This window comes from Monodelphis domestica, chromosome 3 (genome assembly GCF_027887165.1).
Source record: "Monodelphis domestica isolate mMonDom1 chromosome 3, mMonDom1.pri, whole genome shotgun sequence".
NCBI classification, from domain to species: Eukaryota; Metazoa; Chordata; class Mammalia; order Didelphimorphia; family Didelphidae; genus Monodelphis; species Monodelphis domestica.
In genome coordinates, this window is record NC_077229.1 from 137,691,404 (window position 1) to 137,979,761 (window position 288,358).

General features: G+C 38.3%; 3 protein-coding genes across 10 annotated transcripts; 2 read left to right on the forward strand and 1 right to left on the reverse strand.

The window, feature by feature from the left end:
- Positions 1–15,935: 15,935 nt before the first annotated feature.
- Positions 15,936–69,105, reverse strand: FAM91A1 (family with sequence similarity 91 member A1). 7 transcript variants are annotated; one of them, XM_007488289.3, is made up of 25 exons: positions 68,651–68,987; positions 58,376–58,460; positions 56,620–56,771; positions 56,197–56,254; positions 48,411–48,478; positions 47,673–47,786; positions 46,746–46,836; positions 44,642–44,704; positions 41,987–42,093; positions 38,791–38,829; positions 38,337–38,449; positions 37,802–37,917; positions 37,089–37,201; positions 36,365–36,451; positions 33,927–34,059; positions 33,302–33,367; positions 32,517–32,665; positions 31,129–31,263; positions 30,858–30,971; positions 29,550–29,622; positions 28,281–28,433; positions 25,535–25,639; positions 23,410–23,533; positions 22,411–22,480; positions 15,936–18,940 (listed from the first exon to the last, which is right to left on the reverse strand). In XM_007488289.3, exons 1-25 carry the CDS (start codon positions 68,720–68,722, stop codon positions 18,755–18,757), a joined length of 2,586 nt encoding a protein of 861 aa, XP_007488351.1. In that variant the 5' UTR covers positions 68,723–68,987; the 3' UTR covers positions 15,936–18,754. The 7 variants fall into 7 exon arrangements, with proteins under 7 accessions (XP_007488351.1, XP_007488352.1, XP_056679093.1 ...); XM_007488290.3 differs by lacking the exon at positions 33,302–33,367 and having other exon boundaries at positions 68,651–69,105; XM_007488291.3 differs by lacking the exons at positions 15,936–18,940; positions 22,411–22,480; positions 23,410–23,533 and adding an exon at positions 27,661–27,767 and having other exon boundaries at positions 68,651–68,989.
- A 10,890-nt stretch (positions 69,106–79,995) lies between these two features.
- LOC100032156 (annexin A13) lies at positions 79,996–229,933 on the forward strand. Its single transcript, XM_056821036.1, has 13 exons — positions 79,996–80,098; positions 96,491–96,687; positions 186,354–186,429; positions 188,522–188,731; positions 195,577–195,671; positions 197,671–197,841; positions 207,948–207,981; positions 208,087–208,166; positions 209,813–209,881; positions 210,450–210,551; positions 220,640–220,715; positions 225,171–225,283; positions 229,502–229,933. The coding sequence occupies exons 1-13, from the start codon at positions 79,996–79,998 to the stop codon at positions 229,619–229,621; spliced, it is 1,446 nt and encodes a 481-aa protein (XP_056677014.1). The 3' UTR covers positions 229,622–229,933.
- Positions 229,934–260,351: 30,418 nt separating this feature from the next.
- Positions 260,352–279,703, forward strand: KLHL38 (kelch like family member 38). 2 transcript variants are annotated; one of them, XM_007488288.3, is made up of 4 exons: positions 260,352–260,590; positions 261,257–262,882; positions 275,659–275,764; positions 278,308–279,703. In XM_007488288.3, the coding sequence occupies exons 2-4, from the start codon at positions 261,533–261,535 to the stop codon at positions 278,595–278,597; spliced, it is 1,746 nt and encodes a 581-aa protein (XP_007488350.1). In that variant the 5' UTR covers positions 260,352–260,590; positions 261,257–261,532; the 3' UTR covers positions 278,598–279,703. The 2 variants fall into 2 exon arrangements, with proteins under 2 accessions (XP_007488350.1, XP_001381236.1); XM_001381199.4 differs by having other exon boundaries at positions 261,533–262,882.
- Positions 279,704–288,358: the final 8,655 nt, after the last annotated feature.

A 288,358-nucleotide genomic window follows, 5' to 3' on the forward strand; every position in this document is an offset into this window, starting at 1 on the left:
TGTTCTTAAAAGGATACATATCATTTTAACTTACTGGGTCTCTTAAAAAAAGTTGGGGTTTTTGTTGTTTTGTTTTTCTTTTTTCCCCTGTTCTTAATTACCTTTTGATGATACTTTTGAGTTCTGTTCTTGGGCATCAAATCTTCTGTTCAGGTCTGGTCTTTTCTTTACAAATGCTTGGAATCCTTCTATTTTGTTACATGACCATACTTTCCCCTATAAGAATATAGTCAGTTTTGCTGGGTAATTGATTCTTGGTTGTCGACCTAGTTCCCTTGCTTTCTGGAATATCATATTCTATGCCTTTTGGTACTTCAGTGTAGATGCAGCCAGATCCTGTGTTATCCTCACTGTGGTTCCATGGTATCTGAATGACTTCTTCTTAGCAGCTTGTAATAGTTTTTCCTTGGTCTGATAGTTCTTGAATTTGGCTATAACATTCCTTGGTATTGTCAGTTGGGGATTAAGTACAGGAGGTGATCTGTGCATTATTTCAATCTCCACTTTTCTCTCTTGTTCTAGAATATCAGGGCAGTTTTCTTGGATAATTAATTTCCTGTAGTATGATGTCCAGGCTTTTTCTTTTGTCATGGTCTTCTGGTAGACCAATGATTCTTAAATTGTCTCTCTTGGAAAAATCTTCTAAATCTTCTGTTTTGTGAATGAGGTGCTTCATATTTTCCTCAATTTTTTTTCATTCTTTTGATTTTGTTTTATAGTGTCCTGCTGCTTTGTGAAGTTGCTTGTTTCTAGTTGTTATATTCTGGTTCGTAGAGACTGGGTTTCATCCCTGGATTTCTGGTCTGATTTTCTTTGGAGGTCATCTTTCATCTTCTTTACCTCATCTTTCATCTCCTTTGCCTCATTTTCAGTTTGGTTGATTTTGTCTTTCAAGACACTATTTTCTTGTTTTAGTTCAAGTGCCTCTGTTTCCAGATGACTTATCTTAGTTTTTAAGTTATTTTCCCAGTTGTCTTCAGCTTCTCTTAATTGTGCTTTGAATTGTATTTTGAGTTCTTTCAGAGCCTATATCCAATTCTCTGGGGTTTCTGTTTTTTTGTTTTGTTTTTGTTGTTTTTTTTTTTGCTTGGAGTTCCCTCATCCTTCCCTGTTCTGTTCGCTCTTTGTTCATTGCCTGTATAAAAGCTGTTAATTATAATTTCTTTTTTCTTTTTCTGTTGTTTGCTCATATATATCCCTTCTTTAATCCCTGCTATTGCCTGAGCTCTTGCTCCTCTCTTTTTTTTGTGGTTTTTGGCTTTTCTTTCCACCTTCACCCTTGGCACTTTGTCAGTAAATCTCTCTGGAGGCTTGGATGGGGTTAAGTCCAGCAGTCTGTGGGGGAGGGGTGTTGGAGCTTGAGCTTCCCTCCACTCTGAAGACTTTTATGGTATTAAGTCTAGCTGGGTTGCTGAATTGCCCTGAGGCCAAAACCTCAGGAAGGGGGTTGGGAGAATATGGAATGTTACCACTGCTGCAACTATGGCTCCAGCTCTGCATTCTGCGTTTCTTCTCTAACTGCTTCCCCACTACCTGTGTTGGACACTCTGAGCCTGGCACAGCTTTGCCTGCAAGGTACTCCCTCCAGACAAGCACCTTTGCCCTCCCAGAGGTTCCAGCTGCCACTGGAGGCTTAGCGCTATAGGTGGGGGAGGGATCCCAGGATCTTCCTTCTTCCTTCCCCTTAAGCCAGAGTGTTCTCGAATTCCAACTTTTGGGGGTGTACCTTTTAAGTTGAGTCTATCAGGAGGGTTGCTTGGCTCTCTGTCTTGTTGTTAGGTTTGATTTTCAGTCCCCGGGAGCATTTAGTTTATAATCAGTAAGGAAGGGTTTTCAAAGGTCTGAACTTCTGCTGCCTCTATGCCGCCATCTTGACTCTGCCTCCTCCACACACTCTCTTAATACAACCTGAGGTCACTTTTTCTGGCAACTTTTACATATTTAATATAAACACAAATTATTTCAAATTTAATAGTAACCATTTTGAGTGTTCACATGTTAAGTGACATTGTTGAGTGCTTCAGTTTCTACATATGTATTTTATATATGTATAATTATATAATTTTATATATGTAATATATAATTATGTATATAATGTACAATTATATAATATATAATTTTATATATGCAATAATAATAAATCTGTAGAGTCTAAAACAAATAAATAAATAAATTTCATTTTATTCAAGTTGCTCTATCAGTCAAATCTGTTGAAACCCTTTTGAATCTAAATTCTATTACTTAATTCAATAGTTATTCCTCCTACTATTGCGCTCAAAGGAATAATGAACTGGAGAAATTCTGTATGAACTGGAATGACCTTCAGGAACTGATGCAGAGTGAAAGGAGCAAAACCTGGAGATACTGACACACTGTGATATAATCAAATGTAATGGACTTCTCTACTAACAATAATGCAATGAGCCAGGACAATTCTGAGGGACTTATGAGAAAGAATGCTATCCACATCCAGAGGAAGAACCGTGGGAGTAGAAACTCAGAAGAAAAACAACTGCTTGATCACATGGATTAATGGGGATATGACTGGTGAACGTAGACTAAACGATCATCCTAGTGCAAACATCAACAACATGGAAATAGGTTCTGATCAAGAACACATGGAAAATACAGTGGAATTGCATGTTAGCTATGGTAAGGGGGGGAAGAAAGAACATGAATCATGTAACCATGGGAAAATATTCTAAATTAATTAATTAAGTAAAAATTTTCAGTTAAAAATAGCTATTCCTCCCACTTTAGTGAGGGTTTTATGCAAAAAGAAAAATATGTACATTGATATCAACAAAATTATAGAATGTTGTTTCTAAAATTATTTTAAATGCTTATCTCAGGCCATATAAGATCATGTGTTATTAAGGGATATTTAAGGGGAAGAAACAAAAGGTACACATATAGATATTTTGAGTTTATTGATTGGGAAATGGGATAGGAATGAGGGTAACAAGAAGAAGGGAAATTTCTAAATCTTATCCCCAAAACTAATTCCCCCTAATAACTAACCTATTGGCTAACTTCCCGAGATAAATAAATTAATTGTCTCAAATAGAACCTCACAAACAGAGAAAGTCCAGGCATGGGCCAAGATCCCAGAGGTAAAGTCTAAATCCATTCCCAGTAGAGATCGATGGTCCTTTTCTTGATCTTCACTTTAGCTGCCAGCAGCCTGTTCAAACAATCACTCTCCTCCAGCTGGTATCTGACAAGGGCCAGATATCTTGTAGATAAGTGAAAATTACAGACACCACCAAATCTTCAGCAAGAAGACTGTTTTTCAGTTGGGACCACAAACCCCCCCTTGGAATGTTGACCCAGGCTCTCATGTGACTCTGTGTCACATGTCTCTGTCAATCAAAATGCAGTCTTTCTTTGCTTACTACACATGCTAAATAACCCATTTATTTATATGCTTAACAATAATACTTAATAACATATTTATTTATATATTTACAACAAAGATCAGATGAAATTTCCAGTTCTGTGATGATCATTCCATTGAGCCAATCACTCACCCCAAAATCCCTACAAACTGGAAAATTGACATATTACTGACATGTGGCAGAAATAGGAACATATACATATTTATGCATGTGTATATACACATTATATATGTAGAAGAAACACATCTGCATGTATGAAAGATAGATCATTAACATGTCAATTTTGAGATTCCACATATATATACAGAAACTCTAGGCCACCACCTGGTACTGGAACTCCCACTGGCTACCTGGGAGTTGCAGGCCTCCCCTGCAAAACCCAGCTAACTCTTCTGAGATGGTCATCTTACCACCCCCTCACCCCAAGCTCATCATAGATTACAGACCTCTGCAAGGCCCAGATAACTAGGAGAGATTTAGTTTGAGTCCAGAGGAAATGGCAACATTCACAGCCCATTTACAGTTTTCTTGAGACCTCTTCTGGTTGCCAAGAGCATCATTCAACAAATCACACTGATCCTTGTAAGTTCTACATCAATTATCTCTGTGCTTTTCTTCTTAGACGTGGTAGTTATTATAAACTATTTCAAAGGCAACTCACTAAATGTAGGAAGGATTGTGGACAGAAGAATCTCATTGATTCCACTTTTAAATTATTTCCAATGAACCCAAAAGTCCATTGAATTCTGTCAAGTACCAGATGAAATTCCTTCTTCTATAGGAAGTCTTTCTTTCCTAACTCCTCTTAATTTTAGCTTTTCCCTCTTTTTATTTCCCATTTATCCTGTATATAGATTGTATACATTTGGTGACTTGTCTAATATTGTAAGCTCCTTGGAAACAGGGATAGGGAGTGTCTTTTGCTTATTTTCTATCCCTAAGCCTTAGCATAGTGCAAGGCACATAGTAGATACTTAATGCTTACTGACTGGCTTATTGACTAAAAGTAACTAAATCATTTGGTAAAAGGAATAGTGTGATGAATCAAGTCACTGATAAAAATGTGGAATAGATAGGGCTAAGAAGAATATGAAGTAGCATTCGCCTTGGAGGCACCTGGCCCTTAACTAGATACTGAATTCATGTAACTCAATTATCTTTCAATATGCTTATTCCCATTTTGTCCATGAGGATAACAGGAGATATTGATGAAAGCTTGGATGTACCACATAGGCTACCATTTTGAAAATGGGAGCTCTGTGAGCAAGCATTTATTCTTCATTAATTCGTTTTGACGTTTTCAGAATGTTCCTGTTAAAACATTACTATTACCCAAGTAGTATAACCCATTAACACTTAATTTGCATATCAGGAGCAGTAGGAAGAATCAGGCATTGGACAAACAAATAGTTTGGATCAGGAGAGAGAACAGATGACAAGTATAGAACTTTATAATTATTCTCTATTAAATTTCTACTATTGTTGCTTATGCTAGCTATTTAGATTGCTTTTGATCTTATCATTCTACAAGTTATGAATCCTTCCCAACTTCATTCCATTGCCTTGTATATTATCAGACATACCATCTACACCTTCACCAAGTCACTGATATATTGAATTAGCAGAGAGTTAAGGAGAGAAGTACACCTAATCAAAAACCTCCTGTGATTCCCTTTCACCTCTAGGATCAAAGAGAAAATCCTCTGACATCCAAAGCCCTTTATAACCCAGGCCACTCCCACCAACCCCCACACATTTTTCCAGACTTTTTATTTACATCTTATGCTTTACCGTATTCTCTTTGATCCAATGACACTGACTGTTCCTTGAATATAACCCTGCCTCTCTCAACTGCCAGCATTTTTTTCAGGTTTACCCTAGGTCTGGAATGCCCTCATTGCTCATCTTTGCCTACTGGTTTCTCTGACTTCCTTTGAGATCCATATCAAATCCCATCTTCCACAGAAAGCATTTCTCAACCCTTCTTTATTTTTGTGCTTTTCCTCTCTTTCATTTTCAGCCTGAATTTAGCTTGTTTGTACATTATTTGTTTTCTCCTTCATTAGATTGTGAGCTCCCTGAGAGCAGACATGTTCACTTCTTTTTGTATCCTCATTGCACACAGCCCATCACATAGCAAGTACTTAATAAATGGTTATTGATTGACTTAGGCTGCATCTTTTATTTCCCAAAGTAGCTAGTCAACATCAGAAATGAGGTTAGTCTAATATAATCTGTTCTTTATCTTAGGCTTAGTTGTTAGTGATTGTTATTCCTCTTTTTAAATGCTCAAAGGCCCATCGTCTTGAGACTCCTTTCCCCTGGCTGGGGCTTAGAATTTCTACCTGGCTCTGAGGAAGCCAGAGCTCTCTCTCCCTCTCTCTCACCCCTTTTATCTCTTCCTTAATATTTTCCCTCTATTATAAAATAAACTACTATAAATTCTATTTTACTTTAGTAATTCATTTTGGGATTTAGTCATTAAATCCCTGGCAACTACCAATTAACATATTAAAGTCCAACCATAATAAATTTGAACAACTATCATATTGTTTGTAAAGTCTCATCCTCTTCCCTTTCTAAAATACTGAGACAGTTCCCATATAATCCTAAAGCAACTCTCCCGTTATGCAAACACATTGTCCAGAGCTCCCTTCACTAATAGGACCTAGAAAACTCTAGGTATTTTATGAATCAGCACCCTTTCCAAACTGTAGCTTACAAATTTCCAGTTTATTTCTACAAGTTGTCCAAATAAAACACTTAGTTCATAACAAAAGAACTTCACAAATAGCATAACAAAACATTCACCCTATAAATTGAATCTAAGGTCCCACAAACACATTTAATGGGAAGTGTACCCCACATAGGAATCATGAATATAATAATGAAGTGATACAGCCCAGGTAACCAATTCTTTTAGACACCTCTACCCAGTATTATTTTTAGTAAATCTCTTCCCTAAAGGAATGGCTATATACTTTCAAAACTTCTTTCAGTGCCTTAGCTATAGTCTTTGAAAATGGTACTCTTTCTACTGCCTGCTACTCTGTCCTTAGAGGGGTATTCAAGGACTAGTACCTCTAGTGTGAGGGTTTGCCAAATCTTTTTCAGGGCTGTTCATCTACCTTTGTGGTTGTAAGATTAAAATTAAATATCCAAATGCTCCAAGTGTTATTTTTATATGATTTATTAATAATAATAACTCAAAGTAAAGGGAAGTAAAATGAGAGAGAGAAAGAGTGTTTTTCCAGCCACATTAGCAGGAAAAAAGACTCCAAGGGTGTAGTTACAGAAACTTTTAACAGGCAAATGTAAAAATGTATGTGAGGACACAGAGGAAAGGAATTCTGAGGAATGTAGTTCTGGGATACAAAATTCCAACTACACATTCACCCCCGCCAGGATCCTTTGGGAGATTAGTCACCCCAATGGATCATGTAAACATAACCAAACATAACTTTAACTAGAGGTATATACAATAATTTGGGGATAAAAGGGAAATAAAAGAGAAAAAGAACAAAACCAACATTAGGTACACTGACAAAAGTGCCAATTAGGGGGCAGTTCCCTTTGGCATAAGAATGTACATTCAAAATAAATTCATTCAACCCCCCATGGTTTAATTTAGCACATCTGAAAGTTCACTCTGGATCTTTTGGTGAATCCTGTGGGTCCTGCAGGCATCTTCATGCCTTCTCCAAACAGTTCACTTTCTGGATTTTGGGAGGTAGCAAGTTTCTTATCCTAAAATTACTCTCAAAAGAATTTAAATTTTGCATTATAGGATAATAATATATTCCCCCCTAAGGAGAATAGTGAAAAACACAGGGATCACCCGGAATACATGGATGAGTTATGAGGTATATGAATCAACTGGCAAAAGAAAATCAATAACATCAAAAAATCCAAATAAAAGAGAAAATATAACTTCTGGATGAAATATAAAGTATCTAAGTCTTATGTGTAAAAATTCTAAGTTAAGAAAAATAAACTTATAACAGGTCATTGAAGCAGGACCCAATTAAAGTGATTTAAGCAATTATGCACTTACCCAATCAGTAGCTAGGACTACAGAAAGTTTGCCTCACTATGAAAGACAGAAAAGGGATTAGATTTTAGCAGCAAATTGGGAAATAGCAGTCCCTGGTCTGATTTTACCCTTTCTCTCAGGGATTCAGGAGCCAGGACAGCAGCCAAAGTGAAGTACTTGGTAGAATGTGGCTCAGGGAAGTTCTGCATCTAGCATGTCAAACAGCTGCAACCTTGAGCCTCAAACAAGTTCAAGTCCTTTGTGTCTTGAGGCAATATCTCATCAATGCCAATGGGATTGGTTTTGGTCTCTTAGACCTTGGGCTCGATTGTGTGACAGAGGCTGGCACTAGAAAAAAGTTGACACTATGCAGGTTAGCTTTGTGCTTCTTTGGTACTATGTAGTAGCTCTTTTTGTATCCCCTTTTCCTGGAATCAGAAAGAATCATTAAGCAAAGTCCCACAATACAATGAATGACAGGTTTCTATAGTCTAAAGCTTTTGGGGTATGCATTGACATTAGGGCTAATGGATATTTTAAACTTACCCTAGTGAAAAATAAAAAAATTTTAAAACCAACCTTTAATACTGGTAACATGTGCTTCAAAGAACAAAGAAAAGAAAAGAAAAAAGAAAAGAAAAAAGACAACTCAAATAATATATTGCACATACAAGGAAAAACAATGATAAAATATTTTTAAAATAAAAAATGTATAGCTTGCAATCAGTGACACACTGTGTCAGTCAAGGATAAGTAGAATGCAAAGGTTCCTCACCAAAAATGAGATCCATTTCCTTTTTAACTTGGCCATGCTCCATAGTGTAAGTGCAAAGAATTTTTATAAGTAACAGTTTTATAAAACAGTAGTACAGTAGGTAATGCACATTTAAAGAAACACAAAATTGCCAAAAAACACAAAAGGCACATCACCTTATCTAAAGGTTACTAATGCAGGTTTTTTTTTCCAACTAGTTTATGGAGTTTTATAATGGTATTTCCTCAGGTTCAAGTATAGGAAGATACAAATAAAGACAATGCAACAGAATATAAAACCAATAGGAAAAAAATACAGTAGCTAAAAATGACATGTTGTAATAGAATATAGATTCACTTAACATATAAACTTAAAACCAAAATTGAATGTTAAATAATCAGCAAATACAATAAGTATGATAGAATACAGTCACTATCTATCTATCTATCTATCTATCTATCTATCTATCTATCTATATCTATATCTATATCTATATAAGGTGCTCTCTTTACATATGAGCAATGAATCCAGAAGTCCTTTTCTCCAATTTTTATAGCTATTGGAGTGGTTAACAGGAATTAGAATGGACCATCATAGGCAGTCTGAGTTGCCCCAGTGCCCAAGATTCAATTATAATAAGTATTTCCAACTTTCAAAGTTACATGAGGTTCATTACTATGGGGACAGGGGACAGTGAATAGGGATAACTAGCATTAAAATATCAGGGTCTAGGAAATCAAAGGTTGTACCCTCTGATTCCAGTGCCCTAACCCCCACCCTCACCCTGAGACCTTTATAAAGATCTTTGAGTATTACCTTGGGCTCCTCCAGGCTGAGAGACATTCTCACTCTGATTATAGTGTGGACAATCCCCACTTTAGATATATCATTGTTGGGTATTTTGGTGTGAGTTATTGTTTGCCTGATTTGGATTATTATTTCTAAGGTTATTATTTCTAATTGCTTGATTCCAGTTCCTACAATTCATCATTATATGACCCATTTTTGCACAGAAGTGGCATATAAAGGATTGATATTTGGATTCCTGCAAAGGGGGCAATGGCCACTGGCATTAAGATTTTAGTTCCTTCCTTAATGTTTCTAACAAGTCATTGGTCCCCACATTTTTCTGTTCATCTCCTTGTTATATAAACTGTGACCCTCCTTAATTCCTCAAGGTCCATATTAGGTCAGTTTGGGCAGTTTGTCTTAAAATAATCTTGGACCACTTTGCAACAGTTATTTACAAACTGTCTTCTAATTTTCCTGACATCTCTCTCTTTGGAAGGTCTATATATCTACCTCCCAGCTCAATTAGTCTATCCATAAACTGGGAGAAAGTTTTATCATCTGATTGCTTAAGACTCTCAGACTTGGTCCATATACCTGGACTATCAGAGCAATATTTCATGGCTTTTAGCAATCCCTCTCTATCTTGGCATAGTTGTAAATATTCTCCTTCATTGTTTATATCTCATTTAGGATCTTGCTCAGGCCAGTGAACCACATTCCTTCCCAGGGTTTTATTAACAAAAGAAACAATTTTATTTTTCTCTCTTTCTGTCAAAAAGGCTTAGAGTAAATTTCGTGTATCATGGTATAAAGGATCATATATGGAAAAAATGTTCTCCAGATTTTTCATGATTACTATAGGTTCATCTTCAAAACTAGGCATATATTCCTTTAATTTATTAATATCTTGAGGTGTAAAAGATGTGTGGTGCTTTAAGGTCACTACTTCTCCATCCCTATTTAAGGTGGGTACTTCCCATAAGGGGAAAAGAACTTTAATTGAGTTAGTTGCGGCTTTTGTCTTTTGACTGGAAGTCTGTGTTGATACAGAGAAAGTAAAGGAAGGGGGAAGGGGAGGAGGAGGAGCTGGTGAGATGAAAGGGCAGGGTTAGTCTGGGGATGGGTAGGGCTGAGGGCTTGGAGAAGAGAAAGGGTTGGGCAGGGTGCTGGGAGAAGGGACAGGGGAGGGTGGAATGGCCAGGGGTGGGATTGCCAGGAGGTGGACAAGGCAAGAGAGGAGGTATTCCACCTGAAGCATAGATGGGGATAGATCTTCCTTTTGCATCTTGTGGGGATGGATCTTCCTTTTGCATCTTGAAACCAGGCAAGGATTTTTCAAAATTATCAAATTGGGTCTGTATTTTAAGTGGGCTAGTATTTGTTGGTTAGTGTTGAAGCCAATTAAAATGGAGACTCCCAGGAACATTAGGGAAAACAGCCAGCCTGAATCCATAATATTTTCATATTGAATAAAAATCTCTGGGAGTATAAAGTGTTCTGCCAGATTTTGAACCATGTTTTATAGCATATTACTCCTCAAATAAAGCTAAATGGGTTTTGCTTACAAGAAAAACAAAGGACCCTGACTTGGAGGATAGGAGAATAAAAAAAAATCAGAGGCTTATTTTATACTCCCCCCACCAAAAAAAAAAATTGGCTTCAGGTCCACTGACTTGGTACCTGCCTGCCCTGTGTGAGCTAACCACTGAGGTGCAACACACTCAGCCAGGAGTGTGGAGGAAAAAAAAAACACAAACCCCAGAGTCTGCTTAAAGTTTGGCTCAGAAATCAGAAAGGGGGTGGTGGGGCTGAATAGTGTGGGTATGTTGCTCCACTCTGTACATGAGCTGCCCCAGCTATAAGCTGGAAGGTTTAAATGGCTACCTCCCAGAGCAGCTACCTGGGGGTGGGGCTAGATATAGCAGGACCAGGAGTACAGGGTGTGGGACCTTGCACAAAGCCACTATGGGGAGGTGCAACCAGGATTGGGCAGTGCGGATTGGCTGCTTCATGCTGTTGCTGAAAAGCCACTAGCAATGACTTGAAAACCCATGTGGGTGGGGGAAAGGGGTTGACTGTGGCCAGAAGCAGGGGTGGTAGTACTGGCCACTCAGCTAGGGGAAATATATACATTACCTTCTCCATGGAGACTAGACCCAGAGACCAGGAGACTCAGGGACTCCCCATGGGAGGGAGCAGACAGGAGGCAGCAGGGAAGTAGCAGCAAGAGCAGGAAGGGAGTCAGGAGAGCAGAGCATGGGGAGAGACCCAGCTGTCATGACAGGCAGGGCTAGTCAGGAAAACAGAGTGCAGGGGCTCTTGGTGGGCAGCGGCAGCTTCTAGCGTGAGTGCAGTAACAGTGAGAGAGCTCAGGGCCAACTGAGAAGCCAGTCCCTGGCTCTCCTGGTGGGCAGCGGCAGGCAGGGAGCCCAGGAAACTCTAAAGAGAGTTCCCCGGAGTGTGTGTGTGGGAGGAAGCCCATGGCAGGAGAAAAGCCTGGTTTCTCTACTCACTTAAAGGTTCTGAAATCCCTTCATGTTGCCAAATAATGTAAGATTGAAATTAAATATCCAAATACTCTAAGTATTATTTTTATAAGATTTATTAATAACTCAAAGTAAAGGGAAGTAAAGTGAGAGAAAGAGTGGTTTCCCGTTGTATTAGCAAGGAAAAGGACCCCTAAAGGATGGTTACAGAAACTTTTAACAAGCAAACATAAAAACGTACATGAGGACATAGAGGAAAGAAATTCTGGGCAATGTAGTCCTGAGGTACAAAATTCCAATTACCCAAGGTCTTCCTGGCACTTAACTCTTACCTGTGGTTCCAAGAAGCTGTAGTATGTGCAACAGCTGCACTCCAGTAAACCATCTTGAAAGATGGACTAAACATGGTGGAGGGCACCCAATGGGCTACAAACATATATCCCTGAGTTAGTTATCTATCCCAAGTATGTGAAAACTTTCTGTGGCTACAAAGACAGCTGAAGGAGATGCTGTGGAGCTCTTAGAGCTTGGTCAAACATGTAAGACACTAAGGTCACCAACTGCATCCCAGTCCATTATGAGTCATCCTGACTTTTGTCTTGCCACTGCACTAGGATGACTCTGGAAGAGAGACATTGGCTGATAGCCTTGTGACACCCTGCCTCACTTAAATCTAATTTATGCACAAGTCAAGATGTTATCTCACATCATTGGTTCTCTTTGAAAATGAGGGATACAGTGGGGGAGCTGGGTGGCTCAGTGGATTGAGAGCCAAGCCTAGAGATAAGCAGTCCTAGGTTCAAATTTGGCCTCAGACATTTCCTATATGACTCTGGGCAAGTCACTTAACTCCCATTGCCTAGCCCTTACCATTTTTCTGCCTTAGACCCAATATGCAGTACTGACACTAAAATTGAAGGTAAGGGTTTTAAAAAGAAGAAAGAAAAGTAAGGACACAATATCTCATACCCTATACTAAGATAAGGTCAAAATGGATATATGATTTATATATAGTGATTCTACAAGTAAATTAGGGAAACAAAGAATAGTTTGCCCGGCAGAACTCTGGAGAAAAGAATTTATGACTAAACAAGAGACAATATTATAAGATGTAAAATGAATAATTTTGATTATGTTCAATTAAAAAGCTTTTGTACAAACAAAACTAACCAAAATTAGAAGGGGAACCAAAAAAAAAAATTTACAACAAATGTCTCTGCCAAAGGTCTAATTTCTCAAAATTTTAAATGTCAAATTTCTAAGTATATAGGCCAGTTCCCAATTGACAAAAGGTCAAAGGATATGAACAGGCAATTTTCAGATGAAGAAATAAAAGCCATCAATAACCATATGAAAAAATGTTCTAAATCACTCTTGATTAGAGAAATGCACATTAAAATAACAGAGATACTCATACCTATCAGATTGGCCAATATGGCAATAAAGTGATAAATGTTGGAGAGGATGTGACAAAATTGGGACACTAATGAATTGTTGGTAGAGTTGTGAACTGATCTAACCATTCTGAAGGGCAATTTGGAACTATACCCAAAGGGCTATAAAACTGTGCATATCCTTTAATCTGGTCTGTATCCCAAAGAGATAATAAAAAAGGAGAAAAGACCTACTTATACAAAAATATTTATAGCCGATCTTTTTGTGGTGGCTGTAAGTGGAATTTTGCACCAAGATGAACTGGAAATTGAGGGGATGACCATCAATTGGGGAATGACTGAACAAATTATGGTACATGTTGGTAATGGAATATTATTGTGCTATAAGAAATTATAAGCAAGATGATTTCAGAAAAAAAACTGGAAGCTGGAAAGATCTGTAGGAACTGATGCTGAGTGAAATAAGCAGACCTAGGAGATCATTATACACAATAACAATATTGGTCGATTATTATCTGTGAAAACTTGGCTACTCTCAGTAGTGCAATGATCTGGGACAATCCTGAAAAACTTAAGAGCAGAGAATGCAATCCACATCCAGAGGAAGAACTGTTGAAGTCATCTTTCACATCAATGTATCTTTGGTTTTATTTTAGGGTTTTGTATATGGAAGTGTTTTTTACATGACAATTTTTTTTAATTTAAAAAAAAAAAAGAAAATGAAACACAAACAACTCTGCCCTTATTTAGCCCTCTTAATCCAATACTGTACCAGATTAATAACCCAGCAAGAAATAAGGTTTTCCCTTTAATACTTCTGTTTGAATCTTCTCTGAACTCTTCTGAAAACTGCTCTCTTCTAGTTCTCCCTAAGTTGCATTGTAAAAATTGTAAATATTGTAATACTGTTTTTAAAAAACCCATTGCAGGTTTTAGGTCTTCACTAATAATGCACATCCTTGGTCAGGCAAATATTCTTAGGGCTCAACACTGTGAAACAAAAGGGAGTAATATTTTGATGAAAAACCTGAAAAGTAGCTGATGAAGCTGATAATTTCCCACCTTCGTGCTTCTCGGTTCTATGGGGGGAAAAACGATATGAAAGTTGGAGGTCACTAAGGCTAGTGATCTTTGCCTACTTTCCCCTGAGAACACCTTGGTCTCTATCTCTTGGTAAGTTTTTTTCAAAGATCAGTGGCAGATTCAAATCTCACCTCAGACACTTTCTAGTTGTGTGACCCTAGGCGAGTCGCTTAATACCAATTACTTAGCTGTATCCACTCTTTTGGCTTGAAACTGATACTTAGTATTGAATCTAAAGAAAAAAATCAGGCAAAACAAACATATTTGTTTGGTTCTTTCAGTACCCTGGGCTGTGGTTTGTCTGAGCCTGACAACTTGGACTCATGAGAGAAGCAGGATGTCCACATTATTTCTTTACTTATCTCAGGTTCCAAATCTTTGACAAATATTTTTGTTCTAGCTTTTCTAGTCTGAAAATAACTCCTTAACAAAGAAGTTCTGCCTTCTCTCCATTCTATTCACTTCAGAACAGCAGTCTTATCCCTTCTGTAATCACTCCCTTGCCCCCTGTTAGAGATATTGATCTTGCTACTTGTTATTGATGATAGATAGCTGATTATAACTTGAGCTGTTAGGGTCACTTGGTGGTAGAAGCTGCTGGACACAGTATAAACCAACACCTATTATTTTCTGTCAGGAGAGGCAGGGACAGCAAAAGGATATAGGAATAACAGAGGACATCTTAAATCTAAAACTAAAGTGTCTAACTATAACCCAAAGTCCCATATGTCTGATAAGATCAGACCTGACAACTTCCTCGATCTAAAGATATAATATCTAACTTACTAAGCTATTCTAATAGCTTATTTTAAATTATATACTTTTTCTTAACTCGTATTTTTAAAAAATCCTCCAGCTGAATTCCTTCTGTCTCTTCTCTCAGCAAGGGCCTGTAACTGATAGTATTCAAGTGAAACTGCGCCCCCTTTTGGCTGCTTTTCCCTCTTTCAAAGAAAAAGCAGTCTCTTCACTCAATCTTCCTCAGATCCCAAAATGTTCCCTGTCTTCTCCAAAATAACTCAAGAAAAATCACCCATTATCAGAGCCAACCCTCCAGTCACCTCCTCTGCAAGCAAGGAAGCTCCCAGGGAGTGAGCCGTTTCCCAACTGTGTTTCCTTTTCTAAAATTCTCTTCTTATCGTTCACAGAAAATTCCCTCCTTACCTGCATAAAGGAGCTGAGGTAAAATGTAAAACTCTTTTCTCTTACACTAAATCCTTACTTCTAAGTAGGTTTGGCAATTTAATTTAATTTAATTCTTATTATCACACCCCATAACCCTACCAATCATTTTCTATACTATATATACTTAGGTAACCTTTTAGCCCCAGGATCATTCTAAGAGTTAATGCTCTTGACATTTTGACAGAACATGGAAGAGAAAGCTAGAAAGGCAGTTTTAGTCTGTCACTGTGGAAGTTCACGGATTCCAAGTTAAGGAGGTGAGGCAATTTTGTGATCAGTAAGAAACTGCTAGAAGCTTTTGATGATTTCTGCATGGGAATAATATTAATTCAACAAATATGGATTAAGCTAATCATTAACTAACCAACACTAGTTTAGGAAGATTAATCTTGCAATAGTATATTAGCTATTTGATAGTTATCCTATCAAAGAATTTCAAGTCCCACAAAAATAAAAAAGTCTAACAAATTTTGAAGAAATATACATTTTTACAGAATGAGTCCAAAACAACAAATGGTTGTAGATACTTCACAATTTAGATTTGCAGCTGTGCCAAAACAGAATTTATCTACTTTGTATATGCATTTCTAACATGTTTCTCACTTATAGGAATATGTACTATGGAAATAATGTTCTGACTGGCTTCTTATTCAGACAGCAAACATTTAACTAACCTAGTTCTAAGTAGCATGTGCATTTCTACAATTCTGATTTTACCTTCCCAATTGTTCTAATTACCAAAATTTCATTGTACCACCTAATTTTTATACCTATGGCAAACATTTAAAAAAAGAAAATCATTCGACTATCTTGATCAGTAATAGTTTATTTGTAAACATTTATGTTACATGTGCCAATCATCAAATTGAACACAAAGTTTTATACATTTAATTATATACTATTAACAATGCCATACCAGAAAACAATCCATGGTACTCAGGTAACAGTTTTGGTACTTTAAAACCTTTTAAATACAAACTGTGTTTGAAAGACTGAACAAGGGGAGGAAAAAAACAGAGAACTGAAACCATCAGGTAATAAAATCAGCACAAAAAATGGTAAAACTCAATTCTAAATGTTTAAAATAATTCCAGTTATGATAAGTATTGAGCAGGTTGGCTGCACTATTCCCCAAGGGAAAAAAATACAAAATTATCTGAAAACATTAAAAGAAAGATGACAAGGGGGCTATCACATTCTTTAAGTGGCTTTATTTATCCATATGCCATTTTTATGGGTTCTTTCTCTCTTTTGGTTTTTAAAAATGTCTTGCCTCTGTTTAAGCCACACTTAAAGACAATAATAAAAAGGAACAAAGCCAATCAGAATCATATCAAACAACAACAAAATTGAGTTAAAAATCCTTAATAATCCTTCTCTTTGGTAGTCACCTATTAATTAGGTAACAGTCTGTATTTTTAAAGTTTCATTGACTTGCCAACTTTAAATGAAGAGATGTAATTTTACATGAGATAATGTATTTTTCTTTTATGAGCATATATACAATTGTAATGAAATAAAGCTAAGTTTGTAAAACACAGTCTGAAGACAGCAGCATTTTACATTTCTTGTTTACAACACTGAATATGCTTATCCCATCCCTTTTTACAGTATCTACCAAGCTGTACATCAAAGGACTCCTGTTTCCTTATCAGTGGCAGAGACCAAAAATCAGAGTTGAACATAGACTTTTTCATTTTTCCTAAAATGCATGATCACTATCTTATTCCATTTTTCCCTCCATTTTCTTCTAAAGGAAATATAAGGCAGAAAATCATTCCCATATTTTGTTACAATTTATGAAAAACTGGATTTACTGCCAACAAAGACAAATACTCAATCCTTTATTAGTACACACATCACAGTAGGCCCCAAGTATTAGTATTTGCAGAATAAATAACTACCTACAGTTGGTAAAAACAAACCAGATAATAATAAAAGTGTTAGAATAAAAAGCAGCACTGATCAAATTAAGTACTTGGAGTTTCAGTTGAGAAACTGCAAGTTCTACATTTATAAGGAAGAGGAATGTACATTAATAGTTATGTGAGAAATTAGTGTGTGATTCACAGTCTAACAAATCATTTGACTATTAGTTTGCATTATTTTTCCTTTTTTAAACATGTATTTAACACACGCTTGGTTCCTACTACAGCAGAAAACAAAATGTTATCACATTTAACCATGAACACTTTTCTAGTACTAACTGTGCCACAGGGTCTTGGTCCAAATTTTAAAATATTGTGAGCACATAGTACTGAAGGCATGGTTATGATTACAGTTTTAGGAAAGACATATTTCCAGATTAAATATACCAATAATTGTTCTTTATAGAACAAGGGAAAAAAAGTATTAGCAGAAATCTTCAAGTTACACCATCCCCCAAATTTAAAAGTTTTCCATATATGCTATTTTACCAAGATGTTGGTTAAACTGGCAAAACAATCATCCTACAAATAAGTCTAAACGAGAACACACTGCACAAACTTCCTAAGGAAGATAATTTGATAAATGCAAAAATAATTAACTGAATTATTCTAATTCTAGTTAACATTTGTCATATTAAAAGAACTGATAAGAAAACCTTTGAAACAACCTTCCATTTGCCTTTATCTTTTCCCTCCAGGTTATTTCTGCATGGGACAACAGTGAATTCATTCAAACAATTTATGATATGTTTTTCATGACTCAGCCAACTCTTATTGTTCTCTGATGTTAATTTGAACCTAAGCCCCCAATCTTTGGTTTGTAAACAAATAAATTTGTTTCCACATCCAGTGGTGTTGTGGTTCTAGATGAAGGCTACTCAATTAAACCAAAAATGGGCAGCAGCAAGAGCAACCAAACAAGGTTTCCTTTTATAATCATGCCTAATGAAAATAGTCTATTGAGAGAAATAATGAAGCTTAAGTATCTAAAAACACATTACTTAATACATGGACTATTTTTCAAAGTTTCTCATGAGGGATCAATGAATCTTTATGGTCTGAAAATTAAGACCTTATAAAGCCAGGTCAAATTATTTTTAATTATGCTGATTTGCATACTTTCAACACTGTCCAACCGATAGACATAATTTACAGACAATTGCTACAATTTATAATGCTCCCAGCATATATACCATCAAACAACACTGGATTTTACTGTTTTTGCATTTATACTACCTTAAGTACCAGGAACTCTCTTCAGGGGAAGAGTTAAATCTTTCCATTGCCCCAAAAAAGTATAGGTAATAAAATATAAAATTAAACAAGATTCATGTTTGAGTAACTAACATATAAAATTACCAATGCAATATTTGTGGTGACAGCTTATAAATTTAACAATCATCATAAAGCCTATAAAGGGTGTCCTTAGGTTTATAAAAGAAATGCAGATTGTCTCCAGATAAAAATACAGTGCTGACTGCTAAAAAGCTCTCTGTTGCAGCAGGATATGCAGTGATGAGTAAGATTCCAGACAGTGCAAATATCTTCCCCTAAACTGCAACATAATAATACACTTTTGCCACCACTTCAGCATACGTTATTCTGCAGTAGCAGTATACTTCTTAGAGGCTGGCACTAGAAATTAACTGTAAGAAACTAAAAAAGGCAATAAGTGTGAACAACAAATGGTATGTGAATGAACTATTGCAAATTGACATTTGCAATAAGTACTGAGGAAGGGGAACGTCCATTCCACTCAGATAAGATGCCATCTTTAAATATTAAGTTCTTTGCAGGAAGTGGAACACCCAATTCAGCAGAAGGTGGCTGTGAAAACAGACTTGAAAAACTGGCCTCAGTATGTAAGTCCAAGGTTGAAATTCCTTCCTAAAAATAAAGTAAAATCAAAAATCAAAAAAAAAGAAAACATTAATAAACAATATGCAGACCACTTTAAAAAATATATAAAAATATGTTGTTCCTGCTAGCCCAAAGCACTTAAACATGCACTGAATGGAACCTCAGAAGTTAATCAATCTATAAGCAATCACATCATAGGTATCTTAGGTATTTGCAAGGTGCCAGATACTATGAAAAACACTTCCTGCCCTCAAGGAGCTTTCATTGGCCAGGTTAAGGAAAGGCTTATGGAGAACATGGTTCTTGGACATGTCTTTGAGGAGGGAAGACATTCCAGGCAAGAGGGATATTCAGCACAAAGATCACTTAGTTCAACCTCATTGGGGAAAAAACACCTTCCTACAACATCCCTGACAAATGGTCATCCAACTTCTTGAAGGTTTCTGAATAAAGAAAAATGACTATCTCATAAAAGAATCCATTCTACTTTTGGACTTCTCTAAATGTTAAGAATTATTCCCTTACACTAAGGTGAAATCTGCTCACTCTTTCAATCCCATACCTCAATTCTATTTAATGAAAATAAACTCATTTGTAGTGATTTATAAATTTATAACATCACAAAAGTCCTGTTAGGTAAATAACATAGGTTTAGGAAAGCTGAATGAGTGACTTGCCCAAGATCACATAGCTAAAAAGAGGCAAAGGTTGAGACTCAAGCTTTGCTGATTCTCTAGGGCCAAGTAGAACAAATTCTTTGTTCCTCTTCCACAGGGCAAACCTTCAAAAGGTTGAACAAAACTGGCAAGGTGATTTTTCTAAAGCATAGGTCCAACCAAGTTACCATCCCCCTGTCAATGAGCTCCACTGGCACCTGATTACTTCTAGAAATCCTTATATGTCCCCATCCTACTTTTCCAGGCTTCTTACATACTCTCTTTAGTGCACTCCAACTATACTAGCCTTACTTGTTTGTCCTTCAAAGCTGACACTCCATCCACCAAAGGATGTTTTTTCTAAGTCAATAATACATATATTTTTTTAACTTGACACCAGTATTCTACAAAAACATAAGCTCCTTGAGGGCAAGGGCCATTTTTGCCTTTCTTGGTATTGCCAGTGCTTTAGCACAATGCCTAATACTTACTAAACCTTCATCAGGGCTTGCCTGACTGACAGCTAGATTGCCTGTTCTCCCTCCTTTGCTATGTTCTTTCAACTGACTGGCTTCAAGTACCATTTGCAACCCTGGACATTAAGGACTGCAGATACTGTCCAGGTAACACCAGAGCTATTCAATCCTGGAAAGGCAGTATAGCAGAATGAAGGGCAAAGTGTCCTAATATTCAGAGGGCTAGATCTAGTTCAGAAGATTTGGATTCAAATCCCACCTGATACTTCTAAACTGTTTAACCAACGTCCATTTGGCTACTCTTTTCTAGTTCTCCATTGCCTCAACTGTAAAAAGGAAATATGTGGGAGGGAGAGAGGGTAGGAGGTGAGTGGGTATGTTACTTGTAGTATATAACACTTAGCTATGAAAACGTATGTGAAGTGTGTTGTAGACCTTAAGAACATTATAAAAGTAAATGTTGTTGCTGCTATACTTATTCCTGGTATATTTCAAGTGTATTATTATTCTCAAATGCAAAGTTTAAATTCTTTTTGAGAGTAATTTTAGGATAAGAAACATGCTACTTCTCCAAATCCAGAAAGTGAATTCTTTGGAGAAGGTGCCATGAAGATGCCTCCACAGACCACACACTGCACCAGAAGATCCAGAGTGAACTTTGGGATGTGGTGATTTGAACTGTGTGGGGTTGAATACATTTGGGTTTGTATGTATACTCTTATGCCAAAGGGGACTGCCCCCAACTGGCTTTTTGTCAATGCACCTAGCAATCATTGGTTTTGTTCTTTTCCCTTTTATTCCCAGATTATTGTAATTTAAAAGTTGATTATGTCAAATGATCAAATTTGGGGAGACTAGCCTCCCAAAATGATCATCAGGAGGGAATGTATAATTGAAAACCTGTTTAAAAAGAACTACATTTCCCAGGAGCTCGCTGACTTCCTGTCATTATGTACTTCCTGTAGACAGGGGATGTTAGGCAGTGACACGGAGGATCCTGGTCTCTGGCTTGCTGGCAAGGATGGTGGTGGTAAGCATGGGGATTTTGAACAGGCTAATTAGCCATGAGCACGTGGTTTTTTATTTTGTATCCCTTTTATTCCTTTATTTCTAATGATCATTAATAAATCTCTTAAAATATAATACTTTTATTACTGAGATTAATTTTAACTTTTACACAACACTTAATTGCTTGGCCTCAAAAATCTCACTTTTCTCCAACCCATTATGTGTAAGATCAATCATGGAATATCTTGGGTAATTCTTATGTTTGGCCTTCAAAGAATTAAAAAGGGTATTTTCCATAAACAATTCCTTGGCTGTGGAATTTAGTTACTATCCCGGCTTAATGGAACTATTTTCAACCTTTTTCAGAATAAAAATTTTATCCTCTGCATCAGTGGTCTTCAAAGTGGGGTTCTCCAAAGAGGCCACTATGGTATAACAACAAGGAGGGGTGTGATCTACTAAATGGGAAAGTGATAAAATAGTCATATCTCATCTTCTCCATGAGAGCCAATTGTGAGTTCTGTCTCCAATACAACATACTTGCCTTTTATCCAATATGGCCCCATACTCCAGTATTCCCTCACTCCACTTTCTCCCCTACTCTTTCCATGTACACTGCAACTTTTCAATTATCTCCCTTCTAAGCCAGAGACATCACTCTCTCAGGGTATTTATAATGTAACTCTGACCTTGGCCCCACAAAGGAGAGTGCATAGATGTCATTGGGGAAATCATCAGTCCTATTCCCTGACCAAGCCCACAATTCCCCCAAATCCCTCCTAGTTTTAAAAAAAAATTTTTGTCAAGAGGACAAAATCAGAAAGTCTAAAAACCACTACCCTATACAATATTAGATTACATTCATCTCATGGCATCACTGTGAAGATGTACTAAAAATAGAAAATATATTATCAAAGTCATGACATGAGTCAGTAATGTTACACTACTAAAATGGCAAATTATGCCCTACAAGAAAATTTCATGAATGAAAATAGCTATAAAACTATTTTAGCAAAGTATTCCTTTGGTAGTGATAAGGCACTTTTAAAAGGAACATTGATTGCTTTAGGTCACTGCATAGATTCCTGGTGAAAGCATCAAATTAACTGTTAAAAGTTTTTTAACCTGGTTGTCTGGCTTCCATACCAAGCAACAGTTATATAGATACAGAGTACTTCAAGCACTAAACAACAATTTGTAATTACTCAACAGTATAAATTATTTAGTAAACTTAGAAATGGACATCTTAAGCAAAAACATTTCTACTTAATTATCTTCTCGTATAAATTATACCAACACAATTTTAATGGCTAAAATACCAAACCTTTACTTTATTTGTTGTTTATTTGTTTTTTACCTGGAATGAATGAACAAAATTAAGGACATGGAGAGAGAGTTTTCTACTGGAATGTAAGAGTTTCTGAAGGCTAAAAGAGAAAATGAGAAAAAAAGGGCATAAATGTGATTTTTTAAAAAACATTAAGTTTGCATATTAGATTTTGCAACACAAATTGAAATTTTTATTAGGAATTATACTAGATGGTACCCAAAAACATTACCTATTGAAATTGTTGTGAAACCCAAAGGAATTAAGCTCTAAAAAACCATTTTTCATTACAAGAGTCAATATTAAAGGGGTCACAATGTATAAAAATGATAGAAATTTTTATCTGTTTGGCTAAACATTTACTTCTGCCCCCATGAACTAATAAAAGTAAAATTGGATTTTTTTTAAAAGCAAGTATTCTGAGACACAGCCAATTTAGACATATTTCAAATTTACCAGAAAAATAAAAAATAAATAAATCTGAAGAGCTGGAAGTTTTAGCATATATTCTAAACTGTTATTTTAACAAATACATGTTATAATATAATTAAATATTAATTATGATGGCAATCTATACCTTTCACCTGTACAACATTTTCCCTCTTAAGAACACTCATAAGCATTATTTTACTTTTTGAAGCATTAATCACTTAGTACTGCTTGTCATCTGGGAACTTATACTGATACCTGTGTTCAGTAAACATATCTCAAAGTAAAAAATTTACTATAAAGAATGTCAACTTAAAAAATATTTTTTTCCCTAAATTTAATCTCTGCCCTAGAATTCCAGTTCAACTTAGGAAAAAATAAGTAATGAAATCAAAGAAGATTATCTCCTAAAAATAGCATATGATAGCAAACCAGTATTTACTGAATTCCAACTATTAAAATAAGGCACCATGCTTCAGAAAATGGGGAGAGAGTATCATGGGTTAGAGAAAAAGCAGTCTCGGACACTGCTGCAACTCTGTCTTCAAAGAACTAAGAATCTGGAATGAAAGAATATAAATTAGTAACAAAGATCCTCACCTTTCTTTCCTACAAAGCCCATGTGTGGCAATTTTCCTACAGACTTTGCGATTCAATTCAGAACTAAATAGTGGAATTCCAAAGCACAGCTCAAGAGGTACCCATTCAACTTCTGTTGTAGCTACTACAAAAGAAAATATCCATTATTAAAACCTTCCAAATCATTCAAATGAAAGCTCAAGTTAAATAAAATGTTTACAAATCTAGAAACTCTCCAGCTTAACTTGTCAAATGTTTACATAGAATCTATTGTGTGCAAGGCACTTATGCTAGACACTGGGAACACAAACACACACACACAAATTAGCATATCATCTGGCCTCAAAAAGCTTACATTCTGCTGGGGAAAACAAATGCATATAGTTAAGGAAATACAACTGGGAGATGGAAAACTCAAGAAAGGCTTCACAGAGAAGGGAAAAACTAAGATCAGCCTTGAAGGAAGCCAAGAATACTAAAAGACAAAGGTGAGGAGAAAGTAGCTTCCAAGCATTAAGAATGGCTTTCACAAAGGAGTCAAGAACTAGAAGGCTAAATCTGAAATATATAAAGTATAATGCTGCAGTTGAAATGTAGAGTTCATGAGTTCATAGGGGGTCATAATGTACAATAAGGCTAAAAAAATTAAGTGGTAGTCAGATTGTGGAGGGCAAGTTATGTAAGATTTGACCAAGGAAATTACATGAAGCAACTTATGTCTGTAATATGTAAACCTTAAAATTTCTTAGACTTATGAATGTTGGAAATTTCACCATTGGGAAATTTCATACTGGAAAAAATTTCCTACTGATAGTAAGAACTCTATTGGAATGTGAAACCCCTTGGCATGGGAGGATCTTTCTCTTCCCTACTTAAGACTACTTTAGGACAGAAACCTTTTGCTAAACAATGGAAAGGGCTTTGACCTATGCTTAAGCATAGAACAGGAAGTTCTTTGAGTCATGATTGATTTTAGAATTGATACAATAGATACTTGGAATGACAGAACCAGGTCTTGGAAAATACAATCTCCACCCTACTTAGAGTAACAGGATTTAGGAAGGGCTGCAGCATAGATCAAGATTTAATTATTTGAGAATATGACCTTCAACAGACATGTGCAAAGCCACAGACCTCTGGGCGGTCCTGGGTTAAACTAGAGCCACCATTGGCACAGGGGAGACATGGACAGTGATTGGTAGATGTGAGAACTAAGGGGAGGGAACTTAGATGGTTTCCTTAAAGATAGCGGGGTCTGAGGACAGGGGAGGAGAGTTTTTTGCTCTGAGAGGAGGAGGTTTTGCTCTGAAGGAGGCTGAGAGGAGAGAGGTCCTGGAGGGAGAGGTCCTGGAGAGGTCTTGAAGGAGGCTGTGGAAGGAGAACTCAGGAGGAGTCAGGAGGAGAAGGCTCTGGAAACATTTCTTGAAAGGAGGCTCTCTTGAAGGTGGAGCCTGAGGTTTGCATGAGAAGCCTTACCTAGAGAGATCTTGGGTGAGTGATAAAACCAACTGATTGATTTATTCATTCTTATTCCTTTCTTACTTTCTTTCTTTTTCTATTGATTAATTAGTGTATTATAAATTAAATTTCTCTATAAAACCCAGTTGGCTTGGGCATATTCATAAATTGGGAATATATTCCCTGGCGACCATCTTATATTTATATAAACCCAAGACACAGTAGAAAACATATTTCAGAGGTCATAATTGTTATATATTTCCCTTGCTCCCAAAACATTTTAATTATCACAAATATTAATTTAGCAGTGATATGGAGGATAGATTGGACAGAAAAGATAGTAATAAGGAGGCTACTGTAAAAGTCCAGGTGAGAAGAGATGACAGCCATTGCTGGGGGGGGGGGGGGGGGAGGATGGATGAAAGTTATAGAGATGCAAAAGGATATTTTAGAGAAAGAAGTCTTCCAAAACTTTTTAATTTAAAAAACTGAAACAAGTATTTTGAGACTACAGTCTTATCTCTTTAATTATATAATTTGTTAGGATATATATATGATTTTGAAAAGGTGTTTGGTTTGTTTTTTTCCCAAAAAAAACCCTGACAAACATAGAGTAATACCAATTTAAGGAGGAATTTAAAATTGTGATTTAAAACATTTAAAAGTTTCTCAAACTTAACCATTTTACCATCAACATTCTGCTTTGTTGTTGAATCTACAGTCTCTTCAATAACCATTTCAAATGATTCTGTACTTCCATTTACATCTGATCCTGAAGCCAAATCAGGTTCACCTAATTAAAGATAATTAAGGATAAGTATTCATATTTAGTCAACAAATTTCATCTTTTAAAATAACAATAACACTCAACAAGGACACACCAAAAATTCTAGCATAAAGAAGGTGAAATGAGCTAATGGTCTAAGGTAGTGTTTCTCAATCTCTGAGTATGAAGACCTCTTCTTAATGTCAAAAACAGTATGGTGGGTAATAATCAAGTCAAGATAATAAGTATTTATTAAGATCTTATTATATACCAAGCATTGTGTTATGTGCTGGGAATAGAAAGAAAAGTAAAATAATCCCTGCTCTCGAGAAGCTCAGTCTAACATAGGAAACAATAAGTAAATATGCTATGTACAACAAAATATAAACTGGAGATAATCAACAGACAGAAGCCACTAGCATTAAGGGGAATCATGAAAGGCTTCTTGTGGAAGGTGGAATTTTAGGCAGAAGAGAAAGTATCCAGCCAGAGAAAATGGTTAGAGTTGGGAGAGGGAGTGTCTGGTGCAAGAAGATTATTGTTACTGGATGACAAATGTGGTAGGGAGTATGGTTAAGAAAACTGAAATGGTAGAATGGGGCCAGACCATAAAGGGCTCTGAAAGCCAAAAAGTTTTTTATGTTTGATCTTTTTTTTTTTTAACCCTTACCCTCCATCTTGGAATCAATACTGGGTATTGGTTACAATGCAAAAGAGCGGTAAGGGCTAGGCAATGGGGGTTAAGTAACTTGTCCAGGGTCACATAGCTGGGAAGTGCCTGAGGTCAGATTTGAACCTAGGACCTCCCATCTCTCAGCCTGGCTCTTAATCCACTGAGCTACCCAGCTGACCCCTTATGTTTGATCTTGAAGTAATAAGGAGTCACTAAAGTGAACTGCCTAGATCAGATCAGCATTTTAAAAAGATCAATTTGACAGCTGAGTGGAGTGGACTAGAATGTGGAAACCATGCAGGGAGACAAACTAGCAGGCTATTATGACAATCTAAACCTGAAGTGATTAGGACCTATGTCAGGAGATAAGAACATATATAAAAGATAGTACACAGATAAAATCAATAGTTCTTGGGAAACAGATTGGGTATCAGTGGTAGGAGAGAATGAGGGTTACTATTCATGCCTGAGAAAAACATGTGACAAAATGTAGCTAAAAAAAAGTGATGCTTTTAAATTGATATTTGTCACTTGTAGCGGTATCTATATAATTTAAATATATATGGGGGGGGGCAGCTAGGTGACTCTGTGGATTAAAAGCCAAGCCTAGAGACAGGCAGTTCAGGGTTCAAATCTAGCCTCAGACACTTCCTGGCTGTGTGACCCTGGGGAAGTAACTTCATTCCTATTGTCTACCCATACCATTCTTCTGCCTTAGAACCAATACACAGTATTGATTCTATGATGGAAGGTAAGGACTTAAAAAACAAAAATGCATATATGTGTGAAACAGTGATTCTTCAGTCTGGAGTTACATCCTGATACAGCTAAAGATCAAAATGACAATGTCTGGTGAATATACAGATCCAAAGTCCTCTGACTTCCCAACATTCCTACTTAAGAGGCTGGGAACAAGTATTCTAGAATTTTAGGAACTCTTGACATGAAGGCAAATTGTAAAGCAAAAGAATGATGAAAAGAAAAAAAAGAACTCATTGTCAATCTAGAGAATACACATGGTGGACAAACCAGATGGAAAGTCTTCTATTTGAATCTCTTCTACTAAATAGTTCTTTATATGGTTTTGTTTAAAACAACCACCTACAGTCAACAAAAGAGCATCTTAAATTTACAAAGATTGCATTTTAGCATACAATTAGCAATTATATTTGAAATCTCCAGGAATTTTTAAAAATAGGACTATATTTTATAAGGAAGAAAAGTAAAAACAATTCTTTACTCTCATCAACATAATTCTTTTAACAAATATTTCTGATTGCCAAGAAGAAGAAGCAGACTTAGTTCAAGAGCAAAGTATCATCTATCAATTTTCTTAGGTTTTTTGTTCTCTTGACTCAGCCTGCTGGTGGCACACCTGCCAATATTCCACTAGAAGTCCTTCTTGAAGTGACAGGTACTAACTCAAGACCAGGAACATATAGAGACAGTCATGTGCTCTATTTTTTTTCTCTGTGAAGGCTCCTGGAACAAAGTCAAAAGCAAAAAGCAGAACTCAGAATATCCGGGGCACCAAAAGCAAGGAACCTATCTATAAGGTGCATCTGTTCTGTTTGACTATTTTAATCCTTTGCTGTTGTAAAAATAATTATTACTAATATACAAATGTCTTATAATCAAGAAATACAAATCTATGTTTAGGAAATTGAAATAATTCCTATTTTCTTATAAAATAATTAATCACTACGGTGTCCAGATTTGTAAGCATGGCACCAACACAACTGCATTTAAGGACTAAAACTTAATCATCCTACCTTTTAACCCTAGATTTATCGCTTAGTCAGCTGTGCAGGCTCAGGCTATGTTTCCTCATCTGGAGGATAAACAAATATATTTATTCAAATGGGCATTTTCTTATCTTCTAGTGAAAGAATTTCAATCTCACAGGAAACATGCTTGGGTCCCCTATTGCTTTTTGAGGTGGCAAACTTAAAAATCATCTACTCAGATTCAAAAATAAACTCACAATTGGCTAACCTTTTTCATCAGATGCATCACTGAGTTTTCTGCTGGCAGCATGGTGGCTGGACGCATTTAACATGGTGACATAGCCACAGAGGTGTTCCAAGTCCACTTTCTCCCGTAATGTCTGCAGGGCTTTATGAACACCCAGATTGACTCGAGTCAATTCTAAGGAGAGGAAGAAAAAACAAACAAACAACTAACATTTATGCAGCAATAAGGTTTATAAAATCATTTGTAGACTTTATCACAAGTGTATATGTTCCAGCCTGGAAAATACTTTCCTCTTATTCAAGCTGAACAATAATTAAAGGGGTGAGAGTGAAAGTGAGAGTATCTCACCATTACAACAGTCTCACACCTTGTCTGCTGCTACAAGATCCAAAGGATAAATGTGCTCTCTTGACATCTAAAAGAAACAGCAAGGTTTTGGTGCAAACTTTGCTCCCTTTCAGGTCAGGGTCAAATGCCTCCACATTTTAATTTCAGCCAAGAAGGACAGCTATTAAAGCATTCTTATTTGGATCTTCTTTCTAGTTCTAATATGCTACAACTTGGATCTGGTTGAACACCCTGCCCAGGAGATGGGCAACTGTTAACACAGGGCTCAGAATTTTAGGGCTTCAATATTATAGAGTCCAAACCACTCATTCTACAGATGAGAACCCTGAAGCTGAGAGAGGAGAAATGACTTGTCCAATTTCACATGGCAGAGCTAGACCTAGAGCCAACACTCTAATTCTTATTACTGTATTTCTCCAACTGTGTTCCACACTACCAGCACCTGAAACTTTTTGGAATCTACCTTTGTTATCCAATATACATATTACCAATCCTCCTTCACCAATGGTAGCCATCTCTTTCTGGCAGTTTCTGTTTGCTGACCGTGGAGCTTTCAGGGCTCTTTTGATCTCCTTGGTGTACCCTCTTGTAAGAAGGATACTGGCAAACTACAGTATTCAGAAGAGGATGGCAAAAGAATCTATGGACTCAGCCAAGCTACATAAAGCATGGGGGAAAGAACCTTGTATCCAATATATGATTAGGGTTTTACTATACTTTTTCTTTTCCACAAGAGTAGCAGGGGAGATAACTAAAACTGAATTCATTTTTCCTAATACCAGGAAGATGTTCTGGTCCATTTTCTACACTGAGTGTTATATAGAGATTAGCAAAGTGGTTGTAAATAATTCAAGAATAAAAGATTACCCAAGATTACCCAGTCCCTAGCTCAGTGCCTTGGACATGGAAAGAGCTGAATAAGCACTTGCTGAGTTGAATTACCTCCTTGCAGTTCCAATTCATCAAATGGGAAAGGTATATGCATGATTTCGCCCATCCCGTGCATGCCATGGCCCTAAATATCAATAAATAAAAGTCAAAAGTACATAATAAAAATCTATACCTGGTTATGTAGATGTCCAGATATGGAAAAATGACAGCCCCAAGGCCACATCTATCGCAAATCAATAGCAGCTACCCCCACCTCCAACATACAGATGAAGTGACAGAAGTCCCCAAAGGTGAAGTAACTTTCACATGGTCACATAGATAGTAACAGAGGGAGGATTTGAACACAGGGCTTCTGGTTCCTGAGACAGTGGTTTTTCCATTGTGATATGCTGCCTCCTCATCTCTCCCTTTTTACATATTACAAAAGTACATCAGATCACTCCTTGGCTCCTTAATCACAATCTGGTATCTCCTTCAGCTGGAGATGGCCCCAGCATTCCTTCCATGGTACCACAGCTGCCTCTATCTGATACTAGATGGAGCCATCCAAACAGCAAAATTTTAGCTTGGCATTCTACTTTAAATAATTTCCCATCCTGCTCCAGTCCTTGCTTAAAAGGTGAGCATCAAATATATCTCCCAGTTTTCTTTTTGATATAAGCATAAGGCTCCTAAATAAAGAACTTTACCTCAGAGTAGGAAATTATGTAATGTGAAACATTCTACTTTAAAAAAAATTGAACTTTCAAACACACTTTACTCTTAAAGAGTGTGATGATTACTAGACTTATCTTTTTACTGTTATCCTATCTCATAGACAAGCAAGAGGTTAAAAAATTTAACCTGTGAACATAAAAAGTAAACAGAAATAAACACATGACATTTTCATCAAAATGCCATTAGTTACTTTTTACCAAATTAAAGGAACACATTGGTTCTATACAATACAATACAATAATGGTATTCTTTTAGGTAAAAGTAAAATCAATTATGTATTTTCTTTTAAAATATATAAAATTATCATGTTTTAATGCTTAGTTGGAAGTTTATTCTCTACTATGTACAACAGAACCTCACTAATTTGCATTATGGTAACAATCTAAGGACTATGATGTTTTGGGGGATTATCTATTGCACCTACCTCAAATGTTACAAATGAGGAAACAAGCCCAGAGAGGCTAAGCAACTTAATCAAAGGCCACACAGCAAATCAGCGGCATGGCCAGACTTAGAATCTATATCTTCTAAAGCCATTCACTTTAATGTCACAATTCCAAATTAATCAAGCCCAAATTAAAATTCAATCTAAGTAGAGCTAAAATAAGTCAAATGTTAGCATTTCAAATAAGCTTATACTACCTGAATTAAAACTGCAGAATGTGTTAAAGCATCATTCAACATTGTAAGCACATTCGAAGTAGGAACTACTCCAGGATCATGACCCCAAGAAGTTATTAATAAGCGATCATAACCCTACAAGACACAAATAAACAACAGATAAGTAGTCACTTCTGTGTGTAATTTTTTAAAATTTATAACTAACTTTACAGTCAACAGCTTAGCTCCCATCCCATTAGCACTCCTACTTCCCATGTTTTTGAAAAAAAAAAATCAAGCACACTCAATGTACCTGGAATATATCCGGAAGTTTTCGAAGTCTTGTACCTTTAGAAAGTAAGAGAGATGGTGGTCCTTGCCCAGTAATATGGTAAATATATAATTTAAACCAGACCGAACTGACTTCTGGGATAGCTGGTCCAATATGCTACAACAACAACAACAATTAAACAAATTCTGATATCAAAGTGAAGAAGAAGTTGTGTCTATGAATAACACAGACACATAACTAAGAACAGTTGATGACCCAGTATTTTTTCTACAATATGCTACATGTTTCATTTCTGTCCTTGCTATTATACTTGTGAAAATATATCTCAAATGCCCAAAGATTTATGGCTAGGAATTGGCATCAAGAACTGAAAGATGAGACAGTAGAATCTAGTTGAAAAGACTCTGACTCAGCATTCACACTGCAAATGCAATATCTCACAAGTGAGACCATTCACTCAAACAAATATTGACTGAGTACAAGCTTTTTTTCAAGGTCCTCTGCTTGGGGTTATGACAGATCCAAAGAGGTATAGGACAGAGTACAAGTATATAACCGAATACTAGAGGATCATAAATATAATTTTTCTATAGTATAGAAAATTTTTATGCCTATAAGGGCAGCACCCCTAAACTAAGAGTATGGTACTCTGATGATATGGAGTTTCACTGGAAATGGAATCAAAGTTAATCAGAAACCCCATTTGATGTTACAATACATTTGCATTTCCAGAATTCTGCCTAGGGTTACCCGATAGGGTAGACTTTTTTTTGCTCTGACAGGAAGAGAACAAGAAGCAAGCATCAGGACTGCTGCCATGGTCATTCCCTCTCTTCCTCAAGTCTATCTTCAGGACCTTAGAAAAGAACAAGCAAGGTCTAAAAGTGCTACCGAAGGCAACTCTCTGCCATGTATACAAAAGGAGGTGAAATAAGATGGCAATTTCCAAAAATAATTTCTAGCCTTTGGATAATTAGTGGAATATCTGACATGTAACTTAGGATTTCAGTCACTGATTTTCAAATCATTTAACATCTTTAATCCTATTGCACAAGACTTAATTGGTTCTTATCAGATATCTCCAAGAAATATGAGATAAAATTTCATAGCTTTCAGAAATATGTATTTTAAAATATTTTATTAATGACTAAATGTTCGCTGTAATTCTACTTTTGGATTGAAAATCCTTATTGCTGTTCACTTCAGCAAGCAAAAGCAATAATCCTCCACTGCATAAGACAGAGCTGTTTATTGTCGCATTCTAATATCTAGGAGGTTCCTGAGAACAATTCATGGTCAAGAAGGTTCTGGCCACCCTCTGCTGTTTTCTTTAGAAGAGCATTTTTAGGAGGGAAGTAAACGTTATTACCCCTTTGAGTGGATATTTATTCTTTTCATATTATTATTACCTGAGGAGTACAGCTGCTGATTGGTCGAATTTCATTGGTGAGGGGAGCCATGGAAACAAGTAGAGAATAATTTTTGTTTAATACTCTACTACATGTGGCAGGATCCAAACCAAGAAGGCTTTCACATCGTAAAAGATCCAAAGGAAAACCTGAATTATGAATAAGCACACACAATACAATGAGAATCAGTGGAAATCTAAAGAATAAATGGGTAAAAAAAATGTTTTAAAAATCTATTGCCTTGAATTTTATTAATGAAAATAGCTTAAGTTCTACTCTGTGAAGAAAAATCACTATGCTTATTCACAGTTTCCTGTTAAAGGTAAATCAAAGCTGTTATTAATAAGCTAACAATGTTATTGATAAGCTAAAGCTGTTATATTAATCCTATTTTGTAGACAGTTGTTAGGGAATTAAACTATAGTGCAGGCGGTTGATAAACATCCTGAAGCAGTTTGGTACAACCCCTATTTATTTATAGTAAAGGTGGGACAGTAAACAGAAGGATAGAAACTAGGAAGGTATACATCTTATCTTTTAACTACTATAATACTATGCCTATATTAACACCTTATACTAAATCTCTAAAAAAACCTTTAGCAGGAATCTTTTTGCCTGCCAGAATAGGCCTCAACTAGGCTACTCTGACTAAAGATATTAATTTCTCTAACTTTCTTAAACTAAATTAACAAGTCTTTCTTCTTTCAACCACCTTAACTTCTTATGTGAAAACCAAAAGCTGCCAGAAGCCAACTGTGAGAGAGACCTCTTGACAGAGATCGAACCTGAACAGCTCAGAACTCCTCTTCTCTCAACTCCAAATGGCAGACATTCCAGCTGCTTGATCTGTTCTGAAAAGAACAGACCTTTCAGTCACTGCCTTCTTCCCAAGTCAATATCAAAGATCAGACTCTAAACTTTCACTGCCAGTTTCTCTTGATATAGAGAGAAAACTCCACCAGCACCTTCCTACTCCTCCCAACCATAGCCAGAGCAAAATGGAGTTCCTAACTGATTCTCCTCACTGGTTTTATGGTTTTCTCTTAAAGAGCCAGAAGCAAGATCTGTCTGTTTCTTCTTCTTAAAGTGACAGTCAGAGTTATCTGTTTCTGCCTCTTACAGAGACAGCATACAAATTAAACCCTTTCTCTGACCTAAAACTTCTGCTCCTAATGAGACAGTGAAAATTCCTTCTAACACATATGAGCTAGAAAATGGAAAACTAAAGCTAGTGCTCATTCACAGCCTGACCAAGTACAGCTGCCAGAGAACTATCATAAAAATATGCCTTTAGTTATAAATCCAATATTTTACCTACACCTCAGGATAAGTATATGAAAATATCATTAATTTTCTTGCAAATAATTTTTGTGGAATTGTAGCTTTAAAAATCATACACAGTTATCATACCATAATTAAGTTGTTCTGGCTGTGCCGTTTGTGTAACTAGATCTTTATTGTGTCGTAAGAACAATATTGTGTTTCTCAGAGTGAGTGCATGATCAAAATATCTTTGCGCTTCTCCTTCACCAGTACTCTGAACCTAAACCAAGAGAATAAATCAACAAATAACACATTCACTTTAATAATACCATTCCCTTAAAGAGATATAACATGGCACAATACTAAGTTAATACTTAACAATCAATACATCTGTTCAAGAAGTATAAATCCCCACCCTACCACCACACTTGGGTTTCCAATTAATGCTCCACATCTAGGGCAATCAGAAATGAAACCAGCAGTGCTCACTCATCTGTGGGGGGGTGATACAACCACAATGAGAAGATTGGCTTCCCTCTTTCTTCATGACACAATGCAGCAAATGAATTTAAAGTACACTACAAAATGAACAAAATAGCATCTGCTGGGTCATCAAAATCATATATATATCTCCTGTTGCTAACAAAGACACAGGCAAAAACAAGAAGGTCTTATTGGGAAACTGACACTTCAGTGAACTCACTAAGTTCTTTTAGAGGGCACAGTCAAGAACTGAATTCATTTTATTTCAATGGGGTGCTAATGAAGGCAAGTTCACAGATTAAATCTCAATATGGGTCAATTATCCTCACTAGTCCTGTCACAAATTTTGTATTGCTCATCATGTGTAGGTCTGAACACAAAATACAAAGCACATGTCCTAATGACAATGGGTTAATAATGTCATCTTCATACGTGATGGGCAGCACATTCATTCTAAAAAGAAAACGGAAAACTAGAGGACAAGCCCACAGTATAATATAAAAAAAATTAAACTTGTGGAATGAACAAGGCTGACCAAATAAGCTAAATCAAAATTATAAAGCTTAAAAAAATGAGAATTACTGGTTTAAAAAAACAAACTAAAAACTAAAGTTTAAAATATAGAATAATTTGCCCAAGATTAACTATACCATATTGGGGAGGGGGGGACAGTGGGGGATATGAGAAAGAAAGCTGAGCTAGCTTGATAATTACTTTATATTAATGAAAAATGGGATGGGATGGAAAAAAAAATAAACGTGAGATTCAGAATTTGTTGTGTTAGCACACAAGGAAAATTCATAACTAAAGAAGAGGCACAATAAGAAAAAAGCTGATATGATTTTAAAAGTGTTGGAAGAACAGTGAAAAAATCCAATGTAAGATATACAAAAGTAAAGTGATGAATATATTATCTTAGAAATGTTTCCTGTATTAGGAACATAAATTCTACAAAAATATTGGGACTGTTTTTCTAAAAGAAGCAAACTAGAATTACCACAAATTCACTAAATAGCACATTAAAACACCAGGCTGATAACTGCAAGATCAAAAGTCGCCATAATTATTAGTCAAGGAACAAATTAGGTGCACAAACTATTGGCAGACAAAGAGAAGGAACACAACAGAGAAGAAATATCAAAGGGATAGAAAACACCAATAAAGGGGCAATCAAGATTTATAGCTAGGAAAACTGGGGCTGTACTCACTGGGAAAAAGTTGGTTAAGGGCAAATATGGCTGAAGTCTTCAAGATGCTAAAAGGGATAGTGAGAGTGGACATGAATAACTGTGATATCATGGGATACTGTTCCAGATTTAAAAGTGGAACAAAAGTTCAGGTAAATCTCACTAAGTAGTGAACTTAACAATGGCATACTAAAGATATGATTTAAGAGAACAATCACAAGATTATATATTTAGAGTTTTAAGGGATGCTAGCAACTATCTAGTCTACCCCTTTCATTTTAGAGAGGGAAATTGAGGACCCAAAGAGAAGGGACTTTGCCCAAGAACGCACAGCTAGAAAAGTGGCAGAGACAGGACTCAAAACCAAACCTGCTGACTCCAAAAACAATGCTCCTTCAACAACCCCAAAGCTACTTTGGAATCAATTTACTTTTAGACCTAGATTTCTTTTTTTTTTTAACTCCTATCTTTTTATCTTAGAAACAATATTAAGTATTGGTTCCAAAACAGAACAATGGTAAGGGCTAGGTAATTGGGTTTAAGTGACTTGCCCAGGGTCACAATGCTACCAAGTGTGAGGCCAGACCTATCCACAGATCCATCTAGCTGCCCCTGGACCTACATTTCTAATCCCCTTTCTATAACTAATATTAATTATCTCTATGCATTTATACCAATGGTTATATCACTCTTCCCAACAATAAGTGGGCTCATCCATTTGATGTGTCAAGGCCTCAAAAGATTGACAAGAATAAATCTCCTTGAAACAGTTAAAGAAGAAAAATAAACATATTATAAAATGGTGATATTTGTAGGATCACCTTGCTTTATAATTTTATTAGTGTCCATTAGTTCTTTTTGCTCAGAAATATGGATAACTGCACTGGAAGTTTCATAATGAAAGTTTAAAATTACCTTTTCAAGTTCAACAAGAAAGCTGTCCAGAGATTCATCTGATAGCTTCCCAACTTCAAACATAGTGACTGCATGACTCTTCAAGTTCTAAAAGAGAAATCCAAGAAAGGAATAATGAGTTTAATTTATAAATATAAGTTTTGCTTTCTTTTTTATATAAATTTAAGTGTGTTTCAATTTAAGAAAAATCTAAAAAAACTACATTCCACTTCTCCCACCCTCCAAAAAATCTTCTAAAAATTAGGGAGTTTTCTTCATATGATAAAGGTTGTTGTCAATTTCAATAAAGCTCCTTAAAACATCCTGTCCAATTATAACTTAAATATAGCTTAGGTTACCCAAAATGTAATTACATACATTAAAAAAAAATAAATTGTATTAGTCTGGTTTTTTAATTATCACTTACATTTCCCAGAGTTTTCTTCCCATTTCCCCCTCTAAGAAAGCCATCAATCACCATTAGAATAAAAAGGAGGAAAAATAGTTCAACAAAACCAATGAACCAAAAAAGCATGACATTATATGCACTATTTCATACTCATGATCATCTCTTTCTCTACAAGGGGGAATCCTTTCTTATCTGTCTTCTTTGGGCATATTTACACACTTGTTTTGAGAAATAAATCTATCATATGAAGCAAGGTAAATGTGTATCTCTTTAGTTCATATTTAATCTATTTTACAATTTTAGAAGTTTTCCAAGTTTAAGAAGAAATGTACATACTGGTGAAAGATTTCCCATCATTAAAAAGGCAGTAAGAGTTGAATCAAATAGGAAGGCAATACGCTTTGTATATCCTGTAGACAGACTCAAGCTGCTTATGCTGGCTGTGTCAGCTAAATTAAAAAAAAAAGGGGGGGGGATGCATTCCATATTTACAATCAGCTAAATCAAGAGCTTACTTTAACTTTATAGTCAGTAAAAAATGTCACTAAGCATCACTTTCATTTCAACTTTATTTCTACCATCAATGAGAAAGCATATATTTATTCAATGAAAAGAATACCACAGGCAAAACAAAGGCACTCAATCATACAATATGAAACTAGGCTCAAAAAAAAGCTAGACCATTGTCAAAAAAAAAAAGTCCATTTTCATCAAAGATTTAATGAGAACAATTTTAACTTACATTTTTATTTTATGACAGCTAAACAAATTAGATAGGTCATTTTCTCATTCCTTTAAATGTTAAGTTTATCATTTTCACTCAAAATTTTAACCATATGTTGGATTTTGGATTTTAACCATCAAATGTAAAAATTTTGAACTTGATATAAGAATAAATTAGAAAATAAATTCATTTTTATCCTTGTTTTCCTATCCTCATTTCCCACCCAAAAATCTTTTTTTCTATTGTTTTGAAACACAGATTAAGTTCATTTCAAATTTTCATATTCACAGATATAATTTGAATTAAACCAAAAATCAATGCACACCTGGATCTTCTTGACTATTTGTATCTGTATCAGTTGCTGAAGAAGCTTCTTGCACAGGACTCCTACTCTCCCCACCATCCCATGAAAGGAGCATCTTTTGTGGGTCTAAGGTACTCCTATTGAGGAATGAGTAAATTTAAATTGAAGACATATCTATATGTAACCTTGTAAAATCATCCACTAACATTGGCATTTATATATTTTATATATTTATAAATTATACATAATTTTTAAAGTTTTAAAAGATATGTTCTGACCAAGGGTCAGACCTAGGGTATATACCCATAATTGTGTTTACCATAATTAAGGTTTAAAATATGAATGTGTACTTAGCTGTGAAGTAGCAGTGTATGAGAGAAAAAACACCAGATTGGAAATTAAGATTTAAATTCTCAGTCCAGTTCTATCACTAACTAGCCATTACCTTGTCTAGGTTACTTCATGGTTATAGTTTCATCATCCATAAAATAAGGGAGTTTAGAATTGCCAAAGCCTTTTGCATCTTAAAAAGTCTATGATTCTATAAAGTATTTACTTTAATCGGTTTACAGAAGGAACATTCCGCCATGATGAATGAAGCTGATCCAAATTAATTACTTGTCCTTTCTTATGGGCAAAACCTAATCGACAGTACATGGAAACTGCATTCTGAAAATAAAAATATATAGATTACTACTTAGAAGAAAACTAAGTACCACAGGGGAGGTATAAAGGAAAATAATGGGACAATGTACAATGGTTTCTCTTAAACAGTATCACCCCACAACTCCCAAGTAGTTTTTTAGATAGCTCTATCTCCCCCTAGGTATCTTAGCACATCTAAAGAGAAAAATAAACGAAGTCTCAGAAATTATCAACAAGCCAGTTTTCCAGAGGCTCCAATAATTTTAGTCTCACTGACTCATATTGTGAAGAAAAAGTTGGCAAATTTCATTAAGGTTTCAATTAAATAGTGAATTAAAATTAAATTTCTATATAAAATTACATACCTTCACTAGTGATAAGTCTATCTCAAGGACATTTGCAAGCTAGGGGAAAAAAAGTAAAAAATAAGAACTCAAAAATAAAAGTTTATAAAAGCAGATGCATATTACCTAATGTTGAACAGTATTATTATGAAACTAAAAAACCACAAAAATGATTCAGACAACCAACCAAGAAAAAGAAAAAAGAGAAAAACAATCTTCACATTCAGCAAGGATAAAATATGGGCTAAAGAATTTACTCATTCCTGTTTCCACAGGGCCTCTAAGGTGACTTTTTACTGCTTCTTAGCTCAGATGGGAATGGTTCTCCATAATTACTTCTAGATACATTAGGCAACCTCTAGGATCCATGCCTGAAATACTGACATGCTTCCTCTCTTTCCTCAACAATATGACAGTCCTTCTGGGCTCAGCATTTCTATCTCTTTTGGGAAGCCCATCCATTTCCCCCCATTATAAGCTCTTTTATTTTCTTATCTGTATACTTGCTCCATCAGCAACCCCAACAGAATTTTAAGCTCTTTAATAGTAATGTCAGTTTCCTTTTTGTCTATATATGCCCACATGGCAGCAAAGCTTAATAGATAAAGCGCTAGGAAACTATAACACATTCTGGTTATGTGTGTGACCCTGGTTAATTTAGTGCATGTCTCAGTGGGGTGTAGAAATTCTCTAAAACCATAAGATGCTAAGAACTAACACAATGGTTGGGGGAATTCCCCCATTCAAGAACTCCCTATATCTATGAAATTATAGACCCAATACCTTCCTTGAAATTGTAGATGCCGGGGCAACTGGGTGGCTCAGTGGATTGAGAGTCAGGCCTAGAGACAGGAGGTCCTAGGTTCAAATCTGGCCTCAGACATCTCCCAGCTGTGTGACCCTGGGCAAGTAAGTCACTTAACCCCCATTGCCTAACCCTTACCACTCTTCTGCCTTGGAGTCAAGTATTGACTCCAAAACAGAAGGTAAAAGTTAAAAAGAAAAAAGAAAAGAAAAGAAAAGAAAAAGGGAAATTGTGGATGTCTAAAGAATGTTCCCTGAATTGAACTGATGCCATATGGTAAAAACAGATAAGACAGTATGAAATAAAGAACCTTGATGATGAAGAAGGAAAAGACCTGAAGAGAAATATTCAATTGGAAAGATATGTTATGATGAAAAATGCCATCTGCCTCCAGAAAAAGGACTGATGAAGTCTAATTACAGACCAAAATATACTATATATTCACTATCTTCCATGTTCTTATTTTTTGTTTTCATTTGAGACATCTTCCACAAAATGACTAATATGGAAAAATGTTTTTATATGACTGCACATGTAAAATCTATATCAGATTGCTTACCATTTCAAGAAGAGGAAGGGGATGGAAGGGAAGAATTTGGAACTCAAAAAAAAATTTTATGCTAAAAAACTATTTTTACATGTAATTGGGTGGGAATAAAATATTATTAAAAAGAGATTTGGTATAAGTCAAAGTAAAACAGTAAAAGTAAACCCCAGTCACCATAATTCACTATCTCCTCCATAACCTTACCTACACCAGACATTATGATTTATTATTGTTACTGTTGTTCTGATGATGATGATGATGATGTGCTAGAGGATCTTCCACTTGGGGTCCTGTTGTCTTATTGGTAACTGGGATTTCCCAACCACTATTTCAGAAAATCCTGACTGTGCTTCATTTCTCTTTGTTCTCTCTAACCATCATCATCTCTTCCATAATCATGCTAAAAACCATGTCATCTTCTCCCATTTCCAACCTTACTCCTGTTCTCAGACCATTATTAATTCCACTCCACAATCATTCCTTAAAGGGATATGTAAATCTATTCCCTTTATGGTCCCACTCATAACTCCCATAACAAAAAAACATCTCCCATAGCCACCATTTCCCTATGAGTTATCATCTCACTCAACAAAACACAAATTCCTTGAAGATAGGGACTTTCTTTGCTTCTGTATTTGTATTCTGTGAAGATGGGATCACCTCTCCTCTGCCCATTTTTAGATGTAATCACCCGAAGCATATGCACCCAACTTATTCTTAAGTATGAGGAGGTCTGTGACCCACATGTGCAAAGTGGGTGATGAATCAGAAACCCACTAACTGCCGCCTGGGCAGTCCTAAGCAAAGCTATAGCTTCAATTGGTACACATAAAGTGGAAGGAAGGCACAGGAAGTGACAAAAGGAATGGTCTTTTCAAGTGGCAAGAACTTCCTGTGACCAGGTCTTTCACCTTGGAACTTGACCTTGAAGGAGCTCTGGCTTGGGACCTCAGACTGCTCTTCGATTTTCCCTTAGAACTACCACATGGGTGAGTGAAAAAAGGCTGACTCTCTTTCCTGGCTTTTCTGGAGGTATTAGCCTCCAGAGAGGTCCCTCGTCTTAGAGGAGGCCTCATGGCTAAAACCCTTGTTTAATTTACCTCTGGGGCCCCTTTGCTGGGGCCTCTGAAGCCCTACCTGGTTTGGACCAGGCCAAAGTAATTATCTACTCCCTCTCTCTTCCTTACTTTCACTCTTTCCCTCTATTTTATAAATAAATTGCTATAAAGTCATTCTGACTTGAGTAATAATTTCAGCGACCACATTTTTATATATTTAGTCCAACTCTTTAATTTTTAACCCTTACAATTCCCAGTACTTAATATAGTATTTGGTAAGAGACTAAGAGCAAAATAAATAAATGCCTTTTCATTAATTTATTAGTTACCAAAAGGAATAAAGAATTATTTTTTAAAATGTTAATTTCATATATTCCTTGACTCAGTTGTTTTTAAAAGGTCCCTAGATATGTAAATATGGTTCTACATCTTTTGTCTCTAAACAATAACTACAAAAAGTCATTTGATAAAATATAAGATTAACATTTTTTAAGTCCAGTATGGGGGCAGCTAGGTGGTTCAGTGGATAGAGAGCCAGCCCTGGAGAATGGAGTTCCTAAGTTCAAATCTGACTTTGGGCAAGTCATTTACCCCAACTGCCTAGTCCATATTGTTCTTCTGCTTTGCAACCAATACTTAAAAGAAATTACTTTCTTATGAGCTATAATTACCTAAAAAAATTAGATTTTTAACTATTTTAAGCTATTAAGAAAAATCTATCCAAATAATCAAATTATATATTGTTTGCTTTATTACAATATATTTTGTTTCTAAGATTTCAACTGTCATAAGAACTTCCACACTTACCTCTGCAACATTAGTGTGTTCATCTATTGAAACAAATATCTTGTAGAGTAGAGTTTCAAAATAATCACCTTGGACACGGTTCATTACAAATCCTTCAAGTGGTGGTACTTAAAAAAAATGTAAATTTCCTTAGGAATATAATTTTAATAAGTAAGAAACCAAAATTTAAGTATTTTACCAGGGATAGAAAACCAGTCGCCTAATCACATATTTGACATAATTTTATGGAAAGTTTCCCAAAACTATCTATTAGCAAACACTGTCTCATTAAAGTCAAAATCAAATGAAAAACAAGAGTATCAGGGAATCTAAAAGTTGGCCATTCCCCCAAGGTTACATAGCAGTGGTGGAGAACCTATGGCACATTTGCCAAAGATGACATGCAGAGTACTCTCTGTGGGCATGTGGCTGCCCTCCCCCATCTGGTTCATTACTAAAAAGGCAGAGGTACTCAAGTAGAGCTGCTCCCTTCCCCTTCTCCACTGTGCCTGATGACATTGTTTCGCATCCCCTGCCCTCTTCCCAGCAGCCCCAAAGGGAGCTTACAGAGGGTAAGGTGGGTGGCTCACAGGTGGCAGAGCTAGAGGGGAAAGGAGCACTCAGGCCATTCCCCTCCCCCTCTCAACACATGCCTGAGGACATTTCTCACATGACTTGCCCCTCTGCCCAGCAGCCCAATGGGAGTGCTTTCTCTCTCCCCTATGTGGGGTAAGGGAGGGGGGTGCACTCAGCACACGGGGGAAGGGGTAATGGTACAGTCTCTGGGGCAGGTGGGACTGGCACTCAGTCTGAGGGGTGGGGTAGAAGCAGAGCCAGGCACTCTTATTTCTAAAAGGTTCGCCATCACTGTTATAAAGTAAAAGTCAGACCTAGCAAAACTCTCCATTTACAGCATAACTAGAGAAGTGCTCCTATAACTTCTACTTGAAGATCTCTACTGATGGAGAATACACTGAACCACATAAAGCTCTTGAACTAAGGATCATACTCTCAAGAATTTAAAAACAAATGCTAAATAGATTTACTAGAGGTCATTTCCTCTGGTGCTAGTCAATGAAAATGTTAGCTGAAAAGATAAAAAAGAACTAAGCTACTTCAGTGAAATTTGGGATTATTCTTTGGTCAACTTCATAAGATCCGAAGCAAAAAGCACCTGTTTTAAGAAATTGAGGTCAATGTCATACAGTGCAATGACTAGACTGGAAGAAAGCACTCTCTTTGTCTCCCTACTCTTAATATGAAATGCAAGTGGAGTAACCTAACTACATGGAAATGTTCAAACACTGAAAAGTAAGACAAGTTTGGGAGAAAAGTCAAGTTAGGAACAGATTTTGAAATTTCCTGCATACATGTGAGAATTCAAGTTATTAAACATGTTTTTGAGGGAAACAAACAGAGATACAGAAAAATAGACATGAAGCCTGAAGCTTCCCACATTTCGTGGGACTGGAGATGGAGGGGGGAACCTAACAAAGAAATACCAGTCAGAAGGGTGGGAGGAAAGCTAAGAATAAAGTAGCAGCACAGAGTTTCAAGGAGGAGCTACATCCATCCACAAAATCAAATGTTGCTAGGTTTCAATGAATTAAGATACAGAAAGGTAATGGATTTAGCAACTATAAGGTCATTAGTAACTTTCAGAATTGCAATTTCAGAGACAGAAGCCAGCCTATAAAGAGTTAAAGAGGGAGTAGGTAATGAGGGATTGGAAACTATTATGAAAGCCTACTTTTTTAATACAGACAGTATCTAAGCAGTTAAAAAATACTAATGCACATTCTTTAATATTTAAATCAGGTTCCTGGAGTAGGTATAGTTCACTAGGTTTTTCAGATTTAGTGATATCCATGTTCCCAGTTTTGAAAGCATTTTCAGAATCAACTAATTCCTCTGAAAGAAAATATTTATCACTAAGTCAGTTCTTCTAATACAACAAATCATATCCAAATATAATTATTGAGGTTAAATCTGTTTTGTTCCTAAATGCCAACAAAATCTATAAATCAGAAAAGAAGAATTAGCAACGCTTTTGTGTTGTTTTAAAAGTAAAAAATGACCAAAGTAAGTTCTTTCACAATTAGAATTAAATCATGTCAGAACAGGACAATTTAATCATCTTCACCATTACTATCTCTAGCACACACAACAGGAAAAGATACAGAAATATTCTAAGATTCTTATGTGTTCTCCAAAACCTTTAACCCCCCCCCCAAAAAAAACATTAAAAGATCCCAAGGAAGAATAAGATGATTAAATATGATTATCACAAAAGAAATCAAGAAAATGAAGTATTTACTGAGAAACAATAGATTGCCCTTCCCTTCATATTCTTTAACTATCCAACATGTCCATTAAAGCAGAGCTCCACATAAACTCCTAGGACCTCCCAGGTCAATAATGACCTTCGTCTTCATGCCTCATAAAGCATTCTGTTACTCTGCAAAGCACTTATTACAAAATATTGTACACTGTATAAAACTATCTGGGTTGACATCTTATCTATCTACTAAACTTAAAGACTCTTAAGGGCAAGAACCATCTCATATAAATATTGTATCTACTTTAATGGCTATCTAACACATTCTTCTGCACATATTATCCACTACAGACATTTAATAAATGCTATAATATATCATACTACTAGTAAATACATACCTGCAATGCAACTATCATCAGATATGGGTACATCAAGATAAATAAATCCTTTGTTATATAAACCTAAAGAAACAAGCATACATTGTTTTAGATTTACTGGACATAACTAAAATTAAAATAACTATTTTTTGTTCTTCTCCTTGCTCCCTACACTCCCTAAAAGACAAAAAATATAGTTATTTTTCTGGGATAGTACAGACACCATGCACTCAAATTTTTAAAAATAAATTTAAATGCATACAGGACTTTTCATTTTGTGCATTAATGACACCATTAACACTTTCTAGCTGCAATAGTATTGTGTAAATTATGAGTAGTGTAGAAAGTAAAAAGTAACAAAGGGATGTGGTAACAATGATGAATGGAGACAATCAAACACCACAGGAATAAGTAAAAATTATGGCAGACTGAAAGTTAAAGGAAGAAGCTCTCTGACCAACTATAGAGATAAAGAGGAATTTGAGAATATGGGGCAAGAATTATGCCAGTACTTAGAAGGCTTCTAAATATGCTGCTTGTTTAGCTCAAAATCACCAATTATATGTTCCCTCTCTTTCTCTCCCTCCCCCCCCCCTTCTATTCTTTCCACAAATGATGTGAGGAAAGCTGATGACCTTTCTTCATAAGTATTTTCTCTACTACTCTTCTTAACCTCTACTACAAATTCAAAATTATAGTCTATGTAAATTCTTTAATGTCTATTTTCTTATATATTAAAGTTTATATTTGGTTATAACTATACTCCCTTCAAACTAATTTAAACTAGAACTTTTTTGGATTGTAAGATCCCAGAGAACCATAGACTCAGAGAACCACAGATTTAGAGCTAGAAGGGACCTTGGAGGCCATTGAGTTCAGTCTCCTCATTTAAAGATGAAATGAAAATAATTTGCAGAAAGTTAAGGATCAGAGACTTTAAGTGAATTGCATAAAATCACATAGCTAGTAAATGTCTAAGGCAGGATTTTACCTCAAGTTTTCTTGACTCTAATTCCAGTTGTTTATACCTACCATGAAAATATGTTTGCAAAAATTTTCTAGTATTAAACAAATGCTTCTATATTATGACAAACTATGAATAAAAGTGTTACTATCTTCTCCATGTTGCATCTCAAAATTAAAAAGGGAAAGGGAAAAAATACGTTTTGTTCCTTTAAATGAAGTTTTGCTTTAATTGTCAATATTTCTAATATTGGGCTTGTTCCTCTAAACAATTTACAATAGCAGGTAGAATATCTGAAAATTCAGGCCTAACTATTTCTCCAAATACTCCAAATACATTGGCACTTCCCTGAATTCCAAGGGTCTTTATAACCAATGCTATATTACTTAGCACTGTCCCTAACTAATTTATAGTGCCATTAACTTCTACATATGTTTCATACAGGTTTCTTATCTCCCCAATTCAATTATTTGAAGGCAGAGACTATCTTATACTTAAGATGAGAGCATCCAAGACTTAAGAGTTATAAGAGACTTTAAAAGTCATCTAATCCTAATTCCCTCTTTTTATAGATAAACAGGCCCAGGGAGATTAAGTAATTTGTAAAAAGTTACAGTTACTAAAATTTCTCTTATTAGTATTCATCATGGCATTGGGTAATTTTTTGAATATACTCAGAAGGTAGACAAATCATGTTGTTTTAAGTATCTAATCACTTCAATTGACAATTCATTGTTTCTGATCTCCACTTGTTAATTACTGTAATTTTACTAGGAAATGATGAACACCTGAAATGTTTAAGAGTATGTTTCCACAGGGGGAAGCGGGGTGGTTCAGTGGATTAAGAGTCTGGCCTAGAGACAGGAGGTCCTGGGTTCAAATCTAGCCTCAGACACTTACTAGCTGTGTGATCCTGGGCAAGTCACTCAAACCCCATTGCCTACCCCCTTATTGCTCTTCTGCCTTAGAACCAATACACAATATTGATTCTAAGATGGAAGATAAGGTTTTTTTATTTAAAAGAGTATGTTTCCACAGAAAACCCATCTGAAGAAACAGAAGTTTAATCTACATTCATCAGAAACTTAATGTTATTGAACCTTTCAATGACTTAAATACAAGTTATTATGTTACCTAAAGGAATGTTTTAATATCACTTACTATGTACTACATTGTAGTCTAGAGATCCAGATAGTTGAGGACCTGAATCGATGATCTTATCAATAGCACATTTCTCAGGCAAAGTGCATATCTGAGGAAAATAATGAATTCTTCATTAAGTTTTATCCAAATTCAATCCATAAGCCTCTTAAAAACTTGTTAAAAATAGTTCACTGTTTTTCAAAGATACTTCTCTAAAAGAGCAAGATAAATAATATGTATGGGGGGAAAATATCATTAAATTGTCTTCTTCAGAAAAATTAAATTAAAATAAAATAAAAAAATAAAGATACTTTAATCTATTTATTCAGTGTCCTATAAATTTCACCCCCAAGATCCACAAAACTGTGTACACCATTATCCATTTGGCTGCCAGAACCATAACAATAAGGATTTTGAGTGAGCTTGCTACACAGATCAGCAAAGACATTTAGCTTCTTTTGTTTGTTAATGTCTATCCAGTATTTAGTCAGAGACTTTTAAGTTTATTTTCTTGGAGAAAAATAGTATACTATTAGAAGAACCACAACTAAAGCATTTTATTACAGTGTCTCAATGGAACATGGAAATGACTCAGGTTCTCAAAGACTAAGATAGTGGAAGTCAACCTCTGGTGATGTTTCCAAGCTGGAAAGACACTGAAGATAAATACACAGATTTGCCCATCACTGAAGGAGTAGCCTAGCTCACTCAGTGCACACAGCTGGCCATAGGAAGATGAATTTTGACACTCCAGGACACCATGAAGAACACTATAATAAAAGTGTTTGCAATCTGCCTAGATAATAAAGAGTATTCATGAAATCACAGGTTACTTTTGAAGTATTAAATTAAAACAAGTATGGAAATATATTCTTATAGCAAATTCAAAACTAATCTGATTAAAAATTCTAGAGTGAACTTAAAATTAAAAAGGTCTAAAATTACCTTTATATCATCTTCTGTGATATAACCAGCCTGAACAACCCACCATGCCTCTATGGTAATTTCTACAGGCTTTACTGGCAGTAGATCACGGGCAGTTTTCCTTCTGAAAAATTTCTGCAGTGGTACAGTCCATTTGAGATAACATTTAACTTGTATAGTCATCATAAAAATTATGACTTCCCCTTATTTCAAAAGTTTTTCACCCTTCCTCTAAGAGAGCACTCTAGAAGCGGAATATACATTGACTTTAAAATGTGCTTTAAAAGGTATAATAAATTAACTGGGTAGATAGCATTAACTAAAATTATTTATATATGCATGTGTATGTATGTATGTATGTATGTGTAATACACCTGTGTCTCAAGTATTTTCAAAGAAGAAATGTCTTTCTAGGGCACTCTTTTATCCCTTAGTGACTCATCCTAATTCCAAAAACTTAGATGAACAAGTACAAATTAAGGTAAAAACCTTAAATTTGAAAAAGTGTAGGTACTTCTTCAATGTAGCTAATATGAGGAATGAGAAGAGATAAGTTGAGAATTAGAAAAATAAAACTAGTCAGTTATATTTTTTAAAAATTTAAACATTTCTATTTAAAAGCTTGTTTTCAGCACATTAATAAGTTTATAAAAGCAACTGTAATCTATGATCCCACCACCATAAAAATAATCAAATTAAACAAAATTGAGGAGCAGAGGAAAGGTTTCTTGGAAAGAAAAAGCAGAGAACAAAACTTACTTTTGATGATCTGCACTGATTCATAAGGTCAATATACTGATTTCTTCCTATGCCAAGAAGCCTTAAACCTGAAACAAAGAAGAACCTTCAAGTTACACATTTCTTAAAGTGTAATTAAATACTTTTAATATTAATCTTTTAAGCCCAGAGACTGAGTATTTGGCATAGCAATATATATCAAAAATGTTCATAATTTTTGTTGGATCAATGTTACTTCCCAGCTAACTGTGGATAATAGTTTTGTCGTTGATAATCAAATTCATCTTCTTCATCATTATTGTTGAGAATAAAGTAACCTGGGTTCTAGATGACCTGGCTTCTAATCTTGGGTTTATCATTAACTATCTGTTGGACCTTAGGCAAATCTCATCTTTTAGAGAGCTCACAACAAAATAAGGATAATAGATTTCTGAGAATCCCTTCTAAGAAAAAAATAATCACTAAGTATAAAAATATATCTTTCTATGAGAAACACCTCCATGTTGATCCTATTCCCTGGAAGATTTTGTGCATGACTCTCTCTCTCTCCCCACCTAAATACAAACAAAATCTTTTCCCTGGACTGACACATTCTCAAATTATCATTCTGTATCTCTCCATGTTAAACTTCTAAAAGAAAGATTTTCATTTGCTGCCTTCACCTCCTCACTATTCCTTTTACCTCTATCTAAAGTAGCTCTTGAAGCCCATGGACTCTGAAGAGGAACTATGAATTTTTAAAAGGATTAAGGGGGTGTCTGTGGATTAGGATGTGAAAATTTAATGCTTATTTCAATATAATCCTTTGAAATTCCGTGCATTCTATTTTATGCATTTTAAAAATATTATTCTGAAAAGAGGTCAAGAGACTTCACCAAAATGACATTGGGGTCCACCACATAAAAAATATTTGGGGGAGGGGGGGCAGCTGGGTAGCTCAGTGGATTGAGAAGCAGGCCTAGAGATGGGAGATCCTAGGTTCAAATCTGGCCTCAGCCACTTCCCAGCTGTGTGACCCTGGGCAAGTCACTTGACCCCCATTGCCTAGCCCTTACCACTCTTCTGCCTTGAAGCCAATACACAGTATTGACTCCAAGACGGAAGGTAAGGGTTTAAAAAATATATATATTTTGGACACAATGAGTTCATCTTCCTCAAAAAACTTGTTGCTCCTCCCTTTATGCTTTCTGTTCCTGGCATCCAGTTATTTATGTTCAAAATTTCAGCCATATTTGACCTCTAATTCTCACTTCCTATATCCAATTATTTACCAAGTACTATCAATTCTACTTCCCCAACATCTCTTGCACCAGGCCTTCCTCTCTGCTTCTATTGCAACATCTCAGGCTTTAATCTCTTCTTGCTACATTATTTTAAGAGCCTCCTACTTGGCTTCTCTCATCTTTCCATCTTTGTATACACTGGCTAAAATCTTCTTAATCTACATGTTTGATTGTATCAGTCCCTACTCCACTCAAAGCTTTCAAGCTTCTGCCTAAAGAATAAAATATATATGTGTGTGTGTGTATATATATATATTCCTTATCCCAAAATTTAAGGGCTTCCTTTCCAGCCTTGTTTCACAGTATTCTCATTAATTTACTCTATGCTCCAGATAAACTAAACTCTTAACTGTTCCCTGAACTCATCCTGCCATATCCTGAATTAGTCCAAGTTGATCAGTGGAAAGGGGTTGAATTTAGAGTTAGAGGACCTGAGTTTGAATCTTGGCTCTATCCCTCACATGTGAGTCCATACTCGAGTCACTTACCTTCTCTGGGACTCCACTAATAAACGAAGGGATACACAATCTCTTCTAACCCAGCTACTGAAATTGTTCCCTTCTCAAATGCTACTTACTAACAGCAAGTTCTGCTGCTTCAAATTTTCTGATAGTACTTTTGTCTACATCTCCTCTGAGCCCCAAACTCACTGAAAAGTCATTACTCAGTAGATCACAAAGTCATTAAGAACAAAGAATTTTGTTTATTTTCATATCTTCATCACTTATCAAAGTGCCTTGCATATAGTGGTTGCTTAATAAACATTTGCTAAATTAAACTGAAAGGTAAGTATATTCAAATCACATGTGAAGCTCAGTGCTGTGTTCAGTTATAGGCAGCACATTTTAAAAGAACAAAGATAAGCTGGAGAATGTCCAGAGGACAGTGACCAGTAAGGGCATGCCATACAAGAATCAACTGAAATGTTTAGTTTGGGCAAAAAAGAAAGCTGCAGGAAAGTGAGGACAGGGGGATATGAAAGGTTTATTCAAATATTTGAAAGGCTGGCACTTTGAAGAGGATTTTATATTTGTTCTCCTTTGTCCCAGAAGGCAAAACTAGGAACAAAGTGGCAAATTTATGACTCATGTAAGGAAAACCTACTACCAATCGGAGCTATCCAAAAGTGGAATGAAATAGGCTGCCTTATAAGTAAAGCCAGGTATGTTTTAAAAGGGAATTCTTGGGACCCAGCTGCACTAGTCCTACTAGCCTAATAATCCTGTCTTGCCCCTCCCCCAACCACTCAAGAGTAAGAAAAGCAGAAGATGGGCATGGATGGGAGGGGGTGAGGGGGAATCTGGTCTGGTGTAACATCAACCACCTCCTAACCCTTCCCACACATACACAGAGGACAAACAAGAAAAATTTACTAAGGCCTTATTTCTCTGGACTTTGACTAGCAAAAAGAATACCTTACGTTATCGGCTTTATTCTTATGTCACTCATTACCATTCCTTTGGCTAAGTTAAAAATTTCCCACTAAAAGTTTCTCTGGTCCTATCTCCAGATGAATCAATGTATAGCTCCCCAGGAGAAAACTATCCCCAACTCTCACTCCCTATTCTTTCATCCTCATCCTTCTCAAATAGCACACAATCATGTCTAATCCCTATCATTGTGCCCTATAGAACTGTCATTCCAGAGTGAACAAATTTCTTTTCTTCCCAGACCTCTCTCTCTCATACTCTTTCCATCTATAAGCAATCTCTGAGACTTGGTGTCCCTGCTAGTTACACTAAATGCCTGATCCTCTTCTCTATCATTGGTTGCGGAGCACCTTCACCTACTAACCATCTCTTTCAGGTAATCTTTCAGGTTTTGTTTTCTTTGGTGGGGGAGGAGGGTGTTGAGGAAGGTTACTCTCTCCTGACCTTCTTATCTTTTTTCTTGGTATTCTTTGCTGATCACCATTCAGATCATGTCCCCTAACTGTGTGCATTTCCTTCAAGACTCTGTCCTAGGCCTTTTCTTTCTGTATTTTCTTTTCTGGTGATCTCCTTAGTTCTCATGGGTTTAATTATCACCTTTATGCAGATGACTCAGAATTATATATCCAGCCCTAGTCCATCTTCAAGATGGACTTCATCATAAATCATAAACATCATAAATGCCTTCAACTAATTCTGACAAGGGAGAAACTCCAATCCATTCATCATCTCAGCAGTCCTCCTCTGTTCATAAATCTTGTTTATCAATGTCTTTCCTATAATGTGAAACTCAGGAGTGATCACAAGACTCTAAATGTACTCTGATCAAAATAAGAATACAACAGAACCATCACTTCAGGACACTATGCATCTCTTGATTTAGCCTAAAATCAAATTTGCTTTTTTGATTGCCATGTTATACTGCTAACTCATCTTGAAACCATAAACTAATAAATTCCCCATGCCTTTTTCATGAAGTATTGCCTAACCATTCCCCCATATGATATTTGTGAAGTTGATATTTTGGATCCATGTTATGATTTCACATTTACCACTATTAAATTTTATCTTTTATTATTTAATCTACCACTATAATTTAGTCTACTCACATTTTGAGAGCATTTTGCATACTATATCTATCATCTAATCTGCTATCCACTCAGTCTTACTTTGTGTTATCTACAATATAAGTATATAATCTTTGTCCAAGCCACTGATAAAAATACTGAACATGATGAAGTCAAGAGACAGATTCCTGGGGTATTCCACTAAAGAGCTCTCTCCAGGATGAAATTAACCCATGAATGCCTAATCTTTTGGGTCCACTCATTTCAACCACTTAAAAATCTAATTAAATTGATATCATCTATCCTTCATGTCTCTATCTTGTCTATAATGACAGCATGAGAAAGTATGCCAAATGCTTTTCGGTAATCTAGCATTTCCTCTGTCTATCAGTCGACTAAATTCCCTAGATGACCTCTTTCTTTTCTTCTTTATCCCATTGCTTTCCTTTCTATTGTCGAAGTTAAAATTCTTTCCTCATCTATAGATAAACAATTCCTTTTTGCATCCATACCTCATAGAGTAAGTACAAAAAATAAGAAAATTCATTTACATTTTGATAAAAAAGCTGATTCACACTAGTTTGGACATTTTATCATGGGAACTTGAAGACAGTGGTTATGTGCAGAAAAGGGGTGGGGGGGGGGTGGGGGGGAAGAGAGGCATATAGCTGCTTCCAAGATAAGAAAGGAGATTTAGTGAGGACAGAATTCCAGAGAAAGAGAAACATCCCCAATTTCTGTGTTCAATTTTTCACCATAGAGAGATGGCACATCTGCCTATCCTGCAGGCACAAGTACTTCACGAGGCACTATAGCCATCCTGGGCAACAGTTCCAAAGCAAAGAACATATTCCCTTATTGCTATACACCAGCCAATCAATACAGCTGCTTTAGAGATATTTCTTAAATTGCTACATTCCCTTCTCACTACATATCACAGATTTTCTAAAATACTTTAAGTGTTAGCCTCCTTAATAAGCTTAGTTAAACTAGAATGTAATTAAATTATATTGGTTATACTGTTCCCTCATTCTGAATTCTCCTTTTGTATTCAGGGCACCACCATCCTTCCAGTCATCCAGTGTGAATCTTAAAACTGCTCAGACTCTACTTCAGAAGATTTGATTAAGCTATTCCCCATTTTCTACAATGGAGGTACTTGGTCAGGAATGTATTGAGAACTTTAAAATTACTCCACCCTGCTCAGACAGTGCCTTAGGGGAAGATAAAGTTGTAAACTCCTGATGGAACAACGAAAGTCCCTAACTCATACTTATAGTGAAGCAAAAACCTTAAGCTAGGTCTATTTTTAGATCTAATACAAAAGGTTGCCAAGTACCTATAAAGGTTAATTTAGTACCTAAAAGGTCAAGCAACTTACAAAAGCCAAGCTTAACAAAAGAGGTGGGAAGTTTTAATCTACCCAGAGAAGGTGAGAACTAAAGAGTGGTGAGAACTAAGAATGGGCAGTCCTGGGAAAACATGTCTACTGTGATTGGTAGATGTGAAAATTTAGGGAAGGTGACATAAGAGAAAAATCTCTTTAAAAGGAAGCAAAGGAACAAGTTCAGGGCAATTGAATTCTGTTAAAATTTGGAGTTCAGTTTGGAGGCTAATTTCAGTTTGGAATGGAAGAACCCAGCTTGGAGACGGTCTTGTGGTGAGTGATAAAGACTGACTCACTCTCCCTTAGGCCCAGGCCCAGGCTATTTGGCATTGGCCCTTTCTCTCTCTCTCTCTCTCTCTCTCTCTCTCTCTCTCTCTCTCTCTCTCTCTCTCTCTCTCTCTCTCTCTCTCTCTCTCTCTCTCTCTCCCCTTCCCTTAGTTCCTTCATTTGTATTAATTAAAATCTCCATAAAACCCAGCTGACTTGGGTATTATCATATTTGGGAATTTTCCCATGGTGACCACTTATTTTTAATATAAATCAAGACACTAAAAATTATCTTTACAGTTTGGCCGAAACCTTTACAGTTTTGGCAATTCACAGTCTTGCCAAACCAAATTTTCAAGGTTACACCAGGGTCTCCAGACCTTGGTATCATCCTTGGCTAGCCATTCCACCTTCACCCAAACTTCTCCATATCAAATCAGTTGCCAAATCTCATCAATTCTAATTTCACCTCTCTAACACATCTCTTTCTCAATTTACATAGCTCTCATGATAGTTCAAAAACTCACTACCTTTCATCAACAATTTCCTTGGTCACTTGCCTCTTCCTTTTGCAAACCAATCCTCATAGAACTACCAATCTGATATTCTGAAAAGTACAAGTCTGACCATTTCAATTCCTCAGTGACCATCAAATCCAACCCATACCTGAGAGTAATCTCCACTATAAAATCCCTGACAGGACAGATTAGAGGTGATACTGAGAAAAAGATTCCAATTACAGCTAAAATGAGCTGCTTTAGGAATATATGATTTCTCACTACTCAAGAATTTCAAGTGAAAGTTGGATGCTTACTTTCTGGCAATGCTATAGAAGAGATTATTGATTAGGTATGTGTTGACCAAATGAATCCTGAGGTCCCTTCTATCTTTGAAATCCTTTTGACTCTATTATCTAAAACCCTAGGCCTCCTCCTAAATCTTCTATCTAGATTTATAAGTCTTCTTTAGAGAATGACATTTTTTGATACAAGGTATATATAAATGTTATTTTCAAATTCTCAACTAGTAGAAGACAGTTTTATAAATTACCTCTCCCCTCAAAACAAAATCTAAGATTTCATATTTGTGATCTTTTGAATTTAGGTAAAAAGTTTTCCCTAGTGACAATAAACAATTACCTTAATTATTATTTGCATTTTTAATGAGTCACCAGGCATTTTTTAAATCACTAAGAATTTGAAATCATTGTATATACATACACTAGCTTTCCTTTTAAATGGGCTTATTTCAGTGTCCCCTTAAATGAAAATTTAGTTTTATTTATAAATTATACCAGTAAGAACACAACAGTAGAAATTGGATTATTATACCTTACTACAAAAGAATCACAGCTTTTCTCACTGATTATCATGTCCCTTTCAAAAAAGAAAAACCTTGCTTCTATTTTGTCTTTGTGTCAGTACATGGAAAGTCTAATCAAAACATAGATAGTTGCTTCTCCTTGCAAATGTGCTTGTCAAATTTTAAAGACTCTCATTTAATATACATCTCCAATATTTCACCTCCCTTATTTAACATTTAGAAATTTAAAGCAAATAATGAAATAAAATATTTTATCTATTAAGTTTCTAGATTGTCAGCATTTACATACTGCTCTTTTAGCTAAATGTTCCTGTAACACTAGAAATTCAGGGGTTCCCCAACACCTACCAAAATGCATGGCATATTATAGGTGCATAAAAATGTTTCCTAGATTGAATGAAACACTGCTAAAATAAGAAATGCTAATCCTAAAAGGGCTTTTTGCCTTTCTAAAGATGATTCTTTTGGCTGGTTCTCAAACTACTCTACATTAACTAAAAATTAAAAGGGACAAATAAAGGTTCAAATAAAATGTTCTTGGAAGACTGGTCTATTTTTCTACATGTAAAACAGAATCAGCATATTATACACTTACAGAACTCCCAAGAACAAAATATATTCTATGTGATTCACTACTTGGCAGCCATCATACCCTTAGAAAAAAGAAATCAGAGGGTTACATTATATCCTTGACAATACATCAAAATCAGATTTAAAAAAATAAACAACCTAACCTTCTACTAATGGTTTCATTGATGCCATTCAAATTTCCAGGAAAAATTAGATTCTCTCTAGAAATATATAATATATAATTATTTCCCTTTTCACCCAGTCTAATTTCTTTTTTCTGAAAATTAGATGAAGAACTGAACCTCAAATGAATCACGTAAAACAATTCACATGAATCCTACTGTTATAAAGAATCAATATTGCCATCTTCTCTACAGTTTTTCAGATTAGACAAATACTATAATTCAAGATAGTGTCATAAAAGATACATATGCTTATGCATCACTTTGTTCAAATTTAACTGAAAAGTATAATACTCACAGTCAGCAGCAGTAAAATTGGGCAATGAATCATAGCTTTTTTCACTGTTCATTATGTCCTTTTAAAAAGAAAATAATAGATATTATAAAGATTTTAAGGTAACCTTGCTTAGGATTTTTGGACATGGTACAAAAAAAAATATATCACAAGTATAAGATCATAAGTTAGCAACCTACAATATACATGACACCTGGTCCCAATTTAATATTAAGAAAGAAGACCTTCTCCCCTTTTATGATTTCCAAAGTCATATTTTGTCTGCTCAGCAAAGATGACAGATGAAATAACTAACAAAAAATTAAGCTTAAGGAACTCAGTCCCTCCAATTCTCATTTATCCAAATCTAAAGCTCTTCTATAAAAGGAAGCTAGAAGTCCCTCTAATAATTTAAAAAAGAAAAAAAAAACAGTCACTGGAACTCACCTCCATAATCCCAGTATAATAAGAAAATGGTGTTATCCTCAAACCCTTTACCATAATATCTGATAAATGGTAAGGGTACAACATGAGATGTTCTCGACTGTATTTTAACAATTCCTCATAGTATTTGCGTTCATCCTTCTTGACATGCTTAACTAGTTAAAAGAAGCAAAACAAAACAAAAATTCTTCACTGTTCTTGTTATTAAATTAAAGCTACACACAAATAATAGTTAATAAGATTCAAACATAGTAAAAGAATAAAACAGAAACTAGAAAAAGTGAGAGGAACCAAATGAGAAAATAAAATCTGATAGACACAAATAAAGAAGAAACTTTTTTTATTTTCATCTAAGAAAACCAAAGAAAACTTTCATGATGCTACAAGAAATAATTCTTCAAAGAAAATAACTAGAATAACAGAGTGTTTTTGCACCGGAAGTCATTGAACTTTAGAATGAGAACTATATTATATCTAGGGTTGGAAGAAAAATTTGATAGGACTGGATTCCAAAAAGCTAAATAATAAGTGCATTAAATGTGTTGTATGATATTAACCAACGCCATTTGTTTCTTGCAAAAGCTACTATATTTTCACCAGCAGAAAACTGAAATATGGCTAAACTAAATAATGACTTAAAGTAGCATCAGGTAAGTGTTGGTTTGGATTTTTTAATTTATTCAGCCTTCAAGTTAACTCTAAAACAGCATGCCTAAAATAAACATTATAAATTTAGGAAGGAGAAAATAGGCAACAATGAAAAAAAATGAAAAATTTATTATGAGAAGAAACTATGAAAACCATAGAATATAATAGGTAAACATTGTTTCTAGTTATAATAAAAGTATCATTAAACTTAAATAACTGTAACAATTACTAGGTAATTGTCATTTAATGGTAAAAATAATAAAAATAAATGTACTCCTGACCTACAAAACAGAAAGGGAACCATTTGAATTGACAGATTAAGTTACTGGTAATAACAAAATATAGCATTACACTATAATTTTCTATGAAATCACTAAGAAAATATGGTAGCCATTAATGTACTACATGGTGAGTTACTTTTTTTTCAAATTGATAAGACCATAGAGAACCGGGATGGCAAACCTCTCTTTGGGAACGCCTGCAGTTGCCTGCCAGAATTGGTTATTGGAAAGCCAGGGATGGAGCTGTTCCCCTCATCCTCTCCATTCACCTGAGAACATTTCTCACAAGACCCACCCCTCTGCCCAGCAGCCTAATGGAAGTGCTTCCTCCCTCCAAAGTCTGGGGCAAGGGGGTGAGGGGACCTACTCAGTCTGGGGTAGGGCACTCAGTGGAGGGGGAAGGGCCAAGCACTCCATTTCTAAAAGGTTCACCATCACTGATACAGGAAAATTGTACATATGTGTGTACTAATTTCCACACAACAAAGTTCTGATTAGATTTTTGTTTTGTTTTACTTATCTGGACCTATGATATCACTGGTTTAGTAACTCCAAGGAGGGAAGAGCCCTCTACCAATGCAGATCAGCACAGTAATAACTACATAGTTTCAAGCTGCTTGGGGCACAGAAAGTGACTTGTCTAGGGTCACATAATCAGTCATTTTCAGAGGTAGGATGGAACCCAGGTCTTCCCAATTGTAAGACTAGCTCTCTATTAACTCTCTCAAGCTGCCTATAATATAAAATATACATTGATAAAGTATAATACATTTATCAAATTTAAGAATAAATATCAATATTATCCATCTGAACAAAAAAAATCTACTCACCTAAGTTATTTCTGTATCGTAACTGATTTCGGATACTATAGAGCACAACTTGCTTTTCATATTCCCTCTGTGAATTTCCAAGACCCTAGAAAATAATGGCACAAATTTAAAATAATTTCCAAACAATGTACATGCAAGTTTAAACTTCCCCAAAATATTCAGATCTAATCTCATTTCATCTCATTTAATTTCTAACATAAGATAAATATTTTCCCAAAGTTTATATATATAAATATATAGAGCGCCTTCCTATAATACTCTCTTCTAAAACATAATTCAGGATTAAGGCAGTTCTGTCTTATACCCTAAGGAGGTTTATTTATTAAAAACAGCCAAAGTATCTCATTTTAATAGTCATCCAAAATGCAATAGCTTAAATAAGACATTTTGATGCTAAGATTAGTATATTAAACAGATAACTCACTTTTATTTTAAAAGATTGTTTTCCTAATTTGACTTAATATGAAATAGCATCTTCATATGAAGTAAACAAAATATACTGATAATTTTTTATTCTTATTTCAGTTAAAGTAACTATGAATATGTACAAACATTAGCTCCCAAGCACCAGTTCATGAAGCCCAAGTCCCAAACTCTACTACTTACTCAAATATTCTCATGGTCAATCATGCTTTCAATTTGACTGAAGTACACCAGCTGTTCTGCACTCCCTCAAGAATCTCCTGCATCTATACTTTAATATTCCTGTATCTTCACCCAAATTCTCCTCCTTTCCTTCTGCCTAGTCTCAAAAAACAAAAATTATCTTGCCAAAGCAACTCTGTCCCCTTGATTCCACTCTCTCCCCTTTCTGACTGACTCTATATCTCACTGTCTTACTTCTCTTCTCATATTCCCTCCCTTCCCCTCTATTTCTTTCCTCTCCTTTCTCACACTTTGCTAAGCTAATTTAAAGAGCAGGATACTGTCACTGTTTCCATTACCACATTAATGTAGTGTAGCACAGTTAGTTCCCTTTTTTAATTGATTAAATTACATGGGATAATATGAATGTACAAATAGGTGTATTAATTTCCATGCTACAAAGTTTTGAATGGGCAGGGGGGAGGAGAGAGGAGAGAGTCCTTGTGTCTCTCAGCTTCCTCTGATCTGGCATCCATTCATCCCATCCTACTAAAACTAGCCTATTTAAAATAAAACCTACCCATCAATGACCTCCTAACTGAAAAAATCCACTGAATCCTTTCTGAGTACTTAGCCTCCTTGACTTCATATTGACTCTTTCTTCCTACTGATACACATTTTTACTTTGATTTCCTTGAAACTGTATTTTCTTAGTTTTCAGTTGTCCATCAATAAATATTTATTAAGCACACTATGAGCCAGACACATGGTACAAATTAAGTCAAAAAAATAGTCTGCTCCCAAGGAGCCCACAATCTAATACAAGAGGCAATATGCAAACAACTATATACAAAAAAAGATATAGACAGGATAAATTGAAGATAATCAACAATGGGAAGGCATTAGATTTAAGGGGGATCAAGAAAGGTTTTTTTGTAGAATGTGCGGTTTTAGTTGGGCCTTGAAGGAAGCCAGGAAGTTAGAAGGCAGAGATGAAAAGAGAGCATTCCTGCCGAGAGGGAAAGCCAGTGAAAATATCCAGAGTTGGGAGATGGTGTTTCTAGTGTGGAAAGGAGACCAATCACTAAATAATGAATAATAATGGAAATAATAGAAGACAGGTGGGAGAAGGGAAGAAGGTTGTGAAAAGTACTTTCCTGACAGAGCACTTTGTATTGATTGATCCTGGAGGTAACCAGGAGCCAGTGAAGCTTACTAAGATGGGGAAGAGATGAGAAGGTTTGACATGGTCAGATTTGTGTCAGATTTTTTACGAAAATCACTGACATCTGAGTAGAAAATGGGCTAAAGGGCAGAACTTGCGACTATTGCAACACACAAGGCATAAATTGATAAATATATGCTTCTCTAAATTCTCCTTTAAAAACTCCTCCAGCTCATACACACACACACACACACACACACACACACACACACACACTCTCTCTCTCTCTCTCTCTCTCTCTCTCTCTCTCTCTCTCTCTCTCTCTCTCTCTCTCTCTCTCTCTCTCTCTCTCTCTCTCTCTCTCTCTCTCTCTCTCTCTCTCTCTCTCTCTGTCTTTTTCCAAGACTCTAGTTTCAGACCTTTTCTTTTCTTTCCTTACACTATATCTCTTGGTTTCAACTGTCATTCTCTATGAAGTTAATTCTCAAATAGATATCTCTAGCCCTAATTTCTCTGACCTCTAAACTAGAATTTCCAATCCTCTAAGAAACATCTCCAAAAAATGTCAACTCACTGATATCTCAAGTATTGCATATTCAAAACAAGATTCATTCTTTCATCAAAAGCCTGTTCTTGAATATATACCTAAACACAGTTATTGCTTCTCCATGCTCCAGTCATAATTCTCTAGACTTTCACTACCATGCCATAGAAGCTTCCTCATCCAGGAAGTTCACTCTCCCCTAGACTTCTCACACTGGAAGTACATTGCACCCCTTGGGGCCTTCTTTGATTGGCTGGTTCCTCCCAGAATTTCCATTTTAAGAAAAGCATCCAGATCAGTCATATTTAGATAACTCTCCAGGATCCACTCCTGATTCAAGTTTCTCTACCATGTTTTCTCCCATTAAAATATAAGTTCCAAGAGGGCAAGAATTGTCTGCTTGTATCTGTATTCCTAGTAATTAGCATGTTGCTTGGCATACCCTCAAATGTTTATTGAATTGATTGTCATAGTCACATGTATCAATCTTTTATAAACTTAATACACATGTAAGAATTCTTGTCACAGATCCTTCAATGGTGAATTTTTTTCTACTTCATCAAAAGCTTCCTTTAAAATATACTTATACATATAAAACATAAACATAGTAAGACCTTCAATTCCTTGATGTTTCTGTGTCAAACTGTATGATAAAGATGTTGTGTTTTGTTTTTAACAAAAACCTGTCTTTTCTCATGTTTTTATTAAGAATATACTCTCCAGGTACAACAGCAAGCATGAGGGTTGCTGATGCTTTGTTTTTGTTTAGTAAAAGCACAACTGAAATTATTTTCTTTTCTTTTGGAATTTTCCCTTCTCTGAAATACCTTGAAAATCTGTCTCTGAGTATCTTTAGAACTACTGCATTTGATACTAAACTGATATATCCCCAGACATTCTTCCTAACCTCATTTTTCTTCACAAAATAGATCCAATGAATGCTGTTTTTTCATATTTTTCATATTTTCATTTTTTTCACATTCCCTTGACCAGACTTTTCCCAACTACATTGCCTACTCCATATCTCACTAGCCATATCTCTTTGGGTATGGCTCTCCTACCCAACTGTCTAATTCTATACACTAAAATACATCTCAGTTGTTGTTTCATCTATCAGAAGCAACTTTTTTTCCCTAAAGGACACAATTTCAATTCCACGTCTACCATATTTCTCATTTCTTGGAAAAAGACATTTGACTTGAGAGGTACATACACTGGAGTGATGTCTATTCAAGTGAACTGTTGACAAATGGATTACAGAAATGACAAGAAGTTTCTTTGCAGTCAGTATGACTAGATTCCATTCTAAGCATTTTGATGAACTACTCTTTTTGAAACTCACTGGGGTTTAGAGAGACATAACTCTAAAATGAGGACCAAAGAGCAATATAAATTTCTAGGATTGGGTAGAAGACAGGAAGAAAAAAACCTATAAAAAGCTGTTTTTGAAATTCATACTTATGTTCACAATATCCTGCAGTGAAAGAAATTTAAGAAACTGATCAAATGAATTTTTTTAAATACTGTGGGAGACTAATAATTTGTCTTTTTATCTCTTTTGACACCAACCTAGGCCTCACTCATGACTGCTGTCAAAATGTAAAAATAACAGAATTTCCATTGACTCTACTCAACTACGCCTTAGCAAACCATTAAATTTCTCAGAAACTGTATCCATGACAACCTCACTGAGTGATGAATGTTGCCAAACAAAACAACTGTCCTGCTTCTTTATTTGTATTTTTAATTATAAACTGAACTCTCAGTATTGCCACCCTCACCCAAAAGGTCTCTCCTCACCAATTTTCCTATTTCTGCCAATGGCATTATTCTCTGAGTACCTAAACTAACAAATATGGAACTATTGTTTTTGCCTTTGTTTTCTCTCTCCTTCACTCCCTTGTACACAATAACCAATTAATTAATTACCAAGGCAGTTTCTCTGCCTAATCTTGCTACTACTAACCTTTGATCTTGCTGTTTATATTCATTATCCAATTTCAGGCCCTCAACCTTGACACTTCATGACTAGATTACTTTAACAGGCTCCTGCTTAGTTTCAATTCTCTCTGCTTTCAATTTCCAACCTATATGGTTGCCAGATTAATTTTACTTAAAAATTATATTGAACATTAATTTCATCTTGGGAAAGAAAAACCATCTGTGCTTCTGTTTCATAATTTATAAAATGAAATGAGGAAGAAAGATATATATCATCTCCAAGTTTCCACCTCTAAACTTTATGATTCTAATCACTCAGACTTGAAAACCTTGGAATCATTTGATTTCCTCACATTCAATCAGTTGCAACGTCTGGATTATTCTCAGTCCTTTTCACAGCCTATCCTCCATATCTGGAATGTTCTCCCTCCTAGCCTCTGCCTGCTTGCTTCCCCAAAATCCCAGCAAAAATCCCACCATTTACAGGAAGCCTTTCTTGATCCCCTTTAATTCTAGTGCTTTTCTTCTGCTGATTATTTCTAATATATCCTGTCTAATTTTGTCTGTATATACTTGTTCACATATTATCTCCCAATCTTTTGCCTACCTTTGTATCCCTTAGCTTAGCACAATGCTTGTCACATTGGTTGTTGTTCAGTCTTTGCAAACCTATCTGACTCTATGACCCCATTTGGGGTTTTCTGGGTAAAGATATCAGAAAGCTTTCCCATTTCTTTCTCCATTTTATAGATGAGGAAACTGAGGCAAACACTGTTAAGTGGCTTGCCCAGGGTCACAGAGCTTGGAAGTATCTGAGGCCAGATTCAAAGTCAGGTCTTCCTGACTCAGGACCTAGAGCTTTATTCACTGTGCCACCTAGGTGCCTTACTGTTGTTCACATATTAGATACTTAATAAATGTTTTCTGACTCCCTGACAGTCTCCTCCTCAAGTCAACCCAACATCCTTGCAGGTTAATTTACCTATCGTACAGAATTAATTATAACCCTAAATGGTACAATTTAAACATGCACTGGGCAGTGATATAGTTTGGAAGTAAGATTTAATTAAAATAGGTGAAATGTCCACAATTGAATTACTTCCAGAGAAATCTAGTATTCCTTGTTTCTCAAGGCCTGACCAATAGAATGATGTTCTGGCCACACCATACAGGCCTTGTCTGATATCTTGCTTATGTTGTTAATGTATCCTCTAACCTAGGATATCTACTTTTGTATCTATCAAGAAAAATGTAAAATCTGATTCATAAGACTTTGTTGAAGAGAAATAAAGATTTATATAGAAATAGTGCTGTAGTGCCTGCTAATGGTGGATGTTCCCCAAGGCTCTGTTCTGGTCTCTTGTCTCTATTCACTCAAAATTATTTTGGCTGGTGATCTTAACAGCTTCCAATGATTTAGTTATCATCTGTGCAAATAATTCTTGTCCAGTCCTAACCTCTCAGGTGACCTTCAATCTTGAATACCTACTGGATATCTCCAACTGGATATCTCATAGATAAATTATAAACTCCCTATATATATCCAAAACTGAGCTCCTTATCTTTCTCCAAAAAAAACCACTTCCTTCTTCCTAATTTTCCCCATTACTACTGAGTACCACAATCCCACTCACCTACACCCAAATAAACTTGTGAAAAATTGTGTGCTTTGATGTGCATTCCAACTCCAAACAGTTTTTTCTCTGGAGGAAGAGAGCATTCCCTGTCATAAGTACTTCAGAACTATCCTGGATCACTGTATTGTTAAGAATAGCTAAGTCTTTCACAACTGATCATTCTACAATATTGCTGTTGCTGTGTACAAAATTCTCCTGGTTCTGTTTATTTCACTCTGCAACGATTCACATACAACTTTCCAGCTCTTTCTAAAATCATCCTGTCCAGCATTTCTTACAGCTCAATAGTATTCCATTACCATCATACTACACAATTTGTTCAGCCATTCCCCAAATGATGGACATCCCCTTAATTTCCAATTCCTCATCATCACAAAAAAGGCTGCTATAAATATTTTTGTACAAGTAGATCCTTTCTCCACCCCTTTTGTTTAATCTCTGGGACAGGGACATAATAGTGGCATAACTGTTTTATAGCCCTTTGGGCATAGTTCCAAATTGCCCTCCAGAATAGTTGGATCACTCCACCACTAATGTATTAGTGTCCTAATTTTGCCTAAATGGCATTTTAGAAACCAAACTCTTTGTCCCCATATCTAATGTATACATTACTTTTACAAATAAATCACAATGCAAAGTCTTGCCATACTTATACTATGTAGTATACTTATACTACATATAGCAAATTCTACCGCTCTCCACTAGTTATGTTGTTTTTAAAAGATTATTCAGCAGCAAAACCTGTTTTAAGAAACAACGATCATATTCATCATATGGAACAAAGAATAGAGATAGCAATTAATAGAAATTTAAGAAAATCAAACTATGATTCTTTGCTAAGACTTTAAAAAGGACTGCTTCTAGCTCTAGTGACAAGAGAGAGGAGTGTTGCTTTTCTGAGAAAGATAAACATACCCAAATATTGCTACTAAAATCTTAATATGTTTTCTAAGAATTAAATCTTGCTCTCTCACAAAATTGACATTCTTATGGGGAAAAAATTCCCTAAATTACTCCTATATGTGCACATGTGTACATAGAGATAAAGAAAAAACTATCAATGCTCTCTACCAACCTTTCCTTAATATCCCATTCTTGCAAACTTTGAAGTAGAAAATACAAACCATTTCACTACATACCTAGGAAATTTAGCAACAATGTCAAAAGGAAAAAAAATAAAAAAATATCAAAAGGGAGATCATTCAGCAAGTAATGTAGAAAGAGAGGTATACTATACAATTTTGTTGGAGATGTGAATTGGACCAGCCATTCTGAAAACAATTTAGAAATATGCTTAGAAGGTGGCAAAAATATCCATGACCTTCAAGCCAATCATCCTACTGATGGTTATATACACCAAAGTCAGTGATTTTAAAAAAGAAGAGTTCTATATGCAACAAAATATTTGTAGTAGCTTTTTGTACAGTAGCAAAGAACCAGAGAGTAGCTGGCTCATAAAATGGATAACTAAGTAGTGGTACATAAATGTAATGAGATGCTACTGCACTATAAGAAATGACAATTACTGGGGGCAGCTAGGTAGCTTAGTGGATTGAGAGCCTGGCCTAGAGATGGGAGGTCCTAGGTTCAAATCTGGTCTTCGACACTTCCCAAATGTGTGACCCTGGGCAAGTCACTTGACCCCCATTGCCTAGCCCTTACCACTCTTCTGCCTTGGAGCCAATACACAGTATTGGCTTCAAGACAGAAGGTAAGGATTTAAAAAAGAAAGAAAGAAAGAAATGACAATTACTGAGAAGTAAGGACTTAAAATGATATACAAGATGACTATAAGTAGAAAGACTAGAAAAAGATCAGGACTGAAAGCTGTGAAATTATAATGGCCAATCTTGACTCCAAAGATAAGAATGGCCCTCCCTTCCCTCCTTGTAGATATGGAACTTTAGTTCATATACAACAAAACATTTGTAGTAGCAAAAAAACAAAATTGTAGATCCTTGTAAAGAAGGAGATAGTGTAAAACACAGCATATGTTCTTTAGCTTTGGCATAACTGTCTTTTTGTCTTTTTTATTCTTTGTTATAAAATATGGGTCTCTGGAAACAGGAGAAGGGCTATATCTAGAAATGTAAGTACCATAAAAACAAATGATAGCAACAAAAAAATTTAAGGGAAATATAAAGCATATTTTTCATAACAAATAAAAATGAGACATGGCTTACATTATAAATAATGCTTAAGAAAAAATTATTGTGCTGGCCATGATTGAAGGACCCTGATCACCTAATAAATATAGAAAGTAGAGAATTACCTTAACAATTAGTCAATGTGTGTGGGAAGGTATAGTAATAGTAATGCAAAGAAAAAAAAGAAATGAGCATCAATAAATTTTAAAATAGAGAGCAGAAGGAAGTTCAGAAAGGACATGGACAAGCAGGACAATGGCATATACTACCACATCATGTTTTTAAAAGTATGTATACATATATTTTTTAAAGTTGTATGTAATAGATTAAGTTTCATTTAAAACCTTTTTCTGAACTTTTTATGTGGAAATGTTCCTGTTGATGGAAGATTTTCCAGTTCATAATTTTAAAATTAAGTAATCAAATTTCTTACAAGCCTGACCTGCTTTATCTGGGAAAAAAAACTCCCTACCAGCTCTAGATAAAAAGCTATAACGATACTGGAGTTTGAGTAAGGGTGTTCCAAAGACAGAGCGGAGAAAGTAATGTCACAATAGTAGAGAAGTATATACTGGTTGGTAGAACTAAGATAAGCTAGGGAGGACCAAAGACTTAGGGGAAATGAAGTAACAGTTACAAATGATTCAGGATGTATTAAGATTGTGGTGGTTAGGTTCAGATTTTTTAAACTATAATTAGAATCATAATTTAGTGCCAAAAAAGATATCAAAGGACATCTACTACATATATCTCATTTTACTGACAAAGAAACTGAGTCTCAAGGAGGTTAAGTGACTTGCCTAAGGTCAAAGAGATATCAAGTAGTCTTTGAGAGTACTTTCAGATCTAAACCTAGGTACACTGTCAAGAAGGCTTATCTTCCCATCCTACTATACAGCCCCTACTTAAAAATTAAGGTCAAGAATATAACAGTTGGATTTTCTTTCATTGCTGTAGCCTTCAAATTTTAAAGTTTAAAAAACAGACTAAAATTAATCCACCTCTGAATAAAGCATTTTATCCTGAATAAGATGCTCCCAAGAAATTTTACAATTTCACCTAAGACATCTGTGCAGAGAGCATGCACCACTTTCCATAAGTAGCTAAATTTAAATCCAGCTTAATCTTATTAATTGCTTTGAGGGGTTCCTTAATAAATAAATGTGTAATCAATTTCACCTTTTTTCCCCCAGTCTAAATTAAGCCCTTTTTACAGGTTTTTGAATACATGTCATTCTTAAGCTTCAGCTAAACACTTATGCCACCATTATTCATGTTCAGAATAACACCTATTCAACATTTATCTCCCCTCTATCACAGAGAAGAGAAATAGAAAATAATCGGTGGTTCTCCCAGAAATTGAACACCAGTTCTGGAGTCAAAAGACCTGAGATCAAGCTGACTTTTGACACCGTGAATCTTTAGGCAAGACACTTAATTTTTAGAGAAATTGAGTCCAAGAGAAGTTATGGGTATGAATTAGATGACTCTGAAGTCTCTTCAGAGGTCCAGATCTCAGTGGAAAACCTGTCACTTTTTCAGGTACAGGGCAAGCACAATCTTTCCAGAAGGAAAACCAACTCTCTGATCTCCCTGTGATTAGGTAAAAATGCCATGAAGTCACACAATTCTGAGCAATGAATGTAATTATTCCCTTACCTGGATGATTTCGTAGTCAGAAGCATTTCTTCTCAGCATGGTGCCTCACCTGACAACACCTGCTGACCTTTCCTGCACACCTCCTTCCCCTTTAATTCTAATGCTCTCCCTCTGAGATTCCTTCCAGTTTTATGTTATCTTGTCTGTACATAAGCTGTTCGCATGTTTTTCCCCCATATTAAAAAAGGTACTGTTTCACACATCCCTGGGGCTTTGACAGAGCCTGACACAGTAAGCGCTTAAAAATGCTTAGTGCATTTATTGTGCTAGCGTTATACGGCTATTAAAATAGCACTCAAGTGCTAGTCTATACTACTAGAGTCAGTCACTGGAAGACAACAGACTAAGCTATCCGAAAACCTAACTCTGGGAGCAGTCTGCTCGATGTTTTCTTCTCAGGGAAAAGCAGCTTAGGAGAGGGAGAGGAAAGTCACTCCCATGACAGACAGGGAGTGGGCTGGATGGACAGGGCAGCCCGGAGAGCCGCGCAGAGTTTGGACCTCGACGACAGGCTCTCTCCACTTAAGGCTCTCCCCTCCTCCTTCCGCGCCCTACAGCCTCGTCCCCACTGGGCCTGGCTGGTTCCGGCCGCGTTACCTGTCGGACGTTAGCTGGCAGCTTGCTCCAAGGATAGTTGTGGCGGATGTGGAACTCTACGTCGATGTTCATGGTGCCGGGAGCTGACGGGCCGACGGGCTAGAGGCAGCTGCGCCTCACTCCTTCTCACGGCCTTGCCGAGGCTGCCCGAGGCAGCTCACAGCACCGCAGGGCAGGGCCCCGCCATGCCTCGGGCCCCCAGGGCCAAGAGAATCGAACCCTCCGCCACCCCGTAGGGGAAGAGAAAGGCGAGGGGGGCGGAGAGGTGCGTACGTCGCGATAGCTCCAAGTTTCTTCCTAGTTTCGATCTGCCGGAAACGAACCCCGACTAACGTCACTTCCGCCTGCAGTGAAGGCGACGGGGCGGAGGGGAGCAAGGGGTGGGGCGGGAAAACTGTGGAGGACCGTGTCCTTTCCCCAACCTTCTCCCATCTTCCTCACTCTCCTCCTTATCTGAGAGGCGACGATGAGAACGCCGGACACTCACGAGAACGAGGGAGGTTGCGTCCCCACCTGCCTCCTGGGAGGCGGGGCCTGTTGGGACTGTCCTGGGATATCCCCGACCTCTCGGGTTACCTAAAGGTCGCCAAAAAGCTGGTGACAGGGGATAGAGGGTTGGATTCGAAGTCAAGAAGAACAACGCAAGTTCAAATGTAATTTCCCGACACTTAATAGCTGTGTGGTCCTGTAACTTCAGCCCCAGTTTCCTCATCTGGAAAAAGGGGTGGTAAATAGCACAGATATTTAATAGCTGTGTGGTCTTAGGTCGAGTCACATTTCAGCCTCAGTTTTCCCATCTGCAAAATGGGGATACGAATAGCACAAACAGTTCCTCATCTGTAAAATGAGCTGGAGAAGAAAATGTCAAAACGACTCCAGCATCTTTGATAAGAAAACTCCAAATGGGGTTATGAAGAGTGGGACATGACTAAATAGTAACAATAAAAACTGAAGGGAGAGAGAGCACTAGAATTAAGAGAGGTAGGAAAAACCTTTGTGTAAGAGGTGGGATTTCTATTGGGGCCTAAAGGAAGTCACATGATCCTGGGCAAGTCACTTAACCTCTCTGCCTCAGCTTCTTCTATAAAAGAGGAATAATTAAGCATCTACCTAATTGTTGTGAGAATCAAATGAGACAGGATATGAAAAGTGCTTTGCAAGCCTTAGAACTATATAAATGTGAGCAGTTATTGTTTATTAATCAGCACTTTGTTAGGCTCTGGGGAATCAAAGGTGAAAGCTAAATGAAAAGCAGAGTGTTGGTTGGAGCCAGAAGACATTTTCTTCTATTTTTGCACCCTGTTGACTTTGTTGAATTGTTTCTTGAGGTTTCATGGAGTCCTTAGCTTCCACATGCTCAATTCTAATTTTTAAGACATGCATTTGTTGAATAAGCTTTTGTACCTCCTTATCCATTTGGTCAACTCTACTTTGTAAAAAATTCTTTTCCTCAGTGAATTTTTGTATTTCTTTTTCCTTACGGCTAATTCTGCCTTTTAAGATGTTCTCTTTGATACATTTTTATATATCTATTTCCATTTGACCACTTATGTTTTTTAAGAAGTGTGCCTCTTCATTGAATTGTTATACCTTTTTTTTTAAACCCTTAACCTTCTGTCTTAGAGTCAATACTGTGTATTGGCTCCAAGGCAGAAGAGTGGTAAGGGCTAGGCAATGGGGGTTAAGTGACTTGCCCAGGGTCATACAGCCAGGAAGTGTCTGAGGCCAGATTTGAACCTAGGACCTCCCATCTCTAGGCCTGGCTCTCAATCCACCAAGCTACCCAGCTGCCCCCCTTTTATGCCTTTTTTACCAATTGGCCTATTCTGTTTTTAAGATTAATTTCTTCAGTATTTTTTGTGCCTCCTTTCCCAAGCATTTGACTTCTTTTCATGATTCTCCTGTATCACTCTCATTTCTTTTCCCAATTTTTTTCTATCTCTCTTATTTGATTTTTAAAATCCTTTTTGAGCTCCTTCATTAAATCTTTTGGGGCTTGAGAATATTTTTCTTGAAAGATCTGGTTGACTTTGTTGCCTTCTGAGTTTGTGTTTTGGTCTTCCCTATCATCAAACAACTTTCTATGTTGAGTTTCTGTTTTGTTGTTTGCTCACTTTCTAGGCTTTTTCTTTTAATTTAAAAACCTGCTAAAATTGGACTCTGTACCTATGGTGAAGGGAGCACTATTCCAGGCTTTAAGTTCTTTGTGCAGCTACCTTCAAACTGGCTCTGGGATCTATCTGCACTCAGTTCTTCCAAGGTGGTTATGATGTAAGGAGAGGTGTGTTTAATACTTTTCAAGCCTGTGCTCTCATCTGTGAGTAACCCCAAATATTTTTTTCCTCCTTGGAACTGTAACCAGGGTTCCCTGCTCCCCTGTAGCCACAAGCACTAGTGTCTGCTACTACTCCTCCTCATCCTGAGAGCATGCCCCTAGACTGTGACCTGGTTCTGCATGTGGACAATGCAACAAGAATTTTGCACCCAGAGCCAGCAAAGGGAATTCTGTAATCTCCTTCTGAACAGTTGACTGCTACCCCCTCATTACCATCTGTGGCTAAGAGATCCAAAGGCTTCCTTGCTACTTCAGGTGTGCCCAAGAGGCCTGCCCTGGTGCTCTGTGCTCCTCCACCTCCACCATGGTGCACTAGATCCCTCATGCTAGCCTTCTAAGTTGTCTTGGGCTGAAAAATTACTTCACCTCATCTTTTTTGTTGGTTATGCTGTTCCAGAATTCATTTTAAGGCATTATATTATAGTTTTTGTAAGGGTAAATTGATAGTGATCAGATGAGACTATGTCCCTTCTACATCTGTTCTCCTCCCTCCTTTTTCTTATCCCCTTGCCCTTCTTTCTCTTAATTTACTCTTCCTTCTCTTAGTACTTTAGGGGATTTCCTTTGCTTAGTCCCTTTCTTGTCCTATCCCTATCCCTCCTTTATCCCCTCCCATTTCCCTCCTATTTATTTGTATTTAAAAAGATTTTTGCCTTTCTAATTATTTTTGTTGTTCTCTCTTTACCCCAGATCTGATGAGAGTAGGATTCTAGTACTACCAGCCCTCCACCCTCTCTTCCCTTTCTCTGGAGCAATTATTCCATTCATTCTTCCTCCATATGAGCTAGCCATTTTACCCTATCTCCTCCTGATCTACTACACTACCATTTTGGTTCATTCCATGATGCTGTTCCCAGGGACCATGGATAACATTTTCCCATATAAAAATCAAACATTTTTGGCCTTTTGGATCACTTATGTTTAGTTTTTCATGTTACCTTTGTGTTTCTTATTTATCAAATTTTCTCCTGAGTTCTGTGTTTTTCCCCAGGAACAGTTGAAACTCCTCTAGTTTGTTAAATATCCTTTTTTTTACCTTTTATAATAATGCTCAGTTTTGCTAGATATGTTATTCTTGGTTGTAAGCCCAGTTCTTTTGCTTTATGAAATGTGTTTCATGTCCTGCGTTCTTTTAATGTTGCAGCTGCTAATCATTGTGTTATTCATACTGTAGCACCACAGAATTTAAATTGTTGGGGGGTGGGGGTTACTTGTATCATTTTTTCCTTGACCTGAGAGTTATGGCACTTAGCAATCATGTTCCTGTGTGTTTTCATAAATGTGGGTCTCTTTGAGGTGGTGATCAGTGAATCTTTCAATTTCTTTTTTACCTGCTGCTTCTAACATTTCTGGGTAGTTTTCCTTGATGATTTCTTGAAGTATGGTTTCTAAACTTTTTTTTTTATAATAACCTTCTGGGAGTCCAACTATTCTTATATTGTCTCTCCTTGATCTATTTTCCAGATCTATTGTTTTTGTAATAAGATATATTCCCTTCTATTATTTCATTCTTTTGATTTTGCTCTAGCATTTCTTATGTCAGGAAAGCATAAGCTTCCCCTTGTTCAATTTTAGATCTTAATTATTTTCTTCTGTGAGTTTGTGGATCTCTTTTTATCCCATTTGGGTGATCTTTCATAATTTTCTTAATTTTCATGCATTGCTCTTTTTTTCCCTAGTTTTTCCTCAACCTCTTTCATTTGGTTTTTGAGGTCTTTTTAAAGCTCTTCCAAAAAGTTCTTTTTGGAGCATATAGCCCTTTGTTGCTTGCTGTTTTTGAAGTAGATGTTTTTACTTCATGATCCTCTGAGTTTAAACCGAGGTCTTCTCTGTCCCCAAAGTAGCTATCAATGGTTGTGTTCTTTCTCCTTTGGTTTCTCTCTCTCTCTCTTTTTTTTAATTTTAAAAAATTTAGCAGCCAGAACAATAGACTTAATTATTGGGGGAGGGGATATTTGGATTTTTTTCTGGACTCCCAGGTTGTTAGGTTATTGTCATTTTCTTCTGGGATCTATTTGGTTATTCCAGTTTTTATAGTCCAGGGTCCTATATAATCCCAGGTCCCCCACTCAAGCACCAATCCATAATTGGTCTCATGTGCTTCTGCCAGAACTTGTGAACAGTTCTGCCACTGCAACTACAAGCAGACAGACCACCTTTCCCTGTGGCAGCAACTAGGGACCTCACACTCCTGGAAGTGATCACAGTGGACAGGGTCCCAGTCCCTAAGCAACCACACTCATCTGTCTGTGTTTCTTCCTCACTTCTCTCCCACTGCCTCAGACTCTGAATAGAACAGATGTCTAGTCTTCATTCATCATGTATCCAAAATCCCTCCCCTGGCAGCAATAAGGCTTGACGTCCTGCCCTTGGTTTCTGATATGGGTATACTCTTTGGTATTTATTCCTTCAATCCCCAGGCAAGGGACAGTGGGGATCTCCTGAGCTGAGACTATGACATAGTTGCTCTCAAGGCCCTCCACCTAAGGATTCCAGTGGTGTCCTCTGGATATAAGCTCCTAGGCTCAGCAAACCAGGTGACTTGCCAACTCTTCCCCTAGGGTTCTCTTTTTGATTCCAAGCTATTTTCTCAGTTCCTGCCTGCAGGGCCTTGGGTGGTGGGGCTGAGGCCAGGGAAATCAGAAGCCTTCTTCCCTAGTTGTCCTTGGCTTTTCAGCTTCACTCCTGACTTGTCTGTTTTTGCTGCTTTGGGCATTAATTCTGTGGAGTTATTTTTGGTTGTTTGTGGGGAGTATTGGGAGGGTGAGGAAGCTTCATGTCCTACTCTGCCTTCTTCCCACTGAACTCGGGTATCCTTGATTGCAAGTCCAAACCTCTATCCACTTTCCCAAATGAGTGAGCAATTCTTCTGAAAAAGATCTGGGGGGGTTTAGTGGGCTGCAAGCTCAATATATGGTGACTAAGGTAATACAATTACTCATTAGACAAAATGTTCAGCTTCTAAGTATTACATTTTAGGAAGACATTGATAAGTTAGAGAATGTCCAGATAACTACAGATAAGATGAAGGACCTCAAACTTATTTCTGAGGATCATTTAAAAGAATTAGAGGAAGGGGACAGCAAGGTGCCTGGATAAATTGAAAGTCAGGCCTACAGATGGGAACCCTTCCTACCTGTGTGATCCTGGGCAATTCATTTAACCCCCATTGACTATCTCTTACCACACTTCTGCTTTGGAACCAATATGCAGTAGTGATTCTCATACAGAAGGTAAGGACTTTATAAAAATAAAAGACTTGGGAGTAGGGGCAGCTAGGTGGCTCAATGGATTGGCAGCCAGACCTAGTAACAGAGGTGTTAAATTTAAATCTGGCCTCAGATACTTTCTAGCTATGTGGTCCTGGGCAAATCACTTAATCCCATTACCTAGCCCTTACTTCTTCTGCCTAGAACCCAATGTACAGTATTGATACTAAGATGGAAGGTATGAGTTTTTATTGTTGTTTTGTTTTGTTTTTCTAAACTCTTACCTTCCATCTTGGAATCAATACTCTGTATTGGTTCCAAGGCAAAAGAGTGGTAAGGGCCAGGCAATGGGGGTTAAGTGACTTGACCAGTGTCACACAGCTGGGAAGTGTCTGAGGCCAGATTTGAACCTAAGACCTTCCATCTCTAGGCCTAGCTCTCAATTCACTGAGCTACCCAGCTGCCCCCTTGTTGTTGTTTTTAATAAAAAAAGAATTAGTTATGTTAGGCCTGGAGAAGACTTAAGGCAGGATATGATAACCAACTGCACATTTTTGGAGGGATATTCCTTAGAAAGGGACAGATAGGTGGCATGTTGGAAAGAGTACCAGCCCTAGAGTTAAGAAGACTCATCTTCCTGAATTGAAATCAGATCTCAGACATTTATTAGTTATATGACCCTGATAAATCACTTAATCCTGCTGGCCTCAGTTTCCTCATCAATAAAATGAGCTGGAGAAGGAAATAGCAAACAGCTTGCCAAGACAATCCCAAATGGACACAATTGAAAATAACTGAACAAAAATTTCTTGGAAAATGGAATAGATTTATTTTGCTTCACCTCAATGCAGAATAGGATGCAATGCATCAAAGTTGTAAGGAAGGAAATTTATGTATTGATATATTGTGTTGATATATGGGGAAACTGCCTAATACTGATTAAAACTACTCTAAAGGAAATTCATGAGATAGTAGGTTCTCTTGGTCTGGCAGACATACTAGATGGCCTCAGAGAACTTTCAACCTGGAGAGTCTAAGATACTATAAAGAATTTGAAAGACTTCTTCAAGGTATAAAGGAATTATATCTGATTCTGTATAGCCCCAGCAGAGAGATATGAGCAATTAGTGGAAATCATAGGATGGCAGATTCCTGTTTAATATGCTTATAATTTGAGCAGTCTAACACTGAGTCAGGTGGACTTGGAAAGAAGTGAGTTTCCATCATGAGAAGTGTCAAAACAGAGATTAGATGACTAACTTTGCAGGGATGTTGCATTGGAGACCCCCCTTGCAGGGAAGAAGGCTTGTCACAATGTTTCCAATCCTTTGATCTCTAGACCAAAATTTAGCTACAATTAATTTTTTGCCACTCAGCAATTTTTTTGTTTCCAAAAGTCTTGGTTCCCTGTCATGTGGGGGATTGATCCAATGAAGAGGGGTAACTCACTTTTACCAACAAAAAGAAAAGAATGACACTTGTAATATTTAAAATAGTTTGAAGGCCATAAACTGTGAGATTTAAAAGAGTGGATGCCATAAACTGTTATAATTAAAATGGTGGAAGATATAAATTGTGATAGATATAAGAGAGGGTGAGTAAATTTGACCGCAGAAAATATGTTTCACTACAGTGTCTTGGTTTTTAAATCAAATATAAGGTGGTCGCCAGGGAAATATTCCCAATTATTCAAATACCCAAGTCAACTGGGTTTTATAGAGATTTTAATTAATACAAATGTGGAATTAAAGAAAGGAGAGAAAAAGGAAATAAGTATTAAGGTCCTTAAGCTAACATGGCCTAGACCTGAGTCTTAAGAGAGAGAGATCAGTCAGTCAGTCTTTTAACACTCACCACAAGGTCTGTCTAAGCAAGGATTCTAGTGACACCAGGCCAGCTCCATCTCAGCTGACTTCACCAGAGAGAGTTCCAGCCAGAGTCCTCCTTAAAGAGCCTTCCAGCCAGAGACTGTTCCAAAGGGCCTCTCTCCAGAGCCTCCAGAGTCTCCTCAGAGGAGCTCCAGCAAGACCTCCTTAGAGATTGTCCTCCAAGAGCTTCCCTTCTCCAGAGTCTCTCTCAAGAGATTCTTCCCAAGCGATCCTCATCAGAGATCCTCCAAAGGGATTTTTTTCCTCAAGAGATTCTGCTTTTTCTTATATAGTGGTTTTTCTCCTATGTCACCTCCCCTAAGTCCTTACATCTACCAATCACTGTAGACGTTTTCCAAAGGACTGCCCATCTGAATTCCTGCTAAATTGACTAATCTCCTCAGTAAGTCTGAACCAGAGAAAATGCTGCTGTGTTAACTAATCTCCTCAGTAAGTCTGAACCAGTGAAAACACAGCTGAGTCAACTAATCTCATTAAGAGAAAACTTGCCCAACCCTTTTAGGTACCTAGCATCTCATTGTATCAATTCTAAAAAACAGGCATGGCTCAAAGAACTCCTTGCCTTATTATAAGCATGGGTACTTTCCAAGTACTTTCATTGTTTAGCAAGGAGTTTTCTCCCATAAAGCAGTCTTAAGTACGGGTGGAGTAGAGGTCCTCCCATTTCTGATCCTGGCGAGTTCTCACATCAAAATGGGGAATGTTTCCCAGTAGGGAATTTGTTCCAATGGAGGATTCCTCAATGTGGAAATTTTTAACATTCACAAGTCTGAGAAATTTCAAGATTTACACACTCTACAAGCAAGATGGGAAAATAGTTTTAGCCAACATGGTCATTCATTCAAAAAGCCTCTTTCCTTCTTGGGGAAAAAAGGAGGGGGCAGGCAGATGCCCCATGAAGCACCCCTTTATAACTATCAACATGGAATCTAGGAATTCCAAACTTGTGGCCTAGTGGGATCTGATGAACCCCAAATTTCAGGACTAGCTTATAGGTTGGAGACCCCAAAGTTTGTACTTGTTCCCTGTTCCCATGGGAATCTACCCTGAAGGGAATCCCAGGCTAGCAGTTTCAGACTCAGTGGGGGACCTCAGGAGAATGACAATCCTAGTTGAGTGGGACTAAGCATATGCTAAGGACCCTTTAGTATCCATTGGAAGTAGCCCCTTCTCTTATACCCTAGCCTCTAGCTATGATTTCTTTCCCAAGCTGGATTGTATCCTGTCAGTATAGTTTGAACACTCCCATTTTCTTTGTAGCTATAGTAATGTCAATTATTTTTTCCTCCCCCTGGATTCCCCAAATGTTATATAGGTTCCCCAAATTCTTTTGTTCCTTGGAGTCCTCATCCAGCAAGGTGGCACTCCCAGGGATAACATCCCCAGAGTCCAGGGTTTATTCCCTGAAAAAGTAGTGGCTCCTGACTCTGAGTAAAGAATTAAATACTGGACTTATCCCTATCCTGATTAAAAACTTGGTTTTTCTGAGTATTTGATAGTTCAGTGTTATTTCAAGTTAACATATCTCAATCACAGAATTCTATAATTTTAGGTTTCTCTGACTAGTATCTAAAATTGAAAAATTACTCATAGTAATAATAATAAGATAATACATATAATGTTTTAAAATCCACAAACTTCCAAAATACATTGATTTTTCACAAACCTCATCCTTTTTTGACCTGTCTTCTCCTCCTGAATATGATATAGCTCAAGTTTATACTTTAAAGTTTGCAAAGTGCTTTACATATGTTGTCCCATTTGATCATCATAACCACCCTGGGAAGCAGGTGTTATTGTGATCTCCATGTGAGGAACCCGAGTTTAAAAGGCATTAAATAATTCACTTGGAATCACGGGCAGTATTTGAATTCAGATTTGCTTGACTCTTTCCACTCTCATCATGCCACCCCTTGGCTGACAAGAATATTCCATCTTCTCTGAGTTTTTCTAACAATATTCTTTTGAATCTTCTACCTATTTAACCACCCCTTCTAATTCTTCATTTCTGAATTATCATTCACATCTTACTCCCTAATTTGGGTCCCCCAAGGGTCTATCTTGGCTCTTCTTTTCTTTCAAAAGTTCTTCCCATATTCTTTCCTTATTCTATAGTCTTCTTTTCTTTTTATATTCTATGTGGTAACCTCATAAACATGGGTTTAACTATCATATCAATGCAAAAGGCTCCTAGAGCTAGATATAAAACCCTAGTTTTTCTTTCTTTAGACTTCATCACCATTTACATTTTAGATATTTTCTTATTTAAAAAAAAAAACACCTTACTTTCTGTTTTAGAACCAGTATTAAGCATCAGTTCCAAGGCAGAACATTAAGGGAAGGCAATGGGTGTTAAGTGACTTGCTGAGGGTCACAACTAGGAAATATCTGAAGCCAGATTTCAACCCAAGACCTCTTGGCTCCAGGGCTAGTCCTCTCTACTGTTTCACTTAGCTGCCCCTGCTTTAAATTCTTTCTGAATGCAGATAAGTCCTGCTGTCTAAAAATCCTTATTAATAATGAGAGCAATAAATCTCTCCATTCTAGTCCATCTTCTACTCAGCTATCAAGTTGTTCTTCCTGAAGGGTGGATCTGACCATATTATCTACCTATTCAATAAACTTCAGTGGATTCCTGTTTCCTAGATCAAATATAAAGTCCTAGGTTTGGGTTTCTTTCTTTTTTTTTAAAGCCCTTACCTTCTGTCTTGGTATCAGTACCATGTATTGGTTCCAAGGCAGAAGAGTGGTAAGGGCTAGGCAATAGGAGTTAAGTGGCTGACTCAGAGTCACACACCTAGGAAGTATCTGAGGTCAAATTTGAACCCAGGACCTTCTGGCTCCAGCCTTGGCTCTATATCCACTGAGCCACCTAGTTTCCCTTTGAATACTCATAATTTAACAATGGCTGGATTATCATCCACATGTTATTCCCTAATTTGGGTCCCACAAGGGTGTCATGAGTCTCTTCTTTTCTTTCTATATTCTTTCACTTATTGACCTTGTCAACTAGAAGAAAACACAGAACTATTAAATAGTCAAAATCACTCTTAAATCAAAGGAAAGGGGATTTAGCGCTAATAGGTTCTGACAACAGAGCTGCTCCCTGAGACTGCACAGAGTCTGGATGCCCTGGTCACTGACCCCTGGGAGTACCAGAGGAACAAAAGAATTTGGGGAATCTATATACCACTCTAGATGACCTGGGGGCTTGGAGTGAGAGGGACAGTTGACTGACTTTACAATGGTAAGAAAAGGAAAATGAGGAGTTCCAGACAGGTATGACAGTAAGGGACTGATGCCCTACAATGGACACAAAAGGGAAAGACTCAGCCCAAGGCTGAGCCACCTTGGTAATGGACCTTAGCCTATGGGGAGAAACCATTGGGACAAAAGAGATACTTAATATTGGATGGGCTTAGCTGTTCCTGCCCAAACTAAGGGGATGTCCATTGTCTGGTGAAGTGGGACCTTCCCTCAGGGGGAAACCTCTCTTGTGACAAGGTCAAAACCTGGGGTTTATACCCTTAAACTAAGTAAACTGGGGATCTCTATATTTCCATGTTGACAACCTCATAAACATGGATTTAATTATTATCTCTATGCAGAAGGTTCATAGATCTGGATATCCAGCCCTAGTTTCTTTCTTGGACTCCAGTCCCACATAACCATTTACCTATTAGATATTTCAGACTGGTTATCCTGCAGACATCTTGGACTCATTATGTCCAAAACAGAACTCATTATCTTTTCCTCTAACCCCACTCCTCTTCTGATTTCTCTATTTCTGTCAAGTGTAACAGTTAAAATTAGTTTTTCTGCTAGAAGTATTATATTTTTAGAGGTTTATTAAAGATTAAGAATTAAAGAAAATACAAAATAAGAAAGCACATGTCTAGGCCCAGAGAGCCCATGCACAACCACTCACTCTACATCCTGCCTGGTAGAGCCCAGTGTGCCCAGACGAGAAGATGGAGTCAGTTTAAAAACAATTGTGGCCCAGGTGGGAATTCAGGTGAGGTTACAAAGCATTCTGGGAAGTAGCAAGGACCTCATTTTTACACAAGGGTATCATTATCTTTCCAATCATCCAGGTTAGCAACATCAATATCATGCTCAACTCCTACTCCCACTCACCCCAAATAAACAATCAGTTGACAAATTTTGGCATTTCTAACTCCATGATATTTCTTACATCCATGCCTTTCTCTCTACTCACATATCACCTTGATTCATTTCCTCATCACCTAGACTGTTGGGATAGATTCCTTATTGTCTCCTGGTCCCAAATTTCCCTCCTTCCAACCTATTCTCCAAATAGCCACCAAAGTGATTTTCCTAAGTCATGTCTGACCATATTACTACTGTACTCAGTAAATCCTAATTATTCCTTGTTACCTATATGATCAGCTATAAATTCCTGGTTGACACAAATCCCTTCAAAACATTACCCCCTTCCAACTCTTCTAGATTTATTACATATTATTCCACTTATTCCCAAGAGCCCAGAAAAATTGGCTTTCTTAACTATTCCTCATCACATATATGAACACATATGTATATGCATATACATAACATATTTATAAACACATATTATTGCTAACAATACACAATAAACTGTAACAAGTATAAATCCATAGAGGGCAAAGATGTGCACTTCCATCTCTCTCCAGGGTCTAGCATGCAGCAGGTACTTAATAAATGCTCAGTGATTAATTGATCCATTGCTTGATCCTCATAGCTACCTTATGAGATAGGTGCTATTATCATTCCCATTTTACAGGTGAAGAAACTACATCTTGGAGAGACTAATCAGCTTGTCCATTCCCATATAGGTAGTAAATATCTAAGGTAGGAAGAGGCAGATCCAGAGTGAATTTAAAGAAAGGAGAGAGATCCTTCTATCCTCAGTATTCAAGCTCTGCTTCTGGTTCTGCCATTGTCTATTCTCTCCCCTGACAGATGAACTTCTAGTGACACTCTTCAAGGATAAAATCTAATTCATCCTATTTGGACTCCAAATAAGAAGGTCTTTAGGGATCATTTCTCCCAGAATTGTTATTATGATTGTTTGCAAACTGGTGCCATCTGCTTGTAAATGTTAATGTCATCCAGATAGGAAAGCAGTGTCAATATGGGTGGCTCAGTTCATTATTTTTCCAAGATTGTTTTTCTAGTTTAAGTCATTTCACACAACACTATCAAGGATGCAATTGTGGTCTTCCATTATTATAGTTTGTTGTGCATTTCAGTTTTAATATAAGAGCTTTGTTAATGAACAACAGGGACGATGTATATGTGCGTGTGTGGCATATGTCATCAACTGCACTGATCTTAAAACTTGTGCAGGTATTATAATCCTTAATTTGATTCTTTCAGTTCTGTCATCAGATATATTCAGTTCTAACTAGAGAAACTTTGATTCAAAACCAGTGAGGCTTTTTATCTTTTTAAAATTCTCCTAGATGTTGTTTTATTCTTTGCAATTTGTGTGCAGAGCTCCTTTAACATGTATCATATAAATATGGAATGTTCAGGAAAGACCAGTAGCTCTGGCATGAAGGTTTGCTAACCCTTTTTCAGGTCTTCTTTCCTCCTTTGTTATCTATCTCCCACCCAAACATGAAGCTTTATCATGTGCAGCATCCATATCTCTTGTATCAGCAGATTGAGGATAACCAACATTCCTCAAGCCCATCTGTAATTCAGAGGGGTTTCTACTCTAGGCATAGAAAGACCTCCTAGTGGAAGGGGTAGATGAGAAAAAAAATTTGCAAGAGCCCATAAAGACTGTAGAAGTAGATGTTGCTTAAAGCTTGGTCAGACATTGAAGATGTCCAGGTCATGCACCATATCCTGAACCATCACCAAAATTTTTTATCTTTGACTTGCCACTGGACTTTGATGATTCTGAAAGAAAGAATGAAGCTGGAATATGCCTTTTGGGAACTAAAATGATATACAAGGAATGCTCTGCTCATTCAAACCCTCCAAACATAATATATATATGTAAATAAAGTATACTACTTTAAAACAAAGGAAATCAGAAGGGACACATCTCACTGAGTGAGAGAGGAAAATAGGTGAGTAAATGCTGCATCTGGGGGAGCTCCCTGTCAACATGGAAATCTAGAAATCTCCAGTTTATTTAGTAGGGAAGTAGAAACCCAGGTTTTGACCTTGTCACAAGAGAGGTTTCCCTCTGAGGGAAGGTCCCACTTCACCAGACACTAGACATCCCACTTCAGGTGGGAGGTGGATCCCATCTAAGTCAGGTAGCTCTTTTGTCTCCAGAAGCCTTTCCCAGTACATCACACCCTCCTTGAGGTTCGAACTCTGGACTCCGGACCTTCAACTTGCAAGACTGACACGCGCTAACTACTGCGCCAAAGCTGAATGTCTATTTGAAATGTCTATTTGTCTGATGAAGTGGGACCTTCTCTCAGGGGGAAACCTCTCCTATGACAAGGTCCAAACCTGGGGTTTCTATCCTCAAACTAAATAAACTGGGGATTTCTAGATTTCCATGTTGACATCCCATAGTGTGCATTATCACAGACTTGCTGCCTAGATTCCTGAGGCAATGAAACTACTGATGTGGAGCAGCCCAAGACCAGGCCATCAAAGGCCTAAGGTAAGGAAACTTCAGAGCCAAGAACAACAGCATGCTTTGCCTAAAGCAACAAAACCAGAAGATTGGGGTGGGGGGTGGGAGGATTAGTTCAAGGCTAGCCTCACCTACTTTGTCTGTAATGAAAGGGCAGAGTAGGATAGGACTCCAATGAGTTGACAAATAGCTTGAGGCTAAGAGAATGTAGAATTGAGGAGAAGCCCAACCTGCTTCTCCATGGCCAGAGGTAATAAAAGGGACAATTCTCTACTGGAGACAATAGGGAAATCAAAAGCAGGGGGAAGTGAAATCCAGATTGAATTAAAAAGAAAAAAGAAAAAAAACTGTACAAACCTTCCCACAAGAAATCAGCCAGTCTACCCCTTGGAAATGTACATTAAGTGACCCAAAGACAGTTGTACCTACCTAAAACCCTAGAAAAGGCTACATGGAAAGCTTGGAGATGTGCTTCCTCCACCCCAGGAGTAAAGAAGAACATCAAAACATAGAAAAGGTAATGAGAGAGAAAAATAACAACCAGAAAAATGACCAAAAGACAAAGAAGAAACTAACCCTACTTTAGGATCATATAGGAACAATTAAACTCAGAAAAGGACAAAAATGATAAAAAGGAAACAGGTGAAGCCTCAAAATAAAGTGAGAAAGGTAGACATCTCTTAAAATATCTCTTAGAAGAACTTGAAAAACATTAAAAAGCAAATTAATAAAATAAATTATAGAAAGATTTAATAACATGGAAACTAGCTTGAGTCAAATGGATATGGAGGCAAAAAAAATTGAAAAGGAAATTTGATGAGCAAATTGGACCCTCAAAAGAAGGATAAAAATGTAAACATAAAAGTGACAACTTAAGGGTATCAATAAGGTTGAATTGAGTACACTCATACCTGTGAAGGGAATAATTAAGCTATATATGAGAGGTAGGGGCAGGAGGAGGGATGGGTAGGGTAGGGTAGAGAGTTGGGGAAAAACTGGTTGAGGTAAGAGAGAAGGTGGCTATTGCAAGAGCAAGGAGGCTGGGTAGGATTAGATGGTGAGGGAGTATGGGGAGATGGGTTAGGAATAGGGGGAAGGAATGGGTTGAGTATGAGCAGAATTGGGCAGGATGGGATAGAGACTGAGTTGGCTCTGCTAATGAGGGAGTGTGGAGAGATAAATCTCTCTTCTTACTCTGAGGGTTCCTCAAGCTTTTCTCAATGCTTTTTATATAAGCCTTCAGTTTCCCCAAACTCTCCTCCAGCTTCTTCTCAAGGCCATTTGAGATATTTTCTACTTTTTCAAGGTGAGTTTTTAGTTCAGCTCTGATTTCAAACAAACCATCTTTCTGTTTCTTCCAGAGGAGGAATAGATAATGCCAAGCCTCCTATCAGCTAGGAACAGTGCTATATAAAGCCACTGTGAAATGTTCTGTGGCATAATGAGCCATTTTAGGTAGATCAAAAACAATATTTTCCCAAATTGGGCTATTTTGCTCAGTACCATTTTTAATTGTCTATGTAGTATTTTTCAATCGAATTGTAAAGTTTCTTGCAATTCCAATTTTATCAGTAGATGGAGCTACCCTAATATGTAATGGCTAGGAGTTAGAGTTAGGGTGTGGCCTTTTTAGGGACTTCAGAAAAGAAAATTTGGTGTAAATCCAGGCAAGCTGGTCTGGACACGTCATCCGCATGGACCCACAGCGAATACCAAGACAGGTATTCTATGGTGAACTGTCAGCAGGACTCAGGAAACAAGGCTGACCAAAGAAAAGATTCAAGGATCAGCTAAAGTCCAACTTGAAGTGGGCTGGCATTACACCAAAGCAACTAGAACTCGCTGCCTCTGTCAGAAGCAGCTGGCGAGCCCACATTAACCATGCCGCCACCATTGAAGATGAGCAACGTAGATGTCTTGCCGCTGCGCGTGAACGCAGACAACAGGCGCCCCATGCCCCATGTGCCACAAACTCTGCGCCTCAGCCTTTGGACTTCAAAGCCACATATAAATAGATGATAATGCACAAAGACAATTGTCATTCTCGGTCACCAAGAGACTGCCACTACTACAGGCAAGCCCTTAATCAACTAGCCTCAGGCTAAAAGGGGTATTAACTTTCTTCACTCTCACCTAGCTCCTAGGGGTTAAACACCAGAGACCAGGTATTTTTACCAGGTTGGGCAGAAAGCTGCTTCTCTGAGTTGGCCTGGGGCAAAAGGACTCTAAGTAGTTTTGAAAGTGGGGGGTTGGAAAGGCCTTAATAAAAACAAATTCTGGGCTGTGAGATGGAAGCTTGTAGGGGCAGGATTGCCTCCTCCCTGAGGCAAGGAGTGGGGGTAGAGGATGGAGGGTGGAAGCATCACCCCAAGTGGAGCCCTGAGGGCCCAGATAATTGTTGCCTAAGAAAAATAACAGTGAGTTTACCCAGAAGCAACCAGTAATTCAACTGTTTTCAATTTATGGGAGAAAGAAAGAAAAACAAAAATTTAGGACTTACCCTTCCTCTCAGCAAACAGATCAACAGCTGTAGATTGTAACTCCAGAATTAACTACTAATAGCTGACTAAGGGATAGTTTTAGAGATAGTAGAAGGTGAAGGAAATTATCAGGAGTTTGAGGGTGCTCCTCAAACCTTTATGGGTCACCAATTAATGTAAGAATTTAAAATTTAGGTTTTATACTAAATATAAGAATTCTAAAGTAACATTGTGTTCCCCAATTTAAAAATATTACAGCATAAGACAAAATTACTTTTAGCAGCTTTTATTTACAAAGAGGTGGACAGAATGAAAGTGGGAAAATGTAGATGAAAGAGAAAGTACTGCCTAGCAACAAATACCCTGAGTTTAATCCTAATGTATCCAGACCACAAATGCGAATCCAAAAGTGAATCTCCCCAGAATCCAAAGTCCTAATTAGGAAGCCAAAATCTGAAGAGCCAGGAGATGCTGAAGAATACTCCAAGAACCTTCAGTGTACACAAGGCTAAGACTACCAAGAATCTCACCAAAACTCTCACTGAAGGGAGTATCCCCCCCACCCCCCAAGCGCCAATGAGCAGAAAGGGTCTCCTCACTGAAGAACCAAGGAATCATTCCACACACCACCTCAAACTGACTCAGGATCCAGGGGAAAAGTCTCCTCCTCCAGTCTGGCTCAAAGAGCATGACTAAATTCTGGAGCTGGCCTTTTTAAAGCAGTTTTCTCCACATCACTTCCTGTCCCTTCCCCAATTTACAGGAACCAATTGCAGTCTTTCAATTTGCCTAATTCTGCCCAGTGGTGGGGCAGTGGCCTATGGAGTTGTCATCCACTCTAGCAAGTGACTTGTGAACTTTCATACTTAGTGACTGGTAAGGTACTAAGTAGGGGCACTTAAGTTTTTGATTGATTAACTTAAAAGGTGCTGATTGATAGACAAAGAGAGTTTGATTCACTATTCATAATGTGAAAGAAAACACTTGAGAGAACAGAAAAACTTTTCCAGCTAGCTGTCCATATCTCCCCTTGCTTAGTTTTGTATTAGGAAAACAAATTTCATTATTTGAACAATGAAAATTTTCATTTTAAATATCATAATGGTCCCCTATAAACTAAGATGTAACATATCTGCTGCAATCTCATTAAAGCTGAAAGGTTATTAACTGATTATTACTAGAACATGTTTCTTTTTTTTATTTAATTTTTTTTTGTTACAATAACCACTTTATTTCCCTCCCTCCCCTCTACCCACCCTTCCTGTAGCCAATGTGCAATTTGATTGGGTATTACTTGTGATCTTGATCAGAACCTATTTCCACGTTGTTGTTTGCACTAGGATGTTCATTTAGAGTCTACATCCCCAACCATATCCCTTCAACCCATGTTTTCAAGCAGTTGTTTTTCTTTGGTGTTTTTACACCCACAGTGTTTCCTCTGAATGTGGATAGTGGTTTTTCTCGTAGATTCCTCCAAGTTGTTCAGGATCACTGCATTGCCACTAATGGAAAAGTCCATCACATTCGATTGTACCACAGTGTATCAGTCTCTGTGTACAATGTTTTCCAGGTTCTGCTCCTCTCTGCATCAATTCCTGGAGGTTGTTCCAGTTCCCCTGGAATTCCTCCACTTTATTATTCCTTTGAGCACAATAGTATTCCATCACCAACATATACCACAAAATTTTCAGTCATTCTCCAATTAAAGTGCATCCCCTCATTTTCCAATTTTTGGCCACCACAAAGAGCGCAGCTATGAATATTTTCTTACATGTCTTTTTCCTTATTATCTCTTTGGGCTACAAACCAGCAGTGTTATGGATGGATCAAAGGGCAAACAGTCTTTTAGCGCCCTTTGGGCATAGTTCCAAATTGCCCTCCAGAATGGTTAGACCAATTCACATCTCCACCAGCAATGCATTAATGTCCCAACTTTGACATACCACCTCCAGCATTCATTACTTTCCTTTGCAGTCATGTTAGCCAATCTGCTAGGTATGAGGTGATACCGCAGAGATGTTTTGATTTGCATTTCTATGATTATAAGAGATTTTCATGTGCTTATTAATAGTTTTTATTTCTTTAACTGAAAATTGCCTATTCATGTCCCTTGCCCATTTATCAATTTGAGAATGGCTTGATTTTTTGTACAGTTGGTTTAGTTCTTTATATATTTGAGTAATTAGACCTTTGTCAGAGGTTTTTGTAATGAAGATTGTTTCCCAATTTGTTGCTTCCCTTCTAATTTTGGATGCATTAGTCTTGTTTGTACAAAAACTTTTTTAATTTGATGTAATCAAAATTATTGATTTTAAATTTTGTGATTTTTTTTCTAGCTCTTGCTTGGTTTTAACATCTTTTCTTTCCCAAAGATCTGACAAGTATACTATTCTGTGTTCACCTAATTTGCTTATAGTTTCCTTCTTTATATTCAGGTCATTCACCCATTCTGAGTTTATCTTGGTGTATGGTGTGAGATGTTGATCCAAACCTAATCTCTCCCATACTGTCTTTCAATTTTCCCAGCAGTTTTTATTAAATAGTGGGTTTTGGTCCCCAAAACTGGGATCTTTTGGCTTATCATAGACTGTCTTGCTGAGGTCATTTACCCCTAGTCTATTCCACTACTCCTTCTTTCTGTCTCTTAGCCAGTACCAAATTGTTTTGATGACCACTGCTTTATAGTATATTTTGAGATCTGGGACTGCAATTCCTCCTTCCTTTGCATTTTTTTCATGATTTCCCTGGATATCCTTGATCTTTTGTTCTTCCAAATGAACTTTGTTATGTTTTTTTCTAATTCAGTAAAAAAAGTTTTTTGGTAGTTCAATGGGTTTGGCACTATATAAATAAATTAATTTGGGCAGGATTGTCATTTTTATTATTTAAGCTCGTCCTACCCATGAGCAATCAATGTTTTTCCAATTGTTTAGATCTAGTTTTAATTGTGTGGCAAGTATTTTGTAGTTGTTTTCATATAGTTCCTGTGTTTGAATTGGCAGATAGATTCCTAAGTATTTTATATTGTCTAGGGCTATTTTAAATGGAATTTCTCTTTCTAATTCTTGCTGCTGAAATGGGTTGGAGATATATAGAAATGCTAATGACTTATGCAGGTTTCTTTTGTATCCTACAATGTTGCTAAAGTTGTTGATTATTTTGACTAGCTTTTTGGTTGATTCTCTAGGATTCAAGTAGACCATCATATCATCCACAAAGAGTGATAGCTTGGTCTCCTCGTTGTCAATTTTAATACCTTCAATTTTTTTCTTCTCTAATTGCTACAGTTACTGTTTCTAGTACAATGTTAAATAATAGAGGTAATAATGGGCATCCTTTTTTCGCTCCTGATCTTATTGGAAAGGCTTCTAGCAGATGATGTTTGCTGATGGTTTTAGGTATATACTGTTTATTATTTTTAGGAAAGACTCTTCTATCCCTCTGCTTTTTAGTGTTTTCAATAGGAATGAGTGTTGTATTTGGTCAAAGGCTTTTTCTGCATCTATTGAGATAATAATGTGATTTTTGTTGGTTTGCTTGTCGATATGGTCAATTATGTGGATGGTTTTCCTAATATTGAACCATCCTTGCATTCCTGGTATAAATCCCACCTGATCATAGTGATGATCTTGCTGGAGTCTTTTTGCTAGTATCATATTTAAGATTTTTGCATCTATATTCATTAGGGAGATTGGTCTATGTAGTTTTTCTCTCTTTTTTTTGACCTGCCTGGTTTTGGGATCAGTACCATATTTGTGTTGTAAAATGAATTTGGTAGAACTCGTTCTTTGCTTATTCTGTCAAATAGTTTGTATAATATTGGGATTAGCTGTTCTTTGAATGTTTGATAGAATTCATTTGTGAATCCATCTGGACCTGGAGATTTTTTCTTAGGGAGTTCTTTGATGGCTTGTTCAATTTCTTTTTCTGATATGGGGTTGTTTAGGTAATCTATTTCTTCCTCTGTTAGTCTAGGCAATTTATATTTTTGTAAGTATTCATCCATATCACCTAGATTGCCATATTTGTTGCCATATAATTGGGTATACTAGTTTTTAATGATTGCCTTAATTTCCTTTTCATTAGAGGTGAGGTCTCCCTTTTTATCTCGGATGCTGTCATTTTGGTTTTCTTCTTTCCTTTTTTTAAATTAGACTGACCAGTACTTTGTCTATGTTATTTGTTTTTTTTTTTCAAAGTACCAGCTTCTAGTCTTATTTATTAGATCTATAGTTCTTTGACTTTCAATTTTATTAATTACTCCTTTGATTTTTAGGATCTCTAATTTAGTCTTCATCTGAGGATTTTTAATTTGTTCACTTTCTAGTTTTTTAATTTGCATGCCCAATTCATTTAGCCCTGCTATCCCTAATTTGTTAATATATGAACTCAGTGATATCAGTTTCCCCCTGAGTACTGCTTTGGCTGCATCCCATAGATTTTGAAAGGCTGTCTCATCATTGTCATTTTTTTCAATTAAATTATTAATTGTTTCTATGATTTGTTCTTTGACTAACTGGTTTTGGAGAATCGTATTGTTTAATTTCCAATTAATGTTTTATTTACCACTCCATGTACCCTTACTAATTATTATATTCATTGCATTGTGATCTGAGAAGGTTGCACTGATTATTTCTTCTCTTTTGCACTTGTTTCCAATGTTTTTATGCCCTAATACATGGTCAATTTTTGTGAATGTACCATGTGCTGCTGAAAAGAAGGTATTTTCCTTTTTGTCCCTATTTATTTTTCTCCATATATCTACTAACTCTAATTTTTCTAAGATTTCATTCACTTCTTGTACCTCTTTCTTATTTATTTTTTGGTTTGATTTATCTAGTTCAGATAGAGGAAGGTTCAGGTCTCCCACTAGTATATTTTTTCTATCTATTTCATCCTTGAGCTCCACTAGTTTCTCCTTTAGAAATTTGGATGCTATGCCATTTGGTGCATACATACTGAGTTCTGATATTTCCTCATTGTCTATACTGCCTTTTATCAGGATGTAATTACCTTCCCTATTTCTTTTAACTAGATTTATTTTTACTTTGGCTTTATCAGATATCATGATTGCGACTCCTGCCTTCTTTTTATCAGTTGATGCCCAATAGATTTGGCTCCATCCTCTTTCACTCTATGCGTATCTACCTTCCTCATGTGTGTTTCTTGTAGACAGAATATGGTAGGGTTTTGGATTCTAATCTACTCTGCTATTCGCTTGTGTTTTATGGGTGAGTTCATTCCATTCACATTCAGAGTTATGATTAACAGCTGTGTATTTCTCAGCATTTTGATTTCTACTCCTAGTCCTGCATTTTCTTCTTTTACTATTTCCTTCTACACCGATGTTTGTTTTTAATCAGTCCCCCTAGTTCCCCCCCTTATTTTACTTCCCTTTCTATCCCCTCCCTTCTTATTCCCCCCCCCCTTATTTTCTTAGCAGTCTTTTTAAAACTACCCCCCACTCTCTCCCTCCCTTATACTGCTTCCCTCCTCACCAGTCCATTTGTCACCCTTCTACTCCCCTATAGGGTATGAATCTATTCTCTGCACCAATGGATTGGATTGTTCTTCCCTCTTTGGGTCAATTTCAATGCACATAAGAGTTGCGTATTTCCTGTCTCCAACCTCTTTACCCTTCCAGTGTATTGATGTTCTCCCCCCTCCCACCATGATCATCTTTGTGACATATAAATTTACCCCCTTTTGTTTCTTTTTCCATTTCTTTTAGTATTAATCTCTTTTTTTAGCTCTAGTTATATATATATGTATATATATATATGTATATATGTATATATATACAAATGTATATGTATTTATGCATACATATATCTATATACCTATTTATGTCGTGGTATTTCATCCTATACAGTTTGTCATTGTTCCCTCTAAATTTAATTCTTCTAGCTGCCCAGGTGATAACAACAGTTGTTTTTTTTAAACCCTTACCTTCTGTCTTGGAATCAATACTGTGTATTTGTTCCAAGGCAGAAGAGTGGTAAGGGTTAGGCAATGGGGGTCAAGTGACTTGCCCAGGGTCACACAGCTGGGAAGTGTCCGAGGCCAGATTTGAACCTAGGACCTCCCATCTCTAGGCCTGGCTCTCAATCCACTGAGCCACCAAGCTGCCCCCAATAACAACAGTTTTTAAGAGTTACCAATGACCTCTTTTCTTATAGGGATACATATCATTTTAACTTATTGAGTCTCTTTAAAAAAATGTGTTTTTTTTTGTCGTTGTTTTGTTTTTCTTTTTTCCCTCTTTTAATTACCTTTTGATGATTCTCTTGAGTACTGTGCTTGGACATCAAATTTTCTGTTCAAGTCTGGTATTTTCTTTACTAATTCTTGGAATTCTTCTATTTTGTTGAATGACCATAGTTTCCCCTGTAAGAATATAGTCAGTTTTTCTGGGTAGTTGAATCTTGGTGGTAGACCTAGTTCCCTTGCTTTCCAGAATATCATATTCTATGCCATTCAGTCCTTCAGTGTAGATGCAGCCAGATCCTGTGTTATCCTCACTGTGGTTCTATCTGAATGACTTCTTGGCAGCTTGTAATATTTTTTGTTTGGTCTGATAGTTCTTGAATTTGGCTATAAAATTCCTGGGTGTTGTAAGTTGGGGATTAAGTACAGGAGGTGATCTGTGGATTCTTTCAATCTCCACCTTTCCCTCTTGTTCTAGAATATCGGAGCAGTTTTCTTGAATAATTTCCTGTAGTATTTTGCCCAGGCTTTTACTTTTGTCATGGTCTTCTGGTAGACCAATGATTCTTAATTTGTCTATCCTTGAACGATTTTCTAAATCTTCTGTTTTGTGAATTAGATGCTTCATATTTTCCTCTTCATTCTTTTGATTTTGTTTTATAGTGTGCTATTGTTTTGTGAGGTCACTTAATTCCAGTTGTTGTATTCTAGTTCTTAAAGACTTGATTTCATCCCTGGCTTTTTGGTCATCCTTCTCATTCTGGTCTGATTTTCTTTGAAGGTCATCTTTTGTCCTCTTTACCTCATCTCTCATCTCCTTTGCCTCATCTTTCATCTTCTTTGCCTCACCTTTCATCTCCCTTGCCTCATTTTCCAGCTGGTTGATTTTGGCTTTCAAGGCACTATTTTCTGTTTCCAGATGACTTATCTTAGTTTTTAAGTTCTTTTCCCAGTTGTCTTCAGTCTCTCTTAATTGTGTTTTGAGTTGCATTTTGAGTTCTTCCAATGTCTGTATCTAATTTGCTGGGATTTCTGATTCATCATTTGATGATCCCACCTCCTCTGTTCCATTTGCTCTTTGTTTGTTGCCTTTGTAGAAGCTGTCTATTGTAATTTCTTTCTTCTTTTTCTTTTGTTTCCTTCTTTACTCCCTGTATTTGTCTGTGCTCTTGCTCCTCTCATTTTTTTTGGTTTTGGGGTTTTCTGTCAGTCTTCCCTCTTGGAACTTTGACAGAAGATTTCTCCATGCAGTCTGTGGGGGAGGGGTGTTGGAGTTTGAGCTTCCCTGTCCTCTGGAGGCTTTTGATTGGATTAAAGTCCAGCTGTCTGTGGGGGAGGGGTGTTGGAGCTTGGGCTTCCCTGTCTTCTGAAGTCTTTTGATGGGATTAAGTTCAGCTGGGTTGGGCTGGATGTGCTCTGAGGCCAAAACCTCCTGGAAGACTGGAGCAATATGGATGGTCTCCACTGCTGTGACCAGTCTCCCTGCTCCGCGCTCCCTCTCCAGCTCCTTCCCCACCACCTGTGTTTGGCACTGTGAGTCTGGCACAGCCCTGCCTGCAAGGTACACCTTCCAGACAAGCGCCTTTGCCCACCCTGAGGTTCCCGCTGCCACTGGAGGCTTAGCGTTCGGGGTGGGGGGGTGAGGGGTTATTAAAAAATAGGCTCGATCTCTGGACTTCAATCCCCAGAAGTCCTTGCTCCACTTCCCTGGAATGCTTTGAATTCTCACATGGGCCAAGATCAAGAAGGTATTTAACCTGATTGCAAGAGCTTTTGGGTCTCTTTTGGACTTCCGTTTTGGAGCAGAGGCGTCTCTTCCATGATGTGAGGTTATCTTGTCTAGGCCCCTGGCCTAGGCACGTGTATTTTTCTTATTCTGTATTTTCTTTAATCCTTAATCTCTAATAAACCTCTAAAAATATAATACTCCTTGCAGAGAGAAACTAATTTCTACCTCCTCAGCCTCCCCCAAATTTTAATCTTTACAGTGTCCTGGGACCTTCCTTCTGTCTTCCCCTTAAGTCAGAGTGTTCTCGAATTCCAGGTTTTGGCGGGGGGGGGTGTACTTTTTGAATTGAGTCCAGCAGGAGCATTCCTTGGCTCTGTCTTGTTGTTAGGTTTGACTTTCAATCCCCTGGGAGCATTTAGTTTGTATTTCATAAGGAAGGGTATTCAGAGGTTGGAACTTTTGCTGCTTCTAGACGCCACCATCTTAACTCTGCCTCTCCAGCTAGAATATGGGTTTCTTGATATTTGGAAATATTTCCTTTCTTTGTATCACAGTGCCTAGCATATAGTGGTTACTTAATGATGTTTGTCTTTCTTTTTTTTTTAAAGAATCATTGACATCACAGGGTGATATCTTGATTTGTTATTAAATTGTATTTAAGTGAAGCAGAGTTGCAAAAAGTCATCAGTCTCACTGTCTCTTCAAGAATCCAGTGACAAAACAAAAATCATGCTAACTGGTGATGGATGATGGCTTGGGATGCAGTGGATGACCTTGGCTTCTTCAATATCTAACTGAACTCTAAGCACTACATAGTTCCCATTTTAGGAAAGTCTTCCCATGCTTGAAGTAGTTGCCTCCCTAACTCACAACAGATTTGAGGCCCATCAGATTACTATCATCTTGGTTTGGCCCATCTGATGAGATAATTTACTGGGGTATGGCACCTGAGCATGTTATAGCTTCATGTAGCCACAGGTGATAGTTGAGTGCCAGGTGGACTCCAAAGGTGGATGAATAGCCCTAAAAGAGTTGAGCCCTTACACCACAACTGGTACCAATACTTCTTGAACACTCATCAACCCCCAGGCATTTAATCATTTAATGACAATTACATTTTTAATAATAGCATTTTAGGTACAATAAATGCTTATTGACTGATTGACCTCATTTAGGGCAGTGCTTCCTAATTTTTAAGCATTGGTTTAATAACTATGTGTTCTGTTGCACTCTACTATTACTTCTTCAATATTTCAGGATTGATGGCCCGCTTCCCAGCTTTTGTTTATTAATTCAATTAGTATTTGTTATACTTATACCATCATTTCCAAAATTTCTAATTTAGGTCAGGAATGAATGGAGCTAATCTTATATACAGTAAATAAAATTGGGGTTTAGAGAAATTATAGGCCTATTGGGAAGAAATGACTGATGAAGAAAAGAGAGAAGTTCTAACTTAATAGAGTGGAGAAATAAGAGGTCAAAGAAAGAAGTAGAACTAGGAAAAGATATGGAAATAAGCAATATTGACAGTAGCTCTTACTGAGTAGAATGTAGAGTCAGAGCATTTCTGATGCATGTGAAAACATTGGTGTCCCAACACCAGGGGTTGAAAAGTGCTGAGTCCCCCCCCAAATTTGCATATTAAAATAATTTTTATCATTCACTTTTAAAAAATGTTGAGTTCCAAATTTTCTTCCTTTTTCCCACTCTCACTCTCTTTCATTTTCTCTCCTTCAAATCCAACCTTTCCCCCTCCCTGAGATGGTAAGCAATCCAATACTGATTTTACATGAAGCATTGAGTTTTTTAGTAGTTCTCAGGATAAGGGTGAATCAGGCAGAGTGACTGGCTAATGGTATGATTTCAGGGGGCTCAAAAACCATTTTCAATTCATTCAATTCCTTTGTTGTTGTTCAGTTTTCAATTGTATCTGACTCATCATGACCCCATTTGAGGTTTTCTTGACAAAGAGACTGGAGTCATTTGCCATTTCCTTTTCCAGATCATTTTACAGATGAGGAACCAAGGCAATGAGGGTTAAGTGACTTGCTCAGGATCATCCAGCTAAGAAGTAAGTGTCTGAGATGAAATTTGAATCCAGCAAGATGAGTCTTACTGACTCCAGTCCTGGTACTCTATCCATTTTGCTATTAAACTATCTGTAATGTTTCCTTTACACAATATATTGCTTGTCAAATTCCTAAATTAGATATTCAGTGCTATGCCCTGAATTAGAATGTAAATGTCAGCCATTTGCATCTTGAAATAAATGAGTTTATAAGTTTCTTTCCAGAGAGAATATTGTTTTAGGGAACAGGCTAGGGGGGAAAGAACAGAAGACATTTGTTAGCAGAAATGGAGAAGATCTCACAGAACTGGAGAAAGGTTCCAGATAGGGGAGACTAGTACTCTGAAGAGAAACACCAGTCTAGCATCAGTAATGAGTCCAAATACTGAAGATGTGTTTGCTTTGCTGTGTGACCATAGAATAAAACAATTGCTCCAGGCTCTTGTCCTTTAGCTGAATTGTCTTTTCCTTCTTCCTCCTCCCCTGTCTTCCTCTTTCAAGTAGACAGATAAATGGCTAACAAGTGAGTCAGGGAGGCAGCTGTCTTCATTATACCAACTGAAATGTCTCCCTTAAAAACAACACAACATAAATCTAAAGATAGCTATTATGTCTTCATCATGGCCTCATTTATTCAGGTTAAATACCTCCACTTCCTTCAAGCATTTCTCATTTAACATGATTTCAAATCCCCTGACTTTCCTGGTCCCCCTGCTCTGCATACATTTCAGTTCAACAATGTCCCTTGCAAAATGTGGTGCCCAGAATATAGGCATAATGCTACGTGGTCTCACTAGTATGTTACATAATACTTCTTTCCATGAATTCATTTTCCTAGTAGTCCCCTCATAGTTTTGACTCATATAGTGTAAAAATGGAGACTTGAACCCCAGACTCCAATCCCCAGAAGTCCTTGCTCTAGTTCTTGAGATTCTCACCTGGGCCGAGAACAAATTGTTATTTAAAGAGTGCCTATGGCTGGGTCTCTTTCCTGTTTCCACTTCCAAGCAGACGCATCTCATGATGTAAGTCAAATTGAATGGGCCTCTCGGCCCACCCAGGCACGTGCTTTCTTACTTGTATTTTCTTAAATTCTTAATCCTTAATAAACCTCTAAAAAATATAATACTCCTTGCAGTGAAAAACTAATTTTTACCTGCCATTTTAATCTTAACAGTTGGCGACCCAGATGGGAGAAGACTTTCAATTTTTTTTAAAGGATAGCCTAGATAATGATTTCTAAGCCGCGTTTCTTCAAGCCTTTTTAGCAAGCCTCTTGACTTATCTCATGCTTGCTTGCATTCCTGTCCCAGCCCTGCCCACCCTGGTGGTCTCTCTCTTGTTCACCTGGTCTCAGTTCCTGCCTGCCTTTCCTGCCTGCCCGGATGCACTCCGTTCTCACCTGGTTCCCGCTCTCCTGCCTGCCTGCCCACTCGGTGGCCTGCCTGCTTTGGCCTGCTTCTGCCTGTCTCAGCGTCTGGACCTGTTTGACCCAGATCTCACTCACCTGGTGAGCCCCAACAAACTCTAGCCTCGGAGCAGACCGCTCATTGCCTCAGGCCCAGGACTCATTTCTACTAGCTGGTAAAGATGGGGAGGTAATTTTCCCTTAGGCTATGAACATGGACTGGGGGGGGGAGGAGATTGTAGGAGGGGAGAAAGAAGAACGTGACTTTTCCAAACAGGAACTTAAAAGCATGGCTATTTTACAAGGATATCTTTTAATTGCATTTATCCTTTTATTGACTTCACCTGTGTGTCAGGGGGAAAATTCTGCTCCCTACAACCTCTTTGGGGAGGCAGCTGGGTGTCTCAGTAGACTGAGAGCCAGGCCTAGAGACAGGAGGGCCTCAGTTGAAATCTGGCCTCAGATACTTCCTAGCTGTGTGGCCCTAGATGGGTCATTTAACCTCCCTTGCCTAACCATTACCAATCTCCTGCCTTCTGACAATAGGCATCTAAATGGATAAAAACCCAAGGAACTTTAAAGAGACTGGAGGTTATATTTTTAAGGCATTTCAAACTCCAATGAAAATCTCTGTATTCTATTCTATTTTACTCTTTGCTTTGTTTATGGTTTAACTTTGTGATTTTGAGTTCATATATTACTGCATTCAATATTATTCTGTTATACTGTTCATTTTAATGTACTAAGTTTTAACTACTGTTATATTCTGTTGAGTTTCCCCTATAACCATACTGAATGAACAAACATTGTGTAAGCCCATATAAAAACAGCTTTTCTATTTTTGACTTTGTAAATTGTCACATAGAGGATAGATGGATTTCATCAGAACTGGTTACAATTGTATAACAACCTTTGGAAAATTTAATGTGCTAAATATCTCAACTGATTTTAAGGGTTTTTTAGACATGATTTTTGGAATTTCCTTTACCATCTCTGGTAATTTTTGTAAGGCCCATTCTAGTAGCTGAAGTGAAATACATTTTATAACCCCAACCTTCCTGCATTTCTAAATATGTGAATGGAAGTTGGGCAGTTAATCTCAGGGCATTTGTACCCCTAAAAAGCCTCCAAAAAAAGGAGTATCTCACATTTATATTCTTCAGCTCACTACTTTACTTCCACCAGAATGATCTCTAGATTTCTTGATGATGTTCTAAACCCAAAATGAGTTTTACTTTGTTTAAAAATATGTTTATTACCAAGGTTGAAAGATTTGCTACTTTTGTAAAAAACTGTGACAAATATCCATCAGTTCACAGGTTTTAAAAATGCTATACAGCAACTTATGTGAAATATGATAGTATGTTTGTTTGCTATTGTACTTAATTGGGCTATTGAGAATTTTGGGGATATTTATATCTATATATTTGTAATACTGTTCTTTAAAAAAAACCCAAAACCTTGTAACATTCATTTGCTCATACTCACAGTGGATCATGGCCAGATATGAAGAGGAAATGGATATTATTTTTGGTGAGAAACCCTTGTATTCTACACTTTCTTAGCTGACACAGTGTGTCAATGATTATAAGCTATATTTTTTAATTTTAAAACTTTTTATTATATTTTTCTTGCATGTGCAATATACTATTTCAGTTTTTTATTTTTTCTCTCCTTTTTTATATTTGAAGCACATGTCACCAGCATTAAGATTTTCTTTAACTTTTTTGATTTTGCAGTAATATAAGTTTAAGATGCATTTGCTAATGTATGCCCCTAAAGCTTGATACTATAAAAATGATGCCACTAATTATTTTTTAAAAATTATGGGACTCTACTTAATAATTCTGTCTGATTCCAGGACAAGATATACACAAAAGAGCCAATGCACAGGACCAAAGATAAGCCAATCCAGGAAGGATTGGTGCACTTCTAGGCCAATACAACGGTCTTGAACCTACTGTGAAGACTCCAGGTTACTATGTTTAATATTTGTTATGACATAGGCTTTCCTTGTGTCCACACTCACTCACTCTGAAAATATACTTACAGATGAGTATCCCAAAACTTGGCTTCTACATGGCTTCTATAATCTGGTCCCTTTTCTGTCTTTCATAGAGTGGTAACTTTCTGTAGTCCTGGCTACTGACTGGGTAAATGCATCATTGATTAGGTCATTTTAATTAGGCCCTGGTTCAAGGACCTGTTATAGATTTATTTTTCCTTTACTTGGAATTTTTACACATAAGACTTTGATAGTCTATATTTTCATCCAGTAATTTTCTTTTTAATTTGGATTTTTCTGATGTCTTTTTAATTTCTCTTGCCAATTGATTCATATACCTCATGCCTCAGCCATGCATCCCTAAGTGATCCTGTGTTTTTTCAATCACCATCAACATGGGTAAATGTAAAAAAATATATTATTATTTAAATTGCACAGTTTAAATTCCTTTTAAGAAGAATTTTAGGTAAAGAAAGATGATACCTCTCTGAATCCAGAAACTGAACTGTTTGGAGAAGACACCATGAAGATGCCTCCAGACCACAAGCTGCACAAGAAGATCAAGAATGAACTTTGGGTATGGTTGATTGAACATTTATTTGTATGTATACTTTCATGCCAAAGGGGACTGCCCCCTAACTGACTTTTTGTCAATGTGTCCAGCAATTATTGGTTTTGTTCCTTTTTTTTATCCTCAAATTATTGTAATCTTTAAATTGATTATGTTTTCATGATCCTTTGGGGAAGACCTTATTCCCAAATGATGACACAGGGAAATGTAAAAATGGAGACTTGAACCCCAGACTCCAATCCCCAGAAGTCCTTGCTCTAGTTCTTGAGATTCTCACGTGGGCCAAGAACAAATTGTTATTTAAAGAGTCTCCGCCTATGTCTGGGTCTCTTTCGTGTTTCTGCTTTCAAGCAGACGTGTCTCATGATGTAAGTCAAATTGAATGGGCCTCTCGGCCCACCCAGGCACGTGCTTTCTTACTTGTATTTTCTTAAATTCTTAATCCTTAATAAACCTCTAAAAAAATATGATACTCCTTGCAGAGAAAAACTAATTTTTACCTGCCACAGTTTGGCGATTTTAATCTTAACAATTGAACCCTGTTCCTATTACTCTTCTTTCACAGATAAACTCCTAGAAAAGATGTCTATGTTTGGCTCCTCTGCTTTCTTTTTTATTTTTTTAAACCCTTACCTTGTCTTCATATTAATTCTAAGACAGAAGAGTGACAAGGGATGGGAAGTCAGGGTTAAGACACAAGAGTGGCAAGGGCTAGGCAATTGGGATTAAGTGACTTGCCCAAGATCACTTCCGTATCTGAGGTCAAATTTGAACCCAGGTCTTCCCAACTCCAGGCTTGGTGCTCTATTTATACCTCCTCTCCCCTTTCCCCCTCTCCCTTCTCAAATGTTTATTATATGGTTTCTAATTTCATCAACCAGGTGAATCTACTCTTTCCAAAATTAGCATTATCTCTTAATTTTTTAGCCCAAAGGCATTTTCTCAGTCTTCATCCTTCTTGAATCTCTCAGGTGTATTTGACACAACTACCTCTCCTAAATATTATCTCTCATTTAAGTTTTCATGACATTAATCTTTCTTAATTCACCTTCTAACCGTTCTGTCACTCTTCAGTTTCTTTTTCTAGATCATCATCTTTTTCCCGCCTCCAACATTTTGTTCTGGACAATTTTTTTTTCTTCAAGAGATTTCATCAGTTATGGCTTCCAGTTCTATGACCAGGCTTAGGCCCCTTCATGACTTCTAGTTGTCCTATCACTAATTTAAAGCCTGTTTAATAATTTCAAACTAAACAGTATCTCCAACTAAAGCTATCTCAAACACTCATTATCTTTCTCCCTAAATCATTATCACTCTTTCCAGTTTGCCTAGTGCTAAAAGAGGGTACCGACATTTCTCTAGTTGCCCAGGATTGCAACCTTGGCATTATCTTCAGCCCTGCTTTCTATCAAACCACTTATCCAATCTTATAAATTCTACCTGTAAATCTCATACATCCATCCCCTTCTTTTCACTCAGAGCTACGGCCCTAGTTCAGTTCTTCAATATCTCTTGCCTCAATTATCATAATATCCTTCTTTTTTATTTTAAAAAAATAAAAAAAAAACCCTTACCTTCCATCTTGGAATCAATACTGTGTATTGGGTCCAAGGCAGAAGAGTGGTAAGGGCTAGGCAATGGGGGTTAAGTGACTTGCCCAGGGTCACACAGCTGGGAAGTGTCCGAGGCCAGATTTGAACCTAGGACCTCCCATGTCTAGGTCTGGCTCTCAATCCACTGAGATACCCAGCTGCCCCCTCCTAATATCCTTCTAATTGGTCTTCCTGCCTCCAAGTACCTCTTTCATTCTATACTCTATACAACCACCAAAGTGATATCTCAAAAACATAGTTTCTCCCTAGGGGGAAAAAAACCCCACCTCTGGTTCCTGGTTGCCTCTAAGATCAAAATAAATTCTGGTATTTAAATATTCTTATATTTAAACAAACTGATTTCTGTCTATCTTTCCAATCCTATTGAGGTAGTCTGCTGATTGGTCATTCTGCCACAAAGTCTCTTCCTATTTTAGTCCAGCAAGCACTCAGCTGTCAAAATGATCTTCCTGAAGCATCTAGGTGGTACAGTGGACAGAGTACCACACCTGGAGCCAAGAAGACTCATCTTCCTGAGTTCAAATGTGACCTCAGGAAGTTACTTAACTCCATTTACTTCAAAAAATTTTTTTTCTTCCTAAAGTTCAGGTCCAACTGTGTCACCTCCCTTCCTTCCACTCAGTAAACTACAATGACTCCCTCTAGAATCAAATATAAAATCTTCTGCTTGTCATTCAAAGGCCTTCAGAATCTACCTCCTTCCCCCATCTTCCTAATCTTCTTACCTTTTATAACCCCATCCCCTATGTACTATGTGATCCAGTGACAATAGTCTGCTTGCTGTTCCTTGAGCAAGAAACTCTATCCTCAACTCTGGATGTTTTCTTTCCTTTTTTTTTAAATTTATTTATTTAAAATAATTTTCCATGGTTACATAATTTTCCCACCCTTCTTCCCTCTCCCCTCCCGGGGCTGACAAGCAATTTCACTGGGTTCTACATGTATCTGGGCATTTTCACTGTTTGCCCCCTATTCCTGGAACCCTCACCCTCCTCAGCTCCATCCCCTGGCTTCTCTGCTTCCTTAGAGTATCAGCTAAATTCTATCTCCTACTTGATTTTCATGACTTCCCTCTGTTGACTATCCAATTCATCCTATACATAGCTTGTCTTACAGAGTTGTTTGCAGGTTGTCTTTACCATTAGATTGTAAGCAGATTTTTATATCCCTAGTACTTAGCACAGTGCTTGGCACATAGTAGGCATAAAATAAATGTGTGTTGGCTCACTGTCTAACAGTACTCCTTTCACATACACCACTTTCAAATACATGTAGCACAACTGATGTACATCAGTTCCACATCATGACTTTCCCCATTGTGGTTTCAATATATTGTGGGTCAAAATAAGGAATTAAATGGGAATTTGGAGGGGGGAGTTGCAGAAGTCACAGACAACTCATGAAGTCCAGGAAATGACACAGAAAAAGGTTAGAAACTCAGAAATGCATATAATATCTAACATGGTATTTATATGATACCAATATATTCTATATTTTAATAGTATTAATACATACACAATTTCTTTTTCAAAGTTAAAGTCAGTAGAAAGTTAACATTTGGAAAAGAAGGTGAAAGCCAGCAGACAACACACAAAGGCAAGAAACATGGAGATAGCTTGGAAAGTTTAGGAACTAATATTACCTGTATAGTATGTTCAGTATTATTTTCCTCAAATTTCTTTCATTTAATTTTTTTTCATTTTTATTTTGTGTTTCATATTTCTTTTTTGCATACTATTTTTACTTAACATTGACTTACACATAACCTATGACCAAATACTTAATGCAGATTTTACAATAAGGTACTGTAAAAACCCCATAAAGAAAAAGAAAAAAAATCAGACATCTTCTTTGGCACAAAAGGAGGGCTCAAAAATTGTCATGAATTTTCCATATTCCCCTACCCCCTGAGATATGGAAGGGATGTCTGTATTTGCCATTCATCACACATGACATTGCATTTAGAAGCTCTAGGTGGTGCCACAATGCACAGAGCACTGGGCCTGGGGCAAGGAACTATCTCAATTCAATTCTGACCTCATCATATACTCACTAGCTAAGACCCCGGGCAAGTCACTTAACCTCTGTTTACCTCAGTTTTGTCACCTATAAAGTGGAAATAATAATAATGCCAAGATCAACACCTCCCCCCTTACTCCCCTCCCCACATCCTAAGCAAATGAGGCAAAAGAAGTGAACATGCCTTTTTCAGTGCCTCTGAGGCATATGGTAGGCACTCAATAAATGCATATTATTAAATTGAATCCACCTTTCCCTTTTTGTAAAGAGGAATATATGTTCATCTCATCTCCAGAAATAGTTACCTCCAGCCATATTAAATACATCTAATACTTGAATATTAGAGCTGAAAAAGACCTCAGAGATCATCTAGGTCAATTTTCCCATCTTACAGATGCAGAAACTGAGGGACAGAGAGGTTGAAATACTTTTCCAAGGTCCCCCAAATTCTCACTGAGAATCAGAGTTCTTAACAATCAGATTTTATTTATCTAGGACAGGAGGTTCAATTCATTTAGAGATACTAAGTGCTCTCCTGTTAACGTCCTCATCGATTTTAAGTTTAATTTTCTTAGTGAGGTCTGATAGCTATTCTTCTTCTAAGACATTGCTGTCCCATACCTTTATACATTAGTCCTTCAGGCATGGAATAGTCTACATCATTTGGTTCATTTACAGTCCCTAACTTTCTTTAAAGCATAGCTCAGATGCCATCTCTTACAGATTGCTTTACCTAATATTTCCACTTGTTAGTGCCTTCTTCTGTTGGAAATAACTTTACTTTGTATTTTCTTGTATTTATTGATCGACCTGCCTATTCTATCTTCCCCTACCCCACCATTAGAATAAAAGCTCCTCAAAGAGAAGGATTGATTTGTTTTTGTCTTTGTATTTCTAGCACATACAGAAGTACTACAGTTCTTCCTATACAGTAAGTGCTTAATAAATGTTCGGTGAATTAAATCCAGCTGAATTTACACCTTGGTTCTACCATCTCAGATCTGGAGATCAGTCTGGAGAAGAGAGAAAACAGAAGCAAAATAGCAATTAAGAGTGTTCTCTGGCCTTTGTCAATATCATACCACCTACCCACAGCTTAGAGACTATCCCTCATTCCCCCTATTGACACTAAAGCAACTTTACAAGTCCTTTTTGCTAATGGTCTCTTTATTTTTACAGATAAGGAAACTGAGGCCCACATAAGATGAAAGATTTGTCCAGGATCACACAGAGAGCACCAAATATCACTTGTCATAATTGTTGAAAGGCTCATTTTATATATTTTAATAATAATTGAAGAAATAAGATATTTCTGCCATTTTATGTTTTTTTTAAAAACCTTAGTTACTCTAATGTGGAAATTTATATTATTGTAAAACTTAATACAGAAGCAACTGAATTGTAATAGCTGAGACAACCACTAGAGGCTGATATCATACAATATTTCTATTGTCCTTAAAATATAATTAAACCTGCCTTTTGAGGTTAACAAATGGTTTTCTAACACAGGCTTTTAGAAAACTCAAGACAAGTTATGATATTTTGGCTCCCTTTTTAAAACTATAAACATTTATATATTTTCTCTATAATACTTTGTATTACAATAACCCATATATTTGTCATATTCCTTTATTAGACTTAAAGTTCCATGAGGGCAGGTATTATGTAATACCTAAACATTCAATCTTTTCTAGCTCCTAACACAATTTATACAGCAAGTAACTAATAAATGTTTTCTTAATTAAATTTAAAAAAAAATAAAGATTTCTGGTCTCCCAATTCAACTACAAGTTCATTATTTGTTTTTTCGATCACAGTCAAATTCCTTGTATATCAGACCTTTGTGGTCTCTGTTTACTGCCTTCATTTTATTATTAGTTATGTCTAGCCATGTCCAGACATCTCCCTAACACTTCTTATTTGGCCTTCCATTCCTGTTCATGGCCACTTAGAATGATGCCTGGCATACAGTGATGGCTTAATAGATATTTGTTCCCTTCCCTTCTCCTTCTAGCACCTAGATCTCTCTGTCCCTCACTACTAGATTAGTTGGTCATTAGGGTCAAGGTGCAGCCACAGATCTCTTTGTCACTGTCTCAAACCATCCATATACACCCTCTATCTTTTGCTCAGGGAGTGATAATTTACTCTAGGTTGAAGCCTTGGGGGCATAATAATTCTTGCTACTGGAATAAATATGACAATCTCTCTTCAAGTCTAGAATCTCTGATTCCAGATTATAGATCATTTTGGCATTTTAAAATCCCTTCCTGACTTTGCTAATACAACAATCCCAAGGGATTTATGAGAGAGAAAGCATTCATCAAGAGAAAGAACTGTGGGAGTAGAAATACAGAAGAAAAACAAAGGGTTTATCATTTGTTTATAAGGATATATGATTTGGGGTTTTGGTTTTAAAAGATTGCTCTATTGCAAAAGTAAATAATATGGAAATAGGTATGTGATAACATTTATATTACCCAGTGGAAATGCTTATTGGATTAGGAAGAGGGGAGAGTAAAAGGGAGGGAAAGAAAATTAAATATGTGAACATGGAAAATATTTTTAAATTTTTAAATTAAAAAAAAAATCCCTTCCTCAAAAAGCATTTCCCTGTTCATCCTACCTATCCTTGTCAGATCTGTTCCTCCCATTTTCTTATCCCTCTCTACCTTCCTCTTCCATTTGTCTTATGGGATCTCCATTTTATTATTTCTAAATGGCCATATACATGAAACCTCTTCTTCCCAAGTTCCTTTTATCCCCTCACAATCATAGAAACTTGGTTTATTTCAAAAGACTCTCTAGTTCTAGCTACTATATTCATCAGAGATACACAACATAATTTATTCTCCTCAAAATACATATACATGTATATATAAAAAATAATAATGATTTTTACTCCTCATAGTCACTTCTAGGCCCTTTCCTACTACCATCACTCAGCAATCTCTCCTTCTTTGAGGTTCATTCCAATCCAGATATGTTTTTCTATTCTGACTCAGAGAGAGGCAGTTATCCACTGACCCCCCAGGTCAATTAATCAATATGCAATTTGTTAAGTGGTGACTACCACTAGGAACTGTGATAGGTACTAGGGATACAAAGACAAAAACAAAACTGTTCCTCTCCTGGAGAAGCTTACAATCTATTAACAGGAAGAGTATATACACAAATACGTGAAAATATACACATTCTTTCCCCAAAACAGTAATTTTTGGGAGAACATATTAGCATCTGAGGAGAGTAAGAAAGAACTCATTGTGAAGTAGTAGTTGCACTCAACTTTGAAGGAAGTTAGTAATTTAGAAATAATGGAAGTAAGGAGGGAGTGAATTCCAGGCATTCTGTACAAAGGCAAGGAGCTAGGAGATAGAATATCATGTGAAAAGAATTGCATGTAGGTAAGTTTGGCTAAACCACAGAGTACCCAAGAATGACAGTGCATGAAGACTTGGTAAAGAAATGGAAAAACACGTGGAGCCTAGGTGACATGTTCTGTGGAAGACAAGGATTTCAGAAGAGAAAAATTTATTTAGGAAGTAAACTGATAGCTAAGAAGGTAGTTTCTGGGAATGGGATTTGGACCTCTGGGTCAGGGCTTAATATATACGTGGAAAATAGATTCCTGGCTGAAAAAGGAAGTAGGTACACCTAACAAAATCTCATAAGATTGTACTGTATTTGCCACCTCTGTGGGTGGGGGAGAAGTTAGAAGGAGGGAGGGAGAACCCTAGGAAGTGAAAATAAAATAAAATTGAAAAAAAGACTTCTGTAAGATGTTAGGACAAGTAGAACTACCACACTGTACTGCAGAAAGGGTACAAAGGACAGGGATTCAGAAAAAGCCATTAGAGCCGGCCATTAAGAGATCACCTTACTTATCCAACAATTTCTTCCATTCTTCTGCTCCAGACAAAATTGTCTCTTCTCTGTTCATCCGCAGCCCCACCCTATATCCAGCATAATTGCCATCTTCATTCTCACCTCAGTCAATTTGCCTCAGAGCTCAATCTGGAATGCTTCCCCCCTCTCACATCTAAACTCAATGCTTCTTTTAACATCTACCTCAAGGCTCTTTATCTTTTTCCTACTCACAAAGAGCAGTTCCGTAGATTAATGAATTTTTACTTTGAAACATGCAGAGAGGTAGCCAGTCAATGACTGAAAAAACATTTGTGCCAGGCATCATAATGAGTGTTGGGGATATAGAAGGAAACAAAAACAGAATCCCTCTTCTCAAGGCAACCAAATTCTAATGGAGACAGAACACAAATAACTACATATATAAAGAATATCTAAATTGTAAGTGTAAGGTGATCTCAGAGGGAAGACACTAGCTTTGAGGGGCTGGTAGAGGTTGACAGTGAGGAGAGAGAGCATTCCAGCCATGAAGTACAACCTGTACAAAGGCATGGAATAAAAGTGATTGTGTGAAGAACAGTAAATAGGCCAATATCATTGAACCATAGTGTTTGTAGAAGGGAGTAAAATATAAGATGAGAAAGATAGGATGGGGCCAAGTTGTGGAAGGATTTAAATGTCAAAGAAAGGAGTTAGTATTTGCTCTTGGAAGTAATGGGGAGCCATTATAGTTAGAAGACTATTGCAATAATGTAGGAAAGAAGTGATGGCCCTGTAGTTGAGTGGTGGCTCTACGAATGGAGAGAAGGAAACATATATGGGAGTTGTGGAGGTAGAAACAACAAAAATTGATAATGGATTGGATGTAAGAGGTGGGGACACATGAAGATTAGAAGATGATATCAAGATTGGGAAAGGATATTGGTGCATTATAGTAACAGGAAAGGTAGGAATAGGAGAGGGTTTGGGAGAGAAGATAAATTCCATTTTAGACATGCTGAATTTGAAAAAAACTACAGAACATTCAAATCAAGAGGTCCAAGTGGCAATTGGTAATGTGTGGGAGGGGAGCAAAGGAGAAAGATTAAGACCATACATATACATCGAAAATCATCTGCATAGGTAAGACAATTGAATTTATGGGAGGTGAAATCACCAAGGGAAATAGTATTGAGAAAGAAAACAAGATGGCCTAGGTAGGACAGAACCTCTTAAGATACTTATGAATATTGGGTATGTCCTGAATGAAGATGCAGCAAAGAAGATTGAGAAGGAACAAACAGGCAGCAGAAAAATTAGGAGGGAGAGCAGCAACCTGAAAACTTAGAACATCCAGGAGTAGAAGTTAATCCATAATGTCAAATGTAGAAAGGGTGAGAAGAATAAGGATAGAGAAAAAGCCATTACATTTGGCAGTTAAGGAATCATCCAAGGTTAGGGTTTTTCAAGGCATGACTGATAATAGGGAAAGAGATCCAAGGAACACAAATGAGGATAACAGAATGGAGTTGAACTCTATAGTGAATAAAAGAAAGGAAAGGGAGGAGAGTGTTGCCAGTGCAAGAATGAGAGTCTAGGAAAGAATTGAGAAGTAGAATTAGGAGACGCCACAGTGAGGATGAAGAACAGAGTTAGAGATCACAAAATTAAGAAAAAGATGAAATGACAAAAAATTAGGATCAGATAAAGACATTTCAGAATTCACGAACAGGGAAATGTAATACTTGTGAGTGACAGCAAGGTCAAGGGTATGATCATTGCTATGTATAAGTGAGGCAGAGGAGAGAAATAGGGCATGGGAACTGAATCAAGTGAGGAACATGGAAATTAGAATAGTTGAAGGAGCATCCATATGATATAAATATATAATATAAATGTTGAAGTCACCTAGTATGAGAGTAGGAGCTGGGTAAAGAAAAAGACTATGAGTAGGACAGTTAGATGGCTCAGTAGACAAAGAACCAGGCAGATCCTGAGTTCAAATGTGACTTCAAATACTTCCTAGTTGTATGACCCTGGGCAAATCCTTTAACGCCCAAAAACCTTACCATTTTTTTTTTGGCCTTGGAATAAATACTTCATATTAATTCTAAGATGGAAGGTAAGGGTAAAAAATAAAAGAAAAAAAGACTATGAGCCATACACTGAACTCATTAAAGAAGGAAGAATGTCCTAGGTGTTGATAGATATAGCTTCTGTTATGATTTAAATTATTTTGAGAGATTGATTTGGGATAAGAATATCAGTTGATTCTTGAGGGCAGCATCATAACTAATAAAGTAACCCTCTTTTCCAGGGTACCTAAATACAATTTTGGGAACTCATTTATTCAGCTCCTCCTTTGAACATCCCAAGACATTTCTAATTAGGAGATGGTCCATCAAACTCTCAGTCCTTCCCTGTCCCCATGTCATAGAAAACATATATATGGGGAAAGAATCATTGTAAAACATTCCTTGTTAGTACATTCCTAAGGACAAAGAAAATGAGAAAATCTGTAGACTGGATAGTGCCTGAGGTCCAAGACTTTGACTCAATAATTCTCTCCAATATGAGGAATTGTCTCTGATGTGAAAATTAAAAAAGTATATGAAAAATAAAATTTCCCACCACTATCTAAATCTGGCTAGTGTAAACTTCAAAGAAGGTAAAGTTGCTGAGTAATTGTGGTAAAGGGGGAGTCTGGAAGTGAAAATGGACAACAAGAAGTATTTTTATTCCTTTACTGAGACCAGTGAGGTATGAATGAAAGGGTATGAATGAAAGTGCAACCAGTACTGGTAAGAATGGCTCAAGATGTACCACCATTGAGAGGGTGCCAGATCTTGGTGAGAGGCAGAAGATGGAAGGAGTGAAAAAATGAAGAGGTACACTATGAAAGGAAATTTGCCAATTATAGAGCAAGCATTCCAAGGAACACAGTGGAAGAGGAAAGCAGATCTGAGGTGATACATTTGGGAAAGCATAGGGTTGAGAGGGATGGGGTTGAAGGTTCTAGTGGTTGGAAGTAGAGAATAGGGTTTGTATGGCTTCCCTTTCAGGGGCTGGGAGTGTGCCAATCATTGATGAATGAGTACAGGTAGCTTATCCATGGTTAGGGAGAGTGGGGTATACCAGAGACAACTTCTCAGCTTCCCAATTTTGTATAAAGTTTGTCCAATGTAATAGTACCAACACCAGGTTGAAAATCAGATGAGTCCAAGTCATGCATTTCAAAATGATTAGGTCAGTGACCTTGGCCCAATCATTTAAATTGTCTTGACCTTAGCCTCTTCGCTAATGAAATGAGATACTGGACAAAATTATCTTATGATGTTTGTCCAATTCAAAATACTAGAGCTAACAAAAAGACAAATTTCCTTTCCACATGAAAAGTAACACCCCCCCCCCCATTGGTCCTATTGTTAATTCTTTGTCAGGATAAAATAAACAGGTGCTCAATCAACAGGTTTTCTACAAGCTATATGATCCTCACCAGCTTCATCCTTTGCTCACAATTGGCAGGAGCACAAAGATAATTATAGAGCGATGTATTACTGCACTAATATGGGCAATTTCAGAGTTTATGTGACATATATGGCATAGGTTCAGCTTAGCTGTCTTTAGCTTATTTGGTTGTATCATCAGAATGGCAGAAAACTTGGCTGGATATGAAACACTTTTGTTTCTTTCTACATTGTATGCCAATCAAACTTTACACCCCTTAGCAGCACACAATCTCTTAACTGTCTAAGAAGAAATACAAGTTTCATCTACTAGTATAAACTGTGATCAGTGATAAAAAACAACACAAAACAAGTACAAGTAAGTTAGCTTCGTGGCCCCTATAAATGAGATCTGAATGAAAGATAGAGTGTATTCTTGGCTATGGATTTAATTATCCCTATATATAAATTTGCTATTTCTTGGCCCATGTCCACATGCGTCATTTGCTCTCTTTCTTATTAGGTTTTCTGGATTCTCTATATGTTCTGCATTCCTAAACATTTCTTCAAATTTGCTTGCCAATGCTTATTAAGGCTCTAAAAAATAATACGGAAATAATACTGGCAACCAACTTGTTCCTCTGGAAAAATGGACTAATTTTTGATGCTGGAGTCAATCAATTATAAAGACAGATGAAACAATCTCAAGAAACATTTACTGGATTCTACAGTATACAAAATACATTACTAAGTGTTATACCACAACAAAGAAGAGATCATTCTAACCCTTAAGAAATGTATAGTCTCCTTAACTGAGAGGATAAGACAGGTTTAAAATTAAGCATAAAACACATTTGGATGTTGTAAGTACCATATGAGGTATGAGTAATGGGCCATTGGAATTTGCTTTGAATTAGGGGTAAAGAGGAAATCAGGGGAGTTTTCATAGAGGAGTTGTGGGTTGAGGTAGGCCTTACATACTGAGTAGAATTTCTAGAGTTAGAGATGGAAGGGAATATCAGAGGTCAGGAGTGTTTAGAATAGAAAATAAAGTTAGTTTTATGCTTGCCTCTGGCACCAATAGTATAGTAAAGTAAAATCGTACCCTTGGGTAATTTGTCCTTTTAGGGAGGGTTATTCAACTTTTTGTTATTATGGGTTAATAAATCATGGTCACAATTTTGACTTTTATACTGCAGAATCCAGTCAAAATGTCAAAAACACATACAGAAAAATAATGTTGCAATTTGTCCCACATTTAAGAAGCACAAAAATATAACCTTGATATGACCAAATGGAAAATATAGAAAAATGGTCTTGTTGGAATTGGATATTTAAGTACATTGCATTCTAACTGAGTTTCTTGCCAAATGCATATCCACAAAAACTGAAATGAGTGAAATTAGAGTCTAGATGTGTCACTCCAGTTTAGAAGTAAGCTATAAAGGTCAAGATTCATCATATTTTTCCTCATAAATTATCAGTTGGTACAAGTTATGAGCTAGTACTATTTGTTTATCTTTGATATGAACAAATAGACACATGTCATTAATGAATCATGACCTTCTATCATGAGTGAATTTGAGGGGAAAAGCTAGAACATAAGACAATCCAAAAGATAGGCAACATCCACCTTTAACCAGGCTTTTAAACCAATTTTAGTTAAGATATTCAGTGGGTTTCTATATAGTATACAACTATGTGGTTTAAGAAATCATTCCCTTCCTCTGGTACCCTGACCACAAACTTAAACTATGTTGAATAAGATTCTTCAATTCAAATGATTAAAAAGTACCTTTTGCAAGGCGATGTGCTTGATGATTCCCCGGGAGTCAAAAATGAAACCAAACAGATTTTAAAACACAAAACCAAAAACAATCCTGCCCTCAAACAGCTTACAATTAAAGATGAAATTAGATATGCATACAAATAACTATAATATAACAAGAATAAGTTAAGTGCAAAGGAGAGGTTCAGATGAAATGGGATAGAAGATAGGAGAAGAAAAAGATCATTTTCACCTGGGAGTTTTGTGGGCAGGGGAAATTGGGTATCTGCTAAGCCTCTGTGTGATAATAACAACAATAAAAAGAAAAAGGAGGAGAAAGAGGAGAAGAAGGAAGTGGAGAAGAGTAAAAGGAGAAAGAGGAGATGGAAAAGGAGATGGAAGAGAGAAAAAAGGAGAAAGAGTAAGCAGAGGTAAAGGAAAAAGATGGATATGGAGGAAAAAGGAGGAGAAGGAAGATGAAGTATAAAGCTGGACCTTTAAACCTATTTTTACAAACTGAAGCATTTACAAATAAACACTCATCTCTTCTCCTTTTCCTTCTTCATCTCCTTTTTTTTCATCTCCATCTCCTCCTTAATGTATGTAACTTTACTTTGTATATGCCTCAAAAAGGAATGTACATGGTCCCTGGCCTCAAGGAATTTACAGTCTACTGATGATGTGTTTACTTGCCAACATTCAGAAGCTTCTTAATAATAGTCACTAGAACCTCTGTGTATGGTGACTCACTCCTCACACTGTGTGCTTAATTAAAATCACTTAGTTTCTTCTAATAGAACTTGATCTGTGGAAGCATTAGGGATTGTCCAAACCAGAAAGCCCGACTCCAAACTGAGAGTGTTAGTGGCCCCTTTCAGTATAAAAAAAATCAAAAGGAAAGAAATAATCTTAAGCCATAAAACTTATCTAAGGAGTGAACTTGATGTTTCTTTGTCTGCCAAACAGCATTGCATTGGCCCACAAGAGTGGCATTTTTTTTCCCTTCAGGTGGCCATCTCTATGAGAAGTGTTTGAAGACAGACCTTCCCATAAGGCCATAGTTTCTATTCTGCTTAGCAACCTTTTTTCTATTAGTGATCCTTATGCCAACAAATTATTCAGTAAATCAATCAACATAATCTACTAAGCACCTACTCTGTGTCAGATGCTGTCCTCCTTGACTTTGGGACCAGAGATACAAAGAATGAAGCAATCCTTATTCTGAAGTAACTTACATCCTAATGGAGGCAGCAGCTAGCACAGATGTAAGTGTAACACCCCATTGCACTAGCAGATTGGGTGCTCAGGGTGGGGCAAGTTCTGGGGGTAATACTGTAGGTAGCTGCCTCACAATCTCCCTCTGGTACGTTTCCCGTTAATAATCAAACCTAAGATTCAATTGCTTCTTTGGGGGAAAAAAGTAACTCAATTGGTATAACAAGACCAGTAATAACAAAGTCTTTCCCTGTTCCCCCTAAAAGAACCCTGGAGTCTATTGGAGGCGGGAGGAGACATAAAATGAAAGGAATTTATTTGACCAAGCCAACTCTGAACCTTGGAGCAGAGAAGCTTCCATGTCTTTTTTTCCTTCAGAGAGTTCTCACAAAGTTCACTGTGAGGCAAGATACTAGTGTCAGTGATGGAAGTGCCATTCCTACTAGGCTGGGCTGACACCCCACAGACTACCACATCTTAGGTGTTGTGTTTTTTGTTTTTTATTTTTCTTTGCAGGGCCCAATATCTCTGCTATATGGGTTTATCCCCTGCCAGGTAGAGCCAGGTTGGCTGTTCACTGGCTGGACTAGCTCCTCACAGGTCATGGCTGCTATAGGGTTGGGTTGGATTCAGCTATGCAGGAAACATGGTTGCAAGGTTTGGTTCTCATAGAACATGGTATCTATCTCAGGCACATTCTTCTGTTGGACTTTTTGAGCGTATATATCAATGGGTTTTCATTCTCCAATACCTCCACCGTCTCAGGCTCAGCTTGGGTGTTAGTTGTTTTGTTTTGTTTTGTTTAGTTTTTTTTTTTTTTTAAGCAAGAGCTTTATTATACTCTTTCAGAAAAGTTAGACTCTTGGTTTGAGATTGATGAATAGGCTGCTGTTCTTTTTAGCTAGGGTCCTTAGTTTGAGATTTATTTCTATCATGTAGAAGATATTCAGCTCAGAGTTGTCTTATATGTTCATTATTCATTTTTCAAAATCTGACGTGGTAGAACAGAATGTGGCTTTAAAGGCTCCCTTCCAAGAAGATATTTTCCACACACATGCCAAGTTCATACAAAATTCCTTGAAAAAAGCAAGCCAACCAGAGAGAGACATTTTTTCAACAGTCCTCTGGTTAATAACATCAAACAAGTCATAAATCATGACGATGTATGTTCTTCAAAGGTGTTTACTCCTGGTGCAGAGGATATCATGCAGGATGGAATGTGGTAAACATACTTCAAATACTTCCATTTGGGGGTGACCAGTAAGACACAAAAGCACAAAATGGATAAAACAATCAATCCACCCAGAAGCAACCTAATTGATAAAGTAATGCTGATTGTCCAGACCGATGACATCTGAAGGGAAAATAGTTATGTGTCCAAGGAAAAAAAATCTCAAGCCACCAATGTATTTTATTATTGCCCTGAGTTGTTTCTTTAATTGGCTAGGTTGTATTCCTAATGCTGATAATTAATGAAGTAGGTGTGTCTCAATATAATAGTATCAGATAGGTAAGACATGGCATAAGGATTGAAGCACATTATCAACGATGATTTGTACACAAGAAGAGGGATAAAGCATATGATTCAGGAAATGTATGTTTAGAAAAGAAGTTGGGCCAGTCATAAAGCAAGAGCAAAGAATAACAAATATATGGATAATTAAGCTGTTGCTTTGGTAGTGATGGGGTGGTAAATAACCTAGAGTACACTCTCCAATATTTTAGATAGATTATAAAGGATTTGTGGGAGGCCATCCACCAGAAGCTTGAGAAAGTGTGAATGTTGGTGATTGAACCCAATGAATGGAATGTGCATATTCATGAGATCATAGAGTCATTGAATTATTAAGGGAAAGTAATCAGTTTATTCATATTGAACATCTCCTGGAAAACAGTTGAATAATTTATCATTAATTTATAACTTAGAAACTATAAGTTACTCTGTCTTTTTTAATATACAGCTCTTCCCCAAAGTAATATGTTAAAGTTTTAATTTGCTGCCCCACCAGCTTGGTGGACTGATTAGCACAAATATGAAAAGAGAAAAGAAAAATGTTCATATAAGATTACGACAACAATAATATATATAGCATTTTACAGTTTAAAAATACTTTCTCATTTGTAAAACAAAATAAAAAATGGATGAATAAAACTTTGAGTATTTCATTTTTCTTTGTTGCCTTTAGAAATTGTTCATTAAAAGCAGTCTTACATAGCAGAGAAAGTTGAAGAGCCACATTTCCTTGAAACAATTATTGCAGAGCCAGCATCTGTTCTTACCCTAGCATTTATACTTTCAACATGCTTTATTAGTAAGTTGCTATGTTTCTAAGTCAACAGGTGATTTATTGCTTTCCTCTATTATTTACCAATCTGCTAATATAGCACAAACCTTATGATTCAGTTTTCTTATAATCTTTATTTTCAGTAAATTTACTGTGCTCAACTTATTCATAACCTTCAAAGTTCAGTGCTTAGAGAACATTTTTGTGGCCCCCAAATATTTTGCTTTCACCCTTTGCAACTTATAGAGTATCGCATGAACCATACTTTGGATCCTTGACTGAATTCTGAACTATCACTTAGTGTGGCCACAAGGGAACAACTAGCCACAGAGCAAAGAATTTAGGCACGTGGCTGCTTTAGACAAATCTCAATACCACCACATCTCAGAGTAGGCCAGTAGCACAGGACAAACATGCTCAGAAGGAATTTAAAAAACACTCTTACCTTCCATCTTAGAATCAAGTATTGATTCTAAGATGGAACGGTTGTAAGGGCTAGGCAATGGGGGTTAAGTGACTTGACCAAGGTCACATAGCTTGAAAGTATTTGAGGTCACATGTAAACCCAGCACCTCCAGTGTCTGGGTCTGGCTCTAAATCCACTGAGCCACCCAGATGTCCCCTAATAAAATAAGTTTTTCTATAAAACTTGGAAAATGAACTTGAAAAATAAATAATGGAAAAATGATAAGTTTCTGGGTTGGAACGGTTCCATCCTGTTGCTGATAGTTTCTGTTAAAAATCAAGGTCAGAGTGAAATAGGAAGAAAGTAAGGGCATTTCTTTGCATGCTAGTATAATAACAAGCTTAGGCAAATTCACAGTGTATAATGTTTCTTAGTCACAAGAGTTAAAGCTAAAAGATACCATCTAGTCTAACCTCATTTTTATACAACTGAGGACTAGAGGAACTGAGACCTAGAGAAGCTCAGTGACTGGACAAGATGAACCAGAATTTATTCTAAATATTAAATTATTTTTTTCAGTCAACAAAAATCCACCTCCTTCTTCTTCCACCTTCTTTCTCATCCCCTGATCCTAACAATTGATAAAGAAAAACAAAATCCTTATTACCAATGTATATTGCCAACAAAACAAATTTCTATATTGTCCATGTGTCAAAAAAGCATTTCAACCTGTCCTCTGAGTCTAACTCTTCTTTATGAAGAGGTAGATTTCATCATGAGTCTTCTAGAATCATTATTGATATTTGTATTAGTCTCAGTCTTTCAAAGTTATTTTGCTTTACAATATTTTTATACTTTATAACCCATTCTCTTGGTTTTGCTTACTGTATTTTGCATCAGTTCATATAAGTTTCTCCAAGGTTTTCTCTTCATCCTTTTCATCATTTCTTATATCTCAATAGTATTCACATTTATATATGATAATCCACAGTTTGTTCAGCCATACCTCAATTGGTGGGCATCCATTCAATTTCCAATTCCTTGTCAACACACACACACACAAAAACAACCCTCCTACAAATATTTTTGTACATTCTGTTTATTTAGGACTATCCCTCGCTTAATCTGCAATCTTTATGCTATCCTTGTACGCATCCATGCATGCCACAATTATGGGTATGTACATGTATATGTGCTCTGTATGCACCCTTCAATTTTTCCTTTCTTTGGAAAGTTTTGATGAAAAGTGAGTATCAAGTGTTGATCCCCACTCTCATTTCTTTCTCTTTGTATAAAATTTTATTTGTGCACCCTAATTATATGACATAATTTTCACCATTTTTCTTCTTTTTTGTTCTCCTTTTAAGATCATAAAAATATAACAGTACCATTCTTAGGGTCTCTGTCTAATTGATCCTTGATGATAGGATTCTCAGGGGACACAATGTCTCCCTATATTAAAATATAGACACCAACCTTATCAAGTCCTTTATGATTGTTCACTCATGTTTAGTTTTTTTATGTTCCTCTTGATTCCTACCTTTGTGCCTCAGAGACTCAATGCAATTTTGGTCTTCTCTTCAAAAATTCTTGGAAGTCTTTCATTTTTTTAAGGGTTCAATTTTTTCCTCTATAATATAATGATCAGTTTTGCTGCATGAGTTATTCTTCACTGTAATTCTATTTCCTTTGTCTTCTGGAATATCAAACTTTCTATTTCTTTGTATTAGAGTCTGTTAATAAAAGCATTCCCCTGAATTCTTTCTTTTTGATGACGACTTGCACATTCTTTATTTTGACCCAGAAGCTCTGAAATCTGACTCTGATGTGTCAGTGAACATTTTAATTTTGAAGTTTCTTTTAGGGGGTGACCAAGGGATTCTATTTTCACTTTGCCCTCTGGATCTAAGAGATCTAGTCAGTTGTCTTTTATGATTTCTTGAAATATGGACATGTAGGCTTATTTTTTAGTTATGTTTTTCAGGTAGTTCATTTATTCTTAAGTATCTCTCTTCACTCTGTTTTCTAGGTCAGCTGTTTTTGCTATGCCATATTTTGTAGTTTCTGCTTCTTTTTGTCATCTGGCCTTATTTTAGTATTTCTTGTTATCTCATGGAGTAATTTGATCCATTTCAATTTTAAAGGAGTTTAATGCTTGGGCAAGTGTCTTAAGATAAGGATAGAGTAACCCCCCACAGAGTGGTCCCAGTGGCTCCCTGAGTTAATTGCCTTCAGGGTGTCCTCCATTCCTTAGAATCAGTTGAACAAAAAACCTGTTACCTCAAACATTCTAGAGACATGACTAAGCAAAAAATGCCCCACCACCAAAATCTGTCAGTTTTCCTTAGTTCCTTAGTTCCTAACATGAAACCTCAGTTAGATCTTTGACCCCTGCTCATCTGCTTAGTGTAAAGAGAGGATTGAACCTCTGACTCCCTTGTCATCACATTGTGGCTTCCTGGCATCAACAGATGAACCTAGGGAAAGAACAAAATTACTCCCCATAACTATATATTTTGAAAGTTATAATTGTGATAGTTATGGAGCATTTTATATACAGAATTCCCTTTTATTCAGTTGATGACTTATAAATACTATAGGTCACTGAAATTCAGAGAAGGTAAGTGATTTATCATGGTCACACAGTAACTGAGTGTCAGAGGCAGGATTAGAACTAAGGTCTTATCTGACATAAAATCATTATTTCATCATACCACTGTGACTCAATAGAAGGGGGAAGGGTAATAATGAAAACCCTGCAAATCAAAATTATGACAATATCCTATTAACATGATATCATTTTGTAATCCAGGTGGAGTCCCATCAGATATTTGCCATAAGGAAGAATGAAATTATATCAACCTTCTATTTGAGTACACATTCCAGCACTCTCTGGGTAAACAAATGTGTTTAAGTCTTTCTTATCTTGAAAATACTCACTTTTCTTTATTCTTTTCTATTTCTCTCTGTTCAGTTGCTAGACTTCCACTCACTACTCATCTCAATCTTACAATTTGGTTTCTGTCTCTACCATAGAAATGTATTATCCATGTTCCTATCAAATCCAAGCATCTTTTCTCAAAGTCATTCTTCTAGAGGTCTATAGCATGTGGCATTTCTAAGACTAGACCCTCATTTTCCCATCATCACCACTCTGCTAGGACAGAGAGGCATAATGACAAAAATAAAACAATCTCTGACCTCAAGGAGTTTACATTCCTCTGAGACAACATATACATGTTCATGTATATGTGTATATGCATATCTATTGTATATATTTGTATAATTTTATGAATGATGATCATATTATTCATATACATTCATAATATTCATTGTGGATTATTAACTATATATTATTGTGTTACAGAACATATTTATAGGTCCATTTTTATAACTACATAGATAATATAATTGTACAATATATTAAACTTATAATGTGTAATTGCTTTGTCTTATATACTGTCTATATCAATATTCATGTTTTATATGAATAATATTTATAATCACTACACATCATATACATGAATCATATATATTATTGGGGCAAGGTAGTAGTAGTTATGGGGGTTGGGAAAATTTTCGGGCAGAAAGTGACATTTGAACTGAGTCTTGATGAAAATTAGAGATTCTAAGGGCCCAGGAGTACATTCCAGGCACCAGGGACAACTGGTGCAAAGGTATGGAGTTGGGAGATTAGATCATGTGAGTTCATTTTATCTCCTCAAAGGGAACAAATTATGTTTTGCACTTCTTTGATTTATTATAACGCCTGATAGAATATTATGTAACAGTATGCGACACAAACCCTCTTTGAATGTAGCGATCTACAATTTCACAATGAAGTACGTGGGTGGAAGTTTCTCTTAACAGCATCACTGTAAACAAAGGCATAGATGAGCACTAATGTAGCATTTACCTCAACATAACTCATCTGTCTATACTAGACATGATGAAGATGAGAACACCTTTCTTAAGAAAGTTGCTTCAGGAGGTAGTGAGCTCCCCTTTCTAGATGCCTTCAAGTAAAAGCTGGATAACTGTACCAGGCATATTTTAGAAAGGATCTTTATTCCCATGTGGATTAGACTAGGCAGCATCTGAGGTCTCTCTAACTCTGAGATCCTGTGATGGGCCACATGAAGTTATTCAATCATTCTTGAGAGCCCCCAAATTGGTATTGATGAATATAGGGAAAGCAGTGATTGATTGGTGGCTATAATAGGGAAAAACCTCTGGGTTCTTCTTTTCAGATCCATAACTAGAGCAAGATGTCTGGAACTTTGCTCTAGGGTAATAACCTTATTTTTTTAATTTAATTTTATTGATTAATTAAGAAAAATTTCCCATGGTTATATGATTCATGTTTTTTCCTTCCCATCTTCCCACCCCCTCCCAAAGCCAACATGTAATTCCACTGGGTTTTACATGTGTCATTGATCAAGACCCATTTCCCTATTATTGATATTTGCACTAGGGTGATCTTTTAGAGTCTACATCCCCAATCATATCCCCTTTGACCCTTGTGATCGAGCAGTTGTTTTTCTTCTGTGTTTCTATTCCCACAGTTCTTCCTCTTAATGTAGATAGTGTTCTTTCTCATAAGTCCCTCAGAAATGTTTTGGATCATAACATTGCTGCTAATAGAGAAGTCCATTACATTTGATTGTGCAGGGTGACAACTTTAGAAAGGGCTGATAATGCCATCCTTAAGATTGTGTGAATTCTTCCCATTTTAAAATCTCATAGTGTACTTGAGGGCATGTGTGCACATATACACATGAGCACACAAGCATGCACACACACACACACACACACTACCACCACCAAATGTCCCATGTGCAAAGTTTATTAGACTTTGCTTCCTCCAATGATCTTTATTCCCCTCACTTTTGAGGGGGTACATGCAGCCCTAGGACATCTCTTCCTTTTTTTTTTCCTTTATCTTCCCTCCTCATTTTCCTTTTTTTCCCCTCATATATCTTATGCTATCTCACAGATGCTCAAAACTCCTGAGAGAGCATAGAATCACAAAATATTAGAGAGTGAAGGGCCTTAAAGACCTTTTAGTTCCATTTTCTTCATTTTACAGATTAGAAAATAAAGGTCCAGTGAAGTCTTGATTTGCTTCAAGTCCCAAGACAGAACTGGACTAGAATGGAATAGAAACCCAATATGCAATGATGCATGATCTATGCAAATCTGATTTTGGATTCACTAAAAACTTGTGAGTGAATACATTTCATTAATTATTTTAACCTTGACCAGGCAAAAAATGAAAAATTCTCCACAAATACAAATTTTCCCAGAAAAATCTCTCAGTGTAACAGCTTAATATTCATTTGGCTTACTAGATGAATTTTGAGATTGCCTTCAATACTAGAGGCTTCCTTCTGAAATTATCTCCACTTTACCATGTATACACTGTAAAGGGAACAAGGGAGTTTTATAACAAGGTTGTACTGGATTTTTCAAGAGCTGGGTCGCCAGGAATTTAATTAAATTTCAAAGAGATTTAATTTATAATTTATTTACAAAATATAGAAAGAGTGAAGTAGGAAATCAGAGAGAGAATAGGGTAAGATATCTAGCCTAAGTTCTAAGTATTTTGCTCCAACCCCCGGCTCAACCCAGGCAGGGGAGTTTAGTCTTTGAGCCAAGGACCTGGGGATGCTGGGAACCTCTCTCAAGAGGTAGGTCTCTCCTGAGGCTAGTCTCTTCACAAAATCCAGGAAAGGAGTCAACTCTTTCACTCACCACATGTCAGTCCAAAGGGAGAGAGTCAAGGACAGTCTCACCAGGAATAGGGTCTCAGGTCCAGTGAGCAGATTCTTCACCAGCCTCCAACTTAAACTCAGAACTCCAGAAGAAGTTGAAGTCCCAAGCATGAAGAACTCAAGAACTCCCAGAAGAAGTTCCCATAGGAAGTTGTAACTCCCTTTTTTTTTTATTCATATAGATGGTTTATTTATCCATCAACTCCAAATGGAGAGGATTTCTACACAAGAAGTTCCTTTTACACACACATAGACACAAATATACACATGAGGAAAAATAATATTAATGTGTACCCCTTTTTGATATTGAAAAAAACTTATTTATTTTAAAGCTCAGTTTGATCTTAGATGGAAGTTACAAACTGGCTCCTCCCTTCAGGCTGAGGCAGAGTAGAGACAAGTTTTTTTTTTTAATAATATTTTATTTGATCATTTCCAAGCATTATTCATTAAAGACAAAGATCATTTTCTTTTCCTCCTCCCCCACCCCCCATAGCTAACGCGTGATTTCACTGGTTATCACATGTGTTCTTGATTCGAACCCATTGTCATGTTGTTAGTATTTGCATTAGAGTGTTCATTTAGAGTCTATCCTCTGTCATGTCCCCTCAACTGCTGTAGTTGGGCAGTTGCTTTTCCTTGGTGTTTCTACTTCCACAGTTTGTCCTTTGCTTAGGAATAGTGTTTTTTCTCCTAGATCCCTGCAGATTATTCCAGGACATTACACCGCCACTAATGGAGAAGTCCATTACATTCGATTATACCACAGTGTATTAGTCTCTGTGTACAATGTTCTCCTGGTTCTACTCCTCTCGCTCTGCATCACTTCCTGGAAGTCGTTCCAGTCTCCATGGAATTCCTCCACTTTATTATTCCTTTTTGCACAATAGTATTCCATCACCAACATATACCACAATTTGTTCAGCCATTCCCCAATTGAAGGGCATCCCCTTGTTTTCCAATTTTTGGCCACCACAAAGAGCACAGCTATGAATATTTTTGTACAAGTCTTTTTGTCCATTATCTCTTTGGGGTACAAACCCAGCAGTGCTTTGGCTGGATCAAAGGGTAGACATTCTTTTGTCGTCCTTTGGGCATAGTGTAACTCCCTTTTAAAGACACTTTCTTTTGCATCACTTCCTATGCCTTCCTCCACTTTTACCTTTACCAATTACAGTTGAAGCTTTGCTTAGGATTACCCCCGGGGGCAGTCAGTTTGATTCTGATTCATCATCCACTATCACACATGTGGGTCACAGACCTCCCCCACTCAAGTGTGAATGGGGTGTTTACACTTTTGGTGATTAGATCTAAAAATCTAATGTAATCTTTACAACACACATCTGTTTGCATATAGTGGTATATCATGAAATCCTTGCAAGAATTGTTTTTGCCTTTCTTTGTCTTATCAGCCCTTAGAACAATAAATGTTTAATAAATGCTCTTGTTTGTGGTATCGCTGTTGGCCTACCTGAATTCTTTTAAGTTCAAAGTATGCATGTGATCATGTTCATTTTGATGATGTTGAAGTAATAGCACCAGATAAGGAGTGAGAACATATAGGTTCAAATCTTGACCATGTCACTTAAGTGGCATTTGTTAAGTAACATTACTCCCTCAGTTTCCTGAGAGGATTGAACTAGAGGATCTCAAAGGTCCCTCCCAGCTACAAATTCTATGATTTTAATATCCAGTTACAATTCAAACTTTTCCAAAAATTTTCTTCTTGGTCAAATTTCTTTTAGTCTAAAAAAATTACACTTCACATAACCAAGAAAAACAACTTGCCTCTGGCAAATAGATGATTCAAGAATAATTTCTCATAAAGTTTGTATTTAGAAATTCACTGAGTAAACATTTCTTTGTATGTTAATGGAACCCAAAGTCATTTAGGCTTTTTTGTTGTCATAGTAATAGCTGGAAAACAAAAAACATGTTGATGATGATTTTCTAAATATAAAGATAAAGTAAAATATTTGGCCAACCCTCACATTTTAGAGAGTTGGTGACAGTTTAGTTTGTGTCATTTGTAGAGTGCACAAAAGCTACAGTGCATTCTTGGTGGGCTTATATTTTCCTATAGCTAAACAAAAACAAAGAAATTAAGATTCTTGTCATGTGTTTTTATTATATTTTTGTCCCTGTCATTAATAAATTTCCCAAGGGCAAAGACAGTATCTTATCACTTAATGAATTACCAGAATAGGTGGTTCATTAATGTCGAGACATTGCATTATTCTTCTCATCTTCTTCCTAATTCTTTGACCCCTTCTTCTTTTCTTTCTCATCCCTCCTCCTTCACTTTTTAAAATATTGGTATATCCCAAGACTTGCCTATTTTTACTTTGTCTCTTATGCTCTCTCCCTGTGTGATATCATTTCTTCCAATAGTTTAAAGAGATAACTTTCAAATAGATAGGACTGACTTCTTTTTCTGAACTTTGGATGCACATTTCTTTCTAGAGATTGAGGTATCTCCACCTGGCCATATCTTGAAGCACAGCATGTATAAAATGTAATTCATTACCTTTTTCCAAGCTCTACTTGATCTTCTTCCTGTCTTCCTTATTTCTGTCAATGGTACCATGACTGTTCTAATTGCTCATGCTTCATACCTAGGTAATTTTTGCTTTGTTCAACTTTTCTTTGTCCTCCACATCCAAAAAGTTAAGAAGTCTATTGCCACAATTTCTTTCATATCTGTCTCTCCCTGTATGTTCTCAATTCCATTAGTTTTCCAGTATTACTACCTCCTTACACATCAGTTTCTTAATCTATAGACTGGTGGAGTATCCTATGAGATAGCATCTAAGCACAATCCATCAAATAACTTTCATTTTAAAAAACCCTAATATTAAGATTTTATTTTTGTTTTAAGTTTATATCATATTTTTCACTAGTGGTTAAATCAACAAACTATGTGCTAGACCATGCTAAGTGCTATGGACTCAAAGAAAGGGAATCTGTGAAATGGTCTAACCCTTTGTAAAGCAATTTTTAACTATTCCCCAAAGTCACTAAACTGTGTGTATCCTTTGACTCAACAATATTATTTGGCATATAGTAGAAAGCAGTCACCAGAAGAGGATCCAAAGATACATGCAAATTTTTTTTATCAATATTTCTTATTCTTGTACAAAAACCTGGAAATAGAACATTAGCATCATGTTGTTCATCAACAAGGAATGGCTGAAGAAATTGTGATGTGGAGATATACTGGAATATCATTGCCTTATAAGAAATGGCAAAAGAAATAGATTCAGATAAACCTGAGATGATTTCTATGAATTGATGCAAAATGAAATGAGTTGAGTTAGGAGAATAATTAATGCAATGATTATATTATAAAGGAAAGCAACTTTAAAAGACTAAAGAACTCTAGGAGATGGATAATGAACTAAGATTTCCATTACTTGATAGAGCAGTAATGGACAATCTCTATAGAATCAGACTTAGAGTTTCATATATAACCAATGTATAAATTATTTTTTTTATTTGGACTTACCTGTAATAAAGAGGGACTTTCTTTTATTTTGGCAGTGGGAGAGGGATGGGTATTTGGGGGACAAGAACAATAATGATGTTAGAGAAGAGAAAGAAAGAAACAAATGAGTGTTAATGAATTATTCATATTAATTGATGTCTGTTAAGTTCATAATTTTTTAAAATGTTAGTAAAATAGGAGACTCAGAAGCTTCCTCTCGCCAATTTCTCTAGGGAATTTTCTGGGGGAAAATTATAGCATGCATCTCCATCACCATCATCACCTCCCATTTTTTTTTTTAAAACCCTTACCTTCCGTCTTGGAGTCAATACTGTGTATTGGCTCCAAGGCAGAAGAGTGGTAAGGGCTAGGCAATGGGGGTCAAGTGACTTGCCCAGGGTCACACAGCTAGGAAGTGGCTGAGGTTACTCCCATTTTTATAGAGGTAAAATTAGGTTAAAATGACCATCACTACCATCCAACAGAAATCTGTAAGCACTTCCTTTGTGTAATGCATTGTATAAATGATGACGAAGAGCAAAAGATGAAGCCCAAAGGCCCAACTTTCTTCAATAAATTCATATTCTACTAGAGAGGGGAAGGAAGGAGGTAAGAATAATGTTTCTGCAGTACAAAACACACACAGATAAGTAAATAGTAGATAATTTAAGGAGGGAGGGACCACTCATTGTGAATCAATAAAGGCTTCATATGCAGTTGGAGAAGCACATTCTTGACTTGGAGGACAAACTTTGCAAAGACATAGAGTTAGATGGGAGCTAAAATATCAAAGTTAGGAAACTTGATAACAAGCTAGTCTGACAATACGGGAAAAAAAATAGTCTGGAAAGATAGATGAGAACCAGATTATTGAGAGCTTTAAATTTCAGACCAAGGACTTAACTTTGTTCTTGGCACAGAGTTAATGCTTATTAAATGTTTTATTTTTGATTGGTTGATTCATTTTATATTATATCCCATCTAATAGAGAACTACTGATTTTTTTTTTAACAGAGAGGCATGATATGGTCAGATCCACATCTGAGGAATATTAATTTGGCATCTGAGCAGAGAATAGTTTGGAGAGGGAAGAGATTGGAGACAGAGTAGAACAAGGGGGATATATAATACTCCAGGTTAAAGGGGTTGAGATTCTGAACTAAAGTAGGGACTGTGTGAGTGGAGAGAGGGGGGGAACTAATGACATAGAAATAGACTTGACAATACTCAATAACTTATTGAATACTGGTGGTAAGGGAGAGGGACAAGTCAAACTTGACCACAAGGCTGTGAACCCCAGGAGAGTGCTGTTGCCCCTGAGAGCAGATGTAGGGTTGAGGAAGAAGGAAGTCACAAATAGTCAAACTGAGGAATATGAGTATGTGTCAAGAGGAAAGGAATGGTCTCACCACTTTGCCATGGGTATGACTTTCTGTGCTGTTTAAGAATAAAGATGACTTTCTATCTAGAGCAGAGAAAATAAGTTGGAGCACTTTACCCTTTTACCCCCTTTCCCAAATCCCATTTCACTTTCTGATTGGTGATTGTTTCACATTAACTATATCTAGGCTGAGCTCCATATCTAATGCCTCAATTTATTCCCTGGCAATCTTCTCATCAACCACCTTTGCTATATTTCCCTTTCTTTCTTCCCTTCTCTTTCTAGCTCCTGTTATCCACTTCTGAGAATTGTTTTTGTTATCACAGTGATCCCTCACCTATCATAGGAATTACATTCCAGAGACCCCCACGATAGGTGAAAATCCACAAAGTAGCAGCATTATATTTATTTTATTATTCTTTGATGGTAAGCATCTTCCTCTGGGACTTGGGTTCACTGCCAGAAACCTTAGAAGGTGCAGAACATTTGGGTGACATAGGGCTTGAAAGAAATTCAAACTTAGGGAAACTTCACAAAAATATAACACTGCAGAACAATACTATGTGCAGCAATCAGACATTGATGTGAAGTGGACAAGGAGAGATGCTCAGTGATTGGGCACAATGTAGGAGAGCAAACAGACCAATGCTACTGTCACTGAGCCAATCAGTGCCCAGGATACAGAACACAGAGCTGCAGTTGGTTGCCTTTCATTCCATCAGCCAATAGTGTGAGTATACAATCTCATGTTGGCAAACTTACACAAGTGGTAGTGGTGTACTGCATTTCTATTGTGTACAGAACGGTATTCATCCCCAAAATCCCATGATAGAGCAAAAACTCCCTGATACAGATTTAGATTTTTTATCTTGCAATACAGTGAACCCATGATAAGTGAACCATGATATAGCAAGGGACAAACATACTCCTAAAAAAGGTGTATCAATCTACTGTATGATTCCATTCATTAGCTCTGTAACTTTCCCAACCATAATTTCACTCCTTGACCATCACACTTCTATCTTCCCCAATTAAAATGTAAATTCCTTTAAGGCAGAATCTACTTTCACTTTAACAGTTGCATCTCCATCCTTAAACCAAAGCTTAATTCATTGGCTTCTCCCTTCATTCATTTTTTAGTACCAGCTGTACTTGACACCTTTTAATTTTTTTAAATTTTATTTAGTCAATTTAGAACATTATTCCTTGGTTACAAGAATCATATTCTTTCCCTCCATCCCCTCCTCCCGCCCTCCCCATAGCCCACACAACTGGGCATTACATGACTTGACACCTTTTTAAAAAAGAACTAAAGCCAGTTCTCAACTTTTGCAGGGGAAACATTTCTAAAAAAACACTGCAAAAGTAAAAAATGCTCTTCCGGTCAAGATGGCGGCTTATAGAAAGCTAAAGTTCAGATCTCCTGAAACCCTCCCTTACCGATCTCAAACTGAACGCTCCTAGGGCACTGAAATTCAAAACGATCAACAGCATAGACCCTGGGAGTCCTCCTCCTGGACCTGGACCTGAACCAAAAGGTACGCCCCCCCCCAAAGCCAGAATCCGAGACCACTCAGACCTAAGGGGTAGGCAGAAGGAAGGTCCTAGGACCCATCCCCCCAACCCAGAGCGCCGAGTCCGAGTCCGAGGCAGCAGAGGCAACCTCAGAGCCCCACAACCTGCTATTCTGAAGGCTGCTTCCTGAAAACAACCTAACCCAGTCGAGGGGGCACCCAGACAGCAGGGAAACAGAGAGGGACGGGGGAGCTTGTAACCCCCTGGGAGGAGCCCTCGGAGCTCCGGAAAGCTGCGGCCCCTCCCCCTCAGAGAGCAGGGTCTTCTGAAACAACAGCAACCCTCAGGACTGGCAAAAGGGCCTCGGGAGCCGGCTATTCTGAAGGCCACATCCTGAAAACAACCTGACCGAGTCGAGAGGGCACCCAGACAGCAGGGAAACAGAGAGGGATGGGGGAGCTCGTAACCCCCTGGCTGGATCCCTCCATCCGAGAGAGTCTCAGTTCCCTGCCTCAGGGCACACTCAATTCAACCCAGGGAAAGCTAATCTTCTTATCAGGAGGATTGGGAGCTCCGGGAAGCCACGGCCCCTCCCCCTCAGAGAGCAGGGTCTTCGGAAACAACAGTAACCCGCAGGGCTGGCAAAAGGACCCCAGAGCCGGCTATTCTGAAGGCCGTATCCTGAAAACAACCTTACCCAGTCTCGGGGGCACCCAGACAGCAGGGAAACAGAGAGAGACGGGGGAGCTCGTAACCCCCTGGCTGGAACCTTCCATCCTAATCTCAGTTCCACCCAGGGAAAGCTAATCTTCTTATCAGGAGCCCTCACCCAGAGCTTCGGGAAGCCGAGGCCCCTCCCCCTCAGAGAGCAGAGTCTTCTGAAACAACAGCAACCCTCAGGACTGGCAAAAGGGCCTCGGGAGCCGGCTATTCTGAAGGCCACATCCTGAAAACAACCTTACCCAGTCGAGGGGGCACCCAGACAGCAGGAAAACAGAGAGAGAGGGGGAAGCTTGTAACCCCCTGGCTGGATCCTTCCATCGGAGTCTCACGAAAAAAGTCCCTGCCTCAAGGCATACTAAATTCAACCCAGGGAAAGCTAATCTCATTAGGAGCCCTCAGAGCTCCAGGAAGCCGTGGCCCCTCCCCCCTCAGAGAGCAGGCTCATCTGGCCGGCTAAGGCACAGGAACAAGGGCCAAGCTAGGCTTAGAGCATGGAAGTAAGGCAATGGAGAAGCATCAGGAGGGTGCCGAGGAGAGGAGGGCAGTAACAGGGACACACCAGCAACTCCTGGCTTTCCAGGAAGACAGAACAACAACTGCATAGAACAAACAATCTGCCTAGGGCTAAAACCTCTGAACACCAGACAGAGATAAGAAAAGCTAATCCCCCCCACTCAGATAGAGATGGCAAACTCCACAGAAGCACAAAAGTCCCAAAATTAAAAAAAAAAAAAAAAACAAGAAGAAGGGGGTGACTTTGGACACATTTTATGGAGCAAAAATACAAAACACAGAGGAGATAGAAGAGGAAACACAAGCAAATGCTCCGAAACCTTCCAAAGGAAATGGAAACTCTCCACAAACCCATGAAGAATTTGAATCTGAAATGATCAAAAAGATGGAAGCCTTCTGGGAGGAAAAGTGGGAAATAATGCAAAAGAAATTCATGCATCTACAAAACCAGTTTGGCCAAACTATAAAAGAAAACCAGGCTTTAAAGCAAGAACTAATAAAGCAAAGCCAAAAGAGCAAGAAATTAGAAGAGAACATAAAATATCACACTGACAAAGTGACAGATTTGGAAAATAGAGGGAGAAGAGATAATTTAAGAATAATTGGACTTCCAGAAAAGCCAGAAATAAACAGCAAACTCGACATCGTAATACAAGAGATAATCAAAGAAAGTTGCCCAGAGATTCTAGAACAAGGGGGCAATACAGCCACTGACAGAGCTCACAGAACACCCTCTACACTGAACCCCCAAAAGACAACTCCCAGGAATGTAATTGCCAAATTCCAAAACTCTCAAACAAAAGAAAAAATCCTGCAAGAAGCCAGAAAAAGACAATTTAGATATAAAGGAATGCCAATCAGGGTCACACAAGACCTTGCAAGTTCTACTCTAAATGATCATAAGGCATGGAACATGATCTTCAGAAAGGCAAGAGAGCTGGGTCTTCAACTAAGAATCAGCTATCCAGCAAAACTGATACTTCCAAGGGAAAGTATGGGCATTCAACAAAATAGAAGATTTCCAACTTTTTCAATGAAAAGACCAGAGCTCTGTGGAAAGTTCGATATCGAAAATCAAAGAGCATGGAATACCTGAAAAGGTAAATATGAAGGAAAGGGAAAAGGAGAAAAATGTTATCTTCTTCTTTTACTCAAACTCTCTTCTATAAGGACTACATTTATATCAATCTATGTATACTAACATGTGGGGAAAATGTAATATGTAAATAGGGGAAAAGAAAGACCAAATAGAATAATCGTTCTCACACAAAGATTCACATGGGAAGGGGAGGGGAAGAAAATTCCTATAAGAAGGAGAGGAAGAGAGTTTTTACTTAAACCTTACTCTCAGGGAAATCAACTCTGAGAGGGAAAAACATCCAGATCCATTGGGATCTTGAATTCTATCCTACCCAACAAGGGTAGGGAGAAGGGAAAACCAAGGGGGGGAGGAGGAGAGGGAAAACAAAAGGGGAGGGAAAGAGAGGGGGGGAAGGGGAGGGAACAAAAAGGGAGGGACTAAAAAGGGAAACATATCAAGGGAGGGGACAAGGGGGACTAATTTAAAGTAAATCACTGGACTAAAAGGTAGAGCCGAAGAAGAGAAGGTTAGAACCAGGGAAGGATATCAAAATGCCAGGGAGTCCACAAATGACAGTCATAACTTTGAATGTGAATGGGATGAACTCACCCATAAAATGTAGACGAATAGCAGAATGGATTAGAATCCAAAACCCTACCATATGTTGTCTTCAAGAAACACACATGAGGCGCGTTGACACCCACAAGGTCAGAATTAAAGGATGGAGTAAGACCTTCTGGGCCTCAACTGACAGAAAGAAGGCAGGAGTGGTAATCATGATATCTGATAAAGCCAAAGCAAAAATAGACCTGATCAAAAGGGATAGGGAAGGTAATTATATTTTGTTAAAAGGTACTTTAGATAATGAGAAAATATCACTAATCAACATGTATGCACCAAATAATATAGCACCCAAATTTCTAATGGAGAAACTAAGAGAATTGAAGGAAGAAATAGACAATAAACCCATACTAGTGGGAGACTTAAACCAACCATTATCAAATTTAGATAAATCAAACCAAAAAATAAATAAGAAAGAGGTGAAAGAAGTGAATGAAATTTTAGAAAAATTAGAATTAATAGACATATGGAGAAAAATAAATAGGGATAAAAAGGAATACACATTCTTCTCAGCACCACATGGCACATTCACAAAAACTGACTATACATTAGGTCACAGAAACATAGCACACAAATGCAGAAAAGCAGAAATAATAAATGCAGCCTTCTCAGATCACAAGGCAATAAAAATAATGATCAGTAAAGGTACATGGAAAACCATATCAGAAACTAATTGGAAATTAAACAATATGATACTTCAAAATCGTTTAGTTAGAGAAGAAATCATAGAAACAATTAATAATTTTATCGAGGAAAATGACAATGGCGAGACATCCTTTCAGACCTTTTGGGATGCAGCCAAAGTGGTAATCAGAGGTAAATTTATATCCCTGAGTGCATATATCAACAAACTAGGGAGAGCAGAGATCAATCAATTGGAAATGCAAATAAAAAAACTCAAAAGCGATCAAATTAAAATCCCCCAGCAGAAAACCATACTAGAAATCCTAAAAATTAAGGGAGAAATTAATAAAATCAAATGTGATAGAACTATTGATTTAATAAATAAGACAAGAAGCTGGTACTTTGAGAAAACAAACAAAATAGACAAAGTACTGGTCAATCTAATTAAAAAATGGAAGGAAGAAAAGCAAATTAACAGCATCAAAGATGAAAAGGGGGACAGCACCTCTGATGAAGAGGAAATTAAGGCAATCATTAGAAATTACTTTGCCCAATTATATGGCAATAAATACACCAATTTAGGTGATATCGATGAATATATACAAAAATACAAACTGCCTAGACTAACAGAAGAGGAAATAGAATTCTTAATAATCCCATATCAGAAAATGAAATTGAACAAGCCATCAAAGAACTTCCTAAGAAAAAATCCCCAGGGCCTGATGGATTCACCAGTGAATTCTATCAAACATTCAGAGAACAGTTAATCCCAATACTATACAAACTATTTGACATAATAAGCAAAGAGGGAGTTCTACCAAACTCCTTTTATGACACAAACATGGTACTGATTCCAAAACCAGGCAGGTCAAAAACAGAGAAAGAAAACTATAGACCAATCTCCCTAATGAATATAGATGCAAAAATCTTAAATAGGATACTACCAAAAAGACTCCAGCAAGTGATCAGAAGGATCATCCACCATGATCAAGTAGGATTTATACCAGGGATGCAGGGCTGGTTCAATATTAGGAAAACCATCCACATAATTGACCACATCAACAAGCAAACCAACAAGAATCACATGATTATCTCAATAGATGCAGAAAAAGCCTTTGATAAAATACAACACCCATTCCTATTAAAAACACTAGAAAGCATAGGAATAGAAGGGTCATTCCTAAAAATAATAAACAGTATATATCTAAAACTATCAGGTAATATCATCTGCAATGGGGATAAACTAGATGCATTCCCAATAAGATCAGGAGTGAAACAAGGATGCCCAATATCACCTCTACTATTTCACATTGTACTAGAAACACTAGCAGTAGCAATTAGAGAAGAAAAAGAAATTGAAGGCATCAAAATAGGCAAGGAGGAGACCAAGTTATCACTCTTTGCAGATGACATGATGATCTACCTAAAGAATCCTAGAGATTCAACCAAAAAGCTAATTGAAATAATCAACAACTTTAGCAAAGTGGCAGGATACAAAATAAACCCACATAAGTCATCAGCTTTTCTATATATCTCCAATACAGCTCAGCAGCAAAAACTAGAAAGAGAAATCCCATTCAAAATCACCTTAGACAAAATAAAATACCTAGGAATCTATCTCCTGAGACAAACACAGGAACTATATGAACACAACTACAAAACACTCTCCACACAACTAAAACTAGACTTGAACAATTGGAAAAACTGCTCATGGATAGGACGAGCCAATATAATAAAAATGACCATCCTACCCAAACTTATTTATCTATTTAGTGCCATACCCATTGAACTCCCAAAATATTTCTTTACTGATTTAGAAAAAAACATAACAAAATTCATTTGGAATAACAAAAGATCAAGGATATCCAGGGAAATAATGAAAAAAAAAACACATATGATGGGGGGACTTGCAGTCCCAGACCTTAAACTATATTACAAAGCAGCAGTCATCAAAACAATTTGGTACTGGCTAAGAAACAGAAAGGAAGATCAGTGGAATAGTCTGGGTGAAAGCGACCTCAGCAAGACAGTATATGATAAACCCAAAGATCCCAGCTTTGGGGACCAAAATCCACTATTCGATAAAAACTGCTGGGAAAATTGGAAGACAGTATGGGAGAGATTAGGAATAGATCAACACCTCACACCCTACACCAAGATAAATTCAAAATGGGTGAATGACTTAAACATAAAGAAGGAAACCATAAGTAAATTGGGTAAACACAGAATAGTATACATGTCAGACCTTTGGGAGGGGAAAGGCTTTAAAACCAAGCAAGACATAGAAAGAATCACAAAATGTAAAATAAATAATTTTGACTACATCAAATTAAAAAGCTTTTGTACAAACAAAACCAATGTAACTAAAATCAGAAGGGAAACAACAAATTGGGAAACAATCTTCATAAAAACCTCTGACACAGGTTTAATTACTCAAATTTATAAAGAGCTAAATCAATTGTACAAAAAATCAAGCCATTCTCCAACTGATAAATGGGCAAGGGACATGGATAGGCAGTACTCAGATAAAGAAATCAAAACTATTAACAAGAACATGAAGAATTGTTCTAAATCTCTTATGATCAGAGAGATGCAAATCAAAACAACTCTGAGGTATCACCTCACACCTAGCAGATTGGCTAACATGATAGCAAAGGAAAGTAATGAATGCTAGAGGGGATGTGGCAAAGTAGGGACATTAATTCATTGCTGGTGGAGTTGTGAACTGATCCAACCATTCTGGAGGGCAATTTGGAACTATGCCCAAAGAGCAACAAAAGAATATCTACCCTTTGACCCAGCCATAGCACTGCTGGGTCTATACCCCAAAGAGATAATGGACAAAAAGACTTGTACAAAAATATTCATAGCTGCACTCTTTGTGGTGGCCAAAAACTGGAAAACGAGGGGATGCCCATCAATTGGGGAATGGTTAAGCAAATTGTGGTATATGTTGGTGATGGAATACTATTGTGCTAAAAGGAATGATAAAGTGGAAGAGTTCCATGGAGACTGGAACAACCTCCAGGAAGTGATGTAGAGCAAGAGGAGCAGAACCAGGAGAACATTGTACACAGAGACTAATACACTGTGGTATAATCGAACGTAATGGACTTCTCCATTAGTGGCGGTGTAATGTCCCGGAATAATGTGCAGGGATCTAGGAGAAAAAACACTATTCCTAAGCAAAGGATAAACTATGGGAGTGGAAACACCGAGGAAAAGCAACTGCCTGACTACAGTGGTTGAGGGGACATGACAGAGGAGAGACTCTAAACGAAACTCTAATGCAAATATTGACAACATAGAAATGGGTTCGAATCAAGAACACATGTGACACCCAGTGGAATCACGCGTCGGCTATGGGGAGTGGGGGGGGGAGGAAAAGAAAATGATCTTTGTCTTTAATGAATAATGCTTGGAAATGATCAAATAAAATATAATTTATTTTTAAAAAATGCTAATGTTGATCTATTGAACCCATGGAAATAAGGGATTAGGTTCCCTCAACCACCAAAAACTGTAATCTTTCACTAAAGATGGCAGGAAATACACTTTTCCACAAAACATTAATTCTGATAATATATACTTTCCCTAACATAATAGCCATGAAATATGCCATAAAATGAAAGGGAGAAAAGAGCCAATACTGGATAGTAAACTTGGGGGGGCGGGGATAGCATGTCAGGAGAACTTCAAAGTTAAAAAGGAAAGGGGGAACCTATGATCTTTAGTCTCCCTTTTGGGTGATTGAATTGTTCCCCCATGAAAAACACATATTTCAGTATGAGTCTCTGGTCCAGGTCCAATATCCCTGGTGTCAAGAGCAGGTAAGGGCAGGCCATGTTGCTGGAGCCTGACAGTACTCTTTCTTAGCCCAAGAGAGCACTCAGTGAGAGGGTGTGTGGCCACCATTTATCTAATTTACCCACAAAAGTAGCCACTTTTCCATTTTTTTTTCAATTCCTGCATCATGCCTTTGAGAAGCTACTTTTGTTCTTTGGAAGGATTCATAAACACTTTTACAAATACTTTCCTTTTTTTTTCTGATATAAACTTACATTGTGCTTCTCTTCGTTTTCTGTACTAAGAAATATGCATGGTTGCCAATGTGAAAGTGATAACGTTGTTTAGACACCTCCAACTCTTCAAGACCCTATTTGGCTTTTTCTTGGTAAAGATACTGAAGTGGTTTGTTACTTCCTTCTCCAGCTCATTTGACATATGAAGAAACTGAGGCAAGCAGGGTTAAGTGACTTACCCACAGTCATACAGCTAATGTTTGAGGCCAGATTTGAAATCATGAAGACGAATCTTCCTGATTCCAAGTCCAATGTTCTATCTACTGTGCCAAACTTGCATCATGCCTCTCATCTTTTTCTCTGTATGGTCTCCAATGCAGAGGGCTGCCAAAGCAAAAGTGAAAATAAATTTACTAATAAAATCATAGGAATGCCGGAAGCTGCCGAAGTTAAATGCAGGAATGTTGAGGATTGACTATATAACTATGGTGGGGTAAGTGGGACTTTTACACACATACACCATGTTTAGAAGGTACATTCCTTTAAGAGGGAAACAACACAGTTTAACACATATTTCATACTGAAGAATTTATGAAAATAAGAAACTACTAAGTGACCTGCTTTTGAACCCCTCTCTTTGCATCTTTTTTATCCATCTCCACCTTTCCTCCTCTCTCATGTATTTGAGGATACATTTCTTTCCACTTGTCCTGGGTATGATTTGTCAGAGTTCTGTCCCTGACGTTTTCTCCCAGAGTCCCTGCCCCCCTGATAGCTAAGTCTGTGGGGACAGACAAAGGTAGGGGTGGCACTGAGTGGCTTTGATTCTGCCATATTAAGAATCCTCTGTGGGCACTCCACATTTGGGCAGGTAGACAGCCTGGGAGGTAGAGTGCAGTGGGGGTATGAAATAGTTGGCTTCAACTTTTACAGATTGAATATTTTCATTTTACACCATCTCCCTGGCCTCTTCCATTCTGAGTATCCATCACCCTATAGTGACAAACTGTATCTTTTGCTCAGCTGGGAATTTCCCAGTCTGCTCTTTCACACTAAACTGAAATGAATACCCTTAAGCTATCTCCCAAAGTTTCTGACCTTTGGTTGATATCCAGAAACTTTGCTAGGTATGGCTGATTAGGAGAGGATATGACTCAAGATTAGGCAAAGATTTGGTATTTGTGCTATTTGGGGGTTGTGCAATGCCCAGAGAAGTTGAAAGCTTGGTAGTAGGAGCCAGTCCAGAAGGGAAATACATGGAAAAGCTAAGGGACATAAATAGGAGTGTGAATCTATAGCAGCAGCTAAAGAAACCTAGGAGAGCTAGCAATGCATAGACTGCCAGTCAGGAAGATTCATGTTCCCAGGATCAAATACAGTTATGGAATTTCCTAGTTGTGTGACCCTGGGTAAATCACTTAACCTGGCTTGCCTCAGTTTCTTCATCTATAAAATGAGCTGGAGAAGAAAATGGCAAAGTACTCTAGTATCATTGCCAAGAAAATTCCAAATGGGGTCATGAAGAGTTGGATAGGACTGAAGTGGCTCAATAACAAAAAAGAAACCTAGAAAATAAAAACACTAATAATAATAACTGTTATGTAGGTAGTGTTTTGATTTTGCAAAGTACTTTTTCATACTTTGTCCCATACCCTCACAACTCCCATAGGAACTATGCGTATTGTTATCCCCATTTTATAGAAGAGGAAATGGAAGATCCAGCTATAAAATCACTTATCCAGGATGGCACTGCTGGTGCTAGAGTCAGGGTTTGAATCCAGGTTTTTATGACTCTCAATACTACATTTTATCCAGTGAGCAAATAGTAGATTATGGAGACCCTGTTTGTTATCATCAAGATTGTCATCTAGCACGGAGTACTTTTCCTTCCTAAATGATGGCCCGAATGAATTAGATTGCTGATCAGAAGTACTTTACATTTGTTATCTCATTTGAGTCTCACAGCCACCTTGAAAGGCAGGTGCTATTATCCCATTTTGCAGATGACCAAACTGAGGTTGAAGGAGGTTAAATGACTCTTCCACTGTCACACATCTAGAAAGTGTCTAAGGCAGGATTGAACTAGAATCTGCCTGACTCTACACAAAGCACTCTACTTAGTTGTCTTATATTATGAATGGAAAAGTTGGACATGATGCCTGAAGTTCATCCTGATGCCCTAAAGTCATAATTACTCATCTGGGACATGCTTCTGGCAGCCCAAAAGGGAAGATTTAACATAGCGTCCCATTAATCAGGACCACTTTTCTTACATGCTAGAAGATAAAAAGAATTTAATACAGTAGGCATATATAGCAGGAGTATCATACAGCTGTCAACAAATGTTTATTGATTTCTTAGTAGGTATAAGGAATTGGGTATCAGGTGATGTAGTTTAATTCGAAGAAGCTTAAGATATGGTCCTATCTTTGGACAGCTCATACTCTAGATGGAAAATCAAGACTCATGCATAACAAGACAATTTACCAAACCAAGCAAAATATTTTAGATGTGGCTCAGACAGCACAAGCTATAGGAATTCATAGGCAAAAGACTTAACAAGTCAGAGAAGTGTTTAGAGAGTATGTGGGAGTTGAGGTAGGTCTTTTAAGAATACGTAATGGGGGGTAAGGGGTGGCTCAGTGGATGGAAAGCCAGGCCTAGAGATGAGAGGTCCTGGGTTCAAATCTGACCTCAGATACTTCCAGCTGTGTGACCCTGGGCAAGTCACTTGACCCCCATTGCCTAGCCCTTACCACTCTTCTGCCTTGGAGCCAATTACACAGTATTGATTCCAAGACAGAAGGTAAGGGTTTAAAAAATAGGTAAGAATTGAATACATTGAGAAGAGTATGGAATAAAGAGAGGAGTAGAGAAAATATCTGGAGTATTGTGAAGAGACTAGAATCTGTAAGTTAAATTTAGGAGACAATGCCTAGAGTCATCTGGGATCCTATTAATCCCAGGATTAATGAGTGATGAGGCTAAAATGGCAGCTCTAGTTTAGTTTGCAAAGATCCTTGAAAACCTATCTCAGGAACATGGATTTTATTCTGTAGACAATGAAAGCAAGTGAGCCATGAAAAGAATTTTATGGGGTAGAAAAGCAACAGGCCACAGACATAATTGTAGACCTAACCTGGTCTGCAACTAGCTTCCTCTTGGGGATTTCCATTCCCGCTGAGATCACTCCAGGAGAACTTAGACTCCCAAAGTAGAAACTCTTATGTTTGGCATTTAAAGTTCTTTGCTATCTGAATACGACATTCCTTTCTAGAATTACTGTACAGGATTCCCCCTCACACACTTTCCATTCCACACAAACTGACCTACTTACCAATGGACAAGTCCACAAACATCTGTGACATACTTACAATGTGATAAATGGGAGGGGTGTGAAATGTAGGAAGGAGTCAGGTTTTGAAGGGCTTTAAATGCCAAACAGATGGTTTTGTATTCAATTTTTTTTTGTTTTTGCTTTTGTTTTAATTTAAAACCCTCACCTTCCATCTTAGAATCAATACTGTGTATTGGCTCCAAAGCAGAAGAGTGGTAAGGGCTAGGCAATAAAAGTTAAGTGACTTGCCCAGGGTCACAAAGTTAGGAAGTATCTAAGGCCATATTTGAACCCAGGACCTCCCATCTCTAGACCTCACTCTCAATCCACTGAGCCACATAGCTGACTCTTTTATATTTCATCTTGAAGGTAATAGGGAGCTATTGGAGTTTACTAAGTAAGAGGGAAATGGTGTGGACAGATCTGAGTTTCAGGAAAGTCTTTTTGGTAGCTGTATGGAGGATGGACTTCCCATCTCTAGGCGTTTGTGCACCATGGCACCCAGGTCTAGAGAGCCTTTCTTCCTCGTTTCCTACTAAATTCCCTTAATTCCTTCAAAGTTCAGCTCACGTGCCACCTCCTACAGGAGCCTTCCCTGATATCACAGTTGTTAATACCCTACCTCTTCCTGAAGTCACTTGGTTTTTATTTTGCATATATTTTGAATTTATTCAAAGAATCTTAGGTTAGGAAAAGATACCCTCTAAATATACTCTCTAAACACTTCTCTGACTTGTTAAGTCTTTTGCCTATGAATTCCTATAGCTTGTGCTGTCTGAGCCACATCTAAAATATTTTGCTTGGTTTGGTAAATTGTCTTGTTATGCATGAGCCTTGATTTTCCATCTAGAGTATGAGCTGTCCAAGGATAGGACCATATCTTAAGCTTCTTCGAATTAAACTACATCACCTGATACCCAATTCCTTATACCTACTTCTAGGCCAAAGAGTCTAACCTATACCTGAAAAGAAAAGTCACTGTGGTAGAACCAACAAGTTTTCATCTGACCTCAGTCTGAAGACATACCTCCAATGAAATGAACTGGCTACCTCCCAAGGTAACCCCTTCCATGTTTGGACAGCTTTAATGGCTAAGAAATATTTTTCCTAAATATTTTACATGATTGCACATATAAAATCTATATACAGATTGCTTACTCTCTTGGAGAGGGAGGAGGAATGGGAGGGAGGGAGGGAGAGAGAGTAGGAAAGAGGGAAAATTTTTTAGAATTCAAATTTTTAAGAAAATGAATGTTAAAATTGTTTTTACATTTAATTGAGGGAAAATTAAATAGTATTGTTAAAAAAATTTTTTTTAAAGAAATACTCTGTGAGAACAAGACAGGAAGGTTTCTCTTAATTGTTTCTGAATTCAGGACAATAAAAATAGCTAGAAAGAAAAATAATAAATAATTTTCCTGATATCAACTCCAAATTTGCCTCTTTACAACTTCTATTCATTCTCCTGATTCTGACCACTGAGTCTAACAGAGAAAGTCTAATTTCTATACCATATGAGACTTTTCAAAGACCTTGATGACATCTCTCATGCCTAATTGTCTCTTTCCCCTAAGAAGATATATACATGTTGCTTCTCTTATAAGCCTCTTAAAAAGGGTAAAGATTAATACATTTTTGGCTTAGTATCCCCAGTGCCTGGTACAGTGCCTGGTATATAGTGGGTACTTAATAAATCCTTGTTGAATTGAACTAAATTATACTCAAATTATTCATACTGAAGTATTGAGGTCAAATAAGAAAGGGTTGGGACCATGATTCATCCATGATTCTCTCCTTCAAAAATCATTCTGATATGTTTGTTATGATGGTTGGTTTAATTTTTTTTTCCAAATGGGTTTGGGGGGTAGAAAAAGGATAGCTAAAAAAGGGAAGAGAGAGAGAGAGAGAGAGAGAGAGAGAGAGAGAGAGAGAGAGAGAGAGAGAGAGAGAGAGAGAGAGAGAGAGAGAGAGAGAGAGAGAGAAGGAGGAAGGGAAGAAGGGAGAAAAGATGGAAGTATGGAAGGAAGGAAGAGAGCATTATTGAAGCATTTTTAAATGTGGAAAAAGGAGACAAAAATTGGCCAGAAGAATTATGAATAAGCAGGGTGGGTAGCTTTGAAAATTACATATTGAGTTTAATAAAAAGAAAGGATTAGCCAGGTGGCTCAATGGATAGAGCACCAGACCTAGATGAAAACCTGAGGGTTCAAATCGGGAATCAGAAACATCCTACCTATGTGCCCTTGGGTCAGTCTCTTAACCCCATTTGCCTAGCCTTGGCCTTTATATCTGAGAATTCTCTTTCACATATCTTAGAATTATTACTTTAACGGAAAGTAAGGGTTAAAAAAAAAGAAAGAAAAAAGTATCTTTTATATTCACAGTTTCATTTGGCTCTTCTTTTCTCTGTTCTAGTATGTATATGGAAATGCTCATTTTATTTCATATTTAAATTTGGGGAGTGGGGGGAGTGTTATGATACTTCTTCCAGCATTTGGGAAGTACCAAAACACTAAAACTTTCCTCTAAAACCTCATCCACAAAACAACCATGGAAAACACCAAGAACATTTTCTCAGTCAATGTTATAAATAAGGTGCACTCTTATAAGGGGGGAAGTTTCAAAACACTAGAACCAAAACTTTAGGGTTTCATCATGAAAGATGTAGCCAATACAAGCCCAGCAAGCTCTTAAGCTATTTACTTACACTTCAATAGCCAGAGCAGTTACAGACACTTCAGCTCCCAGCATTTAAGGACTGCCTACTCTGAATAAGGCAGAAATAACAGTTAACAATTTTTTAAAAGAATTGCCTATCGGATGCCTGAAGATATCTCTACACTTCCATTTACAGCTGAGGTATCCATTTCCTCTAATCCCGGTTTTTCATCCATCCATGCCTGTGATGATATGGTGGTGATTTGGATCTATGGTAATATCATTTCTGGGACTTCTGAATTTATAAATTGTATTATATAAGACTTCTATTTAATCTCCTTATTCAGAAACCCAAATTTCTGCAGATTCTGAATGCGGGCCAGATAGCTGAAATGCCTTTTGGCTTTTGAGTAAACATCTCTGGTTTGGGATGGTTTCTTGTTGGGTAGTTCCAATGGTTAGACCATATTATTGTTGACAACCACAGACTTAGATTCAATTATTGGTTAGACCTGTGTGTGTGTGTGTGTGTGTGTGTGTGTGTGTGTGTGTGTGTGTGTACACACACATACTTTTAAGAAATTATTTAGATTTAGATGCTGGGGATACAAAAAAATCTGGAGTCCAGATCTCAGAGATCTTACAACCTAGTTCAAATAATGAGGTTTATGCAATCAAACCCCAAATTACATGCAAGTTTTGCTTCAAATTTCACTGTTCAGCTGTTTGGAGCTTGGAACATATATTTATCATTATTTAAAAATGTTATAAATTGTAGTCCAATTTCCAAGCTTGTCCACAAAACCCGCAAAAGTCAGTGTTGCTGAACTATAATAATAGCACTAGTAGCCTGAGGTCCGGGCATTGGAAGGATTAGCAGGAGAGTTGATATTACCTGAATGATCATGGGCAAAGCACTTAACCTCTGGGGGTCTCAGTTTTTCTCATCTGTAAAATGAGGAAGGTGAATAATGGTCCTAGAGAACAGATTTGACTCAGACATCAGAGGGGATATAAGGAAAGAATATATACTTTATATATAGTTGCCTCTGTTTGCTTCAGATTCCTCATTTATAAAATGGGGATAATAATAGCACCTCCCTCTAATATTTGTAAAATGCTGGGCATACAGTAAGCATTATAAAAATGTTTTATTATTGGCTTTCAGTTATTTCCAATCCTTTATGACCCCATTTGGGATTTTTCTCGGCAAAGAAACTGGAATGATTTTCCATCTCCTTCTCCAGCTCATTTTGCAGATGAGGAAACTAGGGCAAACAAGGCTGAATGACTTGCCCAATATCACAGAACTAGTAAGTATCTGAGGCCAGATTTGAATTTAAGAAGAGGCACCTTCCTAACTCCAGACCCATTGCTCTATTCACTTTGCCATCTAGTTGCCCCTATAAAATAATATTAAAATATTTTATTTATTATTATTATTACCACCAATATGGATTCTTTTTGCTTAGTTGGTTTTCTTTGTTATGATTCAATATTTGAAGGAAAGATGGAAATTTGAAGGAAAGATTCAATACTTGAAGGGAAGAAGGAGGAATGAGACTTTATGGAAAGAACTGTGATGTAAAAAAAATGGCATTAGGGGGCAGCTGGGTGGCTTAGTGGATTGAGAGCCAGGCCTAGAGATAGGAGGTTCTAGGTTCAAATCTGGCCTCAAGACATTTCCTAGCTGTGTGACCCTGGGCAAGTCACTAACCCCTATTGCCTAGCCCTTATTACTCTTGTACTTTGGAACCAATGCACAGTATTGATCCTAAGACTGAAGGTAAATATTTTTTTTAAAGGCATTAATAAAACTTATTTTTAAATAAATAAAATAAGATAAATTTAATAAAATTTCTTTTAAGTAATATATAATTTATCAACAACTATTAATACTATCAATACCTTTCTGGTATTCTTAATAATAATTTTAAAAACCAAATCATTATTTTGTTGATTTAAAATAAATTAAAAAAATAAAATGTCCTAGATAACTTTGAAAATCTCTTCCAGTCTGAAATCTAAGCTTCCAATTAGCCTCTGACACTATTATCGACCTTATTAATGATAATAGATAGATGACAAAATCACAGAATTTTGTAGTTGAAGGAAAAATCAGAGAATATTTAGCCCATAATAGAAAAAGATTCCCCACTGCCACTTACTTCTCTGACATTTAGGCAGATATTATCTCCTTTTTCTCTCTTCTCACTGACTCCTAAACCACTTGAACTCTGGCTTCTGTCTCTATTTTTTAACTGAAACAGCTCTTTCCAGATTTATCAGCAAGAGAGAAAGAGTGGTACCCTTAATAGTGTTAACTTGGAAAAAACAGAACTATTAAATCATCAGAAAAACCAAGTCTTTAATCAGGAGATGGACAAGGTACAAATATTTAGACCTCCATACAGAGCCAGAGACTCTGACTCCTCTGAATACCATATCCCTGGTAATGACAACAAACTAGATGACAGCTCTGAGGAACCATGAAAATTGGGGAACTTATATACCTCTTGGGGAACTGAGGGCAGGAAAGTATGGTTGATTGATTTTACAATGGCTACAAAGAAATGAGGAGTTCTAGACAGGATTATCAGGGAGAGGCTGATGCTTTACAATGGACACAAATGATAACATATTTTCATGAAAAATGTAAAGCACCATACAAAAAGAGTGTGCTGGACATAGCCTGCTCATTCTTCTTTCTAAGATATTCTGACCATGTACAGTAGAAATCTTTTTATTTCCTAAAAGATTGGTCTCCCCAGACATTTTCACCTGGATATTTTCAGAGCCAGAATCGGAGCCTTTCCCTTAGTCATTCAGATCTGTAGAACAGCTCCTTTTGGGAAGTTCTCCCTTTCTCCCTTTGAGATTGTCACTGGGTGCTCAATAACTCTCCTTTAGCCCCACCACCTAGTTTCCCTTTTGTTCTTCTACACTCAAAACCTTCAACACCTTAACCATCTTGTTTCTCAGTCATTTTCTAGGAACCCAGCCATACAGCCAGAGCCTGGAGATTTGGGTCTATTGGAAAAGACACCTGCATAAGAATATCCTGCAGCCCAGGTGGAAGGGATCCTACCAAGTTCTACTAAACTCTCTCTCTCCTGCAAAGATGAAAAGGGTCAACAGCTGGATATATCTGTTACATCTAAGATGGTTCCAACCCCTAATTGAATAGTTCAGTCCATTACCAGTGATTTCAAGCTTCCCCTGACTCAAAAAAAGAAGCAGACAACAGTTGCAATAGTAGACCCCTACCCTAAGACACCTGATATGGGTTGAGTCATTGGGACTCTGATTCAGCAGTGCATACAACTCCTTGACATCTCCCTGGTCAATGCCGAGGGATTTCATTTGGGAGCAATGTAAATGCAGTTATCAAAAGGGACGTCCTTGACATTACTGACCTAATGGGTGGAGCAGGTCTTGTGACATGTCTGGAAATTTACCACTTTTTCAGCTTTTGATTCCATCAGACAATAATCCTATCTACAGCCTTTGATACCAGCAGACATTAATCTATCTAAAGCCTTTGATCCCATCAGACAATAATCTTGTCTACAGTCTTTGATTCCATCAGATGCCAGTCTCTCCTCCCTCATTGCTGTTCTCCCTGATCAGATGTTAGCCACTCCTCTCCTTTGCCACTCTCCTCCTAACCACTCCTCCTCGTTAAAGTTTATTTAAATAGGCTTTTTCCACCTCAGGGTAGGCACTTCTGCACTCTCCTGTTATTCTGCAGGGCGGCCCCACCCCCACCCCCTACCCTAACCCCCCACGATACAGTTCCAAAACCTTTGTTGCAACTTTGGGATTCTTCTTTATTTTCAGGTTAACACTTATTAACCTGAGTTAACTCCCAAATTCTGGAAGAAGTGTCTATAAACCTTCATCACTATCATCTTAGCAACTACACACCTGTCTTTGTCATCCAAGAAACCGACAAAATGGGCAATCGTCCGGTAAGTAATCTTTTTGCTGGGGAAGTCGATATATAAATCAAATCTTAGTTTTGCCATTCATGGGATGAGAACTTAAATAAATTTAATAAATTCATGGGATGATACAAATTTACGCTCTTAAATCTGGATTAATTTATATGATGTTTATAACACCTCCACCCCTGGCGCCAATGTGACTTCTTATTCATTTCAACTTTGTAGCACCAAAATTTTAACTTATTGCTGGAGATTTCTTCATTGAATAGAATTCAATTAATTAGCTCAGAAATGATATATCATTAAGGAAAGCAGCCAGACAAACAATTCTGCCTTACCTATAATAGATATGCAGTTAATATTTGACCAGTGAATAAATGAAGTTTTTTTTTGCTACATCTTAAAGAACTGCATCATGAATCATTAGTTCCTGGCTGAGGAGAAAGTTCAGCTCATTATACAAATGTGTCAATCAGAGAGCAGGTGGTGTGCTTCTGTGCTTCTGTCTAAGCAAAACACCATACAATGTAGATGTAAAGGGAACAATTCAGTAATCCAAGAATTTCATCCACCAAGCACCAAAGGTATATGAAAATATCCAGGTAGTAGACTAAGTGTTTTACTTTGGGCTTAGATTCCTTTTTATGGCATTACCATTACTTGACATCATATAGACATTATAAAAGAGTTGCTAATGAATAGAGAATCTCCTTGTTTTGATGAATTGTACATTGAAGGATAAAAAAGTCCTTGAGGTCAATTGTTTTTGCCTGCCATTTCAAGTAATGTTTAAGAGGAAAGATTTATAGAATGTAATAAAGTTTATATATGTGCCATGAAACTAATTTAGAAATGCTATATCTCCATACTAACTATAGCATTGCTCAGAATATATTTTTGCTTCTGCCTAGTAAGTAAGGAATAGAGAAGGGAAGGGAATGTGTCAAGGAAGTCCATCCCCTCCCCCTCCTGAGTAACTTGACCTGTCCATCAAACATTCCTGAAATAATACAGTTGTGCCAGGTTTGCATCCCTCTGCATACTGCATGTCAATAAAAGTCAAGGCTTTGGGCTTGTGGGGGAGAACCAAGAAGAGAAGGAAGAAGGAAGGAAGAAGTAGGGAACAGAGTAGGCAGGTGAGAGGGATGGAGGAAGAGACTGGCAGGCTAGGGACCATGTGGTCAGGTTACTTATGGGAATGATTGTCTACCTTTTACAATAAACTTTATAAAATAAAATATATATCTGGGTAGAAATGTGATTCCAATTATTACAGGGTTAAGCATTTATATAGTGCCTACTATATACCAGGTACTTTACAAATATTTTATCAATTGATCCTCACAACAACTCTTTGAGTTGGTACTGGGTGGTTGTTGTTTTTTTTTTGTCTGTTTGTTTTTAAACCCTAACCTTTTATCTTAGAATCAATACATGCTCATCTTCAAAAGAATCACAGGGGGGATTGTGTAGCTAGAATCTGCTCTCCTTCTCCCCAGCTCATCCCCACCTCAATGCATGGCTGGGTGAAAGGATAAAGGTGTGGGGTGACCTTTCTCTTGAATCTGAACCCAAAACCTTCAGTTCCTGGTCATGTTCTTAGGGCTTTTCACCTGTGACTTTTGTTTGGAGCATTCATGTGACATCCAACCACTCAGTGAGATGGGGGAAAGCTGGAGGGAAGGGGAGCAGATTCTATCTGCACAATCTCCCATGTGATTCTTTGGGAGACAAGCATGTTGAAATCTCCCAGATTTACATGCCTAGTCTCCCCAGTGAATCATTTCACATAACCAGCTTATATCTCTAAAGATCTCTTTCTAGAGGTGCATTCAAGATTGCAGTTTCTGAGGGGAAATTATAATAATTTGGGGATAAGTGGGAAATAAAAGAGAAAGAGAGCAAAACCAATGATTGTTAGGCACATTGACCAAAAGTCAATTAAGGGACAATCCCCTTTGGCATAAGAGTTTACATTCAGAGTAAATGCATTCAGCTCTGCTCAGTTCAATTCACTACATCCCAAAGTTGATTCTGGATCTTTTGTTGCAGTGTATGGTTTCTGCAGGTATCTTTATGTTGCCTTCTACAAACAATTCACTTTTGTGATTCAGGGAGTTAGTGAGTTTTTTCCTAAAAATTTCTCCAAAAGATCTTAAACCTTGTACTTTAGGATAATTATACACTATGAAGACTTGGGGGGAAAGGGGATTTCATTTGTTTATAAACATAGTTAAGTTTATTGTGATTTCTTTTCAGTCCTTCAAAAGTCACACAGTTTAGCTGGTCTTTGGGTATTACAAAATTTCTTCATTTTGATTCTTGGAGCCAGTCTTACCAACTTTCAGAGGGCAATCAGCAGTTACTCAAAGGGAAAACCCAACAAGGCTCACCAGATCAGCCTTTGAACAAAAAGCCAGAGAGCAAACAATCAGGGAACCAGCAGCCATGCAGCCAGCAACCAGTAAGCATTCTTCCTAGTTCTTCTCCTAAGGAAGAACCTAGCTAGAGACCTTTTAGAGCCCAGCATCTTCCAGTTTTGTACTGTAACTTGAGGCAAAGAGTAAAGGTTCCCAACCTTTTTTCAGTCCCAGTATTCCCTGACTTTCTGTAAACCATCCTCTATCTTCTATTTCTTATGAAGAGAAATACATTTTAGAGTGTATCATGCATATTTACATAAGAAAAACTATTCCATATCTATTCAATATAAAGGAAAATATATGCACATAAGAAATAAAATGGATTATTTTTAATCACATAATATGACTGTTTATCAAATAGTCCCTCAATCTCCTTGATATGCTTCTCATATACATAGGGGTAGATATGCACCAGTTTGGAAACCCTCATCCCAGAGAATACTTCTGCTTGCACATATCGCTATACCATAATCCATCTTTCATGACTTTGATTATAATATTTCTTCATTAATGGACAATTTCCTCCAGAAGTTTGGAATGCTTTTATTTATTTATTTAATGGATGATAGATTACGGTTTTCCAGGAATAACGTGGTAAATAGTGAAAAGAATACTGAACTAGCAGTTTGGGGAACTAGCTTATGATCTCAGTTCTGCTACTAACTAGCTCTGTGACTTGACCAAGTCACTTGATATATTTGCACTTTAATGTCTTCTTCTGTAATATGTGAATATTGAACCAGATGGTCTCTAAGTTCCTTTCCATTTCTGACATCCTATGATACTAAGATCTCAAAAATAATATCAACCAAATAAAATCACATGCTATCTACCAGAGAGTATCATACAAAATAGTCAAGGAATTGAGAAATGGATGAAAGGTAGATAGATGAAATCATGAGGGAGGACAACATTAAAGGTAATGGAACACTCATCTTGTCACTGATCTGCAGTTTCACAAATGTGGGACCTCCATCACTTGGAATATGATAAGACCTCTGTAACTAAATAGGTAAGTCTTAGAGACTTATCTGAGGCTCAGACAAGTCAACCGACTTGCTCATGGTCACACACAGCTAAGAGACAGGTTGTCATATTCCTGAATATCATATTTTTTGAAGTCCTGTATTTTTAAGCTTGTGTAGTGGATAGAGTGCTAGACCTGGAGTAAGGAAGACCTGTTTTCCAGTATGACAGTTTTTGTCAAATATTGAGTTCTTATTCAAAAAGATGGGATCTTTGGGTTTATCAAACACTAGGTTGCTATGGCCATTTATCCCTGTATATTGTGTATCTAATCTATTCCATTGATCCATCATTCTATTTCTTAGCCAGTACCAGATTCTTCTGATGATTATTGCTTTATAGTACAGTTTGTACTGGACTATATCTAGTACTGCTAGACCACCTTCCTTCTTTTAAAAAAATTCCCTTGATATTCTTGACCTTTTTTTCTTCCAGATGAATTTTATTACTTTTTCTAGTTTTTAAAAGAATTTTCTGGTAGTTTGATTGGTGTAGCACTGAATAAATAAATTAATTTAGGTAGAATGCTCATTTTTATTATTTATATTAGTCTAACTATGAGCAATTAATACTTTCCCAATTGCTTAAATCTGACTGTATGTGAAAAATGTTTTGTAATTGTGTTCATATATTTCCTCTGTTTTGGCAAGTAGACTCCAAAGTATTTTATATGGTCTAGAGTTATGCTAAGTGAAATTTCTCTTTTTAATTCTTGCTGCTGGACTTTGTTGATAATATGTAGAAATGTTGATGATTTATGTGGATTTATTTTGAATATTGCAACTTTGCTAAAGTTATTAATTATTTCAACTAGTTTTTAATTGATTCGCTAGGATTCTCTATGTATATCATCATATCATCTGTAGAGAGTGGTAGTTTAGTTGCTCCATTGCCTACTTTAATTCCTTCAATTTCTTTTTCTTCTTTTATTGCTAAAGCTATCATTTTTAGTACAATATGAAATAATAGTAGTGATAATAGGCATCCTTGCTTCAACCCTGATCTTATTGGGAAGGTCCCTAGATTATTCCCATTACATATGATACTTGCTGACAGTTTTAGATAGATTCTGCTTATTTTAAGGAAAGACTCATTTATTCCTATACTTTCTAGTGTTTTTTATAAACAATATATCAAAGGATTCTGGTTTCTAATCTACTCTGAGATCCACTTCCATTTTATGGGTGAACACAACCCATTCACAGTTATGATTACTAACTGTATTTTCTCCTCAATTTTCAGTTCCCCTTTTGGTCTTGCTCTTTCTCCTTTCACTCTGGTCCTCCTCACAAGTATTTTCCTTTTAACTATTGGCTCCCCCATTTCATCCTCTCTTCTATTACCCACCCCCTCTTTTCTTATTCCCCTTCTACTTCTCTATTGGATGGTAGGTTTTTACACTCAAATGAGTTGTTGTTCCCTCTCTAAGACAATTCCAATGAGAATAAGGTTTAAGTATCGCCTTATCCTTTCCTCCACAATAAAAGTTTTATATGCCTTTTTAGGTAAGATATTTACCCTATTCTACCTCTTTTTTCCTAACGTGGAAATACATTTTGAGTGATTATACATGTATAATCCAGTTGAATTGCTTATCAACACTGGGCACACATAAATCATGTAACTTTGGAAAAGTTATGTGTAAATCTGTTATTGGAATAAAAGATAAAAATAAAAATAAAATAAACTTATCTCCCTTCATTTTTCTCACAGTACAATCCTCTTTTTTACCCATGAATTTTTTTGTGGGGGGATATTTTATGCTATCCTAGTCAACTTATTCCTATGTTTATGTGTATTCTTTCTAATTGCCCTAAAAATGATAAAAATTTAAGAGTTACAAGTATCATCTTTCCATTTAAGAATATAAACTGTTTGACCTTATTGAATTCCTTAAATATCCTCTTTCTTGTTTACCTTTTTAATGCTTCTCTTATGTCTTATATTTAAATATCTGTTTTTAAACAGTTTAAACATTTAAACATCTCTGTTCCAGTCTTTTTTTTTCCAAACAGGAATGCTTAGCAATCTTCTATTTTATTAAATGATCATTTTTCTCCCCTGAAAGAATATACTTATTTTGCTGGGTAGGCAATTTTTTTGTTGTAAACCCAATTCCCTTACCTATCAGAAAATCATATTCCAAACCTTTTGATCTTTTATGTATGTAGAAGCTGCTAAGTCTTATGTAATCCTGACTGGGACTCCATGATATTTGAACTGTTCCTTTTTGGCTGTTTGTGGTATTTTCATCTTGGTCTGGGAGTTCTGGAATTTGACAATAATATTCCTGTAGTTATCATTTGGGTATTTATTTCAGGAAGTGATCTGATGATTCTTTCCATTTCTATTTTACTCTCTTGTACAAGAATATCAGGTTATTTTTCTTTGATAATTTCTTATAATATAATGTCTTTTATTTTTATCATGGCTTTTAATAATTCTTAAATTGTCTCTACTGGTTCATGTCAGTTTTCCCAATTAAATATTTCTTATTTTCTTATATTTTTCATTCTTTTGATTTTGTTTTATTATTGCCTGGTGTCCCATGAAGTCATTAGCCTCCACTTAACCAATTCTAATTTTTAAGAATTATTTTCTTTGTTGAGATTTTGGACTTCCTTTTCCATTTGGTCAATTATACTTTTGGATTCTCTTTGGATTTTTGTACCTCTTTTTTGCATTTGGCTTTTTTCCTGCTTTTTATTCTGCTTTTTAAAGTGTTATTTTCTCCAGTATTTTTGTGTCTCTTTTTACAAGCTCTTGATTCTTTTTTTTTTCATTGTTTTCATTTCTTTCCCCCATTTTTCCTGTTACTCTTTTACTTGATTAAAAAAAATCCTTACTTTCTGTCTTAGAATCAATACTGTGTATTGGTTCTAAGGCAAAAGAGTGGTAAGGGCTAGGCAATTGGTGTTAAGTGACTTGTTCAGGGTCACACAGCTAGGAAGTATCTGAGGCCAAATTTGAACCCAGGACCTCCCATCTCTAGGCCTGGCTCTCTAGTCCCCCCCCCCCCCGCCACCACCACCCCCAATTTGATTTTTGAAATTCTTTTTTAACTCTTCTAGGGTTTGAGACCAATTCCCATTTTTCTTTGATGTTTTGCATATAGCTGCTTTGATCTCATTATCCCATTCTGAGTGTATATTTTGCTCTTCTTTGCTTCCTTAATAATTTTCTATGGTCAGGTGTTTTGTTGTGTGTTTGATATCAGCTCATTTTCCTAGCCTTTTTTTCTTGACTTTATCCTAAAGGTAGGCTCTGTTCTCAGGGTAGAGGAGGCATTCTCTTAAATTTCAGTTTTTCCTTGTTGCTACCCTCAGCTCTATTTCCAGATTTCAGCAAGTTTCAGTTCTTCCAAAGTGATATGATGGCCTGTGGGCTAGGGGCTCTGGAAGCTGCCTCCCAACACTGATTCAGTCTATCCCAGGGTCTACTGATGGCTTGCATCATGACATAAACACAGGTCTAAGTAGGAATGAAGTTTAATTTAAATCAACACAAATTCACTATTATTGCTAAAAACCAGAGGAAGCATTAAAATCCTTGCTTTCCATGGAGAAATTAGTAACAGTATATTCCATTTATATGGAATTTCCAGAACCCACATTACCTGAAATTAAATTAGAGCAGCTTTATAGAGTCCTGAAGAGTTTACCACATTAAAATGAATATTGATTATATTAAATTAAAAAGGGTTTTCACAAGGAAAACCAATGCACTAAGATTAGAAGAAAAAGAGAAAGCTGGGGGGGGGGGAATTTCATAGGAAATATCTCTGATAGAGAACTTTTCCTCAAATATGTAGAGAATTGAGTTAAATTTATAAGAATAGAAATCATTCCTCAGTTGATAAATGTTCAAAGGATATGAACAGGCAATTCTTAGATGAAAAAATCAAGGCTATATATAATCACATGAAAAAATGCTCTGAATCACTTAATCAGAGAAATGCACATTAAAACTACCTCACACCTATCAGATTAACTAATATGAAAAAATAAGGAAAACAATAAACACTGGAGAGGATGTAGCATAATTGGAACACTATTGCACTGCTAAATGGAATTGTGAACTGATCCATCCATTCTGGAGGGCAATTTAGAACTATGCCTACAGAGATTTAAAACTGTCCATACTCTTTGATCCAGCAATACCACTGCTAGGCCTGTATCTCAAAGAGATTTTAAAAGGGGGAAAGAACCCATTTGCACAAACATATTTATAGCAGCTCTTTTTTGTGGTGGCAAGGAATTAGAAATCGAGGGGATGTCTATCAACTGGGGAATGGCTGAATAAGTTGTGGTATGTGATTATAATAGAATACTATTGTGCTATAAGAAATGGTGAGAAGAATGGTTGAAGAAAAAACAGGGAAAACCTACATGAACTCATGCAAAGTAAAGTGAGCAGAACCCGGAGAACATTGTGCATTGTACAAAGTAACAATAATATTACATGATAAATATTTATGAATAACTTAACTATTCCCAGTAATACCACTAGTGATCCAAGAAAATCCTCAAGGATTCATGATGAAAAATGTCATTCATCGCCAGAAAAAGAACTTATGGCATCTGAATGCAGACTGATTGATATATTAATTTAACTTTATTTCTCCACTTTTCTTTTGTTTGTTCAGGTTCTCTTTCACAAAAGGACTAAGAAGGAAAGATGTTTTATATGAGTCACATATATAAAATATATATCACCTTGTTTGCTGTCTTAGGAAGGGAGGAGAGAAGGAATGGAGAGTGAGAATTTGACTCAAATGTAAAATAAATGGAGGTTTAAAAATTGTTTTTTTGTGTATTTGAAGAGAAAATATTTATTAAAAAAAAAGAAAGAGCATCATCTGATCCCAGAAAAGAAAACCTGTGTCTTCACCCAAGCCTTGCCACTTTACTATTATATCCTCTTGAGTGAGTCTATATTTCCTCCTTGGGTTTGTTTCTATCCTGTAAAATGAGAGGACTGAACCAGATGATCTCTAAGGTCAGCTGACAAGCATTTATTAGGTACTTACTATGTGGCAGAGATGGTGCTAATCTTTAGGGTTACAAAGAAAGGCAAAAAATAGCCCCTACTTTCAAGGAGTTCACAGTTGAATGGGGGTTGGTATGGTGGAGAATGTGTACAAAAATAGATGTCAGTAACTATGCAGAGAACATTGTTAATTATACACTAACAAATGGATAGAGAGTTGACCCTGAAGTAAGGAAGACCTGAGTTCAAATCTAGCCTAAGATACTTCCTACCTGCATGACCTGGGAATACTTAACCTTTTTGCTTCAGTTTCCTCAAACATAAAATGTAAAATAATATCTATTTCCCAGAGTTGTTGTCAGGATCAAATGTGATATTTGCAAAGTACTTAGCTTGGCACTTGGCACCTGGTAAGACTTCTCCCAGTAGAAGATGTGGATAAAAACATTTTGTCCCAGTGGCCATGAAGGCAGCTGAAACAGACTTTTGGTCTGATTGGTGGAGTGATTAGAATTTGGTTAGACATTGAAGAAGCCCAGATCATCCACTGCATCCTGAGTCATCACAAGTTATCTTGACTTTTGCCTTGCTACTGTACTTCAATGACTCTGGAAGAGAGAGGTCAATGACTTTTTACAACTCTGCCTCACTTAAACCCAATTTATGCATGAGTCAAAAGACATGACCAGTAATATAATATTGGTTCTCTTTGAGTATGAAGGACAACTAACTAAATGCTATATAATACTAGTTGTTCTTGGAGGGATTTATGAGAAAGAACACTATCCACATTCAGAGGGGAAATTGTGGGAGTAGAAACAGAAGAAAAATTCATTACATGGATTGAGGGGGATATGATTGGGGATGTAGACTCTAAATGAACATCCTAGTGCAAATATCAACAACATGGAAATAGGCTCTGATCAAGGACACATGTAATACCCAATGGAATTGCATGTTGACTAAGAGAAGGGGGAGGGGAGGGAGGGAAAAAATATGATTCTTGTAACCAAGGAATAATGTTCTAAATTGACTAAATAAGATTAAAAAAATACTAATTGTTATTATTCTTTATCAGATATGTAGAGAGTATACAAAATACAAAAAGAGAGTAAATAAATCCTGTGTTCTATGGCCATGGGCAAGTGGCTTGATCACTAAACATCTTATTTTTGTTTTCCATAAAACTGAGGTGAAAATAATTGCTTGGTCTCTCTCATGGGATCATGAGGAGGAAAGAACCTTTCTTTGTAAAATTTTGGCACTATAGAAAGATCAGATACTATTACTTTAGCCCTACTCTGGCAACTCACCTTTAGGTCCCTTAGAATTGTACGAAGCTCCAGTGATGTCTGTCTTGCTTCCTGTTGGTATGTGATAGGGCTATCTCCACTGCTCTCTGAAAGATAACCTTGGCTACATCAGACCATCTTACTTCTCTTGAATTCAAGGCACTAGTCCCATGGGATCTATTGTTTACCACTTTCCTTATCTTTGTTTCCTTCCTTCCTTCCTTCCTCTCTCCCACCCTCCCTTCCTTCCTTCCTTCCTTCCTTCCTTCCTTCCTTCCTTCCTTCCTTCCTTCCTTCCTTCCTTCCTCTCTCCCACCCTCCCTTCCTTCCTTCCTTCCTCCCTTCCTTCCTTCCTTCCTTCCTTCCTTCCTTCCTTCCTTCCTTCCTTCCTTCCTTCCTTCCTTCCTTCCTTCCTTCCTTCCTTCCTTCCTTCCTTCCTTCCTTCCTTCCTTCCTTCCCCCTTTGCTTCCATCTTAGAATCAATAATAAGTATTGGTTCCAAGGCTAGACAATCAAAGTTAAATGACCTGCCCATTGTCACTCAGCTTAGATGGTACCTGAGACCAGATCTGAACTCAAGTCCAACCCATTCCAGGCCTGGAGCTCTATCCACAGTGCTACTTAGCTGCTCCACTCCTTTCTTTTCACTTTATAACTTTCTTGGTCAGATTCACAAGACTTCCAAAAACATGTTTACCTGTAAATCTATTCTTCTCTGATCAAGTGCCAATGAATTATAGACCCTAACAGGTAGCTGAATATAAAAAAAAGCAAATAAAAATCAATGTACAAATTAGGAACAGGTTATTTACATCATTTCTTTTAGTTGCTGTGGGATAATTACTTAAGTAGGGTAGCCAGCACACAGATGCTGTAGTAATAGGAGGCCTATATCAAGAGTAGTTCAGGTTGAGGCAGGGAGATGTCAAAGTAAATATCTCTGGAGTCAGGAAGAACTGACTTCAGATCTGGCATCAGATACAGCTATGACCCTAGACAAATAATTTAACTTCTTTGTGCCTCTGTTTTCTCATCTATAAAATGGGAATAATCATAGTAACTACTTCCTAGGATTGTTATGAGGATCAAATAAGATTAATATTTATAAGGGATTAGAAAACCTTAAAGCACTCTATACTGTATAAATGCTAGTTAAGAGTAGTAATAATAGTGTCTAGACCATCATTATTCAATTCAATTAAATAACCATTTTCAAGCTAGTCACTAAGCTTAGTACTGGGACAGGTATAAATAGAAATACGTCACAGTCCTAGAATGATAGAATTTGGGGCCAGAAGGGATAAGTACAAATCCCTCATTTTTCAGAAGAAATGTCAGAGGGAGCAACTGGCTCAGTGGATTGAGAGCCGGGCCTAGAGATGGGAGGTTCTAGGTTCAAATCTGGACTCAGCCACTTCCTGGCTGTATGACCCTGGGCAAGTCACTTAACCCCCATTGCCTAGCCCTTACCACTCTTCTGCCTTGGAACAAATGCACAGTATTGATTCCAAGACAGAAGGTAAGGTTAAAAAAAGAAGAAGAAATGTCAGACTTATGAATGGTTATCTACGACCAGCCCTTAAGTAGTTTTATGAATAATAATTATTTGAGTGCACTAAAGCTTCACTATGTTTTCCCAATGAACTAAACAGTGCCTTAATGGTCTAGAAGAGTTATAATTCCCTTTTAAATGTGTCAACCAAATTCCAGGGCATCACTTACATAATGATTATCTGGTTGACCAAGAAGTATAATTATATTCAACCTAGAAAAAAATAAAAGCATTCAGTTGGCACAGGGCAGGGGATATAATGAAAATAATTGATATTTAGTGGATTTTCAAAACTTGTAATGAAGGATGTTTATCCACTAGAGAGAGGCACACTTCTCTTAGTCAGAGATGCTATTCAGTCATTAGAATCCCATTTAAAAAATACCACAAAGCATACAGATCAACAGAGCTCTACAAGGATCAGAGGAAGAGCAATCTTCCAAGAAATTATAAAGGAAATATCCTTAGTAGAAAATACAATTAGAATTCATGATTTTTTAAGATGCTATTATTTAGTAGCACTAAACTGGAAGCAGTCTTAAAAATCAAAGTGAAATAACTTCAAGCATCATAACCTTTTGCATGAGGGAAGAATGGCAGCCATGGACTCAAGAAAGGACATCCAGTTATGATGAAAGTCTCAAATCTGGACCACTGGATTGTCTGCATATGATTTGGCTCAGAATATCCCCCCTTTTAAGGAAAAAAGGTACTATTGAACAATGGAAATGGAGAAAGAGAGGGGGAGTCTTAAGAAGAGAAAGTGGAAGAAAAAATATCCATCTTTCTCAGTTTTGTAAAAAGACCATTGGAATTCACCATATGAGCAGCTATTAGAAGAATGATCAAAATAGCTGTGGCCCATGTCAACAGCTTCATCTTCTCCCAGGGCTCAAATAACTCAGACCCAGTGGTGGCCACCAGCAGGAGGATGCTCTAGAATACTTGGCTGCTGACCAATGAGTGCCTCAAACAGCATCTTCTCTATTACAAGTTTCCCAATGTGGCCGTGCCTGAGAGCTTTGAGTTATACTCCGTTGCCTCCCTTGTGACAAAACCTTCTTCAGGATGTAACCAATGGACTACTCAGGGATAGGGTGCCAGGGTCTTAGTGCCACAGACTGAAAATGGATGGATGACCATGTTTTCCTGGAGACCCAAAGAGGAATTTGTTCTCCTGAGTACATAGAGATATCCTTGATGTCCTAGAGAGATTCGACTCCAAGAGTCAGTCAGACAGAAGAGCTTCTCTTGTGGAACTGGAGCAAAGGGCCCCCCTCAGGCCCTGCATGGAGCCTGATGGACTTGTGCACTTATTTCCCTCCCATGGCCTTGGATCTCAGATATCCTTTTCTTTGAGGATGATTGAGTTGTGTTTCCTGTCTCAGGGCAGCAGTGAGGGCCAGGCCAGTTTGGCTGTACCTCCTCCTCAAAGACCAGAATCTGGTTGTGGTTGTGTATGTGCTGTAATAAATTGTTTTCTTCTTAAAAAAAACAAACAAACTCTTACCTTCTGTTTTGGAATCAATACTATGTATTGGTTCCAAGGTGGAAGAGCAGTAAGGGCTCTTTTAAAAAAAAATTATTTAATTAGTCAATTTAGAACATCATTCCTTGGTTACAAGAATCATATTCTCCCCCCCCCCCCCCATAGTGCAATTCTACTGTGTTTTACATGTGTCCTTGATCAGAACCTATTTCCATGTTGTTGATGTTTGCACTAGGATGTTCATTTAGAGTCTACATCCCCAATCATATCCCCCTTGACCCAGTTGTTTTTCTTTGGTGTTTCTACTCCCACAGTTTTTCTTCTGAATGTGGATAGTGTTCTTTCTCATAAGTCTCTCAAATTGTTCTGGATCATTGCATTGCTGCTAGTAGAAAAGTCTATTACATTTGATTGTGCCATAATATATCAATTTCTGTGTACAATGTTTTCCTGGTTCTGCTCCTTTCACTCTCCATCACTTCCTGGAGGTTGTTCCAGTTCATATGGAATCCCTCCAGTTCATTATTCCTTTGAGCACAATAGTAGTCCATCACCAACATATACCACAGTTTGTTCAGCCATTCCCCAATTGGAGGGCAACCCCTCATTTTCCAATTTTTTGCCACCACAAAGAGTGCAGCTATGAATATTCTTGTACAAGTCTTTTTTCCTTATTATCTCTTTGGGGTACAAACTTAGCAGTGCTATGGCTGCATCAAAGGGCAGACAGTCTTTTAGCACCCTTTGGGCATAGTTCCAAATTGCCCTCCAGAATGGTTGGATCAATTCACAACTCCACCAGCAATGCATTAATGTCCCAATTTTGCCACATCCCCTCCAGCATTCATTACTTTCCTTTGCTGTTCAACTTGGCTAGAGTGAAAGGGTGTATGTTGGGGAACATGGGTAACATACGACCTTCCACTCTAGCCTTATTGAACTCAATACAACCAAATGCCATCCATCTTTGAAAGATCAGAAGCAATAAATACAATGGAAACAGTGATAGCCCTGGCATTAGAAGAAACTTGAGTTCAAATCCCAGATACTGCACATGCTAACTATTTGACAGCTTTTTAACTCACCAAGTTCTCCCATTAGAATGTACACTCTCTGAGAGCAGGGACTGTTTTGTCTTTTGGTTTTTGTATCTCCAGAACCTACCACAGTGTCTGACATTTAATAAATGCTAATGATTGTTTAAGGATAGCTAAACTTCTTTGAATCTCAGTTTTCTTATGTTTAAAATGGGGATTGTAGTAATATTTGCTCTACCTCGAAGAGTTATTGTGAGGAAAGTCCTTTGTTAGCCTTAGAGTCTTAGAATGATTTTTTTCTCTAAATTCCCATTGGTGCTTATATTCTTAGTCACACAATTTAGCCCTTAATTATATACTGTCTTGTATTGTTATCTAATTGTTTCATGTGTGGTCATTATTTATCATCAATGAGATTATAAATATTTGAAAAGAAATTAGTTATAAATATAAACCTAATAATCTTAGAAACAAGTTACAAATAAAATCATGTCAAATAAACTATTTACATTCTTAAGGAAAAATATAAGCAAAACAAGTCACTTTTCACCCTTTCTGATATCTGTTTCTCAGCATACTTAAAAATTTATTTTGCTTAGTCAATGATTATTTATTAAACAACAACTATGAGCCATGCACCGTGCTAAGTGTTGGGATTACAAAGAAAGACAAGAAGGTTCCTACTCTCAAGGAGTTCACCATCTAATTAGGGAGAGAATTTTCAAACAACTATGTACAAAAAAGATATACCGAGAGAGAGAGAGAGAGAGAGAGAGAGAGAGAGAGAGAGAGAGAGAGAGAGAGAGAGAGAGAGAGAGAGAGAGAGAGAGAGAGAGAGAGAGAGAGAGAGAGAGAGAGAGAGGAAGAGGAAGAGAAAGAGAGAGAGACGGGGAGGGAGAGAGGGTGAAGAGGAGAGATAACCACTAGCATTGAGAGGGATCAGGAAAAGCTTCTTACAGAAGGTGGGATGTTAGACTTGAAGGAAGGCAAGGAAATTAAGAGTCAGATATGAGGAATGAAAAGATCCCGGGAATGGAGGACAGCCAGTGAAAATGCCAATAGTTGTGAAATGAAGCAACCTGTGTCCCTAGATCACAGAGTGCATGGGGTTGAATAAGGGAATTGAATTAAGAAGGCTGAAAAGGAAGGAGGAGGGCAAATTATGAAGGACTTTTGAATGCCAAACAGAAGATGTTATATTTGATCCTAGAGGTGAGAGGGAGTCACTAGAATTTCAATAGAGATGACATGGACAGAGATGAACTTTAGGAAGATCCATTTGAATGGATCCATTTGAATGGAGTACAGATTAGAGTGGGGGGAAACTTAAGGCAGGGAAACCAATAAGCAGACTTTGCAACAGACCAGGCACGAAGTAAGGGCTTACAAAAGAGCAGTTGAAATGGTAAAGGATAGAAGAGGGCTTATATAAGAGATGTTAGGAAGGCAGAAACAATTGGACTTAACAACAGATTGGCTCTGGTGGGATGGTAGGAAATAGTAAGGAGTTGAGGATGGTTTCAAGTCTGATGACTAGGAAGATGGTGGTATCCTTGACAGTAATAGGGAAATTCAGGAGAAAGGAGAGGGTTTGGAGGGAAATATAATTAGTTCAGTTTTAGATATGTTGAGTTTAAGATGTCTTTGGACTCTAGCATCTAGTTCAAGATATCCAATAGTCAGATAGAAATTTGAGACTAGAGGTCAGAAGAATTTAGGGCTGAATAAGGAGATCTGAGAATCATCTACATAGAGATAGATGATTGTTGAATCTGTGGAAGCTGATGAGAATGCCAGGTGAAATAATATAGAGGGAAAAGATTAGAGAGTCTTATGACAGAATCCTATGAAAACTTACAGTTAGCAGGTGTGACCTAGATCAAGATCCAATGAAGACTGAGAAGGAGAGATCAGATAGGTAGGAGGAGAACCAGGAGAGACTAGAATCATGAAAACTTAAAGACAAAAAGGTAACAAGGAGAAGAGGGTAACTGACAATGTCAAAACTATGAATGTGACAAGCATGGAACTTGATAACTGAATGGTTGCAAGGGTGAGGGCCAGATTATATGGAAAAGATAAATGATAAAATTTTAGATGTAATAAGTTTAAGGTATGAATAGGACATCCCAATGGAGAAGTCTAGCAAACAATTGGAAATATCAGACTGAAACTCAAGGTAAGGAATAAGAGTAGAAGATTTATTAGCCTTCTAAATAGGGTTGCTAATGGAAGGCTTATGATGGAACAAATTCATGAAGAAAGAATGTTTGGATGGATAGATTTGGAAAACAATCTTGCATACATATATTTCCTCACTCTAGGTCTGGTATTCTAGCTAGCTGTGCCACTTAGCTGCCCATAAGTGTCCGTCTGTCTGTCCATCCGTCTCTCTGTCTTGGCAAGTTATCAGTTCTCACAGTTCTGCTGGATGCAGACTACTTTTATAAACCAAGCTACCTTGCCCTTTTTGCTCCAGCCTCAAGTCTGGTGCCTGGATCAGTTCCATCAGAACAGTCCGCTGGAACAGTAACAGTGTCCCCAGAGAGATTCTGACTGGTGGATGCAACAAAGCATTCAGCTCCAGGTCATCTGCTCCTTCCAAGCCAGGAGGGCCAAAGAACAGTTCTGCTAGGCTAGCTGCCCTAAGTAACACTAATACCCTGTTCTTAGTTTCCTGGCTTCTTAAACAACTAGGGGGTACAATGAATAGAGCCCTGGTCCTAGAGTCAGAAAGTCTCAATTTCAAATTCAACCTCAACTAGTTGTGTGATCTAGGCAAGTTGCTTAATCTTTGACTGCCTCAGTTTCCTGTATTGCCCCTGTAAATAGGGATAATAATAACACATACCTCCCAAGATTTTGTTGTATTTTTTTTTAAACCCTTACCTTCTGTCTTAGAATTAATACTGTGTATTGGTTCTAAGGCAGAAGAGTGGTAAGGGCTGGGCAATGGGGGTTAAGTGACTTGCCCAGGGTCACACAGCTGGGAAGTGTCAGAGGTCAGATTTGAACCTAAGACCTCCCATCTCTAGTCCTGGCTCTCAATCCACTGAGCTACCCAGCTGCCCTCCTCCCAGGGTGAGCATCAAATGAGATAATGTTTGTAAAGTGTGTGGTACAGAGCCTGGCATAGTAGTAATTTTCTTTTTAAATAAAAAAATTTTAACCTTTACCTTCAGTCTTACAGAAGAGCAGTAAGGGCTTACTGAGGATCATACAGCTAGGAAGTTTCTGAGGCCAAATTTGAATGCAGAACCTCTTGTCTCCAGGTCTAGTTCTATCCACTGGGCAACCTAGCTCCCCCTCACATAGTAGATGCTTAAATACTAGTTTTCTTCTCCTGCCCCTTTAAAGTCCCAAGAGCAATGTATAAAAGTGACAGATGGAGATCTGGCTTCAACACAAGAAAAATATTCCTCAAATGAGAGCTGACTCAAAAGTGGTTTGAGCCACCTTGGGAGATGCTGGATTCTCCATCTCCCAAGATCAGAGATTTTGAAGAAGGGTCACTTTTCAGGTGATCTCCAAATCTGAGATTCTATGATTAGGGAATATAGAGTGGCTTTTCAGAGTACAATAGAAACAAGGGAAAGGGACAGATATGGTTTGATTAAGAGAGAATTCAGCATATGGGATAGAGGACTGCTTTAGAGTTAGGAAGTCCTAGGTTCAAGTATTGCCTCTGACACATACTGGCTAGATGAGAAAATCACTTAACTTCAGCGTCCTGGCACTATTCTAAGACTATGAATAATGGATAAACCGTGTATCTGTTTGGGTGGGGGAATCTCCATATGGAAAGTTTCCTACACTGATAAAATCACAGGTTTAGTTTAGTTTAGTTTAGTTTTCATGGGAGAGCTGATCAAGAAAGTTTTCAGTGCCAGATAGAGAAGATTGGATGTTATCTTGTGGGCAGGTACAAAATATGACAGACTTGATAAGGAAGCAACAAGATGAACCCTTTTAGGAAGATTAGTCTTCCTTAGGTGGCAACATGGTAGAGTGAAAATAATGATGATCTTGGTGTCAGGTTTTAAATCCTGCCTTTAATACTTACTAGGTCTGCAAGCTGGGGCAAATTAGATTTTCTGCTTCTTCATTTCCTGAACTGTAAAGATGGGAATAATAATACTTTTGGTGCTGTTCAGTCATGTCTGACTCTTCATGATCCCATTTGGGACTGTGTTTGCAAAGAGACTAGAGTGGTTTGCCATTTCTTTCTCCAGCTCATTTGACAGATGAGGAAACTGAGGCAAACAGAGTTAAGTGACTTGACCAGGGTCACACAGCTAGGAAGTGTCAGAGGCCAGCTTTGAACTCAGGAAGATGAATCATCTTGACAATGCCTGGCTCTCTATCTATTTCCCCATCTAGCTGTCCCTAATCATACTTAACTCAGAGGATTGTTTTGAAACTCAAATGAGGTGCTATAAATATATATGTATATGCATATGTATATGTATAGAGAGAGAGCTTTGAAAGCACTATGTAAAAGTCAGCTATTACCTAGAACTAGAAGAAATTTCAAAAGAATGGAATAGAACAGAGCAGAAAAGAATCTAGTTCATCTCCTCATTTTATAGAAGGGAAACTGAGTCCTACAGAGGTGAATTGACTTGCCTAGTTCATATAGGTAGTAAGTGAGGAGTTGGGATTTAGGGACAGGTTTTCTGACCTTCAATCTGATGTTACTCTACTCAGATTAATGTAGCCCTGAGGTATTATTAAGCTTAATTAACGTGGTTGTTATAGGAATGGAGGAGCAACTAGGAGGTTAGAGTGCTAGGCTTAGAATCAGGAATACTCACCTTCAATGAGTTCAAGTCTAGCCTCAGACACTGTTTGACCCTGGGAAAGACACTTAACCCTGCTGGTCTCAGATTGCTTATCTGCCAAATGAGATGGAGAAGGAAATGGCTAAACATTCCAATATCTTTGCCAAGAAAGCCTCAAATAGAATTATGAAGAGTCTAACATGACTGAAATGACTAAACAACCATATAGGAATGGAAAGGAGAGAATGGTACGAAAGTAGACTCTGGGAAAGAACACTTAGGATGTTGGATGCAAAACAGGTTGAGAAAGGCCTAAGCTCCCCTAGCAAGGGGCAGAAATGAAGCTCAAAGTTCTTTATCTTCAATGAGTCATTAATTGGATCATAGTAAATTAAGCATTGTTATTCCTTTTCAGTAAATTGATAACCTGTTCTTCAACTCTCATCAGCAATCTCTGACCATATAGCACCACTTAATGCTATTTGTCAGCCCACCTCCATCCCAAAGGCTTCCTCTGTTCAATATCCTCTACCCACTCACTCTCAACTCTTGGGATTTCCAGAGCACATTAGCCACTTCCTTTCACAGGTAATTAATCCCATGTTTATACTCACACTAAGTTGCCAAAAGATTTTCTCTGGCAACATCAGAAAGAAATGAATTATTATTTCCCAAGCTAAGTAGTACTTCCTTCTTCATAACACTAATGGACATAGCTATTTTCACTGTTAAAGGAGAGATACTCTTTCCCCAAAATCCAATTTTGCTGATGAAAAGCAGAAGTGATTGGTTACTTGGCTGTAAAACACTTCTAAGGCCTTTAAATTCCCAATTCAGTCTGAGGAACCCAGTGAAGCAGACATTCATTTGTCATGGGCTATTGAACCTTGTTTCTCTGAAATTCATGTTGCTCCCCTGCAACTAAGCTCTCAAAAAACTCCCTGAGAACACAATGGTCAAAAACTACTAGCAACAGGAAATAAAGAAGCATTACAGAAATTGAGGTGGGTTGTGCCTGATCACCTTCATGGATGATCTACCATCATTCTTTGACTCCTACTCACTTTCTTTCTTATATATTTCAGATCCGCTCTCTAGGTGTTTAGCTGCATGGTCTGCTTATAGTCTTCCCTTTGTGTAATTAATTACAGATTCATATTTTCTAGGCTTTTTACTTTTTTAATTTTTCTCTTAATCTTCCTGGAATCAAATCCAGTCTCAGACAGTTACTAGCTAGATGACACTGGGCAAGTCATTTAACCATGTTTGCCTCCGTTTCTTCATCTATAAAATGAGCTGGAGGAGAAAATGGTAACCATTGTAGTATCTTTCCCAAGAAAATTCCAAATGGGGTCACAAAGAGTTAGACATGACCAAAACAATGGAACAACAACATGGTAGATACTATGCTAAAAACTAAGATATGAAGACTGAAGTTCCTGCTCTTGGGAGCTTACCTTCTATTGACAGAGACAACATGTGCACACATACACACACATGCACACATGCACACACAACACATATATAATACAGATTGTAAGCAAAATAAATCCAAGGTAGTTTTAGAACAGTAGAAGCTAAGAGGATCAGGAAAGATATCAAATAGAAGTTGGCACTGGAGTGAGTATTTAAGGAAACCAGGAATTCTCAAAGGTAGAAGGAAAGAGGTAAACATCCAGGACACAAGGAACAGCCAATGAAGAGGCACTGAGACAAAAGGTAGAGTATTGTGTGAGAGGCACAGCAAGTAGGCAGACAAAGCTGGACCTGGAGAATATTGTATAAGTGTATTAGAAAGGTTAAGGAGTCAGGATACGAAGGGCAGAAGCTGCAAGTGGACTAGTAACCTGGTGTTCCTGGTTTCTAGATTGTGAGAAAATTTTTTCTTTATATTAAATGTAAATCTGTCTTCTGGTAACTTTCATTTTATCCCAGAGTCATGGTAAGGAACACTTAATGAGAGGGAAAGAATTTGGAACTCGACTTTTTTTAAACGTCAAAAACAATTATTTTTACAAGAAATTAGGGGAAAATAAAATATTATTTAAAAACAAACAAAATAAATAAGACCCAAAGGAAAGAATCTCCATGCAAATGAAAGAGATAGGGTCCAAGTCATAAACAAATAAAGTGAAAAGGGTGCTATACCTGGAGAAGACAGAGTTCATAGATTTACTAAAGAGCTAAGAGAAAAGTAGGGATAAGTGGGCAAGTGGATAGAGAGCAGGACTGGAGATGGGAGTTTCTGGGTTCAAATCTGGCCTCAGATACTTCCTAGCCATGTGACCCCTGGGCAAATTACTTAATCCCAATAGCCTAATCCTTACTATAATTCTACCTTGAAACTGATACTTAGGATCAATTCTAAAACAGAAGGTAATAAGTAAATCAAGCCCTAATTTGTAGCATTTGCTGACTTCTGAAGTAGAAATGCTCACACTAAAAATTTTACAATCTGTTTTCAGGATAGAGGTTTACCAGACTTGGAGAAGCTGCAAGTCAGAGTCCATCAGGCAGGTGGATGGTGATGTTAGCATGGCTGAGGTCAAAACTGAGTTCATTTTTAAAAGAGATCAATTGAAGAACATAATAGGGACTGAGATGTCAGGGTCCCCAATGGACACATCTAAGATTCGTCCAATAAATATAGAGCAGCTGCCTCAGGATGGGTTTCAGCAGAGCTCACTGCCCATGTCCTGGTTTATATGATCAACTTTAATTCTGCTCCATCTACACGGGGCCATGTTACTTTCAGAGGTCTAGATCACTATCTGCATGTGTACACTGCTGATGGGCTATAAGAAATGTTTCCTTCCCAAATCCACTTAACCTCTACGAGTCTCAATTTCTTTCTTTGTATAGAGTGATAAGGTCAAGCCTTGCTTGCCAACTCTGTATTTTTCCACTGATCCTAGATGAGAAATTACATTAGAAATTACGTTTCTTTTTTGGCCTTTGCTATTTGATAAGCAGTCTATAAAGATAGACTCTTTTGGAGAAACCTTTCTAATGATTTCTGAACTGCATTTTTGGAGAACTCCTGCGTGTCCCTGCCCACCCAAGCTTTCTATCCTTCCAAGAATGGGCTGAGCTTGAGCTTTGTCCATGAGACAAAACTAATCCTTCATTCATCAATTCCCTGAGACATAAGGTATAGAGATTAGACTGAAAAAGTCTATGAGATCAGGGCCTTGCTTATGGAAGGCTGACCATAGCTAGAATGGCATAATATAATGGGAGATGGTTTGACTATATTTAAAATACAGTTGCTCAGGACACCAGGATTTGGTATAAAAACACATGCCCTACCCCAAAGAACTCAGACTGAGATAATGAGGGTTCAAAGGAAATTTCAATTTTTAGTAATATTTGTGCCAATCCCCAAACAGAACTTTCTAGAAGACCTCTTTGGAGGAACTCCAGCCAATCTGTTTCCAAAGGTCTCATAAACCTTGAGGAAATAGTACTTTTTATAAATCTAAATAACCACAGCATTCAAAACAATACTGAAAATTAATAGTACACTGTGGGCTAAAATTTACACATCCAATCCAGTGATCAAGCATTTTATTTATCAAGCACCTACAGTGTGGAAGTCACTGTGCTTTAGTGATACAGTGCCTGCCCTCAAGAAGCTTATATTCTACAGAGGATCTCAACAATGAATAGATTAGTATATAAGAATGAGTATTTGAGGAGACAGTACACACATATACATACATGTACACACAATGCATATATATAGAAGAGCACTAAGGGCTAGGCAATTGGGGTTAGGTGACTTCTCCAGGGTTACACAGCTAGTCTGAAATCTTTTTAATGATTATCTCATTTGATCCTCACAACAACCTTGGGAAATAAGTTTCATTATCTCCATTTTATAGATGAGGAAACTGAGGCAAACAGAGGCTAAGTGACTTTCCCAGGATTATGCAACTAGGAAGATTTATTATACACATGCACATCTGTGTATATATACAATTTGTATGCATAGACCTTAAAAATCTACAGCCAGAGGTCATTTAGGCCCTTTATTTTGCATTTGAGGAAACTGATACTCAGGGGTGATCAAGTGACTTACCAAGGTTAGAGAAGAGATAGAGCCAAAATTTATACTCTAGTCTTGTGACTCTAAGTTCAATATTCTTTCTATTATGATAAACCTTATTCAGAGAAGTCAGAGGAAAAAATAAAAACACAATGTTCCTCATAGACAGCAAAGAAATAGTATAGCTACATCAAGAGAGAGAGAGAGAGAGAGAGAGAGAGAGAGAGAGAGAGAGAGAGAGAGAGAGAGAGAGAGAGAACAGAGACAGAGACAGAGAATCTACCAGTGTAGAGTGAAGCCAAACCTATTTTATTTGTGCTTCAGACTTTAAAAAAAAATCCAACCTCATTTGGACTATAGACCAGAAATCATGGCCCATTATGGGGTGTTACAAGGTCTCAGAGAGTTATCTTTGCAAAGAGTGGGCCAGCCAAAGTCTCAAGACTCAGTAGAGAGAGTTTTCATGAATGACCAACTAGGTCCCGCGCCCCAGCCCTACATCACCCTCTCCTGGAAAAATATGGAAAGTGTACAAAAGACTAGCCCATAACCTTGGGCTCTCTGGGGCAGGGTGATTCTAACAAAGCCCACGAAAATAGTCAGTTGTCACAATTGAGTCATTATGATGCAGTGGGAAGAACACTAGATTTGGAGACAGAAGACTTAGGATAGAATTGCACAATTTTTTAAAATGTCTACTTGTTTTATTTTGAAATTTCTTGAAAGTCTCTGTTTTTATAGGAATATATTCTTTCTCTTGCCCTCCCCAGCAAGTCATTCCAACTAAAAAAATAACTATTAAAGGGCAAAAAAATTGACAAAATGAATCAACACATCAAGTGGTTTTGATACAGTGTCTTGCCAATAAGCATTTATTATACACCTACTATTTGCCAGGTACTGTGCTAAGTGCTGAGTATACAAAAAAAAAAAAAGATAAAGTTAGTCCCTGAGTCCAAAGAGCTCACAGTTTTAGTGGGAAATACAACACATAATTATGTACAAATAAGGTGCAAATGGGATAAACTGGAGATAATCTTAGAAGGAAGGCAATAGCATTCCCATCATGCTCCACTTCTACACAGAAAAAGAGGTTATTTTCACACCTCATTTCCAGGAAACAGGAACGATCATTATTATTATACAATGAGTTGTTGGCTTTCAGTTTTGTTTTGCTACTATCTTTCCACTTAGTTATCATGTATGTTGTTTAGCTGGCCCCATTTCAGCCTGCAACAATTTATATAAGTCTTCTCATGCTGTCTGAATTCTTCATACTCTTCGCTGCACATTCATGCACCATAATCTTTTCATGATTGCCTGATGGATGAGCACCTACTTTTTATTTCTGGTTCTTTTATTTATTTATTTTTAACCAACCTAAGATACTTCCTAGCCTTGTGACCCTGGACAAGTCACTTAACCTCTGTTTGCCTCAGTCTTCTCATATGTAAAATGGAGAGGATAGCACTTATTTCCCAAAGTTGTTGGGAGGTTCAAATGAGATCATCATTAAAAAAAGTTTAACCTAGCTGGGTAATCCTGGGCAAGTCACTTAACCACCATTGCCTAGTCCTTACCACTTTTCCAACAATTAGTATTAAATCTAAGTTAGAAGGTAAGGGTTTTGTTGTTGTTGTTTTTAAGAATTTAGCACAAGTAGGCACTATATAAATGTTAACTATTAGCTATTATTAAGCCAGATCCATATTTTAATTTATTTTGGGAGCTTCTGGATGTGAAACTTCCTCTTACAATGCAAATTAACACCTTCTTTGCCACTCAAAGTCTTTTAGAAGTTGCCTGGGGCCCGAAGAGGTTGTGACTTACTCCTGATGCCTCAGAGGCAGGACTTGAACCCAAGTCTCCCTAACTCCAAGGCCAATTCTCCATCCACAGTGCCATGATGCTTCTTTACTATCACAAAAATTCTACCATTAATATTTTGGTATAGATAAGATATGTGTATCTTTGACTTCCTCAGGGGGGCTTCCAGCTCTGGTACTTGTTGGTGAGGTAATCTTGGGGAAGAAATTGTGCCTCTGAGTCTCAGTGCCCTTGTCTATAAAATGAAGAGTTTGATAAACCAGATTCTGAGCTTCCTTTCAGGCTCATATTCTTTGTTCTAGTGCCTTTGTTTTTTTAATCCTTACCTTCTATCTTAGAATCAATATCGCATATTGGTTTTAAGGCAGAAGAAGAGTAAGGGCTAGTCAATGAGGGTTAAGTGACTTGCCCAGGGTCACACAGTTCAGAAGTGTCTGAGGTCAGATTTTAACCCAGGACCTCCCCGTCTCTTGGCCTGCCTCTCAATCTACTGAGCCATCTTCATGTTCCCAGCTCTAGTGCCTTTAACACATAGTCCAAAATAACTACAGAATCATTTAATTTTGCACGTTGGATTTTCGGGTTTTCATTTGTTCAGAAACTTTCTGAATTAACCACTGTCTAGTCTTGCTGCATCTCTTGTCCCACTTTCCTGCAAACTCTGTTCCCCAGACAATTCTATAAAAACTGCATTTCCAAGATTAGACAATGCACCAGAGAGAATCTTCCGGTAATACTTTGCTGCCATCCATCTGGTAGAGATTTCCTGGAAACTTACTAGGATTGATTGATTTGACTGTGTCTTCTGCTATACACAGGACATGGATGTTCATCACATTAGAGCTGAGTTTCCCCTCCACTGATGATATGCAAATTACATGATACTTACACTGCAAGTGATCTTTTCATTTGGGTGATAACACTTTACTGCTTCACAGAAACCCACTGCATTCTCATTCTCTTCTAAGCCACAAACTCGATTCAACAGGCATTCATAAAGCTCTTGCTAAGGACTAAGCAGCTAGATGGTTCAGAGTGTGGACCTGGAGTCAGGAAGATACCTTCCTGAGTTCAACTCTGATTACAGATACTGACTAGCTCTATGACTCTGGACAAGTCACTTATCCTTGTTTGCCTCAGTTTCCTCATCTATCAAATGAGCTGGAAAAGGAAATGGCAAATCATTTAAATATCTTTGCCAAGAAAACCCTAAATGGAGACATCAAGACTCAGGCATGACTGAAACAACTGAACAACACCAGATAGTGTTAGTGTTTTAAGTGCTGAGAAAATGAAAAATAAAACTGAAAGCACCTGCCTTCAAGAAGTTGACTTTCTAATGGAGGGGGATTCCACTTGTATACCAATAAGCAATATAGAGTCTGTACAAAGTGAATCAAGGTGGAAGGTGGCCAGGTGACTCAGTGGGTTGAGATCCAGTCTAGAGATGGGAGGTCCCAGTTTCAAATCTGGTCTCAAATACTTTCTAGTTGTGTGATCCTGGGCAAGTCACTTAACCCTAATTGTCTAGCCCTTACCACTCTGCTGCCTTGGAACCTCTACTTAGTATTGATTCTAAGAAAGAAGTAAGAGTTTAAGAGGAAAAAATGTGATTGAAAGCCATTGTCGATTTCTGAGAGGAGTGACAAGGTCAAATCCATGTATTGGTCATCAATTTGGTAACTATTTGAAAGCTAGAAGCAAAACCCTTATTATTCCCATGAGACAGGAGATTCAATGGAAGTCTCAATAAGTGATGTGTAAAGAGAAATGAAAATTAGGATTTGAAATTGCCCATAATGATTCCATCCAGAAAACATAGAATTGCAGATCATGGCGTAGTGAAAACAGAGCTGACCTTAGAAGCAGGAAAATCTGGGTTTGAAATTTGCTTCTGGGGCCAGCTAGGTGGCTTAGTGGATAGAGTGCCAAGTCTAGAGTCCAAAGGATTTGGGTTCAAATCTGGCCTTAGAAACTTCCTAGCTTTGTGACCCTGGACAAGTCATCTAACCTCAATTTCCTAGCCCTTACTGCTTCTTCTGCCTTCAAACCAATATTTAGTACTGATTATAAGAGCAAAGATAAGGGTTTTTTTTTTTTTTCAAAAGAAAAGAAAGAAATCTGCTGGACACATTGGTGGTATGACCCTGAACAAGTTATAGGATCACAGACTGGGAGGGGCCTCAGAGGCCACCAAGCCCAAACTCCCCTCTCTTTATAGATGAGGAAATAGGCTAGAAGGCTTTAGTGATGTTCTCAGGATCACATAGCTAATAAATACCTAAAGCTGGATCTGAACCCAAGTATTCCTGAATCTAAGTCCAGCATTCTATCCACTATTCTTCATGGGTGACTCAATACCCCTCTAGGCAAATTTCTAAGCTAGTGAATTCCTCATGGCTATGAAATTTTACTGTCTGTGTACAAGAGTCTATAAGACAGATAAGCTAGATGAACATATTTATATATACATATATAAAATAATAAATATAAACAAATATACATTTATTGAAGCTGGTGTATATACATATAGATAAATGCAAAAGTGAATTTGTAAATACATACTTCCCTGCTGCTACAGTTTCATACTATAAACTTGCCCACATTGTACCTGGCTCCACAAACCCATATTGTTTGACATTTAGCCCAAAGGCTTTGTGCTTCAAAGAAACAAGGGTATTGATTGGCAAACAGAAGGGCTGAAGTCCCAAAGTCAGCTGTCTGTCCTTTCTACACAATGAACAATGGATATGGAATGTTGATTCTGTATAAATTGCAGAAAAGTTTGTTACAAAGCTCATTGGAACAAGCTATTGGGCATTTCTTACACAAACCCTATGTGTCATTAGTGAATACATCCATTGTGCATGCAGTGCTGGCCACACAAAGAGGAAAATTCCAAATGCATTTCTTCTTCTCTTTCCCCCTCCCCTTTTAGACAGATCACGTGGCTTCTTTATCCGGAAAGCAAACATCTCGCCATTATAAGGAACAAGAATGAATTCTGTTCTCAAAAGTATTATAATTTCTGCACAAGGGAAAGAAAATCAAGAAGGTACCCAGTTCTCATGAAAATGGGAAAGTGATTCCAAACTTCCCCCAGGACTGATAAAAATCCTTGGAATGTATATTTCTATTTTTTTAAACCTTTACTTTCCACCTTAGAATCAATACTGTGTATTGCTTCCAAGGCAGAAGAGCAGTAAGGGCTGGGCAATGACTGGGCAATGGGGGTTGACTTGCCCAGGGTCACCCAGCTGGGAAATGTCTGAGGTCAGATTTGAACCCAAATCCTCCTATCTCTGGCCTGTCAATCCATTGAGCCACCCAGCTGCCCCCATGATGCATATTTCTAAAAAGGATTCTAGCTAAAGAAGGTAGGGGAATGAAAGCTGTTGGTCTCATATCTAAATATATGTGTGTGTGTGTGTGTGTGTGTGTGTGTGTGTCTATATATATATATATCTTTTAAGATAAGCCCATTCTCTTTTTTATTTAATTTTTTATTATAAAGATATTTTAGTTTTCCAATTACATATAATATCAAATTTCTACATAAGTTTTCTGAAGTTGTCTGATCCAAATTGTCTCCCTTCCTTCCCTCCCTCCTCCCAGAGCTGGCAAGCAATTCAATCTGGGTTATACATGTATTACTATACAAAACATATTTCCATATTGTTCATTTTTGTAAGAGAATAATCATATAAAACCCAAACCCCAAACCCAAACCTCAAATAAACAAGTGAAAAACCATGTTCTTTGATCCATATTCTGACTCCAACAGTTCTTTCTCTGGAGTCAGATAGCATTCTTTTTCATAAGTCCCTCAGAATTGTCCTAGTTCATTGTTTTGCTAAGAATGGCTAAGCCTTTTCAATTGATCATTCCATAATCTTGCTGTTTCTATACAGTGTTCTTCTGGTTCTGCTTATTTCACTCTGCATCAGTTCAAGTAAATCTTTTCATTTATTTCTGAAATTATCCTAAATTCATTCTCTTAATCTAAATTAGAGGGTCCTTCACCTAAAGTCTGTAAATGTATTTGTATTTTTAAAAAATATTTGGATAATTGCATTTCAATATAATTGGTTTCCTTTGTAATCTTATATATTTTATTTTGCATATGTAAAATTTTTTTTCTGAGAAGACATCCATAGGCTCCACTAGACTGTCACAAAGGGTGCAGGACACCAAAAAACAAAACAAACAAAAAAAAAAACAAAAAACATGAACTAGGAATTAATTTACTGGTCACTTGAGAGGCAGTGTGGTATCGAGGAAAGAGTACTAATTAGGCTTAAAACCCAAAGACTTGGGTGTGAATCCTGAATTTTCCACTTTGAGCATGTCATAAAGAGTCTAACCACAGTTTTCTCATTTGTAAAATAGAGAGATAAATATAAGACTATTTGCTCTACGTATTTCATGGGGATGTTATGATGAAAGCGTATGATATACAGTGATCCAAGATAATTCCTAAAGACTTTGATGAGAAATGCTGTACACCTCAAAAGAATTAATATAGGATGAATACAGATTGAAGCATACATTTTAAACTTTATTTTTCTTGTTTTTTTTTTTTTTTTGCCCGTGTTATCTTTTACAACATGGCTAATATGGAAATATGTTTTATGTGCTTTTACATGTATAATCTGTATCAAATTGCTTGCTTTTCCAAGGGGGAAGGAGGAAAATAATTTGGAATTCAATTTAAAAAAAGAAATGCTAAAAATTTAAAAATAAAATAAATGCTTTTAAACAGAAAGTGTATTGTAAACTGGAAAACACTACATGAACATGAGTTAATCAAGACAGAACTACCAATGAAAACTTGAGCCTTAGAAAGACAAGCTGGATATATTCAGTGGGTTTATCCCAAATATATTTATATGAAACAAGATAACTGCTTCAAATATTTCAAAGGCTATCATGTGGGAGAAAGAGTAGATTTGCTGTGTGTTGTACTAGAGCAGAGAATAGGAGCCAATGTATGGAAGCCACAGTGGGACAGACTAGGTATTACTCAACCTTAGAAAGAACTTCAGAACAATTTGTGGACCAAAAGTGGAAGGGGCTGTTTCATGAGGTACTGAGTTCCTCATAAGATATTATTTTGAGTTCCCTGGCTATTCTGTTTGCCCTCTCCTGCAGGCACTCTGATTTGTTAGTTTCCCTTGAAATGTCGTGCCCTGAACTGAATGCAATAAGACTATCACTTCCCTTGCTCTGAACATTATATTAGTGTAGCTTAGGAGCCTTTTTTAATGACCGCTGTGTTGCAACTGAAATGCCACTTCTCACACCATCTTTTGTGATTCCAGCCTCTATGGTCCTCCCCTTCAATAACAATCTTCCTCCTTGAAACTCACCTAGGACTTTGATTTGCCCTCTTTCTAGAAAGGCAATTATAATGTAATGTGTCTGACCTCTAGAGGGAGCTTGTGAGCAAGACTAGGGATCTTCTAACCTCAAGTGTTAACTAGTCTAATCAGTGCCTTAATAAAGCTGGTGCCTATTCACTAGAAGTTTGAGGGAAACCAATTACCCAAATCCTCTTAAATTAAAAATAGTGGCTTTCTCCCCTCTACGCCATCACAGCTCTCTAGGTTCAGAGTTTAGGGGTATATGTATTAGTATTAAGGTACCTCTGGATTCATGTATACCCCACAAGGCTTTCTGGGAAGGGGAGGAACATAATCTATTTCTTTATCTTTCTGACTCTGTCTGTCCCTGTCTGTCTGTTTGTGTGCTCTCTCACTCTCTATCTTTGTTTCTCTGTCTCTATCACTGTCTCCTCCAGTTTGCATAAAAAGGAAAACAGTTTCTCACCTTTTTAAAGAAAGATTTCCTTTCTCTCTCTCCTTTCTCTCTCCTTCCTAGAGACTCTAAGCATACCTTGTACTAGAACCATAAATTTAAAACTGGTGGAGGCCTTAAAGATAATCTAGTCCGACCTCACCATTGCTATGATGGTAAATCTATTTGTAATACAAAGAAACTGAGGCTGAGAGGAAAGATGACTCATTAAAGGTCACACAAAAGAATCAGAATTTTAACCCAGAAATTTAACTCTGACTCTAAACTTAGTGCTCTCTCTAGCATACCAGGCTACTAATCCTAGATAAATTACTAATTACCTATATGAACTTCTTTGAGGTCCTCCCCTATCTGAGCCTCAGTTTTCTCTGTAAAATGTAGAAGTTGAACTAGATGACCTCTAAGGTCACTTCCAGCTCTAATGACTATGGATGGCTGATCTTCTATAAGCAAAAAATGCTGAGAAAACAATGCCCATACTTTATATGTCTGGATAGAAACAAAGAAGCTCCAAGTCCAAGAGTAATAACTACTAAGAATTAAAAATCCTAGTTCACTCATTAGCTAATTGGATGCCATTAGACCAGTCACTGAAACATGAAAAATGGAAAGCATTGACCATGGCAATAGCCTAGTTTGATTCTGAAAATTATCATTTTTTAAAATTCTAGCTTTATTTCTCCAATTCTCCAATCTTGACCAACTATTCCCTAAGATTAGAATACATTCTCTCTTTCCACCTCACATTCATTTGCTCTCAGCTTTTTTACCCCACTCTTTCCTTTGATCCCATCACACCAACTTTGTGTCGTACTTATATGTGGACATTCCCCCTTCCCCCTCCTTTTACATATACAATAAGAATCTCTTTAAGTGGAGAGGCTGACTTTTTTAAATCTTGGTATTCTCCACACTTAGGTAAGTACCTTATAAATAGTGAACTTTGAAAGTGTTTGGTGAATTCAATTAGTCAACCTAAACTTGGGAAAAAAGTTCCTCCAGTTTTGAATCAATGCAATATTGTTCTCCCACCATAACCAGACTTGACTTCACCCCCACTTGGGAATTCAAATGCCTTAAAATCACTAAGCAAATGAAATTTCACTTCATTGTCCACACATTTTCCAAATTAGGCTATGGCCTTGCTTGGTGATGTCACATCCTTCTTGGGTATATAGTACTTCCTGTTCCCTTTGCTGTCCTTCTTAGACTAGCAAGTTGAGCACTGTTCCCCACAAAATGAGTAGTGTATACAAAAAGAAAGTAGGGAAGTGATAGAGGTAGCCAGCTTTCGAGAACCCTAGAGAGTCTAGCTATTCTTTGAGTACTTTCTAGTATTGGGTGGCACTAATGATGCTAGAGTGAGGATAGAATTATCATTGATTGAATATATATAGGACTTCCAGGCTAAAATGACCACAGCATAGAAGCAAGGGGGCTTCCTCTCCTCACTACCTACCAATATAAAGTCAAAAGGACAAAAACCAAAATCAGACAAGTGAAGGGGCTCATCTGTAGGGCACAGCCTTGAAGGTAGGCAGGGTTTAGACATTTCCATGCTATAGGGAGGTAAAATTACACCTACCAAAGTGCGAGCTGATCACCCCTCCCCCACTCTGCCTATAGCACTAGAGTCAGAGAGAGCACAAGGCAATTTCTAGGTTCTCGGGGGACTGGCTGAGGACACCACAGGCTTACCCCAGAGAGCAGCAAAACTTGGGAACCCAGAAGGCTGAGGAACATGGAGATTGGGCACAGAGATAGGGCAGAGAGGGGCTGCACACAGCAGACACAGTAGCCTCAGGGCAAAAACCACTCTGTAGCTCAATACATGGAGAGCCTACCCTCCTCGCTCAGACTTCTGACTGGGAAGGGAAGAAAAAACTAACAAAGCAATGATCACCAACACCCAAGAACTACAATCTACAACTACCAAAAAAACAAAAACAAAAATAAGAAAAAGCCTCTGACTGGATAATTTCTGTGGTGAAAAACTCAAGACTACAGAGGAGACAGCAGAGGATGACAAATAAGCAAACACATCCAAACCTCCTCCCCCCCAAATGGAAATTGGTTCTAAGCTCAGATTTGAGATGATGAACCAAGTGAGAAAGATAGAAGAAACTTGGCAAGAAAAGTGGGAAATAGTTCAAAAAGAAAATAACAATTTAAAAGACAATCTCACACTTGGAAAAAGAAGCCTAGAAATCAAATGAAATGATAAGCAAATTGAAGACCAAACTGGAAAGGAAAATCAAAAGATCATAACTGAAAACCAGTCTTTAAAAACTAGAATGGGGGTGGGGGTGGGTGGGCAGCTGGGTAGCTCAGTGGATTGAGAGCCAGGCCTAGAGACAGGAGGTCCTAGGTTCAAATCTGGCCTCAGATACTTCCCAGCTGTGTGACCCTGGGCAAATCACTTAAGCCCCACTGCCTAGCCCTTACCATTCTTCTGCCTTGGAACCAATACCCAGTATTGATTTCAAGACGGAAGGTAAGGATTTTAAAAAAAACAACTAGAATTGGGCAAGTAGAAGCTAATGATCTCACAAGACAACAAGAATTACTAAAGCAAAGTCAAGAGAATGACAAATTAGAAGGAAACATGAAATATCTCATTGAGAAAATGGCTGCCTTGGAAAACGCATCCAGGAGAGACAATTTGAGAATCATAGGCCTACCTGAAAACCTGGAAATAAACAGAAACTATGACATCATACTACAAGAAATTATCCAGGAAAACTGCCCTAATACTCTTGAACAAGTGAATAAAATCGACATTGAAAGAGTCCATAGATCACCCTATACATTAAATCCTCAAAAGACAACTTCCAGGAATGTAATTGCTGAATTCAAGAGCTTCCAAGCTCAGGAAAAAATATTCCAAGAAGCCAGAAAGAGACAATTCAGATATCAAGGAGCACCAATCAGGATTACACAGTATCTGGCAGCCTCCACACTAAAAGACCACAAAGCTTGGAATATGATATTCAGAAACACAAGAGAATTGGGTCTACCTACCCAGGTAGACCTACCCAAGGATCACCTACCCATAAAAATTGATATATATATATATATCTAATATATATATATATCTAATATATATATAAATATATACTTTTAGGGGGAAGTATGGACATTTAACAAAATAGAAGATTTCCAAGTATTTGTAAAGAAAAGACCAGAACTAAACAGAAAATTTGATGTCCAAATACAAAACTTGAGAGAAACATAAAAAGATAAACAAGAAATGGAGGGAAAAAAATTTTAAGAGCTTCAGTAAGGTCAAATTCTTTATACTCTTATATGGAAAAATGATATTTGTAAGTCTCAAAAACTGTATTAACTATCGTAGTAGTTAGAAGAATTATTCATAGGTAGAGGTTGGGATTCTAAGTGGTTTAAGATGATATGTAAAAAAAGAAAGAGGGGGATAGAAAATGGCACCAAGAAAAACTTGAAGGAAGAAGAAAAATAGGATAAATTATACTACATAAAGAGGAGGGGGGGGAATACTATTATAAGAAGGAGAGGAAGAGAATGCTAATAGTTAATACTTAAATCTTACTCTCAGTGGAATCAACTCTGAGAGGGTCAAGAGCATCTAGATCCATTTAGGTATTGAATTCTATCTTACCCTACAGGGAAGTTGAGAGGGGAAAACCTGGGAGGGGGGTGAAGAGGGGACTACCAAAAGGGAGGGAAAAAGAGGGGGAAGAGAATTCAATAGATCCTAAAGAAAAATATAAGGGGAATAAGAAGGGAGAGACTGGGAAGGGAAGTCAAATAATGGTGGGGCTTAGAGGGACTGATTAAAAGCAAAACATTGGTGTAGAAGGAAATAGTGAAAGAAGGAAGGGCAGGACTAGGAGAGGAAATCAAAATGATGGGGAATACACAGGTGGTAATCATAACTCTGAATGTGAATGGGATGAACTCACCCATAAAATGGAAGCAAATAGCAGAGTAGGTCAGAAACCAAAATCTTACCATATGTTATATAGTGGGTTGGGGGGCTGGCCTGCAGCCCTCCCACAAAAGGAAAGATAGAAGGTTGACCTTGGGGAAGGACTGAAGCCAAGGAGATGGATAAGAAGCAGGCAGACACTCACGTAGTATTTAACAAATGAGCTCCACAGAACAAGCCCAGCTACATAACCTCACGAGGACCTGAGACCATTAAGTAGCTCTAAATTAACAACACGTGGTTACAGGAGTATAGAGATTAGCTGAGAGGAAAACCCGGTCCAGACCACTCCGGCTTGAGGTTAGGATGATAATAAGAAAAGGTCTTTAGAGAAAGAAAGAGAGATAGGGAAAGGAAGTTAAAGATAAGCTTGGCCAGAGACTAAGCTCCAGGAAAGACAGAGACAGGTGAGAGGTGATGCGGTAAGAGGGCTGGGTCTCTGTGGAGCTCCTATTTATTATTATTGAGATGCAAATGTACACAATACATATTGGTGAATACTTAGTGTATTGCCATTGGTCAATTGTATATTACTATAAGGTATAGGTGTGGTTTGTCTCAGCCAGGTGAGCACAAAGAAACCTGATTTCACGCCTAATCCTGGGGGATGCTGGGATCAAGGGTCAAAGGCTTTACTTGCCATGCGCAGGACTGAGTATGCGTTCTCCTAAGACAATCTTTACATTTTAACTATTTCTCTTGTCCATAGATAGGTGTGGACTGCTACATGTTATCGACAAGAAACACACATGAGGCCAGTAGACACACACAGGGTAAGGGTAAAAGGCTGGAACAAAATCTATTGGGCAACAACTGAGAAAAAGAAGGCAGGAATAGCAATCATGATATCTGACAAAGCCAAAGTAAAACTAGATCTGATTAAAAGAGATAGGGAAATCAATTACATCCAGATAAAAGGCAGTATAGACAATGGGGAAAATAGACAAATACATCCAGATAAAAGGCAGTATAGACAATGGGGAAATTTTAACACTCAACATGTATGCACCAAATGGTATAGCATTCAAATTTTTAAAAGAGAAACTACTGGAGCTTAAGGAAGAAATAGATAGTAAAACTATACTAGTGGGAGACCTCAACATTCCTCTATCAGATCTAGATAAATCAAACCAAAAAATAAATGAGAAAGAGGTAAGAGATGTGAATGAAAAATTACAGTTAATAGATATATAGGGAAAAAAATAGGGACAAAAAGAAATATACCTTCTTTTAAGGAGCACATGGTACATTTGCAAAGATTGGCCACATACTAGGGCATAAAAACATGGCAAATATGTAAAAGAGGAGAAATAATAAATGCAACTTTTTCAGATTATAATGCAATAAAAAATAATTAGTAAGGGTACATGGAGAGGCAAATAAAAATTAATTGGACATTAAATATGATTCTTCAAAATCAGTTGGTTAAAAAACAAATCATAGAAACAATAATTTCATTGAAGAGAATGACAATGAGGAGACATCATATTAAAATCTATGGGATGTAGTCAAAGCCATACTCAGAGGGAAATTTATATCCCTGAGTGCATATGTTAACAAATCAGGAAGGGAAGAGGTCAATGAATTGGGCACACAAATTAAAAAACTAGAAAGAGAACAAATTAAAAATCTCCAGCTAAAAACTAAATTAGAAATCCTAAAAAAATAAAGAATTACCATTGATTGGTCCTTATTTTTGAATATGACAAAACTTGTACCTTGACTTGTTCAGGGTGATACATTTAACTACAAGGGGGTGCTGAGGACCATTTAACTGTTCATATCTCAGAAAGCTGGCTACCTTTATCACTTGCCTCCTTTCTTTTTGTATGCAAACTAATTTTGTGGGTAAGTGTTCATTCATCTTATTACTGTATGGGTATCATCCAAATGAATTTATTCAATTAAACTCTTCTTCTCTCAATTAAAACCTTCTTTTCCTGTTGAATTTCCTTTCAGTCACTAGCATAATTTAATGGAGGCAATCACATAAGCCTGGGTGAATGTTTAGAGTTCTTTTCTCATATGCAGAAAAACTTATGGAATAAAATAAAATTAAATTAAAACAGCTGAACTCCTACAGAATGGAAATATGACACAGGAATAAAACATGAACTTTGTTTTCCAAACCTAAGTAGCCCAGAATTAATCTGTAGGAACACAATAAAGCAGGGAATTTATAGAGCCAGCCCAAACTGAGTCTACAGAGATGATTGTTAATTTTTTTTTTAAAGTGAGCATTTACAACTCTGAAATTGGAAAAGGCTGCAAATCAAGGATTAATTTTTTTTGTATTATTGATTATCTAGTCTTAAGAAAGTAATGGGAAACTGTTAATAATTCATATTGAACTTAAAGGTTTGTCCTGTGTACATTTTTTTCAGAGAGCTGGTTGTTAAATATTTATTAGCATTCCCTTCCCTCAAACCCACAAGTTCATGTACATAGTTCAGGAGCCTATTCAGGCTTTTCCCCATTGATCTAATTAGTACTTTCAATGTTTTGGTTTTCTTTTCCCTACTCACTATCTGCCAAAGGGAGATATCCAATTAGTTGAGGAACTCAGGATCCAGGATATTGTTTCTTTCTTGAACTTCTTTCCCATCATTCCCATTGCTGGCTGTTCTATTGTGTCTGGATCTGATCTCTTGGGCTGGTTCTTCATTCACCTGGCTTATTGGTTAAATTGTATAGGATCTGTATCCTAGCTTTCCCTCTTTCTGGCCACCAGGTCTGCTTTCACTTCTAACCCTTTTGGCATACTCCCTCTCCACTTTCACCCCTAAGTCATCTTATATGCAGTGCTCAGATCTCAAGTCTAACCTTACCATTCCAAAAGAGAAAAGGTCTCAATATTGAGCATCAGGGAAGAGAGTTACATAATGCTGCTAAATATTGGATCATGGATTTAAATCCAAATCTCCTTCTAAAGTCTACTTTTTTTTCTGTTAACCAAACCTTTGTGTCCCCTTCTCCTGGGGCCATCAACAAAGCCCATATTGCACAACCCATAGGCATTTGTTTCCTCTGCTTCTACACAAAGGCAAACTCAGTGTATTCTAGAACCCAAGTATAATCACTGACCTTAACTTCTCCAACTCTCCATTTTCTTACTTGTTTGATGGGCATAGCAACAATCATTTCATTTGTCTCTTGCCAAACATAACAAATAATTATAGCTGACATTTATATAGTACCTTCATGTTATAAAATATTTTGCATACCTCCTCTCCAAAATTTTGTGGGTTAGGCAGAACTGACATTATTTCCCCTATTTTACAGATGATGAAACTGAGACTCAAAAGGTTTTACTATTTTGAAAAAATACAAATAGTGAAAAACTATACAGTTTCCCTCTTCAATGGAGTACAAAATACTCTTCATTAGTTTACAGAAGTACTTAATTATTAGTGAGGAGCATTTGGCAGAGTCCTTACTTTTTGGTGGCAAAATTTAGATTCTAGGTCACCAGATGAATCTGATCTAGTAAAAAAAAAAAACTATCCCTTTCCTCATCCTACTCTCTTGCTCCTTTTCATGATCTTGGTCTAGAATCACCTTCTCACAACAGAGAAAAGGATAATTTAAATTTTTGTTGTCCCTTGGACAACGTTTTTTCTTGCAGTCAAGAAGCATGGATTAGCCAAACAAAAAGAATCAGAACTGGAGGACACTGGCCTATTGTCCTCTCTCACTAATGAAAAGAAAATGCCTAGTGGTGGTGGTAGAAATGTGACAGTCACTCATTCCCACCCCTCTCCCTCTATTCCCCATTGGTCAGACAGATTGAACTAAAAGATCAGGTCTCCATTCTGTAGCAGTCAGCCTTACACCAACTGACCTGAAGACTGAACTAAAGTTCATTCTGCTAAGACCTTGTCACTGCCTACAGCCACAAATTAATATATTTGTGGGTGGGGAGAATGGAAACTGAGGGAAAATGGGTAAAGAGGAGAGAGAGAGAGAGAGAGAGAGAGAGAGAGAGAGAGAGAGAGAGAGAGAGAGAGAGAGAGAGAGAGAGAGAGAAAGGAATAAAGACTCAGAGACAAGGAGTTAAAAAACATGAGCTCCATCATGCGTGCTCCTCTGATGGTATTGAGAGAGAGTGATCTGCACATGTCCCCATCCTTTTATTGGAGAATTTAGGAATGTGGAGTGGGAGGCTGCTAATGAACATGTGATATGGCATAGGTTTTAACATTGGTTTAATTGACAATCACTTAATCAAAGAGGAGGAGGTTAATCAAACATGTGACTTGGTAAGGAGTGTGGTCTAATAAGAAGATAGCTAGTACCCTTTGGCAACTTACACCTGACCCAGGAATTCTTTTGACCTTTGGACTGAAGATATGGAAATACAATGATCAATAAGTAACATGACCATGTGTCTGGTATATGAGTACTTAGGTTACAATATCTATACATCAATAATACTTCCAACATGAGAATTTATCTGGGATGTGACAGACCTCATTGTTTCCAGTGGTTTACCTGAATCTTCTCTGTGGTCAACTTTAGTCAGTCAATCAATAAGCATTTGTTAAGCACCTTCTGTGTCCCACTACCATCCTAAGAGCTGGGGGTGCAAAGAAAGGCAAAAAACAGTCCCTGTCCTCAAGATATTTACAATCTAAAGGGCACACAACACACAAATAACTATGTACAAGCTAGATATAAGATAAATCAAAGACAATAAAAAGTGAAAGGTATTAGACTTAAGGGGGATCAGAAAAGGCTTCTTGTAGAAGGTAGAAGTAGTTGGGACATGAAGGAAACCAGAGCAACCAGGAGGTAGAATTGAGGAGAGACCACATTTCAGACACATGGGGACAATCACTGAAAATGTCCAGAAACAAGAGATGGAACGTCTTGTATGAATAACATCAAGAAAGTCATTGTCATGAAGTCACAGAATTCACGACATGCAAGACAAAAATGACATGTTCTTAGATTTTGATTGTGATTAATCTGGGGGTTTTAGTAGACTGTAAGCTCAATCAGTGTAAACTGACTTTGAGACAAAGAAACCCCAAAAAGCAAGTATGGCTTCAGGCTATGTTAAAAGAGGTACAACTTCCAGAAATAAGAAGATGATGGTCCCACTATACTTTGCCCTCATCAGACCACACCCAGAGTGTCATGTTCAGTTCTGGGCACCACGGTTTGGAAAAGACACTGGGCAGGGGGGCAGCTGAGTCACTCAGTGAATAGAGCATCAGGCCTGGAGTTGAAAGTTCCTGGGTTCAAATTTGGCTTCAGACACTTCCTAGATGTGTGACCTTGGACAAATCACTCAAACTCATTTGCCTAGCATTATTACTAGGACAGAAAGTAAGGACTTTGATTTTAAAAAAAAGACATTGATAACTTGATTAGAGTCCAGAAAGGGGCAATCAGAATAGTGCAGGGTTTTGAGTTTCTGATGACCAACTGAAGGAAATTAAAGAGAGGGCTGGGGTGGTGGATGTGATGTATCAGCAGTCTTTAAATACATAAAAAGCCTCATGAGGAAGACTATCAGGAGAAACTCATTTGTTGGGGCCCTGAAGGAAAACCTAGAAAGGAAAATACAAAGAAGCAAATTTGAGCTTGAGACAACAAAAAAATTTCTGAGGCAATAGAAGTAGGCTAGTGTAGAAAAGACTGCCTTGGAAAGGGTGGGTTCCCTGCCACTGGAGGTCTCTGAGCAAAGGTTGCATAACCACTGCTAGGTAATATTGTAGAGAGGATTCTTTGGGGGTACAGTGGGGGGACATATAGTCCCCTCTAACTCTGAAATTCTGTGATTTTTCAATGCTTATCTTAAAGTCAGGAGGTTCATGTTCAGACTCTGCCACTAATGCACCTTGTGACCCTGGACAACCCACCTAATTTCGTCAAGTCTCAGTTTCCTTGCCTAAAAATTGAGAATAATTATACTTGCATATCAGGCTTGGTGCAAATAGAATCACAAATTTAGAACTGGAAGGGACTTCAGAGGTCATCTTGTTCAATCCTCCTTTTACAAATAAAGAAACTGAGACCCTGAATGATTAAGATTTGCAGCAGTAGCTTAGTAGATCCCTGATTTGCAAATTGAATATTGAAATATTGAGTCTGTATTCATGAATGTAATAAAAATATTTTTTGCATGATGTAAAATGGTTACATTAAATTATAAGGGAAGATATTCTTTGAGACTTCTAGTAATGAAAAGATAATTTATTATTATTATTTTCATATTTATTAAATTATTAATTTATTTTATCATATTTTACTATAAAATAAAAACATAATATAATCACTTATCAAGCCTGTTTGAGCATGTGAAAATGAAGTAGTGGCTGTTGCTCCCCAGAATGACTGCCTAATCACTTTCTAGGCACTCCTCCTTTCATCAGAAGGCATACAGTTAAGAATGACTCTCTTTTAGGGGGCAGCTGGCTAGCTCAGTGGATTGAGAGTCAGGCCCACAGACGGGAGGTCTTGAGTTCAAATTTGGCCTCAGATGCTTCCTAGCTGTGTGACCCTGGACAAGTCACTTGATCCCCATTGCCTAGCCCTTACCACTCTTCTGCCTTAGAACCAATACACAGCATTAATTCTAAGATGAAAGGTAAGGGTTTTTTGTTTGTTTTTTTTAAAGAATGACTCTCTTTTGTACTAAGTCTTTTTCCTTATTTTTTCCAGACCACTCCCATATCTGAACGTCAATTTGATGCTGTTCAAGATGCCAAGAAGCTGAACAAAGCCTTCAGGGGAATTAGTATGGAAACCATTTTACATTTGTTCATTTCCATTTTGAAAGATTTCCCCATCGCCCTGCTTCTGTCACCTTCTTAGCTCATTCTGAAGTCATTCCTTTCTAGCCAAGGTTGGCATCTTCCCTAGAGCTCACCCACCAAAACCAGGTCACGTGTACTGAGGACTCTGCCAATAGACCAATTTCACAAATTGACAAAATTCACAAATAATCCTCCTTGTTGCCACTGCCTTGATCCCCCCAAGTAGGTGGTGAAGGTGGTCGCTGTGGGGCTCTCTTTGTAGATAAGAAAGCGGAGAACCCCAGAGGTTAAAGAACTCACCCAAGATTGCATGTCTGGAAAGTGATGGAGGAATCTGTCACATAGTGAGAGCTAAGCCATATGTTTAATTGTATTCAACAAGCATTTGCTAAGCCCCTACTATGTGTTAGGCACTGAGCCATACAAAAGAGGAAAAAGACAGTCCCTGCCCTCAAGGAGTTTACACTCTAATGGGGAGAGAGAACCTACAAGCAAATATATACAAACGAGCTATAAACAGGACAAATGGGAAATAAGTGACAAGGGGAGGGCACTGGAACTAAAAAGGGTTGAGGATGGCTCCCTGTAGGAGATGGGATTTTAGTTGGCACTTAAAGGAGGCCAGGGAGGTCAGGAGTGCCACATTTCATATCGAGATACGCTAAAATATTGAAATCTCTCCTTGGGCCAGATTTTTCATTTGTGTTTAGGTAAAGCTATTCCTAAGGGGCCGAGAAGCTGGAGGATCATTCCCAGAAGGGTCAAAGCCTAGAATAAATTGTATTATGTGGACTTCCATGAAAATGAGGTGGGGAATAGAATCCGGACCACATAATGTTTATCAGAGAACTGGGGCTCGATTTCTGCTCTGATCCTTGCTAAATGAGTGTCTATAGACAAGTCTCTTTGCTTCTCTGGACCTTGGTTTCCTTCTGAAAATTATTATAAATGTCCTATAAGATCCTTTCGATCTAGCATTCTCTAAGATGCCTGCTAGAAGCAGCTAGTCAGCCCAGTTAGGAAGGCCTGTGTTCAAATTCTGCCCTAGATACTTACAAGCCATGTGACCCTGAGCAAATTAACTGCTCCCTGCCTCAGTTTCCTGAGATATTAGTAGCACCTAATTCCCAGAATTGTTGTGAAAAGCATATGAGATAGTATTCGTAAAACCTTATTATAGTGTCTGGCACAGGATAGGTGCTTGATAAATGTTTGTTTCCTTCCTGCTAAATCTTATGATTTTAACATAAACTGCACAACAAAGAAGGGCAATTGAGTGGCTCAGTGGATTGAAAACCAGGTCCTGGGTTCAAATGTGAACTCAGATACTTCTTAGCTGTATGACTTTGGGCAAGTCACTTCTTGCCAACTGACTAGCCTCTAATGATCTGCCTTGGAACCAATACTTAGCAAAACAGAAAGTAAGGGTTTTTTTTTTTTTTTTAATGTATGGCTAGGGAAAAGTTGAAAGGGAAACAAAAACAAAGAAGGGCAGCATACAAGCTAATTATTTGCATATTCGTAAGATTACAAATACTAATTATATTGAAATGCAATTGTCAAAATATTTTTAAAAATAAAGTCACAGACCCTAGTGACATCTAGTATTCTCTAGATGTGAGCTATCTCTATCCTGTTTGTTTTCTGTTTGCTGTTTGTTTGTTTAGTGTAACTCATTCCTTCTCCCCAGTGGGTTTTAATTGTGTTATTTCTTGCAATGGAGGATTCCTTCCTTATCCTCCCTGCCCTTGGGATTGCCCTGACAAAGGCAGCTCTGAGCCTAGAGGGGGTGAGATGTTCTTGACCCAATGCTGTGGTTAGATTCCAAAGGAAATACGGGAAAATGGAAAACTCAAATATCTCTGATCACATTTCTATCAGTGCCTGGCACAAATCCATCCATTTCGGGGCACAGAGTGAATGGAGATATGTAAGCAGAATAGCAATTCCCAAGAAGTCAGAATTTGTCATCTGTCATGGTCTACCCATTCCCACGCCCACACTGACCTCTTCCACCACTGTTCCGTGCAGCATCTAGGAGTCTAGACATCATATGATGGGTTTCCTCCTCAGGAGCCTCCGGGGTAGCTGTGAGCAGCCTGCTGGGGTTGATGGGAGGGACCACCTGTTCACTAGTGAAATCTGGGAGCTACAAACATCCTGTTGCTTGGAAGCCTAGTCTTCCAGACAAGCCACTTCCTTCCTTGGGCTGTTGGCTGAGTGGGAGCTTTGGTCAAGCCCAGGATGTGAAATCCAGCTTCCAGCAGCTGCCGTGGCTCCTAGGTACCCTTGACCCACTCCTACCTCCATCGGTCCTCAATCAACTATCTTTTGAGTCCTTCTTTCCTATGTTGTTTTACTTTCAATAAGATAAGATAATAAGCAGCCTGTGAGCTATAGTCTTCTCCAGGCTGTTGAGAATCATTAGATCTGCCTCTAAGCATCCAGCTGTTGGAGCTGCAGACCCCACTATGGTCAGGCTTTATCGAGGGGACAAATCTGTGTCACCAGACTGACGAAGACACAATTTTAAAGTAGACAAAATATGTGTGTAGTACCTCGTAGTGTCTCATTGCATCACTCTCCTCCTGATGGTCATGAAGCGTCCCCTACTCTCCAGCTCCAATGTTGTCCTGACAGCCCACCACCACCACATCTGACCTTCATATTCTAGCTGTTTTCCCCTGTTTTCTCTAAAATGGATTCATCTGTCCTGTGCCCCATTCCCTCGGCCATGTTTATTTCTAGGTAATGGCAAATAATAATTTCTTCCTTTATTAAATTTTTTATTTTAACAACAAATTCCCCCATAAGTTTTCCAGTCACATGACCCATTTTGTCTCCCTCTCTTATTCCCTCCCCCCTCCCAGAGCTGATAAGCAATTCAGTCTGGGTTATTATCATGCAAAACATTATTTCCATATTATTCATTTTTGTAAGCAAGTAATCTTATAAATAGAACCAAAACCCCAAATATATCCCCAAATAAACAAGTGATAAATCATGTATTTCCTTCTGCATTTCTAGTCCAAAACTTCTTTCTCTGGAGGTGGAGAGCATTGTTTTTCATAAGTGTTGGCAAATAATAATAATGATAATAATTATTATTATTGTTATTAAGAACATAACAATAATATTACAAGACTAAAAATGAATGAATACTCCAAGATTTTAAATGTATAGGATTTAATAACAACAAAGTAAGAAAGAAAGGGGTTCCTTCAGCCGAGTGAGCAGAGCAAAGAGCCAGAGCCCTAGAAGCTGGCTGAGCTTGAGCCAAAGCAAAAGCCCAAACGCCCCACAGCGTGGGTTTCAGAAAAATTTATAAACAAACCTATGCAAGGGCATACCACAGGGAGGCAAGATAAGAGACTCCCAGGAAGAGTAAAGAATGCTGGGAAATGAAGTCCTCAGCCACAACATTTTTAAAACCCACAACATCGTGATCATTATTAACACTGTATACTTCTTTAAAATTTGCAAAACATTTTACAAACATGATCTCATTAATCTTCATTGCTCCCTGAGAGGTTGTTATTCAGGTGTTTCAGTTATGGCTGACTCTTTGTGACCCCATTTGGTGTTTTCTCAGCAAAGATTTTGAAGTGGTTTGTCATTTCTTTCTTTAGCTCATTTTCCATGTGAGGGAACTAAGGCAAACAGGGTTAAGTGACCTGCTCAGGGTCATACAGCTATTTATTTAGAGGCCAGATTTGAACTCATAAAATAAGTCTTTTGGGCTCCAGGTCCAGCATTCTATGCACTGTGCCACTTATCAGAGAGGCAGGTGCTATTATTATCCCCTTTTTCAGAAGAGGAAACTGAGGCAAACAGACATAAGTTACTTGCTCAGATTCACAATATAATAAATAGTGGAGGCTGGATTTAAAATCAGACCTTCCTGACTCCAACACATTTCTATCCAACAAATCAGAAACACATGCAATCCACAATTGTCCCAAGTGAGACTGGAACAACATTAAAATATAATTGGTAAATATGTAAGAAAAAAGTAAAAATATGATAAAACACAAATGCTATTACATTTTAAAACTATGTCAATATGAGACCCATTGGGATCCATATATATAGTTGTTTTAAAAAATTTTAAAAAAAGAACGCAGGGATGTACCCCGGTGGGAGGCTTGGACCCTGAAGTATGGAGAAAGGGAAGGAGAGGAGAACCCCCTCAAAAATGGGGTTCAGGGGGAGACAGTAGATGTAACAGGTTAGTTTTTCTTTAGTGCCATCCTCTATCACATAGTTTAATGACCACCATTTGCATTTGAGTTTGACACCACTCTACTAGATCAATTAACTGCCTCCAGGTGGCAAACTAATGTAGAGCAGTATCAGCAGGGACTATCTTTCACCTTTCTTCTATCCTCGAGGCTTAGCACAGTGCCTGGCACACAGTAGGTGCTTAATAAATGCTTTTTGATGGACTACTAATGTGCTCGTGGTATTAGCAGATTAAAAGCTAACACGGCATAGTAGAAACCCATAAAACTTGAAGACAACCTGAGTCCAAACATGGGATCTAACATTTGCTATCCATAGACCCTCTGTGATCTTGGACAAGTCACCTTAACTTTATGTAAAATGCAAGTTTTGGACTAGGTGATCTCCAAGTCCCTTCTAGCTCTAAAACAGTGAGCTGAAATTAAGAGGATGTAACAATAAGGAATGTGATGAACTTCTCAGGTAAGAATTTGAACAGCGGCTATGAAAATTATATTTTATTACTTTTTCAACTAGTAAGCATTTCTTCTCTTTTCCTTCCTTACTGCCACCCATCAAATCAAAAAGAAAAAGAGAACCCTTGTAACAAATATATATAGTCAAGCAAAGAAAATTCCCCTCGTTGGCCATGTCCAATAAATAGGTCTTGGTCCATACCCTGAATCCATCCGCCCTCTCTCAGGAGATAGATAGCCTGTTTCAGATGCAGGCTTCTGGAATTGAGACTTGCCATTGCACTGATCTGAGTTCTAAAGCCATTCACAGTTAGTAGAGCCTACAGTAAGACTTGCCAGGTCACAAGCTCTTTATCTGACAGGTCACTAGTGCCCCTGCTATGAATTCCCAGCTCACCCATCCTCGCCTGTGTTGTGTGTGTGTTTAAGACATTATTCTTCTAGCTTCTCTCCATCTCTCAAGTCCAGCAGCCCAAGGTCAACTCTACCATAATTGGTTTGGGGGATACATACTATTGATGCTCAGTATTCATTATGAAAGACAAACCAAGAAACAAGATGGAATATTTGGGAGTACAAAAAGGGCTGGAGTAAATTTGGTGAAAAATTCCAGCCCTTCCCCTTATTATCTATGGACAAGCTACTTAGGACAGCTAGATGGTATAATGGATAGAGGGCAAGGCTTGGCATTAGGGAGACCTGAGTTCAAATCTAGCCTCAGACACTTATTAGCTGTGAGACTGGGCAAATCAGTTAACCTAATTTGCCTCAGTTTCTTCATATGTAAAATGAGCTGGAGAAGGCAACAGTAAACCACTTAAGTATCTCTGCCAAAGAAACCCCACGTGATGTCATGAAGAGTCAAATACAGCTGAACAACAGGCTACTTAGTCTTTTTTGTTTCATTTATAAAATGACAGTAATGGGACTTGGCCAAGAAATCTCTCTTTAGGGTTGTTCTGAGACCCTAATGAGATCATGAGGGCAAAGAGCTTTGTAAAGTATAATATATAAAAATGCAAATATGACACATCCTAAGTAGGAATAATATCTCCTACTGGCTATCTGATGACAGACAAGAACTCATGCAGAGGTCTCAGAGCCCTAGGAGACTGTTGAAGAATTGAAATTATAGACTAGTCACAGATCTACATCCAAAGAATGGCAACTCCTCACACTGATGAAATTATAGGTCTTATTCATCTGCATGTAGGGTAAATCATTGCTACAACAATAATAACTAACATTTAAGCACTCATTATGTGCTAAGCACCTCACAATTGTCTTATTTGATCATCCCCCTGATCCTGCAAGGTTATTGTATGCTATTATTATCCCCATTTTACAGACATGGAAACTGAGGCAATGGTTAAGTAACAGGATTCTACAGGCAAGAATTGAACTCAGGTCTTCTTCATTCCAAGCCCAATGTTCTATCCAGTCTGCTACCTAGTGTTTATATTGTACCATCTTTCAAAAGACAGACAGACAGAAAGATACAGACAGACATAGTCTTCTGGACCTATATATCTTTTTTTAAAAAACTCTTATCTTCTCTCTTAGTATCAATTCTAAGACAAAAGAATTGCAAAGACAAGGCAATTGGGGTTAGGTTGACTTGCTCAGGTCACACAGCTAAGAAGTGTCAGAGGCCACATTTGAACCCAAGTCCTCCTGACTCCAGGCCCAGTGCTCTATCCACTGTGCCACCTAGCTTCCCTGACCAATATATCTCTTCAAAAATGTGACTGTATAAAGTGAATATTGTAAGGAGCTCCAGGTTATCTATCTATCTATCTATCTATCTATCTATCTATCTATATTTATATATATATCATGAGTATTTGAAATTATTATAAAGATCTCTAGGTGTTTATAGCTAGAGAGCTAGATAGAAAAATGATAGCGATATATACACATTTTTAACCTCTGTATCTCTCTGTGTGAATGTACAAAATAAGCATTATAAAAAACTCAAGAGTTTCTCATGTTTCGGTTCACTCACCTTTCCAGTGTCCCCATTTTACAGAAGGAGAAGCTAAAGGCACCAGAGCTTAAGGTAGTCAGGGGTGATTTGGGGAACAGAAACAGGATGTGCTATTCCCTCGATCTTGTGGTCCATCCACAGTGTCGAGGCTTGAACTGTAAGTTGAGCTGAATGAAAGGTAATCATTTGTGGCTAACCACCATTTTCTGTGCCTGAAACAAAAAATCAAGCAACCACAGCTGATTTCAGTGGTCTCAAGGACACATTGATCCCTGTAGGGTCCTTCAAACCCAATGACCTGTAGCCTGTTGAAGAGTTTTCTCCATTTCTTGCCTGTCTCTTCTTATTTTTTTCCCCTAGAGAACTTCTCGGGGCTACAAAGGGAACAGAGAGCTCTCTGGCAGTTCAAGGGGTTAATCATCACTTCAGTTTTGACCCACACTATGTCATTATTCCTCAATGTCCAGTCAAGATTTGGGGTTTTTCCTTTTTTCAATTTCCAAGAACCACTGGCTGGTGACTGGTCATAGAACCTCAAACCACTGTAAATGTTTATAGGAAATGGTTCCAAGGCAAGGACTGCTTATACATGACACATACGATGTGAAATGTAAAATGAGGTCACTGTTTAATAAATCATCCCCTTGTCTGGGAAATGGAAATATATCCTTTGGTGAAATCAGAAGCACCGTATCATAGAGTTTAAGAGGTCATCTAATCCAGCTTCCAGATTCCCCTACAGTTACTTTCTAAGTCATTTCTTGACAAGTTTGCTATTTTTAAAAAATTGTTATTGATCTTTAAGAAGGGAATTCTGGAAAATGTGGTGGTGTTTTTTTAATGATTATTCATGGGCCACATTTTTTCCTCATCTATCTGGCTGATTGGATCTGTGGCATCATTGCCTTGGGCTTAGACATATATGGGTCTGAGTATAGGATCAGGTTTTCCTACAAGGTATTATGGCACCATTCCCTGACATCCACAGTAGTGCCATGAGAAGGTCACCGACTTTGTCATCAGAGGACCTGGGTTTGAATCTTAGTCCCACTTGAACATGTCTCCTACTGTTTCTGAATCTGGGTCCCCTAATCTGTAAAATAAGGGCTTGATCTCTAATATCCATTTCAGCTTTATGTCCCCTAATCCATTGACCATGCCCAGCAATCCCGTCACTGTCATACTCAACAGGTCTACAGAAATGCCTGTAAAAAAGCATCTGGTCCAAAAAAGCAAAACAAAACAGCTTAAACCTCAGTCTTTGGATCTTGAGGATACCCTGCCAGGTCCATAATACAGTCACTGGGATAAGCACCTCTTCTGGTTCTGCAGCCATGTCTTCTAACAGCTAACTGGTGAAGTGGCTAAAGCTGACTGATCTAAGGGCACTTCCCTTTTTTCCCTGCTTTCTTTTACTAAAATTTTCTGGAAAAGCTTCCTAAGGATCAGAATAATTCCTTAGAACAAAAAGGTTGCGTTAAAGTTGCATTGGAGTCAGAAAGATTCATCTTCGTAAGCTCAAATCCAGCCTCAGATATTTACTAGTTGAGTGATCCTGGGTAAGTCACTTAACTCCATTTGCTTCAGCTTCCTCATCTATAAAATGAACTGAAGAAGCCACTGGCAAACTATTCCTGTATCTGTTTATATGTACAACTGGCTCTGGCCATAGCCCTACACTAGAACTAGTCCTTAGCTAGTCTTATTCTCCTGTCAACTGGAAAAGTTTGCTTTAAATTTATACATTTTTTAGTTTAGATCAGTGACTTAAGATGATAATCTTAACATTAGGGAGAAGGATGAACTGTAGAAGGAAGATCCTGGAGACAGAGACCATGTATAAGGCTATAAGAATAGTCTAGGAGAGATGGGATGAGAGTCTAACCTGGGGTGACAATGAAAAAAAATGGAGGGGAGAGATGTAAGAAATATGGTGGAGAGAGAATAGGCAAGATTTGGCAACTGGTTGGTTGGAGTCTCTGTCTTACACATAACATCTTAACTAAGAGAGGAGAAATGAGGGAACTAAAAGAATCCTTGACTTAGAGATGTGAAAATCACAGGCAAGAAAACTGAGGTCCAGAAATTTGAAGTGACCAAGGGTTAGTTGGGCAAGATAGGATTTCACCCTAGGTTTCCTGACATCTAATGTCACGTATTCCATTACTGCTTCTCTTGTTCATCTTGTATCGTCCATGGTGTCTATACACAAAGAAGATACACAATAAATATTTGTTGAAGGAAAAGAGATGGAAATGCAATTTTTGAATCAATGCAGGTCAATTACAAGAAAGCAAAGTTTGAGTTCAGTCTGGGCTCTACCTACACATTTGACTTGGATGGTTTGGCCTACCAAGAAGCAGTTTGTGCTGGTTTTTCCTTGATTGGACATAATAATGCTTGTCATGCTCAATTAAGCTTCACTTCTCTTCTTTGCATCATAGAAACAGATGAAATTGGCATCGTTGAAGTCTTGTCAAGCAGAACAATAGATCAGAGACAGCAAATAAAGCAGAAATACAAGGATATATTTGGCAAGGTAATCTCAAGATGCCTCACTTTATATGTATCACACATTCTCTTGTTGTGTATTCACACAAACTCTCACATTTACACTTCCTATTAGACTAATTTCCAATAAGACATGAGCTGTTTTAAATTTTTTTTATCTTTCTTAAAACTGCACATACCATCCACTTAATGAACATTTGTCATTATTCTTTGGAATTCTTTTGGTCCTTAAATTTTCTCACTCCTCCTTATTCAAATAATTGCAAAATAATGACACACCTCTTATTGATTTCCTAAAACTGTTAGATTATTTTAATAATTTGTTGTTGTTGTTTTGTTCTTGGCTATTCTTAAACTCATTTTAAATATTGACTGCATTTTTACAAAGCCTGGAATAAAGTGTTTTCTTTTTCTTTAAAAGCTGGCAAGTTTCGGGGGCAGCTGGGTAGCTCAGTGGATTGAGAGCTAGCCCTAGAGACGGGAGGTCCTAGGTTCAAATCTGGCCTCAGCCACTTCCCAGCTGTGTGACCCTGGGCAAGCCACTTGACCCCCATTGCCTAGCCCTTACCTCTCTTCTGCCTTGGAGCCAATACACAGTATTGACTCCAAGATGGAAGGTAAGGGTTAAAAAAAAAAAGCTAGCAATTTTCATATGCCAGTTTGCAGATGGGTCAGTGATTTGCAAATGGACCATTCTCTGTACATAAATCTTAATATTATATATCCACTCATACTCCTCTGACTTAAGATCTAGTATTCTTTCCTTTACATTATCTCATAGTTGGCATTTGAGTTGTAATTTTAAATTCAACATGCAAAAGAGAAGCATGAACTCTTATTAATGGTGTAATATGGCATGGTATCAAAATAAAGTGATACCCTCAAAAGCTGTGGAAGAAGTGTGTGAGGTTCTTTGCCCCTACACTAAAGGGTCCCAGACTATAGCGCTTTTGTTAGTTCTTATGTCTGCTCCATCATTTTTCTCTTTTCTAGTTTACTTGCCACTAGGTCATTAGAAGTTACTTCTCTTGATATTCAATGTCCTCTCTGATTTGACCCCAACCTGTACGCTCTTTATCTTTGCATTCCCTATATTCCAGCCAAACTAAATGACTCACCTTCACCAGAACAATCCCTGTGCTTTCCTGTCTTAGTGTCTTGGCTTCCACTTGTCCCTCCTCCTGGATTAGCCTTTCCTCCTCAACTCCAGCTTCACATGATCAATTCATATTCATCCTTCAAGATCCAGTTCAAATCCCACCTCCCTCCCAAAGCGTTCCCTCACATTTCCTCTCCTCCCCCCCCCCCTACTGCCCATACAAGCATACACCTCCCTTCTCCTGCCAGCAGCCAAGATGATCAATTCTTTCTCTTTCTCTGAATTCCTGGAGTACTTTATTTTATATCTCATTTCACTTTCATGTAATTTTTTTACTTTGTTATAGAATCATTTAGAAAATAAATATGGTGGAGCAAAAAAAGTTTTAGATGTTGAGTCAGAAGATATAGATTCTAATGCTGGTTTCTTTCATTAATTGGGGGACCTTTGGAAAATTCACTTAAACTCTCTCCAGACAACATCTCTGGGAGGTAATGTGATATGGTAAAAAAAAAAAGCAGTTACTGGGATTCAGATTCAAATCCTACCTCTGAAGTTTATTTATTACCTGTGTGACCTTAGATGATTCACTTAAACTTTCTGGGTCTCAAATTCCTCCTCTATAAAAGGATGTCATTGGTCAATGTAGTCCATGCTGGTTTAATATCTTTGCATTTTAAATTCAACATGCAAAAGAGAAGCATGAACTATTATTAATGGTGTAGTACAGCATGGTATCAAAGGTTATGCCCTATGAAGGTTAATAGCTTTCATGCTTGTGATATCTTTCTCTAGCTTTTGGTCCATGTATTCATAAGAGATTGCCTGTAAACCTGGAGGTCACCTGACCTTCTTGTCATTCAGTGTTTAAGACTTAAAGGAATATATGAGTACTCTTCTCTTACATTGATCTTGTATGCTCTCATAGGACCTGGAGAAAGTGATGGAGAGTGAGCTCAGGGGGTATTTTAGGAGAGTATCCTTAGCTCTTCTGGATCTCCCACATGAACTCTGTGCCCGAGAGCTCCGGAGGGCCACAAAAGGCATTGGGACCAATGAAGCCGTGTTGGTTGAGATTCTCTGCACAAGAAGCAATAAGGTTAGAACCTGATGGTCACATGACTTCTCCCACAGTTTCCACTAAGGGGAAAGATGCATGCCTTCTCTCCTGGTGGGATGGAATCTGTCTGTATTATTCAGGGAGGCAGCCCAGTGATATAATAGCTAGAGCACCAGGCCTGGAGTCAGGAGGACCTGGGTTCAAATATGACAGAATACTTCCTAGCTGTGTGACCCTAGGCAAGTCATTTAACCCTATTTACCTAGCCCTTGCCTTTATGTGTTAGAGTTGTTACTAAGACTGAAAGTAAGGGTTAGAAAGTAAAGGTAAAGAAAAGATACTACTCAAGACTCAGGACTTCCACAATGAAAAGGACCCTGGACAAAGTCTGGAAAGACACTAATCTTCCCAGGGGGTCATCTCTAGTGTTAATATGCCCCTCCTTTACATGATAAATGACATAATCACAATATCATAGAATTTCAGAGTTGGAAAGAACCTCAGAGGTGAGGATATATCACTAAATGTTTAACAATCAGCTCTACAGAAAAAAGTGCACAATTTTAAACTTATTCTGCACAATTAACATTTTCTTAAGTCTAGACATGCTACAAAATGACAAATTAATCACTGGTGTGTAGCATTTTCCAATTTCTGAAATGCAAATGCTCATACTAAAAATTTAACAACTAGCTCTCATCAGGTCTCCAAGTTGGTTGCACTGCACCTCTGCTGAGACTGCTCCAATCTATGCACAAAAAGAATCCCCACTATAACATTCAAGTGACCATCCAGCCTGTGCTAGAAGACTTCTAAGAAAGGTCTCCCTAACTTTCTAAGGACATCATTCCTCCTTTGAAATGGTATGGATATTGGGAAGGCTTTTCTCACAGCAGACTAATTGACTCTTTTGAAATTTTTATGTGTTGTCCTTCATTCTGTCTTCTGGAACCAAATAGAACAAGTCTAACCTCTCTTTTGCATGACAGTCCTTCAAATACCTATGGACAGTGATTATGTCACAGAGACATAATGGCACAGTGCCTCAATGCATAAATAGTCCAGTGTCTGGCACATAGTAGAGGCTCAATAAATGTTTTTTGACTCTCTGAATTGTCATCACCCCGGTCCTATCTTCTCCAAGCTAAACAAGTCCAGTTCCTTCAGATGATTTTCATATGTCCTGGATTTTTCGCCATGCCCATTGTCATTCTCTAGACATTCTCCAGCTTATCAATATCCTTCTTTAACCATAGTATCTGGAGCTAAACATAGAAGTCTAGATAAATTCTGGAGAAGGCAGAGTATGACAGTAATGTCACCTCTCTGTTCCTAGAAGTTATTCCCCTCTTAAAGTAGACCAATATTGCATTACTTTTTATTTGGCTGCTATATCATACTATTTATTCACATTTGTTTTATAGCCCACTAACATCCCTAGATTTTTTTCAGAACACTGCTACCTATCCATGCCTCCCTAATCTTATTGTTAAAATAATTATTTTGCATCCAGTTCAAGGCTTTATATTTATCTCTATTTAATTTCTTCTTATTAGATTCATTCCATTGCACCAGCCTACCAAGATTACTTTCTGTCTCAACTCCATCATCCTAAGTATTAATGATCTCTCATAATTTGAGTCATCTGCACATTTCTGAGTATGTCATCTATGCCTTTATCCAAAACCAATAAAAATGTGAAATAGCACAAAGTTATGTATTTCCAGGGAGTTATAAGCATACAAAATCCTTGTAAATTTAGTCATAATTTTAATGTAGTAGAGAAGGCAGTGAGGAGAAAGTGAAAGAGCATTTATCCATCTTTGACAAGTTCAAGATACAAGATTCAGATGAACTATAACCTTACATATTGAAAAACCATGTGGGTGTTGTTGCTGAGCCTTTGAAAGGCCGTAGAGAATGAGAAAAGGACCACAAGACTAGAAAAAGGCAAATGTCTTTTGTTTTTTAAAGGAGGAGACAGTGGTACATCTAATTTACTGGCAGGAGAATTTGGTGTTGACTCCTGAAAAAATTTCTAGAATGAATTATAAAGAAATGCTTAGTAAACATCTAGAACTGGGAGTGGTGATCACAGAGAAATAGAATGAGTTCGTCAAGAACAAGTCATGCCACATTAATCTTCTTTACTTTTATTGATAGGATTGTCATATTGGTAGATCAGGAGAATTCTACAGACATAGTACACACACTCAGATTTCAGGACAATATTTGACTAAATTTCTCTTGTTCAGCTTGTGGACAAATGGAAAGATGTAGGTTAGACCAAAATAAAAGTAGATAGACTTAGAACTATAGGTATCTCTTCCATATCATGTCTTTCCACGTTAAGGTTTCAATATATCATGTATCCACATAAGAAATTAAATGGTAATTTAGAAGGGAGTTTTGTGGATGCTGCAGATGACATGCAAAACCCAGCAGACAACACAGAAAATGTTTAGAAAATCAGAAATCCATAAATATATGTAGAGTATTATATAACATCAACATATTTTATCTTTTGATACCATAAACATACACAATTTCTTTTTTTAAGTGAAAATAAGTAAAAAGTTAAAGTTTGTAAAAAGACCATAAAAGCCAAAATATTTTATGTGGATTTTCCAGATTGTGGGGGCACTGCACCCTTAATCCCCACAATGTGAAAGGCATACTTGTGGTTGGATGGACAGACCCAAAGAATAATCACCAATGAGTCAATATCTATGAGGGAAATAACTTAGGGATCTGTCCTTGGTCCTGTAGTATAGTGTTCAAGATTTTTACCAGTAACTTGTATGAGAGAATAAAAATCATTGGGGGGAGGGGGGAGGTTTCTTTTCAAATTTGTAGATGGCATATTGTTTTTAAGAGGTATTAGATACCTTGGGTAAGAGGGTATAGATACAAAAATATCTCAGGCATCTAGGATGACAAATCAAACATAAAAAATAAAAAGTAATAGGGATAAATGCTAATATCTAACCTGAATTTTAAAAAAGTTTACCTCACAATCCATTAAAAAACATCGAATACAAAACTATTGCTAGACAAAAGTTCATATGAAAAATACTTACAAGTATATCAGAATTCAAAGTCACTAGGAGTTAATGGTATAGCACAACCACAAAAGAAGTTATCACAGGCTATACTGAACAGTGATATCTGGAATCAATGTGGTCATGCAGTTCATAATAACTGTAGTAATCTCTTTGTATGATTAACCTCTAAAATAGGATTGACTTATTCTGACTGGCTCCAGTGGGCAGAACTAGGAACAATAAGCAGAAGTCACAAAGAGGTTAGAAAAACTCTAATAATTTGAGCCATCCAAAAGTTAAATGGGCTACCTCTGAAGGTAGTTGGGCGGTCCTAACTGGAGATAACACTTTCCAAAGAAAAGATTTAGGGACTCATGTGAAGGTTTATGCATTTCACTGCCCTTTCATTCCCTTTCCTCCCTCCTGACTCTGGGGCTACAGCCCTCCTCCCAAAAGGTGGTGCCAGGAAGGATACTCCATTATCTAACTGGGAGAAGTGCCTCCTACTCTGGGCCATCAAGGAGGAGAAGAAGCACCTTGATGGTCCACAGATCTATGACTACAGAAACATCAAAATTGCATTTGGAACAGACTATGAATCCTATATTGTGGATCCTGGAAAAACAACAGTTCTTGGACAAGTTTCCTATGAACTTGTTTCTCCAAAGTTCAATCAGGCAACAGAAAGTATTCTTTTCTTTAACCATGAATTTTCTCAGATGGCTGCTCCAGCTTTTGAACTCAGGAGGCAGTCAGAGCTTTTGGTGAAGTTGAATTGACTTCTGAAAGCTATCTAAGAAATTTGAAGCATACAGACACTGAATTTCTCTTTGTTGTTGCTGATGAAAAGATCTGTCAAATCCATTTGGATCTGCATCTCTTGAATCATGATAGAAACATTATTGATGCTACCAGCATTGTGGCATTTCAGAAGAACTGGTGTGCCTGTCCCAGGTGATGAGATTACCTTATATGCACTGGAGGAAGTAGATCCTGTGCCTTTGAGTGTATACCATATGCCCATCTGCATCCATTTTTCTTCTTCCCATGCGGGACATGGGACCCCTGGGAAATCTTGGAGACCCCAAAATCCTAAAGGATACATGATAAACAGCCTGGCCTCTGACCTCAGGTATGCAGAGTGGCTGGAGAAAGCTCAGGTACAATCAAAGAGGCAACTGTGTAAACACTGAAGTCATTTGACATACATTTATGATCTAAGCCCCTTGCATAGATATGTGATCTATAATAACTTACCCCTCACTAATATGTAACTTTTTGCTTACACCTCAAACATCAAGACTTCTTGACACAAATGCATTATTGACAATGTATACTTTTTGCTTGCACCCCAGACATCAAGGCACCACACACAGAGGGGTTACTAACATACCATCAGTTGAACTTCAGAATCCCCCTCCTCATCTTTCTGTCATGTAACCCCTTTTGTCTAAAAACTATATAAGTTCTCCTTTCTTCCCATTTGGAGAGGCAACTTCCATCTTCCTTCCAAGCCATTTAACCTTTTCTCCTAATACATTTCTTTATTTTATACGATTTGTTTAGAGTCTCTATTTCTTTAAGTGAGCAGTGCCCCTGAACCAGATCAGACAATCCTCACACAACATTCCAGCAAAGAACTTACTATATTATTGATGGATCCTAATGAATGGGAGGAATGTGTCATGGATAGTCTGCTTGTGATCACTATGAACAAATACCCAGAGATCTGTACCATCCAATTTGGGGAGGAGGGTAGGGGATCATAACCAAGCTCAGGTTTTGAGAAGTAGCAAAATCTCTGGCATGAAGGTAGCAGACATCACAGAACTCATTCTGAAAATCTTGGAGAATGTCAAAAAAGTGAGGAAAGAAGGTGCTATGTTCAGCTTTGCAGAATCAATCACAAACCAAAGAATCACAGCTTTCAAATGGAAAAGGTCCCTGTTGATACCTCAAGATATGGAAGAGAAAGCAGAAGAAATCTTAGCTGAAGCCAAGCCTTCCTCAGAGGTTATTTCTAAACCAGTGCTATGGACTCATGGGACTGCCCAGATCAGCAAAGGGATAGAGAGTTTCTGGGGTGATCTGGAAGAGGAAGAGGAGGAAGAAGAACCATTTTTGACAGTGTCCAGATGGAAACAGAAGAATCCAACATAGGCAACCACATTGGTGACAATACTCCGTATTTCATTATTTTAGAACCAGGAGAAAATCCAAAGAAAACAAGAGTTCAGGTCAGCTTCCAACATGAAGAAGTCTCAAATAAAAAAGCAATCAGAAAGTAAAAGAAGAAGCTTACTAACTAAAGCTTCCTAAATATACTGTTGGAAGGTACATTTAGGACTGTTGTGTATTTTCTTATGTATTCCTCTTGATTTAAAATCAAGGATCTACCAAAAAAAGTATCGGTTGAACTCAGTGACTTCTGGGGTCCCCTACAACTCTGAGATATGTGTGTAGCCCAGCAAAAAAGTCAAGAGCTCCTCTTTAAAGGAAACTATTGGTGAACACCCATCATATAACTCTTCTGAACTGCAAATCTTTAAATTCATATACTTCATGTTTAGTTGAATTAAGAGTGATGGCCAGGCTAAGTGACCATTGTTCTATGTGGGGATTCATGCATGAAGAAAGGAATTAAACAAAATGGGCTCTGGTATTGCTTCCAACTCTAAGATTCTATGATTGTGTATAACCTTCTAATGGAAAACCTAAATGTTACATTTGGTAGCTTCCTTTAATTAATGAGGCATCAGCATGGTAGAAGTGGCACGGGAACTGGGGCTCAGAAGACATGGATGGATCCTAGGAATATAGTTTAAGACAGGAGGGGACCTCAGAAGCCAATTAGTCCAACCCCCTCATTTTACAGATAAAGAAACTGAGGAGCAGAGAGAAGTGGCTTGCCTAAGATCATACAGGTGAACCTATACCCTATAATTATATCATTTACCCTATAATTTATCTGATGTATGATCATAGGTCAGGCACTTGGCCTCTTGGAAATTCAGTTTCTTTACATTATGCTAATAATATTCACACTTTCCTAAGATGATGTATGTTACTACTAGACAAATCTTTTCTTCTTCTGAATTCTCCACAAGGGAAAGACTTAACGTGACTGAGAAAATTCAGAGCACGTTTTCCTTCCCAACAAGAAGGTCAATAACTGGATGGGGCAGAAGCCCCTACTACAGATGATTTATATGAGAGAGTACACTCCCTCTAGTGGCTGAAAGCCTACACTTCTGGGGAGATTTCTTGTTGAAATCTCCTGAATCTTTGGGCCAATTCCACTACTCTCCCACCTTAAATGAATTGGGACACAAGAGTACATTTTAGTATCTCTTGTCTTAAAAACTTTTTTACCTGCATCCAATACACACTTACAAGACAGTGCATGTTAGAGACTGACAATACCAGTCTTAGGGAACAGACGAGAGACAACAGAAGCACCCCAAGGTGTTATACTGGTACCCCCAAGGCAATAAATGCCTAGGTGGCAGTGTAGCAGAATGGATAGAAAGCTGGCCTCCGCTCTTAGGGAGATACACACCAGCTGTGTGACTGTGGGTTAAGATGTTTAAACTCTCAGTGCTTCCAGACAAATCAATGTAAGTGGCAAAGCAGGTGCCAACTTTCAATGATAGAATGTCTTCAGCAGGGGTTCCTTCTGCCTGGTAAAAATACATAAACAAATCAAGGAAGTCCTCCAACATGTTATGTAGGTATCTTATAGACAAGTTCACAAAAAGATATGGTCAAGAATTTCCTAAAATGAGAAGGCAGAGAGGGGTGTTGATCCATGATGGCATCAGAAGGGCATGTCCACACAAAAGAAATCACAAAATAGCAAGAATGAGACAAGATGGAGTAGAAAGAGTTATGTCCAAATCAAATGATCTGGATCTCTAAATAGACTGTTTTACTCATTCATTAATTTCTTTAAACCCTTACCTTCTTTCTTAGAATCTATATTAAATATTTTAGTATATGAAATAATTCAGGGCAGAAGAGAGATGAGGGTGAGGTGATGGGGGTTAAGCAACTTGCCTAGGGACACACAGCTATGCAGTTATGTGAGGTCAGATCTGAACCCAAGACCACCCATCTCCAGACTTGGCTCTCTATCTATTGAACCACCCTATACTCCTACTCTATACTTTATTTTTTTATTCAAAAATATTTCATTTTCCCAATTACATGTAATAACAATTTGCAACATACATTTTCCAAAATTATAAGATCTAAACTGTCTCCCTCTCCTTCTTCCCTTCCTCCACTCAGAGATGGTAAGTGATTTGGTCTGGGCCATATTTGTATTATAATGCAAAACACATTTCCATATTGGTCATTGTTGTAAGAGCACACTCAAAAAAAAAAAAAACCAAAACCCTAAATAAAGTTATAAATATACTGATGTGAAAGAGAGTATGCTTTCATTTGCATCTAATTCCAACAGTTCTTTCTCTGGAGACGGATAGCATTTTTTGTCATAAGTCATTTAGAATTGTCCCAGATCATTGCATTGAGGGGAATAGCTAAGTCTTTCACAGTAGATCATTCCACAATATTGCTTTTACTGTGTATTGATAATAATTTTTATTGTGTTGTGATATAAAAAGAATGCATTTATTATTTCTGCCTTTTTGCAACTGGTCATGTGGTTTTTATGCCCTAATATGGGCAATTTTTATGTAGGTTCCATATACTGCTGAAAAGAAGATATATTCTTTTCTATTCCCATTCATTTTCTCCAGAGATCTATGAGTTCTAACTTTTCTAAAATTTCATTCATTTACTTCACTTCTTTCTTGTTTATTTTTTAGTTTGATTTATCTAAATTAGAAAGGAGGAAGTTGAAGTCCCCCACTAGGATAGCTTTACTGTCTACTTCTTCCTGAAGCTCATTGTAGTCAGATAATTCTTAAATTATCTTTCTTGGATCTATTTTCCAAGACAGTTTTTTATTCAATGAGATATTTCATGTTTTCTTCTGCTTTGTTTTTTTTTTATTCTTTTAACTGTTTATTGTTTCTTGAGACCTTATGAAATCATTAGCTTCTCATAGCCCAATTCTAAATTTTAAGGCTTGGTGCTCTATCCACTATGCCATCTAGCTGCCACAATAAATAAGATTTCACTAAACATCCATTTTGTATAGCTCCAAGCTCTTTTCCAATTTAAAAGGCAATTTTTTACCTGTGATATTTTGTTTCATTTTACAAGATTTTGTTTTAAACCTTGTTCTTTATACCACAGTCATTTCCTAATATACAGCACTTCTTTTCTTCCACAAAATGATCATTTCATCCAGTGTATGACTCAAGGTCCAGTGTAGCACAGACATTCATCCAACAGTCCACAAAGATTTTCTTTTGCTTTTTTTCAGGTTTGCCAGAGTTATAGGTATCTGTCAACCAGAAGAAATAGGAACCAAAAGAGCAATAATGCCTGGGTTAATTACTAATTTATAGCTAGTAAGTAAGTGGCATTAGTATTAGGGATAGAGATTAGACCTCTGATTCCAATAATATAGGAAACTCCTGGAGAAGAAAATAAACTCTGTAAATCTAGCACCAATATCTGTAACTTATAATCTTATAAAGTTGCCTAGAGAAGTATCAAACATTCCAAAGCATTTTGAAATATAATTGGGAAATGTTTAACAAAATAAAAATGCAACAAAACATAAGTATGTGAATTTGTGGTCTTCTAAATCATTCCTTGGTGAAGGGAAGGAACTGATTCTATTTGAGTCATTGAGAGGGTCAGAGATGTGGTTTGAACTCAAATCTTCTGAGTCCCAAGTTGATTCTCTTTCCACCAGAATCAGTATTTAGCCAGTTTCATTGAGATATTTTAGATCTGGCCCAGTTTATTTCATGTTCCAGGCCTATGTCTCTTCCCACATTTTTAGCCAATTAGATCTGATGGAAGCAAGGAGACTAGAGGCAGAGTCATCCTTGAAATCCTTGCAAGTCAGGGAAGATGGGGAGGAAAAAGTAAAGGTCAAATCAGGAGGAGGTGACTGAAGAGGGGGGAAAGGAAAAGAAAAATGAGGAGGAAAAACAATCATGAACTGAACAGAACAGAATTAGCAAATACAATTCGTTAGCAAGTAAATTCCTCACTCCTTCTCCTCGCCACACACTAAGCCACAACCTCTCTTGTCCTTCAGATTTTCCCTTCTTAAAAATGTTGGGGGTGAAGTAGAACCTTGCCTTCTACAACACATGCAAAGCAATTTGCCCAGAGCTCTGTACTACTGAAGACAGCATTGCACAGTTTAAAAAAACATGGATTTAGTAGAGGATCCAAATTGGAATACCAGTTTTTTGGTATTTAAAAATAAGAAGAATAATTATTACAGGCAGGTGGATATCTCAGTGGATTGAGATCCAGATCTCCAGATGAGAGTTTGGGGGTGCAAATCTGATCGCAGACACTTCCCAGCTGTGTGACCCTGGTTGTGACTTAACCTCCATTGCCTAGCCCTTATCACTCTTCTGCCTTGGATTTAAAAAATTTTTTTAGGAAATACCTAATATTTATAGAGCATTTTAATGTTTGCAAAGTGCTTTACATATGTAATTTCATATTATTTGACTTTGAACAAGTTACTTAATTCTCCTGGGCCTTGATTTTCTCTTCTGTTAAATGAGATGATTGGACTAGGTCCATTCAGACTACAAAAATAAGAATTCCAAATTGTTATTGTTCAGTCATGTCTGACTCTTCATGACCTCACTTGGAACTTTTTTGGCAGAGACACTAGAATGGTTCACCATTTCCTTCTCCAACTCATTTTACAAATGAGGAGCTGTGACAAAGAGAATTATATGACTTGCCCAGGGTCACACAGCAAGTAAATTGTCTGAGGCCAGATTCAAACTCATGAAGGCAAGTCTTCCAGATTCCCAGTCCAATGCTCTATCTACTGCATCACCTCTCACTGCTCTCTTGTTACATAGTAATAAAGGCATTAAGCATCCTGGAAAAAGAAGGCATGTCTCTTTTCTGTGAGTCTGTCTCTCTTTAGAGTCCATTGTTCACCGACCTGAGGCCAATATATTGATTTTTATTCCTCCTCTCTAGGAAATTGAAGAAATCAAAACTGTCTACCAAACTTGTAAGTGACATTTTCTTTCAATCTCACCTAGTTTGGCAAAAGTATGGTCCTTTCACAGTCTGCACGGGAAAGTAAACCTTGTCCCTCTTTTTCTTTTTCTAATAGTATTTGGCAATAGCCTTGAATCTGATGTCATAGATGACACAAGTGGAGACTTTAAAAAGATTCTACTGTCCTTGCTACAGGTGAGAAAAGAGGAATTTTATTCTCTTGTTTTGTATTGGGGCTTCTGTCTCCAGGCACCAAGGTTCTGTGGTAGCAACTGAAAGACAAGCAGGGAAATGTTTGAGGGAACGACAAATTTTAAAGAGAGATTCAGCCATTATTTTTATTCCTTGGGTAAAACTTTTTTTCTTATATGATCTTTGGGAATTTTCATGATTCCTCAGCCCTGGTCTTTTATGAGACTGGGATTTCCAATGTTGAGAATACCAAAAATGAGTCTAAGACTCAGAAAGGTTAAGTGATTTGCCCATGGTTGTGGAGTTAGTAGATGGCAGAGGTAGAATTTGGTCCCAGACCTTCATGAAATGATGAGTTGATCACAAGTGAGCAGGAAGGCTATTAAGTGGACATCTCACATGGTCCATTGCTGTCCACGTAATGTTAAGAGACTTTACAGGTAGCTCTCCAGAATGTTAGGTGGACACCCTCTAATACATTTATGGAAAATCTTGGGGGAGAATTGGATAGGATGAGCAGACATGGATAGGTTATATACCACATCTGTGGAGGAAATAGTTATATTGAAGAGATGACAGAGCTATTGGACCACTGATATTTAGAGGAAATCGTCGGTAGCCCCAGAATTTACCTTCTTTAATTTCAGATAAAAAAATCTCCACTTGGTGGCCTCCTTGAAGCACTTCTGGAAAACATTCTGGAGAATGGAGTTATAAGAGGCATTCAGCTCTGGCAGGGCGAAATAGCCAAGCAGGACAGAGGGCAGCAAAAAAAGAAGGGGGACAGACCAAGGCCATGAGCAACCCAGAGAAGTGCCAGGCAAGATTGAAAGTATAAGAAAGGCGTATGAGATTGAATTTTCTTAGCAGAAGTTAACCATGGGAAAGAACCAGATTCACTACTGATCAGTCCCTGAAAAACTGAAGCAAAAAGCTCTGGCAACAAAAGTCAGCTGTTCAGTCAATGCCCGGCACAAGGCATTCAGACTGGGCACTAGGGGAACACACAGTCCTCCTCACTGAACATCCAACCAAATAGACAATCCATCGATTCACACATCACATCCGATACACCATGTCTTTGCAAGCTTTATGCATCCTCTTTATTTCATGATTGAACCCCAACCCCCTCCCAAGTCCCCATCCCTCTGTGGTGACAGACTGATAGAAGAGGGCAGGAAAGAAAAGACTCAAGCAGATGTCAGGAGACTTCAGGGCAATCCTTCAGAAAGCCTTTTTCCCTGTACTTTGAGCCATTTTGAAGAGCAGTTGACATTCTTCAGAAAGAAAAAAAAAGCAATTTCTGGCAAGAAGATGATCAGTTAGCCTCCTCACGTCCCTTCCAGCCCTTGGAATTAATGCCAGGTTAAGTAACTAATCCTGGATTTGCACAAACACACATACTTTCACACACCAACTGTACTTGTTGACTCAACCAACATCTCTGTTATCCCAGTGTCCAATAGATGGTAGCAAAGAGCAAGAGTTTCCGGTTTTCCCTACAGGAGTGTAAGATTCAAAGTGAAAGGGGCCTCAGAGGGACAGACCTTCCCACCACATCAGAGACAAGCCCCCAAACCTCTTACTTGTCCTTGGATTTTCCAGGGTCACCCACCAACTGTAATTGACAATGTTCCTCTCTTTTGTAGGCTTCCCGAGATGAAGGGGACGATGTTGATAAAGAACTATCCGAGAAGGATGCAAAAGCTCTCTTTGATGTAAGTGTGAAGATGTACCAGACATTTTTTCTTTTTTGACTTACCACTTATTACTCCTCTCACTGTATGAGAGAAATAGCTTTGATTACTTAGGAAGCAATTACATTATCTGAGAAATGGAAATGTGCTGCAATCTTTAAATTAAAATGGGCTCCTTTATATATAGGCTTTTTATCCTAATACAATAAATGGTAATTATTCTCCATTTATATCGTGCCTTTATTCACCTGTGTTAGAAGCTTAAAGACCATAAGTGAAGCATTTCTAATTGGTGTATATAATTTCTTTTAAGTAAGATTTAGTGGGGGTTTTTTTAAGCACTTTCAAACTTTATAAAGAGGATTAAAAAAAAAACCCACCTTACTTTGTATCATAGTATCATTTCTAAGAGAGAAGAGTGTCAAGGGCTAGATGGTTGGAGTTTAGTGACTTGCCCAGGGTCACATGGTTAGGAAGTGGCAGAGTTCACATTTGAATCCAGATCCTGGTGCTCTATCCATTCACTGGGCTATCTAGCTTCCCCTTTAAACAGACTCTTTAATAAAAGGTTGATCTTTGAACTTTTAAGGCAGGGGAAGGTCGTTGGGGCACAGATGAAATGATTTTCACTGAGATCCTGTCGAAAAGGAACTACGACCAATTGAAGGCTACCTTCCGAGCCTATGAAAAAGTAAGTTACTTGGTTCCATAACAATTACATTGGCACTAATCAAGACTGACAATAAAGCAAATTCAGAGATCTACGAATTGGGGAATTTTACTTCCTTAATACTTTACAATACTATCCTTGGGGCCTTGGGGCACAGGCCAACATCCTTAGGAAGGAGTAGGACTACTGAATCTATAGTTGAGGTCTGGGTTTGAGTTCGAGCACTGACATTACTAGATGTATGATCTTGGCCAAGTCATTTTACATGATTGAGTCTGAGTTTCCTCATCCATAAAATGGGGATAATGATACTCTTCTTACCTACCCTGCAGGATCGTTGAGAGGGAAGAATCATAAGGCATATGGGAAAATGATCTCTGATGATTATTACAATTTAAAATAGAATAATATGAAAATGATCTCTGATGATTATTACAATTTAAAATAGAATAATATGAAAATGATCTCTGATGATTATTACAATTTAAAATAGAATAAAACAGGGGCAGCTGGGTAGCTCAGTGGATTGAGAGCCAAGCCTAGAGATGGGAGGTCCTAGGTTAGCCCTTACCACTCTTCTGCCTTGGAACCTATACTCAGTATTGATTCCAAGATGGAAGGTAAGGGCTTTTATACATAAACAAATAAATAAATAAAATAGAATAACACAAAGAAGAGGTGAACACTGCCCCCTTTCCCTGTACCCCAGAGGTGTCCCTGAATGCTTGATAATTATGAAATTTAGTATTTTAAACCCACAGGGGGACCTACCTGGTTTAAGGTATTTCCTGGTAAATGCATTTTAGAGGGCTGGCTTTGGAGTTGAGAAGATGCAGATTCTAATCCTGCCTTGGACACATACTAGCGTGTGACCATGGGCAAGTCACTGACTTCTCAGTATCCCCAAGGTGGTATCACAGACTACAAAGGGCAGTGGCTCATCTTCATTAACAGTGTTAATATTGAAAGCAGCCTTTTCTTAACTTGGAATCAGGTACTTTAGAACTAGAGAGAATCTTAGAAATGATCTAGTTGATCAGACTCATTTCACAAATAGAGAAACTAAGACTCAGAGGAATTCCGTGACTGGGTTACAACGACTATGACTTGAGCTAGGGCAGGTAGGAGGTTAAAGTGCCAAGCATGAAATCAGGAAGACTCATTTTTTAACCCTTACTTTCTGCCATAGTAACAACTTTAAGACAAAGAGGTAAGGGCTAGACAAATGGGATAAAGTGACTTACCCAGGGTCACATAGGTAGGAAGTGTCTGAGGTCACATCTGAACCCAGGTCCTTCCAACTCCAGACCTGGCACTCTATCCACTGTGCCACCTACCTGCTCCAAGACTCATCTTCCTGAATTCAAATCCAAGCTGAAACACTTATTAGCTATGTGACCCTGGGCAAGTCACTTAACCTTGTTTGCCTCAGGCTCCTCATTTGTAAACGGAGCTGCAGAAGAAAATGGCAAACAACTGTAGTATCCCTACCAAGAAAACCCCAAATAGGGGCACAAAGAGTCATATATGACTTCAACAACTAAACAAAAGGATTGGAATGAGGATTTTGAACTAGAAGGAACCTTAAAAAAGGATCTGATTTAACTTCTTTGTTTTCCAAATGAGAAAACTAAGAACTAGTGAGGGAAAATGACTTCCTCAAGGTGATCTAGCCAGATCCTCCAAACAGAGTTAGAATGTGGTGCTTGGTCTCCAGACCCCTAGACCACTGATTGTTCTTTCTAAATATCCCCTTTCTGCTTTTGCCAATCTGAATTTTCATGTATTATTTCATAGGCTGATAGAACCACAAAAAGAGCTAGGAAGGAACTTAGGGATTATTCAGTACAATCTCTTCATTTTATTGATGAGAAACTATAGCCCTTAGAAAGGAAATTACTTGACCAAGGTCACATAAGAAGCAAGCCACAGAGCTGGGATATTCACCCAAGTACTCTGATTTTAAATCCAGTGCTCTTTCCATCCCACCATGAATTTGTTTTTACATTGTGCTTATAATTTTTAAAAGCCCCTTCATTTCTGTTATCTCCTTTTATCTTAAAAAAAAAAAACCCTGTGAGATAGATGGGAAAGGTATTATTGTACTCACTTGATAGATTAGGAAACTATTCTTAAAATGGAGACCATCTGTAACTTATCCGGACCACACAGCAAGTAAGTGCCAGAAAGTGGATGAAAACTTCAAGATTCTTCAGCCTGAGCCCTCTCCTTGGCTCCTGCTAGTTCTTTCATAATGCCAGGCAATCTGGAGGGGAAGGAAAGAAAGAAGAAAAGGGGGAAGGGAGGGAGGGAGAAAGAGAGAGAGGTAGGGAGGGAGAAAGACAGAATGGAGAGAGAGAGAAAAGAAAGAAAGGAAGGAAAGAGAAAAAAGAGAAGGAAGAAAGAGGAGGGAGGAAGAGAAAAACAAAAGAAAAAAAAACAATTAGAAAGAAAGGAGGAAAGGAGGGAGAGAAGAATGAAGGGGAAATTCAAATAGATCCAGAAAGGGGGGAAAAGCATTTTTTGCTTGTTTGTTGTTTAACTCATTTGTTCTACCTTGTTTAAATGCTAAGGGTTTTATATAAGCTTTTATTCCTTATTTGGTTTATTTGTTTGATTATTTGCTTTGTTTGTGGTTATTAAGTTTATAACAAAAACATTTTTTAAAAATTATACTTTGGATACTATGTTTAAAACAATACAGTGATATCTGCTGATTTCCTTTATGAATCATCTCTAAAATATCACATAATTTTAAGACCCCAAAAATCCTTCAGAAAGGCTGTTTTCATCTCTATTATTTGTTTTCAAGCACATGTATAGCTTTGCTCTATAAGCCATAGAATGACCTTTGACTGGAAGTGATATAATCCTGACCTAACATCTTGCTGGTGTCACTTTTGGAATCAAAAGTTTGGGGTACAAAATGCTACCTTTTCCCCTCAGTATCTCTTGTGGCCATGGGCAAATTGTTTAATGTCTCTGAGTCTCAGTTTCCTCATCTGTTAAAAATGACAGTGGCATTGATATCCTACACTTACTTGATTTTTCTGCAGTATTTGACACTTTTGCCCAGTGTCTTCTCCTGTAAACTCACTATGGGTTTGCCTGATGCTGCTCCCTCCTGTTTTTTTTCTACTGTTTTGGCCCCTCCTTCTTTGTCTACTTGGCTGGATTATTATTCATATCCCATCCAATAACTCTAGATATAGCTCTATCCTGGACTCTATTTTCTTCTTTCTTTATGCTTTCTATACTATCTTATTACCTCCCATGGGTTCAACAATCATTTCTTCAGAAATGATTCCCAGATCAGTATTTCCAGCATATTAGTAACCATTTCATTTGGATCTCTCTCCCGAGCTCCAGCCCATACCACCAATTGCCTATTGATCATTTCAAAGGGGATATCCCATATTGGTTTCAAACTTACCATGTGTAAAGCAAAACTCATTTTCTTCTTCCAAGCCCACTCCCTCTTTTGAATTCTGTCTTCTTTCTGTCAAGGGCACCATCATCCTTCCAGGCACTCAGGTTCTCAAGCATGGTATCATCCTTGACTCTTCATCTTCCTCACTCCATACATTAGTGTCCTGAATCCACAGGATATACATTCCAAGACCTACTCTCATGGCTGAAACCATGAATTTCAGCCAACACCTGCTGACCTCCACACATATGTGCTCTCTCTCCCTTATCCTGCCCCCTGGCTCCTCATTTTACAGCCTTCCACCCACCCTACTCCCATTAAAAATGCTTAAGAACAGAAAGTAGAAGCAATAGAGACTTTCAAGGCCACTGCCATGGGCAGATTCCAGCTTCATGGGTGGGTTTCTGGCTTCAGGTTGACCAAGGATAATTGAAACCACAGAAAACAAATCATGGTTAAGGGACCCTACTGGGTATTCATTTAGTTGACAGAATTTATCGGTTCTACCTCTATAACCCCTCTTTTTTTTAACCCTCATCTTCCATCTTAGAATCAACACTGTGTTTTAGTTCCAAGGCAGAAGAAAGGTAAGGGCTAGGCAATGGGGGTTAAGTGACTTGCCCAGGGTAATATAGCTAGAAAGTCTCTGGGGTCAGATTTGAACCCAGGACCTCCTTTTCCAGACCTGCATAACCTCTCTTTACCCACACAGTCACCACCTCAGTTCATTCCTAATTAGCTTCCCATGCTCAAGTTCATCCCCACTCCAATATATCCTCCTCCCACTGGAGAAGGGATATTCCTAGAATAAAGTCACTCCAAGAGCTATCTATTGCCTGTAGGATCAAATAGAAATGGAGTCTTTCACAACCTAGCCAAGCTGACCTTTTGGGATGGGCTACCACAATCGCTATCAATAAAGCATTTATTAGAGGTCCACTATGTGTCAGGCACTGTGGATATAAAGACAAAAGATAGTCCCTGTCCTCAAGAAGCTCACATTCTAAAAGGGAAGATAATATCTGCATGAATAGATAAATCCAAATACAAAGTCTTTTCCCTTATTATCTCTTTGGGGTATAAATTTGAGCAGAGTCTTGAAGAAAGCCAGAGGCAAAGGTGAGGAGCAGGAGGGTTCCTGCCAGCCCGGATAAAGGCATAGAGCTGGAAGATGGTGTGTCCCACTTCTCTGTCTCTGCAGAAGCTAAGTCCCTGTACCTAGAATATTCTCTCTCCTCACTTCCTCTTCCTAGACTCCCTTAAAAACTTCCTTCAAAGCTCACTTCCAGGGCTGCCCTACATGAGACCTTTCTTAGTCCTTCTAGATGCCAGTACCTTTTCCCTATAGTTATATTGTTTTTACTTTGTCTATATTTGAATTTACTTATCTGCTGCTTCCATTGATAACATGTAAGCTTGCTGCAAGCAGGAATGATTTGATTTTTGTCTTTGTATCCATCTCTAGCACAATGTCTGGCATAGAGGCTAAATAAATGATTGTTGATGAAGGATGGGAGCAGGAGAGGAAAGAGAGAGAGAGAGAGCCAGAGCCAGAGACAGAGACAGAGACAGAGACAGAGACAGAGACAGAGAGAGAAAGAGAGAGACAGAAACAGAGAGAGAAAGAGACAGAGACAGAGAGAGAGAGAGACAGAGACAGAGACAGAGACAGAGAGAGACAGAGAGAGACAGAGAGACAGAGACAGAGAGAGACAGATTGAGAAAGAGAGAGACAGAGACAGAGAGAGAGAAAGACAGAGAGAGACAGAGACAGAGACAGAGAGAGACAGAGACAGAGAGAAAGAGAGAGACAGAGACAGAGAGACAGAGACAGAGAGAGACATATTGAGAAAGAGAGAGACAGAGACAGAGAGAGAGAAAGACAGAGAGAGACAGAGACAGAGACAGAGAGACAGAGAGAGAGATTCGTTCACAGAATGATTGGGAGGAATATCAATCTGTAGTCTTCTCATTGCTTCTAAATCACATATTCTGGGGCATCTAAGTCAACCTTAGAGGCAGATTCGTGTCATGGAGAGCAGCTTGCCTTGGAGTCAGGAAAAAATTACAGGTCTGGGTCAAAAAAGAAAAATGAGCTTCATGGCAAAAATATTTTCCCCCAGCTGGGGTCAGTAATTTAATTTAAGGGATCTTTACAGAGTATTTTTCTGCATCGGTGAGAAACCCCAATTAGCCAGGTTTTAAAAGAAAATAAAAGCCTACTAGCAATCTATCTTCTGGGGGAAAAAAAAAACATTCAAATAGGAAAGGGAGACAGAGTATGAGATGTATCAAACTAGTTGTTGAGACACAGACATCTACGAAGCCAATTTGGACACTTGGACAAGGAATACTGGTTCCACCTTATATCCCTCTAGAGATAGAGAAAATCTGGGGGAACCTCTTGATAAGGCTCTCCTGCAGATAAAAAAACACATTACTTTCTGTCTTAGAATTGATACTAAATATCAGTTCCAAGGCAGAGGAACAGGAAGGGCTAGGCAATTGAGGTTATGTGACTTGCCCAGGGCCACAAAGCTAGTAGGTGTCTGAGGCCACATTTGAATCCAGGACCTCTCAACACCAGGCCTGGCTCTTTATGCACTGCACTACCTTGCTGCCCCCTATAATCACTTTCTAACCAGGTATCCACACAGCTGGGGTCACTTGGGGAAAGGGAAAAGAGAATAAGCATTTATAGAGCACCGACTGTGTGTCAGGCACTATTTACTAAATGCTCTTAACAAGTAGTATCTCATCCAGTCCTCACAACAACCCTAGAAAGTAGATGCTTCATTATCCCATTTTTACAGTTGTAGAAATTGAGATAAATAAGGATTAAGTGACTTGCCTAGCATCACCCAGCTAGCAAGGGTCTGAGATGAGGCTTGAACATCAGGACTTCCAGCCTGGGGCTCCATCCTTCTATCCATTGCAGTTGTTGTTTAGTCATTTTTTAAGAGGTGTCTGACTCTTCATGACCCCATTTGGAGTTTTCTTGTCAAAAATAATAGTTTTCTTCTTTGGATCATTTTACAAGAGGTGAACAGGGATAAGTGACTTGCCCAGGGCCACACAAATAGAAAGTGTCTGAGGCCAGCTTTGAACTCAGGGAGAGGAGTATTCCTGACTCCAGGTCTGACATTCTATCCACTGCACCACTTACCTGCCCTTTATTCACTGTGCCAAAATTCATACTGTTTAACAACTCATTTGCAGGACCTCACAACATCTTTACACACACTTCATTTTTTTTTAAGCAAAGGAGTTTGGAACTTGGCATTTCATTGACAGGGAGAATTCCCAGTGTGAAAACTCTCTCCACAAATAGACTCCTCTATCTATAATTTATGGGCTTAGAGACTCTCCTGGGGCAAGGAAATAAGGTGCTCTGCTCATCGACACCCAAAGGTGGCACAAAAGAGGCACGACTTAAACCAATTCTTGGAACCATAGAGTGCAGGATCACACATTTAAAGCTAGAAGGTAGTAGAAAGATAACTTATGGTTCAATGGAAAATATATCAAGTCTTCAATCAGAAATATCTGATTCAAATCTGAGCTCAGACACTAGCTACACGAGCCTGGGCAAGTCACGTGAATTCTGTTTGCCTCAGTTTCTTCAACTATAAATTGGGAATAATAATAGAACTTAGCATAGTGCCTGGCACATAGTTGGCCTATATAAAAATGCTTATTCCCTTTTACTCCCTTAAAGGTCATCAAGTCCTGCTCTCATTTACAGATGAGAAAACTAAGGAACTAACAAGTTAAGTCATTTGCCCAAAAGTACACAGCTAGTAAGTCTCCAAGTGGGAGCAGCTAAGTGGCTCAGTGGATACAGGACCTGCTGGAGTCAAGAAGACTCATTTTCCTGAGTTCAAATCTGGCTTGGGACACTTCCTAACTGGGTGACCCTGGCCAAGTTGCTTACCCCTGTTTGCCTCAGTTTCCTCATCTGTCAAATGAGCTGCAGAAGAAAATGGCAAATCACCCTAGTATCTTTGCCAAGAGAACCCCAAAAAGGGTCACAAAGAGTTGGGCATGACTGAAATGACTGAGTGACAACAATTCTCCATATCTGAATTTGAATTTAGATCTTCCTGACTTCAAATTCAGACCTCCATCCACTCTGTACCTTACCCTCTCTCTCCTCATCATGTCATGATTGTCTCTTGGAGGATACTTTATATTTGTGAATGAATGTTCAAAACATATTACATAAAACATACATGATCTATCCTGCAAGACCTCAATTATTTATGGAGCCTGGGATAGTTGTTCATCAAGGTCAGTGTCATATAATATACTTTCTTCCTAAGGAATGGCTTTTGATATTTCTGATGTCCAAATATGTTCCCCCAAACACAGAACAAAACTTGCCTTTCCCTTTATTTGCCTGCCCTGAGCTTGGCCCAGCCAGTATTTGTGTTAAGATAATCACAATTTACACTAAACTTCAGAGTCTATAAATATTTGAATAGAGGCCTAATGTGTAATGCCGTGCTGCAGAGAGATAGACTGGCCAATGATGACTGTGGGATGGTTTGGACTTTGACCAGACTTGAAAAAGAAAGGCAGCCTTGGCTCTGGGGATGAAAAACTGCCCCTGAAATCAGCAAGATCTGGCTTCAAATCTTGCCTCACAGGCATGCTAACTGTGTGACCCTGGGCAAGTAATGTAATCCTTTTGTGACCTGAGAATTTTCTAAGACCCTAAGTTTCTGATCAGCATCCATGAGGGCCTTTCCTACATTGGAATTCTACCAAAAAAGGAAATCTCACATCTGGATAGAAAAAAGAAAATGAGAAAGGGGTCATGTTAATTGTGATCTTTTTTTTCTCAGTGATCTGCCCTATCCCCAAACCCATTCTGACCCCATTCCTGAAGAAGTGTACTCTGGTTTTGCTAGTTACTAGCTCACATTTATAGAACTCTTTAAGGTCTATATTTACAATATTTACACAATGCTTGATCTACACCATCTCATGGGAGACTCTCACCCACCTTGGAAGATAGGTACTTGGAGTATTGTTATTCCCACTTTGTAGCTGATGAGACTGAGGCAAAATTAAGTGCAAGTAAATTTATAACTATTATCAGGAAAATAATGTATACAAAATACACTTTTAAAATAGTTTATTTTTCTTCAATTATGTGTAAAAACATTTTTAACATTCATTTTCTTTAAAAATTTGAGTATCAAATTCTCTTCCTCCTTTCCACCCTCCCTTCCTCCCTCCTAACTTTCCCTCCTCCCTGAAATGGTAAGCAATTTGATATAGATTTTACATGTGCAATCACAAGATATACTTCTAAATTTAGTCCATGTTATTCTTACCTTCTTGAGTCTAGACGATCAACAAATACACAATATTTAAAGATAATGATCCTGTTTCCACTAAGTCTTCTTTTGTTCTTATATTAGTCATCTGACTACAAGCATCAACTTTCTATTCTCTTACCCTCCTAAAATTGAATCCTCCCTTGTAACAGCAACAAAAAAGCAAGCAGTTCAGCAAAGACAACCAATAGCAATAGGTGGCTGATTCTGTCAACGTATACAGCATTATGCCATAATCATCCCCACGTCTCTGATGATATTTCATTCTCTCTTCTCCAGGGTCAGTGCTTTTCTGCCATTTGCTCAGAAATCAACCACTTTTTAAGGATCTTTTCATTTACATTGTTATAGTCATTTTTCACTCTGTATCAGTTCACTCAAGCCTTCTGAAGTTTCTCTGAATTCTTTATTATCTGTTATTTCTTACAACACAATAATATTCAATCACTTTCACAGACTATGGTTTCTTCAGCCATTTCCCCAGTTCCTTGACCCCACAAAAGGTTCCACTATAAATATTTTGGAATATATCGCAGCTTTTTCTGTCTTTAAAAATTCCTCCAGGCACATACCTTTGGGTGCATAGCTGAGACATCAGGTATGACCTCTGAAGTCATTTTGCTTAGATAATTCCAAATTATTACACAGAGTGTTTGAGGCAATCTACAACTCTGCCAACAATGGATTAGTGTCCCCATATTCACACAGACCTTCCAAAATTGACTCCATTTAGTGTCATCTTTACCAGTTTACAAAGTGCAAGTTCCCCCAGTGGATTCATGGTTTGGTTCCTCATCACTATCCTGGTCATCCTCTGTTTTAGTAGAGCATCATACTTTCTGGCATGCCACATAGCCTGTGTTGAACACAACTGTGATTTCTCTTGATTTGGATATAATATTTCTACTTAGGTGACCTAAGTTTACATTTATTTTTTAGTTAAATCCTCTAGTAACAGCCTTTTTTGACCTTAAAGTTTAGGTGGCTTCACTGTCTGCCCCCTTTGCATGTTTCCCCCCATTCCTTTACTTGTTCATTTCAATCATAGAACAAAGTTCAGATTTTGACATTTATCCCGATAAAAATCCAATCTTTGTGCCTTATAGAGGAAGAAACTGAGGTACAGAGAATTAAAGCGACTTTCTTGGAACAAAATCTATTAGGACTCATATTTTGAACTAAACCCTCAGCAAAAAGAGATTTGGCAAGGATCAAGCTAAACTGCTGGGTCTCAATCTGCCAGGGCTCAGGGTCTCCTGTTAGGCAGGAGGTTAGCACCCTCTTTACAAAAATAAGACTTCTAATAACAACAGCATTTTGATTTTCCTCTTCAGCTAGTGGGCAAGGATATCGAACAGACCATCGAGACTGAAGTATGTGGAGACTTCAAGTTGGCCTTACAAACTATAGGTAACATCAGGTTGGGAGGTCCCCCCTCCCACTAACATGATCGTCATTTAACAGCATATGTCCGAAACCTGTGAACTCAATTTAATCTTAACAGATTTATTCGTGTGACCCAAGGTGGCCATAGAATAGAATCCAAGCAAGAAGCTCCAGATGAGACAAGGGTGCCTTCCTCTAGCTTGTTTCTCTTAACATTCTGAAAGAGAAAGGGCTGTGTTTGAAAAAAGACATCTCCTGTAGAAGCAGGTGGGGAGCTGTGATTTAAAAACTTGCCAGGAAAACCCGGGGCACTCACTCTCCTGTCTTTGCCGATAGGCAGGAAATAGCAGAGATGGGACAGAAGGAGCATGCCTTGGCAGAAGCCCTTCTTTCTGCAAGACCTAGAGGGAAGCCATTGTCCATTGTCCACCATCCAACAGTAAGGAGTCCAGGGCACCATACCAAAGAGAACTAAAAGGAGTATTCCCAGAAGAGGGAGGATAATATGAAAAAAATTAAGAAGCAACCCTGGAAGTTGAAAAATGTTCTCAAATTGCCAAACATTTTGTTCCCCTAAAAATAATGGCAGTAATTGATTGTTTCATCCAAACTTGTTTTGCATTCAGATTAGTAGAACCTCTGCCATGATCTATGTGGGCATGAATGTCCCTAGTGTTACTCATGACTCATGCTGAATAAACACACGAGACCTCGCACAAAGACTGTGCTTTGGGCTTAAAGAAGGATTCTTCAAACAGGATCTGTGACCTAATAGACCCTTCCCCCCTCCCCAATCCACCCCCTCTGCCAGAGGCCTTCACTCCTTCCTTAAACTTCTCACATCATTGTCCCAGATTTCTACACTAGAAGAGAAAAATGAAGAACTGGGCTCCCAAATGGCAGCAAAATTCTGAACAATTACTAACATTTGGATAGCACTTTAAGGTTTATAAAGCAATCTATATGAAATTGGAGTCAGAAAGATCTGAATTCAAATCCGACTTCAGACACTGGGCAAGTTATTTAACCTCTATCTGTCTCAGTTTCCTCATCTGTAAAATGGGATAATAGAATGGAATACCTCCAATTTAAATGCTAGGCATTATGATGATGATGATGATGATGATGATGATGATGATGATGATGATGATGTCGTCATCTGATCCTCACAAAACCCTCTGTGATATGTATTATAGGTTTTATCGCTGCCACTTTAAAGATAAGGAATGGAGACTCCTAGAATTAAATGACTTTCCCTCAATTGCACAACTCATAACTGTGGAAGGGAGGACTTGAACCTTCAGTGCCCCTAACTTCTAAATCCAGCCTTTGCTCTCCTTAAATTAAAATTTAATTCAAAAAATGTCTCCAAGGAGGGATAATACAAATCTCTGTTGCTATAGGTAAATAACTATATTTAATCATGGAGCCTTCATTCATTCTTAGCAGAGATTTGATTGGGAAAGAAAGGAGTGAAGGCAATGAAGTACTTCGGCTTATTATGGTGTTTTGAGCCGGTGATTCTCAAGTCTGCTATCACTGGCAGCCTAGCTGACTGTTTCTCTTTCTTTTTCCACCCTACAACTTCTGAGAGCTCAAGAGGAGCCACTGAAGAGCTGTGCCTACTGATTAACTGCTCTTCCTTCTGCTTCCTGCAAAACTAAGCCATTTACATTACTTGGAAAGCCTTTCTTAGCAGGTCCACCAACTGAGTTCCTGCTGTCACTGACTACAATGAAAGACCACCGGAAGAAAATTCTCTTTAAAAAGAGCACATTGGAGGCAGGTAGATGGCTCAGTAGATAAAGAGCCAGGTCTAGAGATGAGAGATCCTAGGTTCAAATTTGATCTCAGACATTTTCTAGCTGTGTGACCCTGGGCAAGTCACTTAACCCCCATTGCCTAGTCCTTACTGCTCTTCTGCCTTGGAACCAATATACAGTATAGATTCTAAGACAAAAGGTAAGGGAGATTTTTTAGCATATTTCTTCAGAGTTGAATGAAGGAGAAATATAAGAAGGACTATAAGAAGTAAATATGAATAGGATAGTTCCCATTTTGTGAAAATTATTGGAGGCTGTTGTCTTAAATTGTTTGACCCACTCAGAATTTCAGCCCCCAACCAACCCCCAAAAGCAGCCACCCTCAATTCTGATTCTGTTTTCCCCCAGAATTTTTTTTTTGAGAAAGAATCAAGAAGAACTCATTTTTAATTCAGGGGAAAGGGTGGACTTATTTCTTTTACAATGGAAACTACAGGGGCTTATAGAAGACACCTGACCCCCACCTACAAAGAATTTGGGCAAGGAAAGGGTTTGCTACTCTCCTTCTGCCCCCTTTAGTCACAGGAAATCCTGCCTGGCCTTGTTCCTCTCAGATTGCTGATGAGAGCTGATAATCTATGGGACTAGCACTGCGAACAAGATTCTCCCCCTGTAGGGGTATGGCAGACACACATGCCTTTATGCTCACTTCATTATTTTTTAAAATAACCATAATTAATAATAAATGTTTTCTAAAGACTGATCTTACTTTAGTTACACAAATTTCTCAATAGTTGTATCAGCACTGTGTGCTGTAAATAACTGGGTTAAAACTGCCAAGAGGCAGAAACAAAAAAACATGCATGGGTTCTTTCTTTCAGTGTTGCTAGCAAAGAACCATTGATCTCAGGAGAGGGAGAACTAGTCATTGACATGTCCAGGAGCCATTCCCTCTCCAGCCTGTTTTTTAATGATCACCCAGGAATGGAAAATAAAGCATGCTTGGCAAAATCAGATATTACATCAAGCTGGGAACAGTTAAGAATGGAGCAGATATGCTCAATCATAAAAGATGGATTGAGAATTCAAAATAACTGCTTTGCTCACTTGGGAAGACAGAGTCAGGATCTAAATGAATCTTGACTAGAATGTTGGATTGAATCTAGTAAGATGAAATTTAATATAGATAAATGTAAAGATCTGCATTTGAGCTCAGATTCCATAAATACAAGATGGTGGAGATATGGCTAGATAATAGTTTCTTCTGAAAAAGATTAGAAGATTTTAGTGGACTAAAAGGCTGATGTGAATCACTGTGGTCTGGCATCAAGACTAGATCAGCAATGGCATTGGCCAGAGGAAGAATGAGGGTCTGGGGGGCAGCTGGGTGGCTCAGTGGATTGAGAGGCAGGCCTAGAGATGGGAGGTCCTGGGTTCAAATCTGACCTTAGATACTTCCCAGCTGTGTGACCCTGGGCAAGTCACATAACCCCCTATTGCCTAGCCCTTACCACTCTTCTGCCCTGGAGCCAATACACAGTATTGATTCCAAGAAGGAAGGTAAGGGTTTAAAAAAATGAGGGTCTGAACTAGGATGTGATTAGAGAAAGAGGATGGATATAAGAGATGCTGTGGAAATAGAAGAGAGGACACTTGTCTTCTGATCAGATTTGGGAGTGGTGATGAGGGAAAGTGTAGAGTTGATGATGACTTTGAGATTATATGCCTAGATGATGGCACCATTAGCAGAAATAGGGAAATTCATGGTAGCTAGGTGGCTCAATGGGTAGAGAGCCAGACTTAGGGAAAGGAAGTTCTGGGTTCCAATCTCAGGCACTAACTTAACTTATTAACTTAACAAGGCACTTAACCCCAGTTGCCTAGCCCTTATTACTTTTCTGCTTTGAAAGCAGTATTTAGTATTATCTAATAGGAAGTAGAAATAGAAAAAAATTTTTTTCATTTTAAAAAAAGAAATGGGGAAGTTCCTAAGTATGGGTGGTTTAGGGGAAAAGAACAGGTGTGTTGTTTTTGGACATGATAACAGGCACAAGTAATTTTTCTGTGACAAGAAATTAGGTGGCAACCATTTCTATATTAATGAATTTCTCTCAACTTACCTAGTGTGGTATTCAGGAAAAAAGAAATGCAATTAGTTGCTAAGCCTTTCCAATTTGGTATAGCCTACCAAAATTTGTGCTTAGCTAGCATTGCCTTTGAGAGCTCAGGGCTATCTACATGCCAGGGAGAGGAATCCTTACATGATACAAAGATTTTAATGGAGAGCTCAGGCTAGGAAAAACTGTTTTCTGGCTGTAAAGCTTTTTCAACTCTTGCCTAGGAGATCTGGTTAGGTCTCGAACCAGCTAGAGGCTGGCTGTATGAAATTTCTTTCCCCATAAGGCCCTTTAAAATAGGAGAAACTCTCTTTTGTCCGGAATCATTGTCCAAGTGTGGCTTTGGCTGGACAGGAGTTTTTTGGACAATAGTCCTTCTCCCAATCCCACTTTATAACAAGTTAGAATTAGCTCCCCCTTCCCCACAACACCCAGCATCCCTCAAGCACTGGTATAATAACATCATCAGTGGATTCAAAAGCAGTTATTGCCTGGGGACGTCCTTTGACAGCCCAACTATTTCCCAGCTTTTCCTTTCGTTTGAGGAAGCATGTTATCTAAAAATGTCTCATTTTCTTGTTTCTCTTGGTCCTGACCAGTGAAACGTACCCAAGACTGTGCAGGCTACTTTGCTGAAGTCCTACACAAAGCCATAAAGGGACCTATGGTTGATGGAGATGCTTTAATCCGAGTCATATTAACCAGGGCTGAGGTGAGTAAGACATCTTCTTTCAAGGAGACAGTCTATGACTAGTATCAGCATCATCAAGATGTCTTTATCAAACATCTATTTGTTTCTGAGTATCAGGCAGATCGAGGGGATACACAGAAAAAGCAAATTAGATACAAACCCCTGTATAAGGTGGCATAGTGAATAAAGTGCTTATCTTGGATCAGGAAGACCTGAGTTCAAATCCTCTCACAGACTCTTACTTGCTACATGACCCTAGACAAGTCACTTAATCTGTGTCTGACTAAGTTTATACATCTATAAAATAGGAGTAATTGTACTTATCTTCCAATATTCTTCAGAGGATAAAAAAAGTTTGATATTTGAAAAAATACTCATCATCATCAGATATATTGCCCAGGGTCATCATTTCTATACCTCACTTTATATATAGTACAAAAAGAGGAAATGTGCCTGAGATTTCACGGTATAGTTTCCCGGACAAAGAAACACTCTACCAAGGCAAGTCATTACTTGCTTTAAAACTTATGGTATTTGAGAATTTCTAAGAACACAGAGAGGTAACGCAATTTTCCTAGGGTCATACAGTCAATATGTGGAAGAGCAGGACTTAAATTCCTGGTTCTGAGGTCATTTCCCTCTCTCTCTCTCTCTCTCTCTTTCTCTCTCTCTCTCCCTCTCTCTCTTTCTCTCCCCACCTTCCTCCCTCCCTCCCTCTCTCTCTCTCTCTCTCTCTCTCTCTCTCTCTCTCTCTCTCTCTCTCTCTCTCTCCCTCTCTCTCTTTCTCTCCCCACCTTCCTCCCTCCCTCTCTCTCTCTCTGTGTTCTCCTTTCTCCTCCTCTCCCCCCTCTTGTTTCTCTTTCTTCCCTTGCTTTCTCCTCCCTTTCTCCTTTATATAAAAGACAATAATCCTAGCCATCACTTCTATTTTTGTGGCACCCAGTTCAAAATGCACAATACAGAAAGGTGTCTGTTGATCCTGTGGGTGGTGACAAAAGTACAGATGCCCTTGTTCCTATTACAGGGAAGGTCAAATAGAAACCCAGAAGAGGTGCCACTGCATAGTAGCAGCTCCATGTCACCTCCCTCCCAGTCTCAGCCTCTTTTTACTTCTCAGACCCTACAGATTCTACTGGGATAATCAGCAAACATGTTGGCAAAGCAGAAGAAAAGGACAGTTAGACAGCCTAAGGAGTTTGGGACAAGGAGTCAAGCTACAAAGATTGTGCTCTAGGACAGTGTTTCTCAAATGGTGCTTTTCTGTTCTGCAAAACAATAGAGATGGGTGAGATGAAAAGAAAACAGTTGCTCTCCTAGACAAGTCCATGGCTGCCAGCCCATCTCCAGCCCCAAAACTGGAATTGTCCCAAAGTGGAATAAAAATGGGTGCCTTGGGAGAAAGTAGATTCTCATCTTGTAGGATCTTCAAGCAAAGGCTGGATGGTTATTTGTTGAGGAGAGGTAGGGGTTGGACCAGGTGGCCACTGAGATGCCCTCCCACTCTAAAATTCTGTTATTCTTTGATACCTCTCTGTCTTTGTAATTCATACATAGTCTATGTGTTCAACCAAAATGGAGAGCCACCAGAGGTTGGAAAATATTATTCACATGACCAAAGATTGGCTTATTAACTTGAAACAATGAGTCTAGTAATGCGTATAAATATTTGATTGTCACTCTGCCTTGGCAGAGTACATAAAAAATAATAGATGGCAGGGCATCTAGGTGGCTTGGTGGATTGAAAGCCAGGTCCAGAGATGGGAGGTCTTGGGTTCAACTTTGGTCTCAGACACTTCCTAGCTGTGTGACCCTGGGCAAGTCATTTAACCCCCATTGCCTCACTCTTACCGCTTTTCTGCTTTGGAGCCAATATCCAGTATTGCTTCTAAGGCGGAAGGCAAGGATTAAAAAAAAAAAAAGGAACACTTGGGGCTCACATAAATCTTCTCTCAAAACCTGTCAAAAAAAAGGAGTAATTTTGATCCACAGACTTTTGACCAATAATATAAAACATCTGGTACTGAAACTGGATTTAAATAGAAATTAGCAACTAGAAAGTTATTTCTTTTTTATTTTTATTCTTGGGATGATTCTTTCCTCTCCCCCTCCTTTATTATTCCCTATCTATCTCATTCTCTGTCTCTTCCCTTTATTTCTCTTTTCTTTTCCCTTCTTTTTCTTTCCCTCTTCTCTCTTTCTCATTTCCCCTCTCCCTTTTCTCCTATCAGAGACTAGACTTCCCAGAGGCAAATATTCATTCATCTAACTCCTTTCCCAAGTATCCCTCACTGTCAGTGGGGTGCAATTTAGAAGTAGGGAAGGAGGGAGACACTTGATATTCAAGTGGGATTGGGGTAGCAGAGTTCCCTGGAAGGAGAATCTGGACTAACTGCCTACTACCTGGTAATATTGGGGCAACATTTAATCTTTCTTGGTTTCAAATCATAAATAAAATCAGACAACGGGGATGAACTAGTGGATTTGTAAGATTCCTTCCAGTTGTAATCATACAGAAATTAAAATCCAGGAACATTGTCAATCAATAAATTTGAGGGATGAGTCATGGTCAGAGCATTTTGAAGATGATCAGAAGGGCAAAACAGAAAACATAGTGGTAGGAGTCTTCTAGAGGTCAGTGGTTCTCAAAATGTGGTCCAAGGACTTCTCTGTACCCCTGAGACCTTTTCAGGGATGATTGAGGTCAAAACTATTTTCATAAAAGCACTAAGACTTTTTTATTTCTAATACAATAAATATCAACAGATACCATATATATATCTATATATATATAGATATATATGTAAAAGCTCTTTATGGGATCTACAATAATTTTTTAAACCCTTACCTTCTATCTTAGAATCAATTTAGTGTATTGGTTCCAAGGCAGAAGAGTGGTAAGGGCTGAGCAGTGGGGGTTAAATGACTTGCCCAGGGTCACAAAGCTAGGAGGTGTTCTCAATAATTTTTAAGAGAATCAAGGAATCCTAAGACCAAGAAGTTTGAGAACCACTGCTATGGTCCACAACTCATTGACTAACTAGTTTTGATATAATAAAGGCATCATAGTGCAAGGGATTTGGGGCTGTCTTCAAAGTTAGGAAGGCTTGAGTTCAAGTTTCATCTTATGACTTATTCTGGCTCTGTGGCTCTAGGCAGGTCTTTCAACCTCTCAGCCTGCTAAGCAATCCTCTAAGGCTCGAAGTTGCCAAGGAAGTTTCAATCTTCATTGGTAGAGGGACTTTTTTTTTTCATTTGGAATTCCCTATAGCAGTGACATAGGTTTGGTCAAAAGGAAAAAAAAATTGATTCAAGAGATAAAAGAGTGAGTAAATGAAGATAAATACCAAAGCGTGGCAAAGTCCTAAGAGGGTGTCAGGGAGGACAAGATGCAGTTGAGGCTTACAATAAATTCTAACAATAAAAAGAGCTTCTTTAAGTACTGCTGGGATCAAGGGGGGTAAATCAAACAATAGCTAGGAACTCCAATGGAACAGGATAGAGGAAAACAAATATTCAACTAGTTCACTTCAGTCTTCTCTAACAACAATAATCCCTCAGGCTATGAAGCAATTGTTAACAGGGAAGAGAATATATCTTAAGGTGATTTGATGGCAATTTTCATGCTACTAGCCCAGGGAATCAAAACAGCCCTGAGCTCTGTTTCTGTCGGTCTTTTCTCCTCTCTCTGTCTCTCAGTCTCTGTTCTTGTATTTTCTCCTCTCTGCCCCTGTCTTTTTGTCTTCTCTCTGCCCCTGCCTGCCTTTTTATCCTCTCTCTCTGCCTCTGTCTCTACCCATCTTTTTCTCCTTTGTTTCTCTGCCTCTGTCTCTGTCTCTCTCTGCTCTTATATTTTCTCTTCTCTGTCTCTGCCTCTACCTTTTTCTCCTCTCTCTCTGCCTGTCTTTCTCCTCTGTCTCTCTGCCTCTGTCTCTGCCTCTACCTTTTCCTCCCCTGCTTCTGTATCTGCCTCTATTTTTTCTTCTCTCTCTGTCTCTGCCCCCGTCTCTTTCTGTCTCTCTGCCTCCGTCTCCATTTCTCTGCCTTTGTCTGTCTCCCTGAAAACCTGTGCAGAAAGTGAAGAGAGTAACTCGAGCCCCCAGTTTCTGAGTCTCGAGGCAGGGGATCATATTTAAGGCGAAAGAGCTCCTGACTAAAGGTTGCTTCTGGGGCCCGAGGGGAGCTGGTTCCTTGTAGCCCTGCCAAGGGTCCAGCAGGCCTTTCCCTTGTCTTCTCTAACAGGTTGATCTCCCCAGAGTGCGAGAAAGGTTCCAGGAGAAGTACGGCAAGACTCTGGAGTACAAGATCCGTTCAGAGACATCTGGGGACTTCAAAGTCATGCTCCTGGCTCTCCTCCCCTGAGGCGGGCCGGAAGCAGCAGAACACAGGAGAGCGCTGCCTTTAGTAGGGGCACTTTCGAAATCCTGATGAAAACTATGAGACTGGCAAGAGGGGCCACCAGGCGCATCAGCTTATTTTCCGAGCTCCTTGGCTAGGGCTGGGCCAGCTGGCTTTGCGGCGGGTATCTTTCTCACATGCGTATATAATTAATCCACACCGAAATGTTCCAGCAGAAATGGGCTCTATGCTTTCCCTTCTCTCTTTTTTCCCTCTTTAACATGTCACAGAATGTTTACAGATTACAGCAGCAGAGTGCAAAACCAGAAGTTAATGAGAAGCTACATGTTTATAATAAAAATTTATATACATTCACAAAGGCATTTGTGTGTTAGAGGGGCCCCGGAGCCTATAGGTTCTGCCCAAATTGAATGGATGATGTCTACATGAGATTTACCAAAGGCAGACTCATTGATTTCCTTTCTGTTTATACCCTTGGGGGGGGGAACAGGGGTGGTAAATCTGGACCTGTAATTTCATTGACACGAGAAACTGCAAAACTCCCTCCCCTGATGCACATCACCAGCTCCCATAACTCAGAGCAGGGAGAGCTTCACATAGGACACCTCCAAGTGGTTTGCTTGTAGTCACATAAGTAGTGTGTGTTAGAGGCAGGACTTGAACTCGTGCCCTCTCAGTCCAAGGCACAAGTTCTGATATAAAAGTATACAGACTGATTCAATCAGCTGAGTTCAGAGTCAGGGACACATGTCCAGCCCCTGTGGCCATGAACTATGCAACTGGGGCCAAGTTTTTTTTTTTTCTGTGATACAAAAGGTATGAACTAAAGAATCCTGCCTGTCCTATTATATATATGTATCTTGGGGGCAGCTGGCTCTCCATCCATGGAGCAATGGCATTGGCCAGAGCAAGAATGAGGGTCTGGGGGGCAGCTGGGTGGCTCCATGGATGGAGAGCCAGGCTTAGAGATGTAACATACTGGGTTCAAATGTGGCCTCAAATGCTGGCTAGCTGGGTGACCCTGGGCAAGTCACTTAACTCCCACTGCCTAGCCCTACCATGCTTCTGCCTTAGAACCAATATACAGTATTGATTCTAAAACAGAAGGTGAGGGTTTAAAAAAATCTGTGTGTGTGTGTGTGTGTAGACACACACATATCTACACCTAGACTGCTGTATATACATATACACAGACATGTACTATGTGCATACGGGTGTGCATTTCTCTGAGTGTTTCTATATATTATATTGGGGTCACACCTGAATTTAGTGGGTCTAGGGAGGAAATCTCTGACAATACAGATTAGACTTTGCCCAGGTCACAAAGCCCCGATGAAGCAGACTATCTTTTTTAATTCTTACCTTCTCTCTTAGAATTGATGCTGTATGTTGGTTCGAAGGTAGAAGAGTGATAAGGGCTAGACAAGTGGGGTTAAGTGACTTGCCCAGGGTCACACCGCTGAGAAATATGTGAGGTCACATTTGAACCCAGGTCTTCCTGATTCCAGACCTGGCTCTCTACCACTGAGCTACCTTTGCCCCAGAGGCTCTACTTTAACCCAAGTATTCCCGACATGGAAGCCAGTTGTCTAATTTTGTCATATTGCCTCTCATCTCTGTGGAACTAGGGACTAAAGCTACCATTTCACTGATTCAGGGAACTTCCTGATAAGGAAACTCCCTCTTCTGATGCAGATTTCCACTTTCTCAGCAACTGTGAGTCTATGAGAGGTACCCAGATCACGGAGAAGTCCAGTGACTTGCCTCGGGTCACAGAGCAAGGGGATGTTAGACAGAAGACTCAAACCTGGGTCTTCCTGGATCTGAGGGCAGCTCTCCCTAGTCACTATAATAATAGCTAGCATTTACGTTGCATTTTGTGGTTTACACGGTTCTTTATATAGGCGAATTCATTTTAACCTCATTGGTAAGAACTCTGTTGTGCCTAAAGAAATGTTATTAAACCCCATTTCACAGATAAGGAAACTGGGGCAGAGGGAATGTCAAGGACCACATAGCTAGGAAAGATTTGAACTTATGTCTTTCTGATTCCAAGTCCAATGTTCCAGCCACCGTGTCACCTTGCTGTGTTGACTCCATCTGTGTGAATACACACATGCATGCGTGTGCGCATACAACACATTATTGTTTAGACTTAATAGTTCATAATAACAGCTCATATTGGGGCAGCTAGGTGGCACAGTGGATAGAGCACCACATCTGGAGTTGGGAGGATTATTTAAATCTGGTCTCCTGGCAGCGTGACTCTGGTTAAGTGTGATTCACTTAACTCCATTTGTCTAATCCTTGCTCTTCTGTTTTAGAGTTGTTACTGAGGCAGGGTTACAAAGGAGCTTAAAAAAAAGTTCCTATTTAGTGTTTAAGGTCGATAAAGCCCAAGATCTGCGGTGGGAGTGTCGCCATTTTCATTTTATTAATGGGGTCCAGAGAAATGACTTGCCCATGGTCACTCAGTCAGTATGTAAGAGCCAGACATTTCCTGGCTCCAAATCCAGTGAATCCCTTCTACTATAGCATGACTGCCTCAGTCTCCAAATGTTCCAAAATTCCCTCTCAAAGACTGCTATTAATAGTTTGTGGAAGCAAAGTCTGATGCTTTCCTATCACAGATATTTACCAAAATCTCTTACTCATCTTGGAGGTAAGATGTAAGGCTTATAAAATTCAAACATGCTTGTGGAATGCAAACACATGATCATCTAACAATAGTCAATAAGAGCCATAACACCTGCTAAAGTACCCTCCTAGTTAGTCTCTTTAATAGCTCCCCCTTCTCAGATCAATCTTTCCCATAGTTGCCAGAATCTTCCAGTTAAGGCATAGCTCTGTAGGGATTTTTCCATTCTTTGTAGGTATCCCCAGTGCCTACCTGATACACAGTAAGCACTTAATGTATGCTTTTTTGTCACTCCCTTGCTTGAAAACCTTCTTTGGCTCCCCATTTCCTCTAAGTTAAAATACATATGACTGGGTCTGATGTTTAAGACCTTCTATGATCTACTTCAAAACTACATTTGTAGTGTTAATACATGTTATTCCATTTCTACATTCTATGTTCCATCCAGCCTAGATTGTTGATTTTTCCCTGAAGTTAATTCACTTCATTCACTGCTTCTCTGTGTTTATCCAAATTATTCCCCATTCCTTGAAATGAATGCCCTCCTTTAGCATTGTTCTCTCTCTCTCTCTCTCTCAGAATACTTCTCCTTCTCCTAATTTACATATTCACAAAAATATACATGCATTCATATATATATGCATATATGTTTATATATGCAGTTTAAGGTTTTCATTTATCTTTTCCTCTTCCCCCTAGAGTTTTTCTTGTTTAGCTCCAGTTATTTATCATCCCCTCCTCATCTCACCATCTGGCAAAAGAACTTTGACCTTTTTTTATTATTATTCAGAGTTCATAGATCACAAAATGTATAGCTTGAAGAGACCTTAAGAATTCCTCTGATCCATTCCCTCATTTTATGAATAAGAACACCTAATCACAGAGAGGCTCTTGATTAGACTGGATGGTCTCTGTCACCTAATCCTAAGAACCTATGGCATCCAGGTCCCAATTACTCCCTCACCTGAAACACTGGATCCCCAGAGTGAGGCGAGTAGTGAGGCTGGATGCATCTGTGAGGTGTCTCTCTCATGCTATTAGCCTGATTCCCCCATTCCAATGTGTGTTCTCCTCAACATCAATTATCAGTTATAGTATTTATTTTATATTATTTATACCCTTCAATGATTAGTGGCTCAGGATCATTTAAACAATTAATATCAATTAGCTTTTACAAAGGCATATTTACTGAGAAAATATAATAAGAAAAACAGTACAACCCATTTGCCTCCAATTGGGAGGAGAGAAGGAACAAGGACTGCTCTCCTATCTCACCTTTGGGGAGAGTGTGCTGAGACTTAAAATATTCCTACATAGCATTGGTCCCACCAAGTTCATGTATAAATAGGACAACACTGTCAAATAAGTATATATCACAGCTACTTTCAGAGAAGGATCAGAAGGTCTATCCTCTAGATATAATTGTTGAACTCATCTCCCAGAATCTAGAACCATGCTGCCAAACCTATGGCACAGGTACAGGAAGGGGCTACTTCTTTCCCCCTTTTCCACCCGTGCCTGAGGATATTTCTCCATGACCTGCTCCTCTGTTTAACAGCCTAATGGGAGTGCTTCCTCCCTCCCTTGTCTGGGGTAAAGGGGCAGCTCACATGTAGCATGAGGGTGTAGTCTGGGCACTTGGTCTCTAAAAGGTTTACCATCACTGCTCTAGAATATCTCAATGGCTTTGTCTCCTTACCTTTTTAAACTTATAAGGTCAATAGCCTCCAACTTCCTCCATCTAAAATGACCAAACACTGAGTAAAAAACCAAGATCCATTTTTGCAAGGTCTCATGTTGGTCTTGGATGAGGAGAGAGCCCAAGACTGCTCCTCTTACATCACCATCTCTGATTGGTTGCCATCATCTAGGAAGAAGTCAAATGAAGAAAAGGGGTCCAAATGAGAGAATCCAAGACTTTACTTGGCTACTGCCTTTGTTTTTTTTAACCCTTACTTTCTGTCTTTGAATCATTATAAGTATCAATTCCAAGGCAGAAGAGTAGTAAGAGCTAGGCAAATGAGGTTGAGTGAGTTGCCCAGGGTCACACAGCTAGGAAGTGTCTGAGGCTAGACTTGAACCCAAGTCCTCCCAACTCCAGGCCTGGCACTCTATCCCCTGAAACTCGTAGCTGCCCCTAGCTAGTGCTGTTTTTTAAGCACCACTGACAATCAAAAAGACTCCTCATTATTGGTTTAGCAGACCTTAATCATGTTCCAAACCTCATCAACACATTTCTATTCCACATCATCCCAACTCTCCCAGAATTCAGTTCCCTGGTCTCTTCAATGTAGGAAATTATCTCAGTGGCATTCTATATATGTTCATAAGGGCTGAATTCGGTGACCATTCCCCCACTTATAGAAATATATTTGAATATATATTCAAATAAACACTAAAAAAAGACAAGGCATAACGCAGAAGGACAAAAGTAATGACCGTCACATGCTTGTTTTTTTGGGGCGGTTTGCAGGATGTCTCATTATTTAAAGAAATTGTTATTGAGATATCTTGTTTTTATATCACCTAGAATTCAGAGAGTCATCTCTTACAATATGTGTAACAGCAAACTGTTCAGCCAGGGATCCTGGGAGCAGGCATTTGTTGAGCCTCTTTCTAGGACTTATTGGTCAGAACTCCATCACTTATGAATTTTCAAAAGAGAAAGAAAGGTGGAATGACATTCAAAATTAACCAATGAAACTAACTGTTGAAAAAGTCTGGCATTAAATGCAGGATTCCATTCCTGTGGATCCCCACTTCATTAGGGGGATAGGTATCTTTTCATATCTCTTCTTTGGTGGTTAACATAACTTGCCCAGGGTCACACAGCTAGGATGTGTCTGAGGTCACATTTGAACCCAGGACCTCCCGTCTCTAGACCTGGTTCTCAATTGATTGAACCACTCAGTTGTCCCCATCACATTACTTTAGAATCACAATTTGTACATTTATCCCCAGAGGATTTTTTGAAAATATTTTGGAAAATACAGGTTATAAAAACAGATAACAGAGAAAAGGAAAATATATCATATACTCTATAAACAAGTCTTCCTTATAGAAAAGACAGTGTCAAATTGAGCATGGAGAATGATAGGGAGTGGGGGGGGGGGTGCAGCAAGAAAAGAAATGTCTTCAGCTGGACATCCTTCTCAGAGCTGAATGGCAAAACCCCAGGAACATGGCAGCCCCAGGGAAAACTCAACCTTCCACAGCCCAAAGAGAATTTTATAAATGCAGTTGTCTAGCCCAGGACTACGAAGCTTGAGCTAAAGATCACATGGCCTCTTTAGAGAAGAGTCTAATATAAAACACTCCTACATACAGCAGAGCAAACTATGTCCTAAACCAGTTTATAGCCAATAAAAATTTCTTAAGTGAACCCCAAGCCAACCTCCTGCTTTGAAGCAGATAAGGCACATTAACAAGGGCGCCTGAACACCAGAAATGGTATTCATCCCCCAGAGCCAACAAGAAAGATGTCTCCAGATTCATGTGGCTCCTTGGTTCAAGATGAGATCTCCAGTTGGAGCCCTCGAGTCGCTGCCACTCCTTAGAGGATCAGAGCTGGGGAGGCCAGAAGAACATGCTGCCAGTCATCAGCTCAGAGGGATAGAAAGAGGCCAGACTTGAGAGATGTCAACATCTCAAAAACAGGACTCCTCGACAGCAGTGAGAAGGAAGATCGGAAAGCGGCAGTGGGAGGAAAAACTAGACAATTGTAGCCCAGTGACACCCACTTGACACCACGGTTCGGTGCCAGTCCCAGGAAGCCAACTCATTCCCAGGGACCAGAGCGGGGACTCGCCTCTCCCTACTTAGACACCTGGCAGACCCATGTTAGTTCTCAGGTATCTGCTGGTCTCCAGGTGGGTGGAACTGGGGCATCATTTGCCTTTTGAAGACAATTCTCCTAGTTGGTGATAGTCATCTGTGCCAATAGGTGTGGCTGAACCAGTTTCTATCCCTCCTTTTGTTCTTAGGGTATCTGGCTTTCAAGGATCTCAAAGGGCTTTCAGCAAATCCTGAGGTCACCAAAAGAAAGGGGGGAAAAAGAGAAAGTCTGATAAAGCTTAATGTGTGACTGGGGAAACTGAGGCAATGGGTCCATTATGGTTTATTTCATCACTGCCTGACTTAAAGATGTGTTGCTGTAAGGAGAGGTTTACTTTGTTTTTCCAATATAGGAATAAAAGAGTTGTTTGTTTATATACAGGTGCAGTCTCAGAAGGGCGCCTAAATCAGGATGCTGGCAGAGTGACAAGGTCATTGTGTCACATCTTTCTTCCTAGCTCCAAAGGCTGGGAAGAAAGAATACACCTCATTTCCCTTGACAGATACTCCAAACTGACCAATACAGAGATCCTCCTCCAGATTCCTCTTTATCTCTGCCTCTTAGAAGGGGGAAGGGAAGGGGATAACATTGATAAAGTGTCTTCTTTGTGCCAGGTACTGCACTACTTTTTTTTAACCCTTACCTTACATCTTAGAATCAGTTCTGTGTATTGGTTCCAAGACAGAAGAGCAGTAAGGGCTAGGCAATGGGGGTTAAGTGACTTGCCCAGGGTCACACAGCTAGGAAGTATCTGCATCCAGATTTGAACCCAGGATCTCCCATCTCTAGGCCTGACTCTTAATTCACTGAGCCACCCAGCTGCCCCCTGCACTAAGTGCTTTTAAATAAACATCTCACTGGAACCTCATAACAACTCTGTGAGATACATGCTATTATTTTCCTCATTTTACAGTTGAGGAAACTGAGGCAGACAGCAGTTGAGTGACTTGTCCAGAATCACATAGTTAGTAAGTGACTGAGGCTGGACTTGAACTCACTAAGCCACCAGTTGCTTCTTAGAAGCACTTCCTGCCTTGAAAGCTTACTTGGAGCTTCACCCCCTAAAAGATCTTTTTTATTATCCCTCCTCCATGAATGCCTCCTTTCCAAATTACTGTATATTTGCTTTGTGTGTGTACACAAACATGTGTATAAATGCATGTAGTTAATATACAAATGTGTCTACAGCTCTCATACACACATGCATATATATACATATATGAATAAAACCCTATTCCAGTCCTTATTGCTTTATGCTATTTACATATATTTATTCATATATGTATGTACTGATACATATAAACATACATTTAATAGTGTATTATATGTTATTATCATGTAATATGTGCGTTATAACATAGTAATATATTACATTATAATATATTACATATATACTTAAGTATGTATTTATACATATATATTATGTCAATATAACTTATGCATATCATATGTATAGACTATGTATGCATATATGTATTTACATACAAATGTATATCTATATTGTATATTACTATGATATATATGATCTGTTTTAGATATGTGTTATTAGAATATATACACATATATACTATATATATATATGTTCATATGTATGTATGTATTTGCTATTTCATCTAATTTAGTGCCTACTGTGTGCCAGGCACTGTGGTAAGTGCTTTTTTCCTTTTCTTTTTTTAAACAAAAATCTCATCTGATCCCCACAACAACTCTGTGAGATAGGTGCCTGTACAACTAATTCAAACCAGAACTGGGCTTGAAAGTTTCTGAAACAATTCTATCAGATCAAAATCAGACAATCACAAGTTTTCCCACTGACATTTCATAATAAAATAAACAATCATTAAGGTCACAGCCCATACCAGAAATAGGGATGCAAAGATCCAAGTGAGACAGACAGTCCCTGTGCCCAACAGCATAGAGTATTTGCATCCGTCTGGGTTTTCCTTGAAGTCATTTCTCAGTAACACATAGGATTGTTCTTTCCTAGGGGCTGAATTTGGCAGCTGGCTTCATCCAGGCACTTCTATTGCCTAATTTTCTCAGTGGAGAGGGCTCATCTATGAAATAGGAGATAATCAGACTGATCTCCCTTTTGGGGGAGGCTGTGAGGAACAGTTAAGCAGTTGGATTACCCATTGGGAGATCTATAAACACTTCTTAAGAAAAGTTTGGGGTCAGAGGACTTCATAAATTCTGCTCTGACAACAATCCATGTGCAAGTCTAGGAGATCTGCATTCAAATCCCACCTCTGACATTTAGTAGCTGTGATTCAGGACAAGTAACTTGGCATAAGTCTATGGAATGCCAAGCAGCTAAATCTACTGTCAATCAGAGTGGCTCTTAAAGTACTGGACCTGGAATCAGAAAGACCAGAATGCAGTTCCTCAGATACATTCTAGCTATGTGACATTGAGCAAATCACTTAATTTCTGCCTCAACTATAAATGAAGAATAAATATAAATTTTCTCAACTATAAATGGGGATGATAGTAATAGCACCTGAGAGAATCAAATGAGAATTATGCAAATATGTAAAGTGCTTAGCTCAACACTTGTTCTAGGAGGCAGCTAGGTGGCTCAGTGGATTGAGAGACCGGAGGTCCTCGGTTCAAATGTGACTTCAGACATTTCCTAGCTCTGTGACCCTGAACAAGTTACTTAACCCCATTGTTTACCCCTTATTGCTCTTCTGCCTTAGAAACAATATATACAATATTGATTCTAAGATGGAATGTAAGGATTTTAAAGAGAGAGATTTAAAAAAATAGGAACGTTGCAATCTAAAAATGGACTAAAACTCTTTGGCTATAATATATATTATAAATATATATAATATAAATAAATAATATTATTACAATAATATTATTAAAATATATAATATAAATATAATATAAACAAATATAAATAAATAGATATAGATATATAATATTAAATGTTCCTGCAATGAAAAAAAAAATCTAAAAATCTAAGATCCCTCCTAGCTCCTGTAGCTGCAGTCAGGGAGCCTGAACTTCAAATCCAGGTAAAGGTTATTAAAAAGTAATAAATGAACGCCTGTTCCCTTCCTCTTCTCTTATTAAGTCTTTCATTTTGAGTGGGGGAAGGAGTCTTTCAAACTGAGAAGAGCAATGAGTCCTCACACATTGCCAGTGGCAGTCAGGTACAAGGCAGATATAGCCCTAGTTTCCCCATCGAAGGCGGTCAGATCTCTTGCAGAAATCATAGTTTGACACAAAGGATCCAGGCAGATCATATTTATAAAGGAGCATGCGAGGCACAAATCTTTGTAAAGGCATTTAGCGCAAAGTAAGGGCTTCCCTTTCCCACACAAAACTTTGGAGGACGAAGACCAAGGAGTGAGGACAGAGGTGGGCCAGGGGTCCTGGAGCAAGAAGCCCTGAGCAAAGCTTGCCATGCTCAGGAAGGTCTTTGCTGCTCACATCCTTCTCTGTATGGCTGCTGCTTGGAGTGCCCTCGTTTAGCTCCAAGAAACCAGGCTGGATGGAACAGGTCAGGTCAGGTGTCCTAGGCTTATGCTTCTCCTAATTCTTTTATAATTAGACTACTCAGAAAGAGGGGCATAAATAATTAAGCAGATGTTCAGTTTCAGAGGTCACGTTGCAGAGGCAGCTCAAGATGCCGGCTGGGAAGGCTGGGGCACTGGAATGATGCACGAGAGGTTTCAGATAAATACAATTTCCAAGAAGGAATCAAAGGGGATAAAGAGGGAACAAGTGGGGGGGGGTGGAGGAGGAAGAATTCTAAACATTGAAGATTCTATTTCAGAGAAGATTGACCAACCCCTCATTTCAGAAAAGCGGAGGGGAGAGAGCAGTCGGGTCAGCTCGGGGAGGAAGAGCTGCGGAGACGTCAAGCTACCACTCCACGGGCGAGGGAAATAATATCAGCCAGGTTCGGTTACTGCGGAGAAACCGAACTGCGGAAGAAACAACCCAGAGACGGGATGATGTGGCAACCACAGGGAAAGTTAGAGTTAAGGCTCCAGGCTAAGCCAAGTCCCTCAGTGAGAAAGATAGTAAATAAGGACATTAAGTACCAGGGGAGGAACTGCTGTGGGCCAACCTAAAGGGATGAAGGAAACTTGGAGGGGCATCTGAACTGAGTTCCTCAGGTCCATTTTAGGTACAAAAAAAATCTATGGTAGGTCCCAGTTCGACAACCCCACCCCTATAACACCCAGCAGGTTTTACAGATGCCATACTTAGTGATTAGGACCTTAGAAGGAAAAGGGATTTGACTTTGGTTTTTAATAACAATACCTTTAAAGTTTACAAGATACAGGAGCACGTAGCTGGCACATTGCATAGAACGGCAAGCTTGGAGTTGGAAGGATCTTGGTTCAGATTTGACCTCAGAAAGGTCATAGCTGTGTGCCCCTAGGCAAATCACTTGGCTTTTAAAAATATCTATTTCTATTTCATTTATTATATATTTATATAAATCATATACTATAACATTATTTCTAATAATAGCTAGTATTGATGTATGCTTTAAAGTTTACAACGTACAGGGGCAGTTAGGTGGCACACTGAATAGAGTGCCAAGATAATCTACTGAAAGCACTTTGTAAACGTTAAAGTGCTATAGAAAGATTGGCTATTGCTAGCAGTTAGAGGCTCCCTTCCACCACCCACGTGAGATATTATCTCAGTTTTTCTTCTCATACTCAGGCTCTCTTGACAAAAATCACCATTGGCTACTTCCTATCAGCAGTAAGAGAAAGCTCCCAGGCTACAGAATGACAGTCTGGGTTTCACAGAGATTGAAAAATGATGGAGAATTTTTATATCCAATCTAAAAATTTCACACTGGCTTCCAAAGGCCTCCATCAATTTTCAGTCTCATCTCTCCTTAACCTTGGCCAAGAGAACCTCTCACTTCCAAGCCGAATGACCCCAAACAAGTCATTTTACTTCTAATGCCTAGCCCTTATCATTCTTCTACTTTAAAACATATTTTACAATATTACAATACAATAATACAATATTAATTCTAAGATGGAATGGCAAGATTTTTTAAAAATATAATACATTCAGAGGAGATAGGTAGATGTAAAAACTGAGGCCCAAAGAAAGGAAGCGATTTGTCAAAGGTCACACAGCTGGTAAATAGTAGAATCAGGATGTTTCTCATCACATCCAAATCCTTGATTTTTCTTTGATATCAGACTACCAGTTTCAGTTCAACTACTGATTATCTGTGGAGCCTTGGGCAAGTCATTTCCTCTGAGTGTTTGAAAAATCAGAGACAAAATGATCTAACATCTAACTCTAACTCTAAATGGTATAATCTTATGTGGAAGATGAATAATAGATGTGAGATTTAAATTAATATTTCTAATGCTAGAGTTAGGGATCTTTCTATTGTATTGCATTGCCTTCTATCTTTATAGAACCTTAATTTTTTAAAATTTTACATGTAATTGGATAAAGAATAAAATATTATTTAAAATTCTAAAAACTTTTAAATCAATTTTTTAAAAAAAATTAAGCATTTTGTTTTGTTAAATCAATTCCATTTTGGAAAACATTAACAAAGAGCCTTTGACAGAGATGGATTCTTCTGTAGATGGGACTCCTCTCCATCCCCATCTATCTAGCAGAGCCATGAAGGTGGAGGGAACAAGCATTTATTAAGTGGTCTATTATGTGCCAGGAACTGTACAAAGTATATTACAGATATTATCTCATTTGATCCTCACAATAATCCTAGGACATAGGTATAGTTGTGATCCCTGTTTTACAGATAAGAAAACTGAGGTAGGCAGACATTAAATGATTTGTTTAGGGTCACACAGCTAGGCAGTGTCTGAAGATTTGAACTCAGATCTTTCTGAGCCCAGGTTCAACTCTTCTAGAAACTCTTATTAGCAATGAATTGCTAATAAGACTTCCCTTATAGCAAAGAAAATAAAAAGAAAGGGGAAAAAAGTTCAGCAATATATGTCAATGTCAAAGTTGATCTGCATTCTCTTTTAACCCTGAAATTTGGTCTCTTATTTTATTTATCATCACATTTGCTTTTATTCTCTATTTTTACTTGTGATTTTTGATAATTATTAAAATAGATCACACTATTTTATAACTATTCAATAGTTATTTTTTCATTTTAAAATATTTATATTAATGTAATATTTAACAGTTATATTATTATTGCTATTTTCTGTGTTATTCTTACTGCTCCCAAAGAGGAAACTAAAATACAGAGAGCAGACAACATTTGGGGATTGGGAGTCATAGAATCTCCCTTAGAATGTGACCTCTACTCCCTGTGTAACCTGAAGCCATTCATTTAACCTCTCTGAGCCTCAATTTCTTTCTCTGTAAAAGGGAGTAGATTGGACTAGATGACCTCTGAAGTCCATTTCCAGCCCCAAATCTGTGATCTTATGCCTTCTCTAGAGTCACATGGCTCTTAAGTGTCAGAACTTGGAGGCCTCCCAACTCACTGCTCAACTAGACTAAAAATTCAGTTGGTATGGGCATTGGGCTTTGGTATTCTCACTGTACAGAGATGGACACTCTATGAGGACTTCTTTGAATGAATGAGCCAATGAGCAGATGAAAAATTGCAGCAACAGGTAGGAAATTCCCAGCCCCTGATTTCCAGTTTGTTGCTTTTTTGTCTTCCATGCTGGTGTGGCACAGCTGGGTGAGAGAGATCAGCTGTCTCATCTCCATAGGATGGGCAGAAAGACTGAATGACAAAAGAACTAACTGATGCAACCCAGATCATGGAGAGTGAGTCAGCCCCAGAGCCAGGGAGAGAATTCTGAACTCTTGATCCTCCATCTGTATTGAGCCCTTTGCCACATTCTCCTAAGAAAGGTCAGAGTTCTAGCCGTGATTCAGCCAAAGGATCAAATATTCATCATGCCCTTCACAGAATTCAAAAGCTCCCCAGACTGTAAACACAGAAGAGATCTAACTCTACAGCAAAGGGAATGCAGTCCTAAGCATTTTTAGCCCCAGATGATGCTGGCTTCCTATGTTCCTATTGCCTTCTTGGCATAGATAAAATCTAAACAGGAGTGGGAGAGTCATCCAAATACCATCATGACATTCTCTTTCAAGATTTTATAAACAAGTTTCCATAAAGAAAACAGCAAGTGACCCACTGCTCCAGCATCTTAGGTTTCCTACTCCCTGTCATTTGGAAAGGATTTCCTTCTCTGCATCCAGATCTAAGGCTTTAAGCACTCTTGGACTTGGTCTTGAGCTTTCCCTGTTAGTTAAGAAGTGAGTGGAATAAGAGAGACCAGGGTAACCTGGAGAACAGTCATCAGGATGGGAATTATTTCCCCCCTCCCAAAGTCCCCCCTGAGAAAAAGAGAGATAAGAAATGGGTTGAGGGCAGCTAGGTGACTCAAAGGATAGAGAGCCAGGCTGGGAAGCAGGAGGTCTTGGCTTCAAATCAGATACCAGATACTTCCTAGCTGTTTGACCTTGGGCATATCACTTAATCCCAATTGTCATGCCCTTACCACTCTTCTGCCTTGTAACAAATACTTATTATTTATTCTAAAATAGAAAGTAAGGGGAAATAAAGAAAGAGAAGGAATGGAGGGAGGGAGGAAGGAAGGAAGGAGGGATAGATGGATGCAGAGAGGGAGGGAAGGAAGAAAGGAAGGAGGAAAGATGAGAAGGAAGGAAGGAGGGAGGGAGGGAGGAATGGATGGAAGGAAGGAAGGAAGGAAGGAAGGAAGGAAGGAAGGAAGGAAGGAAGGAAGGAAGGAAGGAAGGAAGGAAGGAAGGAAGAAAGGAAGGAAGGAAGGAAGGAAGGAAGGAAGGAAGGAAGGAAGGAAGGAAGGAAGGAAGGAAGGAAGGAAGGAAGGAAGGAGGCAAAAGGTATTAAGGAGGGATATTTGGGAAGAAAAGTCAGGAGAAAAAAGAAGTTTGAAAATTTCTGGCAATGATAAAATGTTAGTCACTATACAGTGAAGCCAATAATTATCATAATGAATAATTAAGTCATCTTAATATTATTAATTTTGATGATGTTGTTCATTTGTTTTTCAGTCATATCTGACTCTTTGAGACCACATTTGGGATTTTCTTGGCAAAGATACTGGAGAGGTTTGTTATTTCCTTCTCCAGTCCATTTTATAGATGAGGAAACTGAGGCAAACAGAGTTAAGTGACTTCTTCAGGATCATACAGGTAGTAAGTATCTGAGTTCAGATTTGAACTCAGGAACCTGAGTCTTCCTGACTTCATCTGTGTCCACTTCACCACCTAATCCTGTGATCCTAATGTCTCTTCACTGAACCTCAGTTATATCAGATACTTATAATAATATAATATTATTACATATAATATATAATAAAATGTATTACTTAATATATAATACATAAATAATATAATAAAATTTAAAAAATAAAATACCTCATAAGGACCTTGTGAGGAAAGCATGTTGTAAACTGTCAAACATCATATAATATGTTATTATTATTACTTTGGGGACAGTTAGAAGGCACAGTGGATAGAGTATAGGACCTGGAGTCTAGAAGACTCATCTTCATCAATTTGAATCTGACTTCAGACACTTCCTAGCTCTGTGATTCCAGACAAGTCACGTAACCCTTCTTGTCTCCATTTCCTCATCTGTAAAATGAGCTGGTTTAGGAAATGGCAAACCTCTCCAGTATCTCTGAAGAGATTTAGTCAATGTTTAATCAAAAGTTTAGGGTCACAGAATTAAAAGATGAGGCCAGGTTTTGAACCCATTTCCTTGGCCTTCATAATCCAGTGCTCATTTTGCTACACTATACTATAATTTCTTAGCTGGATAATTCAGAGAGCCATGAGCACTGGTCCTCCTGAAATGGGGTACCAGCTACAAAGTGTGATCTGAGAGTCAGAAAAATCCCAGCTTGACTAAATCCCAAATGGAGTCACAAAGAGCCAGAAATAACTGAAATGACTGAGCAATAACAAAATTATTATTATTTTGTTAGTATCTGGATTTGGGATTTCCCTGTTTTAGGAAGCTTCCTTGTGAGGAAACTCCTACAAAGGAAAGAAAAACGTATTTATTAAGCATCTACAATGTACCAGGCACCATGCTAAGTGCTTTACAAATATTACCTCATTGGACCCTTACAACGACTCTAGGAGGTTTTATTAACCCCATTTTATAGTTGAGGAAACTGAGGCAGACAATGGGTACGTGACTTGTTTTCAGGTAGTCCAATAATTCTCAAATTGTCTCTCCTAGATCTATTATCTAGGTCACTTACTTTTTCAATAAGATATTACATGTTTTCCTGTCTTTTCATTACTTTGATTCTGCTTTATTGTTTCTTGATTTCTCATGAAATCTTTAGTTTTTAGATGGTCAATCCTGAGTTTTAAGACCTGATTTTCCTCTGTGAGTTTTTGGTTCTCCTTTTTTTCATTTGGCCCATTTCTTCTTTCATCACTTTCATTTTGCTTCCCCACTTTTCCTCTGTCTCTCTTAATTGGTTTTTGAAGTCTTTTTTTTAAGTTCTTCCAGAATCTGTGTCCAATTCATATTTTTCTTTTTGGACTTTGGGTGTGTTTCCTTTGCTTTCACCACCCCCTTCTGTGGCTGTACTTTGCTCTTTGTCTCCATAAAAATTCTTTAGTTAGGTGCTTTTTTTGTTGTTTTCTCATTCTTTCTATCTAATTATAGGTAGTCTCTGTTTTCTGGGAAGTTGGGGTACCCTCTTAATCTTCAGTCCTTGCTTGATGTTATTCTGGGTAAATGACTTGCGCAGAGTTAGAGAGCTAGTAAGGTGAGGCTAGGTATGAGCTGAGTCCTGGTGCTCTATCTAGTACATCGCCCATTGCTGCCTTCAGTCACCACTGCAGGGCATCATCTTACAGGACCTACCCAAGGCATATCATTATTATTATCACTATCAAGCTTTTAATTTCTCATCTGTTATTACTGTCTCCTTACTATTACAATATGGAGAAAGGGTCAGTGATGTCTGGGAGCCCTAATCCCAAACTGCCAGTTGCCCTGGGTATAAGAACCCACATGCCATTCTGTCTATGACTGCAGGGACTCACTCTTCTTTCTACCAGGTTGTGAACTGGAGAGGGACAGAGCTCTCCTTGAGGCCCTTGGAGTTGGCGTAAATGCCGGAGATGACAATGGGAATAATTAGTCTATCTCCCAGGTGTGTTGCCAAGCTCTTGTTTCTAATTATGACTATTACTATTACTTAATATCTTTGGAAGACTGACAATGGTCTAGGTGTTGGGGAGAATGTTTAAATAGCCCATCTTCCTGATTGTTGGTCTCATAGTTTAAATGCCACAGCCTGTACTCACCTGTCTTTTGGAAGGGAAAACAAACCCAGAGGACTCCCTGCTTCCTTAACAAGAGGGCCCAGGGGCTTTGGCAGAGCAGCCTAGGAATGAGATTACCAAATCCACAGTGATTTCCCCTGCCTCCTCCTTTCCCTGATTTTTCTCTTTCCTTCCTTTCTTCCTTTCTTTCTTTTTAAACCTTTACTTTCCTCCTTAGAATCAATATACCATGTATTGATTCTAAGGCAGAAGAATTGTAAAAGCTAGGCAATGGGTGTTAAGGGACTTGCTCAGCATCACAAAGCCAAGAAAAATCCAAATTTGAGCCCAGGACCTCTCATCTCCAGGCATGGCTCTCAATCCCCCATAATACCTTGATGCCCCATAGAGAGGGTACCAGCTACTTAATGACAGCTGGAAGAATATTCCTAGTACTTTGCTCCACATCCTGCTGAAGCCTTCCTGAGAATTCTTCATGTAGCATCATAAGCTATATTTTTTTAAACCTTTACCTTCCATCTGAGAATCAATACTGTATATTGGTTCCAAAGCAGAAGAGTGGTAAGGGCTAAGCAATGAGAGTTAAATGATTTGCCCTGGGTCATACAGCTAGGAAGTACCTGAGGCCAGATTTGTTGAACCCAGGATCTCCTGTCCCTGGGCCTGGCTTTCAATCTACTGAGCCACTCAGCTGCCCCAATTTCTTTTTCTTATACATCTTTACCTTCTATCTTATAATAAATTCTAAGAGCAGCAAGAACTAGGTTGATGAGGTTAAGCCAGGGTCACACAGCTAAGATGTGTTTGAGGCTGCATTTGAGTCCAGGTCCTCCTGACTCCACTGTGCTACCTAGCTGCCCCCTTTCCCCGATTTCATATTCTTCTTGCAGGGAGAAGGAGGTTAAGAAGAGAGGGAGACATATCAAAAAGTGACTGAGACTAAAATGGGGAGGGAGGCATGTCTGCTTTGTGCATGGGCATCCCAAACCTTTGCCCTTTTGCACCTAGAACCCAGTGCCCCTCTGGTTACTCAAGAGGGGCAGGACATGTGGTCTACTGGAAAGAAGGAGTTTGGAGAAGGAGACCTGATTTCAAATACTGGCTTTGCTATTTAATTCCTCTTTGACTATTTACTGGGCATATTTCTCCAGGCCTGGGTTTGCCCATATTGCACTTAAAGTCAGCAGACGGTGCCTTCAAATTCTACTTCTTGTACTTACTAGCCATATGACCCTGGGCAAAGTCACCTCACTTCTAAAAGCCTGTTTCCTCTATAAAATGAGAACACTAGCAATATCTATAGCACTTATGAACCTGATGGGGTTCTGACGAGTGTCAAATAAGATAACATTATAGATTTCATAACGATGCCAAAGGCTGGACGTTATAAATTTTGTCTAGTAATTGTAGATCAACTAACCAGATGGCCAGAAGCATTTCCTGCGACCTGAGCCATGGCGGATTTTGTTGCAAAGATACTTTTAAAGGAAATTATTCCTCGTTTTGGCCTGCCAGAACATATTGATTCCAATAGGGGGAGTCATTTTACTGATTCTGTTCTAAATCAGATATATTCTTGCTTGTGAATAACTCCCAAATTTGATGTTCCATATCATCCCCAGAGCTCAGGCCAAGTAGAGAGGATGAACAAAGAACTTAAAACTATGATTGGCAAATTATGCACTGAGACCCATTTAAAATGGCCTGAAATTCTCCCTCTGGCCCTATTTTATCTTAGAAGCAGGCCTAGAGAAGACTTACATATTTCACCATTTGAGATGCTTTTTGGACATCTGCCTATACAGGCTAAGCCTTTCTCCCCGACATATACCTCACTATTAGGGGGAGATATTACTATTGCTTCCTATATACAGGAGTTACAGCACAAACTATGTGAACTTCATGAATCTGGAGCTGCAGTACAAGCTGGATCATTAGACTTTTCTCTGCATGACCTGAACCCAGGAGATAAAGTTTATATTAAGAATTTCAAGCATACTGGAGCAACTCAGCCTTCGTGGGAAGGACCATTCCAAATATTGTTAACTACTCCAACATCCATAAAGATTGGAGAAAAGGACTCTTGGATTCATTGCTCACATGTGAAGAAAGCATCTTTTGCTGAGACTGATTGACTAAAACCTATCATATGAATTGGAGATAATAATCCATACACACATGGTTGCTGTTTTTCGAGAACACATTGAATTACTGATTTTTTCCTTATTTTTATTATTTCTTTTCTTTATTTTGATTAGAATATTTGATTTTTTCTCATTTTTGTACTGAAGGTACACATAATTAATATTAATATTTTTTCCTGCAGTAATAGAAGTTAATATATAATCTTGCTATAATATCAATATATACCTAAAAGCTTTAAACTATGGGAACCTACCATTTATTGATAAAATATTATAGGACTATGATTAATATTTGTATCTGATTCCAGAAATAGGGAGAAAAAACAAGGAGCACATATTTAACCTGAATAGTGCCAAAAAGAGCACACATGAAATACTAATGTGAGACTCGAGGTTGCGACGCTTGACATACGTTAAGTCGTAGGACTTCCTTGTATCTACACTCTTTGTGAAGTACTCATATAAGTACAAAATTTGACTATCATGCTGGCTCCCTATATCCCTGAGAATGAAGAAAAAAATCAGACGAGGGAATGACATTTCCCCATCAAAATAGAATTCTAATTCTTCTCTTCTTATATTATGGCAACTTCCTGTAGTCTTGGCTGCAAATGGCTAAATGACATATTAATGCATTCTGTCCTACAGACTTGTGGGATAGAAATTACTTTATATTGGACCTATACAAGGGCCTATTTTGAATTTTTCTTATGTTTTTTATTATTTTTCTATTCTTTTGATAATTGACTAATACACCCCCATAACTCAACATTGCATTCTGAGTTGAACTGAATGTTTTTTAACACCTGCTTCAGGGGGGATTGTATTTTAATTTAAAATCTAAGAATTTTTGAATTTTGAATTTTTTGTTTGAGATTGTACTTTTATAAAAAATTCAAGATTTAATTTTGTTCGAGAAAAGATCTTCAAGAAGGAAGCTTGAAACTTTTATATCCAGAGAATGAACTGTTGCCGAAAGATGCCGAAAACTTACACTTCATCAAGAAGATCAAGAATGAACTTTGTATATGATTGATTGAACTGAACTTTGATTGAACATTTATTGTAAATGTACACATTCATGCCAAAAGGGATTGCCCCTAATTTGGCTTTCTATCAATGCACCTAGCAAAACATTGGTTTTGCTTTCTTTTCTTTTCTTTTCTATTTCCTCTCTCACTATTCTAACTTCTCTTAGAAAATTGAATATCGTGTATATCTATAGTTAGAAGTGCATTTTGAATTACAAAAATTGATTATGTTAATTGATCAATGGGGAGACTAGTTTCCCATGATCATCAGGGGGGATTGTAAACCTCAAAATTTCTCAGACTTATGAATGTTGGGAATTTCCCCCATTGGGGAATCTTCTACTTAAAAAATTCCCTAGCAGATAGTGAGAATTCTACTTGAATGTGAGGGCTCCTTGCCTTGGGAATATCCCTAACTCCACCCTACTTAGGACTGTTTTAGGACAGAGCTCCTTGAGAACAATGAAAAGTACTTTGATCCATGCTTATGGAAGGGACAGGACGTTCTTTGAGTCATGACTGTTTTAGAATTGATACAATGGGATTCTAAGTGCCTATAAAGGTGGGGCAACTTGTAAACTACTTAGACCTAAAAGGTGAAAACTTACTCAGAGGTTTTCTCTTAATGAAATTAGTCGACACAACAGCATTTTTTTTCTCTCTTACTAAAGAGATTAATCTACTCAGCTGTGAATTCAAAATGGGCTGTCTTTTGGAAAACATCTACAGTGATTGGTAGATGTAGGGACTTAGGGAAGGTGACATGGGAGAAAAATCCCTATATAAGAAAAAGCAGAATCTCTTGAGGAGATATCCTTTTGGAGAAATCCTTTTGGAGGATCTCTGATGGGGATCGCTTGGGAAGAATCTCTTGAGAGAGGCTCTGGAGAAGGGAAGCTCTTGGAGAACAATCTCTAAGGAGGTCTCCCTGGAGCTCCTCTAAGGGGACTCTGTCCCTCTGGAGGCTCTGGAAAGAGGCCCATTGGAACAGTCTCTGGCTGGAAGGCTCTCTGGTGAAGTCAGCTGAGATGAAACTGGCTTGATGTCACTAAAATCCTTGTTTAGTCAGATCTTGTGGTGAGTGTTAAAAAAACTGACTGATTTCTCTCTTAAGGCTCAGGTCTAGGCCATATTGGCTTGAGGCCCTTCATACTTATTCCTTTCTTACTCTCTCTCTCTTTCTTTGATTACTCATTGTGTTGTTAATTTAAAATCTCTATAAAACCCAATTGACTTGGGTATTTGAATAATTGGGAATATTTCCCTGGCGACCACCTTATATTTGATTTTAAAACCCAAGACACTGTAGTGAAACATATTTCTGCGGTCAAAATTACTCACTCTCTCTTATATCTATCACAATTTATATCTTCCACCATTTTAAATCACTACAGTTTAAGACCTCAACCATTTTAAATCTCACAATGCTTTGCAAACCTTCAGGCACTTTACAAATGCCTATTATCATTATTATCATCATCTGTAAAATGAGGGAATATAAGATTAAAAATTAATATCTAATACTCTAATACTCCAAGTATTATATTGTTATAAGATTTATTAATAATCACTTGAAGTAGAAGAAAGTGATAGCCTGAATAAAAAGTTTACCCAGACTTCTATTGTGGGAGAAGAGAGAGCAAGTGGTGGGGTTACAGATACTTATCTTCAAAATGTAAGGATACAATGTGGAGACAAAACAGTAATGCTGAAATGTAGTTCAAGAGTACAAAGTTCTAATTACTCAGAACCTAGACTGGAAGGTCTGACCTGTGCCTGAGCAAGAATACCCTCTATATCTTCAACAAGTCATCATCCAAGTTCTGTTCAAAAATATCTAGGATCATAGACCATGTCTGCTTATTATTGCAAAGAGTTAATGTATAGAAATAAATCCATTCATTAATTTTGTTTCAAAGAGCCTCCCTCTGGTGGCATGGTGGATAGAGCACCAGGCTTCAATTCAAGAAGACCTAAGTTCAAATCCTGCCTCAGACTCTTACTAGTTGTGTCACCCTGGACAAGTCACTTAAACCTGTTGGCCTCCGTTTTCTCATCTGTAAATGAGCTGGAAAAAGAAATGGTAAACCACTCCAATATCTTTGCCAAGAAAATCCCAAATGGGATCATAAAGAGTAGGGTGTGACTGGAAGTCTTGAATGGCAGAAGTCCACTGTCAATGACTCAGATCTAGATCAAACTGGAGGAAGGAAGTCATTTTTCATTTAACAATCTCTATCCATATGGAATAATCCAATGCAAGAAATTAAATATGTAAGTTGATAGATTAGAGGTTAACACTTATAGAAAATTATGGGTGTTTGAAGTATTTCCCTAATGTTAAGAGTTTATAGAGAGCATCTACTAAAAGTCTCCCCCTAAACACCATTGGGTGCCACTACTAAAAAAATGGAATGAAGGGCACATAAAGAGTTTTATCCAGTTTGACATTACTTATCATTCAAAAAAAGAATTTATTAAGCACCTACTTTGGACCCAGGACTGTACTAGGCATTGGTAAAGATGAAGTCAAAGGCTTGATTCTTGCCCTCAAGGGATTTACTACATGATGAAGACAAGTTTCATGCATATAAAACAGTCAATATACTATATAATAGGGGAATGTGAACAATCAAGACAATACCTTTGAAGCCTGAGCAAAATCCCAGGAAAAGGATAGATAGTAAATTTCATTATGAGCTATCCTGGCCAACTTGTATTATGTATATAATGATGAGCCAGATCATCATCACCCATCAACAAAGCTAGGCCCCAGTAATGTTAGATATAGGTAAGAATTCAGTGGATTCCAAGGTTCAAATCTGGCCTCAGATACTTCTGAGTTGTTTAACCCTGGGCAAGTCATTTAACCCTTATTGCCTAGCCCTTACTACTCTTCTGCCTTAGAACTGATACTGAATATTCATTCTAAGATGAAAAGTAAGGATTTAAAAAAACCAAGGGCTCATTTCATTTTAATTCAAGTCAACCAATATTTAAGAGCCTACTGTATGCAGAGCACTGTGCTAGGCACAGAAGATACAAAGTATGAATAAGTTCTGAATTTATAATCTAACTGGGTTATATAATATATACAGATGGCTATAATACAAAACAATACATTGTAAGCACATTAGAGAGGTATAAGAAAATAAGGTGTTGTATGAGATCTGATGGAAAAGTTATTGCCAACAAAAGATGAGGGAAAGTTTCCTGGAGGAGGTGGGATTGGGGAGAGACTTTAAAATATAGGTAGGAAATCAACAGGTGAAGAAGGGAAGAGGAGTGTGAACAAAGGCAGGGGAGTAGAAAGGAACAAGGTTTGTTAGGGAAGAAACAGTCAACAGTCCACTTGGTGGAAAATAACTATGTAGAGAAGAATGATATAAGGCTGAAAAGATAAGGTGAGCCAGTCAAAGGAGACTGAACTTTACTCAGTAGCCAAGAGAGCCACTGAAGACTTTCATGCAAAGGGGTGAAATGACCATAAATCTAACTGGGATATTCAATGAAGAAGAATGTTCAGCCTTCCATTCTGGAAATGGAGTTAATGGCATCTCTAAGTATGACGGGTCATTGAATTGGTTAGAGTTGGGTTGTATAAATGACTGACCAACTCAATAACCTCCATCTTTATTCAACAAAATAATTTAGCATCAATAATGTCATCTAAAACCAAACAGGCAGGTACAATAGGCATGTGATTAAGACTTAAGCCTTATCAGATGTGGAAAAATACCAGAATAAATGCACAAAAGAGAGGATGCTTCTAAATCACAGGGACCCCATAGATGAGGCAAGAATGCACAGATGGAAAACAACACCATCTAGACCTAGAGGCGATTTGGGAGCATCACAGGAGTTGAGTAGAGTTAGAAATGCTGAGCCACATAAGGACCTGACTGAGGTCTGTGCTGAAGGGGGCTACATCCACGTGGTCCTCAAAAAAGATGGGATCTTGATTAAAGAATGAACTAAAGGAAATGATGGCTCGCTGACAGCAACAAATTAGGAAGCCAAGGCAGAGTGAGAAGGATTTGGACAATAAGCAACTATGCCCACCAGAGAAACAAGACATATAACCATGTCAAAAGGCACAAATCTTTCAGATTTTTGTTCTTTATTGGCACTGTAATGTCGGCTGTAGAGATAACTTCTGAAAAGGAAGGATGTTTTCTAGGCTGTGGTGTTAAGAGATCAGAAGATCATCTAGGGGTAGAGGAGAATCTCTGAAGTTTTCTGGTCCTATCCTCTCCTTTAACATATAAGGAAATGGAGTTTAAGTGACTTGCCCAAAGTCAGGAAGGCAGAAAACATGAGAAACGGAATTTGATTCTAGCTCCTCTGATGATGGAACCAATGTTCTTTCCAAAGCCCTTTCTGCATTTTTTTAGTGTTAAATAAAACCTATCTGATGCCTTGTTATTCTGAATTCTTGCAGAGAAACTAAGGTTTCCCCCTGTTATAATTAAAATGGTTGATGTAAACTGTAGTGAGTTAAAATGGTGGAAGATATAAATTGTGATAGATATAAGAGAGAGTGAGTAAATTTGACTGCAGAAAATATGTTTCACTACAGTGTCTTGGTTTTTAAATCAAATATAAGGTAGTCACCAGGGAATATATTCCCAAATTATGAATATGCCCAAGTCAACTGGGTTTTTTAGAGAATTTAATTAATAATACAATGAGGAATTAAAGAAAAGGAGAAGGAGAGAGAAAAGGAATTAATGAGAAAAAATAGGTTGGCCAGGGCAGGCCTGGCCAACCCAGGCCTAAGCCTTAAGAGAGAAACCAGTCAGTTATCACTCACCATAAGATTTGTCTTAAGCAAGGATGTCTGGGGAACAGAATCTCCCCAGAGGGAGTTCCAGCCAGAGTCAGCCTCCCAAGGGACTTCTTCTCAAGAGATCTTCAAAGGGCCTCCTCCAAAAGGATCTATCTCCAAGGATCTATCTCTAAGGATCCAAGGATCTCCAAGCCTCTCCAAGCCTCCAAGGATCCCTTGCTCAAGAGATTCCTTTTCTTATATAGGAGGTTTTTTTCCTATGTCACCTCCCCTAAGTTCTTCCATCTACCAATCACCGTGGATGTTTTCTAAAAAACAGCCCATCTGAATTCCTGCTAAGTCAACTAACCTCCTCAGTAAGTCTGAACCAGAGAAAATGCTGCTGTGTCGACTAATCTCCTCAGTAAGTCTGAACCAGAGAAAACACAGCTGAGTCGACTAATCTCATCAAGAGAAAACTTGCCCGACCTTTATAGGTACCTAGCATCCCATTGTATCAATTCTAAAAAACAGGCATGGCTCAAAGAACTCCCTGCCTTATTATAAGCATGGGTCCAAGTACTTTCATTGTTTAGCAAGGAGTTTTCTCCCCTAAAGCAGTCTTAAGTATGGGTGGAGTAGAGGTCCTCCCATTTCTGATCCTGGTGAGTTCTCACATCAAAATGGAGAATGTTTCCAGTAGGGAATTTGTTCCAATGGAGGATTCCTCAATGTGGAAATTTTTAACATTCACAAGTCTAAGAAATTTCAAGATTTACACCCCCTCCAACCCAATGAGGCTAAGAGGGAGGGGAGATTGAAACACAAAATAAGCTGTACACTGAGAGTTTCAGAGTTTCCCTGAATGAGGTACAAACTAGAGAGACTTAGAGAGGTACTGTGAAAAATTGTACACAAGTACATAAGGTCAGAAGGTACTTTTTGAGATGAGGATGACAATCTGAGGTTGATTCTCAATGAATCTGATTTACATTTTTTTCCAGGGAAACCGTGAAATGCGAGTATATTGATATGTGTGTGTGTGTCCACTAATTAAAGGAACCTGAAAATCTCTGAAAGCATTCAGTTTAACAAGCATCAGATATAGATTGGATTTAACTGTCCTTTCTCTAAGGCATTGCAGTTCACTAATATCCTACTATATACTAATATATTTTTTTCTTTGTTAGTTCAATCTCATGAAACACAACCAAAAACATCTTCTAATGTTTTCTTCTAGTGTTTTTCAACTGTTGAGTCAAGGCAAATTTTTACCAATCCACAAAACATTCATTACTTCAGAAATTATTCTTCCGCTCCTTAAAACTTAAAATAAAATCTCATATGACCTCTTTTTCTTACATCTCCCCTATCTCTACCATCCCCTGCCTCATTCCAAGCACACTGTTAGGCTGATGCTTCTCAAAAGTTTTCAGTGGAAAATTTTTCTATTTTACAGCCAACAGTGGAGTTTGACTTGGAAAACATTTCTAGTGAACTGAGGGAGTTAATTTTCCCTTCCAAATGCTTATCTGACTATCGGGGAGCGATAGTAAAGCAGATTCCCGAGGCCCTGAGGAGAATAGAGTTCAGTGCTTAGTATTATTATCAGAAGCCAACTGTGCTGAAAGAAGAGTAAGAAAATATCTTTGATCATATTATTATTTCTGTTCCCTCCCCCTGCCCCCCAGCTTGATCTAAGGCAGAGAAAGCTGATCTGTGGTATAAATGATATATGAGGTCAGGGCATGATTGGAAGAGAGGAGGAGGAGGGGCCAGGCTGTTGGGTTAGCCCAACAATCAACTAGGTCTCCGTTACCTCTGTCATCCATGCTTCCCTACCCTCTTCAGAAACAAATGACTTTTTCTTAAGTTAAAAAAAAATGTGGGAGATCACTGGGATTACAGAAATCTGTACTACTAGCCTAGGAGGAGCCATCTTGTATGTTGTTATGTCCCTGAGGAGAGTAGCCATGGCAACACTCGAAATGCAAGTACCATGGATCCTCTCTGTTATTGTGTAGAGGACAAAGTCCTTGTTCAACTCATTACAAGTCAATACAAATATATAGACTACAAATACAACTCACCCACAAAAACAAATTCACATTCTAAGAGCCCAAGTCCCTTCCCCCAAATATCCAGGATCTGGCTGACTAACATGCCCTGTGACAGCCCTTCTGTTTGGTTTTTTTCTCATGCAGCTCACTGGGCACAGCCAAAGCTCTTCTGGGAGGAGGGAAAGGCCCTCCAGTTATGAAAAGGCCTCCATGGGTGCCTCTGAAATGCTTTTGTGGAACTTCTTTAAGTAAATCTCCTCAGAGAATCTCCACAGACCTGTTTCACCCTGGTAAATGCTAAGAGAATCCCAGTCACTTAGCCAGAATAGAGGAAAGGGAGACAAAAGAGGAAATATCCCAAGGGACAAGGGATGCAAGTTTTGTTTTTCCTTTCCTTTTTGGTTGTTGTCAAACCTGCTGCTGATCTGAACCAGTATGGTAACCCTTGTCCAGAGCCTCTTGGCTCAAACACATGGCCTAGGTAGAAAAAAAACGTCAATCAGCTCATCCTCAAAAACTTTGTGAAGAGAGTGGGGGGGGGGAGTCTTTTTGAATTTACTTAAAAGAGCAAAACAATAAAAAGGAGCAGCTGCCAACTTGGCTTGCTAGTTTTTCTCTGCATCATGTTTCAGGGCTCAAACAGTTCTGAGGAGACCATAATCACTTGTTCCCAGCTTCTGGCAGCATTCTGCCCTGGACACTTAGTCTAAGGAAGTATATCACTGAATTCTTGAACCAGACAATATTAGGACTAGACAGGTCTTTCTAGCCCATCCAGCCCAATATTCTCATTTTATAGAGGCAAACGCTGAGGCCCAGAGAAACTGAGATTTCCCATAGATTCCAAAGCTAATCACTCAGTTCTGGGACTGGATCTAGAACTGAGGGGTGCAAAAAGAATAGCATTTGCCATGGGCCAAGGAAAAACGACTTCATTCCACTAGTAACCCAGCCAAAATAAGCAAAAGGCCAAATTAGACCCTGCACACCAGCAACAATGAGGAACCAGAGATTTAAAGCAGGGCATGGAAATGGGGTGATGTGAAGTCCTGAGTTACTGAGAGTCAGAGTGAAGAGGGAGAAGGATGATTTGTTTTCTCCACTACCCAGGAGGAAGAGGGAAAGAGATAAAATCCAGCCATCAATTCCTCTGTAGGAGATGTAAAATAATACCGAGACTAGGGACTGGTTAGCCAGAAATACTCTGCCATCTTTTCAGGTTCCCACACAAACCCAAAGCTAAAAAGTCTTCATGACAGAAATGAAAACAAATAGACATTACCAAGTCCTCTGGGAGAACTATTTTCTCTGGACTAATGTGGGCTGCTTGGGATTATATCTAGGTGGCATGAGAAGCTTTTGGCTTGGTGGGGGGGGGTGTATGTGGGGAACATGTGCATATGTGTCTAGGCACCCATGCATAAATGTATTGGTAAGAAGAAGAGGGGGAAAGAAGTTATAAAAAAGGACGCCAAGAAGTAAACACTGAGTCGTCTTTATATCTTTCTTTACATCTAAGGGTTGAGCAGGAAAGCACCACATGGGCTAGCCAACAGCATGAAGCCTTCGTTTCCAAAGGATTTGTTACAGCTGGTCAGTGTGACTGGACGCCCCTCCAGGGCTGGTTGGAAGCAAGAGCTGGATTTCAAAAGGCCCAGTGAGAAGAATGCAGAGGACATGCCACTATTAATGTTCCGGGTTAGAAGACTTGATGCAGATTTATTACAAAACAATTCCTACCTGTTCCTCTCAGGGCCAAGTCCAAAATAACATCTCCTCGATGTGTGAGTTGAAGGTGAAAGAACAGAAACAAAGCTTCTTTTCCATTATGCTGACTCTGATGCCAAGTCCTAAAGCAATGACATGTGAGATGGGATACCTCATTTCAATTTTTGTCCTTTGATGCCTGGGACAAACACTTAACTTCCCTTTGCCTCAGTTGTGTCCTTGATAAAAAATAAAAGGCTTAGATTTGGAGGTCAACCTGAATAGCAGGTAAATGACATTAAAACCATCCAATATAGTCCTCAGCCTACCTCCATGCCTCTGGAGAGTCTTCCACTGCTATGTATGCCAGTCAGACTATCTCACTGCAGTAACTATTAACAGTATTCCCCAGGCACATTTAGGAACTAAGAAAATTGCCCACTCACATTGCAAACCTTAGGCCAAGGTGACGTACTTGAGTCAGGACAGGACTAGTTGTGACAGGGTTTCAAAGTTCCTTTCCTGGTTCATGATTCTAAATAGGCATAAAAAGCCCAAGTAGCCTCAATCAACTTCAAAATATTTTAACCAAACTCCTCTATAAAATGGTGAGACTTCACTGTCACATTGGTGAGTCAGTCATTTATAGCTCTGTTCCTATGGAAATTCCATCATATTTTTTAACCCTTACCTTTTGTCTTAGAATCAATACTGTCAGTTCCAAGGCAGATGAGTGGGAAGGGCTAGGAAACTGGGGTTAAGTGACTTGCCCAGGGTCATATAGCTAGGAACTGTCTGAGATCAGATTTGAACCTAAGACCTCCCCTCTCTATGCCTGGCTCTCAAACCACTGAGCCAACTTTTAAAACTAATTTTTCTTGCTAACAAAGTACTAAGCTCAATTGTTTCTATGCTGAAGTGCTTTTAGCACTTGAGCCCCCTTGGGAAAAACCCCAATTGACCTGCCCTAGTTATAGTTCTGTTTGTATAATCTATGATTGTGATATAGAATTTATATAGCACTTTCAGTGTGTTATCCCTGCAGCTGCTTGGAGCCCCCTCCACCCAGGTGTCATTTCTCATTTTTTTAGCAATTTCCTTTCTTTATCTACCAACCAAAAGCAGAAAAATTCAAGAAAAATTTTGTAAAAATTTAATTAAAATAAGAGCAATAAGTAAGTTTGTTAAAGGCAGTATAATATAATGAAAACACCTATAAACTGAGATCAGACTCCTGACTCTATAATTACCTGTGTGACCTTGAACAAGTCCTTTAATCTCTCAAGGTTCAACTTCCTCATCTACAAAATGGGGATAATCTTGAGTATCTACTTCATAGGCTTGTTGTAAGAAAAGCACATTGTAAATTGTAAGGTATTATAATACTAAGGGCAACTAGGTGGCCCAGGGGAGAGAGCACCAGATTTGTGAGTCAGGAAGACACATCTTCCTGGGTTCAAATCCAGTCTCAGATATTTATTAGCTATATGATTTTGGACAAGTCACTAAACTCTGTTTGCCTTAGTTTCTTCAACTGGAAAAGGAAATGGCAAGCTACTCTAGTATCTTTGCCAAGAACACCCCAAACGGAGTCACAGAGTTGGAGATGACTAAAGACCAACCATGAGAAGAATTATAGTAATAAGAGTTCACATCACTACCAATCTTACAAGGTAGAAACAAGGAAACCATTTTGTGAATTAGAAAGTATAAATGTGATACATTATTATGTACTGAAAAAATCAATGAGCGTTTATTAAGCACTGACTTGTATGCCAAGCAACTATGTTATCTCTGAGGATACCAAGACAAAAGTGAAATGGTCCCTGCCGTCTACTAGGGTTCTAGGGATCCGAAGTGTTCACAAGCAAGAATGTGCAAAGTCTACACCAAGTAATTTCCAGTGAGAGCAGGCTAAGGACTGAGGGGAGAGAGAAAAGCCTCCTGTCATCTCAGGTACACCTGGAGCTTGGCTCTAAAGGAAGCTGGGAAGTCTGAGCTCCCAAACCTATTTAGAGACTTCTCAAATTCCCAGGCACTTTCAGGATACGGGCCTTGGGGTATTCTAAGGGGGCAGCAAGGTCTTTTAATAAAAGAGAAGCTTCATGTGAGGCTCTATTTTTACTGATGCAAACCCCAGCCAGCAAAACATCCCCTGGGCATGCGCGGCTCCTGCCAGCCCTGCTCAACTTGTTGCAAAAGGCAACTGGAAAGTCACATGTGAGAAGAGTGGAAAGTACATATGTAACTATTCTTAGTCATGGAATGTATACAATGTCTCTCTGCCCGGTAGTTCTTTCACAAAGCTCCAGAAGGCAGTGAAAATACCGTCAGAATAAACAAATCCTGAAATCGCCCTGTATAAATCACTTGCCAGCTGAAGGAGAGTCCTAGGTTTACAGTTTCACTTGTGTCCTAATGATGGAAAATCTCGAGGGAGAATAAACGACTCAGGAGTCAGTGGATGTCGGGGGCAAAAAGCAGAAGGTAAATATCTCTATCATTCCATTACCCCGCAGGTAGAAGCTGTCAGTTGTCATCAAAACAAACCCAGACCAGAAACTTGCTGTCTTTGTTTTCTATTTATCACATAAACCAAAAAGGGGGTTGGGGAGTGGGGGAAGCCATGATTTAAAACAAACAAACAAACAACAGCAAGGTTCTCACTCATTTTCTGGAATGAGTCTATCTGTTACCGGAGGGCAGAGTTGCCAACATTACATGTTTGGGGAATGACTAAGACCCAGGAAGAGATGCATGCATTTGCTAGATGACAAATCTGTTGAAAACCATGAAAAAAATTATTTATTTCTAGTGTGCAAAATGAAATTAACTGTTGCCTCACTGTGGGAGAGTAGAAAGAATCCCAGGCTTTGGAGACAAGAAATCTGTAATCACCTTTGTAGTCAAGAGTTCTGTATTCAAGTCTTGGCTGGGCTACTTCTTATCTCTGTGATTTGGGGCAAATCCTTCTCTCCCAAAATCTTAGTTTCCTTATCTATTAAATGAGAATTAGGATAGATGATCAGTAAATTCTTTTCCAACTCTAACATTCTGTGACTTCAATATTTTAGACTAACATTTCAGCCCCAGGCAAATAATTTATAACCCCAGGCAAATAATTTATAACCTGTGGTGTTTTTTTTTTGTCAGATTATCACAAGACCCCAACATCCCAGTTCACCTTCATTTGTTCACTTTGGCTACAATATTAGTAAGCAAAAGTAAGAGAGAAAAAACAAAAACAGACAAATTTCAGAGATCTAGACGCAGTGTGACTTTTATTTCCCCATCTTTGCTCATCAATATTCATACTGAAATTTTTGAGATTCAAGAGATTGAGACAGATATAGATATCTGCCTTGATTCACCTGCAGCTACCTAGACTTGACTTTGTAACAATCCATTGATTTCTCTCTTTGTGTCAAGATGGATGGGGAGTCACCAGAGGGATTGCTTTTCAAAGATGAGGACTTCTCCTCTGATCTCTTGAGGCAGCTAAATGTCTTAAGGCAAAAAAGGGTCCTGATTGATGTGACTATATGCATTGGAAGCTGTGAACTGCCCTGCCACAGAAATGTACTGGCCTCCAGCAGCCCTTACTTCCAGGCCATGTTCTGCAGCAACTTCAGAGAGCGTGCTCAGGCCAGAATTGATCTGAAAGGTATTGATGCCAATACTCTACAGGAGATCATTCTATACGTGTACACTGGGGAGGTTCAGATCACTGCAGCGAATGTCCTGTTCTTGATGGAGGCTGCATCCATGTTGCAATACCTCAGGCTTTTTGAAGCCTGTTCATTATATCTTCAGAAGCAAATGACCCCTAGTAACTGCCTCAGCATGATCAGACTCTCTGACACTTTGAGTTGTGAGAGCCTCAAACAGAAAGCCAGATCAATGGCCCTAAGGTGTTTCCCAGAAGTAGCCCTATCAGAAGACTTAAAAGAGCTATGTCCCTTAGAACTGAGTGAGTACCTGGGAGATGATGAGCTCTGTGGTGAGGAAGAGGAAGTGTTTGAAACATTAATGGTCTGGATCAGGCATGACCTCCAGGCCCGGAAAGAATATATCCAAGAACTGTTCAAGAAAGTCAGGCTCCAATATGTCCACCCAACCTTCTTCTTCCATTTCATCATCAACGACTCTCTCCTTCAGTCCTCGCCAGCATGCCAAGCCATCTTGGAGGTGGTGAGGAGACAAGTGTTTTCTTTGTATGGCACTGGGAGCCCAGATCTCAAGCCACTGTGGCACGTCCCTCGGAGAGATTCTCACCGTGATTTTCTCATCCTCTTGGGAGGTAGGAAGGACAATCAGCAGACCACCAGAGAGGTCCTGCTGTACCAGGAGAAGACTGGCCAATGGCAGTGCCTTGCCAAGCTCCCAGCCCGTCTTTACAAAGCCTCCTCTGTCACCTTGCACAGTAGTGCCTACGTGCTAGGGGGTATGTCTGTTGGGGTAGGGAAGAGGCAAATCAGTCACAATGTTTATATCTTCTCCCTGAAACTCAATCAGTGGAGGCTGGGGGAGCCCATGCTGGTAGCCCGATATTCCCATCGAAGTATAGCCTACAAGAACTATATCTTCTCCATTGGAGGAATTGGAGAAAAACAGGAGATAATGAGTTCCATGGAGAGGTACAACAGTATCCATGATGTCTGGGAGAACATGGCCAGCATGCCAGTAGCTGTCCTTCACCCTGCAGTAGCTGTGAAAGACCAAAGACTCTATCTTTTTGGCGGAGAAGACATTATGCAAAATCCTGTAAGACTCATACAGGTAAACTTATTCTTTAGCAACTTTTGTAAGTATATCTAACATTTATATAGCACTTTCAGGCTCACAGTGCATTTTTCATCTTACCTCCTTTGAGCCTTACTACTCTGAGGTACCATAGGTACTAAATATTATCATTCTCATTTTACAAACAAAGAAACTGAGGCTCATAATGACCAACTGACTTGTTCACACACACAACTGGCAAATGTCAGCGACAGAATTAGAACTTAGGTCCCAGCTCAGAATTCTATCTACAACAAGGTTTTTCCCCCCTATTTTTTGAACCCTTACTTTCCTTCTTAGAATCAATACTATGTACTAGTTCCAAGGCAGAAGAGTAGTAAGGGCTAGGCAACAGGGGTTAAGTGACTTGCCCAGGGTCACACAGCTAGGAAGTGTCTGAGGACAGATTTGAACCCAGGTATTCCTGTCCCTAGTCCTGGCTCTCCATCCACTAAGCTACCCAGCTGCCCTGCCCCACCTCACCCATTTTCTAGAGGCATCTTTAACAATTGTTTTTTGCTCAGTAGAAAGGTCACACCTAGGCTACCCAGACACAAACTCAGCAGTTAACATTTATATAATACTTTATAGCTTTAACGTGTTTTACATTCATTATACCTCTTTATATTATATCTCTGTTTATATTATACCTTTTTACATTATACTCTTTTTATATTATATTCTCATGGTAATCCTGCAAGGTAGGGAATATCAGTATTGTCAGCCCACTTTACAATTGAGGAAACTGAGACTCTGAAGAGGTGAAATGATTCATCCCAGGCCACAAAACTAATGTGAAAAAGCCAGAACTCAAACCCATGTTCATCATTCTTTTCATCCTAATGACTGTCCCTATTTAACAGCTCACCTCACTTGATTGAAAGAGTAACTGAAGCCTATCAGAGTCCAGGTTGAATCTCCTCCCTTTGCCTCCTTCCCCACACTCCTTGCCCCAGTAAAATATCAGGAATACCTTAAATTAGAACTGGCATGCATTACCACTCTGGTCACTTCTCCTGACAATCAATAATTCAGAGGGAAGGTGGGTCTATCCTTTTGGGATCATGGCTTTTGAGGACCCTGGGTATCAGCTGCTGTTGACTTGAGGAATCATCAGGTCAGATGAGTTCTCAAAAGCAACAGTTGAGAATGTGGGAAGGCAGGGGGACCCTTTACATCACAGGTGAGTTTCTTTGCTAAAAACTGGCATTCTAGTTTCTAAATTGAATGCTTTCATAGCAATGGAAGCACAAGATCTGCCATCCATACCTCCTGGGTGCCTAATCAAGTCAAGAGGATATAGGACCTTATTGGTGAACCTATGGCATATGTGTCGGAGGGGACTGCTTGCCTCCCCCTCTCCACTGTGCCTGAGGACATCCTTCACTTCACCCACCCCTCTGCCCAGCAGCCTAAGGGGAGAACTTCTTCCCTCCCCTGTCTGGGATAAGGCAGGGGGCTCACATGCAGCATGAGGTTGCAGTTTGGGCACTTCATCTCTAAAAGGTTTGCCATCACTGGTCTACAGCCTTTGGGGCATGGCTGATTCATGGAGGGGCACGGCCAACTCAACCAATAACCAGTAAACCTATCACTATTGGGTCAGGGCAGGAAATCCATAAAATCACTTTAAAATGCAGAAGCTTTGGGAATACAAATTGAGTTAAAGTCTCCTTCCTTTGAATCTTGTCTCCTGTTTTGGTTAAATTTTTGTTCCTACAACCAATTTCCCACCTTCTTGGACTTGGGTAATTCAAAGGAGCGCTGGAATCTACCTAATCTGACCTGATGACTTGTCCTCATTGGATCCTATCTGCATTCTGTCCTTCTTCAACAGGAGGGGATTAGGCCCTTCTAGCCCTGGTACTATCCCTAATTACCAACACTGGTGGCAGGAGTATTACAGTGTGATCTGAATCCAAAGATGCATAGCCTATGGATGACAACATCAAAGCCATATTTGAAACTCTTTAATAGGGGTTTCCAGAGATCCTGAAACTTTGGTGATAGCACAGTCTTCTGAGGAAATGGCTTCTCTGCAAGATACATGGACCACTCTGAGGAAAGTGAATGGCTGGCTTGGTCTAAGCTGGTATAACTTTCTCTGATAGTTCTTAAGAGTTCTCTAGGTTCTTCTTTTTTTTCTCCTTTCCTCCTTCATTCCTCCTTCCCTCTCTTCCTTCCTTTTTACTTTCTTTCTTTCTTCCTTCCTTTCCTTACCTTCCATCTTAGAATCAATATTGTGTATTGGTTCCAAGGCAAAAGAGTGATAAAGGTTAGGTAATGTAGGCAAAGTGATTGGCCTAGGGTTACACTGGCTCTCAATCCACTGAGCCACCCAGCTGCCCTTTCCCTGGTTCTTTCAAGGGATGAGTGGAGGACTTTCCAAGTTTCTTGGTTCATTTGAAACTCCTCCCCTGGGCATTCCCCAAAGTCTGAGCCAATGGAGTTTTCCTGGTAACATGCCAAAAGGGCAGAATGCCTGCTGGGTCACTGAAAATAGCCTTCTAATGTACAATAGAGAGGGTCCTTTAGGAATCTGGAGACATTCCTTATCCCATATCTGTTTGGACCCAAGATAGCTAGGCAGTGATTTGATTATAGCAGAGGAAGGAACTGTGGTAAAATATGCAATTGCATCTTGACTTTAAGTCAAGCTTTAGTATCAATCCCCTTGCCTTGATGGATTGATTCTCAGAAGATTTGTCCTCTCCCATCTGCAATGAATCAATCTGTAAGGGTGTTGCTACCAACCTACCCTGGCACATGGACTTACACAGAAGTGTGTTGGCTTCAGTCTACAATGAATGCAGTATCTGCATTTACTCACAGCTGAAGAAATCCCTCTGTCACCATTTTAGCCTAACCCTGGGAATCCATGGAACAATGGGGGACAGTTGGGATAAACCAGTGTATACTATGTCCAATGCATCCCTACCACTATAAGAATGAGACTTCTCATAGAATCATACATTAAAAGCTGTAATCTTGGAATTGTAAAGGTCACCTATCCAACCCCATCTTTTACAGATGAAGAAACCAAGGCCTACAAAGTTTAAGTGACTTGCCCAAGGTCACACAAATGGCAGAGCAAGCTGTTGGATCCAGGTCCTCTTACTCCAATCCAATACACTTCTCACTCAGCTACACTGCATCCCTCACCTATCCCTGAGCCTAATATCCTTTCCCAAACTTACCTATTTCTTATGCTTGAGATCAAACTGCCAAGAGCTTGTGGTGTTGCTTATTTCAGCTCTGCCACCAATTATAAAGAACTTAAGGGCCTCTGTAAATTTTATGAATTCTATTGTGGACCAGAGAGGATAAGTATCCCAGAATTCCTGTGCTATCCTACTGGTCTAGAAACAGTCTATGAGAATTCATTTCAGATTGGACCAGTTAATGACCAAGGAGACTAAGCCACCATAGATCTGAATGGGAAAACACTGAAAACTTGTTAGCTGCCATTATACAATCTAGATAGTATCTACACTGCCTACCCCCACACAAGGCTTTGAGATCACTAAGTCAGAGCTCCTTTCCCTGTGGCAGAATAATTTGTTAGATAAACAGATGGACAGATAGATAGTGTGGTCATGAAAGAAAAGTTTTTATATATTCTATTCAACTGAATGATCACCTTACTTCTAGGAGACCCAATCTCAGCTAGTCACTGACCATTCCAGAGAAATAGCCCCCTTGGAAATTTTGAAACCTCAAATTATACAGTCAGTTGGAGTCTGAGATGGGATTCTACTTTAAATCTTCCTCACTCTGAGTCTATGACTTAATAATAATAGTAATACATATGTAGCACTTTGAGATTTGCAGAGCACTTTACATGTGTTATCTCATAGGACCTATTTCACCACTACCTGTTACCCCACTATCAGATTGGAAATATCAAATAGAAGAGGTTATGATACACACAGAAAACAAATTGTATCTCTGTAGCTTATAGAAGCTTATCTGGATGTGTAGGGGAAATGAATGGAAACCTGCCTGTCTCACTATATGGATGTTTGTTCATTGCTACTTTTTGTTGGCAGAGATTCATGAAATTGGTGTTTCAGGGCTGCTTCACCAGGGAGGGGCAGTTGATCTCAAAGATGAGTTCATGTACATACTCCTGGGAGCCTTCCCAACACACGGGATTGACCCAAACCATTTTCTCACACCTAATAACAATATCAGCGATTTGCCAAATTGGAGAAATACTGATTTCAGAAGGAGGTAGTGTCCTTAGAACGTGTAATAGCTGGCAAAGTATACATCTGAGTCACTGCAAAGTAGATCCATCCTGCTGTGGGAGAAAGGCCCATGCCTCCTCAGTAGCTCTACAATGACTCTTCAAATTCATGAACTTTCATCCTAGCTTTTATCCCCAGGTTCTCCACCTAACAGACCCTCTATTGCTGGTACAATCCAAAAACTTTCTAATAAATATCCAACACAAAGGAAGAGACAATGCAAAGAACTGGCTCACCTCTGTCCTTATCTCGACATTTTGGGAACCATAAGAATCATTCATAATGGAAACCACTCCTCTGCATCTGATGTCATCATATGGGTCATTTATTCTCTTACAGTCCATGCCACGTTACTCTATTCTCCCAAACCTGCATAGATGTTGACCAATAGAAGAAAAGTATACTCGCTATACTTTGCTATGCTCTACAATATAATACTATGTTGTACTATTCTAGATGGTACTGTACTGGTATTGCACTCTTATTGATCAGTTGATTGATTGGAGAAAAGGGTAACTCACTGTTAAGGCTGCATTTGAAGTTTAGAGACATTATCTCAAGAGAGAATGGGATCTCATCGTTGTCCATGCTGAGTGTGATAACTCAAACAACCTTCAGAACTCTCCACTTTCCGGCCATCAATACCACGTGGATATGTGCTTTATTTTTTTTTAACCTTACCTTCAAAAAGAAAATTAAAACCCTTATCATCTGCCTTAGGATCAATATTGTGCTTTGGTTCTAAGGTAGAAGAGTAGTAAGGAATAGGCAATGAGAATTAAGTGACTTGCTCAAAGTCACACAGTTAGGAAGCGTCTAAGGCCATATTTGAACTCAGAACATCCTGTCTCTAAGCCTGGCTCTCAATCCACTGAACCACCTAGCTGCACCCAATTGTGCACGTTTTTCAGCATTTTTTCAACTTCATTGTTATTCCTGATCACCAAGATTTGTTGGACAAGATACACTATCCTAAATATGGATAAATGGCTCCATGGATAAACATGGAATCCTAAACATGAATAAAATGGCCCCATCATCCTGAAAGGGCTTTCTAAATACTAGAAACTTCACAGCATGAGATCTCAGCCAGACCTTCTGAAGCTGATCCACCAGTAGCTGATCTACCATTGGTCTTGGACAATTCTACTTAGTCCCAGTTTCTTGCCTTCCATGAAGGCATTACCACTTCACCAGTGGAAGATATGGTATACATATAGCCATCTGAGAAGTTAGATAGGGCATGGGCACAAGTCTGAGAATAAGACATGGAAACCAGCACCCAAGAAGTATATCCTTGAATTGACAACATCCTTCCACTCTTGTCATATCATGGGCTGAAGATCTGGTGAGAAATTCTAAGAAGAATAATGTCCAAGACCACAACCTGAATGACTTAGCCAACTCATGTCCCTCCATCCTATCAGCATGGCTTGGGGGAAAGCATTTAGGCAGCTTCTATGATAAACAGAAGTTTGGGAAAGTTGGGTTGAACCCTTCTTCTTCCCCTGACCCACTGCTGGCCTTTAGCCCTGCATCTTTACTCTTCCATCTAATATTCTGCTTAAGACTCTATAAACTCCTTAGATTTTGTTGTTCCAAAGAAACAATCCTGTCTCAACCTCATCTTTGGATTAATACTTGCTTGAATGCCAATTCAGAACCCATTCATCTGGAGAGAAATTACCTTCTCCTAGTGGTGGTGCCCTCCCTCATTATGGCATGTTCAAACCCTTCCCATTAAGTCACTAGTTGAGTCCTCTATTAAAAACCCAGTCCTAGAGAATAGAATTACCTACAAATTTATTGCTCTAGGTTATTTAAGCTTTCTCTTTCCATCACCTGCAATCCTAGTTTCAAGGTGCTTGATAATGATCGGAGGGAACCAATTCCCTTATTTCCCTCTATTTCTCCATCTCTCTAGTAAATCACCAGTAATACTACTTGGGCAGGCACTTAAAGACCAAGGAATTACTTTACTATATCTGAGTCGTTGGAAAGAATTGACTATATACAGGTGACCAAATTCACTCTTTCCCAGCTAAAATCTTTCTCCTTCTGGATCTCAAGACTCAATCTATCAATCAACTGTCAATCAGCATTTATTAAGCACCTAATATGTGCCAGCCATTGTGCCAGGCACTCAGACAACAAAAACTACACATTATCCCTGACTTAATGAAACTTACAAGCTACTGTCAATGTGGATTTTTGGATGACTCAGTTTACCCTTACCTTTGAGAAATCCCAGTGTTCAAGTACCCCTAATTTGGTTTGAATGTTAAGCACTTTTTTGTTTTGAAGGCTTCTATACTGGATGAAAGTTTTCCTCTCATGAAGCCCAGTTTCTTAGTTTGACCTTTGCCTTTGATTTGTTACATCTGACTGTTCCCTAATACCATAGCTATCAAGTACAAAGAGGTTTATGGGCCTGTTTGTGTTTAGTCTCTGTAGGCTTTCCAAAAGGGTATAAAGAGACTGTCAGGTCCAGTATCTTTTTGGAGTTGACACTAAGAGTTGTGTCTTCTCCCAAAGGAGAAAACATCTAATGTGGTATGTTCTCTCAAGATTATGGTTCCCAGAGTCTCAAGGCCTTTGGTTTTGTATGGTGTTTAATGTTTGATTCTGTGTAATGACCAAATACTTAAACCTTATCCCTGTTTCCTGATTAAATACTTAGGTTTTTCTGACTACTTGGTAGTTCTGAGTTTTTCTGAGTTAACACCACTATGAGAATAAAGCATTTATGAGGCAATGGTGGCTAAGGAAGGGAGATTTAATATCACCAGTCCTAGAGATGATATGAAAAATCAGATGAGCAAACCATCATTTTTTTTCCAGTGGATAAATGAATTTGGTTATTGTTCCCTGAGCAAAAGGGGAAAAGATGGGCAAGCAATAATTCTGGTTTCTCTTCCTAATTCTTCCCTATTTTTATCTTCATTCTTCATGGTATTATATGTCCTAGGACCATAAAGGGACATTAAAGGCCATCTAATCCCAAACCCTTTGTTTTACAGATACTTTTTACAGATTTCATAGATTAAAAAAACTTGCCCAAGAACTTGCCAGAGACAAGACATGATTTGAACCCAGGTCAGCTGACTCTAAATCTAGCACAACTTTTCCATTCTGCTGCCTCTGATCTTCAGCTTACCAAGAGCTATTTCCTTAGGGATAATTGTCTCTAAATTTTAACTTTTGAGAAAACAAGTATTTTTAAAGCTCTTTTTCCATCCCTCTCTTTCCCCCAGTTCACATAGAACTGCCTGACAATCTGAAATGGTTGTTCTCTTTCCCTAGTTCCCACACAGGGAAGTCTGTCTGAACCGGTTCTTCATAGCTGCCGTCTTCACTTCCCCAAAATGCTCCCCTCCTACTCTTGGTCTTAGCTAACGTAATGCTTGTTTTTCTTATTGCTCATACTTACTGACTCATCATCCATTGTCTAGCCTGCTTTCAGCTAATCCCCAGGCTGATTACTTACCCATTACCAACAGATTTCTACAACCCTCCCTTCGTTTAGATGGAGAGAAAGAGTCAGCCTTGGCCTTCCCCAACCTGTAACCATAGAAGGCAGGTATAATGAGGAATTTTATCACCTATTCATGCCACTCCATGCCTACGTGATGCCATGTGAGACCAAAGGGTGCCTTCTCTCCTAACCAACCCATTCTCTTTGGCTGTCCTTCTTCCCCTCTACCTGCCACCTTCCCACAGGGAGAGAAAGGGATTTGTGACCTGGTCTTCTACTTCCTCAGCAAGAAAGAATAGAACACAATTTCACTCTGAAAACCTCTGAATCATCCACACTGCCCCTTCAAGAATTAAATGATACAATCAAACTAGCCACAGAGCCAAGAAGTATATAATACATGTGGCGATTGTCAGTTGGAGCAATGGGAAAAAAAAAAGTAGTAGGTTCAGATGCTTTTCTTGGCTGCCTAGCCCTGGCTTTAAAATGGGAATTTCACTCATTCAAACATATTGAAGATGAATGTTTAGAGTTATTTGACGAAGCAGGTTGGGATTTTTAAGCACAATTTTGGGGTTTGGTTTGGTAAACGGGATATGAGCCTTCAAAAGTCACAATGACTGGGGTTTGCTACTCAGATCAGGCATGCAATTTTTTGTCATAACACCCAACCTTTGCTCCTGACTCTGCCATTGGGTAATCTTGTTAAGTTTGATAAACTTGATAAGTTCTGGATGGGAAAATGTCTGACATTCTATAGGAACAGAGAACCTCAGCACTGGAAAAGACTTCAGAGGCTATCTACTCTAGTACTTACAATTTACCAGATGAGTGGTCATCCATCCTCTACTTGAAGATTTCCAATGCTAGGGAGTCCACCATGCCTCAAGGAAGCCCATTTCCCACTAGATCTAGTTAATAGGAAGTTTTGCCTTTATTTCCAGCTATGATCTACCTTTATGCAACTTCCACCTGGTATTCCTGCTTCTGCCCTCTAATGCCAAACAAAACAGGTATAATTCTTCTTCTGTTAGCCCTTCAAATACTAGAAGACACTTTTGTCCCTGCTAACTCTTCTGTTCTCAAAGCTTAATATTCTTGGTTCCTTCTACTAATCTTCATAGGGCACAATCTCATATGCCTCAGTTCCTTCATTTGTAACATGGGGATAATAATAGAACCTATCTCCTAGGGCTTTGGGGAGGATAAAATGAGATGGCATTTGTAAAGCCCTTTGTAAACCTTAAAGTACTATATAAATGCTGGCAGTTATGATGATGATGATTTCAAGGTCATCTACCATCTCGGGGACCCTCCTCTTAGACATTCCCAAGCTAATTGATGTCCTTCCTAAAACATGGCACTGAGACTTGAACACAATATATCCTAGATATCCTCCTTAATCTGAAGCCTAGGCCTAAAATTACACTAGGTTTTATGGCTGCCACAATGTTATACTGACTTAGTTTGAGCTCCTAATGCATTGTAATCCTTTCTATGACTTCCCTGATAGCTTCTATTTGATACCCTCCAACAACAGAGAATTCATCCTCTCCTGACAAAGTTCATCTATGTTTAAAAAACTGACTGCTATGGAATTTGCCTTTTTATTAACCAAAATTCACCTATCTTCTATCCAGGCTCTTAGTTTTGCCCTCTCAGGAAATGGAATGAGTGTAATTTCTTTTCCATATAACAGTCCTTGACTATTTATACCCAGCTATCATGTTTCTTACAGTGGTTTTCTCCAAGCCTTTTCTTCAACAGGCCAAATTGACCCTTACTTTCCAAGGAGTGTTAAGATTATTAAGAAAATACTTAATCAAATGAGAATCAAAGGAGTTTACATACACCTGCTGTTTTTGAATCCTCGAGGTTCTATAAAATTCTATTATTATTATTATCATTTTTCTATTCGTGAAACTATCCCCAATACACACTCAGAAAAGATAATAGGGTAGCATTACTCACCTGAGCAAAATCTAGATTAGCTTTTCCTAAGAGAATCTTCAGGTCTTTCCTAAAGGTGATTAGTGACACTGAGATTTGGCTTTTCTTTTCCTCTAACACATAATTGTTTCATTGAATCAACAGGCCAAGAGAAACCCCTGGAGGTCCATGCCTGCTTTCAGATGGGGTCCTCTTTAGATAGCATTGGACCAATAAGAACTTATTTTATCAAGTTCTCCAAAGAGGGACATTCTACCTCTAATACGTTTCCATGCTTAAGTATACTCATATGAGAAATATGACATTTTATAGTCCCCAAATTTCTCTTGACCAAATTATTTTCAATTTAAGGTATTGGGAGTGGGGGGGTGTGAAACCTGGCTGCCTCAGTGGATAGAGCACAGGACTTGAGTAAAGACTTGAGTTTAAATCCAGCCTCAGTATTTGCTAATTGTGTGACTTCACTTAACTTCAATTTGCCTCCCTTTCCTCAGCTGCAAAAATGGGGATAATAAAATTACCTACCACTCAGAGTTGCTGTGAGGACTGAAAGAGATAATATTTACAAAGTGTTTAGCACAGTGCCTAGCACAAAATAAGTGCTACATAAATGTTACTTATCTTTGTTATTTTAAAAGAAGAGATTCATACAATAAAATTTATATAGGGAATAATTAAGTTAATATAGTATTTCCCAATCACTATGTTGGGACACTGTAAGCATTATATCTCACAGGTGGGTCTAATAACAGTAGGAGGAAGATAGCTGACATTTAAATGGCACTTTAAGGTTTACAAAGCCCTTTCCACATATTATCACATCTCTTTAAGGCAGGTGGTCTGATGGCTCCTACTTGTCACATCAGGAAATTGAGGCTGAGAGAGATTTTAGCTCCATCAGAATTCAGCTTTTATTTTACATGGAGCCATTGCTAAAATATTACCTTTCTTCTCTTTTTCCTTTATTCTTTCACTTTCTTCTCCCTTCACAGGAATAGATTTCCTTAATAAAAAGGGAAAACTCCCACTATCATATATAAGCAAGAATTCAGAGACTGATTTGAGCTTGGTATGTAGAGGCAGTACAATGGAAAGACAGTTAACTCTCAAGTCAGAGGATCTCCCACTTCTGCTACTGCCTGGGTGATCTTGAGTATATAATTTTTACCACCCTGTGCTTCCATTTCCTAATCTAGAAAATGAGAGGGATGAGCTAAATGACTTCCGAGATCCCTTCCAGGTATAGATCTATGAAACTCAAAGGGGAAGATCTCCTACCAATTTTTTATTCAGTCATTTCAGTTGTGTCCAATTCTTTGTATTCCCATTTGGGGTTTTCTTGGTAAAGATTCTGGAGTGGTTTATCATTTCCTTCTCCAGATCATTTTACAGATGAAGAAACTGAGGCAAATAAAGTGTCTTGCTCAGGTCACACAGCTACTGTCTCAGGGCAGATTTGAACCTAGATATTGCTGACTCTAGGACCTGTGCTCTATCTACTGTACCACCTAGTTGCCCCTCCTACTAATTAGAACTACTCCAAAAGTGGAGTGGGCTGCCTCAGGAAATAATGGGTTCCTGTTCACAAAAGGTTGCCAAGATAAGACTGGATGCTCATTTACTGTGGGACATGTAATGAAGATTCTCATTCAAGCATAAGATAGATTAAATGACCTTTTGGGTACCTTCAAACTCTCAGATTCTGATTCTGTGCTAAATGGCTCAAGGCCCACCTCATCTGCTCCAAATGAAATAAGTAGAACTCAGACCCTTGTCTCTTGCCTTCAAAGTATATTGAAAAGTAGGAGATATACAGCATTAAAATGATGAAAAGATATTGGTCTGGAAGGTATAATGTCTCTACATTTTCTATTAGATGGGGGTATATTAAAAGCTCTGAAAGCCAACATGCTGTAGAGCCATGGTGGCAAACTATGGTGGCACAAAACTATGCCAGAGGGGGCACTCAGTCTTCTCTGTGGGCATGTGTGCTATCACCCCAGCACAGAGTTGACCAGAGTTCATTACTAGAAAACCAGAGAGATGGGTATAGGGCCAGGCTGCTCCCCTCCCCCTCACCTGAGGACATTTCTCACATCACCTGCCCCTCTAAAAGGTTCACCATCACTAGTGTAGAGGGAGGGAAGGATGTAGAGTCAGGGGTGTGACCCTGGGCCAGTCATTTCACATTTGTGACCTCACTTCCTCACCGAGAGAGGGAGAGAGAGAGAGAGAGAAGAAGAAGAGGAAAGGGAGAGGGAGACAGAGACAGAGAGAAGGGAAAGGGGGGAGAAAGAGATAGATGGATAGATGCATAGAGAGACGAATACAGATGGAAGTGCAAGATAGTGATGGATAGAGAGATGATAAGAAAGAGAGATGAATGGATACACAGGAAGAGAGATAGGTAGATAGCTAGAAAGAACACTTATTAAGCACTTGCTATGTAGTCTATGCTACATGCTATAGATACAAAATCTCCCAAAAAAGTACAGGTAAAAAGAAAGACAGTTCTTCCTCTGAAGGATCTTACATTCTAATGGGGGGATCCAATACATAAAAGGGAGCTGAAAAAGTTAGGGTGGGGAAAGAAGGTGTCAAAGGCCAGAGAATAAGAAGAGTCAGGAAGGAAGTGAGTATGAGTAGTTTGGGTACTGCCTCACCAGAGAGACAGAAACAAATACATCTCTAGAGTGAGAGGAAAACTGGGGTAGAAGCAGAAAAGGGAATCAATAATGGAGCTGGGATCTAAATCTATGTCTGCACTCGATTTGGAAGATTGGGGTTTAAGTTCTCTCTCTGATACTTACCATTTACATAACCCACAAGTTCCCAGATAGTGGTCCACCAAATGTTTAAAACAAAAGAGTTGAATTATGTGTGATCCAGGTCTCAAACCTATGAACATCTTATTATGCAGAAATGTTGGACTAATTTAGAAAGTTCTTGGCCACATCAAGATTAAACTTTGAGTATCATGGGATCATCCTAGAATCATATTACCCTCCGTTCTTTTCTTCTGGATAAGGAATATACTTTAATGACTTAAAAACAATGCTGTGCTCTGATTACTCTGACCCTGCTATATTCTCTTACAGGTTTACCATATTTCCAGAAACACATGGTTCAGAATGGAGACCAGAATGATCAAGAATGTCTGTGCTCCAGCAGTGGTGCTCAGGGGCCAAATCATCATTGTTGGAGGTTAGTTTTATGAAGGATGACTACATTTGGATATAAACCTGGATGTTCCATTAGAGAAGAGAAACAAAAAGGAGTCTGCCGTTCTGTCCTTTCACCCTTTCTATAGAAATTAGGAAGAGTGCTGGTCTTGAAATCCCACCTCTGACACTTACTGCCTAAAGGATTTTGGGCAAGTCCCTTCACCTCTCTCAGCTTCAGTTCCCTCATCTATAACATGAAGATAGCAATCCTTGCATCATTTACCTCCAAGGACTGTCCTGAAGAAAGTACTTTGTAAACCTTAAGCACCATATTATGTTCATATTATGTTCATTTATTTAGTTTGGATTTCTCTTTTGTTTTTAAATTGATTTCTCTCTTATTGGAATGAGAAGCAATCTGAAAGAAGATTCATTATTTTTTCTTTATTCAATTTCATTAAGGAAAGAATACCAGTCCCCTCTTCTTGAGCAGATTTAAATATATCAGTTAAAGAGATAATGTCCTGACCTTAAGTTACCAAGGCTTTGGCATCAAATACTGGGTTTACTGCATCCATTGGTCAGAAATGACAACTAAATAGTAATCATCACAATTCCCTTAAGACTTTTAACATTGACCTGGTGCCTGCAGCCTGTACTCTTCTAGGTGACATACTTTGTCAATCAGATAACATATGCTACACATTGCTGGGCAATGAGCTGTGATTCTTGCCCCTTGAGAGCTGATATTTTAGAGAAGAAAAAAAAGCAACCAAAATTGTTCACTGGCCATTCAAGCTCCTTAAAGCCCTTATCAGATGGAGACCATTCCATGCTATGAAGGGTTTGGAGTAGATGATCCCTAAGGTACCTTCCAGCAATTAGTCCTAGGAACCATGTAATTTCCTGTTTGTTATTCAGTTGTTTTCAGGCATAACTGTAGCTCTGTGATCCCATTTGGGGTTTTCTCAGCAAAGATACTAGAGAGGCTTGCCATTTTCTTCCCCGGCTCATTTTATAGATGGGATAACTGAGGCAAAACAGGGCTCTTGACTTGCTGAGTGTCACATAGCTAGTAAATGTCTGAAGCTGGATTTGAATTCATAATGATGAGTCTTCATGATTCCAACCTCTATCTACTGCACCACCTGACTGCCCCCATATTGTTTTCCCACCCACTCTCACTGTTCCATCTAGACTGGTCTGCAGTATTCCATCTTCATCCCTTACCGTCTCACTTTTGCATAGGCTATTTCCCCAAGCAGGAATGGATTCAGATTTCCAGAATTCCAGAATTAGGAGGACCCTTAAGGATTATCTAATATAGCTCATGTCTCTAAAAGAACCCACCTTGCAAACCACCTGACAAATGGTCATCCAGATTTTCTTCAAAGATCTCCAGGGATGGGGAATCCACTATCTCCTGGGGCAGTTTATTCTATGTTGAACCAGCTCTAATTCTTAGGAAATGCTATATATAATGCCTAAATTTGCCTTTTTTTTCAACCTCTAATCTTGGCTTCTAATTCTGTCTTCTTGGGCTAAACAGAACAAGTTTAATCTATCTTCTACATGACAGCCTTTTCAGTACTGAAGAGATCAGGTCCACCCTAAGTCTTTTCTTTCCCAGGCTAGCTACTTCTATTCCATTCTGGCAGTCCTCATACTCCACAAGTTTAAGTCCCTCTACCATTCTAGTTGCCTTGTCTGAACAATCTCTAGCTTACCAATGACCTTCCTAAAATGTGATAACTAGAATTGAACACAATATTGCAGTTTGTGGTCTGTGTATTGTGTACTGTGTATTGATTCCAAGGTAGAAGAATGGTAAGGACTGGGCAATGAGGGTTAAGTGATTTTCCCAAGATCACACAACTAGGTTTGACACTCAATCCACCTAGCTGCCCTTCCCCCTGCAAGATATTCTCTTGCAGTTCAAAAGTGCAATCTCTTAATGTATTAGCTTTATTGACTGTTTAGAGGCAACATAGGGTGAAAGATAAATAGCTGGACTTGGATCGAGAAAAACCTAGATTCAAATCCCACTTCTGATCCCTGTTGGATTAGGGTTCTAGGCATATTTGCTTAAGCTTTCAGTATCCCAGACAACTCTATAAACCTTTCAATTGAAGAGAAGTTGCCATTCTACAACAGCAGAGGAAGTTCCCTCGCAGGGGAGCTCCCTACACAAGTAAAATCACAGAGCTACACCAAAAGAATAAAATCATATTATTGTCTCAAATTGCATTTATAGCCCTCTAAGACTCCCTAGATATTTTTCAAACTGCCAACTAACCTTCTCATTTCTATTTTTTGAAGACCATTTCTTAATTGCAAATATAAGCCTTTATGTCTTTCCCAATTGAATTTCAGCTTCGTAGGTTCAGCCCAATTTTCTAGTCTGGCAGAACAATTTGGGACTCTAACTGTGTCTACTGTGGTAGCCACATATCCCAACTTTGGATCAGGTGCACATGTGACAAGCTTGCTGTCTCTGCCTTCATCTACGTCATCGATCAAAGTGTTGAACAAGACAGATCTGAGTACATTGCTGATGGTAACAATTCATTACTCTATTCTCAGGTTATACAAGGAGGCTCCTTGCTTATGACCCTCAAGCCAACAAATTTGTAAAGTGTGCTGACATGAAAGATAGGAGGATGCACCACGGGGCCACGGTAATTGGGGACAAGCTCTATGTGACTGGAGGCCGAAGGCTCACCATAGACAGCAACATTGAAGACTCAGACTCCCTTGATTGCTATGACCCAGAGACAGATACTTGGACCTCCCCAGGGAGACTACCGCACAAACTTTTCGATCATGGATGCCTCACTCTCCAGTGCCTACCTTATCCTTTGGAATCTCCCTAAAGAAAGTGGAAGGACTATGGATGGGAAGGAGGGTTAAGGAGATTCAATAGGATCTTTATACTAAACATCTAAGCTCACAGCATGAAAAGGGGCTATTTTTGTGTTCTTCTGAACCTCTCACTTCTATGTATATGGTCTGGACCTGAAAAGGTCCAGGCATGATAGAGATGATAGTGTGATGAATTTGGAGGCTGGAAGACTTGGATTCAAATCCCTCCTCTGACACATACTAGCCATGTGGCCATGGGCAAATCATTTGATTTCTCAGTGCCCCAGGCAATTCTCTAAGATGAGTTACAGATGAGTTCCTGATCTGTGGCAGGAGGGGTAGAGGAGTTTCCCCACCAAGAGCTTCCTCTTTCAATTAAATCACTCTATGTCTATAATACATTAGAACTCCAGAAGGCATAAAGAGGCCTTGGGGAACAGTGAAAAGAAGATTGGACTTCAACATTAAGTTGGTATTGTCTTCTATAAAACAGGGGAAAGAATACCTATGGCATTTCCCTCACTGAGCTATTGTAAGGATAAAAATGAGATAATGTATGCAATGAGTTGTGCAAACCTTAAAGCACTGTACAAAAGCTAGCTCTTATTATTAGATTAGATGATCTCTAAGGTCCCCTCCAGCTTGAAATCCTATGAACCCAGGAATAACATTTGCTGGTACCAACTGATGTTTTCTTCCAGCCTAGCATGAACTGTAACCTTGTGATTAAAATCAGTATTTTATTTTGGAATCATGCTAGAAGAATTGTTGTTTGGTGGGGGGAGAGAGAGCCAACGAGTTCTTTAGGAGGTTAACTAACACAGCTCCCTTCTTTATGCTAAGAATACGGGCTATTTCTAGAATCCCTTTCATCTTCATGAGCTTTACAAATTGGCAACATGACTCAGGGTGTGAGTGGGAGAGTAAACCCAGGTCTGGAAATGACACCCCTGACACTTTCTTACTTTGCCTGCTGTAGCGTTGCTTCTCTATACAGTGCTAAAACATCCTGTCAATCCATGGGGGCAGGAGGAAGGTCTGGGAGAAAGGATGCCCAGCTGCTGCCCACTGTTTTGACTACAGAAGTATTTGATTAAATTTTTCATGTTTTTGTGTGTTTTTTAGATTCTGCACTTGGCTTGAGTCTTCCTGCATTATGGTATAGGGAAGTCATATGGTACTGGGAAAGGAATGTTGGATCTAGTAAGAAGATCAGATTTAGAACTGGAAGGGACCTTAGAAGCCGTCAAGTCTAATCCCCTTCATTTTACAGATAAGAACACTGAGACCCAGGGAAGTTAAATGACTGGCCCTAGATTTGTTGCCAGTGAATATCTGAAGCAGGATTTGAACCTAGGTCTTCCCGATTCCAAGTCTAGTTTTCTAGACTTGAATTTTAAGCCAGGCTCTTTTACTTACTACCTTAGGTACCTTGCTACCTTATATACCTTTCCAGGCCTCAGTTTCCCCATTTACAAAAATGAGAAGATCTGTCTAGATGATCTCTTAGGTGCCTTCTGGCTCTGATTTGGGGCAGCTAGAGGGTACAGTGGATAGTGTCAAGCAGAAGCCTCATCATCCTGAGTTAAAATCCAGCCTCAATCACCTACTAGCTGTATGACCTTGGGCAAGTCCCTTCACCCCATTTGCCTCAGTTTGTTCAGCTGTAAAATGAGCTGGAGAAGGAAATGACAAACCACTCCAGTATCTTTGCCAAGAAAACCCCAAACAGGGTCACAAAGAGTCAGGCATCTGAAAAATGGCTGAATAACAACAAAGCTCTGAGTATATATGAAATAAGTGTCTGGACCTTAATTTCTCCACTTTTAAAATTGGAGGTCCAGACTCTAAGATCCCTTCTACTTCTTTTTATTATTATTTTTAAACCCTTACCTTCTGTCTTAGTTTTAATTCTCCCCCCCCCCCAAATTCTTAGCTTCCATCTTAGAATCAATACAGTGTATTGGTTCTAAGGCAGAAGAGTGGCATGGGCTAGGCAATGACGGTTAAGTCACTTGCCCAGGATCACGTAGCTAGGAAGTGTCTGAGGTCAAATTTGAACCCAGGACCTCTCATCTCTAGGCCTGGCTCTCAATCCACTGAACCACCCCTTAGTATCAATTCTAAGACAGAAAAGCAGCAAAGCCTAGGCTATCAAGGGTTAAGTGAGACTTGCTCAGGATCATAAAGCTGGGATCTCTTCTACTTCTGCCTACGACAAACAAGAACTGATATGTTCTCCTAGTAAAAATGACAACAAATCTCATTTCTACAGCATATTTCCAAACACTTTTCTTATAGCAATTCTGTGAGGGAGGAAGCACAAGTTTTATTATCCCCATTTTGTAAATGAAGAGACCAAGTCTCTGAAAAATGAAGTGATTTTTCTGTGGTCACAAAGCCAATCAGGATTATGTCCCATGATGTAATGGAGAAAATACTCATTTGGAATCCTAAGGCTTGGGTTCAAAACCTGGTGTGTAAAGCAAGATTTGAACACGTCTCCCCAAGTTGAGCGTGCTTTCCACTATACTAGAATTCCTCTGGCACTGTATAGGCTTAAGTATGGTAGAAAGAGATGCAGCTTTGGAGTCCCAAGTCCCAAAACCTAGAACTGAAGTCCAAGTTCTGCCTCTCAAGAGCTCTGTGACAATGGCCATGTCCCAATTTCTCCAAGATTTAGTTTCTATATCTGGAAAATGGGAATGGTAATAGTTTGCATCCTACCTATCTCACCAGGCTCCAAAGTGCTATAGAAACGTGAGTCATTATTATTACTGTTCCTCTACTTGGGAGTAGGAAAAACAATTTTCCTTAACAGTAAGCAGGAAGATGTTACCTAACACTTTGGGGGAGCCATGTTTTGTTTTGTTTTTTCCTGCAGAAGATGCAGTGAAAGAGGGATCTCCCCCTTTAGAAAGAGTCAATAAGATTTGACTCATCTTGCAGGAAAGATAAAGTTAACAATGTTTACTGACTGAGTCCCCAGAACTCTGAGTCACCCCATTCTCAGTCATTATGGGCCTTTGGCTAGGGAGTTTGGGGAAAAGGAAGCTCCACAGAAGCAGAGTTGAGAGGAGAGGAGGCCACCTGTCTCTCTCAGTCTCTCTCAGTCTCTCTAGCCCAGGGGGCTCAGGATCCACGATGGAGAATCTAGATTTGGGGCTTGCCTTTCCTTGACCCCAACTATCCTTTAAATCTCAAATGGCTTTTTTGGGAATGAGCTTCTAGTGTCTGTGAGCCTCTGAGTTTGAAGTCATTTTCTCTTCCATCCTCTTCCCCTCTTATATGTAATCCTCAGTCTGGTCTGGCACATCTGAGCAGACTGCATAAGAGGAGGGCTAGAAAAAGGGAGACAGACACACATGAGCTCAGACCAAACAAGCTCAGTGTAGGGTTGGGAATAATACTGGGGGAGGGAGAGATAGTTTGAAGGGAGAACTTAAATTCTTTGTTATGGGATATCTCTCTTGGAAGAAAGAGGAGGTGGGGGGGATGCATGGGGAAAGTTAGATGATATAAATAAAGATATCAAGAAAATTTATTTTTAAGAAATGGAAACTTTTTTAGTCTGGAAACTTGGTAGCATCCAAGAGTCTCTGTAATTTCTATTCTGGGGCCCTTAATATTTCCCTCCTTCTTCCAGCTTTCATATAAAATAAGCTCTAAGAGTTTGTGTCTATCCAAAGCCTCGTTGAAGGCCCTAATTTACCTTCTATCCTAGGATCAATACTGTGTATTTGGTTCCAAGGCAGAAGAGTGGTAAGGGCTAGGCAATTGGGTTTAAGTGACTTGTCCAGGGCAACCCAGCTAGGAATTGTCTGAAGTCAAATTTGAACCCAGGACCTCCCATCTCTCTATGGGTTTCATCTCAGTGGCTCTCTATCCACTGAGCCACTTAGCTGTCCCCACAATGATCTCTTTAAATCAGTCCTAATATTAAGAAGATGAATATCGTGGGAACCAGAGAACAAAAACAATCTGCTTAGAAACAGCCTATTTGGGGGGCAATTAGGTGGTTCAGTGGATAGAGAGCCAGGTCTAGAGATAGGAATTCAAAACCAGCCTTAGATACTTCCTAGCTGGGTGACCCTGGGGAAGTCACTTAACCTCCCTTGCCTACCCCTTATCACTCTTCTGCCTTGGAACCAGTACACAGTTGATTCTAAGGCAGAGGATAAGGACTTTAAAAAAAGAAACAGCCCATTTTGCAATGTAACTGTATGACAAAGCAGAGGCATCTCTAGCAATGAACGAGATGGACACACCTAGGCTTCCCACCTACCAACTGGCTTCTCTATTTAGCCAGAGACAGAACTGGGGAGGCTGAGTAATCTTTGCCAATCTGCTTAGGTTAATCGCGGTCCAAAAAAGGGGGAGGTTTTGGCTCTGGGCAGCCCTTGGCAGCACTAGCTGAGGAGGAGGGAATGGCAGTTCACCACTGAGGTCAAAATATATTTAGCCAGCACCAGTTAAGCCCAACGGTTTTAAGTAAAAATGTCAAACAGCCCAGCTAAGCATCTCAATAGACAACAAGGCAAAGGGGGGGAAACGAGCTTGGGGGGAAGAGTTCACAGTGATAGCAAGTGTGCCATTCCAACTTGAAAGTGCATTAAAGGGAGCGGGCTAATGAATCCCCCTTAAAGTCTCGGCCCCATTACAGCCCATCGGAGCAAGGAAAACTGGAGGCGAGGGCTCCGTAAGGGGAGGGAAGCTGGCCAGCCTGCAGGACTGGCAGCCCCCTGCCTGAACTCCCATAAAGCATCTTGGTACAGCGCCCAAATCCCATGTTTCTCCAGCCAGACAGTACAGTGGTGGCTGCAGTGGGGTTCGAGGCAGTCCTAGACCCTGACTCAGTGTCAGGAGGGTCGGGGGGGGGGGGGGGGGGAGGGGGAGAAGGCTACCTGCCCATGTCCCATGTCCCAGCCCCCTCCCCGCCCGTTTGCCTACCCCACTTCTCGTAGTAGATGCTACTCAAAAAGAGATTGTGTGGCTTAGTAGAGAGAGCCCAAGACTGTGTCAGTGACATCTGAATTCAAATCCCACTCTGCGCTTGTACTCCTTGCCCGATCCCAGCAAGTCCTTTAATAACGCTGAGCTCTCCTTTGACGTCCGTCAGAAGGAGCCAACAATAGCACGTGCCTCTCGAGATTGTAGGGAGCATCAAATAGACACGTAGCCCGCGGGCTTTGTAAAGCTGCGCACAGCCAGGAACGCGAATCACGTGAATCACGTGAATCACGTGTCGCGAAATGCCCCCTCCTGGGCCAACGTTGAATTACCTGCTAAATGATTCTAAGATGGCACCTGGGTTCAAATACTGATGATTCTGCTACTTATTATTTCCTGCAAGACCTCACACTAGACTGTCACTCTGAGATGTATAAATGTCCTGATAGTTAAGATGGCCCAGTTAGGGGCAAGTAGATGGCTCAGTGGAGAGAGAGCACCAGGTCTGGAAATAAGAGGTCCTGGGTTCAAATTTGACCACAGGCATTTCCTAATTGTGTGACCCTAGGCAAGTTACTTAACCCTAATTGCCTAGCCTTTACCTCCTTTTCCCTTAGAATAGACATTAGTATCAATGGGTTTCTTAATATTTATTTTAAAAATCAAATAAAATGACACAAGTTGGATTCATTGATCCCAAAAGACCAATCAAGCTCTAAATTCTATAATCTTTTCTTTTTTAAATAAAATCTTTTGCGTCTATCTTGGAATTAATAGTGCATATTGATTCCAAGGTAGAAAAGCAGTAAGGACTAGGCAATGGGGGCTAAGTGACTTGCCCAGGGTCACACAGCTGGGAAGTGTCTGAGGACAGAATTGAACTTAGGACCTCCCGACTCTATGCTTGGCTCTCAATCCACTGAGCCACCCTGTTGCCCCTAAATTCTATAATCTTGGAAATAAAATACACTCAAAATAACCCTCAAGAGTTTGTATCCTGGTTGAGTTGGAGCCAGAGAAGGGCTCATATTGATGAGTTGTAAGATCAGAAACTTCCCAGGTTCCACAGCACATTTCTCTAATGTCATCACTGCCTTCACATCATCACCACCCTCATCTCATCATTCCAGCTGCTAGCATTTATACAGTGCTTTAAGGTTTACAAAACATCCTGCATATGGTATTTCATTTGATCTTCACAACCCTATGAAGTAGTTGCTATTATTATTCCCACTTTATAGATGAGCAAACTGAGGCACCAAAATTTAAAAAAAAAAAAAAAGGTTAAGTGACTTGCCCAGGGTCACAATACCTAATATACATCTGTAATAAGACTTGAACTCAAGTCTTACTGACTTCAAGTCTAGCTCTCACCTTGCTCCTTCCATGATTATTGAGTTCAGTAAAGATGGATTTTATAGCTTTGCCTGTTACCTGTTTTTACACTCTTGCCTAATTTGGAGACTGTAGAAATAATGGAGTACAGAAGCTGTTCAGACAGTACTTTTTTATTCCTTGTGCTAGGGTCCATGTCTTGAATGGTAGGACATATTCTATTAAGTCTTTCTCTGACTTGTTGCAGTTGTCCCAGTGCACAGTACTTGAAGAAGTGAAAGGCAGGGAATTAAGATCAAACCTTCCTTTTCTTGGTGATTCTATAGTCTAGAATCTATTATTACTGCTGTTGACAATAGGGCACCCAGACGCATCTCTGAGGAGCTTACACTCTGATGTATAACAATGTTAGACCTGGAAGGAACTTTAGAGAGCATCTATTCCAACTGTCTCACTTTCCATGTAACAGTACTCTAGCATTACTTCCCTAACTCCTCTTAGAACTAGTAGGCTGAATTCCCAGGGAGCAGCTTACTATTTCTCCCTTCAGGGTTCTAGAGGTAACCCTGAGGGGTCAAGAATTTTAGCCCTGTTGCTTAAGAGCCCCCATTGGTGTATTCCCAGTTGATTATCAGCCAGAGTTAATTGACTTTTTTAAAGGATTTTTTTTGAACTGATATATTAAGAATAATGGTTAAAGAAACATCCTGGGAAACTCATGGTACACTTCCCCCTTACATTCACAAGTTTATTGAGGATTATGACCCCAAACAGAGGTTCTATATGGCCAAAGGGTAACTTTGCTCATGGTTGCTGGAAGTCTTCTTCTCCCTTCATCAAGAACTCTCCATGGGATTCTACTTAGTTGTAGCACTCTGCTGGGCTCTGAAGTCCATTACTTTGTAAAATTCTGAAGCTTCTTTTCCTCAGTTCCTTCCTTATCCATGCTGTGCCTCTCAGGTTCTGAGAAAATTGCTGCCACCAGCCATTGTTATTTGAGTGAACATTGCTACCCTTACCAATGAGAACTCCAGATTTCCAGCCTTTGGAAATTCACAATGTTGTTATCATCTGAAAGACTCCCTCAACCACTACTCAATTAGCCAGCTTCCAGAAAGATTGAAGCTCTAATACACCACCGCCTGGCCCACCCTTACCTCCCTCAACATCCCCTTTCCAGGCTGACTTGCTATTTTATCCAAAGCTCTGACAAGACGTGATGAATTCTCTCAACCCATCACAAAAGGTTTCCTTTGTAGTATATCCTTCTATCCAGTAATCAAAGAACTTTACTCTTCTGAGATCAATGAAGGAATTATTTAGGTCTTTCATTTATTTATTTATTTCATTAAGAAGTCTAATGAAGAAGTGAGGTGGCTCAGTAGAGAGAGAGTCAGGCCTAGAGATGGGAGGCCCTGAGTTCAAATATGACCTCAGACACTTCCTAGCTTTGTGATCCTGGGCAAGTTACTTAGTCCATCCTTATCACTCTTCTGTCCTGGAGTCACTATTTGTATGGATTCTAGGACATAAAGTAAGGGTTTTTTGGGGGGGGGGTCTAGATCTTCTGTATTGACATTAATTGGGGTCAAGATGAAAACTCCCATATTTATATGCAAATCCATCATCAATCAACAGTCATTTGTTTATTAAGTATACTTACTATGTGCCAGACACTTGTGATAAGTATTGAAGATTAAAGAGGAAAAGAAAACAAACATTGAATAGTTCCTTCCCTTTGGGAGCTTACTGTTTATCAGGAGGGGACAAGATCTATTTACCTATCTATCCATCCATCTATCCATCTATCTATCTATCTATCTATCTATCTATCTATCTATCTATCCATCCATCCATCTATCTATCTATCTATCTATCCATCTATCCATCCATCTGTCTATCTATCTATCTATCTATCTATCTATCTATCTATCCATCCATCCATCTATCTATCTATCTATCCATCTATCTATCTATCTACCTATCTATCTACATAGAAAGATCTATATATAGAGAGGAGAGAAAGAGAGATAAGTAGATAGAAAAAGATAAGATAGAGATAGAAAGATGGATGTATAGATTGATAGACAGACAGAAAGACAGACATATAGATAGAAAAAAAGAGATAAGTTAGATAGAGATAGAAAGATGAATAGATAGACAGAAGAGTATACAAAAGGAAAATGTATGGGGAGGGGACAGCATTAGCTTCTGGGGTGGGGTGGGGGAATCAGAGAAGGTTTCATGTCATAGGTAACACTTTTGCATAATTTTGAAAGAAATTTGGAATTCTAAGAGGCATAAATGAGGAAGGAATACAAAGGAAGCAATCAGTGAAAAAGTATGGCTATAAGAGATAGAATGCAGCATATGAGGAAGATCAAGAAGGTCAGATGAGGAAACCGAGGCCCAGGAAGGATAATCAGTTTCCCTGAAATCATAGAGCTAGTGTTGGAGGAAGAGAAGAAAGTCTATAGGGGCTCATAGAGAGAGAAAAGTAGTCTGTCGCCTAGATTTGAACAGAGAGAGTAAATTACAGAACTAGAAACTCAGACCAAGCTCTCCCGGGCTCTGAGTCTAGCACTGACAAATAGACAGCCCTCCGTGACCTAGACTGGCTGGCTCTTGATAAATGTTTATTGAATTGAACTGAGTTGACATTTGCCAAATGCCCACCATAAAGAGAGCAGTGTATGTTTTATCCATATGTAAAACCCCAGGGAAGTGCATGAGAAACTGTTTAAGAAAAATGATCTGTTATCTCAGGGTCACAAGTTATGCCCTGTTCTCAGTCCAGCCAACACAAATTCTTGGGGTGATGTAATCAAAAAGCTACATGTTAAATAAAGCAAATCTATTGTGGGGGAAGGGAGGGCTAAGAAGGAGAGGAAGGGGGGGGGGGGAGGGAAGCTGTTCTCAAAAGCCAGCTCTCCTGCAGCCTTATAGGAATTCTAGGCTTTCATTCAAATGCCTCTCCATCCTCTACACATGTGGCTTTTGTTTCCCCAAAATACATTCATGACTATTTGTTCCCATTTGCTTAAAAAAGATTTTTTAAACCTTACCTTCCATCTTAGAATTGATAGTAAGAATTAGTTCCAAGGTAGAAGAGCAATAAAGGCTAGGCAATAGGCAAGTGACTTTCCCAGGGTCATACAACTAGGAAGTGTCGGAGTCCAAATTTGAACCCAGGACTTCCTATCTCCAGGCCTGGCTTTCTATCCACTGAGTTACTAAACTGCCCCTTTTCATTTCTTTTAAATGTCATGCCTAAGGCTCAGAATTTCCAAGTAATTGCTATCAAAAAAAGAACATGACCTTTAAGAAAACAGATAGCTAGGTGGTTGAATACTTTGATGCTTGGGCCAGGTTGAGAAGATGTAGGTTCAGATCCTGTCTCAGACACTAGATAGATGTGGAACTCTGCCCTAGTTACTTAACTTACATCTGCCCCAATTATCTCATCTGTAAAATGGGAATGATAATA

Bases quoted from the DNA above. Each gene is read 5' to 3' on its own strand.
- FAM91A1 (XM_007488289.3), bottom strand. From the start codon at position 68,722: ATGAACATCGACGTAGAGTTCCACATCCGCCACAACTATCCTTGGAGC. The intron at 48,479-56,196 runs GTGAGTATTATA...TCTTTGTTTCAG, and splicing joins CAATTTTACTGCTGCTGACT to GTTTAAGGCTTCTTGGCATA. The intron at 22,481-23,409 runs GTGAGGATCTTT...TTTCTCTTTTAG, and splicing joins GGGCTTTGTAGGAAAGAAAG to CCTTCAGAAACTCTTACATT.
- LOC100032156 (XM_056821036.1), top strand. From the start codon at position 79,996: ATGCACAACCACTCACTCTACATCCTGCCTGGTAGAGCCCAGTGTGCC. The intron at 188,732-195,576 runs GTACCCTTGACC...TTTGCATCATAG, and splicing joins GCAGCTGCCGTGGCTCCTAG to AAACAGATGAAATTGGCATC. The intron at 225,284-229,501 runs GTGAGTAAGACA...CTTCTCTAACAG, and splicing joins TCATATTAACCAGGGCTGAG to GTTGATCTCCCCAGAGTGCG.
- KLHL38 (XM_007488288.3), top strand. From the start codon at position 261,533: ATGGATGGGGAGTCACCAGAGGGATTGCTTTTCAAAGATGAGGACTTC. The intron at 262,883-275,658 runs GTAAACTTATTC...ATTCTCTTACAG, and splicing joins ATCCTGTAAGACTCATACAG to GTTTACCATATTTCCAGAAA. The intron at 275,765-278,307 runs GTTAGTTTTATG...CTCTATTCTCAG, and splicing joins CCAAATCATCATTGTTGGAG to GTTATACAAGGAGGCTCCTT.